The 288,358-nt window shown below is 38.3% G+C and overlaps 12 protein-coding genes and 1 long non-coding RNA gene across 16 annotated transcripts in view; 7 read left to right on the forward strand and 6 right to left on the reverse strand.

The window, feature by feature from the left end:
* Nucleotides 1-10,858, reverse strand: part of LOC139137183 (uncharacterized) — an 18,395-nt gene extending 7,537 nt beyond the window's left edge. Inside the window, exons 1-5 of the mRNA XM_070705160.1 lie at nucleotides 10,628-10,858; nucleotides 8,648-8,935; nucleotides 3,681-3,849; nucleotides 3,296-3,454; nucleotides 1-11 (exon numbers count right to left, since the gene is read on the reverse strand). The exon at nucleotides 1-11 is cut by the window's left edge and continues 148 nt beyond it. Coding sequence (XP_070561261.1) covers nucleotides 1-11; nucleotides 3,296-3,454; nucleotides 3,681-3,789 — 279 coding nt within the window. The 5' untranslated portion in view covers nucleotides 3,790-3,849; nucleotides 8,648-8,935; nucleotides 10,628-10,858. The remainder of the gene's footprint in view (nucleotides 12-3,295; nucleotides 3,455-3,680; nucleotides 3,850-8,647; nucleotides 8,936-10,627) is intronic.
* A 15,382-nt stretch (nucleotides 10,859-26,240) lies between these two features.
* LOC139137184 (tumor necrosis factor receptor superfamily member 5-like) lies at nucleotides 26,241-34,003 on the forward strand. Its single transcript, XM_070705161.1, has 7 exons — nucleotides 26,241-26,501; nucleotides 27,358-27,463; nucleotides 28,504-28,788; nucleotides 29,578-29,823; nucleotides 31,227-31,463; nucleotides 32,313-32,434; nucleotides 33,224-34,003. Exons 1-7 carry the CDS (start codon nucleotides 26,469-26,471, stop codon nucleotides 33,446-33,448), a joined length of 1,254 nt encoding a protein of 417 aa, XP_070561262.1. The 5' UTR covers nucleotides 26,241-26,468; the 3' UTR covers nucleotides 33,449-34,003.
* Nucleotides 34,004-37,561: 3,558 nt separating this feature from the next.
* LOC139137186 (uncharacterized) lies at nucleotides 37,562-45,378 on the reverse strand. The gene is made up of 5 exons (XM_070705164.1): nucleotides 45,228-45,378; nucleotides 44,602-44,856; nucleotides 43,850-43,992; nucleotides 42,991-43,204; nucleotides 37,562-42,152 (listed from the first exon to the last, which is right to left on the reverse strand). The coding sequence occupies exons 1-4, from the start codon at nucleotides 45,274-45,276 to the stop codon at nucleotides 43,028-43,030; spliced, it is 624 nt and encodes a 207-aa protein (XP_070561265.1). The 5' UTR covers nucleotides 45,277-45,378; the 3' UTR covers nucleotides 37,562-42,152; nucleotides 42,991-43,027.
* Nucleotides 45,379-45,593: 215 nt separating this feature from the next.
* Nucleotides 45,594-67,324, reverse strand: LOC139137185 (tumor necrosis factor receptor superfamily member 5-like). Its single transcript, XM_070705163.1, has 4 exons — nucleotides 67,055-67,324; nucleotides 51,597-51,711; nucleotides 47,638-47,904; nucleotides 45,594-46,080 (listed from the first exon to the last, which is right to left on the reverse strand). The coding sequence occupies exons 1-4, from the start codon at nucleotides 67,106-67,108 to the stop codon at nucleotides 45,713-45,715; spliced, it is 804 nt and encodes a 267-aa protein (XP_070561264.1). The 5' UTR covers nucleotides 67,109-67,324; the 3' UTR covers nucleotides 45,594-45,712.
* Nucleotides 67,325-78,863: 11,539 nt separating this feature from the next.
* LOC139137187 (uncharacterized) lies at nucleotides 78,864-93,922 on the reverse strand. The gene is made up of 9 exons (XM_070705165.1): nucleotides 93,565-93,922; nucleotides 90,924-91,035; nucleotides 88,791-89,057; nucleotides 86,181-86,495; nucleotides 85,633-85,755; nucleotides 85,235-85,489; nucleotides 84,649-84,779; nucleotides 83,848-84,061; nucleotides 78,864-82,779 (listed from the first exon to the last, which is right to left on the reverse strand). The coding sequence occupies exons 1-8, from the start codon at nucleotides 93,619-93,621 to the stop codon at nucleotides 83,885-83,887; spliced, it is 1,437 nt and encodes a 478-aa protein (XP_070561266.1). The 5' UTR covers nucleotides 93,622-93,922; the 3' UTR covers nucleotides 78,864-82,779; nucleotides 83,848-83,884.
* A 3,392-nt stretch (nucleotides 93,923-97,314) lies between these two features.
* On the forward strand, nucleotides 97,315-98,613 carry LOC139137188 (uncharacterized). Its single transcript, XR_011553336.1, has 2 exons — nucleotides 97,315-98,036; nucleotides 98,438-98,613. It is a non-coding gene; the product is annotated as an uncharacterized lncRNA (long non-coding RNA).
* A 7,300-nt stretch (nucleotides 98,614-105,913) lies between these two features.
* Nucleotides 105,914-170,201, reverse strand: LOC139137203 (uncharacterized). 2 transcript variants are annotated; one of them, XM_070705188.1, is made up of 9 exons: nucleotides 170,062-170,201; nucleotides 166,876-166,988; nucleotides 130,177-130,294; nucleotides 129,012-129,272; nucleotides 126,379-126,633; nucleotides 124,958-125,127; nucleotides 111,450-111,614; nucleotides 109,354-109,493; nucleotides 105,914-108,677 (listed from the first exon to the last, which is right to left on the reverse strand). In XM_070705188.1, exons 6-9 carry the CDS (start codon nucleotides 124,965-124,967, stop codon nucleotides 108,450-108,452), a joined length of 543 nt encoding a protein of 180 aa, XP_070561289.1. In that variant the 5' UTR covers nucleotides 124,968-125,127; nucleotides 126,379-126,633; nucleotides 129,012-129,272; nucleotides 130,177-130,294; nucleotides 166,876-166,988; nucleotides 170,062-170,201; the 3' UTR covers nucleotides 105,914-108,449. The 2 variants fall into 2 exon arrangements, with proteins under 2 accessions (XP_070561289.1, XP_070561290.1); XM_070705189.1 differs by lacking the exons at nucleotides 166,876-166,988; nucleotides 170,062-170,201 and adding an exon at nucleotides 134,437-134,529.
* LOC139137201 (sialate:O-sulfotransferase 1-like) lies at nucleotides 166,665-202,946 on the forward strand. The gene is made up of 5 exons (XM_070705184.1): nucleotides 166,665-166,857; nucleotides 198,736-198,952; nucleotides 200,113-200,268; nucleotides 200,894-201,112; nucleotides 201,867-202,946. Exons 2-5 carry the CDS (start codon nucleotides 198,772-198,774, stop codon nucleotides 202,241-202,243), a joined length of 933 nt encoding a protein of 310 aa, XP_070561285.1. The 5' UTR covers nucleotides 166,665-166,857; nucleotides 198,736-198,771; the 3' UTR covers nucleotides 202,244-202,946.
* On the forward strand, nucleotides 173,041-189,222 carry LOC139137200 (sialate:O-sulfotransferase 1-like). Of its 2 annotated transcripts, XM_070705183.1 has the most exons (6): nucleotides 173,041-173,199; nucleotides 176,244-176,359; nucleotides 182,991-183,195; nucleotides 184,597-184,800; nucleotides 185,783-186,004; nucleotides 188,142-189,222. In XM_070705183.1, the coding sequence occupies exons 3-6, from the start codon at nucleotides 183,036-183,038 to the stop codon at nucleotides 188,567-188,569; spliced, it is 1,014 nt and encodes a 337-aa protein (XP_070561284.1). In that variant the 5' UTR covers nucleotides 173,041-173,199; nucleotides 176,244-176,359; nucleotides 182,991-183,035; the 3' UTR covers nucleotides 188,570-189,222. The 2 variants fall into 2 exon arrangements, with proteins under 2 accessions (XP_070561284.1, XP_070561283.1); XM_070705182.1 differs by lacking the exon at nucleotides 173,041-173,199 and having other exon boundaries at nucleotides 176,173-176,359.
* Nucleotides 202,947-203,828: 882 nt separating the features above from the next.
* LOC139137202 (sialate:O-sulfotransferase 1-like) lies at nucleotides 203,829-213,776 on the forward strand. Of its 2 annotated transcripts, none has more exons than XM_070705187.1 (5): nucleotides 203,829-204,406; nucleotides 206,800-207,016; nucleotides 208,204-208,359; nucleotides 208,998-209,207; nucleotides 209,954-213,776. In XM_070705187.1, the coding sequence occupies exons 2-5, from the start codon at nucleotides 206,842-206,844 to the stop codon at nucleotides 210,322-210,324; spliced, it is 912 nt and encodes a 303-aa protein (XP_070561288.1). In that variant the 5' UTR covers nucleotides 203,829-204,406; nucleotides 206,800-206,841; the 3' UTR covers nucleotides 210,325-213,776. The 2 variants fall into 2 exon arrangements, with proteins under 2 accessions (XP_070561288.1, XP_070561287.1); XM_070705186.1 differs by having other exon boundaries at nucleotides 204,260-204,406; nucleotides 208,989-209,207.
* Nucleotides 213,777-217,811: 4,035 nt separating this feature from the next.
* LOC139136418 (zinc finger CCCH-type antiviral protein 1-like) lies at nucleotides 217,812-231,173 on the forward strand. The gene is made up of 5 exons (XM_070704141.1): nucleotides 217,812-220,659; nucleotides 227,283-227,342; nucleotides 227,880-228,144; nucleotides 229,414-229,616; nucleotides 230,942-231,173. Exons 1-5 carry the CDS (start codon nucleotides 218,126-218,128, stop codon nucleotides 231,171-231,173), a joined length of 3,294 nt encoding a protein of 1,097 aa, XP_070560242.1. The 5' UTR covers nucleotides 217,812-218,125.
* A 2,947-nt stretch (nucleotides 231,174-234,120) lies between these two features.
* Nucleotides 234,121-235,152, forward strand: LOC139136419 (uncharacterized). The gene has a single exon (XM_070704144.1). The coding sequence runs from the start codon at nucleotides 234,121-234,123 to the stop codon at nucleotides 235,150-235,152; it is 1,032 nt and encodes a 343-aa protein (XP_070560245.1).
* A 6,579-nt stretch (nucleotides 235,153-241,731) lies between these two features.
* LOC139136420 (nucleotidyltransferase MB21D2-like) lies at nucleotides 241,732-244,145 on the reverse strand. Its single transcript, XM_070704145.1, has 4 exons — nucleotides 243,912-244,145; nucleotides 243,411-243,702; nucleotides 242,144-242,454; nucleotides 241,732-241,857 (listed from the first exon to the last, which is right to left on the reverse strand). The coding sequence occupies exons 1-4, from the start codon at nucleotides 244,143-244,145 to the stop codon at nucleotides 241,732-241,734; spliced, it is 963 nt and encodes a 320-aa protein (XP_070560246.1).
* Nucleotides 244,146-288,358: the final 44,213 nt, after the last annotated feature.

A 288,358-nucleotide genomic window follows, 5' to 3' on the forward strand; every position in this document is an offset into this window, starting at 1 on the left:
CGCGATGCTTTCTGTATGAAAGAACACATAACATTTACTTATAGATTACATTGTTTCATTTGACAGAGGGTCATATAGTTTATGACAAAGAAATTGTACTGTAAAAGTTAAATAGAACAGTATTCTGTCAGCTATCAAGGGTACAATCACTGTGCAAAATGTTTGATTCATGGAAAAACATATTACTATTAGGCCAAAAAAAAAAATATGTGCTGTTCCGATTACATGGTTTTCAAAAATAGGGTAGGTAGGTAGGGAAATTTTTTTTTTTTTCATTTTTTTTATTTCTCAATGTGCATTTTGTACGCGTTCAAACAAACTACCAGTGAACAATTTCCTCATGAAACGCACTCAAATTGAATACCAATATATTAAAATAAAATATTCATCAGTAGAATTGAAGTGTGTGGTTTATTAGACTGCCACAGAAATTGATATGGCTGAATAACAATTCTTTGACAGGAAAGTGAACTGTTTATCCAAAGGTAAATCCTCAGCTTTTTGCAGTCACTCGCAAGAAAAACGCACATACTTTACGTTGAAGTTGTTTGTAGCCTTGCCAACCTGTCTGCTGTACTTCCAACCATGGCCCCACAGCATCACTGGCACATTCAACTCGAATAGAGTACATTTTACACTCAGAAAAACCTGGATGGTGTTCCTCCAAAATTTCTTCAACTGTTCGGTTCTGTTTAACAGAAGACAAAATCGACCTTTCTTCGCCATGATCGCATTTGCGAAACAAAATTGAGTACACGTTATGTCCATCGCGAGTCACCATTTTGTTTGAGACGAGGCCTGCTGTAAGTAGGGATACCAGGCCCTTTTTGTTCTTGGTTAAACTTACTTGAATTGTATGTTTTCTTGAAGATCTTGTCTCAGGATTCAAAAAACTGTTTGAATGATGGTTCTATCTTGTCTACTTCCAGGGTTATGATTTTTTTAGAATTAAAATATGCTCGATTTTTTTTGACAAATGGTCAAAAAATTTCAACATATGGCTAAGAGTCATTTTGTGGGTATCCCTATGAAAAAATATAGTTGTATAATAACATTAATTCTCTAACTAATCTGCTTTAAAATACTTTTTGTGCAATATATTGTAAGAGTACGGTATAAGGAGCTTTTGTTTTCTTTACACAGAGACTTGAAAATGCCAAAAATTTTGTGAGACAGAGTTGAAAATTGGACGGCACCGTGTATACTACCAGTCAAAAGGCTATTTTTCGCCATTTTCAAACTACTGTAACTTTCAGAGTTTTTAAGCTAGCTCTGTCAAATTTTGAACACTTTAATATTGAGAGATAATGCAAAAGAATACATGCATTTTAGGTTTGTAAAATTACTTAAAGTTTGTATTTGAGATACACTGACAATCAAGGAGAGCCAAAAAATGTTGGATGGAATGTCAGTAAAAATAGACATTTTTCCCCATTTTCAAACAGCGGTAACTCTCAGAGTTTTTACGCTAGCTGTACCAAATTTTGGACAGTTAAACTTGAGTAATAACAACAAAGAATAAATATATTTTAGATCTGTAAAATTTTTAAATGTTACATTTGAGAAATTCTGATATTCAAAAAACCAAAAATCATAGGAATATGAATAAAATAAGTCATTGTTCAACTGATCAACTCACAGTACAGAATAATCCCCCTGGAGCTGTCCTTTTTTTACACAAGAATATTACTCCCTAAAAAGCTGTCATCTTGTTGTACTCAATTTTCCTTTAGCATTGAAATCTAGAGTCAGGGTTATTATTTTTCCTTTCCTTTCCTTAGATTTTCATTCTCTCTTCATTTGCCCGTCTTTCAACTTGTCTTGTTTATCAATTCCCGATTCCTGCACTACCACTACCCCTGTCTGTCATTTTCCCCAGTTTACGTTATTGCTGTTTAAAAATAAAGGTTGTTTACATACATTTATTATAATAATAACTATGGCATGCTGACATTATTCCCATACATCATTGAAAGAGTATTCATTTCTGTTGTCAAACAACATTTTGTAAATTTTGTGAAACATCAACAGATGAAAAATGAACACAGTTTAATGTTCGCAAAACTACCAGGGTTCACGTTTGAAAACAGCTGATTGTAGCGTTGGCAGTTAGGGGCTGTTCAATGAAGTACGTACGTGCGGCAAAATTCACGGTAAATTCCAAACGCACAGATTTTGAAACTACTCAGAACTGACCTTAATACACAGTTTTTGGTGTACGGGTTTGTATTTTAATGATAGAATGACTATAAAAAGTAAAATTGACCAAAATTTTGCTCGATTCACTATCACAAAACACTTCGGGGTTTTCACTTGGCCTGCATAATAATGGCCGCGCTGTGCATGGCGCGGTTCGGAAATGACAACAAGAATGTAAATGAAAGATTACATCAGAAAACGGCCATGAAAATGCTTCAAACTTTCCACAAATTTAATATAACAGTTCCTGTTTCGTATACTAACTCCGATCACTGAATATTGTCCCTGCATTTTAGCGAAAACCTACCTACAAAACGCCGTTTAGGCACTGAACAACATACTGTAACGAGCCATTCCATTCTAACATAGGAAGTATATAGTGGCCTGAGAAATGTGCGTGCCGTAGTACGGCACACTGTATGGCGAAAAATAATGCTTGATTTTGAGCGCTAAAATGACACGATTTTTTTTCTTTATTTTCAAAAAAAATCTCATGGTAGAACGAGCAGTTGAATTGGAATTTTTTTTATCGAAAATTTTATTGAATTAGACCTAATACTTTTTGAGATACAGCAGTTTGAAAACCGGAAAACCGTTCAGAGTGCAACAACTGTCAGTGTCATGTCGCAAGTTTTCATCGAGCGTTTGACATCCTTCTATACAATGACGTGTTAGTTCTCGCGTGATTCGCGCGATTTGTCATAGTTCTCGCGTGATTTCATGCGTTTCACGTTTTTTCATATCGTTATTTTTACTTCCGGGTTTACGAGGCTCTAAAAGTGTAGGGTCGGGGGGTTAAAATTGGGGTAGGTCGGGTAATCGGAACAGCACATATTTTTTTTTTTGGCCTTATCATAATTCTCTTTGTTGTTGTCATTCCTGTTGTTGTTATATACTATCATACTGCGTTCCGCTACACTTAGAAAGAGTAATACCAATGACGACAAAGAAACTGTACTTTATAACTGAGCCGTCTGTAAGGTTTCACAGGTACACAGAAAAATGTTTGGTACAGTTATGGAACTCTGAAATAGCTTAAACAACTGAACAAATACAAGTATGAACAGAAAATTAATATACTATGTAATCTACATACCGTTTGCACGGGATGGAATATCTCCATTTCTTGCTTTCATCTCATGGCCTTCCTCTTCATTCTGTGATTGGGTAAGTAGTGTAACTGTATTGGTCGGATTTGGCACCATGGGGTCATGTTCCCCACGTCCTGTAGCACTAACTCCAAACGCGATGCTTTCTGTTTGAAAGAACACATAATATTTACTTATACATGTAGATTACATGTTTCATTTGACAGAGGGTCATATAGTTTATGACAAAGAAATTGTTAAAACAGAGCTGTACTCTGTCATCACAGTGCAAAATGTTTGATACATGGAATGAAAAAAATACCTGAAATTATTTAAAAATACTTAGCACAGAGTGAAAAAATACTAAAAATCCATACAATACACTCTTCATACCATTGGGGTGGGATGAAATATCTCCATTTCCTGCACTAATCTGATGGCCTCCATTCTGACTCTGTATTTGGCTGGTGAGTTCCATTGTACTGCTTGAGTTGGGCATCATGGGATCTGTTTCTGTGTGACCTGGTCTACGTGTATCACTCCTATCCACTCACAGTGCTCACTGTATGAAAGTAAACACAAAAAAATACCGTATGTTTGCTGTTGATGTAACATCTCAATACATTGCTTTACCTTAAAGGTATACAGTCACATGTAATCTAAATATGCCCGTATAGGGTCAAAGGGGCGTTCCTTGGTATTCAAAATGCCCATGTGAGGGCGCTGTTTTAAAAAGCGGCCATCCGCTTAAAACTTGTGATTGGTTAGATTTTATCTTTCCATGGTAACTGTGGCAAATTTGAAACAGGTGACAGTATACCTTTAAGTATATAAAGAGCAGACACAAATAACTTGGAAACCAACAGTTTATTTTGATATGATATTTCTTGCATCACGCAACTGCTTTCAAGCTCCATCACTTGTCCAGACATTAAAGAAGCTAATTACCTAGCAAGTTCATAGGCAATGTTTTGACTTTGAATGTTAATTACCATGGCACATGGTTAGTCCAGTCAACGTGACACCAGAGTGCAGATAGGGTTGCATTTACTTAAAGTAGCAAGGAGTACGCGGAGAGGATAATTATCATGATGGCACAAAACTATTTTGTTACAGGTGTTGATGCACCACATGACATTAGGGAATAAAACCAATATTTTACAAAATAACTTGTACTCAGAAGAAAATATAGTATGTGAAGTGTGATTTGCATCGTCTATTTCATATAAGTAAAACAGACATAAATTCTGCTGTTCAGACAGGCCAATTTGCATCGGTGTAGCACCAGTGCTTGGCCTGGGATGACATAAAATTTCCAATGTGGACACGCTTTGTCGGCCTCAGACCGACATAGTTTGGTCGTGGTAAAAAGTGGGGTTCAGGGCTGACACAAAATTTGGGCCGACGCAAATTTGCGTGTGTGTGGACATGTCACATTGGCCCTGGTCCCAGTTGATGCCCTCGGTAAGTTTACACTTACCAGAATTTTCAACCAGTCTTTATCATCCCATGTATGCAGAACTATATCTTCCCACCAACTTTTGCTCTACATGCGAGACCATGTCATTCAATCACACAGTGCACGTAAGAGACACATTGGTTAACAAAGATGTCAAAAATGCTGCGCACTGGTTAATTCTCCACTGCCGTAGTAAATATATCCTACGCTCATCCAATAAATAGTGAAGATCTGTCCGATGATTAAAATGGTGAGTGGTGGTCATATTTGCCCTTCTTTGTCCTGCACTCTTCTAGCCACCCATTAAGCAAATGCAACCCGATCTGCATTTTGGTTTCATGTTGAATATACCAAGTGCATTGGTAATTAAAGCCCCTTTAGCTGTATATCTTGAAATTTGTTGACCTAAAACAGGCTTCCTATTTTCTCTGGTTTTCTTTAAATTCTACCCATTTACACGATATAGTCTTTTACTGCTTTACAAAACCACTCTTTAATGAAAAATTGGACAAGTAAATTCACATTTTAACCGTTATTTTGATTTCCTGCCATTTTTAAAAACTGGTAATATTAAAAAGAAAACAAAGCACATGATGTTCCAGAGGAAAACATTCAGCACTATGCATTATATTGGACTACTCTGTGTTTCTGTGAAGATTGCATATATGCACTGCATACTATGTTTTTTAATACTTTATTTGCATGAGGGCGCCATTTTGTTTGGACAAACATTTATTATTTATCTTGCTCAAAACTGTACATGCAGTCCCAGTGGGCAGTAATATACTTGTACATACAAACCCCTCAATGAGTATATTCCCTTGAACTTGTTTTAGTTTTGAAGTAAAATCACAAAAAGAATGCTAAAAGATACAGCTACAATGTATAGGGGCTTTAACCCTTTTCCTGCCAAGTCGGTGAAAATCCGCTTGAAATTCGGTGCAGCCAGAATCTAAGCACTGGTGACCGTTATTCTCCCAACTCGGTGGAAATCGGGCCCTTTTTGGGTACCCCCTTTCCTGCCAAGTCGACGGCACTACGTTTTGCTATCCCCTGTGCGTTTAGGGGTCATCCGAGGACAGGTTTTCTGACAAGGAACGCCTTTTCCCCTCGAAATGGGTTCGCAGGGAGTCGATAGACAGGGAAAGGTGCAGAAACCTGTCTGCCAGTCCCCCACACCCGAGGGGGGCTGGTTTTTTTTTACCGCTTTTTAGCGGACTTGGCAGGATAGCATGGTGACGTTTTCTGGCGGAGTTGGACGTACTTGGCTGCCTGGCACTATAGAGATTGCTGCTGAACTTGACCAACTCGGCAATGCTAATCTAGAAGGCTACCTCTTGCAAACGACTTGGCAGATGGTGCCGATGGTGCGAGACGAAAGTCACTTATTCAGTTGTGCGTGACTGAAAATGAGAACGTATTTTTGACGGGACGGCTCGACTTGTTCCTCCGATGGAACGGATATGAACGACTCGGAAATACCATTACAAACTGGTGCAAGTTCAAGCCAGGCAACGTCCTTCACCGCCTTGGCTGTGCCATTCAATGGACGTAGCTTTGGATTTTTTATTTATTCCATCGTCCGAAGTATTGGCTCTGGTTTGCAGGCAAACGTATCCTCTTGCCGACGCATTGGTAACTACGTACGCTGTTTGCGTACAGAGAATTCAAAAGGGGACATAAGGTCAATGCTACGGGGATACCGCCTGCACTTAGCAGGGACTGCTTTTGTTATGCAAACCAGCTAGCAGTACAATATGGCTGCCAGGCATGTGGACACGTCGATGGCTAGAACAATGGAAGCATATTGCGTTGCACCCGTGCATCGCAAAAGTGAACTGAAGACTTGGGTGTAGTGACTGGTTATAACTAGTTAGCTGCAGCCCAAGCCATGTCGGTACAAACCCGTACCTGACTGAGGACCACTCGATTAAGTCAGTAATGAACGGTAACACTCGTAAACCAACTCCCAACTGAGCTGGCTAAACTACGTGGAGCTGTGCTTCAATGGCTCAGCCATGTCGTTAATACAACGGCAAAAACGTAGTTTTTGTGCTACACTGCCAAGTCGTTGAAGGTACGTATTCAATTGACCCTACCCTGGGGAAACAGGACAGGTTTGCCGGTGCTGCTGCACCCCTGATACGACCCTCAGGGTCTCTGACTAACAGACAAGTGAGGTGATGTTTGTGCCTAGCGGACGTGCGTAATACTGAAGGAGTTTATTTCCGAAAAAATAAACATGAAACGGCAATAAAATGACGCACTCCTAGGGGCAAACAAAGCCGGTGACCTCAATTTTTTTCTGCAGCAACCCTTGAGCTCCTTCCCCTGTCTACGGGCATGTAGAAATTATCGAAGTCTAACACGTATAAGTACGGCTAAAACTACCCTGAAAATGGGCGATTTCTGCCAAAATGCCTGGCAGGATAGCGTGCAGGAGAGCCAATCTTTTGCAGGCACATATTAGGGGGCGGTTTTCTACTGACTTGGCAGGATAACGGAAAAGGACGCTCGGCAGGAAAAGGGTTAACAATTAAAATCAAAACATCCTCAGCAAACTTGCTAGGTAATTGCTTGTTTACTGTACAGATAAGATATATTTTCTCTGTAAATGAGACTTATGCTGTGCAGTTTATTCATCAATTTTTGCCACGTCCATAGTGTACGGTTTCTGGACCTACTTATAAAATTAACAGGAAATGCCAAATTTTTCAATGTGTGAAAACAGCCATGTGTAAGCACTGTTGTCCATTGTTACTGTTGGCATAGTTTTAATTGTTAGAAATTCTGAGGAATATCAAATTTAATGAACCCAGTACTTAAGCAATTGAAATATTGCAGAACACACAAATCTTCAGGTAAGCAAGTATTTTAGTCTCTGAGCTCCCATCAGACATCCTATTCCTAAGCACTCATAAACATTTATTTCTCATGATTTCATGGTAAATTTGTGAACACTGCATTTATAGTGTTGATTTTATCATAATTTAGAGGCTGTTGTAATGAACCATGGAGGCAAATATACAGAAATTGAAAAAACTATGTGTATATGTACATGTGTGTGTGTTTGTATGTACATGTATGTAGGTATGGGGGTATGTATGTATGTACCAGGGTATGTATGTATGGATAGATGGATGGATGGATGGATGGATGTGTGTATGTATGTATGTATGCATGTATGTACGTATGGATGTATGTACCGTATGTATGTATGTATGTATGTATGTATATATGTATGTATGTACATTGTACGTACGTACGTACGTACGTATGTATGTATGTATGTATGTATGTATGTATATATGTATGTATGTACATTGTACGTACGTACGTACGTATGCACGCACGCACACATGCATGCATGTATGTATGTATGTATGTATGGATGTATGTATGGATGCATTTATGTAAATCGATGGTTAATTGTTTGGTACCCTTGAGTGCATACAAAGGAGCTAACACCATTTGAAAAAATAATATTTTGTTGTTGACCCTGGATCATTCCTTTCCAATCAAGGTCTTATTGCTTTTACTTTTGTTTTTTAGAGTGTTAAACAGCAATAAAATCTCCTTTAAACTTTGAGAAAGTGATAAAATTGCATTTTTCCAACTGTGTCCGGCAGATATTTCTTGAATCTAATTTCAAATTTGGAAATGGTGGCATTAAAGCCTCGTAAACAAAATTTTGGATTTTGTAAACATGTATATGATGCATGCAAATCACTATTGAGGCAACTCGATGACTGCTGAGGAAGCTGTATCTGCAGCTCAAATTTTTAATCTTTGGTTCAAACTGGTTTGACCTGCCATAGACCTAATTGATGAAAGAACTGGTACTATAACATACATTGCAAGAAGAGTTTGTGTTTGTGTTTTGTCAAACATTATATTTTACCTCTTGGTCTCTGATTTTCTCGTTGCTTTAAACACAACGTCTCCTTGTTGCGACAGTACCAGAGTGCACAAGCAGCAGTTCCAACAAGAACAAGCGATATCATGACACAGACGACACCCAACAAAATGTACATGATTTGGTTGTCATTTTCTGCAGAGGATATCTTGCCGCCTGTTGGTGGTGGTGGTTGTGATGGAGAGGATGTTTTCAGAAGTGTGCTCCTTGGAGACGAAGGATGAGTGACGGTTGTTGTGACATCTGTGATGACACTGGGAGACGGTAATCTCACTGACGGAGAGAAAGATACATTACTGAACAAGTGTTTCTTTCCATGATGAAATAAAACTCTATAATTTACATATCAAAATGTCACCAAGTGCAATAATAATACTCGTAGACCTGTGCAGAGGGCGCTTTGAAGAATGTATCAGTTTGCTTGTAGGGAAAAAGTAGCATGTAATTTGCAGCCAGGGGGGTAGAATAGAAATAGGGGTGGGGAATGAAAACCGCTTTGTGGACCAAAAAACCTGCCGTGAATGGGAAAAATCCCGTAGTTAACAAATGGATTCCCACCATGTACACTGTGAAAACCAGAGTTGACCACTAAAATAGTGTCAAGCAGCCACACGAGGATGTTTTTTAAAGATGGCAACACCAGCTTTCTACACAAATTTTACATGAAAAACAGCACTAAATTGGAATTCTATCCCTCAAATACACCCAATCGAATGTGAAAATCACTTGAGAATATCTATGTCAAGTGTTTTTTAAAAATTCTGGTTTGCTGTGAAGAAAATCAGATTCTTGTGAAAGATTTTGATTTTCTTCAGAGCAAAGCCTCTCAACCAACTCGTGCTGTGCCAATTTCTTATCCACATACAAACATCCCAAGAGGGTACCAGATTTCTGGAAATTAACTTCAGTTGGTCAAAATCATGACTACATGTTCAATAGATATGCAAAAACACTACCTGTTTGTTTTCACATGTTCTTGCAAGTTGTAGTCTTTGAAATTTGAATACAGTAACTTGAAAGCACCAACAACATAAGAATTTAACCAAATCTGACACATCTTAGCAGTATAGATTGAATAAAATACATGCACATTAACAGTGTCACAAAGTGTGATCTACTTTTAAGTATTTACTTTGTGGAGACTGAACTATCGCTGTATTTAATCAAAGGTTTTGATCATCCAATAAATTATTCACTTCAAAGTGTCAGAAATCAAGGCCTAGACTAAGGTGGTGTGGGTCACGCGCAAAGCACCATGGGAGTTCAAACATGAGTAACCGTTCATTTGACTTCCGGCTAGCCTTGAGTAGACACAACCTTGCCTAGACTAATGATATAGTGTCGTGCCATAGATACAAGTTGGCAAATGGACATTGGATGACTTTAAACAGACAGGGAGGCGTTTTTAAGAAAAAAATGGACCATGCTAAGAGCAGCAACAGGTCATAATCTGCAGGGTCAATGTTGTCAGAGGTTATTACCTGGCAGGGCCAATTGTGCCAAAACCTACTGTCTACGTTTTCAACACCTTGGCATGTTATATTATAGCAGACTGCATATTCTATTTGCAGAATCTATCTTTTCAGAGCCTACAAATGTACAAGTCTCTTTTGAAATGCAAGGTATGGGGCATGTTGTGGTTCTATGCGTTTAACTACCGATAGTAACTTTACCCATGAACTTGGCATGACGAGGGTTATAATGCCTCAGCTGAGTCATTCTGTTCATACTGATTCACTGTTCTGACAGTTAAAGGGGCAGTCCTTAATCCCTGGTTCTCACATAAGTGGTTGTTGACATTGACTGTTTTTGTGATTTTAGTCTGCATTCTCCCTTGTACACAGTTACTCAATTTGCCTACAGAGAAAGCCGATAAAAACCTGCCCCTTTAATTGAGACCATAACACTACGAAAATGCTATCGATAGTTGTGTGTTTGATGATGTGCTGATAAGTGAGGACTCACCCGGTGGATCAGCTTTTCGGCATCTTTCTCCAGATCCACTGTACTCATATCCATTCTCACAGGCACATGTTCTATCACTGGTACCATTCTTGTTGGGCTCCTCTACCACACGCTCATGACGTTTGTCGCATAGTTTGACCTTGACACAGTCAGTTTGGGAATTCAAATCATCCTGGTAGTAACCACTTTCACAGGGCTGGCATGAACCATCACTAGGCTGTGACCGGCAGTGACTTTTACTCTGCTGCCTGTGTAAAGCAAAGCAATGAACTTATATTGAACATTTGTAAAATAAAAGTCAGGGCTTGTGATTTGAAAATGGCTGCCGAGCTGAAAATGCTCTCCTGAAATAAGCTGTGTGAGTGATAGGAGAGTTAGGCCAAAAAAAAATACCGCAATTATACGGTGTGTCGTTAAAATTTGATCAGAATTGGTATATACTAGTATGGGTTACCAATGATCAACAATAAATGCTGTTTCTATCTGTTCAGTGGAGGAAAATTCTACGTTGATGTTATGACAATGATTTCTGCCACAGTACAACAAGAAAAACAACATGAAATATTTAAACCAGAAAAACAAGAATGACAAAAGTAATTAAGGTCGAACTTTAGGTACTGGAGGTCAACTTTAGCAACATGCATAGCAGAAATAAGCCCCTCTTAGTTTAGTATAAACGGTCTTCCCCCATCTACTGTCTATGGTTGCAGCTGGTCTGTTAATATGTAACAGTTCATAAACAATGACAGGAAAGAGTCAAGATCAGTGAAGTTTGCCCGTTTCTCACTGGCATGCCTCCTGCACATTTGCAGGATTTCACTTTTTCTTACCTCATTTGCACATTTTTGACACTGATGTGTTCTTTGAACAAATTCACATCTCAACCCCTGCATCTACCTGTACACCAAATACTGAGATGGTAGCTTTGGCGGTATGGGAGCCTTTGGTGTGACGGACATACATCCACACATACCCACAAATATACAGACATACAGACATGCAAATCAGATGCAAATGAACTGATTCAGCTTATAGGATAACCTCGCATTGGTACACCAAATGTGAGCTAAAAAAAGAAATGTTTCTGGTCAGCGCGCGTGTCACTTGAACAACAGCGCGTCACCTTTTTTTTTTGTTTTGTGGCCGGCGGCCGTGGCTGAAACCAAACTAAAATGGCTGAAGAGAAAGAGAAAATTCTTTGGGGGGCATGATATATATGTGACTATATTGATAAAACTATAAAACTTACCCTCCTCCCTCCCTTCCTTGAAGGAAAAAAAAATAAAAAATAAAAAAAATAAAATATGCGTCGCTGCACCATTTTTTAAAGAAAGACCTGACCAGAAACATTTCTTTTTTTTGGCCTTACTGAACAGCTCCCCTGAAAACAGTAAGGGGAGAGCATCAATAAAATTTATTATGAACAAACTAATCACAGTCTTTTTATAAATTGTAATGCAATAGAGGGTAGTTATTGCAACAATTTGTGATAATAACACAAATTGTAATACAGGAGCCTGTGTTGACAATTCAGTCCATGTATGAATGGACATTGAACAATGTTGATAACTCAGAAGTGAAAACTTAAAATAAGTCATCAAATGTTATAGCTATTTTATGCCGAAGCTGTAAATGTTGTCTCAGAATGAAATAAAATGAAAGGAACTGGTCATTAATTTATCACTAGAGTTCTGTTACATGAATCAATGTGATGATCAAACTTGGCGATCATCTGGGACCAGGGCCTGTACAAAAACCTGGGTTGATTTTGAGACTTTAAGCCGCCCTAAAAACACCCTCTGGATCAGGACAAAATGATCCAACGCTACTTAGGCTGTCCTCGAGCATTAAGACTGCTTTTATTACACCAATGTAAAAGTTACATCGGTGTTGTAGCAATATACATGTAACTTTCTCCGTGTGAACGAGGTATATACTTTCTGTACCATCTAGCACTGAAAGAAACTGTTCATATTAATCTTTACGGCCCTGATACGGCTTTTGCGGCCCGAGGTCGTACGGCGGAAGGGCCCGAGCGTGCGAGGGCCCGTACGCCGTACGACCAAGGGCCGCAAAAGTCGTATCAGGGCCGTAAAGGTTTTATCATATACCTTATGGAATGATAAATATGTAGTTTACATAATATTCAACATTGTTTAGGAGATAAAAATGCGTGCGATATCAAAAATTCATCGCCATTTGTGTCAGTTTTTCATAAATACAATGGCCGCTTCCCGTCGCGGATTGACATACATAATGACGTCATTTGCCTACCTGTAGAATTCTAAAACGCGCAAAGCAACATGCGTACTATTACGTGACCAACAGAGATCAAGGCTGAAATCGAGGTGTAAGAAGGACAAAAGCGTGATGTCAGTTTCTTGTAATTTATACTGAACAGGCATGCACTTAATATACACAGGATTTCACTAGAATTTAGAAATAAAAGCCGATGTCACCGGCACGGCTCCACTGTCGCCACGCGCAACTATGATCTGAGCGAGCAGACATTTCCAAATCTCTCGCTGGCTTTGTGTATGAATGGAACATTTGCGGATAGCAACGTGCGTAGTAACCAGAATCGAGAAAGTTCAGAAATGCACGCGATTGCCCATATTTGGGCACCGGTCCGGGGTGTGATACGTAAAAAAAAATGCACGGATCTGAGGGCGCTTTCTCCCATAGCTTTACACAGGCACCTGACTGTAGGTATATGATAACTACCTGTACTGAAGGGATCCAATAATACAAAATAAATGCTGATTAAGCAAATATGGCTCTCTGAGCTCTTATGCAAAGTGTGACCTGCTGTTCCTTATTCTTATACTGGCTGATACAAATAACTTTCAATCTACACACACAGCAGATACCTTACCTGGAGGGCACATGTAGCAGCACATCCCATTGTGGATGTACATTTTATCCGGCTCAGAGCATGTTTCTGTGGGGAAGCCATATACATAGATCTTGTTCTTGTGAAGAAGAGGAAGGATCTGAAAAGATACATTGAAAACTTTCCATAAACTACTTGAAGAAATCATTGACAGTGATACTCTATGATATAGAGAAAATTAACCTGTCACTTTACTTGCCTCCAAGGAAAACAACTTAATCCTTTCACCACTATACAGTACATGTAGTTTGGCCCCAATCTATTGTTCTATATGGTGATTGTGGACCTTCTTAAAGGGACTTTGGGATAAATAGGTTAAACCTTTCACACTATTTCCCTTTGTAGAGGTCCAGTTTTACCACTAAAAAAATAGTGACAACATCACTGTTCGCTCCCATATAGTTATCAAAACAAGTCAACAATTGTATGAAACATGGACATACATATACAGACAGACTGACATACACAGACTGGCACAGGGTGATGACATTGACCCCAAGTATGCCTTGGCCCATGGAGAGTGATAAAGATATAACAAACAGCTGAATGTAATGATAAAATAGTTAAGTATAGGCCTATACAGGCACTGAGAGTGAATATGTTACAGCAATTTGATTAGTTTCTTTTCCTTTTCTACTTCTGTGATAATTTTTAAGACAATCAATCTGCAAGGCAGTTTATGTATTGACAAATATGTTATCTTTTACAAGCACACAGTAAAATGTTCTTGATTTTTCATTTACAATATTTGACATAGACTGAAATACATGAGATGCAACCAATGTTTACACTTTGCCCATACACCAGATACATGGAGAAATTTCAACATACAATCATCAACTCAGAAACCCTACAGGAAAAAATAAACATTGTTTTCTTCCAGAACAGCTGGTACATCCACATCTGGAACAACTTACAAACCAATTACACAAGGATGATGACACAAGAGATAAAGTTAAACTGTGGTGAACTTGACTATTCCTTTCAAATCCTTACTTGACATCTTACATTGTAAACTAAAATACACTGCATGGTTAATTGTGCACAAAAATACATTGGGATGCCATTTGATAAGGGATGGTGTCTGGAAGATCGATGAGGTACATATCTTTTTTATCCGATCCATTGTACATTCTTTTTTCCCCACTCTCTCACCTTTTTTTTTGTCAAACCTTCTCTGGCTGAATTTTTTATTGGCATTTGTTTGGAATTTTTTCAAAATCTGCAGAATTTTTTACCGCATTTCAACACCAAATACAGTTTACTGTATCAAATGCTTACTAAATCACCACATTATATACTCTTACATGTAGTTCCAGTAGGTATAAAATTACCAAAAAAATCTTAAAAATACAAAATGAAAGATATCCAAGTAAAACTGAAAGTTTCGCAAAGTTGTCCCAAAAATTGAAAATTCCGGATTTCAACTTAATTTCAATATATCTTATTAACAAAACCCTAAGGACCGGTTTACTAAATATCAAAGCAATCAGACTGGTAAATTTTGAGAAACAAATTTTTTGACCAAAAATGAGAAAAATTGCCCCCAAAATACAAAATTGCAGATTTCATCCTAATTTTAAATATATCTAATCAACATAAACCCTAGGAACCTGTAAACTAGATATCAAAGCTACCAGATTAGAAGTTTTTGGAGAAAAATTTTTGACCAAAAAAGGCAAAAATTGCCCCAAAATAAAAAAAATTGCCAGTTTCAACATACCTTCAATACATTATATTAGATTAATCTTAAATACCTGTATACCAAATACATGATCAAAGCTATCAAATCAGCAGTTTTTGGATAAAAAAATTTTTATCAAAATTGGGAAAATTGCCCCAAAATTACAAATATGACAATATCAATACAATTTGTACAAGCATGACTGAGGTCATTCCGAGGAACATGAATATTAGGTTTCATAGCATTCAGACGAGCGATTTCAGAGAACAAGATTTTTTGACTAAAAACGGAAAAAATACCCTAAAAATACAAACATGCAAATTTCATCCCAATTTTTGCACACATAATTTACAATACCTACAGAAATCTGCATACGGAGTTTCAACCAAATCTGACCAATGCTTACTGAGTTTTAGCCATTTGTAGGATTTTTCTTTTTTTTTCCCCTCATTTACATATTTTTGGCACTGACATGTTCATTTGAACAAATTCACATCTCCACCCCTAGGTGCACCTGTACACCAAATACTAGGACAGTAGGTGCTACGGTTTAAGAGTTTTTGATCCGGACGGACTAACAGACATACATACATACTTACATACATACACACAGACGCCATTTTTCCACCTTATACGAATACCTCCCATTTGCATATATACATATGCATATATGGGAGCGTAAAAAGAGTGTACCAAAATTTGGCAGTGACAGGGATTAATACACTTTTTAAAAAATTGAATTTTGTGGAAAAATTTTGTTCCCACTCTAGTGTATCTAGGTGTGAGAATGCATTGCAAAACCACTAGAATTTCAACTCTTTCATGTACAGGGGCTGTTTTTTCATTAGCTTTATCTCTGCAGTACAAACTGAACAACTAAACATAACTCCCGGCTGAGAACAAGGATTCAAATCACATAAACAATCAATGTCAACAATCATTAATGCCAGAACCAGGGATTGAGTACTGCCCCTTTAAATATCTACGAGGAAGTCCACTACCCAACTGTTTTTCAAGGAGTGATCTATGTCATGACTAGAACTGCATACTTGTATAGAAAATGCATGATTTGTGCAGGAAAGTCCTGCAGGAAAAGCTTCATGCATACATCCATACCAAGATACATGTATCCATCCTTGCATGTATTAAGGTGCGGAATTGTGTTTTTGCCGTGTTTACCATTATTATAGCTACCCATAGAGAATACACTATTCCACACCTTACTACAAATGAAATGACGCACTATTGCTCCCTCAGTTGTGTTGTGTTTGGGCTTAGCCCTATCATGGATGTAAATATTTTACACATCCAACATAATCTTCAATTTTATTACCAAATAACAACGTAAACAACGACATTAAATATCTGGATTACTCTGTTGCCGATGGTCCAACCGACTGAGTAGAAAGTAAGAGTTGAACGATAGGTGTTGGTGGAAACACACCTTTGTATAAAACAAAATGTTTTCCTTGAGGTCTCTAACCTAGCCAGCTACCATCTAGCCGTACGTCACGTTTATGTCGCGTGGGCTCGCTGACAACACACATACACGTTGGGGCGGGGCTACCGCTATTCCAACATGATACATTCCTAATTAATTATTACTCTAAGTCTAACGACTTCTTAGATTATCCATGTGTAACATAATCCAAACTCTTATCAAAATGCATAAATGCCAAGCGCGGCACCAAAAGTATGCTGTGATGGTGAGTCATCACGCGGCATCCATTATGGCGGCACAAGTTTTGTGGTTGTGGCCGTGATGGCGCATGGCGGCAACTGTGCAATGTGCATCTAGATCTCTACATCCTATAGCACCCTGGCCTCCTCCTTTCGGGATGAGGTTCGTTGATAGTGTGCAGTCAATCTACTTACGGCCTCAAGAGCGGGCACTGCTACAGTCAACAGCGAAACCTGATTGTTTTGATGACTTACACTCCAGCCATTGACGACGTCTCTGACGTCGATGTCAGTCGACCAGAGCTGAGCACCAAATCATAAATGAGCGGAGATGCAACTGTACTATCACGCGTGTACCGTGCACAAATGATCGAGTTTGTAATAAACAGCGAAACACTTACCACAATCAGAGATAAAAACGTCCGCGTGGGTCCAGAAAAACTGCTGGTGATCATAGTTTGCATAACAGAAGACTGAAAATGTTTCCGATCTCGATATACATGTACTTCCCAGACTGTGCCCAGACTGCTTTGCGGGGATGTTATAGCACCGCTGTCTGGCGGCGCTGTGTTGGGCTTCCTTCGCACCTGCCTCGTTAGGGGCCGTGGATAATTTAGCCTTTGAGTGCCAAAGTCAACTTTTGTAGCCTTTACAGAAAATAACATAGCCAGCAACTCTTTTTCAGATCTGAACAATTTTTTCCAGATTTACCCCAAATTATGGTCAAAAATTGTAGTCATTGAAAAGTTATGTCCATTTGATCCAAAATTCGGAGATGCAACTGTACTATCAAACTCATGAAATCAGTAAAATATTGCACTGAAATTTTGGTGGGAAAAATTACAGCACTCAAAGGGTTCAAGCATACGCACGGTAAACGAAACTAAGTGCGTTTGGCCTCAAACCCCCTCCCCTCCTCAACGAAAGTTTGGAGGTGCGAAAATCCAATCAAGCCTCATTCTGTATCATACCTACAATCGGTAATTACGTCGCTATGAATATGCAGTGTTTTCAATCGGGTTCGAACCACAGGCGCTCATTAGCTGGATCATGTAGTCTGCGTAAGTAAATCGATTTTCGGCTCGATATATCGATCCCGTAGTGAATATACTATTTAGGTTACAGTGGCGGGCATATCGACTACGAGATCGATAGATCAAGACGAAAATCGATCTACTTGGCAGACTACTCAGCAATGGAGCGCCTGTGGTTCCAAACCACAACATACAGCATCCAGTCACCTAGTGTACAGGCGGCCAAGACGTATTGAGTTTTCTTACTGTTCTCTATCAGTTTTTCTCCTTTTCTTCATGCTCTGACTGATCAAAGAAAATCCCTAATAAGTCCACGGATTAGCATAATTAGTAGTGTTGACTAATTAATTACAAGATGTGTATATTGAGAGATAAACGTCCTTGTAATGGGGTGTAAATAAATAAAGAGTCAAGAGGTTAGATTAGGTTATACAATCATTTTATTTACTCCGATCAGTCAGAGCATATGAAGAAAAGGAAAGAACTGATAGAGAAAACAGTGAGAAAAACTCAATACGTCTGGGCCGCCTGTGCCTAGTGGAGAAGCAACAGACGGAAATACTCGACCAAATCACGCATCCGCAGGTAGAAAGAAAGAAGGGCCTTCTTTCTTTCTACCTCCCCACCACACAGGCATACACCCTCTAAAATCAATCTTTGTTCAGCGTCAACTCGACAATAACGCAATGTATCCAAAATGGTTGTTACATTATTTTACATTATTTTACATTATTATTGCACTGAACCACATCTATGTCAAAGAATATATTACATTTAAATAATAACACACGCCAGCAAGGGCAAGATCACGATTTGTTGCCCGCCCAAGGGATGGTGCTCATGACGGTAATATTGATGATGCCCGAGCCGAAGGTGAGCACCAGCCCGAGGGCAGGCAACAAATCGTGATCTTGCCCGTGCTAGCGTGTGTTATTAATTTTATTACACCGAACAAACACTTGCTTTCGAAACTTTGCTCAGAATGCAGTCAAGTGTCGAACGAGACTCGCCACAGTGAAACGTTCTATTTGTTGCTCGATCGCAATGCTACATGAAGTTAAATTAACGTCTAAAAACGAAGACAGTGTTGTTCAAGCTTTTCTCGTTTAATGTACTAAACATCGTCGTGTACTTCAGGTCGAGCTAATTTCTTGTACCTTTTCAAAAGCCATTGCTTTACAGAAAATACCAAGCAAATGTACGCGATGATGTGGTACGCGCAGAAAGGACGCGCGGTATTCCAGAACGTGGTAGCGGGCTATATCACAGCACGCGACAGGGCTATATCACCTTAGCCATGTTCTATCACTTTTTGTTCTATATCACGTGAGTGAGGCTCAGCCAATCACAGTACCTGAATAATACGTGAGGTGTAATAAACCCTGATATTATTTTTTTGCGATAGAATAAAACGTGGAGGGAGATGTTGATATAAAAACATGTAGGTAGTGTGATTTTTGCGCACGGTAATCGAACTACAGCCAAACCCCTCCACCTAAGGGAGCGTTCAGTTATTATGGCCGGGGTGGGCCGGCAAATTCTTCCTGCGCATCAGTCAAAATAAGTGAACCCCTACCCATTGCACCAAAAAATTGATGACCCCCCTTTTAAGATGACAAAAATTTCATGACCCCCCATTTTGCTTGCGTAAAGCTGCACACACAAACACCTCTGGAGGGGGCGATAGAATCCAAACCAAAAAAAATTCTCAGATTTTTTCAAATGACCCCCCTTACAAACTCACAAGGTGTTTATGTTCAAATTTCCCCTTCTGACTTGCTTTAATTTTGACATTACCCACAGGTCGATTGCAATATTTTTGTGCAAGTGTGTGTGTGTACAAAATTTTGATATTGGATTAAATGATAATCAGCTGTTGATAATGCTGATCACTATATATGGTAGTCTATGAGAAAACTATGTAATACTTTTTCAATACAAAATTATATCTATGCATTTATAGATATTTGATAATTGACATAAAAGTACTTAATTGGAATAGGGTTGTTACAACTGGTATGTGGACAAAAAATTTGACTTTAAAATTTCACCAAGAAAATGTTCATCCACTATAAGCTTACCGGTACATGGGAGTCTATGATAAAATTGTGAATAATTTTTTTCTGATGAAAAACTTGCTATACTTGTGCACATACAGATGTTGAATAATTAACATAATTGTACTTGATTAGAATATGATGGTTAAAGGTGCATATTATGTGTACAAGAAATCTGATTTTGGAATTTCACTCAAAATGTTCATCCACTATACATGGGAGTCTATGAGGAAACTATGAATAATTTTTTTCCAATACAAAAATAGGTAAACCTGTGTATTTATGTACTCTCGATTATTAATATTAATGTACTTGATTAGACTAGGGTGGTAACAAATGGATATGTTCGCCAGAAATTGGATTTTGGAATTTCACCAAAATGTAGATTCACTGTACATTGGAGTCTATGAAGAAACTATGAATATTTTTTAATACAAAAATCATGTTAGGTAAATCCATGTATTTATGTAATCTTGATTATCAATGTACTTGATTAGACTAGGGTGGTTACAAATGGATATGAGTGCAAGAAATTGGATTTTGGAATTTCACCGAAATGTTGATTCACTATACATTGGAGTCTACATGTATGAGAAAACTATGAATAATTTTTTTTCCAATACAAAACTATCTAAATCTGTGTATTTATAGACATTTGATAATTCATTGTAAAGTACTTAGTTAGACTAGAATGGTTAAAGGTTGATATCTGTGCAAGAAATTGGATTTTTGAATTTCACCGAAATGTTGATTCACTATACATTGGAGTCTAATGTATGAGAAAACTATGAATAATTTTTTTCCAATACAAAACTATCTAAATCTGTGTATTTATAGACATTTGATAATTCATTGTAAAGTACTTAGTTAGACTAGAATGGTTAAAGGTTGATATGTGTGCAAGAAATTGGATTTTTGAATTTCACCGAAATGTTGATTCACTATACATTGGAGTCTATGAGTAAACTATGAATAACATTTTTACAATGCTAAACTAAATTAATTTGTGATTTTATAGGTGTTGACAATTGATACAAATGAACTTGATTTAAATAGGGTATTTGAAAGTTCAGATATTGACAACAATATTTATATTGGAATTTCACCTAAAAGTATAATTTCACTTTTCATGGTACCAGTAGTCTACAGGTAACTGTTAAGTAATTTCCCTGACAAAACTTGCTATATCTCTAATATGTAAGTAATAGGAATTGTTCATTGCCCTCAGTGAGCTCAATTTAGAGTAAGACAAGCCTCAGAATTGCCAGGGCAAGATGTTCATGTGACAGATGATTATACTTTGGTTCAGATTTACAGTTAATGACTTCAGAGTGAAATCATGCAGCGAATCATTTTTATCTCCCAGAATATTTCTGAACACTGAAACTGCTTTTTGACAGGACGAATACCTATGTAAATTAAGTGACCCCCCTCTGAGCTGTTGAAAAAAAAGACCCCCTTTGCAGTTTTCAAATTTAAGGTGACTCCCTGGATTTTGCCGGCCCACCCCCGGCCGTAATAACTGAACGCTCCCTAAACGCGGAAGATACGTTTGCCGTGCGCGTGTTTTAATTATCCACGCCCCCTTATCTACCACTGTGCACTAAGAGGGAATTCCCCTGCCTCGTTTTGAATAAGGACAATGACGTAATCTGGTTCCCCGCACCTTTCTGCTGCTGGCCGCGCGCTGGCTTCGCCGCTGTCAAGAAAATAGAGACTCGACCAGTGCAGCAAGTAATGGGGAGTATCTAGTGGGTAGTGATACGTACTTACCATGCCAACGCATACAGAATAGCAAAGCCATGTCCCATTTATGAGAAAGCTTCAATGAATGTAGTACAATTAATGTACTATCCAAATAGATCTTTCTTTGATAAGCTTACACATCAACAATAATGCTGTCGTAGCATTTTGAATATGTTTCATGTGTCGTTCCGTCAATTATTCAATTTCTTATTCAATTTATTGTTTTCTCTTATATTTATCATTTATTTATTAATTTATTTGGGTGTTTGTTGGATTATTTGCTATTTATTTGTTATTTATTTATTATTTGTGTGCTTATTTTGTTTGATTTGTGGGTTGTTTTGTTAAGTATATTTGGTCGTTTTTTTGTTTTGTTTTTTTTGTTTGTTTATCCTGGGTTCCCTGCGGCATAACTACAAAAAAGAAGTGTTCAACCCTTTTGAGACATGGTGCATCGTGTACAAGCAAGGTCTTGGGGAAAACTTTTTCTTCCGATGGATGTAGGTCATTGTCATTATTGACTATCGAACGTAATTAAAAGGTTGTAAATTAATATATATATATATATATATATATATATATATATATATATATATATATATATATATATATATATATATATAGTGTCGCTCTAACTTGATGTACCTGAAGAAGCTCTACCAATAGAGCGAAACGTAGTACGCAAGAAATATAGCTAAGTCTAGACCACAGTCCCTCTATCCACTCTAGACGTAACCAGTAAATTAGAGTTTAGTGTAGTCACTGTGGTGTAGTTTATCATGTGTGTTTATGCTGTGAGTTTAATTTATGCTACGTTCCAACTTTCTGATACGTAGCTATACGTATCAGAACCTCGGAACGTAGCATAAACTCACAGCATAAACTACACTTACAATCCAGTCCACATATAGCTGTGATATCGCAGCGCACACTCCAAACAGTGGCGGCGCTCTCACTTCCGTTTCACTTCTGCTCCCGCTTTCACCACTGCCACCGGTGACTTTGCATAATAAAGGCGCATGAATATTAGCAATGCCATTCTTTTGTAATATGTCAGGCGAGGTGAATGATGTCAAGACGTCATTGACCTAGATTTACGGGACCAAGTATAGCGGCAGATTTTAAATCCGCGGTAACACGAGTTTTGGACGCGCGCAACCGAAGTATAAACGTAAAAACCAGGACAGAAGTGCTACAAAGTGTTTGGAACTCATAAGGAAACTGGGAAGGAGACATTGTAGCTACGGGAGAGGCGACAGCGAGAGGATACCGTGTACGCATAAAAAGACGTCGCCGTACTCTACATCTGATTTTAATCAGATTGCGGGAAAACTATCATTTTCCTTCTCTTGACACAGATGATGAAGCGAAAAAATGACTCTGTTAAAGGGACGGCACCGTAGTCGTATGTCCGTTGAATATAATTCAACATGATCAAATAAGTATTTTAAAATCATGTGGTATTTCAGCATGTAAACTTGACATCAGAGAGAACGTGGAACACTCTTGGTAGATGAAGGTGGGGACAGCAACTTTGAAATAGCAAGAAAATAAGTATACATATGTATAAATATTTGTCTTTGAGAATCACAATAAATAAAGTGAAAATGTTATGTTTTAGAATGCGGATTTTCAAAGTAAACAATAAAAATTAGTCCACCCCTCTAGTTTTAATATATAATTAAGCCCTTAATTTTGTCAAAACAAAATGCCGAGTAGGCCTAAACCTATTTTTCACATAACTTTTGAAACCTTTTGTGGGGTTTATCTTAATATCTAGCATATTGAAATCTGGTCTGTTTTGACTGGTCAATGTGCCAAGTTTCATGAAAATTACAATGGAAGAATAGAGTTTTCTATCATCTGACGTAATCCTATGGCAGCAGACGTAATTGTTGCCCTTTTCTGCATTATTTTCATTTGATTGTCGTGAAACAACAAGGATGGATGAAGTCTATACTAAAGAGGAGAAATACGAATATTCGTGATATTTTGCGGCAAATCGATATAGCTAGTTGAAATTGGTAAATCGACATATCGGTATTTCGGCAATAAGCTAATTTCCTATTTGATTTTCACACAAGTCTTGCATTTTCGGTCAATCCCTGCATATAGGCCTACTGATGTGATATCTCGCATGACGATTTGCATACGGGACAATCTTGATCGCCATAATTTGCTTCCTTTTTGCAAACTAAACACCGTCAATGTAACGTTTTAGAATCTAAAGCATTTGCGGTAAATTTGGCGGCCATTCAATTTTTGGGAAACCTAATAATTTATATTTGAAGTATTCTGAGAAATGTGATTTTTCTATAACATGTTGCATTGAGGAACATTCGAAGTTTCTCATACATCGCTATTGGACGAATGCCAATATTGTAATAAGACTGTATCCCTTGAAATAATGATAACAGCGGAACTGAAGGCTCCCAAAAACGTGACTGCAGGCAGTTTTATTTGAAATAGATAAAGATTAATGATGTTGTCATCATTATTTTCATATTGAAAACCTTCCTTTGATACTCAACAAATCGTACACATGTCAACCACATCACATTCCGATGACGACAGCCATACGCCTAAAGTAATTTGAAATTTGCTACTTCCTCTTGTGCAAGTCGTAGTATCTCTGCTACCATGTAATTTGCCTCAATCGACATGATGTCGTTCCCTCGAGACTGGCAATTGCAAAATGGTCAATGCAGGCTCAGAGTTAGAGGGAAGGGAAAAAAGGCAAGCGACATATGGTATATTACTCGGGCAAAAATAAGTAGCCCTTATTTTATGAAATATTATCCTGAGATAATTTACATCACGAATTTCAAAGTCGTCAAATTTCCTTTTCCAAACTAAGTTTTACATGGTCGACACTTGAAAATAGCTTGAAGTAAAACCACCCACAAAGAAACTGCAAATGACGACCGAATTCAAACGAAATAAGATGCCGCCATCAACAAGGCTCTAGTTACATAAGATTGTATGAAACCGAAACACTTTGACATTTGTCATCATCACAGCTGTAACATTTAAATTATACGATGTAGATTATGACAGATATGTTTTAACTTTCATCAATCACCATTGTATCTTGGATACAGTGTTTACATTGGTCGTACGGGTCCCATACGACCTTTAGGCGCAGCTCCGACGACTATATCCCTTTAAATAACATGTCTGGATAAAATGATAAACGTATTCATCCAGTTAAAACGATATTATTGAAATAATCATTTGGCCGTATTGTGAACGGCGAAAAAAGAATGGCGTGCCACAAGTTTTTGAAAGCGTGTCGTTCAGATGCACTTAAAAGAAAGGAAAGTGATATTTAAGAAATAAATCTATGTCCATAAGCTTATGTCTAATATATTGTTTTGCCGCAAAATGTCACTGATTATTTACCAGTAATTTAAATGAGTGTCAGAGACATTGTGAGAGTATCATGTGAAAAAAACTTTCATTTTTGCTATTTAGTAAAGTAATGATAGAAATTTAAATAAAATGAAATAAAATTTAAATACAGTCGTTCAAAATGTATTTACACAAAGACACAAAAGTGTTTTTTCCTCATCAGCGAGTGCTGCTAGTTTTGAAAGCTCATATGAGAATCCTTTTTTATGTTATCACCCGTAAAGTTCATTTCAATGTTGGCCATTACCTGGTAGCAGTGTTCAAGATGTGATCATGTTTCATTGTACTTGCTCACTTTCCAAAGTGTGTTATCATGCAATATGTTGAAAAATGAAAGTGCCGTTTCAGTGTTTTCTGCTTCGTGCCACCCTTCACTCACGTTATTGTATCAGACACATTCACCCACGAAAAGTAGGTCCAACGATTTTCGTAAATATATGACAAAAACCGACATAAAGACATCTTTTATACTTTATTCTTTGACTTTGAAATTAAATATCGCCATACAGAGCATGACATTATTGAAATATGCAATCAAGCGAAGTTCGTAAAAATGTGGTAAATCACCACATTTTTGTCACCGGTGGCAGTGGTGAAAGCGGGAGCAGAAGTGAAACGGAAGTGAGAGCGCCGCCACTGTTTGGAGTGTGATCGCAGCGGTGCGTCAATCGGGCTCGGGTCAATGTAGCTGTGGGCCCGGGGCTGGGGGTCCATAGCTGTGGTGTTTTCGGACGGGATTTCCGCCTTTTACGGGCTGGTTTTGACTTTTAAGATTTTAACCCCTGTGGCAGGGTTAAAAATCGTAAAAGGCGGAAATCCCATCCGAAAACACAACAGCTATGGACCCACAGCTAGGGTCAATGGTCGTCGCCATGAACCTTGACCGGAGTGCAATCGATATAGACTGTGGCCAATCTCCACACAGATATTGCCCGGTTGGTTAGGCAGCAGGCAGCAGTGCGGTGTGGGATAATTCGAACCAAGCTAGAGGGTGTCCGAGTCCATGACGGCGCGCGCGCCCCACCCAAATACATCTGTTCGGAAAACAAACTACTTGAGTATCCCAGGATGTGACGTTACAAGGCGTACGAATGATGTCATGTCATGTGACGAAATCGACACGGTCATCACGTCACTGACCGTGATATCGATAACCTGTGAATGATGGACTGTGAGGACATATAAAATGAATTACGGCATGAAATACCGGTACGAACCGGTCGATCTCTGATTCGTCTGTACATTTTTCCACGATTCTCCTCATTTAAACGTCCATGATTGTACTTCCATTTCCGCGAGTTCGTCAGTCAGTAACAATTAAGCTTTAATCACCTTTATGCAGTTCATGGAGTCGCTCACACTCATCACAGTAAGTGATTGAAGATTTCTCTCCCCCAATCTCATCACATCAAGAAGGTTCAATCTTGTTTTGCCATCATGTGGTTATAATGCTCTCTCAAGATATCTGTATAATTCTAATGGCCAACTTTGGATAGAATACATTAGCTCTGCATGGCAGGGCTGTGTGTTACCGGCGTTATACGGCCTGTGGTGGGCTACGCCGGGAACACACAGCCCTGCCATGCACAGCTAAGAATACATGTACCATAATTCATGTTTGGGTACTGTGCTGATCGATACTTGTATGCCAGATCACACTGGTTGGTTGTCATAGGTTGTGTATTATAGCGAAATTCATTACATTTTGGTAATGAATTTTGGTTTAAAAACAGAAATTTGGTGATTATTAGAGATCGGAGGTACCCGGGGGGATGTACTGACACATTGAATATCGATTTAACAGCACAACTCACATTGAAACACAAATTTTGGATCATTCATGTCTATAATTGTAAGTTTGGGGGCACTTCCACGACCTATCATATACATCATCAAGGATCAGAGCATATCTGTGTTTATAATATAATCTTGACATTTGGGTTCAATTTGGTAATATGAAGAAAGTCATAGGAGAGGGAGGGTCAGTGGAAATTTGATAGAAGTCAATTCTCTTCCTTATGGAACAAGTATATTTTGTTGTGCAAAGACAACAATACTTTTAGGGCAATATGGCATCAAAATAAGTTATTGAGTTCCTTTACTGCCGTTCTTTCTCGAAACGTTATTTTATTTTATTACAAGTCATTTGTGACTTATTTTCCAACTAATTATCTAACAAATTATCATCACTAACTTATTGTTTCTTGTCTTATTTGTTCTCTCAGGTTACTTTCATAGTGCTGGTAATATTTCCTCTCGGTAGGAGCAATCCAATATGTACACAAAGACAATTTCTACATGAGGGAAGATGCTGCAATTTGTGCCCTCCAGGTACGGTAGTGTGCTTTCGGCAAAAATTTCACTCCCTAGAGACTCGATGTAAAGTAATAATTAAAGTAGCAATGCCCCCTGGGGACTGCAGCTATTGGGACTCGTAAGTTTTACACACCTTTCAGGTCTTCGTTTAAGGTAATATGCACCTCGAAAGTGAAAGACTTAAACTTTTGCTCAAACTTTCCTCAGTGAAACTTTCAACCATTCTCTTACCAAATCAAGAAAAAAAATCAGGGGTCACCGTGCAAACTTTTGTACAAGAGAGACAAATAACTTGCGATTTCTCGAAATTTGAAATCCAAAATGGCCGCCATCCCTGTATTAATTCTATGAGGAAAAAATAAAATTTTCGATTTTCGAAAAACTAAGACGGTGAAAACTTTTCTTTCGCCAAGAGCTTCAAAATGAGCCCCACAAGAGGTAGGTCAAAAGAAAATTTATAAAATTGAAGGCCTGAATTTCTGTCCCCGAGGTGCGTTCTACCTTAATGCTCTTGGAATAAGAAAAATTTTCACACTTATTCTAAATCAAAAATTTAGTTTTTCCCTGTGAGTTTACAAAAGGATGGTGGCCATTTTGAATTTCAGATATTGGTGAATGTCAGCTGATTTGTTTCTTAGAATCTATAGTACAAAACTTTGCATGGTGACCCCTGATTTTTTCTCTTGATTTGGTGAGAGTATGGTTAAAAGTTTCATTGAGGAAAGTTGAGCAAAAGTTTCAGTCTTTCACTTTGAAGGCGCTTACTACCTTAATTGAATAACATGAAGAGCTTTTAAGTGAAAATGACGATCTGAGTGTTTTGACAGTAAGGCTAGGATATGCAGTCATTTGATGCCCAAAACTACCAGTAGTGTAAGCTATAATGGTAGATACTAAATGGGCAGATACAGGTCTTAAATTGCACCTTCAGTGAACTTAATCATTTGGATGTTTTTGGTGGTCGCATTTTTTATAATCTTTGACTCCTCTATGTCTGGTACCCAGGTTCATGCATATATTTTTATCAATTACATTTTGTTCTATCTTTCATATAGGTCAAACAGTTAGGAACTTTTGCTTGAATAAAGAAGATGACAGGGTATGTGTGCCCTGCCCTGAGGGTTACTACATGGACCATTGGAATTCCCGCCGTTGGTGTTTTCCCATTGATTTGTGTGATAAAGCACATGAATATACCAGAGTAAAAGCCAGTCTCGATGGAACCAGCAACAGTGTATGTGACTGTGTTGATGGCTATGAGTACTCGATGTCTGGAGAAATTTGCATTGAATCAATTTCTCCCACAAGAGATCACCTACCATTGAAAACCACCAGTCATGGTAAGTGGAATGCTCTCAGCTATATTATGCATCATCATTGGACTGATACGCATTTTAATTCTCTGTACCTATCATGAGTAAATTGCATCAACCTTGAAATCAAATCTTTGCTTCTTCCTCAGTGTATCAAAATCTGTTTTTCAACCTTTAGGGAATCAGGGATCTATGATTATGTGCACCTTGCACAAAACATCATGTAATAAATATGACCCAAGAAAATAATTACTGAAACTTTGTTGGCTTCCTGTAACTGACATAGTGTGTTGTGTTCAGATTTTTATTCTTACACTTACAAAGCCCTCAGTTGGCTATCTCCACAATATCTAGGGAACTCAATTATGCTGCATTCTTCATCAAATACTCTTTGTCCATTGTATAAATGCCTTTTGCAGACACCCAAATTGAATCAGACTTACTATGGTTGCTGCTCATATTCTCTCAGCAGCTCCTAGTCCTTTAAACTCTCTAGCCAAGACATAAAACCTCTCCCTATTTACCTTCAAAAGATGCTTAAAAACTTACATCTTTTAAGGAGCATTTTCATGTCACCCCCCACTCAAAGTGCCATTCGGGATTGTAAAATTTGGATATTAGATGCTATATATATTCGTTTGCATATTGCAAGGTAGTAACTTGAATCTTAAAGTGATTTTAATTTCAACCACCAAATTTTGTTGAGTAGAATTTTGATAAACCACAAGTAGGATAGTAGAGTACAAATTTATCAGTGCTTAAGCTTGTAAAGATGCCATTGTTTTAAGCTGGCCACTATAATGTGTTCTGTCACAGGAATGACAAGTCCTTCGCACAGTGTGACGAAAAACGATATGGAGGGCAGTATTGTCACAACAATGCCCTCTGGGAATGAGACAAGAAGACAAGATGGAGACAGAAAGAAGGAAACCACAAAATTGCATTGGACAATTGGATTCAGCAGTGCTGCCGCAGTTTTAGTCATTGTTGTAGTAGCAGTAGCAGTGATCTGCCGTAAGAGAATTCGGCAGCAGTGCCGTCCAGGGAAAAATCACCAAAATGGTATGTATTTGCTACCACTAGCAGTTTACATTTCAATCTTGTCAGATTTCCTCCCTCTTGTAGTAAATAAAATAAGATGGCTGAATAGATACCCTGGATTTTTATTGGCTTTTAACAACTTTCTACATGTTTCATTTATTATATACCATGTCTATAGAAGCTATTTGTACGGGTATTTGTCCGGTGTCAGTCTATACATGTATGTGAGGATGTCCATCCACTCAAATATAGAACCAAAGTACTTACAAACTTGTTGTTTTGTGTTCAGATGCGTCATAGGTATACAGCAAGACATGTTTTTCTTTTAATGATATTGTCAAAAATATTCAAATGAGCTAAGAAATCACATTTTTGGTTAAAAATCTTTGTTTTTATAACCACGTGTCAAACGGCTGTAGTGTTTGGTATAAAGGTCCCTTGGGATGACCTTATGTAGATTTGTACAACCTATGATGAAATATGTATAGGTATATGTATATGTATATATTAGGCAGTTTTGTGATTTTGGTCAAAAGTCTTTTAAATCTTGTGTTGTTAGACAGCCAGTGGATGTCTGTTATGTAGGTCCCAAGGGATGGCCTTGTTTAGGTTTGTTCACATTATGATGAAATATGCAAATTTGCTGAGGCAGTGTTTGTCATTTCAAGTCCAAAATTTTACTTCTCATTAACTACTCTGATAAATTTAAATTTTTAAAACATGATTCATGATCCTGATTATGGTTTTAGTCTTCTCATTTCAAATTTAGGCAAAATTAGAGAGATTGTTTATTATGGGCAATTTTGGTCACAATCTGTTCATCTGTTTGCTTTGAAATTAGGTGTAGATGATCCTGGGATGACCTGAGTCCAATTTGATCACTCTCAGACAAAATTAGCAAGATTGCACTTTTGGGGTAATTCTTGCAGAGTAGGTTGCCATCTTGGTATAATCTATAATTTGTAGTTGTGCTAAAGTGAATACCCCTATGTTAGTGTGTGAAGGGAGTGTTGGTGATGCATGGAACAGCCTAGTGAGTAGCATACTTTGTCATTTCCTTCTGATCTCTACGTTTCAGTGTTAAAGGCCCTTTTCAAATCAATCACATGACATAAAGGTCTCTGTGTTGTGACATGCCGTCGCTGAGGTAATGATACACTGCGTGCAATTACATGGAGGCTGTGTAATTTGTAGTGGTGATACAACTTTCATAATCAAATGATAATTCTGCAATGTGAAAACAACCAGTGTATTTTCACATCATCAGTAGGTATATATGAGTAAACTGTATCAATAGTGCATGTTCTTGTCTGTTCAAAATATTACGGCCTGTTTGAAGACATCTTATTGTATCCCCATGCTCTGTGCATTCTATTTGTAGACAAGTTTTACAGTGTTGGTCTTTCATATGTACTCCATTTCAGACCCTGATCGGATATCTGTACAGATGGAAGATTTGACTGTCAAACAAACTGACAGTAGACCACAAGAGCTTCATCGCAATGCGATAACATCAAATGGATTTTATCCAATCAGTACTGTGGAGAATGAAGAAAGCGACAATTATGACGATGGCCATGGTACAAGTGTGACGACATCAGGTCCAACAAGTGAAAATTCAATTTTGATTTCAGAGTCCAGTGGCATCCTGGAGGATTTGTGTATGTAACCCTAAATAGTTTCAAAAAAGTAACTATCTATCTATCTTTCTATCTATCTGTCTATCTATCTATTTTACCATAAAAATCCTTACAATTCGACCGTAGAAAATAATCATTATTTTAAATAATCAAATAAATTATCAGGAAATTAACAAAGTCAAAATAAGTTTAGTGGTTGAATTATTAGGGATTTCAACTTTTTTGATAGTTCATAAATGATATGCTTTCCATCTGGGATGATTGAAACATATAAAGACAACTTTCCTGAAGTCACGACTTAGACATATTCTGTACTGTATTGTGCTGTGTATGTTATCATAAGTAAAATGTATAAAACAGTTTGTCATGATAGGTTGGTCGAATTATTAGAGATTGGGAAAGTTGCAATTTCCATTGGTGGTCGAACTGATTAGGGTAAAATAAATTATGTTTTTGAGAAAAAAAATAGGGTGTTTAAATTAAGATGGTGGTTGAATTATATTGTTTTGTTTTAATGATGTGTGCATATATATATATATATATATATATATATATATATATATATATATATATTATATATATATATATATATATATATATATATATATATATTCCTGTGTTCAAATTGATATGGTGGTTGAATTTATATTGTTTTTTTTAATGATGTGTGCATATGATATAATATATATAATATATATATATATATATATATATATATATATATATATATATATATATATATATATATATATATATATATATATATATATATATATATATATATATATATAATATATATTCCTGTGGTGAACTGAACACCTAAAGTAGGTGACTTATTAAGTCTGACGCGTATGTCTTGTACTGTTTCAGCCCTGCCTCAAGTTGATACACCCTTCTGTATGAAAGAAGATGACAAAACTATCCTGCGCAAACTAATGCCTGAATTTGCCGATGACCTGCCTGTGAGACAAGTGTTGGACAGGATGTCAGATGTAAGTATGACAGCAAAACCTTAAAGTCATGAGGCCATAGTTTTTAAAGAAGAGTGATTCTGAATTTTGGTTGATAAAGTTCAAACTCGTGTGTTGGCACACTTTCTTGACTGGCTCATTGTTAATACAATATAGTACAGGGACTAGGGTAATATTAGGCTCAAAATTGAAAGCCTAAACCTTTGCTCTAACTTTCCTCAGGGATACTCATAACTATTCTCTTTCAGAGTCAAGAATAAAAATCAGGGATCTTGATGCAAATTTTGGAATTATCTTAAAGGGGAAGTTCACCAAGGATAATTTTACATATGTGCTAGCTTTGTGGTCATTTACCCCAGAAAAGCTATTTTCACCATTTATAACTTGTGTGATTTAAAAAAAAAAAACGATAAAAATACCATTGGAAAAAGCTCCAGGCTTGGAGCTTGCATCACCTGATATGGAAGGGACCATCTTCCCATGGGTAGGGCATTGTCCACTCACCCACGCTCAAACCAGGCTGTGCGTATTTACATAACTATTGTTTATACTGAGTATCCTTGCATAAACGATGAATCACTTACAATAAACTGTCCACTGTCAGATTTTATGTTGCTGTTTACTACTAACCACCGAATCTACCACAAGCTTCAGGAATATATGGTTATAGGAATATAGTCAGAACTATCACTCCAGTCCATTGTTAAACGGCCAGGAAAAAATTTAGATTTCCAGAGTTATATTGAAGTATGAAGTATTTAACCCTCAGTTATAAAAATAAAATTGTAATGTATCAAATTTTATCTTCAGGTGTTCTCAGAAGAAGATGAAGCAAAAATCACAAACATTTCACAACACATTCATGATCAAAGGCGACAGTTGGTTGGAATTCTTATGACAAAAGGTGCCGGCGCATTTGATCGTTTTGTCATAGTTTTGGAAGAAGTGTGCCGACACCTAGCAGACAGAATTAAGGAGAAGAAAAACAAACAAACTTCATCAACTAACTCTATTCATAATGACTTCAACGTGTGAACTTGTATTCTGAGCTACACTTGTGAGATTTTTGTGGCACACGGAACCATTGCGAATCAAATACATGGCTGGACATTACAAAGTCAGCTTGCTCATTGACCATTGAAGGAATATAGACTTAAACTTATGCAGCAGAGACCCAACTGTAGTTGGTAGCCTTCAAGCAGACATGACAGAAATCAAATGAAATGATAAAAATTCAACTGTACTCAGGTCATAGGTCACATTCAACTCAGGCCTAGGCCACAAAATTTCAGCGTCAATAATCAGTCAGAAACAGCAATATTTGTGCTATGTGTAATATAATGTTGCCTTCTACAAAGTGTATGGAATTTCGTAAAGTAATTTTAATGCACCTGAACCGTGGCATATTTTTTTGCCAGCATATTGACTTTATTTTCTATACAGAGAGAGTTTTGTACGCATTTGAAATATTTATACACTCAATATGTATTCATTGAGATAAGAGTAAAAGATTACACAGGCAGTACTGCTGTTGGCAGTGTTTTTATGTTTTAGAATATTTATCTGTGATTAAAAGGCATTTTTACATTCCTATTTTGTTTTCATTTCAATATGGAGTCATATTCAAGAGTTATATTGGAATTGCTGGACTTGATGCGCCTCAAGTCAAGAGATCTTTTAATAACATGCAAGTTGAAAAAAATAAAACCATCCCAGCCAGTTTGATTGGTACTGTCCCATATGTTTTGCAACATTTGCCAATATAGTGAGCCAGCATAGATGCATGCAGGTTAATATGTCTGTTCATTTTGAGTTCAGCTACATTTCTGGTAATATTGAAACAACATCATTTTTCACATCATCCACAGTGCAGCATATCTAAATATTTTTTCTATTTATTTGATGTTTGTTGAACTTTCCTTTAAGGTGGTTAGAAAGGCTATTTTTGCACCAATTCTTTTCTCAGAGTTAATGTCAAGTTTCAAGTGTTAGAATCAAGATATTTAGTTCAAATTTTCAGGATAACTCCCTTAGTTAATATTTTCTCCAAAGATATAAAAATTGTATATTTGCAGCCATGATTTGAAATATGACACCAGTAAATATTAAAATTTAATTTTTCATATTTTTTTACATATTTGAATTTAATAATAATTGGATAGTATTAATATTACCAAATTAGTTATAAATATGTTGACACTATTTATTGTAAGATTTGTACGGCAGGATTTGTAAATAAAATTTGTTTTTATGATTTTACATGGGTTTATATATCAAAAAATTATTAAAATTCTTTCAAATTTCAAAATGTGATTTTTCAAAAGTACTTCAAGTACAGGAAAATTGTGCCGTACAAATATTATCTGTAACCTTGTTCATAGGCTGTAAAAATTCCATGTCCATATCTCATTTCAAAGTTGGATTAAATTGGTATACAATTATGTAGGAAAACTGTTATTCTGTCAAAATGTTGAAAACAAGCCTATTTGCACCCCTCTTTTGAAGTCATAGAGCAGTTTTTTTGGTTAATCTCACTTTTGACACCTCTTTGACACTCAAAGAATCTAAAAATGCATTTACAATACCGTAGCAGTCACTCGCTCTGAATTCCAGCACAACTTGTCAAACTTTCCTGAAAAACAGCAAATAATGACTTTCCCTTTTCAAACATTTTGTTAAGAGCTAGGGGATCTCTACCATAGTTAATACACTAGGGACTCCCCAACTTCTTCTTATTTGGTCAGTTTTTCAGAAGTTTTAACAGGCTATAACTCTGCAATGCCTTTGTGCCCAAATGTCTAGTTTTTTATTCCACAGAGATGTTGGATACTTTTATATTTTAATAGTTTTGTTGAAATTTATAACTGACGCTCTAGCCTTTCCAACTTCCTTAACCCTGACCTTGCCTATATTCATGGCATTTACACGAATTTGTCCAGACAGCTTTTACATGTAAAGTTAACTTTGATGAATATTTTTACACTTTGCAATACTATTTCTATGAAAGATTTCATGAGAAAGATATTTTACCATTAGTACCATAAAAACTGATACATTTAATGTATTTATATATTTAATGATGGAATAAATTAATTTTTAAAATGTTCATACTTTACGCCTCAGACTGTTAATTATTTACCTGTTAATTATTTATTAACTGTTAATTATTGTACCTAACATCACAGAACCATACCAGACTTTGTACTTTGTAAAATGTCCACTGCATAGAATGTATACTCGTGAATTAGCCTGCTAGTTCACAACATAGTCTGAAATGAGATTACTTTATATGCGATATGCAAATCTGTCCATCATTCACCCAAATACAGGGTTTTTTGTTGAGGCCTTCATCTGGATATATTTTACAGGGGCTAAGATAGTCAGTCAGGGTGCCCCTCAATTACATAAGAGGACAACAGAATGGGTATCTGGTTCCCACACCATTTACCTATTTTCCCTCGCCTTTGAAAAAACACTGGAAGAAGTCACATGATAAAAAAATAGCTTGGTAGGGTAGGGTACCCATGAAATAATTGTATTCACTAAAAACATAATACCAGGGATCACCAATATGTATGATAATGACTTGTCCTCTCAAGAATCATCATAATAGAAATACTCATATACTGTAAATGTCGCTACACTGTGGAAGTCTGTATGGTTACAGTGGATCTACTCCAGAATAAAAGGGACGTGTGGTGTTCTGACAAGTCCATCCTCACTACAGATAATGTGTGCAAAAACATAAAGAAATATCCATGGAGTAATTGTATTCACTGTGTATAAGAACATTGTCATTACCAGATAACCATTATGTACAATTTTGGCTTGTCATCTAAAGAATCATCATGACAGAAATACACATATACTGTAAATGTTGCCACACTGTGAAAGTTTGGTTACAGTAGATCTACTCTGTAATAAAAGGGTAACATGTGATGTTCTGTAGATTCCATACACACAGGAGATCATGTGTACAAACACATATAGAAAAATGCATGTTTTGTTTGTATTCTGTGGTCCATTTGAATTCTGATTCCGCTGTTTGATAATTCCAGGACTGTGCAGCGTTAAACAAGGGTATACCGGTATGCATTTGTCGTACCATACAGACACCTCTAACTTGCCATAGAAGCTCTATAACATCTATATGTGAGCTAAAAATCAATCTTGCACATGAAGATTTGCAGACTTTAAATCTCTGTGATTTGCAGACGCTCTATATTGACACTGCATGGGGGTTCTAGTCACTCTGTTACCATCGTCCGGTCTGCATAGCTTGGATAAGTCGGTGTAGTAGTCTCCAGGCTTTTTGAGGGAGAGTCCCTGCCCAAAGGAACTCCTTTGGCTAGTGAAGTTTCACAGTTGTAGATCAACAATTTGGAAGATATGACATTCATGTTGATTATTTTCATGCATACAAACAGCAACAAAGCTCCAATTTTCAAGTAGCGGTGATCAGAATTACTGTTTCCTGTAATAGTAAGACATTCAGTTCTGGATTCATCAGATTTCCTAATTTCCAATCACTGCACAACTTGAGAATACCCAATTTGTTCAACTACAAAATGTTTTGAAAAGAATTCTAAAACAAACTGTCTCCCTATAAAAGAGAATTGTTGTGGAATTGACAAATGCAAGCTGAGACTGGTAATATTATCACTTTCATCAAAGTGGCCTTTCACAACACATGTGTTTTCACGTTTGAATTATGGTGGCTTTGGTTGTGTACCGGTATGTGAGTACTTCGTGAAGACATTCAGTGTCTTGACAGACTCATTAACTTTAAATTGTGTTGAGACAATAAGACTTAAATGCCAAACATGGATTTTCATCAATATTAGCCAGAGCTCTCACACCTTCTACTTAAACTTTGAATATATTGAAACCTGCCAGATTGCTGAAGGATATAGCTGTTATCTAGAAGGCTCAGAACATTTTGATTCTGACCAATGACTGCCTTGACATGTAGAAGCCACTAAACGGAGCACTGTGATTGGTCGATCGCCTCAGAGTAGTTACTGAGTTTGTAATTGCTTGTTATCGTGTGGAAGTCTCTGTTTGAATGGGACTGATGTGCTGTGAGGGAGTGAAAACAAAATACCAAGTCATCTCAACACACGATGCAAACAGATCTACATACTTGAATATGGTCAGTCGCAAAAGTATTTATTTTTAAAGATAATTGCACTTTGGTATATTTACATGATCATTGTATCATCCAGTCCTTTTCTTTTTTTAAACAAGTCACTGACAATGACATAGTCCCCACTTGTAATAGGAGTATTAGTCTTGATGGGCAGGGAAATTAAGAAGTATCACTGGAGTGTATATGTTCAGATCTATGGGCACATAGGTTTATGCCATTTTTCCCAATTTATAACAAGAGGTATGTCTAAGTTATGGTTCTAAATCGGGAAAAAAGATCAGACCTCTAGCTGTATTGGCCAGCCAAGAAATACATATGTGTATAATAAATGAGGTACAAGATGTGACATCTTTAGGTCTAATATCCTATCAAATTGAAGCGTATAGAACTCAAGGTTACTGAGTTATGCATATATATGTATAATCAAGGTCAAAGGTCATCAAGGTCATTGACATTTTGAAAAAAAATGTATTGCTAATTAAAACCATATATGCCAAAATTCAGACCTCCAGCACTATTCGCTTGCCCAGAATTAGATATGTGCATAATTAATGAGGTAAAGCAGTGTTGTCATAAGGTCTCCCATCCTACTAAATATAAAGGACATAGCACTTGTGGTTACTAATTAATTGACATAAACGTATATTAAAGGTAAAAGGTTATCGAGGTTACATGACATTTGTCAAAACAATTCTATCATATAGTTATCCCTATATACCAAAAAATCAGACATCCAGCTCTATTGGCTTGCTGAGAATTAGATATGTGCATAATTAATGAGGTACAATATGTGGCGTCATAAGGTGTCCCATCATACCAAATATGAAGGGTGTAGCATCTGTGGTTACCGAGTTATGGACAAATATGTATATTTGAGGTCAAGGTCAATGAGGTCACGTGACATTTTGTCAAAAAATTGTATTGCTAAGTTATCCCTATATACCAAAAATCAGACCTCCAGCTCTATTTGCTCGCTCAAAATTAGATATGCGTATAATTAATGAGTGCAATATGGGGCATCATAAGGTGTCCAATCATACTATATATGAAAGGTTAGCACTTGTGGTTCCTGAGTTATGGACAATATGTATATTTCAGGTCAAAGGTCACCAAGTCACATGACATTTTGTCCAAAAAATTGTATGACTAAGTTATCCCTATATACCAAAAATCAGACCTCTAGCTCTATTGGCTTGCTCAAAATTAGATATGCACATAATTAATAAGGTACAATATGTGGCGTCATAAGGTGTCCCATCATACCATATATGAAGGGTGTAGCACTTGTGGTTACTGAGTTATGGACAAATATGTATATTTGAGGTCAAAGGTCATTGAGGTCATGTGACATTTGTCCAAAAAATTTTATTACTAAGTTATCCCTATATACCAAAAATCAGACCTCTAGCTCCATTGGCTCGCTCAAAATAAGATATGTGCATAATTAATGAGGTACAATATGTGGCGTCATAAGGTGTCCCATTATACATATATGAAAGGTTTAGCACTTGTGGTTACTGTGTTATGGACAAATATGTATATTTCAGGTCAAAGGTCATTGAGATCACGTGACATTTTGTCCAAAAAATTGTATGACTAAGTTATACCCTAGCTCTCTTGGCTTGCTCAAAATTAGATATGTGCATAATTAATGAGGTTCAATATGTGGCGTCATAAGGTGTCCCATCTTACCAAATATGAAAGGGTGTTGCACTTGTGGTTACTGAGTTGTGGACAAATATGTATATTTCAGGTCAAAGGTAATTGAGGTCACATGACATTTGCCCAAAGAAATTGTATTGCTAAGTTATCCCCATATACCAAAATCAGACCTCTAGCTCTATTGGCTCGCTCAAAATTAGATATCGACATAATTAATGAGGTACAATATGTGGCGTCATAAGGTGTCCAATCATACCATATATGAGGTTTGGCACTTGTGGTTACTGAGTTGTGGACAAATATGTATATTTCAGGTCAAAGGTCACCAAGGTCACATGACATTTTGTCAAAGTGTCTGAGATATCTGTTCGAACGGATTGATTCACGGATGGACATGACCCAATCTATGAGCCCCCTGGACTTTATTTTTGGGGGCTAAAAAACTGTGTCACTGCATCCTTTTTGCAATATGAATACGATGAGAAACTAAATTTTTATTTTTCTTGGCCTTATACATGGGAGTCTATGGAGAGCTGCCTTATACATGGGAGTCTATGGAGGTGTAAACTAAAAAGTCCTCAAACACGGCCAAATTTGATCGCATTGTGAAACAAATCGACGTGCATCTGTATGAGGTAGGGTACTATTTAAGTTTGAAAGAAATTGACCTGGGCATCTCTGACATATCTGCGTGAACGGACGGACGCACGCACGCACGGACATGACCAAACCTATAAGTCCCCCCGGACGGTGTCCGTGGGGACTAAAAATAACAAATCTGTACATCACTGTGGTGTTAGAATGTGAATTATTCAAGATAAATCCAATTTGTCTGAAATTGTAACGGCAAGCAGAGAAAATGCAGCATCATAATTACTGTAAATTTTGAAGGAATAAAAATGAAATATAAAAATGACAAAATAAAAACTCTCTTTCTGTCATGAAATGCAAAAACATTCTGTAAATGAACTCTTTTTAATGTACAGATATTGCAGAGAGTTGTAAAATTACACTTGAGGTTCATTTTAAAGAGTCTCATCGTTCATTAAACTAATATACCAGTACATGGCTACACGATTCAAATACACTTGAGGTTCATTTTCAAAGAGAGCTTTCATTAAACTGATACACCAGTACATGGCTACACGATTCAAATACACTTGAGGTTCATTTTCAAAGAGAGCTTTCATTAACTGATACACCAGTACGTGGCTACATGATTCATTATAGCGAAATTCTACACTTTAACATTACATTTTCTGAAGATGATACAAGGAAACAATATGGTGAAATACATCAAATTTGAACAAAAGTAAGTTTGTAGGCCACAATTTCACATACATAATTCATGTTACAACAAATGAGGCAAGTCACAAAATCCAGTGCTAGATTGATGCAACGTCATTTCACTGACTGATGTTTGGGCTAGACATTTGAAAAATTAATTTAACCAAACATCCACTGTTTGTTCTCTTGTCGTCTTTGAGTCTTTCACATGTGAAGGGTCGACCTGCATCAAAATACAATGTTGTATTATGGTGCTGGCCTATATGTGAATGAAGACATGGTAGATGCCAGAAATACCCTAATGGACACACCTTTCAGACAACATTTACAATTTTTAGCCTCAAAAAAATCTATTAGACATATGAAATTCTGCTGTAAAGTCGGTTTTGATTCAGTAATGCCCACAGAAAGATGGTAAACTCCCCTATATTGAGATAGTGGGACGGATGCCCATGATGGGAATTAAAATAAAGTTCCGACGGCGATACTACCAATAAACAGGAACAGACATAGGAATAACTTACATCTACTAAACCATACATCTATCATTCATAATGGCAGGAATAAAAGTCAGAATTAAAATTTAAATACATGGACAAATAAAAATAGTTTACACAATAAACATTATGATATTGAGAAGAATGTCGGGTAAATAGCCAAATACTCAAGTTTTAGTGTGAGAATATAAAAAAACTCTGAAGAGTACAATCTTGGTATTCTGATTTCAAGATGAGTGTGATATCAATCAGTACATGTTCCTTGTGTCTGTGTTGTTGGCTTTTCAGACTCTGTAAAATTAGTACTGTACTGTATACTAAATGGCACAGAAAATTGTACGCTGTCAATGCAAAGGGCTGTCAAGTGAAAATAGGGTCGGCCTGTGAACATGACTACACTTTTCCTTATCAGAACTGCAGCATGGAAAATGACAAAAACACGTTATTACATTCTGTAAAAGCAGCATCTAATTACCACAACATGCAAAGGTTACAACAATCCCAGACAGTTTATGCCAGGGTCAGCATAGCACTTTTGTAAAAGTGTAAAATCTTAAAGTAATCTCTTGTATCTATACCTGAATAACTATATAGAACCAATGACTGTACAGTTATATTTTTGTACTGTCTGAGTATACATAATTTGGTAACGTTCTCAAGTAACATTAACCATTTTGGACCATTAAAACCCTGTCACTTCCCAAAATGGAAGAGTCAATTCTGTTTTACCCTTGGACTTTCTGATTTTGGTACGTGTTACTCTTTTGAAAGGCAAGGTAAAGCTTCAGTCATGGTTGTAGCCCAAAGGTCGGTCATGAAATCTTGTCAAAATTTGCAAAAAGTAACAGTAATTGAAATCCAGTCCTTTCAATTTATTTCAGTCAGAAAACTTATTTTACTTAATATTCTCTTTGGTTTGGTTTACCCATACAATGATATGTACATATGGCACAGGTGAGCCACGAAATCAGTTCCAAAATACAAGACTGCTTTGGCTAGATGTAAGCACACACCGTTAAAACACCGAGACAAAGTTCTGATATGCATCTGGACCTTGGCTTACCAGAGGTTTAATCAAAAGTCTCTGAGCACATTCAGTAGGTTATGACTCAGCTACCTTCTAAATCTCTTCACCCACGAATATCTGCAAACAATAACATGAGGAAAGTTATGTCAGAATGTGGCTCGGCTGTTTTCATACATGTAGTGAGGATCTCAGAGTGTAGATGCATGAATGAACCAACAAAGTTGACGACATCAAGGTACTGTATATTTAATGAGATGTTTTGGAAAAAGGGCATGTGCTGATGAGGCATAAACTTCATTAACCTTTTCCTGCCAGACAGTATCACTTCCCCATCAGCCAAGTCAGTAAAAAGCGGTATGGAGCCAAAACATGATGTATTTTCACCCACTTGGCTTGGTCTGTTATAGCATCTTTAGTCCAAAAAGATCAAGTTTACAGTATTAATGTTTTCAAGAGCTTTCAAATGTACAGTTTTATGTTAAAATACACTATATGGAATATGTTACGTGTTTCATTAATTTTAACCATCGACATGGTGGTGAAATATGGTCTTGGCAGGAATAGGGTTAACTAAAAGGGAATATTTTAGTTCACAACAATTTTATTCATTGGGATAATAAACCTACTTGTGTCTGTCAAACTGTATCTGAAAAATAATATCTTTCATAAAACCATCTGAGTATTACTGTTGCCTGTTTGGTTTTTCTACTTGTAATGTATGCCAAAACGGTGGGTTTTACAGAGCAGCTTTTTTCTTGGTACCATATGAGTCTTTTCAGAGGTTTTTTGCACATTACGGAGAGATCCTAGAAAATGTGGCTATCATATGATCAAACTCTTTCTAAATTTCTGACATACATCCTCAAAAGCAAATCTCTTTTTTCAGCCATTGCTGGGCCTGGCCACATTATGTGGAATGCAAGTCTTAAACTGCAAGAAAAGCATAACATTTTACCTGAAACACTTTACAAGATGTACAGAGCTGCTCCTCTTTAGTTTTGTGATTTCAGCGCTGACGCCAGATGGGGACACACTTCATCCAGTACTCTCACAAACTCATCAAATGCATCAGGGCCTTTGGTCATCAGGGTATATATCAACTGCCGTCTTTGTTCATACTCATCGTAAATTCTATTAGTGATTTTTGCTATATCCTCCATTGTAAATAACTGTAAGAGAGGAGACATGACACACATTAAGGATTACCCAGACTGTGAACATTATAGAATACATGTAGATCATTAGATATTGGGAGAAAAGGAGCTGTGTGCAGTGTGGCAAGAATGGAAACAAACATTTTTTCCTTCAAATTTTTCATATATGTTTGTATTTTTGGAGTGTAGGTAGAGCATTCTTCCTTTCCCAAAACTCTTCATTTTTAATTCACTTTCCCATCACCATTACATCTTGCTCTGAGTTTATTACAGGAATTACAGAAAAGAATATGATTCCGGAGCAAGGAAACAATATTTTTTTGGATGTACTATTAAATCTGACTTTTAGCACTATGTATGAACAAAACCATTTTTAGGTAAGGATAAAGAAATTTTTTGCTTGTACTTTTCACTGGCCCACATATTTTTTACCAAAATATGGACAATTCCCCTGACAATGGTCTCTCCATTCATACTGTTTATGTACTGAAAAGTTTGAACATTTCTAATTACATGTCATCTGAGCTAAAATTAATGCTCTGTAAATTGCTCACACAGTAAAATTTTATTGATAGTCTGTAAAAGTATAACTGTGTACTAAGACCATCAAAATACACATTTTTAATCATACAATCTTCCTAAAGAATCATATTGACTTACTTTCATTTTATCCAATACCGGTGACACTGGAAGATCCTTCACAATGTCTGGCGTCAAATCCCGGAGAATGTCTCTATGCCTGTCTGTCATTGTATAACAAGGTGTGGCACCATCACCGGGGGATGGAGAGTTTCGATCTTGGTCTGTAAATATAAGGCAAAATCTTCATTTGTTGATTCAACTTTCAACAAAGGAGAATGAAAACCTAGTTTTGGCAATTGGTCTCCTGGCAGAAGCAGAAAGCACAAAACTAAATTTGTATGCCTTGTCTCAATTCTATACGCTTGCAAATACAGTGAAATGTACACCCATGAAGTTGACTGTTCAGGCAGAATGTGCCTCGGGAACAGATATTTTGGACTCTCAAAGTTTAATAATTCGGTTATAATAAATTACCTAAATTACCTAAATTACAACTTGTTGGGCTTGTTTTAAACTCTTACTGTAAGAAAATTTTCATTTTTTTCCAGAAAATCGAAGATTCAATTTTTCTCCATAGGGATGACAGCCATTTTGATTTTCAAATATTGGTAAATATTGAGTGATTTGTTTCTCCAGTACCAAAATTTGCATGGTGACCCCTGATTTTTATTCTTGATTTTGAAAGAGAATGGTTGAAAGATTCCTTGAGAAAAGATTGCGCAAAAGTGTAAGTCTTTCAGTTTTGAAGTGTAATACTACCAAGGTCATTTTTATTAAAAAAAACTCTTTCATAGGAGACAGTAATAATCAAGATGAACATAACCATATACCTTCTATGGAATCTTCTCTGCAGATACCAGACTCAGAGGAGGATCTCTCAGGGTGGCTTTCACCCGACTCTGTGCTGTCAGCTCTTGACACAGTTGACCGTGTAGCACAGCCTTCATCATCTGCATCTTCCACTGTCTCTGTGGTTAGGTTGTTTCCAGCGCTCTCTGGTTGTTCTGCAATCATCAGAGCGATTTCTTCCCCGCTATCATTATTGCCTGGCGGTGTATCTCCTCCTCTGGTGGCAGTGTTGGTTGCTGTGGTTTGTGGTGTAAAATAGAACAAACACGATCGGAACTTTAACTAAGTAGAATAGGATCTTTTAATTGTTTGAATTTATCAAAAGTGTAACGCGCCCTTAAGCTGAAAGTTGCGATGTTACAAATTTACCTGTAAAAACATGTGAATTGCAGGAAAAGAAAAGTAGAGGAGCTTTATAAATTTGCTGATTATACCAATATTACTACAATAATCCTTTTCCCCAAAATTAGTTCCAATCGTGTTAACTATACATTAAACATGTTGCAATTTCAAATTTTGTTTGGGGAGTAACTTTGGCTAAAACCTTCTTTGTTATACAGAAACCTCACATGTTCGATCATGGGGATCACATTAAACTGCAACTTACAGGCTGCTGCTGTCTCTGAAGACTGATTATTTCCAGCGCTCTCTAACATTGGAAAGTTTCCTTCTCCTGCACCATTATTGATTGGCAACGGTCCTCCTCTATTGTTGGCAGCATTGGTTGCTGCTGTTTGTGGTGTAAAACACAACCATGCATTAAAAATATAGATACAGGTTTCCTTGAGAAGTGGAATTTAAGTAAAACCTTCATGTTCAGTTTTAAAGTGATTATATGTATTGACAAATAGAAAAAAAAAAAAGGTTACTTAAAAAAATTTGAATTTCAGTGAGTTGATAATATTGATTTCTCTCAAGACATATCATTCATGGTGACATTTCATGATCAACTTGCCAATTTAAAGCAACAAATATATGAATTTGCTACTTTTCATGATTGGTAGAAGAGTGACAGTATGTACGGTCAGTTTCAAGATCATTCAATATCATCAGTGTTAAAATGTTGATTTCTCAGTAAACATCTTGATTACATCATTCAGCCGACAGACAGATCTGAGATACTATCTGAAATACCTTGGTTCTACACTTCTCAGAGCAGTACCCTTTTATACAGCAGACTTTAACTAGGACGAATGCAACCACAATTGCCAAACAGATCACAATGATGATCACTGTGATAATTAGCATAATATGGAATTTATTCTGATTTGATATTATTTCATCTGTCAAGTCATTATCAGCTGGTTGACAGGGCAGTGCTATGGAAGTTGTAATTTCAGTTGAAGAATATGTAGAAGTCTGTATGTCAGCTGCTGTAGAGTACTCTTGGATTACTACTCGAGGTAAAACAACGTGCTGTGGGATCTTAGGTAGTTCTGTAGTTGAGTGCTCCTTTGGAACTGGAGGATAAAAAAGTGCACACACTTTAAAAAAATACTGCAATTATACGGTGTCGCTCACATTTGATCAAAATTGGTACATACCAGTATGGGTACCAAAGATCAACAATAAATGTTGTTTCTATCTGTTCAGTGCAGGAAAATATTACGTTGATGTTATGACAATAATTTCTGCACAACACAACCAGAAAAACAACAAGAATGACAGAAGTTTGACATACTGCTACAGAGAAATTGATGTTTTGATCAAAAAAAGGGCAAATATTGTCCAATATTGAAATTTCACCACATTTTTTGCAAACAGCTTCTCAGCTTGTCAAAAGATGATCTGCAACATTTCGCGAAATCTATCAGCAATATAAATCACTGGGCCATAAGTAGTTACAGCACGCAATCTTATTTGCGCTAGTGATATGGATGTACATTGTATCTCAGACAGCGTCTAACCAAAAAAAATTATAAATCTGAAAATTTACTTAGTAAAAAATATTAGCACAGCTTTTCCCATTTAGAAAAAATTTTTTTTTAGAAATTTACAGTTGTAAAAAAAAATGTTCACAATTTCATTGTGACCACCCCCTCCCAAGATCTAATGGTCCGTCCCTTAGTTTGAGCAGGTCTGTTAATATGTAACAGTTCATAAACAATGACAGGAAATGACTGCAGGTCAGTGGAGTATCCTGTTTCAGCCATTGGTATGCGACCACTCATGAACATTTGCAGAATTTCCCTTTTTCTTACCTCATTTGCACATTTTTGACACTGATGTGTTCATTTGAACAAATTCACATCTCAACCCTTACATCTACCTGTACACCAAATACTGAGACGGTAGCTTTGGCGGTATGGGAGCCTTTGTGTGTGACGGACATACATCCGCACATACCCACAAATATACAGACATGCAAATCAATTCAGCTTATACGATAACCTCACATTGGTATACCAAATGTGAGTAAAAATTACAACTTACAATTCATTCAACAAACATTTAAGATTAGTGTAATTCTTATCCGCACTTCCCTGATTGTAATTTTCCTCAATAATGGCTGCATCAATTGACAGCTGTCGGAGTGTCATTAGCATTGGTGGCAATTGATGTCATGCAGGCTGAAGGCACCATCTGGGGAAAACTTTTGCATTAAAAGTTACAAGCCATGTCTTCTAAAACTTTGTTGTATGCACCAGCAAAACAATGAAATGATGAAACTGCATAGCCAAATTTGCATTTATGGACAGAACTGCAGAGGTAAGAAACCCGCCTACGTGTGTATAGGTTGAGTATCACGTACTATAGTCACCTTCAGCGGAAACTTCGTGTGCGGGCTCAGTTCTAAACATACAAGTGTACAGTCTAAGGGTGTATCAGCACAACACGCATTGACAAGTCCTGCTTAGGTCCAAACTATTGTAGCTCAACTTACATGTATCATTCTGCTAAGGGGTAATTATTATCCCTGAAGTCTTGCTCAAGGGCACAACAAGTAGTACAAGAACAGATTGTGCAATCATATGCCCTAGAGAAAACACTGTTGAGTGCTGTTAGTGTATTCTTACCTTTGAGAGGTGTCTGCTTTTCATCTTGTGCTTCAATGCATCTCTTGTCCTCTGAGTCAGAATACTTATATCCAACATTGCATGCACACTCATTATTCATGGTTTTATCGAGTGCCCGTTTACTCACATTCTCAAATCTGCCGTCGCATTTGTCAATCACGGTGCAACGTGTATCTCCACTCCAGTCTTTTTGGAAGTAATCGTCACGACATGGCACACAACTACTAGTACTGTTTGACGATGTGCAGTGACTTTCAACTTTATGACCTATGTGGGAAACAGAGCATGGTACAATGTATTTACCTCATTGCAATGCAAATGAAGAAATGAAGCTATTTGGACACACAGTTTGTGACCCTGACTTATATAACTATAATGAAATTGATGCCTTAGATATCAGCACAGGGCTTGAAATAATATTTCGCCAACACGCACAATCGGTTAGGTCTCATATCAAAATGCATCAGCTTCTTCCAATTACAGTGCACAGTAACTGTCAGAGCTCAGCCCCAGTAGTTTTTCTCAATATCACATTCAAGTCATTCTCCACATCATCTCATACAGGTAGTGTAACTGTTGTATTCTTTGACCAATCAATATATGGGTATATTACGCATAGAAAAATATAGAGCCAAAGTCCCTGAAGCTACTATAGACATGGATACAAAATTCAGTATTTCCTGACTGTATGAAATTATCTCACTAAGGTCATCCTAGGGACCTGTAAACCAAATATTAAAGCTGTCTGACCAGTGGTTTTGAAAAAAACAAGCGACCCAAAAGTCGACAGAGCTTTGCTGTGTTATGTAGAGAATAACTTTTTGTAACACATGTATCGACGAAAAAGGTTGATATTTCGATAGTTCATTTCAGGATGGCCTGACCAACAATGGCAAAATTGGCTGCAAAATACAAAATTGAAGAATTCATCATCATATTTCAATATACTACATTAAGATAAAGCCTTGGAACCTGTATACCAAATATCAAAGCTATCAGAAGACAAACATTTTAACTAAAAATGGCTAAAATTGACCAAAATACAAATTTAAGATTTCATCAAATTTCAATATATCACATTAAGACAACCCCTAGGCACCTGTATACTCAAATACCAAAGGCATCAGACAAGTAGTTTTTGAGAAACACATTTTTGACCAAAATTGCAAAAATTGCACCAAAAATACAAAATTGCAGATTTCATCATATATTCAATATATCAAATTTAGTTAAAGTGTAGGAACCTGTATACCAAATATCAAAGCTGTCAGACGAGCGGTTTTGATGAAATACGGCTAGTTTTCAATCGGATTCGAACCACAACATACGGCATCAGTCGCCTAGCTGAGAGGCCACAGAGAGAATAAAGTAGTGACCAAAAATGACAAAAAAATTCCTTAAAAATACAGATTTGCATATTTTATCACAATTTGAACAAATCTAAGTTGGGTTATCCCTAGGGACCTGTTTACCTAATAACAAAGCTGTCTGACCTGAGCGGTTATGAAGGAGAAGATTTTTTACCAAAAACGCCTTTTTTGGCACTAATTTGCATATTTTCAACAATATTAAAAAATTAAAAAAGTATAATCATATTTTTCGTCTACAGAACAAATATCAAATCAGTAAGTATTGCGGTTCTCAAGACATTTGAATGGACGGACGTCTCACAAACGGACATATATACATATACATACATACATACATACATACATACATACATCATACATACATACATACATACATACATACATACATACATACATACATACATACATACATACATACATACATACATACATACATACATACATACATACATACATACATACATACATACATACATAATACATAAACATACATACATACATACAGACTGATGACAGACGCCGGACGGATACCCATCTAGACTTATGTAACAGTTCATAAACAATGACAGGAAATGACTACAGGTCAGTGGAGTATCCTGTTTCAGCCATTGGTATGCGACCACTCATGAACATTTGCAGAATTTCCCTTTTTCTTACTCATTTTCACATTTTTGACACTGATGTGTTCATTTGAACAAATTCACATCTCAACCCCTGCATCTACCTGTACACCAAATACTTAGATGGTAGCTCTGGCGGTATATCCGAGCCTTTGTGTGTGACGGACATACACCTGCACATACATACCCACAAATATACAGACATACAGACGCCACCGACTCATCATATAAGCTCTTTTTTGGTATTTATATACAAAACCAAATATGAGCTAAAAATGCCCCAAAACTACAAATATGCAAATTTCACCACAATTTGAACAAACTTAAGTGAGGTCATCCCAAGTGACCTGCATATAAAATTTCAAAGCAATAGTGAAGCAGATAGTGAAATGCCTTCCACTGTAGGCGGGGATTGCAACATCTGGAATTATCCTGGATCCAAATTTCTCATCAGTTCTTGTATGTCTTACATAGAAAAGTTGCAAAAATTGGTCCGCAATGAAAAAAATCACCTCAGCTTTGTTTTCTGAATCAAAGTTTCCTACAAATTGATACCAAATATGACAAAATTATGTTCACAGCATTTGAAACTGTCTCACAACATATCCTCAGGGTTCGTGTAGGTCATTTAAGGTCACAAACTGCGAAAATTACCTAAATATACAAATTTGGGGGTTTCCCAACACTTTGAGCAAAAAATTTATCTAATAACATCCCTTGAGATTTATACCAAATTACAAAGCTATCAAATAAGTTTATTTTTAGAACAAGTTTTCTTGACCAAAAATGACAATATTGTCTGTCGAGAAACGTATACAAAGATAGCTACTTCTTAATTCCTTGACAATGAAGACAGATTGTAATCTCGTCAGTTCCTTCCAACATCCTGTGTTTACACATAGTTTTAATTCCTTCTGACGTGTGACTCATCTCTAACAAATCAAAGTCAAAGACACTTCTTACTTTCCCGCCAAAGTCGGCTATATCACAGCCTGAATTAGCCACTTACTTTAGTATATGTTTATGCACAGTATAGTGTGTGTGTGTATGCGTATACTCAGAGCGCATCGCTCACCACTGGATCTGGTCGTTACTTATCCACCCACTGATACATTATATTATTGTAGCAGTAGTTCATCGTAGCTGTAGTAATAAAGTTGAAGAAATACAGTGGACGCCTCTGTCTCCATCACTTGAACTCAAAAGATCCTGCTTCGTAAATAATCCCACACATTGTCTCAAAAATACAAATTTGTATATTTCACGACAATTTCCATATTTTAACTATTGTCATCTCTGTACGTCTGTGTACCAAATATAAAAGCTGTCTGTCCAGGGGTTTTAAAAAGAAAATACTGTTTAAGAGTTTTTGACAGAAATGACAAAATTGCTCGAAAATGGTAATTTTCCAAATTTTGTCATAATTTCAACAAGTTAGAAGAGTGACATCCTCGCAAAGATCAAACCAAATTTGAGAGCGATAATTGGGCTGGTCGTTTCAGAGGAGAAGAATTTTTACTGAAAATGAGAAAAATCACCAAAAAATTCAGCAAAAATACAAAATTAAGGATACTTCACAATATTCACAAAACTGTATAAGGTTTACCTTAGGTACCTGCACACAAATTTTCAAAGCAATCAAAAACGTGGTCTTGAGATATTAGTTCTTGACCATTTCACATTTTGTAAGCTCATTTGCATAATTTTGGCAATGCAGACTTCATTTGAACAAACTCCTATCTACAGCCCAGGATGATTCCACACACCAAATACAAGCTGAAACGTGCAGCGGTTTGCGTGTTTTTGATGTTGACGGACACACTGTACGTACGTACATACATACATACATACATACTTACATACATACACACATACATACAGACGCCATCGACTTCAGCTTATACGATAAACTCACATTGGCATAACCACGTGTGAGCTAAAAAGTAAATTCATTGTAGGTAGTTCTCACCTGGAGCACACATATCACAGCAGATGTCATTGAAGTAGTATTTGTGGTCTTCGAAGCGGCATGTGTCTGTTTCCGTTGGTGCTGTCATTACATCACATAGCAGACTTAATACAACCTAAAAAGGAATATTCAAAGCTGACTCAGTAATGATTCTATTCCGGAATAAAAAAAGACACAATGTGTTCTACAGACTCAGTATGAACAAAACATCACATAATGGCAGTATAAACAAGCCCATGGGTACAAATTAATGCATTTGGAAATTCAATACGCACTTCTTTGTGTGTCTCTGCACATGCTTTTGTTTGTACCGTGATACAAGGGGAGAACATCTGGATTTTAAGAATACTGCTAGAATAGAACTTAAAAAAATTATGCATACTTTGATAATAGTTTATGTATACCGTAGATTGAACCCAAATGTCCATCGCTTTACTTGGCGCAGAGGCGCCAAATCTTCCCGCCTAGATTATTCCTTGTTCACAAACTGTTGTTAATAGTATTAGAGTTTGCAGAATTACTCCGAGTACGAAATCCAACCATAGTGCTGTTGAGCTAAAATTGTTCCCTGTCCAGATTAATAGAGGTCCAGGGTTCTGGAAACTAAATGTAGACCACTTAAATGACAGTGATTTTTGTTGTTTAATGACAAACACTGTACAAGAGACTTTAAATGGTAACTCCAGTTTGAACGCTCAAAAACTTTTGAGCTTATTAAATTTAAAGTGAAAGAAGCATCAATTGTCTTCTCCAAAGCTAAACAAAAACAAAAGAGGCTTGATGAAGCGATTTTGACCAAGAAACTTCAAGACTTGGAGGAGGCAATGGATGAAAATTTAGACTCTGTTATTCTTGATGAGTATGAAGCCACCAAAAGAAGCTTGAAAAAATTGACAAAACACGGATTACAAAACAGAAAAAGAGAAAAAAGCAACAAAGTGGTAAAAGGTGGAAAAGATGGAAAAAAAAACGGAAAAACGAGAGTTGGTTTTTACCTTCTCATATTTTGCCTCTAACTTCATGACATATTTTAAAGTTTCAATAACCATTGCAAATGATGGTCTAATATTACAAAAATCGTATCGAATAAAAATGATACTTTGCGATCAGAATGGCGTGGGTTTAAGCAAGAAACTTTTTCACTGGATGAACACTAAGGACACACTAAAATCATCCAGAGACACATAATCTCTGGAAGAGTATTGCCATAGTTTGTTAAATTTATCCCAAAACCCTCTTACGTACGGACATGAGCAGAACAAATGTTCTAAAATCTCAGTATCCCCACAATGTATACACGAATCATCATCCACATTCTTCCATTTCTTTAAAAGGCGCTGACAGGCAATAATTCTATGTAAAACTTTACATGTAAATTGGAAACTTGTCAGTTTTCCTCCATGGTAGTTTCAATGGGATGATTCCAGACATCTTTCCACGAAAAGATACTGTTTGGATAGAGTTTTTTCGCGTGTACGTTGTGATGTTGGTGTTTCTACCTTATTTTGAACAAGTGCTTTATAAAACAGTTGTGTACTGACATTTTCACTGAATATGTCTGTTCACTAACTGAAAAGGAAATGGTTTCATCAAAAGTAATTGTTTCTTCTTGATTGTAATGTCTAAGTTTGTTTTTCATATTGTAGGAATTGCCTCAATAATTCTACAGTATGCACAAAGTCCTTTTTAGAATTATACTTCATTTTGAAATCATGGAAAGACAGAGGAGTCCCATTTGGATTAAATAGGTCTCCTATAAAATTACCGTTTTTTCTAAACAATCCTGATAAAGGACAGATGACCCTGCCACTAAAATATGTTGATTATTCCAGATGATTTGCTTTGCTACTTCTTGTCCATTCAACTACAAATATTTTTTTTGAAAGGCGAAATATCTGACCATGCTTGTAAGATAGTTTTATAAAAAGGTGGAAGTGTACATTTCAGTTTATCAACATTGTAATTACAAAAGTAGAGGCTTGAGACCTCCGAACTTATTTAATAAAATGAAGGGATTATAGCAGATTTGCGTTGTGAATATAATAATGGGAGCCATTTCAGTTTTAGAGCTTTGTTTAAAATAGATAAATCAGGAATGCCCAGACCCCCTTTATTCTTATCAGCAATAATGGCATTGTATTTAATTTTGGGGCGTTTTTTGTCCCATAGAAACTCTATTAAATGTGACTGTGCTTTAGCAATTACATCTGCAGGAGTTGGTAAAGTGGACGTATTGTAAATAAATTGTGAAATGCCATGCGACTTAATAAGGAGTGTTTTGCCTCGCAAAGTAAGGTCACGTGAACCCCAAACGTATAGTTAATCATTCATTTTCCTAACTCGTTGGTTACAATTCCGATCGTAATTGTTTATTTTATCGTGTCCTGGGTAAGAACAAAGGAGTTTAATAGGGGATGTAGATGCTCGGAAACCATGATGAGGGCCTGGGCCTGCTGATAATTTACTTGTAAACAAAAGCTCACTTTTTTCTTTGTTTACACTTAAAACCAGAAACTAATTTAAAACTATCTAAAAGAACAATGCTATTGTGTAGCGAAACTTTATCTTGTAAACAAATCGTTGTATCATCTGTATCATCTGCTATTTGGATAGGTATCCGTCCGGCGTCAGTATGTATGTATGCATGCATGCATGCATGCATGCATGCATGCATGCATGTATGTATGTATGTATGTATGTATGTATGTATGTATGTATGTATGTATGTATGTATGTATGTATGTATGTATGTATGTATGTATGTATGTATGTATGTATGTATGATGTATGTATGTATGTATGTATGTATGTATGTATGTATGTATGTATGTATGTATGTATGTAGTATGTATGTATGTATGTATGTATGTATGTATGTATGTATGTATGTATGTATGTATGTATGTATGTATGTATGTATGTATGTATGTATGTATGTATGTATGTATGTATGTATGTATGTATGTATGTATGTTTGTGAGGCGTCCGTCCACTCAAATATCTTGAGAACCGCAGTACTTACTGATTTGATATTTGTTGTGTAGATAAAATATATGATTTTGAGAAACTAGTTTTATTAGCTCATATTTGGTTTTATATATAAATACCAAAAGATCTTATATGATGAGTCGGTGGCGTCTGTATGTTTGTATGTATGTATATTTGTGGGTATGTATGGCGGATGTATGTCTGTCACACACAAAGGCTCCCATACCGCCAAGCTACCGTCTCAGTATTTGGTGTACAAGTAGATGCAGGGATTAAGATGTGAATTTGTTCAAATGAACACGTCAGTGTCAAAATATGCAAATGGGGTAAGAAAAAGGGAAATCCTTCAAATGTGCAGGAGTTGTTGCAGTAACTGAATCAGCCCATGCATCTGATTAAGAGGATATTGACCTTTAACCTATTTGTATGCAGGGTACCTATTGTGTTTGGGAGTGGTAGCAGTAACTGAAACAGATAATCTGTCATTTCCTTTCATTGTTTATGAACTGTGACATATTAACTGACCTGCTGAAACCATGGATGTCTATTTTGTACATCCATAGTTGAAATATTATCTGCTATTGCTAAAGTTGACCATCAGTACCTAACGTTTCAGACCTTATTTACTTTTGTCATTCTTGTTTTTCTGGTTTAAATATTTCTTGTTGTTTTACTGGTTGTACTGTGCAGAAATTGTCATAACATCAACGTATAATTTCTGCCTCATGAACAGATAGAAACAACACTTATTGTTGATCTTTGGTATGTACCAATTCTGATCAAATTTGAGCGACACCGTATAATTGCGGTATTTTTTAGTCCCCACGGACACCGTCCGGGGGGACTTATAGGTTTGGTCATGTCCGTGCGTCCGTCCGTCCGTGCGTCAGTCCGTCCGTGCGTCCGTGCGTCCGTCCGTTCACGCAGATATCTCAGAGACGCCTGGAGCGATTTCGTTCAAACTTGGTACAAGGATAGTACCCTACCTCATACAGATGCACGTCGATTTTCACATTCTAAAACGGCCTTTGTGACATACTGTGGAATTATTGATGCCATTCCTACAATTTGGAAAAACAAACCTGGACATTACAATCAAGAAGAAACAATTACTTTTGATGAAACCATTTCCTTTTCAGTTAGTGAACAGACATATTCCAGTGAAAATGTCAGTACACAACTGTTTTATAAAGCACTTGTTCAGAATAAGGTAGAAACACCAACATCACAACGTACACACGAAAAACTCCATCCAAACAGCATCTTTTCGTGGAAAGATATCTGTAATGTTCCCTTTGAACCTACCATGGAGGAAACTGAGAAGTTTCTATTTTAAAATTTACATAGAATTATTGCCTGTCAAAGTTTTAAAAAAATGGAAAGTTGTAGATGATGATTCGTGTATACATTGTGGTGATACTGAGACTTTAGAACATTTGTTCTGCTCATGTCCGTACGTAAGAGGGTTTTGGGATGAGTTTAACAAACTATGGCAACACTCTTCCAGAGATTATGTGTCTCTGGATGATTTTAGTGTGATCTTTGGTGTTCATCCAGTGAAAAAGTCTCTTGCTTTAAACCACGCCATTCTGATCGCAAAGTATCATTTGTATTCGATACGATTTTGTAATATTAGACCATCATTTGCAATGGTTATCGAAACTTTAAAATATGTCATGAAATTAGAGGCAAAATATGTGAACGTAAAAACCAACTCTCGGCTTTTCGGGTTTTTGCCATCTTTTCCACCTTTTACCCCTTTTGTTGCTTTGTTCTCTTTCTTTCGTTTGTGTATTTTCTCTTTTTCTGTTTTGTAATCCGCGTTTTGTCATTTATATAAATAAAAAAATATTTCAAAGAAAAAAAAAACTTTTTGCCAAACACACTTTCGCTTAAAGTTGGCGTAAATCTGGAAACTACGGTACCGAAGGGTGCATGGATCGGTACTCTTCGGAAAAGCGAGGCGAGAGCTACCTGAGGCGAGGCAAACATGGATGACTTACGTAACCGTTTTAAGCCTTGAACAATACCCGTTGCAAGTCTGTTTCTATTTGTCTGTGATAAAACCTATTAATATGGACCTCATGCATACAAGAAGACAAGCTATCAAAAGAGAATTTCCCAAGAAAATGTGTTGATAATATGGGGGAAAAATACTGAAATCTACAAGTACCGCAACAAAGTCACCAATATAACGATGGTTGTATAATCCTATCCCGGTTAAAGGTTTGAAACTATATCTGTGTCTCACTCTCAGACAAGGTGGTTAATATGCTGTCAGGCTGTAAAGACAAGAAACTAAAATGCAAAATACAGCTGCACCCATGCAGTGAATATATCCTGAACACGATTATCATCCACACTATACAAATGCTTGGTTGTGGTTTGGTTTCTGGCACACTAACTATTAAACTATATGTGTGAATTGACCTAACAAAGCCGGAAAAGATATAACCTAACCCATTAAAACCCATTTTCAAAAGAAATATTTGAGCATCAATACAACACACATACTTACTTTATCCTTCGTACAGAAAGCAAGAAAAATTAAGGAAACATGATTAAAATTTAAAATTGCATGTACGGCATACTAGTACAGTCAGATCACAATTAATGTTTGAGAAATAAATCTCAGTACCACAATGTTCAACTACACACTACAATCCAAGCTTGACTGAAGAAAACTGGGACTATGTTAAGCTTTTCTACACATGCAGATTCATTTTATTTCGTATGTTTGCATTTGTTCACCACAAACTGCACCCGAGAACAAGGAAAGATTTCTACCACAAGTAGAATAGGACAAAGCATAGACTAGGCATGCAATATCTGAAATAAAACTTTTAACAAATATTTCCACTCAATCAAAGGAAAGGAAAGGAAAAGAAGGAAAGCTTGTATTTACTTCAAGTACAGACAGAATCAGGTGCAGCCAACGAACAATGCACTTTTAAAGGGGTCCTTACTATGATAAGATATATTGTGCATGACAAGTAATGTGAACTGACTAATTTTAAGTCAAGAGGGTAATTAAGTAGCTGTTCATAATTTGCCCTCCCACTAAAAAATTTCCCACTTACCCTCCCGCACTCAAACTTTATTTCACCCTCTCCCCACTTATTTTTGCCTGTTTCCCCTCCCCACTGTGAATTTTGAAGCTCCCAGCCCTATGGCGAAAAAAACTTGCCGATTTCCCTTGCCCGGGAAAAATTCCCCTCAAAATTTTGTCATTCCATTTCCCCTGCAGACATGAAAAGTTATAAGTACTTGCCCTGTGTCCCCATCCCCGGAAACACCATGGCTCAACTTCCCCTGTCCCCGTTTTAAAAGTAGCTTCCCCTCTCCTCGTTTTTCGCCAAGCCCTGTCCCCAGAACAATCAACCGATATCTGCCCTGCCCTACAAAAACCCCTAAAATTTGCTCCCCTGCCACTTAAAAACATGTCCCCTGCCCGAGCAAAATTAAAATTTCCCCTGCCCTCAAAAATTGCTCCTGGAACAGCTTTTTCGATGAATAGCTCCGTTGGCTGCACCTGCAGAATGATGCTTTGTTGGAAATATTTCCCAAAGAGGGCGACTGCACTGTACACTGACTCAGCAAATTAAGTTAGTCATTGATCTCGAACCAGATATCATGAATGACCATCACATGATGAACCAAAATATGTGTACGGTGCAGTATTTAGATTTTGGAAGGTGTGATTGACGTGTATTTTTTGCCATAACTGTTTAAGAATTTTTTCCCTTTCCATTCCATTTTTCTTTTTTACTATTATTTGTTTATTAATTAATTAATTTTTTTTTTTTTTGGGGGGGGGGAGAATTAGAATAGATATCTTTCCGGAATTCCCCATGGGAGGGGGAGATCTGGCAGTCATGAGAATTTTTTTTGTGAAAGCAGTGCTGCTACAGACATATGCTCTGCGTATTCGTCCAATTTTCACCATCCCCTCCCAAGGTTTTATAATTGATCCTGTATAGACAGACAGTATAAACAGGTGAACTTTGCAGACAAAATAAACGGTGAAGATGATAAGTGCAACTGTATGCCGTGAAGAAATACCCTTTACAGTCAAATCAAAGAATAATTTGAATATGATGCTTCTCTTTTGAGATATCAGGATGGGGACACAGAAAATGATAGTGACAGAGCAAGTAGAATAAAGACAGGCAAAAATACAAATAGATACCATGAAAACGCTCTTATGTATGCTTTTGTGTGGTATCTATTCTACTGTTTTTGAAAGGGGAGACGCGATTTTTTAAAACCTAATTGTCCTTGGTTGCATATTCCAAATATTTTTGGAAACTTTTTCACCCCTGTGACAGCATCAACAACAGTGATGCAATAGAAGTTAAGATTTAAATATTTTTCAGACTTAAATGCTTAAATTTGCGTCAATGAAACCAGTCCTTGAAGTTTATACGCCTCCACCATACCACTTGCACTTGCTGGGGCTGTGACGTTGGGTGTGCCCCGCATTACACATGACTGATGGTCACATGATTACTGGCCTGAGATGGCAGGTACGTGTATAATGGGCAGACCATTTTATATGGGGGGGGGGGGGGCGCTAGAAGAGTGACTCTGGAACATTCTATTTTTTTCTTCCTGCTTCAACTAGCATTATTTCTTACCAGTGGGTGAATTTAGGCATCTTTTTTTCACTACCCCTCCTAGACTCTCCACAGTCGCTGTGCCTTGTTTTGTTCGCGCCCACGATGGGCCTGCAATTCGAAGGCTACGCTGTGCTAGCTGTGAGCACGCGCTGCCAGACACACGCGTCGCGTCTCTGAAGGGCGCGCGCGTGTTCCAACAGGGAAGAACGCGAATCGCAGGGTCTCTGCCAGACTATACCCCTCCCAGAGTATCTTTTTTTAATTTTGCGTGGCTACAAACACTGAAATGCCAATATTTGCTGTTCTTTTAGATGCTTTTCTTCATATACATGAAAAGTTTACATAGAACTATAGGCAAACATCATCTGCTTCAGAATGCTGGAAAGTTGGAAAGGAAATAAAATCGTCCTTTTATACTGCAGTAAAATTACTGATGGAGACAAATAAAGGAAGTCATCAAGCTTTCAATCTCTAAGAAAATCACCTACCACTGTCAGTGATTAAGTTGTAGCAGGCTTAAAACAGGTGGCAGAGACTATAAGAATTTTTCATCTTTTATTATGGCAGAGACTAAGGATTTGAAGACTACAAATGCATAGAGGTTAAATTGTTGAATATTGAAATGAAACAATTAATCTAATTACTTTGGTATAATATGGTATGGGAGGTGTTCCCCTCCTGATGATCATAAAATTTTAAATTTGACATATTAAAATGGTGTTATTTGGTGGCCATTTTAAGTGTAACTTTAACAGAGTTCTTTCGAATCCCAAATATATCAGACATGAAATGATTTCCAATTATCACCTTGTCTAGAGATACACATTGTGAAATTATATATTCCGATTGGACAAAATTCCATTATCTTCACTACTTAAGGCAAAGATATGCAAATTAATGCAAAGACATCAAAATGCAGTTTCTGCATATGTGTATACTACAGAAGGATTTCTCATGTTTAAAAGTTATGTGATACATCGGTTCAAATTCAGGTTATGGCTATTCATTTTAGAATGGGAATGCAGCTTCTATTTGAATTAACAGGTGTATCCCATAACTGGTTTGAAACTTAAGACAGAATAAACCATAAATTAAGAATGTTTTAGTATTAAGAAATTTACATGTATATGTAGGTCAATTTTACGGTGAATTCTTGCACCCTTTTCCAACCTGCAGTACATTGCATTGCAAATGTTGTGCTTAAACTTAGTTGTTACAATTTAAAAAGGAGTGGTTCTGGTAATATTCAATATTGGGGCGAGTACGGGAACCACTTTATGTACAACAAATACTTTTATTAAGTCATGATAAATCTGGCACATCACTGTAGGGAACACCAATGGACACTGGATATCCAGTGCAGGTTATATGGAAAAATGGAATGGAGTACTCATTAGATATTGTCAGGTATAAGGATGAGAAACTGTAGCAATAGCAGAACAAATGAATAATATGCTTCAATGTTTCAAACTGAAACATTGAGTATATGTCAAATGACAGAAAAAGCGCGAGTTAATATATTAATCATATCAGGGCATTGATTAAATGAAATGTAATTATTTCAGATGTTAAAAAAAGGTTCCCTTAAAATGAAAGATGTTATAAAAATAAGGTTTCTGAATGGAATCTTTTATCCTCAAATTCTTCCAAGCCCCCAGGATATCAATTGTTCCACCCCTAACAGTCCCTCCAGGACTATGGTATAAACTTAGTTAGAAACTACTCATAATTTGAAGAGAATGTTTAAACCTCCATCATGTACAACACAAATACTTACTTTATCTTTCGTATAGAAAACCAAAAAATGGAGGAAACATGATTAAAATTGCATATATGGTTACTGTAATTTTGAATTACACTCTACAATATAAGCTCGACTGAAGAAAACTAGGGCCATGTTAAGCTTTTCTACACATGCAGATTTATCTTATTTGTACATTTTTCACCACAACATGCACCCTAAAACAAGCAAAGATTGCTACCATATAATAGGGAGTATAGGGCAAAGTATAGGCATGTCATATATGAAATTGAAACGTGTTACAAATATTTCCACTCAATCCAAGGAAACGGCAGCTAGAGTACAGCACATTTACTTTAACCCTTTTCCTGCCAGATAGTACCACTTCTCCATCATCCAAGTCAGTAAAAAGCAGTATTGAGCGAAAACGTGACGTATTTCCACCCACTTGGCTTGATATGTTATAGCATCTTTAGTCCAAAAAGATCAAAATTACAGTATTTATGTTTTCAACAGCCTTCAAATGTACCGTATTATGTTAAAATACACCATAGTACCGTATTATGTTAAAATACACCATATGGAATCTGTTGTGTTTCATTAATTTTAATCATCTTAAACAGGTGGTGAAATATGGACTTGGCAGGAAAAGGGTTAAGTACAGACAAATGATGCTTTTATGAAATCCCAAAGAGGCCTGATGCACAACAAAACTCAGCAAAGTTAGGTCCGGGTCATTTCTCAAACCGGATATGAATGACCTATGTAGTGGACCCTGGTATTATTGTTGTTAATGACGGACTAATAGATCTTGGGCGGTGTGATCAAAATGCATTTTGTGTAAGGATATTTTCTCTTTTTTGCACGTTTTATTGAAGGGGGTGTGGATTTTAATAATAATTTTCTCACGAAATCCACATGTGTGTGTGTGTGGGGGGGGTGGGTTTGACAGTCATGACAATATTTTTGCAAAGCATTTAACCCTTTAAGTGCTGTAATTTTTCCCATCCGAAATTTGAGTGCAACATTTAACCAATTTTAGGATTTTTCTATATTTTTTTGATAATTTGGATCGAATTGACATCAAATTTTATTGGCTACAGTTTTTCATCAAAATTTGGCAAAAATCTGACTGGGGTAAATTTTATAAAGGCAACAAAAATTAACTTTGGCGCTCAAAGGGAAAGCCTACGAACACTATATTTTGGTAATTTACGCGCTGCATATTTATCAAAGTTTCACAATTCCTTCCTGACAGGTGTTATGGTTTATCCTAATAAATAGGTGAAGATGATAACTTTGACTATTAGGTGCAACTGTATGCCATGAAGAAATACCCCTTTACAGTCAAATCACAGAATAATTTAAAAATAATGCTAATTTTCTGTGATATCAGGATGGGGACACCAATGCGAGAGGAAAACACAAATATACCCTTAAAACACTCTAAAAGTGCATATAACTTCTGTTTACAAATCTGTACCGGTAGGTACGTGGCTTATTCCTGGGCTTCCGCTGCCGCTCGAAAATTAGTAAATTGAGAAAAAATCTGCCGTTTACGAAATATGAAACATTTTCACACCGCATTCGTATTTTTACGAGAAAAAAATACAGGCTTAGGACATATGGTAACGTACAGCCATGTTCTCAAAGGAGGCAATTGAGACTGCCTACATTTCAGAATGACGTCATTCAAAATAAGAGTCTTTGTAACGAATATTTTGACTGGTCGTGAATGTGGACTATTCACATTATCAGCCAATCATATCATCTGAGACATGCTCCTTCCGCTGTCAAGCACAGCCACGTTTTTTGGCTGGGACGTCCAGACAAGCATACGTCTTTGTACAATCCCAAATGCCACCTTTATCTTCTCCCCTGTACAATGTTAGGATTCTCCGTTGAAAGTAAAGATACAACTTTTTCTCCATTCGGATTGTCATGTAAATATAAAGGTAATAAATCCCTTCGAAATGTTGTATCAAGCTTAATTTTAGCTAGTTGAGCGTACGTTCACAAAGCTAAGGATCATTCAGGTGCAGCCAACGGAGCTATTCATCGGAAAAGCTATTCCAGGAGCAATTTTTGAGGGCAGGGGAAATTTTAATTTTGCTAGGGCAGGGGACATGTTTTTAGGTGGTAGGGGAGCAATTATTTTTGGTTTTTTTTGTAGGGCAGGGCGGATATCAGTTGATTGTTCTGGGGACAGGGCTTGGCGAAAAACTTTTTTTGTTTCCAGGGCAGGGGAAATTGGCAAGTTTTTTTCGCCACAGGGCGAGGGAGCTTCAAACATCACAGTGGGGAGGGGAAACAGGCAAAATAAGTGGGGAGTGGGTAAAAATGAAGTTTGAGTGTGGGAGGGTAAGTCGAAAAATTTTCTGTGGGAGGGCAAATATGAACAGCTAATTAATGACCCTCTTGACTTAAAATTAGTCAGTTCACATTATTTGTCATGCATAATATATCTAATCATAGTAAGGACCTTTTTAAAAGTGCCTTGTTCGTTGGCTGCACCTGATCATTGCCCGATGAACTAGACAAGGTTTTCCTATCACACGAAAGAATTAGACAACTCAAGGTTTTGCTTAGTATCATGAACTTTTATTACACTATAACAAGAAAGTACGGTGGCGAAAATCAGCACAAAAAATGAGACTTTTACTATTAAAACGTACTCTTAACTGTTCAATGTTCAATATTCAGTCCAAACTCAGTGAGTGGCGGAATGGCATTGTGGAAAGCTAAAGATTGCCCGCAATGAAAGTCACGAGCAAACTTTGATGTCAACGGATTCAGTCTTTAAATTATCAATGAACACTCACTTTTTTTCAGGTCGATAGACCAAAAGTTGCTTGTCCGTGGCAACAAGCTCTCTGTTTGCGAATTTTCCCATTCCACAATGACTATCAAGAAGCGATTGAAGCGAATTTGACATCGAATTTGACATCAGTCAACCCTTTAAGGGATATAGTCGTCGGAAATGCGCCTGTGCGAGTTTCTTGTTTACAAACAATGATTTTCGTCCACGAAATCAAGATGCACCTTACCATCAGAGCTGCAACATTTAAATTATACGATGATAGTTTGGGTCTATTTATGACAGACATGTTTTAACTTTCATCAATCACCATCGTTCCTTGGATGTATTGTTGTCATGGGTCGCATGGGTCCCATACGACCTTTGAGCGCAGTTCCGACGACTATATCCCTTTATGTCTACAGAGTTTGCGCATTTGCATTAACAAAACCACGTAGGTAATTTGAAAAACAGGATACTGGTATAGTACAATGATAATCCAAACTTCAAAGTAGTGAGGGATGATATAAGCACAGGAAAATGATGACAAAATGGTACATTATTTTTCAGAAGCTTCAAAACATTCCTTTATAACTACTTAAAGATTTTTTTCTTTCCATATTGTTCAGTTAAAACTGAAAAAACACCTAGTTGAAGGTACAGTGGAAATGGCTGTTATTATTTGTACATCAAGCCCTCATGAATATTAATGCTCAAGAACATTATTGAGCCGTCCAGTACTCTTGGAACTCTGGGGAGAGCCCTGCTAAAGGGTGAGCAGAGTGACCCAATTGTGAATTCTGAAAGACTAAAATATGAGTGGAGTATTCAGTGTTTCCGCTGCCCGCTCGTCAAATTGCAAATGCGAGAAAAAAGTAGTGTTTGGCGAGAAGATTTGGTAAAAATTAGCCAAACTTGCGAATCGAAATTGCACTATGACGTCAACACTTTGTCTGTCCACGCGCTGTCCTGAATTCAACTTGAGACGTCTGTACATCCCTGACCTTATGCGTCAGGAGAGCTGAATAGCTAACGAGGGACTGTGGTCTTGTCGCGATATTTGAGCATTTATCGTGAGTGAAACAAAAAGATGTTTCTCCATATCAAAAGGGTATACATTTGATATTTTACGGTTCTGTTTACATAATAGACGTCAACATTTGGATTTATGATCAGTGATTTCCGCGATCCATGGCATGATTCAAGCTGGCTGTGAATACACACTGACGTCTTTGATGATGGACCCCTGACCCAAGTGCAATTGGTATTTCACATTTCCGTTCTCACAGTAAAGATGTAAATACTTCCTCAGTATTAAATGACCCATCGGTCAAAGCATGCCTCGATGCTTTACACAACGAATGTGTTGTAGTTCCTGCGGACAAAGCTTCAAACAACATTATCTTTGTCTGTAGGAATTATTATATCCAGTGTATAATAGATGAATTAAACCTTCATTCAGAAAAGAGTAATACAACCTACACTCTTTCCTCCCTCAAGATGAAGACAAATTTTTACACCAGTCATCTGTGCTCAATGAATTTGGCATTCCTTTGAAAGAGAAGGACAAAAAATGCCAATGTTGTATTGGATACCTAAACTTCACAAGAACCCTTACAAACAACGTTTTATTGCAGGATCAAGCAATTGCACCAAACATCTGTCACAATTATTGACTAAAATTTTAACAACCATCAAAAATGGTCTTTTTCGATATTGTGACAAAGTGTATGAAACAAGTGGGTTCAAAATGTGGATACTAAAAAATTCGAAGGAATTGTTGCTTGATTTAAAAGTCAAGAAAAACAAGTTCAGCTCAATCCGAACATTTGACTTTTCCTCATTATACACCACAATTCCCCACCGTGCGATAAACTTAAAACAAGGCTGTCATCTCTTGTTAAACAAGCTTTCCTGCATAAAAATGGCAGTAGAAGGTACCAATACATTACCATCAAACATAGGTCAGGTTATTTCAGTAACAACATGGATGCCCAGCATAAATACACAGATGAAGAAATTATAAAATGCTTAATTTCTTGATCGACAACATATTTGTTAAGTTTGGCGGTATGACATTTCAACAATCTATGGGCATACAATGGGTACAAATTGTGCACCCCTTCTTGCAGACTTCTGTATTCATATGAAGCAGAGTTCGTACAGTCTCTCTACAAAGCAGGGTCTAAAAACTTGCAAGGCGTTTTAACAACACGCACAGATATATCGCTGATCTGATTAGTCTAGACAATCCAGACATATCAAATCACTTACATCATATTTATCCTGATGAGTTGGAAATCAAAGAAACAACTGAGGGTAAGAACTCTGCTTCATATCTTGATCTGTTCCTGCAAGTGGGTACTAATGGGCTACACACTAAGCTGTATGACAAAAGGGATGATTTCGATTTTGAAATCATAAATTATCCCCATTTGTCAAGTAATATTCCATCTGCATGGTGTGTACGTGTGTCAACTTCTCAGGTATTGTAGGGCTTGTGATTCTCCATGATTTTCAACTGAGACACAGCTCATTGGCATCAAAATTACTGAGACAAAGATACACAACAAAAAGACTCGTTAGGACTTTCAAAAAGTTCTACGGTCGATATGACGACATTGTGGCCAAATATGACACCTCGGTCACACAAATGATTAACGACAGCATTCCCGGCTTTGACTTATAACAGTGATTCATATCCTGTATCATTTCATACAATATTTAGACAATTTTCGCACCTAACGGGTGTAGCATGCTAGCAGGGTACGCTTACCCATTCCGGACACCTGGTACCACCACTAACTATCAGTGGTTCAGGATGGTCCTACTTAAATTTGTAAATCACAATTGTCCCATGGACCTTGTAATATATTAACTTGAATAGAAATGGTTATTGGACCAGTTTAATGTCATATTTCAGCTGGTTGTCACTTTCTACTATTTTTATAGTATTTTATACAAAGGCACAGACTTATTCTACCTGCAACTTTAAACGGATAGTGATTTTGTAGCTCATTCTTTACTATTTTTCATAGTATTTGGTAGCCGGTATCAGCAGTTCGTGTTCGTGTCGGCTACATCTCTTGAACAATGATTCATCGTCACCTATGTAGTGTACGTAAAAGAGTCTGAGATACATCATTGTACATGATTGTCTGAAGTGATATCTAACTTGTCGATGACGGTTTTTTTGAACATATCACGGCCAACAAATGCCTTTAAGATGCAGCATGTTCAAATAGGATGTTTCAAAGCGTGTAAATCAGATATCATGTAATGGAGCCTGGGGTATTAAGTTCGGTACACTTACCGCTATCGTCAGCGGGTGGGATAAAAAGCCACGGGACACAGACACATCAGCCATCTTTTTATAGCAGCTGCAGCTGTCGTATCAAGTACAGGCGCTCGAAATAATATGAATGAACTTAGGCTATACTGAGTGAGTAAAGCGACGAAGCAAGCCTACATGTACCTGTCCTACGAACATGTCCCGTGTAAAGCAAAGGATCAATGTATTTCTCGGCACGTACGTCGCGAGACTTGTCTGGCAGACAGTCCATGTAGCCGACAATGAGATGCTAATGATATGCAGAATGTACAAGTTTCAGGTTTTGTCGACCAACTTCCCCCTCTTGGGTACAACTTCAAACTCTGAAATACCAAGTCGGTGGCTATCGTCTGTTACATAATTCAATAGCAAACTGCCAGGTTTGGGTTTGTTAGACCCTTTGCCAACTTACTTACTTGCCAACTTCCAAGTGGGGAAGTTGGTAGGGGCCTCTGCCAACTTGCCAACTTACTTACTTGCCAACTTTCATGGTGGAAGTTGGTGGCGCCCTTTGCCAAGTTGTGGAAGTTAGCAAGTTCGTGGGACCCTCTGCCAACTTGCCAACTTACTTGCCAACTTTCAATGGGGAAGTTGGCGGGGCCTCTGCCAACTTGCCAACTTACTACTTGCGAACTTTCATGGGCCGAAGTTGGCGGGGGCGTCTGCCATTGACAAATTCTACGATCGGGAGCCCTGCCCCGCTGTCGATAACATAGTGAAGTTAAAAATTCAATTACTATATCAATTTCTTGAAACAGCGAAGCATCACATTTAATTGCAAGCATGTTAAATCTCATAGTAATTATCACTGTATTTAAACGCATAATATGGCAGAATTCCACGACCGGTAAGTAGTGGTTCCCATTTTCCCTTTGCGATGGTTTTATCATTTTTTTAAATTATCACTAATCAAATGTCACATAGGAACTCGACATTAACACCGGCGCTCGACACATTTCTGTGCTAATCATCATATTCAATATGTGCAGTGTCTTCATGATTTGGTATTTCAATACGATTCACAGTCTATAAGTGTATTCTACATGCCGCCTAAAATATCCGATTGGGTATGGTCACCGGGCTTTGGCCCGGCGATCAGGCTGCAGCACAGTGTCTTACTCGGCATAGTACACTCACGCCCACAAACACACAAAAAACCTGCGGTCTGACAGCATTTCTGAAGTCATGCGTAGTGTAAAAGTTTCAGGTCTCCTAGACTAACTTTCAACTTATTGCTCACTTTCTACTATTTCTTTAGTATTTTATACTAAGTCACAGACTTATTCTACCTGCAACTTAAAACTGATAGTCATTTTGTAGCTCATTCTGAAGTATTTTTCTCCAAACACACAAAAAACCTGCGGTCTGACAGCATTTCTGAAGTCATGCGTAGACTAAAAGTTTCAGGTCTCCTAGACTAACTTTCAACTTATTGCTCTTTCTACTATTTTTTTAGTATTTTATACTAAGTCACAGACTTATTCTACCTGCAACTTAAAACTGATAGTCATTTTGTAGCTCATTCTGAAGTATTTTTCTTAGTATTTGAGTATTTGGAGTATTTGGTATCACACACTTCCTTTTCGTGTCTGTTACAAAGACGATCTGCCCTCACGATGCCACAATAGAAATCAGCGATTTTCCCGAGATTTTAGCACGCTCTATCATAATAAGTGCTCATCAGCGCTCAGGAGGTTTACATTAACAATCGATCGACTGCCCTGTTTTCTTTGCAATCACACCTTATCCCAAGCTAATGCTGAGAAATGTTCCTTAAATCGACAGGGGCACGCCATATACACATCAACTTCTATTTCGTTTGCTGCAATAGTCTATATAGACTAGCCCTTTGGAGGCTTACGCTTTTGCCTCAATTAAGATTGTTTAATAATGCCTTGTGCGCTGTCTATCTTTCTCTACCGACCCCATGTTTGGCTAGGCTTAAGTTCGATTAGTGCTGGCCAAGCCATTATTCATAACCTTGTAAACGCCTTTGATCCTACAAGTGGTCAGCCCGTTTATTCACAATTTACATCTTTGTGATGCAAATGCACAAATAGCCAATACAATGACGGTAATCCTGATAAACCCACCTCCTTGACGGTTGATTGACGCACATTGTCTTCGATGCTGTGTGTCTCAATAATTACACATGCATACACGCGCTACGGTGGTCGGAATATTTCAATACTTTTGACGCAAATGCACACATAGCCAATAACATTACCAATATGCTGGTAAAGCCACCTTTTAAACGGATGATGGACGCATGATGTCTTCCACGCTGTAAATCAACATACTTACATCCGAAGCCCGCCTTTTGCCAAGGGGTACTTATCTAAACAATCCATCGACAGTTCATATTGCCTCGCAAAGATGCGCAACATACTTCTAGCCTTACTTTGTATTTCTCTGAATTTCCCGTAAACAGAGGCTCTCGATTTTTTTGACAACAACATTTCACATTCCACAACGCAAAGGCTCTCTGCAATCGAATTGTATTGCAGGTATATCAACTCCTCGTTACTCCCCTGGCAGATATTTCCTCTTTCAAATAAAGTTTCTAACAGAAGACTTTCTTGCAATGTCCAAGTGCCTCGATTTATGGCCTCACTAGACTCTGTCATGAACACCCTACCGCACTTCTATTTTAGTTTGATCACTGATTGGCGCGGCCGTCTCGTCACGCTATACTGAGGACTTACATGCCTCGAGGTGAATGCAAATCAGTGCATTGATTTGAATAGGAACATCCGGGATGTTAGCGGGCCGGTGAACGATGTACTGACCGGTTTCCATGGTTACCCGGGCCAGTGAAGCCTTTCGATGTTTTCGACGTCAAAGTAGACGCTTAACGCTAGATGTAAAATATCCATGCGCGCACTGCTATTTTGACTTTCGTTAAAATCTGTTTGATGTTGGTCGATAATGGTAAAATTATTTGAAAATGCCCTGCTTGTAACTAAATGTCATATAGCATTAACTGTGAAGAGGCATGTAATAAAAATATTATTGCCTGAATACATGGGTTTATGTGCCCTCGCAGCAGGAGACAATTTGCCCTCCTGGCGTCGGGCAAATTGTCACCTGCTCTCAGGCACCTAAACCCATGTATTCAGGCAATAATATATAATACTGAGGACTTTCATTCCTCATCTCGTCTCTTTTTCCGTACTGATTTTCACAGTTCACACATTTACACGATGTACTACAACCGGCGCCATTTCGGAAACATGCACACCTGCTATATGAACTGGGTAACTTTTTCCGCCTTTTGCTTACCAATTCGCCGTCCACACGATGAATGTCATTACTTCCTCATCTACAAATACCATGCTCCTTCATAAGTATTTTGTCGGAAGACGAGGTATCGACGTCAGTAGCGTTAAAACTATCACTCACTGCACTTTTAATGACATTCTGTATAGCGCAATCGTAATGGCAACTGCTTGGTTCAGCGCTAATTGTATGCTCTTGTTTGACACACAATGCCCTTTCGATGGTTGACTTAATATAATAAAGTTCGTTGGCCAAGATGTTACTACATGTATAAGTATTCCAATTGATAACACGTTAGACAGCACATGTACGACTAAATCCCCGATCGATCCATCAAATACTCCCTTTTGACTGTACCTGTCAATGTTGTCTTTTGATTTATCATCGACATAACATGAGTATTCGCCTACGTTTGCTTTCCATTCCTCTACAAATTTCAAATGTAATATAAATTTGCAACTTCTGTTGGGTTTGACAGATCATTTAAATTAATGGAAGACAGGTGTTCCTGTAAACCCTTGTCTTCCTTTTCTTGCGATAAATGAGAGAGAGAAGTAGAGATGGCAGTAAACAAACAGTTACCATCTTTTGCGACAGGTAATCTTACTAGTCCAACTTTCGTCAGGTTGTTATCAAGGTTTTCATCAGCGGTCATTATTGCATATTCATTCACATTTTTTTCGCTGACATACGCACCATTTTCGTACATGTATTTCGAGTATTGCACGAGAAGTGACATGTCATTCGGCATACACCCTCCCCCTATATTTATGCAGCCTAAATCTTTCACCTTTTTGACTGTTTGTTCTTTTCTTTTAACAGCTTGTAATATTTCCATCATAACTCCCTTGTCTACATGTCCTTGAACTGCGCCGTGGTCGGTACTACTGTCATTCTTGTTCAAGATGCCTATGCCGTATTTTTCTCCTGTTCCTTCACACCTGTCCGAACCGCTATTTCTACATTTTGACCGAATTTTCTCTTTGATTCGGTTTATTTCAATTTCAAGTGGCTTTTTTTCTTACTTTGCTTACGTCTATTCCAAGTGAAGAAAAACTCTGCAAACAACGCAACCGCCATTTCTATTCCGATTCTGCTGGTTTTTAAATTGGAGCTATTTAAATACGAATGGACGTTCTCATTTGGATTCGTTCCGCATCCCACCGGCAGTTTGCTTAAGCATCCTTTCTTTATATGTTTTTCTAGTTTTCGTAATTCATATCGAGCTTGTTCATCTAAGATTTTTTCACCATTATTATGGACTACTCCACTCCATATTTTCTCAAATTTAGCCATGTTACAAAGAAGTTTTTCTGCATTTGGTGTTGGTAGTTTCCGATCAACACCCAAATCAGCATCCTGACGAAAAACACATCGAAAATCGTGTGCGCATTTGAAGGATTCTTTCTGGCCTTTTCTTATTTTTCTTATAAATCTTTGTTCCACATGAAACAAATCTAATACTATTCGTACATCTTCACCAAATACCTGCTTCAATTTTTTTTCCCACTGGCAACAATTATCTGTTACTATTATCTTTATTGGTTTTGCATTTCTATTTTGACGCGTTTTTATATTTTCCAACAAACCCTGTATTGCACCAAATGAGTTCGATTTTGACAGTTGCCAGGATAAAACTTCCCCCTTTTCATTCATGCAAATAAACATCGACTCATACTGCGTACACCAAGTACCATCATCTTTGCGTACAACACCAATGTTTGCGCTCGTGCGAAATGTATGGTCACAACTTAGCCATTCATTACAAATCACTTTACTCATTTCAGCCTCGTACAATTTCTTTCTCTAAGTATGAGTGTATAAGAAAATTTCTTTCACTGTTTTCACAAGAGGAAAAATTTCTAAGTGGCTTATTTTACCAAATGGTTCTACATCGGGAGACAAACATGTCTGGTCATGTAAACGCACGTAATATTCGTATTCACGCTTGCTAATAGCATATTTAATCATTTCTTCAATTCTTGCTTATACATCTTTGAATTTATATTTACCTCCCGCTATAAGTGAATGGATGGTCCACATCAAATCTTTAGTGAAACATAATTTATGAGAAGTTAAAAATATAGGCTTGCACGACTCGGGCAACTGGTCAACTATATCCTTGCTGGATGATAGATGTTTTTCTCCCCCTACAGTGCAACAATATGTTCTTGAGATTAACAAAATCGGTATACCAGTATCCATAATCACACGCGGTTTTCTTGCAGCCAAAGGACTATCAGAACACCTCCACCCACCAACATTTAGTCTAACACCATGTGAAGGACATCTAACCTTCTCAGCAACAGCAGGGAACTGTTCAAGTGGGTTCCAAAAGTACAGTCGAAAATTGACTGTCCCGTCGGGAATAGGAGACAAATAATCATACTCACCCCAATCGTCAATGATAACTGCTTCTGACAGGTATTCCACCCCTTGATTGAATACGGAGGAGAACATTTCGTGCATATGCGATATCTTCTGAACGTATAGCCTCTGTCAGCACCGTGAACGATACCATACAGATCAAAGCCAGCTCCATCGTCGCCATTTTCGCACGTAGCTCTATGAGTGATACACCACGAATGACAGACTTGTAGTAATGCGTAACCATTTACATTTAGCACCCTTGAACGTCATACACTTACGAAAACAACACTTCCATGAAAACCAAACTATCAGAAAATCTTCATATGTTTCAGTGATTATCACTTCCATCAAAACATTTTCTGGAGACAAGGCGTCTGTGAGAACGTAGGATTTAGTGCAGATTATGAAAGAAACATTTGTAATGCATTAATCTTTGTTAATTAAAGTCGTTACCAAATCATGTTTGTCAGACCCTTTCATCTTGGCCGAACTTTTGCAGCGTCCCTGGACAACCCAAGCCTTTTGTTTTACTACTGGCCTGAGAACCACAATAATCGAATTACTTGCGACGGCATTCTAGCACATTTTCACCTATCATAGATCTCTGTCTAACATATCAGCATGGAGGTAGGACAGCATGAGATTAGACAGAGATATCCTTCTCCCATTTTTTAAGAGTTTGCATTTATCAAACGTCCACTTGCGTCCACTGTCTATAATGATATAGAGGCATACTGATGACATCGTTACCGGTCCAAGTTTCCGAAGTGCGCTCTACTACAGATCCGTCCGCCGTTGCTAATCAGTCTAGCAACAGCAACACCTATAACGATCTTCAGAATAGACGTCCTTCAACACCACCATTACAAGTTCCGCAAGTACACTCAACTGCCATTGTTCAAGCCGAATTGACAGTTTCTTGTGAGGTGCGTAACTTTATGTCTGCAGGCAGTATCAGGTTAATTTTTACGTTCACTTCAAACTTTTTCATGGACTTTTTGCCATGTTAAACATTGGTTTATTAACATGTCACAGCCGTTTAGATTTGTTTCACACTGTTATGGTCTTCCTGTCACGTGGTTCTAACTACTCTATAGCGGTACTAAACTATAGTATTGGCTTCACTGTCGTGAAATTTATAAACCAACTTTAATTATAGATTGTCGACTATCCCATACATTAACTCCAATTCCAGTCTTACACACACATTATATATATTTGGATTATAATATTGTCTCGTATTCCGCTCTGTTCTTCTCCAGGCACGGAACCAACTCCGACACAACTTACGCACTGTTTTGCATATACATCAGAAAATGCCTGAATCTAACGATTGGGTTCGCTTCTTTACGTCCAGTGAATGTTCTATATCATATATTTCCAAAGATGAGTGCCGCCAGCGAAATATTGATATTCAAACATTTCGTACAACAACGGGCGGTGGTAAATTACTGTTTATTAATCGTGATGAAGTTTACACGGGAAAGAAAATTTCCAATTCATTACAAACCATCAATCTTATGACAGGTAAACATATCGTTAAGTTGTCAGAATGTCGCTACATATATAAATTTTGCATCCTTATTCATAGTGACAATAGACCTGCTGTCATTGCAATTACTTGTCCGAACGACCGACGCGTATCTCGTAAGTAAGTAAGTTGGCAAGTTGGCAGAGGCCCACGACAACTTCCCTGAATGAAAGTTGTCAAGTAAGTTGACAAGTTGGCACAGGCCTCTGCCAACTTCCACCCATGAAAGTTGGCAAGTAAGTAAGTTGGCAAGTTGGCAGAGGCCCCGCCAACTTCCACCCATGAAAGTTGGCAAGTAAGTAAGTTGGCAAGTTGGCAGAGGCCCCCGCCAACTTCCACCCATGAAAGTTGGCAAGTAAGTAGTTGGCAAGTTGGCAGAGGCCCCGCCAAGTTCCCCCATGAAAGTTGGCAAGTAAGTAAGTTGGCAAGTGGCAGAGGCCCCCGCCAACTTCCACCTATGCGGAAAGTTGACAAGTAAGTAAGTAGTCAAGTTGGCAGAGGCCCCCGCCAATTTCCTGTATGAAATATGTCAAGTAAGTTGGCAAGTTGGCACAGGCCCCCGCCAACTTCCACCCATGAAAGTTGGCAAGTAAGTAAGTTGGCAAGTTAGCAGAGGCCCCTGCCAACTTCCACCCATGAAAGGTGACAAGTAAGTTGGCAAGTTGGCACAGGCCTCCGCCAAGTTCCACCCATGAAAGTTGTCAAGTAAGTAAGTTGGCAAGTTGGCACAGCCCCCCGCCAACTTCCACCCATGAAAGTTGGCAAGTAAGTAAGTTGGCAAGTTGGCAGAGAACCCCGACAACTTCCACCCATTAAAGTTGTCAAGTAAGTTGGCAAGTTGGCAGAGGCCCCCGCCAACTTCCACCCATTAAAGTTGGCAAGTAAGTTGGCAAGTTGGCACAGGCCTCCGCCAAGTTCCACCCATGAAAGTTGGCAAGTAAGTAAGTTGGCAAGTTGGCAGAGGCCCCCGCCAACTTCCACCAATGAAAGTTGGCAAGTAAGTAAGTTGGCAAGTTGGCAGAGGCCCCCGCCAACTTCCACCCATTAAAGTTGTCAAGTAAGTTGGCAAGTTGGCAGAGGCCCCCGCCAACTTCCACCCATGAAAGTTGGCAAGTTAGTAAGTTGGCAAGTTGGCAGAGGCCCCCGCCAACTTCCACCCATGAAAGTTGTCAAGTAAGTTGGCAAGTTGGCACAGGACTCTGCCAACTTCCACCCTTTAAAGTTGGCAAGTAAGTAAGTTGGCAGAGGCCCACGCCAACTTCCCTGAATGAAAGTTGTCAAGTAAGTTGGCAAGTTGGCACAGGCCTCCGCCAACTTCCACCCATGAAAGTTGGCAAGTAAGTAAGTTGGCAAGTTGGCAGAGGCCCCCCGCCAACTTCCACCAATGAAAGTTGGGAAGTAAGTAAGTTGGCAAGTTGGCAGAGGACCCCGCCAACTTCCACCCATTAAAGTTGTCAAGTAAGTTGGCAAGTTGGCAGAGGCCCCTACCAACTTCCACCCATGAAAGTTGGCAAGTAAGTAAGTTGGCAAGTTGGCAGAGGCCCCCGCCAACTTCCACCCATGAAAGTTGTCAAGTAAGTTGGCAAGTTGGCACAGGACTCTGCCAACTTCCATCCATTAAATTTGGCAAGTAAGTAAGTTGGCAAGCTGACAGAGGCCCCCCCGCCAACTTCCCTGAATGAAAGTTGCGAAGTAAGTTGGCAAGTTGGCACAGGCCTCTACCAACTTCCACCCATGAAAGTTGGCAAGTAAGTAAGTTGGCAAGTTGGCAGAGGCCCCTCCCCCCCCGCCAACTTCAACCCATGAAAGTTGGCAAGTAAGTAAGTATGCAAGTTGGCAGAGACCCCCGCCAACTTCCACCCATGACAGTTGTCAAGTAAGTCGGCAAGTTGGCACAGGACTCTGCCAACTTCCACCCTTTAAAGTTGGCAAGTAAGTAAGTTGGCAAGTTGGCAGAGGCCCACGCCAACTTCCCTGGATGAAAGTTGTCAAGTTAGTTGGCAAGTTGGCACAGGCCTCCACCAACTTCCACCCATGAAAGTTGGCAAGTAAGTAAGTTGGCAAGTTGGCAGAGGCCCCCGCCAACTTCCACCCATGAAAGTTGGCAAGTAAGTTGGCAAGTTGGCACAGGCCTCCGCCAACTTCCACCCATGAAAGTTGGCAAGTAAGTAAGTTGGAAAGTTGGCACAGGCCCCCGCCAACTTCCACCCATGAAAGTTGGCAAGTAAGCAAGTTGGCAATTCCACCAATGAAAGTTGTCAAGTGAGTTGGCATGTTCGCAGAGGCCCCCGCAGCCCCCGCCAACTTCCACCCATTAAAGTTGGCAGAGGCCCCCGCCAACTTCCCTGTATGAAAGTTGTCAAGTAAGTTGGCAAGTTGGCACAGGCCCCCGCCAACTTTCACCCATGAAAGTTGGCAAGTAGGTAAGTTGGCAAGTTGGCAGAGGCCCCCGTCAATTTCCACCACTGAAAGTTGGCAAGTTGGCAGAGGCCCCCGCCAACTTAGACTCATAAAAGTTGGCAAGTAAGTAAGTTGGCAAGCTGTCAGGGGGCCCACCAACTTTCCAGTTGTCAAGTAAGTTGCCAAGAGGGCAGAGGCCCGTGTCATCTATTACTGTCTTCTCATTTACATATTTTTCGTGTAACCCCATGTTCGTGTCGGCTACATAGACTATCTGCCCGTTGTCTACTCCACTGGCCCATTTCTACCGCAGGCTGCGCTGCTCCACAGAGCAGAACAGCCAGCGGTAAAATCTCTGGTATCTCGACAGAGTATAGTTGCTTCCAGAGATTTTTGGCTTGTGCCCTTTGGCGAAAGCCTGGAAAGCAAAAACTCCCCGAAGACAAAAATACTCCGTCGAGAGACTACGCCAGCACATATCGACAAGTACATGCGCTTTACAATTATTAGGGCCTATTACCCCTGGTCACTGGACCTAAGGGGTGCACCATTTGATATCTTGGGGGAGGGGGGGTTCTGGAAGATTTGAGAGGTTGCATATTTCTTGTACCTGATCAACTGTTCAAATCTTTTTTTTTTCACTCTCTAATTACAGGTAACTTTTTTTCTCGCACTCCTCATTTGGACACTTTTTCCAACAACAAATGTACAGTCCTCTACTATGTGCAGAGTAAAACATTGCACATTAGATAATCAATTGGAACAAAATACTTGTTCTTATATTTACCACTTGTCAGTTGGAACAAAATACTTGTACACATATTTAGGCAAAGGTTCCAACTTTCGAAAACAGGGTGACGCCCCTGCACGCGACAAAGATAAAACAAAAGGGGGATTATTAATTCAATAATTTAGTAAGTATATATATATATATATATATATATATATATATATATATATATATATATAACTTTCAATTTACAGACATCAAGATATTTCTGACATATATCATTGATATCTTTAAGTACTGTGCCCGAATATAGTAAAATATAAAAGTTTTTATTTTCACAAAATAATTGCACAATGGTATATTAACACCATCGTTTTATAATCTATTTTCTTATAAAATTAGAAATAGCTGTACAGTGATTTTTTTCAAGAATGTAAATTGTTCATACATGAATGTCAGTATAAATGTACATTTTCATATTAGGAAAAGTATGTTATCAAGCAGAGAAAACTGCAGGACGTCTCAGCTACTGTAAAAATTTGAAAGAAAGAATAATATAAATATGAAAAAGTAGATGTACTTCTGTCATGAAATTGCATTAACGCCCTGTAAATAGACTTATTTTTACTTCACAGAAATTGCAGGAAAGTGCAGGGTTACACATGAAGTTCATTTTTAAAGAGAATTTCATTTTTATGCAGCTACATGATACAATAGTAAAAATGTACAGTTCATACATCAGTGCAGTGGTTACTCGCAGATCTGGCCCATGTGTAATTACCGTTTCCTAAAATGGTTCAATGGCACTGATCATGATTGCAGATTTGTTATTAAAAAAGGGTGACCTGTACACGTGCTAGAAATCTCCTGGGGCTGACAGAAATTCTGGCAAGAATTCATTTAGCCCCCCCCCCCCCCCCCCGAAATCATTTTAACAGCAGACTTTCCTTGGAAAACCACATCAAATACAATGTTTGGAGGGCTTTAGGGTTGGCATACTTATAAGTGTTGTAAATCGTACCTAAGAAAAAATTGGGGGGTGAATTTCTGACAAGTTTTGTCCCTATGCACCTATCTTGATTATTGCAGGTTAATGATGCGATCAACACACGTGACTTTTATTGTTCCAAAAACAAATCAAAATTTTTCAAGGCAAATTTAAATATTTATCTTCACATGTTTATGCACAGAAGTCTGATGTCATCGGCAATATTTCATTAGCTTTGGAGTAGTGATGGTGGTATTATAACATACATACATACATACATACATACATACATACATACATACATACATACGCCACCAACTAACCATATAAGCTCTTTTTGGTATTTATAATACATACCAAATGTGAGCTAATAAAATGAAAGTACATGTATATGTGATTTGAGTGTGAGTGATGGAGAGGAAGAATACCAACAAGAAGGAATACCTAGTGTCTGGCTCTGCATAAATCATACCTACCACAAGGACCTCTTATTATATAAGTTTTTAATTGTATTTTCAAAATAGATATAGCCTAATTTGATGTGCCCTATATACCTGCTGAATCACATTCAGCGTCATGTAATGGACACCATCTTTATAAAACTTACAAATATATACAAAAATATGCATGATGGCAGCATAAAATGTAAAGGTGGAAAATTCAAGCAATGTTGCACTAATAGGAAGTTAGAAGTGTAGAACTGTACAAGTTTTTGTGTAAATACTTTTTTAAAAAAATGTAAAATTACAAATTCTAGAGATGTAACAATATAATGTACAAACATGGCCCCTTTTGATCAAGTGAAATTGCACAATTACTGTTTTACTTTTGAATAGTAAGGAAAAGATAAGTTTTACACAGAATCAACAATACAGAAAATCTGCTATGCTAAGCCCCTTTTTCTATATGCGACGACAGAAAGCTACACTCACACAAAGATTTTGATTTGAGAAAGTTGAAAACACCTTCAAAAGGACATGATCACAAAAGAGCAACTATCTATTGGGTATGAGAACATCCTTGTTTTACAAACTTACAAAACAATGGTGCACACACTATGTGTATAGTAGAAATTTAATTTTTAAAGTTCTGGCCACTACTAGTACCTCTGAAAATGTACAAATGAAGCAAAGCTGCTTACTACTGGGCTGTCATGTATTCACTAAAGGCTGGAATGAACTGTCGACACTTAAATTCATTCACATACCTGGAGGTAACTTGCTATAGAAGCTCTATTACATCTACCGGTATATGTGAGCTAAAAATCGATCTTGCACATGAAGATTTGCAGACTTTAAAACCTGTCAAATTTGTGTGATATGCAGACGCTCTAAATTGATACTGCATGGGGGTTCTAGTCGCTCTGTTACCATATATCGTCCGGTCTGCATGGCTTGGTTAGTTGATGTAGTAGTCTCTATGTGTTTTTGAGGGATAGTCCCTGCCCTAAGGGGCTTAGCCAAGTTTCCCAGCTGCGGATCAACAATTTAGAAGATACGACATTAATGTTCTTATTTTCATGCATTCATAAAGCAGCAAAGCTCCAATTTTCAAATACCAGTGATTGGAATTACTGTTTCCTGATCAAATGTCCTAATTTCCAATCACAGCACAACTTGAGAATACCCAATTTGTTCAACTACAAAATGTTTTGAAAAGAATTCTAAAACAAACTGTCTCCCTATAAAAGAGAATTGTTGTGGAATTGACAAATGCAAGCTGAGACTGGTAATATTATCACTTTCATCAAAGTGGCCTTTCACAACACATGTGTTTTCACGTTTGAATTATGGTGGCTTTGGTTGTGTATGTGAGTACATGAACATATGAAGACTTTCAGTGTCTTGACAGATTCATCAACTTTAAAATTGCATTGAGACAAGACTTTAAAAATGCTACACATGCATTTTCATCAACTATCAGCCGGAGCTCTCACACCTTCTACTTGAACTTTGGAAATACTGAAACCTGGTAGATTCCTGGCTGATTATAACTGTCATCTACAAGGCTCAGAACATCTTGATTCTGACCAATGACTTGCTGGAGGTAGAAGTCCCAGAATGGAGCACTGTGATTGGTCGATCACCTCAGAGTGGTTGCTGAGTTTGTAATTGCTAGTTATTGTGTAGAAGTCTCTGTTTGAATGGGACTGATGAGATGTAAGAAAGTGAAAACAAAATACTACAGGTAGGTCATCATAACACACAATGTAAACAGAATATGGTCAGTTAAGAAAATATCTATTTTAAAGGACAAGTGCACTTTGGTATATTTACATGATCATTGTATCATCCAGTCCTATTCTTTTTAAAAAAAATAAGAAATCTGTACATCACTGGTGTTAGATTGTAAATTATTCCAGACAAATCCGAATCTCAGTATACACCAAAATTCAAGTATTGCAGAAATAGTAACAGCAAGCAGAGAAAATGCAGTATCATAATACCTGTAAATTTTGAAGAAAAGGAACAAAAATGAAACATAAAAATGACAAAATAGAAACTGTCCTTCTGTCATAAAATTGCATAAATATTCTGTAAATGACCTCTTTTTAATTTACAGATATTGCAGAGAGTTGTAAAATTACACTTGAAGTTCACTTTCAAAGAAAGCTTTCATTGAACTAATACACCAGTACATGGCTACACGATTCAATTACACTTGAAGTTCACTTTCAAAGAGAGCTTCCATTGAACTAATACACCAGTACATGGCTACATGATTCATTATAGCAAATTCTACACTTAAACATTACATTTTCTGAAGATGATACCAGCATGCTACAATGGTGAAAGACATCAAATTTGAACAAAAGTCAATTTGTTGGTCACTACTGCACATAGATCATTCATGGTACTACAAAATGTTACTGGACTAATGCATCGTCATTTCATTGACTGATGTTTGGGCAAGATAGAAAAATCATTTCACCAAACAGCCACCTGTTTGTTCTCTTGTCAGCTTTGAGTCTTTCACATCTGAATGGTCACCTGCATCAGAATTGTAATGGCATATTGCTGGCCTATCTGAATTAAGAAATGGTAGATGCCACAAATACCCTGATGGACACACCTTCCATACAACATTTACAATTTTTAGCCTAAAATAATATATTGGACATCAGAATTCTGCTGTAAAGTCAGTTTGATTCAGTAATGCCCACAGAAAGATGGCAAGCTCTCCCATACTGAGACAATGGGACGGATGCCCATGATGGGAATTAAAATAGAGTTCCAGCCTACACTAATGATAAACAGGAACAGACATAGGAATAACTTACATCTACTGTACACATCTATCGTTCACCAATGGCAGGAATAAAAGTCAGAATTCAAATTTAAATACATGGAGAAATAAAAATAGTTTGCACAATAAACATTATGATATCGAGAAGAATGTCGGGTAAACAGCCAAACACTTCACTCCTTCCTCATCAGAACTGCAGCATGGAAAATTACAAAAACACGGTTTTACATTCTGTAAAAGCAGCAGCTAAACTACTAATACCATACCATGCAAAGGTTACAACAATTCCAGACAGTTCATTAATGCCAGGGTTGGCATAGCACTTTTGTAAAACTGTAAAATCTTAAAAAAAATAATACATGTCTCTTGTATCTATACCTGAATAAATGGTAGCAGTCATTGTACAGTTATATCTTTGCACTGTCTGAGTATACATAATTTGGTAAGGTTCTCAAGTAACATTAACCATTCCTGGACCATTAAAACCCTGTCACTTCCGAAAAAGGAAGAGTCAATTCTTTTTCACCCTTGGACTTTTTGATTTTGGTATATGTTACTCTTTTAAATGGCAAGGTAGAGCTTCAGTCATGGTTGTGGCCCATTTAAGGTTGGTCATGAAAACTTGTCAAAATTTGCAAAAAGTGACAGTAATTGAAATCTCGTCCTTTCAATTTATTTCAGTCAGAATACTGATTTCACTCATTCTCTTTGGTTTGGTTTACCCATACAATGATATGTACAGGGAAGATATGGCACAGGTGAGCCACAAAATCAGTTTGAAAAGACAAAAACAGTGAGTATTGGTCCCTTTTTACTGCGGAGGTATAATTATAATGCCACTACACTAGGTATGCCACTTGAAGATCAAATCAAATTGTCCCTACGTCAACAAGAACTTGCATTGTCAGAGTTGTTTATGTTCAAAATACAAACATTGGGATTTTCCATCTATTGGACTGTCACTTAGCCACCAGTTCAGTCTGTTGATGTTCCTTCTGTGCTCTGACTGCTTTGGCTGGATGCAGGCATACGCTGCTTAACACAGAGATAATTTTCTAACGCGCATCTGGACCTTGGCCTATAAGAGCGTTTCTCAAAAGTCTCAGTGCACGTTCAGAAGGTGATGACTCAGCAACGTTTGAAATCTCTTCACCTATGAATATCTGCAAACAAATAACACAGAGTGAAGGTATGTCAGAATATAAATGTAATATTGTTCCACATGTATAGGTATGCTACTATAAGGTAGAATTTGCTTCAAGGACAGATATTCAGACTCTCAAACTCTTACAATACTTACTTGGTCCACCACCTGTGGGGGCTCAATTTGAAGCTCATGGAGTATAAATAAACTTTTTATTGGGTTATTTTTGTGAAAATTGAAACTTGTATTTTCCCATGGAGATGACACATGGATGGCGACCATTTTGAATTTCAAATGTTGGTATATATTGGTATTGGTTTTGAAAGGTGACTTCTGATTGTCATTCTTGTGGGAGAGGGAATGGATTTAGGTTTCCATATACATATAGAAAGTTTCAGCAAAAGTTTGAGACTTTCAATTTAGAGGTGTATACAACCTTACAATGGTAATGTCTATAATGTTAACTTTGATAATATTTCATTTCTGTGCCGCGAAAGAAATACTTTTTCCACTCCTATGCCTCAAGCATGCTAAATGAGCCTAACCAACACAATGCTTTGTGTCCATGTAAGCCAGGTTATTATTGGTCCAAACAATGACACAGTGTGTATCAGGCTGAGTCAACAATTTTAACTCAGAGCACTTTTTAGACATCACATTTGATTCAGCAGTTGATGAAGAAAACTTACAAACTTCTAGTTGCTGTACAAATCTGGGTTGTAGCCAGACATAGTGAGCGTCTCAGAAGTACCAAACCCACTGGTATCTGTCAATCTGTATCTAACAAAAACATCTTTGATAAAACTATGTCGGGTAGTACCATTGCCTTTTTTTTTTTCTACTTGAAATACATGCCAGAAGGGTGGGTTTTACATAGCAGTTCTTTTCACAATACCATCTCAGTCCTTTCAAACTTTTTTTGCCCATTGCTGAGATCCTAGAAAATGTAGCTATCATATGATCAAACTCTTTTCTAAATTTTTGACATACATCCTCAAAAGCAAATCTCTTTTTAAGCCATTGGCTGGGCCTGGCTACATTATGTGGAATGCAAGTTTTAAACTGCAAGAAAAGCATAACATTTTACCTGAAACACTTTACAAGATGTACAGAGCTGCTCCTCTTTAGTTTTGTGATTTCAGCGCTGACGCCAGATGGGGACACACTTTATCCAGTACTCTCACAAACTCATCAAATGCATCGGGGCCTTTGGTCATCAGGGTATATATCACCTGCCGTCTTTGTTCATACTCATCATTAATTCTATTAGTGATTTTGGCAACATCTTCATTTGTAAATAACTGTAAGAGACATGTGACAAAGTAAAGATCATGCAAACTGTGTACATAATGAGATACATGTAGACCATTAGATATTGGGAGGAAAAGAGCAGTGTGCAGCATGGCAAGAATGAAGACACAAACATTTTTTCCTTCAAACTTTTCATGTATTTTGCATTTTTGGGGTGTTCCGGTGGGTAGAGCATCTCCTTTCCAAAGTTCTTCATATTTAATTCACTTTCCAGTCACCATTAAATCTGACTTTTAGCACTGTGTATGAACAAAATCATTTTTACGTAAGACTAAAGAATATTTTGCTTGCACTTTTAACTGGATCACGTATTCTTTTATTAAGATAAGGACAACCTACTTGACAATGGTCTATCCATTTATACTGTTTGTGCGTTGAAAGGTTTGAACACTTCTAATTAAATGTCATCTGAGCTGAAAATTATCCTGCATAAATCGATCATGAAATAAAATTTTATTGATAGTTGATAAAAATAGAACTGTGTACCAAGACCATCAAAATAAAAGCTAGCTTGTCAGAAAAGTACAGACATTTTTATCATGAGATTATTTCTGAAGCAGCCGTTATATGGACTTACCGGCATTCTATCCAGTACAGGTGACACTGGAAGATTTTCCACAATATATGTCATTGAATTGCGGAGAATGGCTCTATGCTTCTCTGTCATCGAATAACAAACATCCGGGGATGAAGAGTTTAGATCTTGGCCTGAAAGTATAATGTAAACATTTTTGTTGATTCAACGTTCAACAAAGGAGAATGACTGCAAGTTCAATACAACTGAAAACATCATCAGGTTTTGGCATGGCCTCTTGGCAAAAGCAGAAAGCGCGAAACTAAATTTGTAACCCTTGTTTCAATTTCATATGGTTACAGTAACAGTGAAATGTATATCCAGAGAGACAGATATTTGGACTCTAAAACTTTTATGATTGTTTTCTAATCTACCACTTGTGGGGCTCATTTTAAGGCTCTTGGTGTAAGAAAAATTTTCACTGTCTTTTTTCAAAAATCGAAAATTCACCTTTTCTCCATAGAATTAACACAGGATGGTGGCCATTTTGAGGCACATACTACCTAAAATTTTACAACTGAGGCAATTTTTATTCAAAAGAACTCTTTCATAGGAGACAACTTTTTAATCAAGATGTATATAACCATACCTTCTATGGAATCTTCTCTGCAGATACCAGACTCAGAGGAGGATCTCTCAGGGTGGCTTTCACCCGACTCTGTGCTGTCAGCTCTTGAAACAGTTGACCGAGTAGCACAGCCTTCATCATCTGCATCTTCTGCTGTCTCTGTGGCTTGGTCATTTCTGGTGCTTTCTGGTTGTTCTGTAGTCACCAGGGCGATTTCTTCCCCACCAACATCAGAACCTGGCAGTGCATCTCCTCCACTGGTGGCAGTGTTGGTTGCTGTTGTTTGTGGTGTGAAATAATACTATACATTAAGCATGTTGCAGTTTTGAATTTTGTTTGGGGAGTAATTACTTTGGCTTTGTTATACAGAAACCTCACATATTCAATGATAGGGATAATACATTAAACTGCCAACTTACAGGCTGCTGCTGTCTCTGAAGACTGATTATTTCCAGCGCTCCCTAACATTGAAAAGTTTTCATCTCCTGCACCATCATTGCTTGGCAACTGTTCTCCTCGATTGTTGGTAGTATTGGTTGCTGCTGTTTGTGGTGTAAAATAGAACCATACATTAAACAGGTACATAGATACAGGTTTTCTTTGAGAAGTGAAATTTGGGTAAAACCTTCTTGTTTGATTTTCAATCAAAGTGCATGATTGTGTGTATCGACAAATAGAAAATACAATTTAAAGAACAGGTTACTTAAAAAATTTGAATTTCAATGGGTTGATAATATTGATTTCTCTTATAGCTCATCAAGACATCATTTCATGATGAAATTTCATGATCAACATGCCAAGTTAAAGAAACAAATACAGGAATTTGCTACCTTTCATGATCATTGGTAGAAGAGTGACAGTATACCTATAGTCAATTTCAAGACCATTCAATATGTTAAAATGTTGATTAATCAAAAAACATGATTACATAATTCAACAGACAAATCTGAGATACTATCTGGAATACCTTTGGTTCTACACTTCTTGAAGCAGTACAGCCCTTTTATACAGCAGACTATAACTAGGATGAGTGCAACCACGACTGCCGTACAGATCACAATAATGATCACTGCAAATAGTACATTGATTTTTTTCTGATTTGATTTTATTTCATCTGTCATGTCATTATCAGCTGGTTGAAGAGGCAGTACTGTGGAAGTTTCAGCTGAAGGATATGTAGAAGTCTGTCTGTCGGCTGCTGTAGAGTACTCTTGGGTTACTACTGGAGGTAAAACGTGCTGTGAGATCAGAGGCAGTTCTTGAGTTGAGTGCTCCTTTGGAACTGGAGGATAAAAAAAGTTCACCCACGTAAAAAAATCAACAACTTACAAATCATTCAACAAACGTTTAAGATGAGAGTAATTCTTATCCACACTTCTCTGATTGTAATTTTTCCTAAATGATGGCTGCATCAATTGACAGCTGTCAGAGTGTCATTAGCATTGGACCAATGGCAATTGATGTCATGCAGGCTATAGGCACCATCTGGGGAAAACTTTTGCATTGAAAGTTGCAAGCCATGTCTTCTAAAACTTCGTTCTGTGCACCAGCAAAACAATGAAATGATGAAACTGCATAGCCAAATTTCCATTTACTGACAGAACTGTAGAGGTAAAAAAAACCCCATATGTGTGTATAGGTTGATTGTCATGTACATACACCTTCTGCAGAAACTTCATGTGGCTGTTTAACCCTTTTCCTGCCAAGTCGGTGAAAATCCGCTTGAAATTCGGTGTAGCTAGAAGCTGAGCAGCACGGCCGTTATTCTCCTAAGGCGGTGGAAATCGGGCTACTTTTGGTACCCCTTTCCTGCCTAGTCGACGGAACTACGTTTTGCTATCCCCTGTGCGTTTAGGGGTCATCCGAGGACAGGTTTTCTGACAAGGAACGCCTTTTCCCCTCGAAATGGGTTCGCAGGGAGTCGATAGACAGGGAAAGGTGCAGAAACCTGTCCGCCAGTCCCCCACACCCGAGGGGGGCTGGTTTTTTTTTACCGCTTTTTAGCGGACTTGGCAGGATAGCATGGTGACGTTTTCTGGCGGAGTTGGACGTACTTGGCTGCCTGGCACTATAGAGATTGCTGCCGAACTTGACCAACTCGGCAATGCTAATCTAGAAGGCTACCTCTTGCAAACGACTTGGCAGATATGCCGATGGTGCGAGACGAAAGTCACTTATTCAGTTGTGCGTGACTGAAAATGAGAACGTATTTTTGACGGGACGGCTCGACTTGTTCCTCCCATGGAACGGATATGAACGACTCGGAAATACCATTACAAACTGGTGTCCGACGTACTAAGCTGGGCTTCAGCTCTGCAAGTTCAAGCCAGGCAACGTCCTTCACCGCCTTGGCCGTGCCATTCAATGGACGTAGCTTTGGATTTTTTATTTATTCCATCGTCCGAAGTATTGGCTCTGGTTTGCAGGCAAACGTATCCTCTTGCCGACGCATTGGTAACTACGTACGCTGTTTGCGTACAGAGAATTCAAAAGGTGACATGAGGTCAATATGCTACATGTACGGGGATACCGCCTGCATTTTGCAGGGACTGCTTTTGTTATGCAAACCAGCTAGCAGTACAATATGGCTGCCAGCATGTGGACACGTCGATGGCTAGAACAATGGAAGCATATTGCGTTGCACCCGTGCATCGCAAAAGTGAACTGAAGACTTGGGGGTAGTGACTGGTTATCACTGGTTAGCTGCAGCCCAAGCCATGTCGGTACAAACCCGTACCTGACTGAGGACCACTCGATTAAGTCAGTAATGAACGGTAACACTCGTAAGCCAACTCCCAACTGAGCTGGCAAAACTACGTAAAGCTGTGCTTCAATGGCTCAGCCATGTCGTTAATACAACGGCAAAAACGTAGTTTTTGTGCTACACTGCCAAGTCGTTGGAGGTACGTATTCAATTGACCCTACCCTGGGGAAACAGGACAGGTTTGACGGTGCTGCTGCACCCCTAGCACGACCCTCAGGGTCTCTGACTAACAGACGAGTGAGGTGATGTTTGTGCCTAGCGGACGTACGTAATACTGAAGGAGTTTATTTCCGAAAAAATAAACATGAAACGGCAATAAAATGACGCACTCCCAGGGGCAAACAAAGCCGGTGACCTCAATTTTTTTCTGCAGCAACCCTTGAGCTCCTTCCCCTGTCTACGGGCATGTAGAAATTATCGAAGTCTAACACGTATAAGTACGGCTAAAACTACCCTGAAAATGGGCGATTTCTGCCAAAATGGCTGGCAGGATAACATGCAGGAGAGCCAATCTTTTGCAGGCACATATTATGGGGCGGTTTTCTACTGACTTGGGAGAATAACAGACAAGGGCGCTCGGCAGGAAAAGGGTTAAACATACAAGCATACAGTCAGGGGGTGTATCAGCGCAACACGCATTGGCAAGCCCTGCCTAGATCCAAACTATCGTAGCTCAACTTATCATTCTGTTAAGGGGTAATGATTATCCCTGAAGACTTACTCAAGGGCCCCAACAAGACTAATACAAGTACAAATCGTGCAATTGAATCTCTAGAGATTTCAGTCTAGTGAGTGATGTTAGTGCATTCTTACCTGGAAGAGGTGTCTGCTGTTCATCTGGTGCTTCAATACATAGCTCCTGTGTGTCAGTATACTTATATCCAACATCGCATGCACACTCATTATTCGTGGTTCTATCAAGGGATGCCAGTTTACTCACATGCTCGAATCTCTTGTCGCATTTGTCAATCACGGTGCAATGTGTATCGCCACTCCAGTGACTCTTGAAGTAGCCCTCAGGACACGGCACACAACTACTAGCACTGTTTGACAATGTGCAGTGACTTTCAACTTTATGACCTATGTGGGGAAACAGAGCACGGTACAATGTATTTACCTCATTGCAAAGCAAATGAAGAAATGAAGGCATTACCTATTTGGACACACTAGTTTGTTTCCATGACCAAACTTTGATACAATTATTGCGTCTAAATAGCAGACGTCTCAATTATATTTTTTGCCAACATGCACACTTCCTTAGGTTTTATATCAAAAGTGCTTCAATGCATACATACCCATGTTCAAGATCATAATTCAAAGTGATTCTCCCCATCATCTCATGCAGGTTTGTCCTGTCTTTAAAAGGGAAGTTCTCCAAGGAAGTTCTACCTTTTTCGTAAGTGCCAACTTTGGGGACGCTTATTCCACAAAAGTCATAAAACGGATAAAAATTGTGGCAGAGGTTGCAGTTTAGGGCTTTATACATATTGTTTTGTTGTGAAAACGTATTCTTCTGGTTGGTGATTAACATATGAATAGATTGCTGAAAAAAAGGGTAGCCCACCGCTAAAAATTCCCATTTGGAGATTAACTGAAAATGCTTACATGCGTGTTTCATTATATATTGCAGTTGTGTGTAAATTTGAACCTTTGCCACATGTTTGCAACTTCATTGAAAGTGTTATGATCAACATAATGAACAATATTCACCACAGATTAATTCTAAAGGTCATTCAGTATTCAAATATGTACTAATTAGCTGAAATAAAAATACTTAATTTCTCTGACTGCTGTCATTGTATCACCACTTTATAAAGCAAGTGTAACTGCCTTTGGTCAAGTCCTTCAAGCTATATATGCTAAACTGTAAATACACATTAGATATTCTAATTATAATTAAGCTGACATGAAAATGCGAAATGACTTTCAATATTGTTTCAACCTAGTATCATCAATGTACATAGCATGTTTCATCAGCTTTGGTCGAGTCAATTGAAATTTATATCCCCAATTAGGAAAGTTCATTAAATATGCAAATTAGGAATTGACAGAAGTGAAAATGCTTATTATAACTTTCAATACTGTTATATCATGGTATCTTCAATATACATACCATTAAGTTTCGTACACTTTGGTCAAGTCAATCAAGATATATACCCCTAATTAGGAAAGTTTATTAAATATGCAAATTAGGAATTGGCTGAAGTGAAAATGTTGAATGACTTTCAATAATGTTAAATCATAGTATCTTCAATATACATACTAAGTTTCGTAAACTTTGGTCAAGTCAATTCAGATATTTATCCCTAATTAGAAAAAGTTCATTAAATATGCAAATTAGCAATTACCGTTCTTGTCACCCCCTCATATCTTTCATGGCTGATACATCTGGGTGTGATCAATATTTGTAGCAAATCAAATTGTGTGTATTTGTTCTCAATGTATATGTTTTTTTCTAACATCATTAATTATGCAAATGAGCAAAAAGTATGCAACCCACCCACCAAAAACTGATCAGTTCTTGCCATTTGCAAACTGAATCTATCTACCAGATTTGATTTTGATCTGATCAATTGTTTTTGAGATATCGGGCCCACAGACAGACACAGATACACAGATAGACATTGCTGCAACATTAGCTCACGTGTGTGAACACGTGAGCTAATAAAAAATTTAGTCCAGTCAAAATGAACTGTAATCTCCTTTAGTTAAAAGGGGGTATCAGTTCTAGGACCACAAGATACAAGCAAGACTTTGTAACCTTCCCTCATATCACACATTATGAAGGCTCAAAATCTTAGCAAAAATTCTGCCACAATTGAAAGTGGTCAAAATGTTTCAGCTACAGATATGATGATTTACTCAGTAATGAAAACTTTCACAAATTATCACCTGGTAACAGCAAAGAGGGCATCCCTTGTAGCCCACATTTAAATATTCTCTCACCTGGTGGACACATCCGGCAGCAGAGGGGGTCAAAGAAATATTTGTGATCTTCTGTACGGCATGAGTTTGCTCCTGTTGGTGCAGTCATTGCAACAGTTATCAGGCTTACAAACTGAAAAGAAATATTCAAAGCAATTAGTAATTAATCCTTGCTCTCCCAAGTTGCATTTTGTGGTTGTTTATGGAGCCTGGTCAAAAGAGGATTAATCGAGGCATATTATTTCTCTTTATGTGTGTGTATGTCAGCATATAATACACACACACTCATATGAGTGTGTGTGTGTGTGTGTGTGTGTGTGTGTGTGTGTGTGTGTGTGTGTGTATATATATATATATATATATAATATATATATATATATATATATATTATATATATATATATATATATATTACATGCGAAAGAGATGGGCATGGCAAGATAAGGTCAAAGTGGTCAATGCGGAATTTCAATTGCAAAATGAATTTGGATTACGATACAGTATGCTGGAGCTTTGCCATGCAATATATCATAAATATTAATTTGAGCAAAGTATTGTATAGTTTTTAAAACAATATGAAGAACTCCGATATGAATCAAACTTGTACACAAGGAGACTTGCTGTATCAAAGAGAATTTCCCAAGATTGAAAGAAACTGTGTCATTAATATGAGGGAAAAATACTGAAATCTACCTGTAATGCCTTAATCACCAATATGACTATGGTAGTATTATCCTATGGCTCTCACTCTAGGTTTGACACTTCTGCCTCACGCAAGGTGGTTTACGCTGTGTCATGTCAGGTTGTAAAGACAATCTAAATGCAAAATACAGCTGCACCCATGCAATGAATATATCCTGAACAACATCATCCACATGCACTCTACAAATGCTTGGTTGTGGTTGGGTTTACAGCCCATGACCCAATTAACATATGTGTGCAACACCAGAAAAGACATAATCTAACCATTAAAACCCACTTTGAAGAGAATGTTTAAACCTCCATCACAACACACATACTTACTTTATCCTTCGTATGGATAGCAAAAAAAAATTTGAGGAAACATGATTAAAATTTAAAATTGCATGTATGGCACTGTAGAGTCAGATCAAAATTAATGTTTTAGAAATACATCTACCACAAGGTGTAAGATTGAATTACAATCTGTAATCTAAGCTTGAGTGAAGAAAATTGGGGCCACGTTAAGCTTTTCTATACATGCAAGGTATGTTTGCGTTAGTTCACCACAAGGGCACCCAAAAACAAGCAAAGATTTCTACCACAAGGAGAATAGGGCTATGTATAGGCATGCAATATCTGAAACTAAAAATTTTAAGACATATTTCCACACAATCCAAGGAAATGGCAGCTAGAGTAAGCATTTTAAATGAAGGTATACTTTTATTTACTCCAAGTACAGACAGACATTGCTTTGTTGGAAATATTTCCCAAGGTGGCATGCACTGTACACTGACCTCAGCAGTTAGGTCTGGGTCATTGATCTCCAACCGGATATGAATGACGTAACCATCACATGACTGACCAAAATATTATCGTTGTTAAAGACGCACTAATAGATGTTGGGGATGATCAACATGCACTTTTTGCCGATACTGTTTAAGGATTTTTTCTGCTTTTGCCTTTTTTTCTTTTTTTTTTTTTTTTTTTTTGGGGGGGGGGGGGTTAATTGATATGTCTTTACAGGAATTGGGGGGGGGGTTGTTGAGAGTCATGAGAATTTTTTTTTTTGTGAAAGCAGTAAAGGTTACAAACATTACATTTAGGTAATTTTTGCTCTGCATGTTTGCCAAATTTCACCATCCCCTCTCAGGGTCTCCTAGTCCCTTACGGGCAGACAAAATAAACAGGCGAAGATGGTGACTTGTGGCTAAGTGCAACCGTTATCTGTATGACATGAATAAATACCCCTCACAATAACCTAAAAGAGTAATTTGAAAATGATTCTTATTTTCTTAGATGTCAAAATGAGCACACAGAAAAAGATGGCGACAGAGCAAGTAGACTAAAGACAGGAGACAAATACAAACAGCGGGGGCTACATAGCCTAAAAACACTCTAAGATGTTTTAACTTTTGCATACATGCTTTTGTACTTCTACTATTTTGGAAAGGGGAGAAGCCATTTTTAAAAACCTTGTCCCGGTGGCATTTTTTGGAAATTTTTTTTACCTCCAATGGAAGTTAAGAATTAAATAATTCAGACTTATATACTTAAATTTGTGTCAAGGAAAGCCGTCTTTCAGGTTTTTACTCCTTCACTATACCATTAAGTTTGTTGGGTGTGTCTTATTCTTTGTACTCTGACTCAACTCGTCGGCCATCTTGAACTCACTAGTCTGAGATGGTAGGTTATAGTGAGCACAGGCTTTTGGATCGCGAAGCCCTTGTTGTAGCATGGGGATTCGTGAAGTGACGATCCAAACGTGAGTATACGTACTTCAAGGACTGTGGTATGAACTTTGTCGAAAATGACATCAAACTTGCCGCTCATATCCAATTTATCCACGCACTGCAGCTGTCCTATGAATTTAAGATGTGCTGTGTTCAAAGCGAGTAAATCATGCAGGAGTCGAATATTAAACGGAGCCTGGGGTATTTTTAACCTCCACGGTCGAATGTAACACTTACATACTAGTTACTTACCGCTATAATCGTCACAGTTAACAACCGCAGCGGGGTCCCGAGCGGGAAGGTATCCATACCGTAAATAAAAAGTTTCGGCACACCGACACATCAGACATCTTTTTGCTGCAGCTGTAGATTCTTGTTATCGGGAGATTTTTCTGCTTCTCAAGTTTGATCGGCTTTCACAGCGGAGTGAGAATTTCGATGGTCTTGAATTGTGTCGTACCATGCACAGAAGCTCGAACTAATATGAATGAACAAATTAGTAAGGCAATACTGAGTGAATAAAGTGACAGAAAACCTACATGTCCTGCGAACAATCCGGGCTAGACAAAAATGCCCAACCCTACGAAGACCAGCGCACGAAGGCCAACTATTAAGCCTTGACGTTTGTATGGTACGGAAGTTATTTCACGAGTGATGCGGTGTATCCTGCGGCCGTATTTTCACGAGCGAAGCGAGTGAAAATACAGCAAGGATACACCGCATCACGAGTGAAAATAACTTCCGTACCATACAAACGTCAAGGCAAGGTCATGGAGTTCTGTTATTATTACATATGTTCCCAAATTACACACGTTGCGTTGGTAACTTCGTCGAGCAAGTAAATTCTTCGGGTCGGCGGATGGATATTACTTAACCAATAGAGTTATTCGCCCTCAGCTGGTACATTCAAACAACGTCTCTACTACCTCCATGCTCACACGTACGACACTACAAAATGTTTTCAAGCGAAACCGTTCGTATTTTATATCATTATAATCGAAATTCATGTACACTGGAACAAGAACAATGAGTAAAACTTCAAAACGAGAAAGTCTAATTATGTTATCGGTTGAATAATTCAATCTGAGTCGGAATCGGAGTAGATCACTGCAGGTCGGCGACGTTTGGAGGCGATGCAACGTGGTATACAGGTGAAGACTGTTTAGATAGGGAATTATTTCCGGTGATGTTGAAGGTAAAGTTGAACGATCCACCGCTGATGTGTGCATTTGAGAACATCCCTGGTAGTTGCGGCAACTGATGGAGGGCATTTTGAATGATGCATTGACGACAAGGGACCTCGATATTAGCATACGAAGGACCGGCCACCGGTCGCGGTGTATATTCGGCCGGCATCAGGCTTGTACTTCCGGTCACGGTCGGTCGTGGATGCAGGTTGTGTACCGGCGCAGCGAGTATGTTGCTCATCTGACGCTGCTGGTCTGCACTGGCCACAGAATAACGGTTGAGTTTTTGTGCCCGCTTAGCTTAGTTGTGAAGCCACAGTTGGTGTCACGCCGGCATCGAGCAGTCGTTGTACGCAGGCTTTACCGTACGAGCGCTGTCAGTGAGTCCCGTCGCTCAGAAAAAAAAACGGCTGGCAATTGATATAACTCAGGTGGTGGAATGTTCAGAACTTCGCAAGTTTCTTCTGTCATGGTGTGAAGCCATTCCTTGAAAACTGCCACTTCGCGTCTTGTTTTCATTTCCGTTTTTTGTTTTTTTCTGCGCTCCAACTTGGACGTCGACATCAGCTGTGTTGACACGGGCACATAGGCCTACCATACCCCTGTGCTCGCAGTCCCAGACGGCACTGTCAACGACGCTACCGTCGCATTATCCTTAAAAAATACTTGTTTCTCCGTGTCACAAGGTGTTTCCATTGTGTCTCCGTAATAAAATTCAATTTCAAAATGATCAACATATTCGCAATTTTGCCAGTCGTAATGCTGGTCTTTCATACGGCCCTGCTGACAGTGGCGCCGGTACGTTGACCGTGCGCGTCCCGTACCCAAGGGACCCGTAGTATAGTAGCACAGCGGAACCAAATTTTCGCGAACGTTCAATTTGTTCCAAATATTTTAAAAATAAAAACACAGCAATGAAAATATAAGTCAACAGATATGAATTCATTAAAATTTTGATGTTTTTACTCGTAATTCTGAAGATTTTGACGTACCGGCTATGCTACGCCGGCATACGTTGTGCGTAGCGCAGTGAAAGTCTACAACTCGCCCGCTTCGCGGGCCGAAAATCGCCGATATCTACAGTTACAAAATATTGCGGTGCTAACCAATGCACACGAACACTTACCAGAGCTAGTTCCATGCACCAATAGGTGTTTTCTTTGGTGGCATAAATATGCACTTTGTATTTCAAGCTTTTTCACCCAAAAATCACACCTTTGCGTGTACAGGTATAGGAGTCATCGTATGTTTTACCTCACTTCCGGTTATTATTTTCCCATAATTCCATGCCCCTCGTGACAGGCGCAAAGGGTGTATAGCAGGGGGTAGGTCATGACGCAAAGCAACACCAATATGGTGTTTACAGTACATGAATTATTGTCAAGCTTTGGCTTTGAAAAAAATTGGGAAAATCAACAGGTAGACAAAACAGATTTGAAAAAGAACATTTTAGACGCAAAATACATAATGTACCATTTAATGATAATAAACAGGGCAATATGAAAAATAAATTAAGGACATACCGTTTATTCAAAACACACCAACACTGAAACTTATTTAGATATTATGAAAAATCCACGCACAAGGGCTTCTCTAACACAATTTAGACTATGTGCACATCAACTTAACCACAGAGAAACATATAGACAGAGTGGCAACACTTGCATGCCTTTTGTTCCATGGTCGTCTCGGTAGACTATTGCCCTTATGAAAATGAAACTGTGCGGCAGCTCTGCTGTAGACTAGCGGCAGCTCTGCCGTAGAGTTGCTGCACTAGTGCTGCACAGGAAAGCTGTGCAAGAGAGGCTGTGCAGGAAAATGCAGCTAGCTGCACAGTTTCTGCACAGTGTTAATCTGAGCAGAAACTGTGCAGCAGGAGACAAAACTGTGCAGCTTCTGTGCAATAATCTCCATACTGTACACCTTGTGTGCGGCAAATGTAAAATGTGTACAGCTTGTGTACAACAGACCTTGAAGTGTGCAGCTTGTGTGCAGCAGGCCATCAAAGTGTGCAGCTTGTGTGCCAGAAATGACATTACATGTACAGATTGTTATTGGTTATTGCTGCAAATATGGAGCAACACATGATGGGCACATTGCCGACTATTTCATTACCGGGAGTACAGTGTACCATTGCACTTCGTGACCAGTCATATTCAAGAAAACAAAACTGACCTTTCATTTATATTTTACATTCATTTATTTTTATAACAGACAATCCAACTTTTAAATTATAAAAACTGTTAGATAATGGATAGCTTTTAAAGCACAGTTCAGCTGGCGAAAGCGACACAGGCCTAAACTCAACAACATTGCAGGATGATGGATATAAAGAGTACATCTGTATTATACAGCAGTGACATGTAACATCATTACATGAGTACCCCATTCGACGATCTGGTTTGGTAAATTAAGGTTCAATCGACAACTGAATTTTTAGGAAAACAATTTTTTAAAACAGGGACTTGTCTGACTTGCAAGTTTAACTCTGTATTTTCTGCGAGTGATACCAAAATACACTGAAACAGTTTCGAACGAAATCTATGATGGTCTGTAACTTGTGTAAGGACGCGTCGTAGACTTTTGTTACTGCAAATCTGTACCTTAAAAATATCGACAGATGAGAACTTTCCATTGTAGAAACAAACAAATAACTTCAATGTCGCAGGACCCGCTACTAGTACCTTGGCTCCAAGCAGAACCAGGGCCGTGGACGTGCTCAGACTTCACGCTATAGCAGTGTATACAGTATACGTTACGTACGTACAGTGCCCAGCACTAAGTCTGTGTCCTGTCATCGCTAACAGAATCTCGCTTTCTGTTATGACTGGATTGATATTCAATGCTTTTGTCCATGTTTTCAGCGTTAGATAATTGCCGAGCACAATTTTGGGGTGTTTCACACCCCATCCCGACCGCTGTACGAAAATCCAATACGCTGCTTCGCGAACGTCCAGCGCTGAGACTGAGAGCAGCCGACATGTTTACACTCTGAGGTCACGGTTCATCAAGTTCAGTTCGCGCATTGATATTGAATCTTCGTGTTGAAAGAAATTTTACTCTATTTTGAGTCTTTCTATGATGAAAATAACCAGTTTCATTATACTTGTAAATTGGGTGCTCTATCAAGTATAAAACATAACGGATTGGTGAATAATGTAGAGTCAATTCCAACGTTTAAAAACGGGACTACATTATAAATCGCGTAATGATTTATAATCGCACTTCCGTTAACGTCATGAGGCTTGATCGGCGCGAAGTTAGATTTTGGTACCATCGGCTTTGTACTTGTTGTTAGGGAGTTATCTAGTGGACAATTTCGTGATCTTTCTATGGAATCGCCAGCCAAATGATATCACAGTGTTGGAAAAACGTGTATACAGCACCAGAGATTGACGGGTTTCAAAATTTGTGAACGCGAACAGCAGTAAAAATGCTGACTATGTTTTCTAAGTATGTACACACGGTTCGGAGAGACCTGCAACCGGAACCGGGATCGAATCATCCAGCCTCTGCGACCCATTCTCAAATGTACCGGTAAGTCAATGTACCGTCCGTCTGTTCATCGCTATAATGTTCTGTAATCGTTGCATATCTATGTTTAGCTACAGATAAATTTTCGTTGAGTACTGATTCATACTGAATTCACTTTCGTTTCACAACAGTTACAGTAAGTGCTGAGATTTTTGCAGATTGTCGCCCGTCGCAGCCGTTGGTATGTAATTTGTAAACAACATACGGCGAGCTGTCCGCTGTTTGACATTTGATCATTATTAATTTAATAATCATAAATGTATATGCATTTTTTTGCTTCAAGTTTTCAACTTTTTTGTCTCTTTTCAAATAATTATTGATGTCTTTCATCAAATTGCGATGTTTAAATGTGTGGTCAAACGGTAAAGACTTATACTCTTCCCTGAACGATTTGTATTTTTCAGAATGCATAGTGAGGAAGGGACAAGAAATTCAGAGAACAGAAAGCCAAATCGCAGCCTATGACAGTAATGTAAATGTTACATGAAACTTCTCGAGTCAAAAGAAAATCTCTTGAAGATACTTGTGGCATGAAATGAACATGGCATTTAAAATAAATCGTACCACAATTTGAATTTAATCTTTTTTTCTCTCTGTCTTTTTATTTAACAATAACTTTATTTGCGCTGACCATTTTTTCTTGTGAAACTGGTATTTCAGAGCTTAGCTGGATAAAACACATCTTGTGCTTTCCACAGTCTGTCAGGTTTTCAACGGTGTCACTAACATTGGCCATGTTTACACAAGCGATTTTACAACTTTTGTGTACATATCTGAGCTGAAAGTATTATATCGTTGTAAAAGATAAAAACGTTGAAACTTATGGTACAATACAAGAAATTTTGCTGTCACTTAATTGTGTTGCTTCTTTGGTTTTCAGTATCTCTCGTCTATTTAATAATGTATTTCGTTTTCTTACTGTTGCTGAAATTGGTAAAAGTTTATCCCAGAGCTGACTTCTGTGGAATTATGCCAACTTATGAAGGAATTTTGCATTTGTAGTTTGCGGCAAATCTGCAGTAACATGCAAAATAATTTGCCGCAAATTTTACCTACTCCTGGTAGCTGTCCTGCAAGATGCCACAATTTTCTGTGAAGTTCCTGCACAGTCTTTCAGGTACTCTGTAGTTCAAAGGGCTATTGTGCAATCACAGGCTTCCACATTTCCAACACAAACTTACTGCAGTTACTGTTTTCAGCATTTCTTGCACTATATATTTGCTCAGTGCAGCTAATGTGTATAATTCGAACGAATCACCTTACAGCAAAGCTGCTGCAACTTGTTGTATTGTTGCACAGTTCCTGCACAAAGCTACCGCACAGTTACTGTTTTCATTGCTTCTTGCACCTGTGCGGCAGCAACTAATTTGCATGAGAAAAAATCGCCTTACAGCAGAGCTGCCGCAACCTGCTGTATATTGCTGCACAGTTCCTGCACAAAGCTGCCGCACAGTTACTGTTTTTATCATTTCTTGCGCCTGTGCGGCAGCAGCTATTTGCATGCGAAAAAGTCGCCTTACAGTTGAGTTACAGTAATTGTCTGTTGCACTAGTGCCGCACCTGTGCAGGAACACTGTGCAGCAGGCTAAAAATTTTCATAAGGGTGGCTTTTCATATTAAATAAGCTTCAAAGGTGTTCAACTTTTTGGAGGCTTTGTTTGTGGTTGATAATTACCCGAGATTATGCGAAAAATACGACGAGATGGCATCGTACTGCCAGTCGCGTAGCAACCATAGTTACTTTGTGAGCTCTCAGGCCAGAAACACTGCTTCACGCCAATCAAAATATAACACGCCAGCAGTTTCAAAAACATGTCTTTCCTTGACGCACGTGTAAAAGACGGTATGACTGACCGTAATCATTGAGTAAAACCAGACAGTATCGATAAAAGACTTTCAAATTTGGTTCAAATACACTCATTATATATTCATAAAAATGTGAGAGGAATTTTTAAAACGGTAAAACTCATTTTCCTGAAGCTCAAAACACTCCCGTTTTCGCCAGCACGTCAATTCGCTCAGCACCACACGACAACAACAACACAAACTTTGCCGAACATACTTTCGCTTAACAATTGGCGAAAATCCGAAAATTACCGAAGGATTCATGGTCGGCACTCTTCGGAAAAGAGAGGCGAGAGCAACCTGAGGCGAGGCGAACATGGATGGGTTACGTAACCGCTTCACGCCTTAAACAATACCCGTTGCCACTCTATCTATCTTTCTTATGACTTAACATAGAAACAGGTAGACATCGTAAAATAGGAGCAGAAAAGCATCTCTGCCCATGTCGCAAGAGTAACAAAATAGAAGACGAAATACACTTTTTACTCATAAAAACAAAGAAAGAATACAAAACCCGCGTTTAAAAGACAAGAAACAAAGTTTAACTGAAACATTTATTGAAATAATGACAAACAATAACACAGCGGTTTCTTTGGCAAAATTTATTTATTGTTGTTTTCAAAAGAGAAAGTGTTATATTATTTCTAAATGAATTTTGAGGTTTTTCTTTCTTTCTTTCTGACTTGTGCAACTTGAAGTTTCCTTTTTCAAGGTTCAATATCTTTATTGTATGTGCTAATATGTCAGACTGGCATACGGTTCAATAAAGATCTATCTAATTTTTAGTGCTGTCCACCATTTTCAGGTGTGCAGTTGATGTGTATACATCGATGCGGAGCTTAGCTATACTATTGTATTGTATAGTTTCCTCCTATTTTATTGACTGCAGCAAACAGCGAAACTATAGATAAATGGTTAAAATGAAATTACCGTACATGGTGAGTACTAGTTCCGCAGCTTTGTGCGAAAAATGAGAAGTACTGTCAGTAAAATGACGATGTCCTTTTGAGGATTGGCAACTAAAACCATTTACTTGCAAACCAAACAGATACGACTGCAAGATTTATGTTATCTTTTACTTCACTTTTGTCTGTCAGATATGAAATGGGCATAAAGAATTTATTTAGTAAGCTACATAATACAACAAGGCCGGTTAGATTCCAGAAATTTACTGGAAAGACCTTTGCAGTACGTTGATGCATCTGTCATATTACACAAAGGTTGCTGTAGTAGCAGTAGAGAGTTAGCTATGAACATACCGACAGACAGGTAATGCTGACGGTGTGCTCAGGGATGTGCTTATGATATGCATAAATTTTATGAATTTGTACTGGATTTATGAATTTCCATAGTTGTTTCCATAGTTGTTGTAAAGTTGTTCCTTAAAAATAATATTTTCTTCCTTGAGTTGTTGATGTCAGTACAAAACCTTTCAAACTCGACTCATTACTAAATTCACTACTTTGAACCTCATCATTTTTAACCATTGTCAGTTAACGGGGCAAATGTAGCACCAAGCACATTTCTATGGGAGCAAGCAGTAGACTTTGGTATGTAGCCTAATATTAGAAACAAAAATTATACTCCTCTCTGTATTATCCACAACCATACAACACACTTGTGTTGTCTGAAACATGTGTAGCAGTTGAGCTGAACTTTTCCTGCAAAGGCTACACGATCAAACTTTTTTGTACATGTACAGTAATACACTTCACAAAGATGGATTTACAATACATATTCATGCAGGCACTAGCTGTGAAAATACAGAGACCTAACAACTATTAGCCAAAAATCTAGACTTGGTTCAAGTCTGTGATTTGTGAATGTTTGATTTGGGTGAACCATAGACAGTAGAGTACTGTCTATGGGTGAACGCGATGATTTGTGTTCTGCTTTCATGTGAAACGTGTGAGTGGGGTGAACGCGATTAGTGGGGTGAAGGCTATACAGGGGAGTTTCTCCCGGAATCCGGCAGAAACTAACTCACTACTGTTCAGACTTTTAATTCGTAAACATCTGCTGCCATAATATACAGTAATGGTGATAAAGAGCACCCTTGTCTCACACCCTTATGAAGCTGTCTGCTGCGAGAAAAAAGGCTTTGCACTTTGTTTTACTGTAGTATTTTATCCACTGATTAAAAGTTGTCTCACTCTTGTGCCGATCAATGGAAATGGCTCCGTGCGCCCTCACAGTCCAACATCAATTTGCAATGCAGTACTTAGGGACTGGCCAGTTTCTGCAGCCTTGGGCCAGTGGATCCATGGGAGTGGGGGATGGGGGTGTCACCCTGTTTTTGACTTTGGTGATAGGGGGATCACCATGTTTTTTAAATGCTCAATAGAGGGGTCAGTGTGTTTTTGAATTAAGGCACGGGCTCCTAATTCCTAAAGTGCATCACACCAGCCAAAAATTGCATCAATAATCAGACATACGGTATCAAATACATCTGGATGTTTACGAATTGAAAGTCTGTTTTTCAAAGCATCATGCGGCTACGAATTGCATCATTCAGTTACAGTATTTGGCGTTAATATCTCAGAGATAGATATGAGATATCTAAATGTTTGCAATCTGAAAGTCGCAAAGTGTACTAATCAGAATGAAATCTGCAGTTCATATACAAAGCATTGCAAAATCCTGATCCTTTTCTGTTTTCTCCGTGAGAACTCGGTATGAAAAAGCAACATACACAATTTCACAAAACATTGATATACAGTGACATATTTTAAATACAGAAAATGAAAAATATTTTCATTCTCATTGCTGCAACGATTTTTTCTTTCTGCCAGGGTTTTCAAATCAAAGGTGTTTTTTTAATAAGTAAAAATGACAGTTAACAATAGGAATTTTTTGTCATTATTACTGTGCTACCAAAGCCTGGGACCTGAAATTCAGTCAGTACTTGGCATGCCATGTCTGCTGGTCTGTCACTTTGGGACGAGCTGGCTAAATTCAGTCAAACCCAACTGGACACAGAAATTGTCCATACTATGACTTTGTTATTGAAATTACGAAGACGACCGGCCATTCGATGGAACTTTGCAACAAAGTTTAAATATCTGAACCGACGTACTTAAATGACAGGCACAGGAAATGATGGCCAATGAAAATGCATTCTCGTTGCATTTTGATTAAATTGCTGATTATAGAATGAAGTATCTGTTTGAGTGGGACTGATGATGGCCATCACAACAGACAAAGTAAATAGATCTCAAACTGAATATAGTAAAATATAAAAGTTTTTATTTGCAAAAAATAATTGCACAATGGTATGTTTAACATCGCTTTAGAATCCATTTTCTTATGAAATTAGAAATTTTGTACAGAGATGCGATTTTAGAATATAAATTGTTCACTATACATAAAATGTCAGTATAAAATGTGCATATTAACATCAGGCAAAGTATGTTATCAAGCAGAGAAAGCTGCAGGGCGTCTCAGCTACTGTAAAATTTGGAAGAAAGAAGAAATATAAATATGAAAAAGTAGATGTACTTCTGTCATGAAATTGCATTAACGCCCTGTAAATAGACTTATTTTTAAATAACAGAAATTGCAGGCAAGTGCAGGATTACACATGCAGTTCAATTTTAAAGAAAATTTCATTTTTATGCAGCTGCATGATACAATAGTAAAAATGTACAATTCATTCAACAGAGCAGTCGTGAACTTGGTAGTTGCCAATGTGTAAGCATGAGGAAGGCCACAGCGATCTTGGCACTCTCAAAACAACATTTGCACATCAAAAGATCAGCTGGGCATGGGAAATTTATGTTCCGACTACGACTGGTAAATACAAAAAGAAAGTTGACAACTTACATCTAACACATCTTGTGTTAAATAATGGCAAGAATGAAAAGTCAAGATTCAGATATGTGCAATGATACAATGCTTTGTGCAGAATTTGAGTATTGGGAACAACAAGAGTTAAGCTCCCAAACAATCAGATTTCAGTGTGAGGACAACAACAAAACTTACAAGTACACAAGAAATGATCTCAATGTTCAGATGGCAAGATGAATGGCAAGATGAATGTGATTATTCATCTAGTCAGGAGGAGGTAGATATACACCAATGTATCTTTCATGCTCATTCTCATGCATCCATGGATGTTATCTGATGTCAGTGAAGATACTGTGTGCCCTTATTGTTGAGTGGTTTCATGCAGAATCATGTAGAATCCACCATTACATTCCAACATTGCGACCACTCATACACTGAGGGCGCTTTAAGATGGTGTACTCCACTTCCAACACTGGTGGCGTTTCAATACTGAGTATACTGGTCTCTTCCTGTTGAGGCATATAACAAACGAAATTTGAGTGACCTCATAGTTATGGAGTCTATATGACTCGCAGTTTGGGTCACATTGCAGTGTTTTTCATTAATTTTTAATAGCATTATTCTGTAAAATTAAAGCATTCTTTGTTTTACATCTCTGCTACAAAGTGTCAGACACAATTTTAGACATCGCCACACGATAATCCTTCAGTTCTCCCTTTCTGTCTCTGTTCCTGGTCCTGACTACGGTAGATGAGGGCACACATCCAACACAGAGACAAATGTTTTGTACGCTTCTGGCCCTTTGGTTATTAGAGTATTAATCAAACATTGTCATTGAACATGTTCAATAGTTGGTCACACGTTGCTCTCAACATCCTAACAATCAAATGCCTGTAAACAGATAATACAGAGCAAAATGGTATGTCAGCATACAATTTTCGATCTACTGTGCATGTGTTCTACCAATCAAGAGATAGCTGCAACTGTTCCTCAAAACAATTATGTATTTTCTCAATTGGCTGCAAAATAATTCCATTGTCCTAGTTCCTATTCATGTAATATATCGTGTGCAGATAAACCTCAATGTTTCCAACAAAACTATTGAAAACCATGAAGTTATCACTCCTTTGTCCCTTTAAGGTAATATGCACCTCGAAAGTGAAAGACTTAAACTTTTGCTTAAACTTTCCTCAGTGAAACTTTCAACCATTCTCTTACCGAAGCAAGAATAAAAATCAGGGGTCACCGTGCAAACTTTGGTATTAGAGAGACAAATAACTTGCGATTTCTCGATATTTGAAATTCAAAATGGCCGCCATCCCTGTGTTAACTCTATGGGAAAAAATAAATTTTCGATTTTCGAAAAACTAAGACGGTGAAAACTTTTCTTTCGCCAAGAGCTTCAAAATGAGCCCCCACAAGTGGTAGGTCAGAAGAAAATTGATAAAATTTGAAGGCCCGAATTTCTGTCCCCGAGGTGCGTTCTACCTTAATAAAATGAATAATAAAAATTAGTAGATTGTGTTCACACTCTTTTCAATTATTGAGGTGGTCAATTTATCATTTGGTCATTCGTGATCAGTGGAGCTATCTAAGGTGGCAGAATAGAACTATGCCATCCACTCATATGTAATTGCCACGTTATCTTGCATTGGAGTTTCCTAAAATGGTTCAATGGCACTGATCATGATTGCAGATTTGTTATTGAAAAATGTGACCTGTGCTAGAAATCTCCTGTGGCTGACAGAAATTCTGGCAAGAATTCATTTAGCCCCCCCCCCCCCGAAGTCACTTTAATTGCAGACTTTCCTTGGGAGAAGCACATCAAATACAATGTTTGGAGGGGTTTAGAATAAGGGTTAGGGTTGGCTTTAGGGTTGGCATACTTAAAATTGTTGTATATGGTAACAAAGAAAAAATTTTGGGGTGAATTTCTGACAAGTTTTGCCCCTGCGCACCTATCTCGATTATTGCAGCATAATGATGCGATCAACACACATGTGACTTTTACTATTCCAATAAAAATCAAAATTTTTCAATGCAAGTTTAAATATTTATCTTCGCATGTTTATGCACAGAAGTCTGATGTCATCGGCAATCGGTAATGTTTCATTAGCTTTGGAGTCATGATGGTGGTACGATGACAATAAAATGAAAGTACATGTATGTGAGTGATGGAGAGGAAGTAGGCCAGCAAGAATGAATACCGAGTGTCTGGCTCTGCATAAATCACACCTATCACAAGGAACTCTTTATCATATAAGTTTTTAATTTACTTTCAAAATAGATATAATTGATGTGCCCTATTGATTTGCTGAGTTAAATTCAGCGTCATGTAATGGACATCATCTTTAAAAAACTTACAAATTTATACAAAAATATACATGATTGGCAGCATAAAATGTAAAGGTGGTAAAAATCCAGCAATGCTGCACTAATAGGAAGTTACTGTGGTAGAACTGTACAAGTTTTTGAGTAAATACTTTTTAGAAAAAAATGTAAAATTACAAATTCTAGAGATGTAACAATATAATGTACAAACATGATCCTGTTTGATCATCTGACATTGCACAATTACTATTTTACTCTCGTATAGTACGAAAAAGATAAGTTTTACACAGAATCATTAAAAGAGAAAATCTGCTATGCTAAAGCCCCTCTTTCTAGATACAACAACCGAAAGCCACACTCACACACAGACTTTGATTTGAGAAAGTTGAAAACACCTTCAAAAGGACATGATCACAAAAGAGTAACTATCTATTGGGTATAAGTACATGCTTGTTTTACAGACTTACAAAACAATGGTGCACACACTATGTGTATGGTAGAAATTTAATTTTTAAAAGTTCTGGCCACTACTAGTACCTCTGAAAATGTATAAATGAAGCAAAGCTGCTTACTACTGGGCAGTCATGTATTCACTAAAGGCTGGAATGAACAGTCGACACTTAAATTCATTCACATGGCAAAGCATAAAAAGAGTTGACTTTTTAAATATAACATTTCTTTCCCTTTCAGAGAATTCTTACCTTAGAAAAAAAATATACTAGACTTTCAAAAGATTACACCTGTTGACCATAATATGCAACAACCAATGGATTTTGTTGGTCCCACAGAATGTTTTTGATAATTCTCTACAAAGCTAATATTATTGACCAAACAGTATAAGTCTGAACAATATAAGTATTTCAGCTATTGTTCTGCACCTTGCGCAAGGACAAAATTTCATGAGCTCTTGAATGGAAGCACACTGATTGATTTACCAAAGTACTGTACACAGATAACACAGATTTTTACCCAAAGGAATTCAGTGCTTATTAATCCTTGCAATACAAATCTAACTTTAACTTCCATACTTTCAAAGAAAACTTCACGAGCCTAACCCTTTTGAGTGCCAAAGTTAGTTTTTTTGTCGCCTTTATAAAATATTTCCAAGTCCGTTTTTTTGAGATTTTTGCAAAGATTTTGACAAAAAGCTGTAGCCAAAGAAGGTGATGTCCATTTGGTACAAATTATCGACAAAACAAAACAATTCATGACAATTGGTAAAATGTTGCACTAAAATTTTGGTGAATAAATTACAGCACCAATATGGTTGCAGCTGCCCGAGATTTTACTTCAGCAATTTATTATTTATTTATTTATTTATTCGGAAATCCTGTGGAATCAATTTCCATTTACAGGTTCCTCAAAAAGTCAAAAGAAAACAATGTATGCAATGCAAAATCTGAACAGTGATTGAGTAGTTAGTATACATATCATTTGGAGAAACTCTTGCTTAAAGTCAGCATAACCTTACTCATGATAATTGATATAAAGCTGAAGTCTCCCTTAACCCTTTGAACCCGGCTCGGACATAAATGTCCTATGACGTCATAGAGTACCACGGGGTCAGGGTGCAAGGGTTAAACAAAATCAGCTAAAAATTTAATATCTCCAGTTGACAATATTTCAGTTGACACACAACTTTTTTTTGCAGGAAAACTTAACAAGATTCACTTTTCCTACAGTTTAATAATAATAATAATAATGATAAAGTACACTTGTAATGAGCTGAACCTCTGACTACAGAGCTTGAGGCTCAAAAATGACAAATTACACTATGAAGGAGGAAAAGCTGAAACACAGGCAGTGGAGACTAGGGGAATGAAAAAGCTTGAAACTAAAGTTTAACAGATATGTCTTTGGAGAACGGTGGAAGGAAAGAGCAGACTTGGAATGACAAAAGTCAGAAGGAACACGATTCAATAATGTAGGGCTGATGTAACAGAAAGACTGCTTACCAAAGAGTCTTTGTGTCATCTCTTGCAATAATGAGAAAACGAGAATCAAGGTATATTTATTAGAATGGGTAGGAACTTGCATAAAATCAATTAAGATGAACGATTTGAGATTGTACAAGGTAGTAAAAAAGATTCTTGAGAAGTGCTGCTACAGATGCTGTAGAATTCACCTGCATGCAACAATTGAAATGGGATGAAATTTCATTGACGTAACACTGACTTCACCTGCCAGATATTATGAAATTTTTCTGGGTTTTTCTGTGTTGTCATACAGAATTTCATGTACAGAACTCATGTCGCCCAGTATTTATCAGCAAGCAAAGGAATGCCCATTCTCTGAACTATCAAGATTTGACTGCATGGTCTGTAACTTGCAGAAATCATAGACTGAATTCTATCGTATTGCAGCTTCTATCATTACATTTGTCATAACTAGATGACCCAATGCTTCATGGTAGATTTACACCTCTGCTGCAAAAAAGACACTGTCAGAATGAATTCACTGTTCCAAAGATGGCAATCCTTCTAAAACTTCATCGAGCTGTTTTCCGTTCTTGCGATCTCTCAGTGCATCAGCCAAATGAGGGCGCACTTTATCCAGAACGGAGACAAACCTCTGAAAGGCCTCTGGACCTTTCTTGATTAGAGTATATATCAAGCAACGTCTCTGCTGATGCGGCGTTTTGCTTGAAAGTGTGATTTCTTCAACCTCCTCTTCATCAAATACCTACACAAATAAATGAAACACAGCAATGCTAAATTAGCAAATGAAAATTTCACATATGATACATTATGTGTAAACTTTGTTGTCAAAGAGTATGTGCACCATCAAGTCTGAACTCTTTAATGACTATGTGTACATGTTTGCAAGAGAAATACTTAAAAGTTCACTACCCTGACTGCAGAGCCAATGTCTCCTTATACCAGTTTTAAGGTATCAATTTGAATTAACCTCCTTCCTTGTGTATGGTTGCCTGTTTTGATTTATGTACATAAATTAGAAATATGTACATTAAAATATCCAAGACACTACATGTAGGTTGCAACCATCATCCTCCTATGCAAAATTTTTCAAGGCACTAAATAGCCATGGACAATATTTTTATGAGTAATCTTGGTTTTGGATTGCTACAGGTCATTGCAAGTGTGAGTATGTGACTATCCATGGACAGGTTCAGACTTTACTGCTAGGTTTATTTAAGCAGGCTTAAAAGGTTCAATGAGACAGACTGGAATGGGACAAGTTTGTTCTTGGTACGGGAAGGGGGTGTTTCGGCCAAACATGAGTTGAGCCAAAATCAGATATAGATGCATCACACTACCCCCTTGCCTACTTTGGCAGTGGACTTGAATGTGGGCTCATTTGAAGTCAAAGGGAAAACAATTTGTTTATTTTGTCTTACATCAGACATCCTATCCAGTGTTTGTTGAACTGGTAAAGCTTTCACAAACAATGGTATCAAGGAGCGTAGAACTTCTTGATCCTTATCTGTCATCCCATGGCCTTCACTCCCATCAACAACTTTGTCAGCTTCATCAGGATCTACAAAATTACACAATATTTGTTTGTTGAAAAAACAAATTAATGACAAAAAGTAACCCAAAGCTCAGAGGATATTGCACTAAACCCAAACTCAAACAAACACATTGGCAGGCCAAGAACATACCATGATTTAAACAAAATATAATATAAATGATCAATAAGTTTCTGAAAATTGCAAAAAAATTGAACCAAGTGTCCTCTGGATACAGCAGTACTAGCAGAAGAATTTGCTTTTCAGCATGTGGCCTGTATAAGAATCTTAATTGTATTCTAATAATTCTAAAACGGTGGACTGAGCTCAATTATGACACAGAAAACTATGTAAAATGGAAAGTTATCAGATCAGTGGTATCACAGGAGATGTTCTGGCCAAAAAATTTAAACCCTAACATTTGCCTATGCACCTTTCATCAACACATCAAGAAATCTGAAGAATCGTGCTTGACCCAAAGGACTTTTCAAACGTTTTCCAAAGTTCTACTGGTAAATCATTTCCATAACATACCGGTATTTGCCATGATCAGCATGGCAGTAATTGCTGCTATCATACTGCAAATGCATGTTCTTCAAGCAAATGATGTTCTGAACAATCAAAGACAATCAACAGTCAAGTAAAGAAAGAAAATAAGCCCCTAAGTTTGCATGTACAAATTTCATTACCGTTTGAACAACTAGGTACAAGTCTGGTCATCCAGACTGACTTGTAAACCATTACGAGCCTTTTCTGAGAAGTGGTTTAAGAGGAGTGCGAAGTTGACAGAGGTCACCGACAGACAATTAACCAATCTACTGAATACAGGGCTCGAAAATTCTCGCCGCCCGAAGCCCGTCACAAGTGAATTTTGAGGCCGGGCAAGTGAAAATAACATTCTCTTAGCCCGACGGACAAGTGAATTCCAATGAGGCCACTGCATGACTGTATGTACGCGCTGTCACTCTCTAGCTCTTTTGAGTGTACTGCTTCCGATACGGCCCGCCGATAAAATAGCTCTGTTCTACTTGGTTACAAAAATGGCAAAATATTGATGTCTTTGCATGCTCTTATGTTTTTTCTTCTCATGAAATCATTTCACGATGCCTCCTCAACAGAAAACTAAAATGTTGTAAGATGTTGAAACAGTTTACCCTCCTTCCCACAAAGTTGCAATGTATTGAAACACTTTACTCTCCTTTCTACAAAGTTACAAATACTGCGATCAAAGTCCCTCATGGACGGACCATGCTACAATACATCATGGACGTACAGTAAAGGCAGGTGGATTCCTCTGAAACTTTGCAGCAGATTTCTAACGTAAAGCTAACACAGAACAAGCCATGGTAAACAGTTATGATGATTCCAGTAATGATACACAATTTGAAAATATAGTGTCCACATCACTGACAGCAGAGCCAAATAGATGGATAAGCACTGTTCGCTATGATCAATAGTGATGTTTGCTAGTAATATGTACCTGTCATAAAGTACAATTATTATGTGTATTTTTGCAAAGGTTGGGGAACACTGACATAATTTTGGAACCCTTGTAAAGTTTTTTTGTTCAAAAATCTGATTGCAGAGATATGCCTAGGAGAACCCTGGTGACATTTATGCACTGCCCTTACCATAAAAATACAGCACGTTTTTCAAGTATGTAAGGTTCTGAACAATCATGGTTCAGAATTTACTGTATATACCGAAATAAAATGCTGTTCTGACTTTCTTTTATGAGATTTGACAAATCATAAAGCAGTCTGCACTTCGAATAATCACTAAACCAGTGCAATTACAAACTTATCAGATCTGATACCCGGGTATACATCACCCTGACAACCAGGAGTGGTGAGTATAAAAACGACCATACAAGAAAAGTTGACCAACTGTAAAACATAACTCCACAGAAAAGGTAATGTTTGTGGCAGGGGTAAATCACATAGGAATCACACTGAAGCTAATTTGATCATTTTGTCAAGACTTACCATTGAACACCTGGTTGTCAGGTTGTCCTCTTTGGAGATTTTCCTGTGATACTGTCCTTCCAGTTTCTGTAAATGATGTGCCACTTCCCTCATGTATTTCATCAGCATGCTCTTCTGACTTGTATGTGTGCATTTGCATACACATTTCTTGTCCGCTGTTTGTAGCTGTGAACAAACACAGACCAGTTGCTGAATACATATATATATATAGTGTTCTCACCAGGCCACGATTCTGCAACATTCTCGCCTACCTTTCTGTTTTGTCATGGAGCTAGCCGTATGGCAAACTGGCTGTATATATAGCCAGCACTTCTCACATATGACAATTAGATTTGAAGGAAAATACAAGTGAGTACAGACCGTGTCACCATGTTAGCCTGGAATAATATACATGTACTTATAACATGCACAAGCCAAGAATTCATTATTTTTTACGAAGTAAGAGAAGTTTTCCTAAACAATTCCGTGTTTAAATGTCTGACTTTTGGAATAATATCAATACATTTTGGGTAAGTTGTCAATCATTTCTAGTCGTCGGTCGCGCTTACAAATTTGTGTATGGAGGAAATGCCACATGACCTCACACAACATGTACCTTCTGCGAAGTTATACACAATTTCAAAGATAGCAAAGGCCTAGAGATTTAAGTTACATTATTTTTGGAGAACAAAAATTGACTGAATCTCAACAGTGCGAATACTAACGTTGCACCCTACCATACCCTGGTTGCAATACTTATGGAACCCATGGTATAATGCAACATGCTTTGAGCTGGTAGTTTTCGTAAATCATTCATGTAATTCTGTACGGATATACGGTACAAGCCTTACATTCTTGTGTTTTGGTAGTTTGAATTATTATTGTTGTAGTCAATGAAAACATTGATTGCGCCCATGACGCCTCCAGCCTCCTTGGACATGTGCAGCGCAAACACGTCCAGTGTGTCAGTACCACAGTCACTTATGGTTTAATTCACGACAGTCGCTGTGATATACAGAATGCATACTACACAGTGTCCATCATATATGGAATCACAAGTGACTGTGGCCAATTTTTACCATATTTATCTTGTCTCACAAAAATATTTGTTGTCCTGCTTTTTTGGCCAGCAGGACAATATGTCCCACAACGGGTATTGCTTCCAGATTGCCTTGGTTTCTACGAGGAAGGGTTACTCTCTTCGATCAATCAGCAAAACTTGTACCTTTGGCTGGTGAAACTGAAATTTCACGTCAAAATCGTGGTCTATTATTTACACACATAAAAGGCATATGTTTCCTGATCTGATTAAGATAGCTGCCATAGTACTGACTGTGAAAGGCAGGGTTTTACATGACGCGCATTTCTGCGTCCTTTACGCATAAAACCGGACGCAGGACCCCTCAAAAACTAAACCACGCGTCCCTTGGGACGCAGCAATATCTGTTGCTGGTGTACACCTTGCGAAGCTGCTGAACACGTAAAACACATCCCAGTAAACCTTACCGACCCCGTACTTTAATGGAATGCTCCATAGTGCATTGGCCTCCACTGTTTCATAACCAATGGTAACCGCGGAAACAAATTCTATTGCTGTAAAAAGTTACTTTCAAAATGTAAACTGATTCTTAATTGGTCGATTTCTTGTTTGTGTCGATTAACACATGTTTAGGCATCCTGGCGGGTCGTGTCAAACAGGCCGATCTGCGAAGGTTTTTCGGCGGCCGCAGCAACCAGCACCATGCAGGTTTGGTCGAGGCCGAAACGGCAGCTACGCCATGCGATACTGATACATCAGGTCCCCCGACCAAGTCAGCAAAATTACGAACATTCAATAGAAGTTGACTCAATAGATTTACTATAAATGGCTTCGATATTCTGAAGAGCGAAACGTCATGGAATGCCGTGTATGTTTGAGAGCGAATGTTACATGCCCGTTCATGGAGGTTTTTATAATTTTCAACATTCAACTCTCACTCGTCATCAGGACTCGAAAAGTCGTCTCACAAGCTTTAAAATCCTAAGCATGAGGACCGGCAGTTGCAGGGTAAGAGCACAGTTACGAGTGGAGTGATACGTAGCGGTAAGAGTAACGAACTCGAGGCGTACGCTGCACAATTACGTACTGTTTACCTGATCGCTAAACGTGACCTTCCATGCGATGTATTCACTGACATCATTCATCTGCAGAATCTGAACGGCTTAGACATTGAATATTACAAACGTCCTCAGATAGTTATGGAGTTTGAAGAGTGTATTCAAAGTGCGATCGAGAAGTCCCTGATTGATAGCATACATGCAAGTGACGTCATCGGTATAATGTTGGATGAGACTTGTGTTGTGACATTTCATTCATAAGAAACTTGCAATATATGTTCAATATATTCAGAATGGCGAGGCGAATTTTTCTTTCCTCTGTAACCAGCAAATTACAGATGCCACTGTTGAAGAGATTGAAAACGCCTTGATTGAATTTTTGACTAGGAAAGAAATCTGTGACGCAGCCGTGGACAAAATATATGGACTAGGAACAGACGGGGCGGCCGTAATGACCGGCCGTTTGAACGGGTTGGGTGCAAAATTAAAAGCCAGAAATCCCAACCTTGTTCAAGTGCATTGTGTTGCACATTGATTGAATCTTGCTGCTTCCCAAGCAGGCAGAGATATTGAATATTGCAAAGAATATCATAATATAATCCATTCATTGTATAAATACTTCATTGACTCTAGTGTGAGATATGACAAACTTAGGGAAATTCAAACTCTGTTGAATGGGAAAACAAAACAAATTACTGAGGCTACATCTGTTCGCTGGCTGTCGGTCGAATAAGCTGTCAAGATGGTTTTCATCAGTTTTGAGCCAATTGCCTTGGCACTTGCAAGTGACAAAAAAGGGGAAAGGCTGATGAGCTGTTGAAATTTATCTCTAATTCATTGTGTCTGCTATTCACTGCCTTATTGATTGATGTTCTTACTGTCATTGGAATTTTGAGCCTTACATTTCAGAAAGATTCTGTCACCTCTTATATCAAAAAAAGTGTTCAGTCTACTAGGGACACATTGAATAGAATGACTAATGATTCACACACTGTCAGAGACGTCTTTAATGATTTGGGTGATGTTCCTGGCAATAGTCAGAAAAACACATACAAAAACATTCAAAATACTGACAATCAGCCACTCAGACAGAGGTTCTGTGATGCAAGAGAAAATTATATCAACAAACTGCTGCAGAATTTAGATAGCAGATTTCCAGATGATGAGATGAATATTCTGGAGTGTTTTGATGTGATTCTCAACCCACACAGATATCCTGAAAATGTGGCCAACCTACCTGACTATGGGTCAACCACTTGATCAACTGTTGATTCATTATAACAATACACTGGGGGGGGGGGGGGGGGGGGTGGGGGGGATTGATGCTGATAGAGCTAGGGCACACTTCCTTGTTTACAAACACTTCACAAGATCTCATAGGGAGGCACTGAATTTTGATATGTATATCAAGCTGTTGCTAACTGATTTTACAGAGGAGTATCCTGATTTTGCCATCCTAGCTAAAATTGCTCTTGTCATACCAGTGTCCTCTGCCCATGTGAAAGGGGCTTTTCAGTACAAAATGCCATCAAACAGAGGGCACGAAATAGACTCAATCCTCAAAGGCTTAATAGACTAATGTTCATCAAACTGGTTGGCCCCATGATCATAGATGATTTTGACTTCATGAACACTGCTACTGTAGGTTATTTGCTGAAGGAGCTGCTGGCAGAGTGTGAACTCAAACCTACTGGACTTGCTAGGTGTATGCCATTTCAGAGTATGAAATTACTTACCTTCTTGTCAATTTGACAAATTTGAATATTTGTTCAAATTTCACGTTGTGAACTTGTCATTAAAGTTATGAGATAATATCATGAATAATGTTCTTTGAATTGATCAATGAGGGCCCTCAGTATGAACTAGAATTTTCATGTAGGAATTATTTTAAGAAATATGCAACTATTTGCTGTGTGTTTTAATACTAATTGAACACAGTGAAGACCATGGCATTGATAAACTATAAAACATTTTTGTGAAATAAATTGGAACCCCCATATTTTGATGTAGGACTCCCATTTTCTAACACCAGGAGTCCCAGGGACTCTCAAAAGTTAAAAGTGATGTAAACCCTGTATATATATATATATATATAATATATATATATATATATATATATATATATATATATAATATATATATATATAATATATATATATATATATATATGCAGAGTTCGCGTTTACGCAAAAATCGTGCGTATTTACGCATTGAAATGGACTCTCCTCTACGCATTTTTTTCATCGTTATACGTTTTCTATACGCAAAGGATAACACCGAAAGCACTCCCCACGACTGAGCTTAGGCGACAACCAGACGAAATTTGTTGCAACACATTTCTGTCAATCACTCATTTTGTGTGGAAAGTTTCGAATTCTCTGGGCGTTGTCTGAAAAATTGGCATCGTAGTCCACACGTTTAATCACGTTAGGCACGTTATCATGTCAGCTGTGCCTATGAATTACGTTGCTAATTTTCAGGCGAGCGATAGTTTCTGAAAGTGAGTGATTGACAGAAATGTTGCGACAAATTATATAAATGCCAACCGTGGCACGTTCACGCAGGTTCAGCCAGTCTCGCTGTTCCCAAATTCATATCAAGCATACATGCAGCATGGCGTCGAAGCAGACAAATCTGTTTTAATTTCTTTGAACTTTGCCCTACGAGTCCGTGAAAAAATGATTTATTGATAGAGCTCGTCGGAATCCCGATAAATTTTGAACACTGCAGAAGTGTCTGGATGGTAACTGGTCGTTCAGGCACCAAGTCGTTTCGGCCCAAGTCGTTTCGGCCTCTCAATTTCCGGCCCCAAGTCACTTCGGCACCGCAACCCAAGACATTCGGCATCTGTGTTTCGATTTTTTTTTCAAACTATATCAGTAATTGACTGATCCGTCATATTCGTAAGCGTGACCTTTGCGTTCTGACCAGTACTTTATGTGCATTTTGTCAAAAAAGACGATTTAGAACTAAAAATGCTGAACTTCTGTGACAGTTTCACGGCTTTCTTCCTCTTTTTCATGCCTAATCGTAATCGTGACTCTCATTTTCGGTTCACATTATCATGTTTATGCCATACAATTAAATGAAAGGAGGTCAGAAATTACGTTTCGTTGCTTACTCCCCTGTAGCGCGTCATACTTTCTCGATATACAGTAATCGCGGTCCCTCTATCACAATGATATTACCGGTATGTACATGCAGGTGAGGTTGTTTTGTGTGACGCCTGGAAAGACCAAAGTTCTACAAGACGCATATATGGTTTGGTTTTTCCTTTCGATGTACGGAATGATTGAACTGAGAAGCACAAAAATCGCGATTGAGGTTCTGCTTCGTAAACCTGTCCTCGTAAATTTCAATGATTTCACAAGCCGAACGTCTCTATCAGCATTTTTTCTAGCCAACTATCACTATTAGTGGCACAAATAAAATGATTAATGTGAGTGGAGTAAACTGACCATGTTCGTAAGTAATAACTTGAATTTTCTCCACAGACATGAAAACAAAATATTCGTTTTGGGCGACAGCGCTCGACTTGTTTTCTTGCCGATCATGCCGAAATCTCAATGAAGTTTTGATACGTTCCTCGGATATTCCGTACGAAAAATATTAAATGGACAACATGGTAGTCGATGTAGAGAAAGTCATGATCATCATACTGCCAACGCAATCATACAAACTACGGTGACGCCGCGTAATTTTTCATCGCCACCGGTGCTTCACGATAAAGTCCAACATTAAAATTTGTTTCCCGGGTCATTACGACCATCTGAAAAAAAACTACAAAAAAATACGGCTTCTGCTTATATTTTACATATGAGCTAATACCCGATAAGGTCCATTTGTCAAATTGTTCCCATGCACTCCGAACGAAATCGGGGCCAAAAATCTTGAAAAAATATCACGTCTTTTTTGTGATAATGTCAGACAATACCATGCCAAAAAAGTCCGATATTCAAAAACTGTTCCAACCCAAACTTTTTAGTGACGAAAACTAAAACACTGTGCCAGTTTCTGATAGTATTTTCCGTTCGAGTCGACACCTGACGAACCGAATTTCAAATGTTTCCCGCCCCCAACTATTTGCTGCAGAAAAATATGTCTTTTTCATGTCGTGTTTTACGTTGATCAAATCAAACTCTGTAAAATACGCGCGGTGCGGTGTGTTCTAAATCGTACTCCTACTCTGAACGTTATTAGTATATCACAGTGAAGTCTATTACGTCACCACAGGTCTTCAGTGTCGTTTTATTTTGTAACAGACAGTCGTTCGGGCGACGACATTCCCTCCACATCGAATAATACATTGAGGTACCAGAAGAACGACATTGTGAACAAAAGCTTGGGGCCGAAACGGGAAGAGTTGCCCGGGAAACACGTCAAATTTTGCTACACTGTCGTCCAGAGGACCTTGAAGACTTGAAGTGGGTTGCAATTGCCACCCAGAGCAGACATTGTCCTCGGCCTATTCAATAGCGTCTACGCACTAATCAGCATGATCAGGCGATGGGTCACAAAGGTCATCGAAGTATGCAACAATTTACAGTAAAGATTCGCGTCGGCATGATTGTTTAAATAATTGCGATCACATTGCTGGTGTATACTATCAAGTTCGGAAACACTTTTAAAGGAATAAATATTTTTTTTTACAAAAATAATTCCGTAATTTTTTGAAGAAATCATAAATCCACGAACTTAACGTTTCGAATCTGCAAGTGGGTTATTGTTTAGATGAACTCAACCACGCTGAAACATGGGTACTCTTACCATTGGCGGCATTTTCCCCACTGCCAACTTCAGTCATAACTTCAGTGCAATGGGTAGTCGTAACGAAAGAACGATGTCGCTTCTCGCATCAACGTGTCAAAGAACGCGACATTTTAGTGTTGAAGTAATGCAGACGTATCACTACTTGTAGAAACACTAACGTACTGGATGTTTTTTGATAATGCATGCTGGTATCAGCCTTGATCCACGGATACATCAGCACCAAAAAATTCTCTAACTTTCCGAGGTTCGTGCTACAGTCGGTACAATTTAAAAATACTTGCGATTAAATCGTTGTTTGACGCAGTTTTAAATGTCGACAATGCATTTGACTATTCAAAAACTAAAAAAAATAAAGTCAATGTGCCACATAACAAGTTGGCCTTTTAAGGGCCACCAAATTTGAAGAAGGAATTACGAGTAAAAGTTTGGAATAAATGAGACTCACACAAGGATTTCAAAGATAATGTTTTTATTTCCACCCCCTAAAAATTAAAAAATCTGAACCGGCGATTGTCTGAATATTACACCTGATTAAAACTGCAATAAAAAGTTTTGGTCGGGGCGCTAACGCGGAGATGCATGTATGACACCAATTTTCACCATTCGGAGAACTTCTGGAAATGTATTGTTTATGACACATTCTCCACGGGTTATGCGATTTATTGAAGAACATGTTCGTCGTCGTTGAGTTTGCAGAATTGAATTACGTTGACAGTATATAGCCTTGATATGTATGGGAAAATGTATGGTGCGTTTTTACTCAGACAATGACAACTTTTGAGGTATTTTTTGCTATTTCCATCATTTTATATGACTCGAATCTTTGGTTCAAAGTGAAAGTTCGGCATGTAAAATGTTTTATTGAACGAGACCGCATCGGTCAACAGTCAATGGTCTATATGTCGCATGGTCGCTATGGAAACCAGCAGTTTCCAAGAATAGCAGGCGAATTCCTCGAAGCATTATGCTCCCATGGGACTTTAGCGGACCACGGTCCCACAGAGGGCTTTCAATTCGACAAAATGGAATTATTCACGTTTTTTGTCTGTCACTTCTGAACGTCAAATACATATTGACCACGAAATTACTTCAGTCAAGTCACTTCAATTTGTAAATTTTGGTACATTTACATTTCAATGTATGTTTGACTCGTCACGAAACAAAGGTCGCAGTTCTGGTCCAAGGACGTTCACGCAGGGTGCACTATCGACTCAAGTCTACCCCAAAAATTTTGAACGTTTTTTAAAGCCGATAGACGCAAGTTGCTGTGAAGACCAGCAGCCCAAAACTGACAGAAAGAGTCTCAGATTTAATAGTATGTATCGCATCGATATAACTTTAAAAAAAAAATGTTATGCTTTTAACTTTCTACACTAAACTGGAGGGACGGTACATCGCAATACAATACAGGACCTGTATAAATGTTTAGAACTTCTGTCGTCATATTTCCCGGTCGGATAAAGCCGCCTGCTTTAATTCACCGAAGCCTAGAATTGTATTTTACACGATGACTACATTCGGGCTTAGCGGTAGCCATATTTGCTTGGAAATGCCCAATCGGACAGGGCATGCAGTTTGCAGTCTGGATACTTTCGCGACTTATAGGTCATTTTGGAACTGGGTTTTCTCGTTTCACATTCTGGCATCTCAGTGCCTGGTTTAGTCGTAGAGTGTACTACTGACCCTCTTTCAACACAGTGCATGCGTGATGGCTCAGATATTTTTGAAAAGGGACACGCACCGCACACTGCGGATGTATTTTTGTACGTGACATCCATGGACCACGGTCCCTCTACAAAACTCGGACTTGGCATCTCAGCAAAATGGTTCGCCGATTCGGCTACCTTCGAAACTTCAGTTCGATTTTTTTTGCGACAAACACGGCAGAATTAGCACGAAAAATCAGTAAGCCAATGAAAACACTTGCTTTTCCTACGCCATCACCGCTGACTTTACTTCAGTATGATAGTGACTCTATATTGCTAACTGCAGTGTCTACTATAGACAGTCGGATCCAGAGCAAAGTCGTTCGTGTAATCGTAAAAAGTTCAGGACAAAAATACAAGCTGTAGATTTCAAAACAAATTTTATTTCGATGCTGGTTGTTATTTCCTGGGCGCTCTCGTTTCCTTACCTGTGTAAAAAGGATGCGTTGTTTCAAATACAACAAATTGACCGGGCAACAATTCAAAACTTGTTATTCTTCACCCTCCCTAATATAAAATGGTTTACAATCTGGTTCTTCTATGTATCAGGTTTCGCAATCATGCTTTAGTTCATGTACGATGTCTACTATACGGCAAATGACGAATTCATTCAGAAAATTCCCCTGGCATATGTGGTCTGTGCCTGTGATATTACTAATACGTATCATGAACTTTATTTATTGTAAATGGCCACAATAATGTTCACTTGTTGCAATTTTTCACAAAGCACGTCCAACCACGGTCTACACGTCCGTGTTCCAACCTTAGACCACGATCCGTGAGAGGTCTAGTGTCGAGGTCCAGCAGAGTTTGAGGTAGATTTCTTCAGAGCTGTACGCATACTGTACGCATGTGATAATATCTTACTGTGACCTGTCTACGACTAAGATTTTTTTTATGGATTTTAGAGTTGCCTTAGGCAGACAAAGAGAGTTTGGAGCTGGTTTTAGGACTCAAGATTATTCAGTTACTCCCAGCTGCCGCTATTTCAGTTAGGCAAGTGTAGCAATGTTGTCACCGACAACTACCTCTGGGCACACATTTTTTGAGTTCAATACCCGCATCGTGCGGGCACATTTTGTCCAGTGCGGGCACAGTGCCCGTAAAGTGCTCGCACAGTGCTCGTAAAATGCTGGCACTTCACACCCAATTGTGCTGGCATAATGCGCTTAGAGTGCTGGCATTGTGCTCGCAAAATGCGAGCACAATGACAGGTTCTGCGTGGACTGTACTGTATCTATCTATCTATCTATCTAAATATCTATCTAAATATCTATCTATTTATCTATCTATCTATATATATATATATATATAATATATATATATATATATATATATATATATATATATATATATATATATATATATATATACAGTGAAACCTGGCAAAACCGACCTCTGAATAAACCGACTTCCTGTCAACTCCGACCGACTAAATTATCCCCGAAAATCACTCATAGGCATCTGTTGTAAAATCCCCTTGACAAACCGACCACTGTTTACTTCGAACACCGACCGCGTCGGTCGGTCCGACCCCTAAAATTAAACTTGGATAGATCGACCAATCACTTCGAAGCATTTTATTTCTCGTCGCTTACTGATGTCACAGACTTTTCCCCGTCTCTTCTAATCAAGCACTGCCGCCACAAAGGATTTTTACCGCCTCCTTTAATCAAACACTGCCGCCACTAAGCGTTATTTGGGTTTTCACGCCTTCTGGGTATGATCATAGCAACGGTTTGTCAACACTTTGTCAGCCCTTCTCTGACAAGCCACCCCTTGGCGTAGTGTGAATCTGTGTAAACAAAGCACCGAACTCCAGGACATGTTGTGTTGATGAGGGCGGCGACTTATAGATCTTCAGTGCGACAATGCTTTTCGGTGAAGTTTGAGTTTGATTGACAGTAAAACAATTGAGTTTCAACGATAAAAATGAGCAAATTTCAAGTTCACAGTCATTCTGCATTCGACAGCGATCACTGCAACACCAACGAAAACCATCTCAGTACGTCTACACTACGTTAGTTTACCATGAGTCAGCCACCTTCTAAGCGTCGCAGAACGGAACTCATCTCGCTGATAAGGTTAAACTTATCAAAGATGCCGAGTCTACTCGTCTTACACGTCAGCAACTTGGTCAAAAGTATGGCATCGGTAAAACTACGGCAACTGACATCATCAGAAAGAAGGCCGAATACTTGCGTCAGTACGAAGAAAATGCCAATGGTTCTCGACAACGATTTAAAACAACATCGAAGTTCGAAGAAATCAACGACTTAACATGGACATGGTTTCAACAGGCAAGAGCTAAAAACATTCCCATATCCGGTCCTATGCTGCAGGAAAAGGCTCTTTCGTTTGCAGCTAGTCTTGGAGTCGAAGATTTCAAAGCTTCAAATGGATGGCTTGAAAGCTGGAAGAGTCGTCATGCAGTGAAAGCTTTCAAGGTCAGCGGAGAAAGTGCCGATGTCGATTTGAGCGTAGTGGAAGATTTCAAGAATCGCGTTGAAGAAATGTGTGCAGGCTACAGTCCAGAAAATATTTTCAACGCCGACGAAACTGGAGTGTTTTACAGAGCATTACCAGACAGAACTTTAGCAACAAAGGCAGACGAGTGTAAAGGCGGCAAAGTTTCAAAAGAGAGACTGACAGTGCTGTTCACCTGTAGCATGACTGGCGAGAAATTGAAACCGTTTGTTGTCGGAAAATCTGCAAAGCCCCGGTGTTTTAAGAACGTTGACATGAACACTATCCCTGTGTACTGGAACGCCAATAAGAAAGCCTGGATGACAAGTGACCTGTTCAATCTGTACATCCGAGAACTGAACACTCAAATGCGCCGACAACGTCGCAAAATCCTGCTCTTCCTTGACAACGCGACCTGTCACCCCCACATCAACCTTTCTAACGTCACTCTGAAGTTCTTTCCGGCCAATACCACATCCGTACTTCAACCACTGGACCAGGGAGCAATTCGTGCCTTCAAAGCTCGCTACAGAAAACGACTTCTTCGTTCAGTGTTGGCAAAGATCGACGATGCATCGAATGCAAGTGAAGTCGCCAAGTCCGTTAATGTACTCGACGCGGTGTATTGGATCAGCGGTGCTTGGAGGGAGACCAAAGAAGAAACGATTAGAAAGTGTTTTCGCAAAGGTGGCTTCAGGGTCGATACTGATGAATCCGATGTCAGCGAAGAAACAGAAGATGAAAGCGAACTCAGAACACTCATCCAGGAAGTAAACCAAGGTTGCAGTGACTGTACAGTCGACCAGTACCTGAATTTCGACGACGCATTGCCTACCGAAGCAACCTACGATGGGGAATGGGAGGATCAGATCGTGCAGGATTTTCTCGCCAACAAAGACAGCGAAAGCAGGGAACCAGAAGAAAAGGAAGCAGAAGAGAATGACGACTCCGAAAACATCGACCCGAATGACGGCTCAGAGTTATCCTACGGGGAAGTCTTGACTATGCTGCAGAAGTTACAGAGTTTCGCACTGAACAGAGATGATCGTTACCTCACCGAAGTCCAGAACTTGAAATCGATCACCGAACGCCATATTGTGCAGAAGCGATGCTCTTTGAAGCAATCATCACTGGACAGTTTTTTTCTGAAGAAGCCATAGGAGACAGGAGACAGTGTTTCGATAGTTTAGATAGGAGACAGTGTTTAGATTTCGCCACACTTGAAAATCGACAGAATGAAATCACGGAACTTTCACTGCATATACGGTTACGTTTTCAAAATGGCCGCCAAGCTTCACCGCCGCGTACGTCGAGTCACACACGATGTCTGATCATCCATCTTTCAATAATTGCATGTATGAACAATAGACTGAGAGACCGTATTCATTTCCTTCTGTGAACAACATTTAATATACGGTGATACGATAATTTTTTGAAAGTTTTGATCGCTATTTCAGCCTTTTCTGACTGTGGTTGTGCACATCATGTACAGTACAAAGCATTTCCATTTTACTATGTGCGTGGCGAGGTCCGACTTTACCACCTTACTTTTTATTTATTCTGTCCAACAAAATGTCACACAAAAGAAATAAAGTTTCGTTTTTTACAAAATAATTTTTTATTTGTACAGTAATAAAAACCGTATGTCTGAAATGTGTGTCGTATGATCATGATGTGTGTGTGTGTGTGTGTGCCTGTGTGTGCATGTTACACTGTATTAGACTGTAAGCCAATGGGTTGATTTTAGGGCAGCCACGCCCACACTGAATAAACCGACCCTCTGTTAAAACCGACCAAAATTTGCGGTCCGATGTGAAGTCGGTTTTGCCAGGTTTCACTGTATATATATATATATATATATATATATATATATATATATATATATATATATATATATATATATATATATATATTATGCGAGCACAATGACAGGTTCTGTGTGGACTGTACTGTATATATATACATATATATATATATATATATATATATATATATATATATATATATATATATATATATATATATATATATACACACACACACACACACCAACACCAACACACACGTTTTTTGAAATAGGTCTCTCCAAACAAAAACACCAGCATGATCACCTGTTTAGTTTCTCACTGTCACATTTAAATTTGTAGTTATCAGGTTATAATGGAGAAAAAATTTGTGCCTACCCGCCACGAAGAAAAGGTCATTTTTGACTGCCAAAAGTTCTGATCTGTGATTGGATTGGATTTGAAGAGTTTAAGTTGATTGGATTGGATTGGAAGAGTTTAAGAGCTAAACATGGCATGACTGCAGCTAAAGAGGCATCACCTATGAATGACGTGCATTAACTGTACATGTCACAGAGCTTTCCAAATATGGAGTATGAAAAACAGGAGACCTAATTTTCTAGCATCTTAAAGTTGTGTTAGTCTCCTTGATTGTCAAGAGGAGTCAATTAAGAGTGCATGTATGCTACAGAAGTCTCAGACTTACCGCTCAACATCTGGTCGTGACTCTCTGACAGATTAGATCCAGAAGGCTCTCTTTGGAGATATTCCTGTGATGTAGCCCTCTGTGTTCCCGGTGTACCTGTAAATCTTCCACTGTCACTGTCTGGCTCTTTTCTTTCTTTTTGGTCTTCGTTTCATCTCCGTTCTCTTCCACTGTTAGAACACATATACAAAAGTTGCAGATTTAAGGTACCGGGTAAAATATGCTTCAGGGACAGACACGAGGTCTCTCGATTTTTGGCAATACCATGCTGGTCTAGCACTTGTTTTAAAGCTTTCGATGTGACAAAAACTTCCATCATCTTAGTGTTTTGGGCCAGAGTTAACACACAGGGAGGGCAGCAATTTTGGATTTCAAGTATCAGTAGTTTAGGTAATTTGTGTCTCTGTTACCAGATTTTGCACAGTGACCCCTGATTTTTATTTGTTGATTTGATACAAGATGGTTGAAAAATTCATTGGGGAAGTTTCAGCAAAAGTTTACATCAGCTGTCGTTTGAATTTGGAGTTTCATTGTTTATGTTCTCCTATCATGCTGATTTTGTGAAAATAAAAAGCTCTGCAGCAAGCTTTTACCTCTAACAAAAGTGATTTTTTTTTTGATTCAGGCATATGATTGACTCAAAAATTGCCAGTCTCAGTCAACCCATGGAGGTAGCTCACAGAATACGCTACCCGGAGACAACCTGGATACTTTGTACTCTGAATTTTTTACAATTCTTTCTTGATCTACCACTTGTGGGGGCTTATTTAAAGCTTTTTCAAAAAACACGATTGGAACTAATTTGGGATAATTGGATGCTGAAGTAATGTCTTTAAAATCTGCAAATGTAAACTTATCTTCTTTTCTTTGTACATTACACACTTGTTTTTATGAGTAATTTGTAATATTGAGACATTCAGCTATAGGGCACCTAACATTTTTGAGAAATTTGAAAAATATGAAGATCCAATTATCCCAAATTAGTTCCAATCGTGTTAAAAATAGCAAACTTTATTTCCCCAATTGAGTTATCAGAGGAATGGTGGCCACTTTGAATTTCAAATATTGGTAAATGTTTCGTTATGTTTTTCTCTAGTACCAAAGTTTGCAGGATGACCCCTGATTTTTATTATTGTTGTAGTGAGAGAAAGGTTGACAGTTTCACTGAGAGCCTGAGCAAAACTTTTTACTCTTTCACCTTTGAGGCGTATTCTACCTAAAACACACTCTAATATATTTGCATCCTGACATGTGCTGTGATGAGGTAAAACTCAACAAAGCACATGTTGCAGTACCTGTAAGCTACTGGAGCAAAGATTTCCTCTTGCAGTTCTAAGCCACGTCATCCCTTTGAATTAGAGTACAACACTTGGCTGCTTTTCGCACAAAATGTGACCTTTACAAAAAACTGCATCACTTACCATTTTCTCTGTCCTGACCAAAGCAGCAGTACTTTCTCTTACAGCAAAAACACACTATAAATAGAATTCCAATGATGAATGCAGCTAGAATGATGAGACAAAGGCTAATGCTGAGTGCTGAAATGATGTGATCATGTGATACGTAGGAAGCTGAAGCTGTAGGAGACGATGGCACTTTGGTTTGTGTACTTCCTGAAGTTAGAGTGGACCCTGAGTTTGCCAGTGTAAATGATGGTGCTAGTGTTGCTTCACTTCCTGAAAAGAAAATACAGCACAAAAGTAGCGTCAATGCAATGACACTGGGCTTCCATTTTTTTATCACAATCTGCTGATATTAAGCTCGAATGCATCTCGGGGACAGATATTCAGGCTCTCAAACCTTTACACTTCTTTTCTGATCTAACACTTGTCGGGGGAGGGGGTTCATCTTAAAGCTCGTGGGTGTAAAAAAACTTCACCATCCTAGTTTTTCGAAAATTAAAAATCTTTATTTTTTACCCATAGAGTTGGAACTTGGATAGTGGCCATTTTGAATTTCAAATATCAGTAATTGCAGAGAGTAAATCTTGGGTAATTTATTTCTCTAGTGCCACAGTTACACAGTGATCCCCAGATTTTATTTTTGATTTTGTAAGCAAATGGTTTATGTCTTTCACTATCGAGGCACATACTCCCATAATATGAACTGTATCTATATCAAATAAACTCTGTATAACTATAACTTACTATAATACTGATTATAGTCAATCTTCATATATGGATAAGTAATAATTCAGAAAAATACATATTGAAACATCAGTGTTTTTGCTAAGGTTGGGGAACATTGGATTTGGGGAAACCCCGGTAACATTTGTACCACCTCCCAATATAAGGACACTGATCCACCAAGGGGAGCCCGGTAAAACGACTGGGGAACTCCAGTAAATTTTACCTAGTTACCACCCTTACCAAAAGCACTGGACATATTCAGCAACATCAAGAAATTTTTTGATCAAGATTCGGAAAGATATTCACAGGAAATATAATGTTGATAATCTTGTTTCTATCTACACAACAAGTGACTTTCTTGGTCTCTCACTAGTAAATTTAACATGCACAACAAAACAATGATACTTGTGCTGATTGATATATGTAGATTCCATACACAGATGGCGCGTTCATTTTAGCCAGACACCAAAGAACTTTCAGTTCTCAGAAGAACAATTCACGGTTCTAAAAATATTGATATAACTCATATGTAACAGCACTTGTAAAATTTGCCAAGTATGGAGACTGAATTCCCACAAAAATGGAACAATTTGTTTCAATAAACCAGCATCGTTGCAGCTTCCCCTCCATGCCTAGATTCATATCAGTTGAGTATACAGCATGTGTGGCCTGAAAGAGGTTTTTTGTGTTGAAAGCATAGGTCCCCTCAGAAATAGCACCCAAAATGCATAGGAGATGGATTTTGACGCAAATATACCATGTAATAGCAGATATGAATTTAAACATGGCTTTGAAGCTATTGCTGTCGATTTTAATATTGGATAAATTGTGCCTTTTTGTGAGGGAAATCAGTCTTCCACCCTGGTAATATGCGCATATGGCAGCCATTTTGTTTTCCAACTTCCAATCTTTCTAATGCTTACATAGGGCCTTTGCCATGTATCGAACAACAACTGCACTCTGATGTAGATGACACATACCAAGTGCTGCTTATGTTATACAATAAATGTTCCATCCACAAGTATACAATTGGCAATGTTATGGTTTGCTACAAAAATTTTTATCCCGAGTACAACATATTATTATACACCTGCGTCTGTAACTTATGGAGTGTCCTTGTACAGTAAGTTTCGGTATCAGAGGACGTGGAGTCCAATAACTTTGATGCGGAGGTACAGTAACTTTTGGTGTTATTGGACGCTATTTGACCTTTGACATCAAACACCTTTACGAGGGGGGGAAGGAGAGATGATTTTAAATTTTGAACAAAAATATACTTCTAAACATTCAGTCCTTCACTAAGTTAATAGTGGTCAATCCAAAACCTGTGAATTTGAGTGAAATTTTGCTGCTGACCTACAATTTCTACCAAGTGCTCTGTGCTGCGTGCGTTGCAATTTTGTTCTGTGCATGTAGCAGACACGCTGAATGCATTTCCAGTCTGCTCGTGATCGCTCAGTGCAGTGCATGACGAACATCCCAAAACCGCTTTAACTCTGACCTTTTCCTTGTAAAATTGGACTAAAAAGGTGTATAATAATAAGGTAATTCACAAAATACTGGGATTTATGTCCTCGTACATCGTACGCTCTGGTACACGTCTCTGACAATATCTTTGCTGCACGATGTACTTGGACATAAATCCTGGCATTTTATGAATAACCTTATACTATCAAATCTTCATTTTCTTGGAGTAGCTCATGTAATTGCTGCCATGGCAGTACATAGAACAATGACAGTTGAGTTACAATGTTAATTGCATGCTGTATACATATCTGTATATCACACATACTAAATGCTGCAGCTTTGTTTCACTGAATAACCTGTTATACTCCTTCCTGAAACTTATTCTCTCCCATGGAGTCAAACTTTTTCTGAGTCTCATGTTTGTGAAGGAAAATACTGCATATCAGCAACTTAATTACCCTGAGTAGAGTATTCACAGGAGATTCAATACAGAGTTCACCAGACGCTGTGTATTGAAATCTAGGGTCGCAGGCACATATGTTGTCACTCGTTCCATCGGGTCTTGCATACACACTGATGTGTTCATGTGATTTGTTTGCACAGGTTGATGGGCAAACACCGAGTAGCACCATTCCACTCACGTGTGAAGTAGCCCTCCGAACACGGTACACAAATACCGTCATCTGGTGTGTGTGTGCAGTGCTTGTAAACTTTATACCCTGAAGGGGCAAGAAATAAATCAAAAAAGAACACAAATTATTAAATAAGATGAAAATATTAGAACTGTCCGCATTGTACTGATTTGAAATTATGGCTGAAGTTGTGCAAATTTTATACATTTATGTAAATTATACCCTTGGGAAAACACTTCAAAAAATCTGGGACATGAGTGATTTTGAACAAAGGTGGTTTCAATTCATCGGGTTGTAATGCAGGATCGCATGAAAATGTCATGCCCCATGACTGTGTGTCATATGAAATATCTCAGATCAGTAATATTCATTTATAGTCTGAACCTAAATGCAGCTCTGTTTCAATTTCTGTTTGAGATTCTTTCAGATTCTTTTCAAATACCACACACAGTACTAGTCATAGATATTCACATGAACTGAGACTGTGCAAAAAAATGGGAACTACATCTGCTGGCAATGAAGCGAGGTACCCTACTGGGTTGTCCCGTGCCTGCACTGGGTTAGAATGCAGGCTGACAAGGTACAGCAACTATGGAGATTCTAGATTTACACACGCTGGAATGATATTGAATGTAAACAGTCCACCAGACTCAAACAGATCTACCTCCCTTCCACATTAACTGAGTCAATCTCTGAGAATTGGTTGCAGGTCTCTTTCTAGTAGGTATTCATCAATCCAATAGTTTGCACTCTTGTCATACAGCAGGGAAAGGGACTACTATCTTGGACTCACTGGATTGTCACATTTGATCACAGAGTCTTATTGATAGTTTTCACAGGACCAATAGACTCATGCCAGATTTGTCTTACTGGGTAAATTTTGCGAAAATCTTTTACTCGCAAATCGAAGTACAATATGAGGTGGTCATACAGAGAAAAGCACAAATTTCCTGTCTAACTACGATCATCATATATATATAGTATGGCTCACCAGGTTGGCACATGTTGCAACACATGTCGTTAAATGGGTACCTGTGATCTTCTGGACTACATGTACTGGTATCTCTCTTCATTGGTGCAGCCTGTATTACAGTGAACAAACAAGTCACCTGAAAAGACGATGTGAAAGCTGTCATTGTAGTAATACATCGGAAGTACTTCACCAGGTAAAATAAAGAAGAAACTCCTTCATAGGAAACTGTTTGCTGTTGAGCGATGTCAGTTTGAAATCGTATATGGGCCAATTGTGTAACCCATTATGCCCTCTTGCCAACTGGTAAGGATTTCTACTCATCGGCATTGAGACAGTCATAATAATTTGCGGAAGGAAAAAATTATATGATGAACAATGGCATGGCATTGGTAGCCATAAAGTCCCATCCCTTGTTGGAGTATGTTGTTGAATATGTTGCATGTGTTGTTCTGTCAATTATTTCAACTCATATTCAATTTAGTGTTTTCCCTTAAATTTAATTTTCATTTATTTATTTGTGTGTTGTCTTTTGGTTTGTTTGTTTATTCAATTATTACTTGTTTATTTTTGTTTGATTCATTTGTTTATTTGTTTGTTGATTTGGGTCACTGTTTACTTGTTTATCCTGGCTTCCCTGTTCTTTGAGTACAAGTTCATTTCCACAGCATGCAAGTTTTTCAGGTTCAGCAAAGGTCAACGCTATTGACGTCAAAGCCAAACCGGGTGTTGTTGTCATTCACCCACTCTTGTGTATATTTCGTTGTCATTGCTATAAGTGACGACAGCAGCATAAAGACACACAACAAATTCACCGTTTTTGTACAGGATTCTTAGTAAACCATTTCCAATTTATGAAGACAATAACTAAGTCAATATGTCAACTATTTGAAAGACAGAACTCGAAATCACTTTGAATTCGAAAATTAAGATATGAACAGGGTTTTACATCACTTTTTACTTTTGAGAGTCCCTGGGACCCCTGGTGTTAGAAAATGGGAGTCCTACATCAAAATATGGGGGTCCCAATTTATTTCAAAGAATATTTTATTGTTTATCCATGCCATGGTCTTCACTGTGTTCAGTTAGTGTTATAACACACGGCAAATGGTTGCGCATTTCTTAAAATTATTCATACATGAAAATTCTAGTTCATACTGAGGTCCCTCATTGATCAATTCAAAGAACACTATTCATAATTGAAATGATCTCATAACTTTAATGACAAGTTCACAAAGTTGTGAAATTTGAACAAGTATTCAAATTTGTCAAATTGACAAGAAGGTAAGTAATTTCATACTCTGAAATGGCATTCACCCAGCAAGTCCAGTAGGTTGAGTTCACACTCTGCCAGCAGCTCCTTCAGCAAATAACCTAGCATTGTTTATGAAGTCAAAATCATCTGTGATGGGGCCAACCAGTTTGATGAACATTAGTCTATTAAGCCTTTGAGGATTGAGTCTATTTCGTGCCCTCTGTTTGATGGCATTTTGTACTGAAAAGCCCCTCTCACATGGGGCAGAGGACACTGGTATGAAAAGAGCAATTTTAGCAAGAATGGCAAGATCAGGATACTCCTCTGTAAAATCAGTTAGCAACAGCTTGATATACATATCAAAATTCAGTGCGTCCCTATGAGATCTTGTGAAGTGTTTGTAAACAAGAAAGTGTGCCCTAGCTCTATCAGCATCAATACCTGGTGTATTGTTATGATGATTCAACAGTTGATCAAGCTGGTTGACCCCATAGTCAGGTAGGTTGGCCAAATTTTCAGGATATCTGTGTGGGTTTAGAATTACATCAAAACATTCCAGAATATGCATCTCATCATCTGGAAATCTGCAATCTAAATTCTGCAGTAGTTTGTTGATATAATTTTCTCGTACACTACAGAAGCTCTGTCTGAGTGGCTGATTGTAAGTGATTTTAATGTTTTTGTATGTGTTTTTCTGACCATTGCCAGGAACATCACCCAAATCATTAAAGACTTCTCTGACAGTGTGTGAATCATTAGTCATTGTATTCAATGTGTCCCTAATAGACTGAACACTTTTTTGATATGGGATAGGTTGACAGAATCTTTCTGAAATGTAAGGCTCAAATTCCAATCACAGTAAGGACATCAATCAATAAGGCAGTGAATAGCAGAAACAATGAATTGGAGACAAATTTTAACAGCCCATCAGCCTTTCCCCTTTTTTGTCACTTGCAAGTGCCAAGGCAATTGGCTCAAAACTGATGAAAATCATCTTGACAGCTGATTCAACCGACAACCAGCGAACAGATGTAGGCTCAGTAATTTGTTTCGCCTTCCCATTCAACAGAGTTTGAATTTCTCTAAGTTTGTCATATCTCACACTAGAGTCATTAAAGTATTTATACAATGAATGGATTATATTATGATATTCTTTGCAATATTCAATATCTCTGCCTGCTTGAGAAGCAGCAAGATTCAATCGATGTGCAACACAATGCACTTGAACAAGGTTGGGATTTCTGGCTTTTAATTTTGCACCCAACCCGTTCAAACGACCGGTCATTACGGCCGCCCCGTCTGTTCCCAGTCCATATATTTTGTCTACGGCCGCGTCACAGATTTCTTTCCTAGTCAAAAATTCAATCAAGGCGTTTTCGATCCCTGCAGCAGTGGCAATTTGCTGGTTACCGAGGAAAGAAACATTCGCCTCGCCATTCTGAATATATCGAACATATGGCAAGTTTCTTATGAACGGTTATGTATTGTCACAAGTCTCATCCAACATTATACCGATGAAATCACTTGCATGTATGCTATCAATCAGGGACTTCTCGATCACACGTTGAATACACTCTTCAAACTCCATAACTATCTGCGGAAGTTTGTAATATTCAATGTCTAAGCCGTTCAGATTCTGTAGATGCATGATGTCAGTGAATACATCGCATGGAAGGTCACGTTTAGCGATCAGATAAACAGTACGTAATTGTGCAGCGTACGCCTCGAGTTCGTTTACCCTGCACCTGCCGGTCCTCTGCAGATTTGCGAGCGGTAGTAAATTGTGACCTCAAGCTTAGGATTTTAACACTTGTGAGATGACTTTTCGAGTCCTGATGACGAGTGAGAGTTGAATGTTGAAAATTAGAACAACCTTCCGTGAACGGGCATGTAACATTCGATTTCAAACATACATCGCATTCCATGACGTTTCGCTCTTCAGAATATCGAAGCCATTTAAATCTATTGAGCCAACTTCTGTTGAATGTTCGTAATTTTGCTGACTTGGCCGGGGATCTGATGTATCAGTATCGCATGGCGTAGCTGCTGTTTCGGCCTCGACCAAACCTACATCGTGCTGGTTGCTGCGGCTGTCGAAAAACTTTCGCAGATCGGCTTGTTTTGGGTATTTGACACGACCCGCCATGATGCATATAAACTGTATTGATCGCCGCAAACAAGAAATCGACCAATTAAGAATCAGTTTACATTTTGAAAATTTGTTTCCGCGGGTACCATTGGTCATCAAACAGTGGAGGCCAATGCACTACGGAGCATTCTATTAAAGTATGGGGTCGGTAAGGTTTACTGGGATGTGTTTTACGTGTTCAGCGGCTTCGCGAGATATACACCAGCAACAGATATTTCTGCGTCCGAAGGGACGCGTAGTTTAGTTTTTGAGGGGTCCTGGGTCCGGTTTTATGCGTAAAGGACGCAGAAATGCGCGTCATGTAAAACCCTGTATGAATGTAATGTCGGTTGAGTACTTTCAGCATCCTTAATAGCTCCATGTTTCAGGTTAACATTCAAATCTGAATCCAACATAAACGGCTGAATTGCCGAAAATAACCTTGCATGTTTGTGAATAAAAAACACAAAGGGTGTTGCCTCTCGGTTTGGGTATGCCTTGAACGTAACATGCAGCATGTACATTTTACGCCACACCACACGCACATCGCTGACACTGAGAAACTGGTCTGACACGGTAGGTGTGTCTTGCAGTAAAGTTACAGTGTACCCGCATGAAAACAACTATTAATTTGTTGAATCGTCATCTTATGACGATCACATGGCCTATTAACACCCCCAAAAGTATCACCTGTAGTTACAATCCATATAACATGTGTCAGGTCACGTATATTCGGTATAATATATTGTATGTACCACAGTCCCTCTATCCACTGTATGTACATACATCACACACTGCAGCACTGAGGGATGAGAAGCCGCTTGTCACTCTCTGCCTGCCCCTGCTACCTATCGATGGCTCCACCGTCCCTCTTTTAATATATCATAGATCTACTTACCACGTATACTGTTATACAGGTGGCCAAGGACGGAATTATGCTTGTCGGACATTTTGGATTGAACGACACGCAAATCAAAATCACATGCCAAGGAGGCCGGAAGAGAGCGCCTCAAGGCAGTCTGGGTAATCACCTACATATTTACTACTATTTCAGGTTGACCTACTTACTCCTCGATCATTTTTCACCCCGTTCTCCAAGCACAGATCGTAAAGAGACCCTGTTTTGTGGCCACACGTTCTCTTCTCATTCAGGAACACGGTGGTACAGAAATATGTTGATAAAAATTCATAATTTTGATAAAAAATGCGATTTTTCAAAATCTCTCGCAAAATCCCGTGTACTCTCGCTTACCCTAACAATTGACGGTGCCCCCGCGCGAGAAATTATAATAAAGGCAAATATAAACAAACACAATCGCATTTAATGAGGTACATTTTGATAAGTTTCTTGCGGATTATTCTGACATTCACCTGGTTTAATTTGTTTGCTTAAATTATCTCCGTGTTTGCGATTAATAATTATAATATCCCGTCTCCGTGGGGGGCTCGCGATTACTTTTTGTTTGTAAGTGCGCCCGACCGCCATACGTGACCCCGTCGCTTACCCTATGTTCTAACGGAACAAATTCAGCACAAACGAAAACCGCTAATTTCAAGTATCTTTACGCGTATAATGTCCCGAAACATGTTAATTTACTCCAGGCATACCTTTGTTTACTCGTCCCGTCTTTAAAATTGTGAATGGGTGTGATTTAATGTGAATTAGCGACATCACAAGAACCTCCGGACAAGCCTCGGAGTCGCACCCCCCGACCATGTTTCGCCTGTGCAGACAAACATGAACCTGTGACCGAAACGGTATACGCTCGTAAAAGAGGCGTAGATTTAGATCAATAGATAGGAATATGATAGGAGCCATGAGCTTTTAAAAATTATAACCTTCAAACAACATGAACTATTCAAAACTTCCAATTTTTAAACGATATTTCGATTTCGCGCGCGTCGCCCAGTCGGCAGAGTCGGCGGTCGCCCAGACGTACAATGAGGTCAACGAACTCCTATGTATGTTACAAGCCGATGATGAAAGGCGCGCGTATCTCCTGGCCTGGGAAAACGTATGCGCATGTCGCGCAAAGTGAGGAGTTTGTGAAAGGATGTTTCAGGGGCGTAGGAAGCACTTCACGGTTGGGGGGGGGGGGCAAAGGTAACCTATATTCTGGTGATGAATGAATTACGATCTAAAATTTGCATATATGAATAAATTAAAATATTAAATCATACACGAATAAATTAAAATAATTAAAACAGGCCAAAATCAATCTAAATAGTAAAAAATGTAATGAAAGCACCACTACTTTCACATACGGCAATGTCTCAATATTTGTGTTTTTATGTATTAGGCCGTGTAAAGAAAATTCTTTGTTTGCTGTCCTTGGATTTTTGAAAAACCTACAAGCCAGCCAGCAAAAAAACAAACAAACACACAACATAGATCAATCGCATAAACTTTAACTTTCCCATCGGTTTATGGGTCACAAGTATGAAAAATCATCTGTTACATTTACAATGCAGTGTTTCTTATGCTCTTCATTAAGCACGTTGAAAGCAATGCTTGGAAACAAAGGTTATATTTGTATAAGTACAACAAGCATACTTAGAGTTAGGTGACTGTGAGTCTGAACAAAAATTCCATAATAAACAATGGCAATAAACACTATACCAGTACATAGGCCCTAGTGTACCACATGTACAGTGTGATAGTAATCAACTGGTTGTGTTACGCAGATCTATAGTTTGTCTCTGACGGAGGTTTATGCACTAGGTAGTCATAGGCAAGAGTAAAACTATTAAAATAACAAGATCTCAATTATGAATAAAAAGCATATTTGCGACAAATGTAAAAGATGCAAATTACGTATTACGACGATGTTTACGAAGTTTTGAAGAAAACAAAATATATTTGAATCAACACCTAATGAAGGAATATAAGAACTTCACCGTTTACCCAAGGCTTCAATTTTGCAACGTGTCTAAGTGACATTTGTATATTAATTATGACATGTACATTTAAGATCGAGATCTGTATTGATGTTTACGATTGGACGTATATTTCCATCTTTAATTCATATCTATCATATGATCCAAACCAAGCCTTAAACATAACGTTTAAAATCCCATTCTAAAATAATACGGGAAAGGGAATACAAAGGACAAGAGAGAAAAATACAACAGACAGGGCAGGATGACAGACAATTGGAGAAGCGTATCTTGAGCGATGGCAGCTATCAAGCTTGTCTACCGAGAAATAATGTCTATCTCGTGTAGTCAATCGAAGATAACCAGCACCTCTCAGCGAGCTAAGACGAGTCCATGAGTAAAAACAGGCCAAGATGAGGTAATGAGATAATACGAGAAAAAACGAGTAGTAACAGTTGTTTTGACAACTGTACACTATGTATTTCAACATGTTGGGGTAAGCTTAGAACAAAAAGGTGTTCTTGCAAAACCTGAAAATTCCAAATATAAAACTGCAAAAGCTACTGAGAATAACAAAGTATGTAGTTGTCACTCAGAAAACAAATGCTAAACATCTTGGTAAAAGGTGAAACTACTATCCCTTCCATAAAATTACAATTTTTACAGTAAGAAGAGTGGGTAGCTGAACAAATCATAACAGCCTCGAGTACAAATCCTCCTTTTTAAGTGTCAAATAAATACTAGTCCTGATCACTGTTTCTGTTGAGTTAAATGCTCCATTAGCTGTAACTTTAAAGGCTATTTATTCTGAATTTTGTGTATCAACTATTTTTTTAGCCGAATTCCAATAGCGCTGATCGCGATGTCAGGTTTGTTACTAAATATAGCTGCACGCGCGACTTCAGACACCGCTGCCTGAAATTCGGACAAATTTTTTCATGCGCGGTCGTTGTTGCAGCTCAGTTGTAGTCTGAGCCATAAATTCATAGGAATTAGTGTGAGTTTTTGTATTCATTATAACACTAGCAGGTTTTGATATCATCGTTCTTGCCGAAAATGCGGACTAATAGTTATTTTTGCATATTAATGACAGAAAACTGACGCTATTGCATACTAAATGCTAATATTCTGCTTGCCAAGACAGCAATACCGAATGGCCATTGCTATTTTGAAAACTGAATTCTAATCCGGACTTATAAAATGTCCAAATCGTTTTTAGCAGAAAAAAATGTTCAAAGTAAGGGCAACTTCCCACCGCGTACGAACTATTTGGAGCATTCAACAACGAACATTTCACCGGCGGTACCTGCTTGCCACGGTGCAGATCCAACATCGTGATCAATCGCGGATCGTGGAAAAGCTGATGGAAATTCAGTTCCGTTCCTTATTTGAAGCTAAACCAGTCAAGAATTGTTTTCGATCTGTCTTGTATGGAGACCAAAAAGATTTTACGCACTTCCGCCGATTTGAAAACTTTGAGGGAGAAATCAACTTGTGAAACGGTCGATTGATCTTCACTTACGGTACACTGCAGTCCGCTACAACAGGAGGTACACATGTACACTTTACGTACAGCGGTTGATGTACCCCTTTAAGATAGGTAATCTGATTTGTATGGAAACGATCGTACGACATTTCGTTTTTGCGACATAAAAGTAAATTACTGCGACATCGCGAACAAAGGAAGGGCACATCCCGCCGTATTTTCGATCATACGATCTGTGTTTGTTTTTCAGATTTCGTCCAAAAACCTACCCGCACGCGGACGGCAAACAAAGAATTTATTTTACGGCGCCTTAACTCCAGTTGTTTGTTTAACTCCCTACATAGCACTCAGCAATAGTTGGGACAGCTAGCCGTAGTCAATGTGTATTTGTAAAAGTTGGGGGGGCAAAAGTATACCTTTGCCCCCCCCCCCCAACTTCAGCATTGGGGGGGGGGCGGCCGCCCCCCTGCCCCCCCGGTTCCTACGCCTATGCTGTTTAGATAATAATGTCAGAAAGATATAGTTTTACAATGAGTAGGGATGTAGTGTATTTCTTTTCAAGTATTGCTGTCAAATTGCCGTGATTAAACACATTCATTCCGGCCGTGGCTGACACCGCGGCACCGGGATGGAGTGGCGGAGGTCATCATCACACGAAAGGACGTGAAAATGTTCTGATGCGACGTAGTCCGTCCCTTGGTTTATTCTCAGTGCCTGGAGCCTAAGCTTATTATTTATACGATTGGAAATGTGTGATTTACAAAATATCCGCAAAAATGTAATGCCGATAGTTAAGAAAACTTTTCATGGTATGATCTATCAACGCCAACGCCGGTCTCTGGATGTCTAGAAATAAATATTGAATAAGCATCGATCATTTATTGCTTGGTATGCTTTTCACAATACAGAATAAATGAATGGAAGTAAGGTGACATTTTAGTATGATTTAGTTTAGCTGTAAAATATCATGCTGCGGTTTCGGGCCACAGTTTGAAATTGATAACCCAGCTGAAAATCGGCAAGACTAAGATCTCCATAAATGACCCTATTTCAAACGTTGTCCCTCAGCTACAACATCGTATTTACCTGGAGATTCAAGATTCTCGCCCATCTAAATCTTAACCTTCTAGTCACGAGTTACCTGAGCCCCTCCAATGGCAGAGACACATTAGACACAATATGCCGGGGAACAAGAATTTGATTTATTTGATCATTTTTCCTACCTCCCCTGTTTTATATTTTCGGACAATTAAATAATTAAAGATCTCCATGGAAGGGATTGAGAGATCATTTTGAAATCCCCAAACTCTTGCTGTATATCAAAAACAAAATAACTGTAAAAAAAGAGCTTATCATGTCATTGTCTCCAATCAAATTATTTAAAACATTGTACCCTATGTAATTTTGGGGGGAATATATGCAATTTTTTAGTCCACTTGCCGTATGTCTTAGGCGAGGCAACCACTTGCAATGTGTCAATGTGGATCAAAGATCAAGCCGACAAAAATGGGAAAACGTAAACGTACATTTTTCTTAAGTCATGATATATCAAAATTGCAGAACCTGATGTGAATACATATTAGAAGTGCCTTTGGGTGGGGTGTGCTAACATATCCACTTCTCAATCATTTTGGTAGCACACAAAGCTCAAACAAACCATAATCGGGGACTATTTCATTCAGCAGGGTTTTGCGAAGCATCTTGTTTAGACTGGCATAATCATGTCCAGAGAGTGGCGGCATGTTTCCGTTCTCGAGTAAAGTGTTCCACTTCAACGCTTTTATGTGATGTTTGTGATGGAGAACAACTCGCCAAATAGGCATATTCCTTTCAATTTTGAATTGAATTCAAAATTCAGAATTGAATTCCATCGAGACTTGGATAGAATTGGACTTGGTTTTCCCTCTACCGCCTATCATACATGCAACCTTGTATCTGGCAATGGATATTAGGGAGCGTTCAGTTATTATGTCAGAGGGTTGGCCGGCAAAGTCTTCCTGTGCATCAGTCAAAATTAGTTAGCCCCGTATCCATTACACCAAAAAATTATGACCCCTCCTTTTAAGATGACAAAAATTTCACCCCCCCCCCCCCAACATATTGAGTAAAGCTGTACACACAAACACCTCTGGAGGGGGGGGGTATAGAATAAAGAAAGATTCTCAGATTGTTTCCAATACCCCTTACAAACTCACAAGGTCTTAGCCTAATGTTCAAATTTCCCCTTCTGACTTGCTATAATTTTGAAATTACCCCTCAAAGGGATTGGACAGAAATTACAGGTGGATCGCAATACTTTTTTGTGTGTACACAATTTTGATATTTGGATTTAATTGATATTCTGCTGTTGATAATATTGATTCACTATAGCCTATATGGTAGTCTATGAAAAACTATGTAATACTTTTTCAATACAAAACTATATCTATGCATTTATAGATGTTTGATGATTGATAATTGGAATAGGTTGTTACAGCTGGTATGTGGACAAAAAAAAATTGACTCTAGAATTTCACGAAAAATGTTCATCTACTACACATGGGAGTCTATGATAAAATTGTGAATAATTTTTTTTTCCAATGAAAAACTTGCTGTACTAACTTGTGCATATACAGACGTTCAGTAATTAACATAAATTGTACTTGATTAGACATATGATGGTTAAAGGTGCATATATATGTACAAGAAATCTGATTTTCGAATTTCACTGAAAATGTCCATCATGCACTATACATGGGAGTCTATGAGGAAAAAATGAATAATTTTTTCCAATACAAAAATGGCAAATCTGTGTATTTATGTACTCTTGTTTATCAATATTAATGTACTTGATTAGACTAGGGTGGTTGATTTTGGAATTTAACGGAATGTAGATTCAGTGTACATAGGAGTCTATGAGAAAACTATAAATAATAATTTTTTTCCAATGCAAAGTGTATTTATGTACTCTAAATTATTAATATTAATATACTTAATTAGACTATTTAATTATATTAATTAGGCCTCAGAGTTGCTAAGGCAAGATGTTCATGCAACAGATAATTATATTTTTGTTCAGGTTTACAGTTAAATGACTTCAGAGAATGAAATCATGCAGTCAATCAATTTTATCTCTCAGAATATTTCTGAACACTGAAAACTGCTTTTGGACTGGACGGATACTTATGAAAATTAAGTGACCACCCTCTAAGCTGTTTAAAAAATACATGACCCCCCCCACTAAGTTTCCAAATTTAAGGTGAACCCCCCCGGATTTTGCCGGCCGTAATGGAACGCTCCCTTAAAGGGATATAGTCGTCGGAACTGCGCCTGTGCGAGTTTCTTGTTTACAAACAATGTATTTCGTGCACGATATCAAGATGCACCTCATCATCATAGCTGCAACATTTAAATTATACGATGATAGATTATGACAGACATGTTTTGACTTTCATCAATCACCATTGTGCCTTGGATACATTGTTGCCATGGGTCGTATGGGTCCCATATGACCTTTGAGCGCAGTTCTGACGACTATATCCCTTTAAACGGGTAACTCTCGGTAGGGCCCTACCGAGAAAAATCGATAAAAATGGGCGGAGCAAAACATAACTAATATGGTTTCTTTGTGAACAAAAAGTAGCAAATTAAAACAGCTGGTTGAACACCTCCAAAAATAGAACGTGCACGCCACATAATGTAAACAATGACTGCACGGTGACTTAACGTATACCAGGGCTCGAAATTAACATTTTATCCTGGTAGTCATTTTGACCACCACATTTTAAATTTGGTGATCATTTTAAGGCATCTGGTAGTCAATATTTTTTTTTAACTGAATCATATTATCAGGCTTTTTGTATTCATGAAAAGAGACGTCAATGTTATGGTGGGAGTCTTTGAACATAGCTGTACCCAAAATGTACATGTCTGTACAGTGGATAAAAAATAATACCTATCAAACAGGATAAGCAGTGTTCTCCCACCCAAATGTTCATAGCATATTGGCTAACTTTGAACATTTTTCGAACAATAAATATGCAGAAATGTGGCCTCTGTTGCATTCACGGACAAATAGACAAAGTTCTACTTTTTAAAAGGACATGTAATTTTTTCATGATTTTTTTCATAAGCTTACAAGCCTTTTAAAAATACTATAAGACTTATGGTATGCACATTAGATATATTGGCATTAAGACAAAAACCTACCAAGACAACAGTGCTGTCATTAAACATGTTTGGTTTTGAACATGGAGGTATTTTTTTACCTCCATAGTTTGAACTACGCCGAGTACGCGTACAGAACTAGATTTTACACTGAATCGTGCTACCAGCAGTCCACAGTCAAGTTATATTTCATTTGTTTACGTTTGCGGCCCGCTGAAACATCCTGCATGCTCGACGTTGGTCTTCAACCAAAGTTAACTTGGCCGATTGTTACCGCGATATATCGAAGTGATCACAAGTTTACATTCCACAAAGCAAGACGAATTTATCATAATAGGCACGTCGAGGTACACGATCCGCGGTGTGTACACTCGAAGGCGAAGAGGGCCGAGGGCTGCCAATTGTTTAAATAGGTACCATTTTACGACAGTCACACAGAACTCCTATGCGCTGTGCGCCAAAATGTCGCAAAAATTTACGTCTTTCAAAGTTTTACGGTAGAATGAACTCATGATCGTTTCGCGATCTTTTTTTCAGAATTATCGGGTATCTGTCCAACTTTTCAGAGTCAATTTAATTATTTTAAGCTTTCAAAGGACCAAGAGACCTAGCAGTCGCTCAGGCTAAACTGTTTAATCAGAGATTACGCGTTTGTTTCCGCGAGTTGCGACGTGTTATGCCATTCATCATGTCATACACATTTTCTCCACGTTCAATCTCGATAGCGTAATATTTTTCCTATGAAATCTTGCTGCGGCAGGATAACCATTTATGTTTTGAACACTAAGAAAGAATATAGCAGCCAAGAAAACGGAGTTGGTTTGCATTTGTAAGAATGAAGGGCTGTACTTTGTACATTTGTTTGTATATGTGTAAATTCCGAACCGTAGTGGTGCTATTGAAGTGTACAGGCCCGATGCCGATACGCTATCGCTAGACAAGTACAGTGCTATTGTAATACTGTATCACATTGTTGCACCTAAATCAATCCATTCCATTGCTTGCCGAGAACGTAATTCATGTTAAATGAACTGAATATTGAAAGCATAATTTTATTCGCTACACTGTGCCTCGGGCGTCGATCGGAGGAGATTAGAGTATGTTACATTTTGCATTTTTGGATACAATACGGTGGCCCAAAACTACCTGTTCTCCGCATTCAAAGTCTGCGTCGCATTCAATTGTTTTTCTCTCACATATGCGGAGAGAAAAACAATTGAATGCGACGCAGACTTTGAATGCGGAGACATATGTGAGAGAAAAACAATTGAATGCGACGCAGACTTTGAATGCGGAGAACAGGTAGTTTTGGGCCACCGTAATACAACGTGACGTGTGCCTTTGGTCTCAAAAACATGGGTCCCAGCCGTGGCGCGAACGGCTTATCGCTCTCGCGGAATTTGGTTTGCGCGAGTAATAGGCGAGCCATCAGACAAACCGGCAACCGCTGAAATACTACATTCTTTTCATGGTGGTCAAAATGACCACCAGTTACAGAATTTGGAGGTCAAGCGTGGATAAATGGTGGTCATTTGACGCAAGACCACCGCTAATTTCGAGCCCTGACAGTATGTCAGCTGGCTTTATGAAGATAGCGGTCACTGATGAGCAGGAGGTAGCCTCGGGAATTTCTTTGCCAGGAATGAATTGGAGCTAGCTGTACATGTGATGGGGATCGAGCGCGGACATTTGAGTGCAACTTCTGGAATTGTTTAGTATGGTGACCTCAGCTGCCGCCGGCGACGTTTGTCAACTCGACGTCGGATCAGCCTCAAGTGACCCAGCAGTGACGACCGAACATGCCGAAGGCGATAGCAGGCGTCAAAAAAATCCAGGTTTTGTCAGCACATTGGATTCTGGAGGCTACTTGTTTTTTTGAATTTTGACTTTGTTCGCTTTGTGTTACATAGGCATGCACGGCTAATAGGTCGGGAAAGAAAATGTATATCACTTTTGGAAACAGCTAAGCGATAGTTACGCATTGCGCTTTCAACAGTACGTTGACTAGAGGGTAAAACTTGAAATTTGAAAAGAAGACAGAAGATATACAGACAGTGTAGACAAAGTGAGAGATCATGCCAGAATTTGTGCTGGTACTTGTCCGTGGTCTCTACCCGAACATACCAGACGTACTTTATGTCGGGCATAAATGACAGTATAGGCCTTCCTGTCTATAAAATGTACGGCTCAGGTAGGCCAACATAAATGAAAACGGTCCTTTTCAGGACCAACAAATTTTCCAAAAAGAGAACTACCGAATCAAATGTGTTTGCATGTATTTATTATACACAGTGTGTGTGCGTTTGTATCTTTCGGTACGCTCCGAGTATTTGGTGTGTTTTTTCCGCGTTGAACATCAACGCTACGTACGTAAAAAGTAAACAACGTATCGCTAATGACTCATTTGCAATTTGCATATCATGTCAATCACGCAGATTCAAACTGAACATCGAACGTTATACCGGCGATAATACAGGTATAAAGCGGTCTGAAATCACCAAAGTGCGCCGGCAATCTGCGTCGGCGCATTTCAAACTGCGCCCCCATTTTGCGCCGGTATATTGCGCCGCCCAAACTGCGCCCTTAGGCCTACTCTGCGCCAAAACACTTCCGAGTGTCACAACATCGAGTAGTCGCACTTGCGTAGCAGGACGCTTTAGCAGTGCAGACTGTAGATATTAATATCCGTGCCCTAAAAATGCAGCTCGAAAAATGATATGACATGTTTTCACGGAGTCTCGGAGGTACGAGACCATGTTATGTTTGTATGGGACGGATTACACTCACTTGGCCATGGCGGTATCGTGGCTTGGCCTCAGCAGCAGTCAAAATTTGTGAATTTTGCATCTCCATAAAGGCCAGGGACTTGATACCCGGGATCAAGTTAATCCCGTTCACCTTTGACATCCACGGACGGGATCGAATGTTTATGTCTGTGTACATTACGGTCACGATTAGTGTGCAGAGGAGGTTGTACACAGGCCAATGTGTTGACATGCAAACAACAGATTATACGACACCGAATATAACGGCAAGACCAGTAGGCCTTACATGTACAGAGAAACAACGTTTCATGAAGCCCACAATTCTTGTAGCAATAATAGGTGTACTTCAACAGAAATGACAAAGGTACAGTCAATCCACGACGCCGCTGCAACTGGCGTTATTACGTTCCGAATTCGGCTTACCCGGGGCTCTGGCTGCAACTGTACAATTATTGCAGCTAAACGATAGCGTAGATGTAGTGGCATTGCCAAGATACTCTGCTGTTTCCGATCATTTTGTCTACAGAACTACTTAAAACTCTCTCAATTCGACAAGAAAAAATAATTACGGTTTGAAATCCGTGCATTAATTTATATTTATAAAAATAATAAAATGTGACATCACCGATCATAAGAAACGTGGTGTTGAAGAACATATATTTTTTGAACAGAAGACTACGGCGTCCATTTTCTGTAAGTATACATGTAATCTAACTTTAGCAAACTTGCAAGTCAAACATCCGAAGAGTAACGTCAATATTTTTGGTTTTGTTCTACTCATGTTATAAAATAAGTCAAATTTCGGGAAAGTATCTGTACATTTTCGATATCTGTGCAGCGCAAATGTGTAAACCGACCCTGCATTATCCATCCTAAAGACCATGATCAGTTCGCAGAACCCCCCCCTCTCTCTCTCTCTCTCTCTCTCCCCCCAAAAGTTTAGCCATTTGATGTTTTATTTGCCGACATTTATTTAACGGTTCACGATCACCGCTCAATGTTGATGTCGATTTGATTTACGAAGTTTCTTCGTGACTAGAGACATGTCACGGCCTGGAGCTAGTTTTCACTATAAAAACATTCTGTGTAAACGTTTTTGCTTCCGAATGGAGGTGACAGGTGACTTCGTGTCTAAAATATTGAATGGCAATATGAATTTCACGTATAGAAAGTCTATGCCTTTCAAACTAGTCGCACAACAACAATAAACATGGCGGAGCAACGATACCGACATATTTATTTTCCTCGACCTCTGATGAGAGCGACTCGCTGAAATTTTCCAACCTGGTATTGGTAAGTATTTGGCTTTGCCCCGTGTGCTGGGTTATGTACACGTAAACTAATTATACAAAAGTTGTATTCACTGTAAATCGATAAGCCTTTCGAACACGAAAGATATTCGGATATCTGAACCTCAACATCGGTTACGCAGCTCGAAAGTTATCCTCCGAAACAGGACAGGAACAAAGCCGGATTTTGTATGGTATATAGATATGGAAACACGCAGCTCTTTGTTAGAAAGCATGCAATGCATGATGCTCCCTAGCTTGGTCCTTGGATTGTTGCTTTCCGTCTCGCCCCTATACACCGTCAATTGTCTAGCAATCACAGGATTTAGTCACATGTGTCTTCAAATTTTGATACATTAATTCTACCGATCATCAAGCACGGAACACATCAAAAAACAATGGTCGCGGCTACGGATTCAAGGACGTTCACGGGGAGAAACACCACTGATTTGTCGCAGAATTGTTATGACTAGCTTTATCTGTTTATGGAGATATGGGCGATCAGCGTATGGTCGCACATCGAATCGACGCCAAGATAAAAATATGATGTCCGAAAAGTTTAGTTTTGTTTTATGCAACTGAGTCATCGCCTTTGTTATCGCCTAAACATCCTCGGGTTCTGTTTTCGGGCAGACTGCAACATGAATATCTTCCCAATGCATAGAGTACGGCCGTTCACGCAATCATAGACCCATGTGCTTTGGCAAACGGGCCATTTTTTTTGTACGTTGGTTAGAAACTAATGACAATATATAGGTGAAGATGTTACATCTGTCAAAGAGTATTGAAGATTAAATTACTTTCATCGATCGACAAAGAAGAGAAAGAATGAGTCAGTGAATATCGAATCATAGACGGGAGAATCGAGGGTTTATGATCAATTGGGAACAAAAATATTTCGATTAATTGACTAACACAGCCAAAAAGGAAATTTTATTCAACTTTGAAAAAGTCACCACCTTTCGTTGGCATAGGATTCCATGGCAATGGACCAACACATGATGTCGTTTAGGTCCTCAAAAATCTTCTAAAACGGCACGATGATAGTAACTAAAATGAGTGAACGATTAAAAGCCCGTATTTAAATGACACGATATCAGTTGTCGTTTCATTTTTTTCCTTTCTGTTAGAAACTCCACGATAATGTTTTGGAAATCAAACGGGAAATGCCATATTCTCGGTGTTCCGATTGATCCATAGATTGAGGTAAATTTCACTGCCATGATCCGCCCATGGATGTAAAAAATAGATGATCTGCCTCAGTAAATATCTGAAGTTTCTACAGGAAATCTCTCGTCCGTTCACGGATCTTTTTTCGTCTTTCATTTTAGTTTCAAGTTGTTTATAGGGTAAGGAAGCTAGAAATCCATCAAAACATCGCTCCAGGGTCTATGATCAAAAGTATGAGCGCGTTTTGTCATCAGCTGTCAGCAGGTCGTTTTCCAAACCGCGACAGGGACTCGGAAACCCGCCATAGTGTCACAGGACGCTAGACCTAGATTGTATGTAATTGTGTGCTATCGTTTGGTCCGTTTCAAGGTTAATTGACTCTGAATAACCTAATCACGGTCGTGACTCCCGTTTTTGACATAACTATATAAATACCCATCGGGATTGAGTGTTCATGGCGTCCCCTTTCACTTTGACCAGCACTTTGAATCAGTCTGTGAATCGTACGTCCCAGCCCGATCAGTCTCTCGCTGATTTTTAAAAACCTGGTAAATAAAGTTCTTCGTAGTCAGATATAATATTCTATTCTCCATTATGTAAAGATGAATGTCTCATTCATATTTTTATTTAGACGAATATATCAACTTCTTGGTGTTTGGAAATAAGAGTGTTGCAATACTTTCCATCGGGGACTCCAAATGAAGAATTCACTCAGCTGTTCGCTCATGATACACAGCACTGTACTTCCATGGAGATCGTATCGCTGTTTCAGCAATGACTTTGATCGTAAGTTTTCATTCGACCAAAGTGATGAAATAAATGCTGACAAACACTAACTATGTACAGACCGAGTTCACTTCACATTCTCACTATCGCTCGCACTTTCAAAGTGAGCACGTACACTTCAAGCCCATTCGCTCTCGTAACTTTAGCCTCGCACTTGTCGATTTCCGGTACCCTTTATACCTTACGTCAGGAAGTCAGTCGTAAGGACGGTCGCATTTGCTGTTTGCACGTTAAATGAGAGTCTCAGACCCGGTCTCAAATTCACTCGCAAATGTACATCACAAAGCGAAATGGGAGTCTCAAGTTCAGTCGCAAACGTGATCGCACTTTGACTCTTCTATGAACTGAGAGTCTCAGAATCAGTCGCATTCCTTATCATTTGGGGTCGTCATGAATTGGAAGTAGCAATTATTGGACGATTCAAAGGTCGCAGAATTAGAGCAAGAATTACGGTCCACGAGGTTCCGATCAAACAAGGGAATGAGTATGGGACACTGAGACAGCTAGGACACTCTCGCCATATACTGAGTATAGAGTAACCCTACGAAACTTATAATGGCAGAGATATTTGGCCATCGAAATAGTTTGAGAGTAAAATTTAGCGTCTTTTTTAACTTTGAAAGTATTTACCGACAAGGTTCGGGTAGAAACTACAAACAGATTCAAAGGTCGATTTACGATGCAAATGACACTCGACTGGCTCGGAGTTACCTTCCCTCTCGGGTGATGTTATTACATACTTCACATACGTGTCGGAAAAAATTACTCCCATCCTCCGCATTTTAGTGACACATTTCACCATATTTCCCACGAAAAACATGAATATTTCTTTGAAATCGCCTGACTAAACCAAAATAGACTATTAATACCGTGCTTGACATTTAAACTTCGCAATGGCGCAGAGTAAGGGCGCAGTTTGGGCGGCGCAATATACCGGCGCAAAATGGGGGCGCAGTTTGAAATGCGCCGGCGCAGTTTGCAGGCGCACTTTGGTGATTTCAGACCGCTTACATAGCTCATAATACCGGCAAATTTTTATCCTTTTATCGGGTTCCAGACGTCATTTCAAATTTAACTTCGTCAGAAACCAAGTGTATTGTGCTCCAATACTTATACACATATCCCTCAATTTCCAAGAAAAAAATTAATCGGTAGATTTCTAAATTAACGGTTTTTATCGACGACGTCCAGAGCGTACCGAGTACGTTTGAATATCCCACCATTATGACCACTCTCGTAGGTTCTCGCGCTTTTATACGGGAGTTGGGGCTTTAAGCTTCCCCTCCCGAGGTCACTCGACTGATCAGGAATCGATATACCATGCATGAGCTGCTATTGTGATTCCATTGTAAAATCAACTGGAAAAAATAGTCTTGGCTGTTAACACGTGTCCGAAAAGCCAGAATACGGTCTTCCAGGGACAGTCACTTGTTATATATTCCGCTCTCGGACCATGCACCCATAAACGTGTGTACATATGCCTGAGAAAACAGGCATATGTACACACGTCCGATGGGCGCATAGTCCGAGAGCGGAATAGATTACACATGACTGTGCTCCAGGGTCCACAAAGGGACAGTGCCGTGCCAGTGGGCGGACCGCGGACGGAATCCGCCGGCATGTAATGACACAGGAGACTGTCACTAGAAAAAATTGACATGCGGGACGATTTTTGTCAAAATTCCCCACGTTTAAGCAAAATAATCAACCCAATATTCGTTAGGCTTGTGCACGAAAATTTGGACAAAGTCGCCGGTGTATTGTGCTTCACCGAGTAAGAATTTTGTATCAACGCCCGTATGGCAATGCCTACATTGCATAGCCTGGATCTTGCTATCCGGTATCAGACAGTTCGTGTTCGTGTAGGCTACATAGACGATCTGCCCTTATCTGACAAATCGTAGTAAAAAGAGTTTTGTCAGATAAGAACGTTTTGCCAGATAGGTGCCGTACATACGTTCCTTCTGCCATGATTGCCTACACACGTGATCACACAAGTGGAATCATTGCGCACCCTGTCTTCGACTGATGACGTTCTGTTTCTGAGATTGAAGTTTTTAAGTTCAAGATTCAAGATAGAAATAAAATAATGTCTAAAGAATTTTAAAATCTAAATTATATTTTTATTTATCAGTATATTACATCATACTTTGAAAGTTGTGAAATTTGAATTCCGATTCTGCCTCTGAAGTTATAGGATCTGAGATCTGAATCTGAGAATCTGAAGGTATCTGAAGATCTGAGGATCTGAATCTGAGGATCTGAAAAGTCAACTCTACCGACAGAATCCGGCTATTTACATTTGGCTATTTTTATGTAGGTCATTTCCCCCACACTCATCATGACCTGAGTTTAATTAGTCCAGACCATTCTCAGGTCACTGCCCTTAAAGACCTCACAATCATGATGAATGTTCTGGAAATTTAATCAGTTGTGCAAGAGAGATAATTTTAGAACAGTAATTAGCACATGTCAATAACAGTTCTAGATTGTTCTTATATGCTCTATATAACCACATGAGTATAAATACTGGGACAGCAGGCTTGCAGTCAGACATTTTGGGATCGTGTCTCTTGCGTGTTACTTCAAGTATTAATTTCAAGACTTTTCAAGACCTTCACTGCCACGCTGGATTTAGGGAGCCTTCAGTAATTACAGGGGGGGTGGGCCGGGGAATTTCGCGAACACCTGTACCGTAAAATGTGACCCTCCCCCCAATCCTCCTGTCTAAAATGTGACCTCCCCCTTGTCCGACATTCTAAATCTTGACCCTCCCCCCCCCCCAACCACTGCGGTATTCTCCCCGGGAATAACTAAAACAGTATCAGCTAATTTACATAACAATTGGTTCAATTGTTATGTTAGACAAATTACAGAGGGGAGGGCTGGTGTTTTTGGAGGGACAGTCGCAATTTATCACGCAAGAATTTTTGAAGAGATATGGTATTTCATACATTTTAGGGAGGGTCACCATATTTTGTGCAAACTATAAGAAGGCAAGATGTAGCTGATTTAGTCCTTCATATCCACAAAATATCAAATCATACATGGAGTCTATCAGGCAAATTATTGACAATTTACCCCCACAAAACATGCTATATCTGTATTTTATATATGTTTGATAATGTAGTTAAATGTACTTTGCTTGAATAGGGAAGTAAAATGAACATTTGTGTACAAGAAATTGATTTCCGAGGCGACTGATGCCGTATGTTGTGGGTTCGAATCCGATTGAAAACTAGCCGTATTTTCATCTAAAAAGTTGGTTCACTATCCATGGTGTTTATGATGAAATTATGAAATTTTTTTTTCCGATGCAAAAATAGGTAAATCTTTGCATTTGTGTACTCTTGATTATTGATATTAATGTTCTTGATTAGACTAGAGTGGTTACAAGTCTATGGTTGTGTAAGAAATTTGATTTTGGAATTTCACCGAAATGTCGATTCACTATGCATAGGGGTCTATGATGAAACTATGAATAATTTTTTTTCAGTACAAAATTAGATAAATCTGTGCATTTATGTATGCTTGATTATTTAGATTATTGTTCTTGATTAGACTAGAGTAGTTACAAGTCTATGGTTGTGTGAGAAATTTGATTTGGAATCTCACCAAATGTCAATTCACTATGCATGGCGGTCTATAAGTGTGTGCGTATTTTGTTGCTGATTTCCTATTCAGGAAATATCACACGGACAATCAAAGTTTTGGCCATAAAATCAGCTTCTGTCAAAAGTGACCCTCCCCCCAAGATAGGTTTATAAAAAGTGACCCTCCCCCTTGAACTGTTTTCTAAAAAGTGACCCGCCCCCCAATTCCCCCGGCCCACCCCCTGTAATTACTGAAGGCTCCCTTATACTGTGGACTTTGTGCAACTTCAAACCTGCAAGCCAAAGGACTGTTCATTCATCAGACTAACTATTACAACTCTGAGACTGGAGCTTTGCCGTCCCAGCTGAGATAAGTAGTGTGTACACTTTTAAAGCTTGTACTCTATCCCTGACTTAGCAATTAGTTTTATTTTCGTAATAAATTTTGTTTTATACGTAAACTGCTGAGTTCACCTTTTGTTCGTTTTCTGTCACGTAACACTATTGATACGCTGGGCGTTTCTTCGCTAAACTTTAGGCGATTTTAGCGAAATAAACTTCCTCCTGCTCAAACTCAGAATATTCAATCAGCACGAAAAAAATGGACAAAGTCGCCGTAGACTTTACCGTGTACGGATTTGACTGTGGCATCAACTATTTATTAGATGCAGACGTCTTCAAGTTGTAGCACGCATACATCGCTATGTGCTGTCAAAATCGCAAGGACGTTCGCCTTAATTTATCGTAACTATTTCTCTTTAAACGACAATCACAAAACCGTTAGCGATAGAAACGTATAATACTATCACTCGAAATATGCAAAATTGCCAGGTGAGGGTTTATGCTGTTCACAACATTAAAGTACAGGACTGATGACGAGTAGATAAAGTACGTGAACGGCGAACGCCGCCGCCGCCGGCACACTTCTCTGTTTATTTCGTTTCTGTAAAGCTTGCAACTTGAAGGCACATTTTGGAAAGGACACATAAACTGATATTAGCCTAGTCACGTGTTCGAAACTTTCTGCCCCGATATAATGAATACAGACTCTAGAACTAGGGCTTCCTGACTATAACGGTCTCGTTACGACCGCGAATAACCTTTGAACGCACGTGGTTGTTACAAAGGTGAAGACAGGCAAATGGTGACGTTGTGAGTTTATCAAGTGAGTTATTTTTAGTAATAGTAAATTCTAAGTGTAGGTACAGCCATCAACTTTCGCTATTTTGCCATTGCTGTACTATTATTGCGGGGCCGGGGATATGGTATCCAGAAAAACATATGACTGGAAGATTCTGAAGGTGAAGATCTACAACTAAAGGTTGATATCAGAAATATTGAAAAATTGTTCAGAAAGACAGGAAAAACTGTGACTTCCAAGGACATTCACAATACCAAGAATAATCTTTGATGACAAAATCTGAACCCTAGGGCCGAGGGACAAGAGGTCGTTGACCGATAGACTTCTGAAATTACAACAAGATTATCCACATGCTGCAATTGTTCTTGAAATGTCTTCAAAGGGCCTTACGGCGTTACGGCAAGAGTGTGAATTGTGTTGATGAAAACATAATATTTCTATCATTGTTGTATACTTACAAAAGTTCCCTACTACACCTGGGAATACTGAATGATGATAAGTATTATGCCAAATTCACGCATTGTAGTATCATAGACAGTAGAGGGTTTTCCCTACTCTACTGTCTATGGTACTACAAACTCTAAGAAATATAACCAATATAGTTACAGCTGTAGCATTTACACAGTAACTTAAATCGCGGCCTCAGAACTTCCTCGGCGGTCTCTCTCTGAACAGACCAATATGTTTCTTACTTAGGTGGGCGCCGAATAGTATCGTTTCGTTAAAATGTGGTGAAGTTTGGCGGAAAACGTTAATAGTCAATTTTTGTCTATTGACAGGCGCCTATCAATAGCCGGATTCTGTCGTCTATGTACAGGCATCTGTCAATCGACATTCCCATAAAAATTATATGCGGAAAATTGCAAAAGCAACCACAATGGATGACTGAAGAAATCCTTTTTTTGCTCACGTGAGCATATGTCGCAACGATGTCTGTCTGTCTGTCTGTCTGTGTGTCTGTCTGTCTGTCTGTCTGTCTGTCTGTTGGTCCGATATCTCAAAAACGGCTGATCAGATCAGAATCAAATCTGGTACATAGATTTAGTTAGCAAATGGCAAGAACTGATTAGTTTTTGGTGGGTGTGGCTTGCATACTTTTTGCTCATTTGCATAATTAATGATTTTAGAAAAAACGGATATACATTAAAAACAACTGCACACAATTTGATGAGATTTGCTACAAATGTTGATCACACCAAGATATATCAGCAGTGGGAACCATTAAGGGGTGACATGAAAGATAGTTGCTAATTTGCATATTTAATGAACTTTCCTAATTAGGGATATATATCTGATTTGACACAATCAAAATTGACCAAACTTGCTACATGTATTGAAGATACTATGATACAATATTATTGAAAGTCATTTAGCATTTTCTCTTCAGCCAATTCCTAATTTGCATATTTAATGAACTTTCCTAATTAGGGATATATATCTGAATTGACTTGACCAAAGTTGACAAAACTTGCTACATGTATTGGAGATATTATGATACAACATTATTGAAAATCATTAAGCATTTTTACTTCAGCCAATTCCTAATTTACATATTTGATGAACTTTGCTAATTAGGGATATATATCTGAAGTGACTGGACCAAAATTTATGAAACTTGCTATATACATTAAAGACACTATGATACAACATTATTGAAAGTCATTTAACAGTTTTACTTCAGCCAATTCAGAATTTGCATATTTAATGAACTTTCCTAATTAGGGATATATATCTGAATTAACTTGATTGTAGTTGTTGAAACTTGCTATATACATCAAAGATACTGTGATATAACATTATTGAAAGTCAAAAGACAATTTTACTTCAGCCAATTCCTAATTTGCATATTAAATGAATTTTCATAATTAGGGATATATATCTGAATTGACTTGATCAAAATTGATAAAACTTGCTATGTACATTAAAGACACTATAATACAATATTATTGAAAGTCATTAAGCATTTTCTCTTCAGCCAATTCCTAATTTGCATATTTAATGAACTTTCCTAATTAGGGATACATATCTGAATTGACTTGACCAAAGTTGACAAAACTTGCTACATATATTGGAGATACTATGATACAACATTATTGAAAATCATTAAGCATTTTTCCTTCAGCCAATTCCTAATTTACATATTTAATGAACTTTGCTAATTAGGGATATATATCTGAATTGACTGGACCAAAGTTGATGAAACTTGCTATATACATTAAAGATACTATGATACAACATTATTGAAAGTCATTAAGCATTTTTCCTTCAGCCAATTCCTAATTTGCATTTTCAATGATCTTTTCTAATTAGGGATATATACTGGGATTTACTTGATCAATGTTGGCAAAACATGCTGTGTACATTGATGATTATACCAGGTTAAAACAATATTGAAAGTCATTTCACATTTTCATGTCAGCTAATTTATAATTTGCATATCTAATGAGCTTTCACAGCGCGGCATATATGGCTTGAAGGACTTGGCCAACGGTAATTACACTTGCTATATAAAGTGGTGATACAATAAGAGCAGTCAAATAACTTTAATATTTTTATTTCAGCTAATTACTATTTGTATACTTCATGACCTTTTAGAATTAATCGGTGGTGGTTATTGTTCATTATGTTGATCATAATATTTCAATGAAGCTGCAAACATGTGGCAAAGGTTCAAATTTACACATAACTTCAATATATAATGGAACACGTGAGCATTTTCAGTTCATATCTGGTTTTATTTGTGTTGCCCAAGTGTGAACAAAAGGGTATACTACTTTAATCGATCCCCGTTGTACATTTTACTTACAGCGCCAACTAATACATATATTTTGTCGATTTAAAATGAATGGTACGGTGTCCATGGATACAATGTACTTCGGTTCACGTAACGATGGATACACTGCGATGTCTTTCACAGTCAAAGTTCACACCCCTACACTAGCTTTTATCGCAGACAGTGAAGTAAGGAAGCGACCTTCTGCATTTCTTGCCATCGTGTGGTTGTCACTCCCATCTCCATGGGATGGTGCTGAAATTCACTGGCAGTTGACTATTGGCGAAAATGCTCCATTAGTTACACAAAAAGAATTCTGCATTTTTAACACCCCAAACACACTGCGCAAGTATGTTTTTTCGGTGAGACGAAGGGTTCCCCATATAATTACCGTTGCATGGAGCACCGAGGCGAACTCGACTTTTGCACGTACTATGGTATACTTGTGTTTTCAACCCTCAAGGCAGTAGGCACCCAAGGGGTTATTCGGACCCTTTTAACAATTCTTTACACGAGCTGTAGGGACTCATTTGAAGGTTAAAGAATAAATGATGCCTTTGCAGTCTGTTATATTTTGAAAGTCAGTAAAGTTGTTCTGCGCAATTAACAGGAGTAAGCTACCATTTTTATTTTCAAATGTCAGTAAATTTCCCTGCTTAAGAATTCGTCATTGTGTTCCGTAATTGTCATATTTTCAACGAATATTTGCTTTTGGAAATAATCAAAGTCGGCGAAAATCAATGTAAAGGACGTCGTATCAAGGCATGACACTTATTATAGTAAAATGCACTAAAGCATCATGTCATCCGAGAGATTCAGGGTGCTGTCGGAAATACCATCCTACCGTAGAGCGCCGTCATAAGTACTAGATGTTATGCTGCCCTCAGAGTCCAGCTCTCTCTCTCTCAGACCAAGGTTACTCTGTCGGAGAGAGTTTATCACCATCGTTAGCAATGATGGCAAGATATGCGTTTCTTGACAGCATGCGGGAAACCAGAAATCGAATCACCGAACGAGGGCATTTGCACCCCCAAAAGGTGTTTGTGAATGCAGCCTTAAAGATTAGCGAAATAAACTGCCTCATGCTTGTTAAAATGCTTTAAAAAAGCCCTTTTCTACACGAAAATATGAACAAAGTCGCCACAATGTCGTGAATTGTAGACTTCCCCGGGTACGATGTCGCAATAACGCCTGCGCCTGCTAGTAGCCAGGATTTGGCTACTGACAGGCGCCTGTCAGGCAGTAGGTGAAAGTTGGCTTTTGACACGCGGGACGTCTTTCGCCAAAATTCACCTCATTTTTGCGAAACGAACTGCCCCATGGTTGTCAAAATGTTTTACAAAGCATTTTTGTGCACAAAAATACGGACACGGTGCCGTAGACTCTACATTATAAGGTGTCAACGCCTGTCAACAGCCCGTTTTCTCAAAATGTTCAACCGAGAGGGGGACCCCTCTCGTGCTTTCCCCTGGGGTGTTCTTAGTAAAAAACAAATTAAAAACTCTTCTCAGATTGTCCCAAACTGTACCATTGAACACATCAATATCTCAAATTTTCCATGCAAGATATAGGGGAAGATCCCTCTCGCATGTTCTTCCCCTGTACTTTCGAATTCTGCCAACTCACTAGTGAAAACCTTGTCATGATACTCATCCAAATTAAACATTATACTATATGGTTAGATACTGGTTATAGCGTAAGGTTTTATATCTCGACACTATTGTGACTTTGAATTTCATTTTGATGGAATCACCTTTTTCATCTGACACTAGATAACTGATGATTATCTAGCAGGGTACATCAGGATTTGAAAGGTCTTTCCTATTCACTTGCTGTATTTTTGTAAATATTACAATTACATGCATTGGTATTTAGGCTAAGTTGGGGGTCAGTCAAAATTTCAGAGTTAGAGAGGGGGGTTACTCAAATTCATCATGGTTGGCAGCTAGGGGGGGGGGAGTTAATCGAAATTTCGGAGTTTCCGATGAAATTCCTCAACCCCTCGGCCGTAAATAATGACGGCTCCCTTAGAGCCCAAACTCTTCAAGAGTTGTACATATTGAACGGCGAACACCGCCGGCGACACATTGTTATCGCTACGTTTATTTCGTTTCAGTAAAAGTTGCGAGCCACGTTGTGGAAAGACATTACAGAGTGTCAGTTCAGTCACTTGTTGGAAAGTTTCTACCCTGACATCCTTCAAGTTACTGAATACAGACTGGGGCTTCCTGACTATAACGGTTCGTTACAACGAAATGACCTTTGACCGCACGTGGTTGTTAAAATGACAGGCAAAATGGTGATTAGGCCAAGAAAAATAAAATAGTTTGTTTGTCATCCTCACGCGCGTCAATTCAGACACGCAGCGTCAACTTTTTTTCTGCTCATGAGGAAATAAAACGAAAAAAAAAGATAAACGCAGAAATACGCGTCGACAGTGAATAATGTTGCTTCGCTCCACAACATTTCTGTCCCTACCGCCAGCGGCGCACTTTACTTTGATGTTTCAATGCGTCAGCAGCGGAAGCGAACAAGGTCTGGAAAGCGAGACAAAATGGTGATGGTCGTCATTTTCAAGGTGAGTTTATTGGTTATTTCTTGGCAAAAGTGAGTTCTGAGTGAAAGTACAGCCATCAACTTCCGCTATTTTGTTATTGCTGTACCATTGGCAATGGGGATAGTATCCAGAAAACAGACAACCAGAAGATTCTGAAGTAGAATAGGTTTAAGGTCTTCTACATGTCCAAGTAAATGTTAAAGCAGCAATATTTAAAATTTTGTTTCAGAAAAGACAGGAAAATTGTGATTTCCGAGGACATTGACAATATCAAGAAAACTCTTGTAAAATAGACTTTCAGAAATGTACGGTCAATACAGCTGCCGCATTGCACAGTAACTTGATGTGCGGTCTCAGAAGTTCCTCTGCAGTCTCACTCAGCAGACAAAAAATGTGTTTCTTATTCAGGCGGACGAGAAGCAGTTTGTTTCGCTAAAATGTGGTGAATCTTGGCGAAAAACGTCCCGGGAATCAACTGAGTAGCCAATTTTTGTCTATTGACAGGCGCCTGTATATAGCCGGATTCTGTCTATAGGCAGGCATCGCGTCAATCGACATTCCAACAAAAATTATATGCGGTAAATGTTGAAAGCAACTACAATGGATGACTTAAACCCCCACTCATTATCAGATTTATCTAATATAAATATTATTTTCTTGATAAAATATTCAATGGAAACAAAAGAATGACAAACTGTTAATGGGCTGTTGACACATTTGCTAATGCGAGAACCAGGGATTGAGAAGGGCGCCTTTAAGAAATCCTCTTTTATTATTTGTGTTACTCAAGTGTGAACAAAAGGGTATACTACAGTAATCGATCCCCATTATACATTTTACGTAAAGCTCCAACTAATCATACATGAATGGAACGGTGTCCATGGGTACAATGTACTCCGGTTCACGTAACGATGAATACACTGCGACGTCTCTCACACCCAAAGTTCACATCCCCTGCATAGCTTTAATCACAGACAGGGAGAATTTTTCTCCAAGTCTGTGCTTTAATCCATGGGCATACGGTGAAGCATAGCAAGGAAGTAACCTTCTGCATTTCTTGCCAATGTGTCAGGAATGGTTACTAAAACTCCTTTTTCATTAACATCACTATCTTTCCGATGTTGATCAACCTCTGATAAGTCTACGGATTAGCATAATTAGTTGTGTTGACTAATTAATTACAGCATGTGTGTATGAGAGATATACGTCCTTGTAATGGAGTGTAAAATAAATAAAGAGTCACAGAGGCTAGGTTAGGTTATATAACCATTTATTTTATTTACTCCGATCAGTCAAAGCATGAAAAAAGAAAGAAAATGATAGAGAAAACAGTGTGAAAAACTCAATAATAATTTTTGGGTAGCCTGTCTGCAGCTGGCTAACGAGCCGTGCGAGCGGACGATGGGCAGTAGGCCCCTAAGGGGATATTCGGACCCTTTTAACAATTCTTAGCACGAGCTGTATGGATTATAGAAAAATAATCGCAATCATACCCATCCGTAATCCGATAACACGATAGGTCAAAATCCGTAATACACTAGTTATAAACATATATGCCGTTCATACACAGGCCATTGAAACGTCTCTGAAACGGTTCTGGGCCAATACTGACACAGAAAGTTATGTGTGGACACTCCGAAGTGGTTCTGAAGCGTTTCAGATTTGAGACGGTTTAGTCGGCCGACCAGAGCCGTTGTAGGGATTAACTCTATCCGCAAATCGCTGTGTGGACAGACTGAGCCGCTTCAGAAGCGTTTCAAACGCCCTCACGCGACAGGTATTTGTAACATAAAACAAACAACAACCAATATACAATATTCACTTTCGCCATGGCTGCCGAACACAGTACTACATCTCGCGGTATACTGGTCCGACGAAGAGATAAGCTTGCTACCAAAAACCCTATCAACACCTATCATTCGACCAGAAAAAATTCATTACGATTTGAAAAACGTCGAATTAATAGGAAATTAAAACTGCCGAAATAATTTAGTGGTCGAATTTAATTTGGAACGACGAGGATGAAATTTAAGCGAGACATTTTGCCATGTTGAGACTGCTTCAAAGCATGGACTGTGAAATTTTGTGAGGTCGACAAATTTCGTAACAAAAAAACCTCAAACGCACGTTGGTGTCACATCAAAATCAAAGTGGCCGCGATTACAAACGGAACAATCTGTGAGACTGCCACCGGCCGCTCGACGGACGACACATAAGTTGACATCGTGTGCCAGCCCTTGGAAATATATTGTAACTCCTTGACAGGCAGATGAGATAGTCTTATAGCGTTTGATGCATTGAAAGTTTGTAAAAATAATAAAAAATGACATCACCGATCATAAGAAACGTGGTGTTGAAGATAATAGTTTTAAAAGAAGACTATGACGACCATATTTCTGTAAGTATTATCTAACTTTAGAAAACCAACATCTGAAGATTTACTTCCACCAACACTTTTGGATTTGTTCCAGTCTTTTTTATAAGATTAGTCGAATTTCTGGAAAGTAGGTGTACATTTTCGATGTCTGTGTATCGTCTACACCGAAGTCATATCCGAAAGAGTATAATCAGTTCGCGACCGCGTAAACCTCTCTCTCCCTCTCTCTCTCCGGCATTTCAATGTTTTATATTGTCGACATTTATATATCAGTCTGAAGTTTCAGGTCACTGCTCATTGCAAGTAGTTGATGTCAATTTTTCCGTATCGGGCATGGTCTCTATCGTCACTCTAATTGTTAGTGTTTTCCTGTTATATTCCATATCAAACTCAAAACACAACGTGAACAACGCTGGTAATATATTGCATATTTCGTATCGAAAACCGGTAAAGTTCGTAACTGGTGACATGTCACGCCCTGGAGAAAGTTCATCACCATCGATCGAATGTCCGTGGCGCTTTGCTTCCAATAGACATATTGAAATGCACAGGGAACTTCGCGGTATGGCAATTATATGAACTTCACCTTGAAGAAAGTCTGTGACTTTAAACTGGCCGTACAACCAACAATAAACATGGCGGAGCAATGATACCGATTTCAGAGACTTCGATTTTTTTTTCATTGCGACCTCGACCGCTGGTGAGAGCGAGTCGTCTATTTTTTTCCCACTGGCTATTTGGCTTTGAATTTTCAATTGCCATCTTGCGCTAAGTTAAAGCTAAAAACAAGACGGGCGTTCTCTGTAAATCAATTAGCCTTTTGAATATGAAAAAATCGGACATCTGAACCTCAACACGCAGCTTGAAAGTTGTTCTCCGAATCAGGACAGGGACATCGGCCCGGGACATCGGTGAGGCCGGATTTCACGTGGTAGCTATGGAAACCGACGGCTCTGTCTATGGTTCGTTGTAAGAAACCATGCGATGTACGCTCCCTTGGGCCGTGGAATTTCGCCGTATCGCCTCTACAGACAACACCGTCTATTACCTAACCATGCTATTAAACAATCACACGATAGTTCAGTAACATATATCTTCATTAATCTACCGATCATCCACCGTCGAACACTTCGAAAACAATGGTCGCGGTCACGGATTCAAGGACGTTCACAAGAAGAAATTATCAATAAGTGGCGCGCAGAATTTACTGGTTTTGAGAACTTCTAAAATAACTTGTAATCTGTATATCTTCACACATCGAACCGATATTGTATACCTATCACCGTCGAGAACCGATATTGTATACCTATCACCGTCGAAGTTTATGTCTTTCACTGTAGTTCTTTTTATCCAAAACACATATTCAGAAGAGTCCCACAGAGCAGTCAAATGAAAGGATAATTGCTTCAAGCGAATGAAATTGCACGAAAGAATGAAAATCAACAGCACACCATGGACGTGATTTAAAACAATAGAGCTTGTGAATAGGACTATTTGAGTAAAAAGTGCCGTTTTTCTCGCAATTTTAGCAACTGTAACGACCCTTTATTCTTTAATACCTTTCCATAATTGAATTAAACTAGGTTTAGGGCTTATACACGCAGTGTACACTGATGTACAGAACTTTAAAAAGTATTCTGCTGGTAACGAACAGGGGTTTACACTCTAATGGGCGCAGTAAAACAATGGTCACGTCCATAGATTCAATCAAGTACGTTCACGGGGAGACACGATGGCAAATAGTCCAGTGTCGTAAAATTGCTTAGACTAGTTTTAAGAACAGTACAATATCTGGTCATCGGTGTACCGCTACCTGTGAATCGAAACGACAAGTGTAGACCTATAGCTTCGAAATTTTATGGGAGAGACACCACGACTGAGACCGACAGTAGCATAACAAACTATTCCCAATTGTGCGTCGTGTTTAATACAGACATCTCTGTAGGTGATTCTGGTTTCTCTTGAATCAAAAGTCCGACATTGACAAAATTGACATAAAATAAGTCCGAAAAGTTATATTTTATTCAACTAACTGATTCATCTCCTTTGATATTCCCTATTAGCTACATGTAAACAGTCCGGAAAGACTGACATCGATATCTCCCGGGCCCCTTTCTTCACCGTTTTGCAAAACATCTCATCAGCCGGACGCATGGGCAATATCTTTGTACGTTGGTCAAAACTAATGACAGTATAGGTCAGGATGTAACATCGGTCAAAGTAATATTGAATATGGAAGACGAAAATGCTTTCATTGATTGACAAAAATGAGAGGGAACGAGTCAGTAAATATCGAACCATAAAGGGGAGATCGAGACTGCCATCCCCCATGATTAATCAACTGGGAACAAAATATATATTTCGATCAACAGACTTACACAACCAGAGACAGCATTTTATTCAGCTGTAAAATAAGTCACCGCCTTTCCTATAATAACACCCCGTTTGCGTTTCGATCTACTCTGCTCTGTCTCCAATCGGTATGGCCGTCCGGGTTTCGCCTGCCGTACTGACTGATACATGGTTATTTCTTCACATATTTTTTCATCGTTTGGCATAAAATACAGCATCTCTTTGGTGCACAAGGCAAATCAACGTTTAGAAGGAAAGTCACAGGAGGTTAGGATATTATATACCGTAGGTGAAATTAGAATGGAATGTTGAAGATGAAAAGACTTTTCTCAGTCGACAAAAATTGCCATAAACCGAGAATTGAGATTGTCTATATGATTTATTAATTGGGAACAAAAATATTCGATTGAGTCATTAAGTTTGTGTTTGATTCGTTTTAAAATGTGTTCCTACATTCTTATCCGATTGTTTGTGTTAATAAAAATGTTTGTTTCGCCTCGGATATTTGTAGGGAAGTTTGGATTAGTGTGGACGGTAATGTTTTGTTTGTGTGAGGAAAGCTTATGGCGAGGCGAAACAAACATTTTTATTAACACAAACAATCGGATAAGAATGTAGGAACACAATTTAGAAACGAATAAAACACAAACTCGACACAAAAACATTTTGGATAGTTCGGTGGGGAGCCTCTTTCACATTCTTTACAGCCAGTACGACGTCGTTCGTTTCAGCCATCTTGTTATGCAGTATGCTTGGCCATACACACCTTTTGAACTCGAGAGGGCGCATTAAGACGTCTTAAATATCAAAACAATGGCTTAATTTTGTGAGTATGGACACGAGCGGACCCAAACTATTAATCCCCTGTGTTTACAAATCACAAATAAGTCGCTGAAACGTTTCAATTTTTGCCTGTATGAACGAAGTAATAGACACAAAAACAGCACAGAACAGACAGTAAATAAATGATGCTTTCGCAATCTGTTATATTTTGAAAGTCATTACAATTGTTCTTTGCCATAAACAGGGACAAGCTACCATTTTTAATTTCAATTGTCAGTATATTTTCCTGCTTAAGAATTCGTCATTGTGTTCCGTAATTGTCATATTTGTCATATAGAGATGTGCCCCTTTTCAGTAACTTTTCCTATCTTTCAAAATGTTAACCAACCCATAAAATCTCTGATACAGTGCATTTCACCTAGGTACCGCAGCTCGTCGTATGCACGGACACATTTCACGCACAAAACAAACGATTAGCTAATAGGTATCACGACACATTTGAAAGTCACCGACTCATTGATTAAGTACACTTAATCAGCACGGAGCAGCCGCTCTGTCTGGACTGAGAGATATACGGTGTTTTTTTTTACAATGTCCACTAAGAGTTGAAGAGCTGAAGGTTTTCTCAACAGAAATGTCTGCTCTCGAAATAAAACTTTAATACGAAAATTTAACTTGAACGAAATAATGAAATAAACTGAAGTTCATGTGAGATCTCGAAGTCGACATCGTATTCGAGCCCTGTGTATTTCATTTCTTTCAAGGTTAAAGTTTCACCTCTTCAACTCTTAGCTGAAATTGTAAAAACAGTTACATAGTAGATCAAGCGTATCTCTCAGTCCAGACAGAGCGGTTGCCCCATGCTGGTTTACTGTAATTAATCAATGAGTCGGTGATTTTCAAATGTGTCATGATACCCAAGCTAATCGTTTGTGTTGTAGGTGAAATGTGTCCGTCTCATACGCTGAGTCGCGGTACCTAGGTGAAACGCACAGTATAAGTCCACGGATTAGCATAATTAGTTGTGTTGACCAATTAATAACAAGATGTGTAAACGTCCTTGTAATGGGGTGTAAAATTAATCTCTACTTATGTCCATACACGGAATTTCCTCCGGTGTTTTGAGGAAAACACCGGTGTTTTGCGCCCTCTACGTTCAATATATGTCTATAGTACAGGTTGGATATAAACAACAATGGCGGATGTCCAGGACGCAACTGTAGCGGCGTGTCTCCTGTATTTTCACCTTCATTAGTTCATATGCGATCCAGACGGATTCAACAGTTCAATCGTCGCCTCAGGAATGCATAAATGGACTCACAACGAGACCCAAACATTGATATTCTTGCCTCGCTATTCGATGAGCAAGATCACTAAAACCCATTAAAATAATTTTTCACAAACCAAACAAAGGAAAGAATCTACACTGCGACTGATGAGAAACCACACTCGGGTTTCGAAACGCTAGCGTCAAAGGCCACTCTATCAACTTTGTAACACCATAGGTCCGGCTGCGTCTCGCCATAAGCTTTCCCCACACAAACAAAAGATTACCGTACACACTAATCCAAACTTCCCTACAAATATCCGAGGCGAAACAAACATTTTTTATTAACACAAACAATCGGATAAGAATGTAGAACACATTTTTGAAACGAACCAAACACAAACTCGACACAAAAACATTTTGGATAGTTAGGTGGGCAGCCTCTTTCACACTTTATACATGGGAGCGAGAGATCTGTTGTCTTCCATGGTTCGTGTCGAGTCCAGCTATGCGTACTGTGCACTCGAGCTGATAGGTCAGAGGTAATGTTTTGGACAAAAGTCGTCGCGAGAGGGCGTTTACACCGTCGTTAACCGTTCTGACACACAATTTGCGTCGGCGCGCCGTTGCAGGTCTGACGAAATTCGACGCCGTAGATCGACGCCGTCGCAGCACCGGCGTTAACTGTTCTCACACGTGGTTTTCGTCGTTGTTTACCATAACAACGGCGTTCACAACGTTGTTAAATGCTGTGTCAGAACGGCCCTTAGGTTAGACTGTATAATAATCATTTATTTATTTACTCCGATCAGTCAGAGCATGAAGAAAAAGAGAGCAACTGATAGAAAAAACTGTGAAAAAAAACTCAATACGTCTGGGCCGCCTGTGCTATAAGTTAAGTTTTATCACTTGTTACGTCTTTTATTAGACTGAAAGATACGTCGGATCTTTCAATCTAGTCTATTATCTGATGCGTTTGATTGCCTATAGTGCGTCAAATCATGGAGCTAGAAACGGATTTTCTAGCTCCATGGTCAAATCACGGTCCCCCTTTTGTGGAGGGACCGCGGTCAAATCAAGCAAGGGTAAGTTACTAATCCGTGGGCGCTGTCACCAGAATTATCACCGGATTAACTTTGACAAAGTCAACAACGAACTTACCAGCAAGAATAATATCTTATCTGTTTGAAAAATATGCAGTACTTGCTGGTTCGTTCGTTGTTGACTTTGGCAAAACTAGTCCGGTGATAATCAGGTGACAGCGTCTACTGATTAGTAACGTACTCTTGCTTGCTTTGGCGCAATAGGCAATCAAACGCATCAGATGATAGACACAGCATAGTGATAAAATCTAGCGTAAGATTATCACAGGATAAATACATGACACAATGAAGAAAAAGAAATATTTAAACTTGACAAAAAGAGAAAAAAGAAATATTTACAAAACCATTGCCAAGGTAAGACCGTGTAGGTAAAAGCCTCTATCGGGAATATTGTAGTCAAAGGTATGAAAATAAATAAACAATAGGGTGCCGAATACAAAACATCACACACCTGCCCCATCCCTTGGGACTGACATTTGGCACCCATGATTTTCAACAGTCGCGCCACACATGCGTGCCGTCAAGCCCTGCAACTTGAACATGCGCATTTTGAAACCCATACACAGTGCTCGTGGTTTTTGTATTATAAACAGAAGAAATTACACTATTACGTAACACCACCTTTCTCTATTGTCTACGATTGTATGCCTTATTAATGAGTCCTGCGGCCGTCGTCAGACCGCTTTCCCGTGGTGCACTTTTCATGTAAAGTCTATAAGCGTTTTACCTCAAATCATAGATAGTTCTGGGAGTAAAGTCAGAAATAGTGGTCAAAGCGGAATCCGACGGCCAGAGAAGACACTTTTTAGGCCCAAGGATCGAGTCACCTCGATTCCAGTACCAACACTAAACAGGTAAGAGAACGTACTTACATGTAATTGTACTTTTGGGTTCCAGACGATTCGCTTTGGCCATTGATACGCCATGGAGACATTATAGTACTATTGTGACGTCATTTATGATCTCTCCCTCCCCTCCCGTCTACCTATGCAAGTGTAAAAAAACCGCTCCACATGTTTTATCATGGAGGTAAAAAAACATGGTTTTATGGAGTCGATATCCTCAATGCGGGACTCATGTTCCGAGACGGTAACAGAAAGTCCAATAATTCCATTCCGAACAGATCTTCATACGAAATAGTCAACGGAAAACGTTAAACTGCCCTAGGCCTAGTAGACGACAGATGCCTACCCCATGGTGTAGTATACATAGAAGGCCCCATCTCTCTATGTATACTACACTGGTAACTCCAGGCACCTGTGGCCTTGACACGGTAACATACAGCTCTACCCTACATACAACCTTTCTGCCAACCATCACGAGCAACATTGAAGGTTAATGACCCTGGGCTAATGGGCACAGAAAGTGTTTTGCATAACAATACCTAGCTAGAGACTGATAGAAAAACACAAACCTCAACCATAGGGGATAGCCTATGTGTCCGTCCCCAGGGGTGGTTAGGTCACAGTCCCTCCTTGGTGGAGGGACTGTGGTTAGGTGTTTTGTTGTATTGCTAATAAAGGTTTATTCTACCAAACTTTGGTGTTTTGGTCTTGCACTGCCCTTGACAATCTTGCGTAAACGTTTTATCAGCATGCTGCATCTATTATCTGACCAGTTTGATTGCCTAATTCGCCAAAGCAAGCAAGGTGGTAATTTAGTCTATTATCTGATGAGTTTGAGTGCCTAAATTTGCCAAAGTAAGCAAGGGTAAATTACTAATCTGTGGACGCTGTCACCAGATTATCACCGGATTAACTTTGACAAAGTCAACAACGAGCGCACCAGCAAGGTATAAATGAAGATACCTTGCTGGTGCACTAGTTGTCGACTTTGTCAAAGTCTTGTAACGATGTGCGCGCAACAACCGCGGATGGTTCATGTCTAGATATTTTTCACATTCTCTATACCCCAGCCAATATTGGTAATTATATCATACCAGTATATTGATGGTGCAAATATATGCGATCTGATTTGTCGAGACGCGAAAAGAACCGTGGTATATTGGCGATATTGACTTTATTGACTTTCAATGGTGATAACTTGCTCCATGCCTTGACATGTCATCAGTTACGAATTCTACTGGCTTTCAAGACTAAAGACGCAATATTACCAGCGTTGTTCCTGTTCTGAGTGTCTGATATTGAACACGGCAGGAATACCCGTTAAGAAATGGACATCAACATTGAGTTGTGGCAGCGAACCCGAAATAAATGTCGACAAATCAAAACATCGAAACGGCTAGACTGAGAGAGAGAGAGAGAGAGAGAGAGAGAGAGAGAGAGAGAGAGAGAGAGAGAGAGAGAGAGAGGAGAGAGAGAGAGAGAGAGAGAGAGAGAGAGAGAGAGAGAGAGAGAGAGAGAGAGAGAGAGAGAGAGAGAGAGAGAGAGAGAGATTTTACGCTTCCACGAACCGATCATGTTCTTTCGGAAATCGCCGTCAGGTTGCGCTATTACGCCGTACGATTACGAAAATGTACGGATACTTTCCTGAAATTTGACTGACATTAAAACATGTAGAACACAGCAAAAGAGTTAAATTCTTCTGATGTTGGTTTCGCAAGTTTGCAAACTTAGAATACTCACAGGAAAATGGTCGCCATGGTCTCTCAGATTGGTGAAATATTCTTCATTATCGGGTTTCTTACGATAGGTGATGTCAATTAAAATTATTTGATCGACGTAGATAATGCACTACACGTCTCGATCATATTACCTGCCTGCCACAAGTTACTATTTATTTTCTATTTACTATTTATTTACAAAGGCCGACACAACTTACGCGACGTCCACCGATCGGCCCGTCGCGATGTGTCTTGAGACAGCGGCCACTTTGATTTTGACATGCCCCTGTACCCAATTTGTTTTCGTTTGTGACGTAGAGCATAACACTACTGAATGACGACCATTTGTCGATGTCGGGGCACCAAAAAAAATCACCCATTCTTTGAAGCAATCGCCATATAAAAAAAAAGTTTCATGTGAATACTCACAATCGTCTCGTTATTAATTCGACCATTTATTTCGGCGGTGTTAATTTCCTATTAAATTCGATCCGACGATATACACTCATAATCATTTTTGTGCTCGAAATCATAGGTTTTTACGGTGATATTTAGATCCCGTACACATTGACAACGCTGGGTTTTTACCTGCAATTTGACAATTAAGTGAACAACTGAAGTGTGTCCAGCACATGTCCAATTTTCAGTCTTGAGACAGGAAGCTGAACAAGCGTACGGTCCGACAAACAAAACTGGCATGAAATGGCTGTGCATGTGGCTTCGAAACCTGCGTCTACGGATTAGTAACGTACCCTTGCTTGCTTTGGCGCAATAGGCAATCAAACGCATCAGATGATAGACGCAGCATAGTGATAAAATCTAGCGTAAGATTATCACAGGATAAATACATGACACAGTGAAGAAAAAGAAATATTTAAACTTGACAAAAAGAGAAAAAAGGAAATTACAAAACCATTGCCAAGGTAGACCATGTAGGTAAAAGCCAAGACACCCTTGGTTGGTATAGTACAAATCTCTATAGGCAATATTGTAGTCAAAGGTATGAAAATAAATAAACAATAGGGTGCCGAATACAAGACATCCCATACCTGCCCCACCCTTGGGACTGACATTTTGGCACCCATGATTTTCAACTAGCGCCACACATACATACCAACGGCACGCCCTACAACTTGAACATGCGCATTTTACAACCCATACACAGTGCTTGTGGAATCTCGTTAAAAGGTTTTTGTATTATAAACAGAAGAAATGACACTATTACGTAACACCACCTTTCTCTATTGTCTACGATTGTATGCCTTATTAATGAGTCCTGCGGCTGTCGTCAGACCGCTTTCCCGTGGTGCACTCTTCATGTAAAGTCTATAAGCGGTTTACCTCAAATCATAGATAGCGAGATAGTTCTGGGAGTAAAGTCAGAAAATAGTGGTCAAAGCGGAATCCGACGGCCAGAGAAGACACTTTTCAGGCCCAAGGATCGAGTCACCTCGATTCCAGTACCAACACTAAACAGGTAAGAGAACGTACTTACATGTAATTGTACTTTTGGGTTCCAGACGAATCGCTTTGGCCATTGATACGCCATGGAGACATTATAGTACTATTGTGACGTCATTTATGATCTCTCCCTCCCCTCCCGTCTACCTATGCAAGTGTAAAAAAACCGCTCCACATGTTTTATCATGGAGGTAAAAAACATGGTTTTATGGAGTCGATAATCCTCAATGCGGGACTCGTGTTCCTAGACGGTAACAGAAAGTCCAATAATTCCATTCCGAACAGATCTTCATACGAAATAGTCAACGGAAAACGTTAAACTGCCCTAGGCCTAGTAGACGACAGATGCCTACCCCATGGTGTAGTACTAGTATACATAGAAGGCCCCGTCTCTCTATGTATACTACACTGGTAACTCCAGGCACCTGTGGCCTTGACACGGTAACATACAGCTCTACCCTACATACAACCTTTCTGCCAACCATCACGAGCAACATTGAAGGTTAATGACCCTGGGCTAATGGGCACAGAAAGTGTTTTGCATAACAATACCTAGCTAGAGACTGATAGAAAAACACAAACCTCAACCATAGGGGATAGCCTATGTGTCCGTCCCCAGGGGTGGTTAGGTCACAGTCCCTCCTTGGTGAGGGACTGTGGTTAGGTGTTTTGTTGTATTGCTAATAAAGGTTTATTCTACCAAACTTTGGTGTTTTGGTCTTGCACTGCCCTTGACAATCTTGCGTAAACGTTTTATCAGCATGCTGCATCTATTATCTGACCAGTTTGATTGCCTAATTCGCCAAAGCAAGCAAGGTGGTAATTTAGTCTATTATCTGATGAGTTTGAGTGCCTAATTTGCCAAAGTAAGCAAGGGTAAATTACTAATCTGTGGACGCTGTCACCAGATTATCACCGGATTAACTTTGACAAAGTCAACAACGAGCGCACCAGCAAGGTATAACTGAAGATACCTTGCTGGTGCACTAGTTGTCGACTTTGTCAAAGTCTTGTAACGATGTGCGCGCAACAACCGCGGATGGTTCGTGTCTAGATATTTTTCACATTCTCTATACCCCAGCCAATATTGGTAATTATATCATACCAGTATATTGATGGTGCAAATATATGCGATCTGATTTGTCGAGACGCGAAAAGAACCGTGGTATATTGGCGATATTGACTTTATTGACTTTCAATGGTGATAACTTGCTCCATGCCTTGACATGTCATCAGTTACGAATTCTACTGGCTTTCAAGACTAAAGACGCAATATTACCAGCGTTGTTCCTGTTCTGAGTGTCTGATATTGAACACGGCAGGAATACCCGTTCAGAAATGGACATCAACATTGAGTTGTGACCGCGAACCCGAAATAAATGTCGACAAATCAAAACATCGAAACGGCTAGACTGAGAGAGAGAGAGAGAGAGAGAGAGAGAGAGAGAGAGAGAGAGAGAGAGAGAGAGAGAGAGAGAGAGAGAGAGAGAGAGAGAGAGAGAGAGAGAGAGAGAGAGAGAGAGAGAGAGAGAGAGATTTTACGCTTCCACGAACCGTTCATGTTCTTTCGGAAATCGCCGTCAGGTTGCACGATTACGCCGTACGATTACGAAAATGTACGGATACTTTCCTGAAATTTGACTGACATTAAAACATGTAGAACACAGCAAAAGAGTTAAAGTCTTCTGATGTTGGTTTCGCAAGTTTGCAACTTTGAATACTCACAGGAAAATGGTCGCCATGGTCTCTCAGATTGGTGAAATATTCTTCATTATCGGGTTTCTTACGATAGGTGATGTCAATTAAAATTATTTGATCGACGTAGATAATGCACTACACGTCTCGATCATATTACCTGCCTGCCACAAGTTACTATTTATTTTCTATTTACTATTTATTTTCAAAGGCCGACACAACTTACGCGACGTCCACCGATCGGCCCGTCGCGATGTGTCTTGAAACAGCGGCCACTTTGATTTTGACATGCCCCTGTACCCCAATTTGTTTTCGTTTGTGACGTAGAGCATAACACTACTGAATGACGACCATTTGTCGATGTCGGGGCACCAAAAAAAAATCACCCATTCTTTGAAGCAATCGCCATATAAAAAAAATGTTTCATGTGAATACTCACAATCGTCTCGTTATTAATTCGACCATTTATTTCGGCGGTGTTAATTTCCTATTAAATTCGATCCGACGATATACACTCATAATCATTTTTGTGCTCGAAATCATAGGTTTTTACGGTGATATTCAGATCCCGTACACATTGACAACGCTGGGTTTTTACCTGCAATTTGACAATTAAGTGAACAACTGAAGTGTGTCCAGCACATGTCCAATTTTCAGTCTTGAGACAGGAAGCTGAACAAGCGTACGGTCCGACAAACAAAACTGGCATGAAATGGCTGTGCATGTGGCTTCGAAACCTGCGTCTACGGATTAGTAACGTACCCTTGCTTGCTTTGGCGCAATAGGCAATCAAACGCATCAGATGATAGACGCAGCATAGTGATAAAATCTAGCGTAAGATTATCAAAGGATAAATACATGACACAATGAAGAAAAAGAAATATTTAAACTTGACAAAAAGAGAAAAAAGAAATATTTACAAAACCATTGCCAAGGTAAGACCATGTAGGTAAAAGCCAAGACACCCTTGGTTGGTATAGTACAAATCTCTATAGGCAATATTGTAGTCAAAGGTATGAAAATAAATAAACAATAGGGTGCCGAATACAAGACTCCCATACCTGCCCCACCCTTGGGACTGACATTTGGCACCCATGATTTTCAACTAGCGCCACACATACATACCAACGGCACGCCCTACAACTTGAACATGCGCATTTTACAACCCATACACAGTGCTCGTGGAATGTTAAAAGGTTTTTGTATTATAAACAGAAGAAATGACACTATTACGTAACACCACCTTTCTCTATTGTCTACGATTGTATGCCTTATTAATGAGTCCTGCGGCTGTCGTCAGACCGCTTTCCCATGGTGCACTCTTCATGTAAAGTCTATAAGCGGTTTACCTCAAATCATAGATAGTTCTGGGAGTAAAGTCAGGAAATAGTGGTCAAAGCGGAATCCGACGGCCAGAGAAGACACTTTTCAGGCCCAAGGATCGAGTCACCTCGATTCCAGTACCAACACTAAACAGGTAAGAGAACGTACTTACATGTAATTGTACTTTTGGGTTCCAGACGAATCGCTTTGGCCATTGATACGCCATGGAGACATTATAGTACTATTGTGACGTCATTTATGATCTCTCCCTCCCCTCCCGTCTACCTATGCAAGTGTAAAAAAACCGCTCCACATGTTTTATCATGGAGGTAAAAAAACATGGTTTTATGGAGTCGATAATCCTCAATGCGGGACTCGTGTTCCTAGACGGTAACAGAAAGTCCAATAATTCCATTCCGAACAGATCTTCATACGAAATAGTCAACGGAAAACGTTAAACTGCCCTAGGCCTAGTAGGACGACAGATGCCTACCCCATGGTGTAGTACTAGTATACATAGAAGGCCCCGTCTCTCTATGTATACTACACTGGTAACTCCAGGCACCTGTGGCCTTGACACGGTAACATACAGCTCTACCCTACATACAACCTTTCTGCCAACCATCACGAGCAACATTGAAGGTTAATGACCCTGGGCTAATGGGCACAGAAAGTGTTTTGCATAACAATACCTAGCTAGAGACTGATAGAAAAACACAAACCTCAACCATAGGGGATAGCCTATGTGTCCGTCCCCAGGGGTGGTTAGGTCACAGTCCCTCCTTGGTGGAGGGACTGTGGTTAGGTGTTTTGTTGTATTGCTAATAAAGGTTTATTCTACCAAACTTTGGTGTTTTGGTCTTGCACTGCCCTTGACAATCTTGCGTAAACGTTTTATCAGCATGCTGCATCTATTATCTGACCAGTTTGATTGCCTAATTCGCCAAAGCAAGCGGGTGGTAATTTAGTCTATTATCTGATGAGTTTGAGTGCCTAAATTTGCCAAAGTAAGCAAGGGTAAATTACTAATCTGTGGACGCTGTCACCAGATTATCATCGGATTAACTTTGACAAAGCCAACAACGAGCGCACCAGCAAGGTATAAATGAAGATACCTTGCTGGTGCACTAGTTGTCGACTTGGTCAAAGTCTTGTAACGACGTGCGCGCAACAACCGCGAATGGTTCATGTCTAGATATTTTTCACATTCTCTATACCCCAGCCAATATTGGTAATTATATCATACCAGTATATTGATGGTGCAAATATATGCGATCTGATTTGTCGAGACGCGAAAAGAACCGTGGTATATTGGCGATATTGACTTTATTGACTTTCAATGGTGATAACTTGCTCCATGCCTTGACGTGTCATCAGTTACGAATTCTACTGGCTTTCAAGACTAAAGACGCAATATTACCAGCGTTGTTCCTGTTCTGAGTGTCTGATATTGAACACGGCAGGAATACCCGTTAAGAAATGGACATCAACATTGAGTTGTGACCGCGAACCCGAAATAAATGTCGACAAATCAAAACATCGAAACGGCTAGACTGAGAGAGAGAGAGAGAGAGAGAGAGAGAGAGAGAGAAGAGAGAGAGAGAGAGAGAGAGAGAGGAGAGAGAGAGAGAGAGAGAGAGAGAGAGAGAGAGAGAGAGAGAGATTTTACGCTTCCACGAACCGATCATGTTCTTTCGGAAATCGCCGTCAGGTTGCGCTATTTACGCCGTACGATTACGAAAATGTACGGATACTTTCCTGAAATTTGACTGACATTAAAACATGTAGAACACAGCAAAAGAGTTAAATTCTTCTGATGTTGGTTTCGCAAGTTTGCAACTTTGAATACTCACAGGAAAATGGTCGCCATGGTCTCTCAGATTGGTGAAATATTCTTCATTATCGGGTTTCTTACGATAGGTGATGTCAATTAAAATTATTTGATCGACGTAGATAATGCACTACACGTCTCGATCATATTACCTGCCTGCCACAAGTTACTATTTATTTTCTATTTACTATTTATTTTCAAAGGCCGACACAACTTACGCGACGTCCACCGATCGGCCCGTCGCGATGTGTCTTGAAACAGCGGCCACTTTGATTTTGACATGCCCCTGTACCCAATTTGTTTTCGTTTGTGACGTAGAGCATAACACTACTGAATGACGACCATTTGTCGATGTCGGGGCACCAAAAAAAAATCACCCATTCTTTGAAGCAATCGCCATATAAAAAAAATGTTTCATGTGAATACTCACAATCGTCTCGTTATTAATTCGACCATTTATTTCGGCGGTGTTAATTTCCTATTAAATTCGATCCGACGATATACACTCATAATCATTTTTGTGCTCGAAATCATAGGTTTTTACGGTGATATTCAGATCCCGTACACATTGACAACGCTGGGTTTTTACCTGCAATTTGACAATTAAGTGAACAACTGAAGTGTGTCCAGCACATGTCCAATTTTCAGTCTTGAGACAGGAAGCTGAACAAGCGTACGGTCCGACAAACAAAACTGGCATGAAATGGCTGTGCATGTGGCTTCGAAACCTGCGTCTACGGATTAGTAACGTACCCTTGCTTGCTTTGGCGCAATAGGCAATCAAACGCATCAGATGATAGACGCAGCATAGTGATAAAATCTAGCGTAAGATTATCAAAGGATAAATACATGACACAATGAAGAAAAAGAAATATTTAAACTTGACAAAAAGAGAAAAAAGGAAATATTTACAAAACCATTGCCAAGGTAAGACCATGTAGGTAAAAGCCAAGACACCCTTGGTTGGTATAGTACAAATCTCTATAGGCAATATTGTAGTCAATATTGTAGTCAAAGGTATGAAAATAAATAAACAATAGGGTGCCGAATACAAGACATCCCATACCTGCCCCACCCCTTGGGACTGACATTTGGCACCCATGATTTTCAACTAGCGCCACACATACATACCAACGGCACGCCCTACAACTTGAACATGCGCATTTTACAACCCATACACAGTGCTCGTGGAATGTTAAAAGGTTTTTGTATTATAAACAGAAGAAATGACACTATTACGTAACACCACCTTTCTCTATTGTCTACGATTGTATGCCTTATTAATGAGTCCTGCGGCTGTCGTCAGACCGCTTTCCCGTGGTGCACTCTTCATGTAAAGTCTATAAGCGGTTTACCTCAAATCATAGATAGTTCTGGGAGTAAAGTCAGAAAATAGTGGTCAAAGCGGAATCCGACGGCCAGAGAAGACACTTTTCAGGCCCAAGGATCGAGTCACCTCGATTCCAGTACCAACACTAAACAGGTAAGAGAACGTACTTACATGTAATTGTACTTTTTGGTTCCAGACGAATCGCTTTGGCCATTGATACGCCATGGAGACATTATAGTACTATTGTGACGTCATTTATGATCTCTCTCTCCCCTCCCGTCTACCTATGCAAGTGTAAAAAACCGCTCCACATGTTTTATCATGGAGGTAAAAAAACATGGTTTTATGGAGTCGATAATCCTCAATGCGGGACTCATGTTCCGAGACGGTAACAGAAAGTCCAATAATTCCATTCCGAACAGATCTTCATACGAAATAGTCAACGGAAAACGTTAAACTGCCCTAGGCCTAGTAGGACGACAGATGCCTACCCCATGGTGTAGTACTAGTATACATAGAAGGCCCCGTCTCTCTATGTATACTACACTGGTAACTCCAGGCACCTGTGGCCTTGACACGGTAACATTCAGCCCTGCCAACCATCACGAGCAACATTGAAGGTTAATGACCCTGGGCTAATGGGCACAGAAAGTGTTTTGAATAACAATACCTAGCTAGAGACTGATAGAAAAACACAAACCTCAACCTGTGACACCTAGTGTCATATCTCGATCATTTTTCTGGTGTCAGTGTGATTCTCATTCCATTCTCACAGATCAAAACAAATGTCTACCACGCAAGAATTTCAGAGTGCTGTTGAAAGCCAGTTGTCTGTTTTATCGTCGGAATTGAAAGAACACGCAGAACACACCAAAGTGAGTCAATACCGCAACCGACACCACTGAGTTTCTCCAACCTTCACATCCAGAACTGTCACAGCCTACTTTTTTTCTGGCGGCCATAACTGCAATGCCAAACAGTGGCTTAATTTCTCACGTACGCCGAATTTTGAATTTTGCGGTTTGGATCAGAAACGAATACATGTATTGGCATCGTTTCCTGTATACGTCCGCGACAGGGCGCTAGGGTGGTTTTGTTCATTATCAGCCGACGATGAAAACGATTTTTCAAATACTAAGGGGATTTTTATTTAAGAATGCATACAAACGAACCCAAACTGGATTGTGAAACGCTGTTTGTCAGCCATCAAACAAACACAACATCAATCCGTTGATGACTTCGCTCACAAGCTACTTTCAAAATTCGACGCATGCGGTATGTGAACATTTGCCCTTCTCAATCCCTGGTTCTCGCATTAGCAAATGTGTCAACAGCCCATTAACAGTTTGTCATTCTTTTGTTTTCCATTGAATATGTTATCAAGGAAATATATTTATATTAGATAAATCTGATAATTGAGTGGGGGCTTCTCGGTCGACGTCACAGTCACCTGTGGTCGGTATATTCATGGATGTAAAAAATAGTCTATTTTTTACATCCATGATATATTCCGCTTGGCGTCTATGCTCAATAGACGTGTGTACATATGCCTTTTCAGGCATATGTACACACGTCTATGGGAGCATAGACGCCCTGGATAGACGCCAAGCGGAATAGACCGACCACAGGTGACTGCGGTCTACTTCTGGAATTCAGTAGTTTCATGGTAAAATCCCTCTGAGCTAGAACAAGCTATCGCGGCAGCCAAGCGTTTTGAACATACGTTTTACGTTCCACCTTGCACACATACATAATCTACACATGCCTACAACATGTGCCATCTCCGCTGACAAGTATACGAACTGGACTCGACTCTCTATACATATCGAGAAAAGACAATTACGCGAGGGCACACTCAACGCGGCAACAGGGGAAGTTATCTCCAAATTACCCCTATCAAAATAGGTTTAGGAATACGAAGTCGGAATTAGATCGTAGCAACTCATATTGTACATATTGTAACATTCATGGACAACCTATCAAAATTCTGTAATAGCAGGGGACATGGTATATCTCAATGAAGAAAAAAACCCAGCGGAGTCAGGGGTCGACACAATGACGGCTCTGTTTCACATGTGGTGATCTAAATTACATCGCAGCTCAGTGTCCTTACGTCAGCCATGGATGTAAAAAATAGATCTATTTTTTACATCCATGCGTCAGCAAAAACTACAACCTTCCCGTTCAATGTCAATAAACGCGATTGAACACCATATATCTTTTAATGATGAAGGGGAAATCTTCATCGATAATGTGATCGAGACCAGTATCTTCAACACCGCCGTGTATTCATTTATAGATACGGGCGCGGAAATTTCGTGTTGTTCATAAATATAGTTACGAAAGATTCATCGCCTGAAATTCACTTAAAGCCGCACTTTTCAATCCCAGGTTCTCGCATTAGTGGCGTTCTCCTCCCAGTCAAACATTTGGCCAGTACGATGTTTGATTTCTATAACATTGATTACACAAACTGATCTCAACCTTTTGTCACATTTTGCTAATCCTGCAAACAGAGTTTATGCAAGCTTTTGATTGACGGTCGGTTCAAATCGCCAACGGTCATTGATTCCCCACCACAAACACTCAAATTTCCTAAAAAATTGTCTTCCAGTCGCGTTAGACTTTGAATATAACCACAGAGTTCGATTGGCAGCAACTTCGCGCTGACCGCTTGGCAGTCTGTCTGTGTTTTTGCGGCCGGGGAAACTAAAAAGTGGCATTTTCTGGAGCGTGTGCCCGCGTGTTGCCTGTTTGGTGTCCACTTACACAATGAACGCTGCCATAGCTTTGCGTCCTTTTAAAGGGAGGCTCTGCCTTTAAAATCACCCTTGTAACGATGTGCGCGCAACAACCGTGGATGGTTCATGTCTAGATATTTTTCACATTATCTATACCCAAGCCAATATTGGTAATCATATCATACCAGTATATTGATGGTGCAAATACAGCGATCTGATTTGTCGAGACGCGAAAAGAACCGTGGTATATTGGCGATATACCACGGCTGGCATGCGCGCCAGCTCTCAGCTTGAGGAAATTCCTTTTATGACGTTCCACGCCAGAATTTCAATATACTGTTATGATATAATAGCAATAAATCACACCCAGCGATGGTATACCACGAGATTTTGACCAGTTCACGACATATATGCACGAGCTATCGCTCGTGCATATATGTCGTGAACTGGTCAAAATGTCGTGGTATACCATCGCTGAGTGTGCTTTATTGCTTAAATATCAGGCATATTTTAAATCACTCATCACTGGGCACAGAATTCCAAATCTTCGTAGAACGACATTTTTAAAGTCTCTGACCTGACATAGGGCAACTTTCAAAATTATAAAATCCGTCACGGTCCCTCCACGGAGGAACCGTTAATCCATATTCTGCATGGAACGTGTTTTAATCTGATGAAGTTAATTCTATTCCGGGAAGTTCTCATATCAGACAGGTACCTGGAAGCGTTTCCATCCACACACCTGAAAGAAAAAAAAATTGCTAAAAGCGATTAATTCTTTGTCTTTTTGACATAAGGTTAAGTAAATAAAGTCGAGTGCCTATGAGACGAATCATATCATGGATGTATCAAAACAGATACGGCAGCTAAAGAGAACCCACGATTTCCTGGAATATCCAGACATTTTTGTTGCTTCCCCAAACAGTGAACTGTATGTGCCACACGAAATCTTGATTTTTTTTTCTATATTTTCAACGTTGAAGCCATCATTTGGACCGTAAATGCCGTATGTTGCCTCCTTGTGAGTGCTAAAAAATGGTGAACCTCTAAAACCAACGGACACTTGACCTTCACTTAATTCCTGTTGTTACGTAAATAGCTTCTTTGTGAGATGTTGACTGGCCAGAACGTTATGAATAAACCGGAGAGATCATCTATTGTGTTGGTGAATTGCAGACAAAAAGAAGTCGAACAATGAGAACAGCAGCCATGCATAATCTGCACCTCTGCACGGCCACTCCACCGTGACCTCTGATGGTGCCCGTTTGTAATTTTACCCCAAGCGTATAAGCATTTTCAGGAGGGGACGTGTCTTGAAAGATTTTTGAAGTATCAAAATCAAAGCAGACACCATTGGGAAAATAACATGTCATTAACCTTATGAGCGCCAAAGTCAATACCTGTCGCTTTATAAAATTTACCACATTCAATTTTTTTTCAGATTTTTGCGAATATTTTGATGAAAAACCGTAGCTAATGAAATGTGATATATATATTGGTCTAAAATTATCATAAGATAGGAATTTCAAAGTGTCAATCTTAATGTTTGAATACAGTACATTTTGAATGAGCTGTGAATGTATTTCACACTTTCTATGCTTAACCAGATGTCCTGAACTGTTGTACAGAAATGGATGTCAATCATTAATATCAAAGAGGAAAAAGCAGTGAATCAAAAACTTTGATGGGTTTTAAGACTTGCCAACCATCATATTAAATCTCCTGAGGAGCCATAGAGAGCTTTTTCAGCCAAATCTGATGTGTCTGAGAGGACCTTTCCTTGTAACATTGAAACCATAAAAGCACAGCTAAACATGACAAAAACTGCCTTTTTTAACTGTTATTTTGTTCATGAAAAAGCATCTTTCCAAAGAAAACCTGTGACAGAAAGGAAAATAATTGCATCAATGAGAAGGAAAGATATCTTGTCATTTTTCTATCTCTAAAATAAGTCACTGTATCAAATATATATTGTGAAATATTTGTGCATGTTGCTTTCTCATACTGAATTCTCATAGAGAGAACAGAAAAGTATCAGGAATTTGTCATCTTTTTCATATGAAATGCAGATTTCATAATGGTACACTTTCACTAAGCAAACATCAAGATATCTCTGATTTATTAAAGTATGGCGCCCGAAGGGCGCGCCGAAAAATATGAAACATCCTGATATCTCTGATATATATGCCTTGTATATTAAAGTCATGCACCTGAAGGGCATGCTGAAAATGTCTGATATATTAAAGTAATGAGCTTGAAGAGCGCGCTGAAAAATATTGAACATACAGATATCTCTGATGTATGTATGCTTGATATGTTAAAATTTTGGCGTGCTGAAAAATATGACTGATTATTAAAGTTACGCGCCCGAAGGGCGCGCCGAAAAATACAACTGAATGATGAAATTTGTGGCTGACACTAGCATTTTAGGTAATGATGAGCCTGTGTCAAAACTCCAAAACACACTGATCCCCTCTATTGGGCATTTCAAAAACATGGTGACCCCCCTATCACCAAAGTCAAAAATAGGGTGACCCCCCCATGAATCCACCGCCCCCCCTGGCTGAAGAAACTGACCAGTCCCTTATGTCAGATTGTGGATGAAATAGTTTTGAAACCAACCAAAGAGGTCATGTATACTTTGACCTTTAGAAGAAGTATTTTACAGTAACAATGCCATTGCATTCAGCCAAATACGTAAGAGTACTGCATGTTTTGTGACTGCGTTAATTCAATGATCCCTTTGAATAGGGGTCTGTCTTTGCACCTCTTAGGTACATGTATTTAAATAATCATGACGAAGGCAGACCCTTTGCTAGTTTGTAGTGAAGGGTAATTCAGAAAATCAAAATGCAATGCATTGTGGTGCTCGTCAATTTTATAACCATATACTTTTCAATATTTTCGACAAATTTTTCAATTTTTTCCAGCTCATGGAAGTGTTCTTAGAATTTAGCATGGATATTTATTTGCAGCTCAATTTTGTGTTTGGGAAGATATGTAGATCAAAATTAAGTTGTGGTGTCATTTTCTTGAAACTTTGCACAAATATTCTTGGAAGTTGTGCAAGTGCAAAAATGAAATAAAAAATGGGGGTCACCACGCTTGTTTCCATGGAAACGGACGTTAAAATGGCGTCGTTAGAAATAAATAAAAATGATATAATTCACTTAAACTAAAGAAAGCAATCATAAAACGCTTAGCAAATGAGTTAATTTTAATAAATACCAAGACTTAAGATCCATATCTATCGAATGTATAGTTTTCATGATGTTTGTGAAGAAATTTTAACATAAATATCGATTACAAAATGACGATATCGAAATTATATCACTACATAATTTTCGAACTTTCTTCCTGTCGCTTTGAATGGTGTCATTTTGACCAAACTTGGCGAATAAACTCCTGAAATAATACCATTTAGTTTACACTTTTAATAAAAGGGTGTCACCACGCTACTTTTTACAATATCTCCAGGTGAATGGGTAATTTGCGCCATATAAATGGGAGAGAAATGTTAATTTTTCGCTCATATTGAATAAAAACCAGCTTCCTAGGGGGTCAAAATATGACAAGGTTATAGGTCACATGTATTTCGAAGACACTGGGTCAAAAATTAGGTAAAAGCACAATTTCAACAATGACAGGTGATGTTAAATACATGCGCTACAAAATAACCAATTTGCGGCAGGCTGGAGTTAAATCTGCGCAGAAACGTTCTAAAGCGTGTGCGCGTCCGAATTCGTCGTCCTTCACCTTAAGAGCCTTCCCGTCACCCTTGCTTTAATGTTTGATTTGCAGATGCAAAGCGACATTTTAAAAATACAGTTTTGGTCAAAGCACTTTCGATTTTAGGTGATGACTAACTGATATAGTCAATATGTACTATCTTCGCCAATAAGTGTCACTTTAACAGAATCACTGGTCCTATTTTCGATTCTGTATAAAAAGTTGTGAAGCCTAGATGTTGATAGCAACCTTGGTCACTTTTGTGCCTTCGTTGTATGATTGACTGTGTGTTTTTCTCAATTTGCTTAACACAGGAATTTTTGCAGACGTGGAAAGCTGTCAAACGATAAAAATTCAAAATGCAGATGAAATTACAAGGGACTGTAATCTGCAGCATTATCTTTACAAGCTGTCTGATGATGTTTGTCTATAAAATGTCACCATTGGCAACGACCACCACGACGAGCGAACCTGCAGTGACCATTCAAAGTTTAGATAACCAGGCGGACACGACAACAGGTAATTCTATCCAAATGTGCTCACCGACACATTCATAACACATCGGCTTACTTTCACAAGAATGGGAAATTCAATAAAAGAATTTTAGCTGCTGTCTTGGCTCGGTTCTGCTATTTTTGTACCACCGCATGCCTCCCAAAGGTTATTTCAAGTTGGCTAGAGAGGTGAACGCTTTTACATCTAGGGTGGGTAATCAAAAAGACACCCTACGCATAATCAAAATATATGCTTGCCTTATATCATCGAAGCTCAGTCTTTAGTATAAAAGAAAAAACACTTCACTTCTGCTGAACAGAAACTATTGCCTGGCAAGATGTATCAACATGGAGTGTGTGGATTGAATATTAATTTGGAGCATTACGATAAGGTTGACCTCGATTACAATTTAACGTCTATGCCCTAAAAGTTAGGTCTCGACAGCAACTGTCGTGCATTGATCTATCGGTCCGTAAACTTTCTAAGCTGGCCTGGTTACAGTTATTACGTTAATAAAGAGCTAGAATGATACATCATTACTTGCAGGTGAAATGTTGACGATGCAACCAACCACAAATGAAATTTGCTTAATAAATACCGGAATAAAATTTTACTGTTAGACAAGCTCACAGTTTCTATGTCGACACTGGAATTTCGACAAAACTTGTCTGGTCTGGTGCTTGAATGGAATCATTAGTGGCGGGCGAATGTAGACTCCATGGTCGCCAATAATTAAAGCAAGCTTCGTAACTTAAGATTAATCATACAAGCAAATATTTTCACAAACAGCCATCACGGTAAAATTTAAAAAAAATGATTTTATGTCTATTGTGTCGGTAGGTGAGAGGAGGTTCATTCAAGTACAAATTTTCGTTTGTTTTAGTATGTTTCACAAAGCAGAACGAGATTACGCAACCGATAGCGAACAAATAAGGGCAGAATGATCCAGAATTGGATGCATTTATTAATGTGTCCATTGAGATATCGTCATTTTTGTGTTTATCACTCAGGCGCTTCAAATAAAATTCTTTGTTTGCCGTCCGTATCCTGGTAGGTTTTCAGAGAAAATATGAAGAAAACAACCACAATATTAACACTATTACGATTGAAAATATTATTTTTCCAAATTAAACCAAATAAGTTGAAAACTGAGCACATGTTAATACACTTGTGTTTTTTGTCTGCGTTAGTTTTTTTCCCTAGCTAGCTGGTAGATTTTTCAAAAATCAAAGGACGGCAAACACAGAATTTTCTTTAAATGGCCTTATACCCAACAACACGTGATTATTTTTGTTCACTGAATGGATGTCTGTCTGCTTGACAAAGCGCCACTACGAAGAAAAAGTACCACGAGAGACATTTTGTAGAGTCAAAGACACCACTCACCAGTCTCAATCTCCTTTTCATTTATACATTTTCTCTTAGAAATCGTTGACGTACAAGCTGAAGTTTTATACGTTGAACCTGAGTCAAAGTGCTCCCTTCGTTTGGCCCCGAAAGGGGCATTCCCAATTACAGCACTAGCGTGTCCACCGGGTGTGGGATGTGCATGGCTTCGACATTTGATAGAACAGGCAACAGGCTTCTACACTGGTTCAGAGTATAAAGACCTAACGAAAGCCATTAAAGGTATGACAACAAATGCCACACACACACACACACATATATATATATATATATATATATATATATATATATATATATATATATATATATATATATATATATGTGTGTGTGTGTGTGTGTGTGTGTGTGTGTGTGTGTGTGTGTGTGTGTGTGTTTTTGTGTGTGTATACAAGTATATATATATAAATACCAGAAAGAAATCTAATATACTCTGGAACATGTTTATTTCTGCACCATTATCGATGTGATAACCCCCTCACACATTATAATATAGTAAATATAGCAATTTAATCAAATTACACACACACACATATACAGATATTATATATACATTTATATACATACATACATACATACATACATACATACATACATACATACATACATACATACATACATACATACATACATACATACATACATACATACATACATACATACATACATACATACATACATACATACATACATACATACATACATACATACATACATACATACATACATACATACATACATACATACATACATAATGATTTTTATTCATGTTTTTGGATATAACTTAATGTACGTGCGTTTAAGTAAGGTGTGCATTATGTACTTTTTCGCTCGTTGCATGTGACATAGCCTGCTTTAAGGGCCAGTAATGCCTATTTTTGAAGATTTTTTCACTGTTTTTCTTTTATTCTATTTCCAAGGCATGTTTATATACTTAGTATTCAGCTTGTCAACTCAGCTTGTACATGTGTAGACTGTATTGTTATTGTTGACAAGTGAATTCTGATCCTTACCAGAATTCAAATGTAAACAATAACACTGCATTTTGCACATATGTTGACAAGCCAAATAGTGGGTGTTGAAACATTCTTTGGGGAGTTGAGTAAAAACGTGCAGTGGACACACTAGATAAAAATAATGCAAAAATCATCAAAAGTTAGCATTACTGGCCCTCTAAATTTTCCAATATTATCATTTTCTCTGTCAGGACATCTTGGAGAACTTGAAATATGGTCCGATGGTACAACCCTGGTGGTGCAGACCCCTCGGGCCGAATTTCGAGCACCAGCCGGGATACGGGAGAAATTCAAAGCTGTGATTTTATTACTTCGCAATCCAAATGACCTGGCAATTGCGGTCCGTAATAAAGCGAAGGGTAACACTCTGACGGAATCGGAAGTGTTCAACAGCACTCTGCTATCCAATGACAGTAAGGATGATTCATACGTCTTGCTTACACAATGTACACACGGCAAATTCTAATGAGTCCAGAGATATGTGATCAGTGGTACTCCAATGCAACTGACAATTTCCTTTTGAATGAAAGAATGTCAATTTTAATGGCAAAATATCATAATACATGTTCTAATAGATTTGTAGGGTATCTCGTCGAATGGTGTGTGAACATCCACTAGAATTCGATCAATATACACTTAAAATTAACAAGTAGAAGGACGAAACATAAAATTGTTTTAAAACTCACAGTATAAAAGCAAAGGAAATAAACAACATGTTATAAAAACTCATCATAAAAAACCACGAAATTTACGAACAAAAAGACGAAAAGGTGAGTTTTCCGTTTATTTTTAAAACCGTCCAATGTTTGAACTGTTCGAATATAAAAATATGTAATGGCAGAGAATTTCATAAGCGAGGTGCACAAATTGGGAAAGCCCAATAAAAAAAATAATACATTGTGTTTCTAATTGGCTGATACTAAATTTGCAACACTGGAATGAGAGCGAAGTGTTCGCCGAGTACATAAAGGTTATTGCATATTTTAGTAAGAGATGGACACCTGATTGACACCCATATTTATTGCTTGTCCCCTTTGTTGATTGACAGCATTTTCAACTGTTGCCACAGTTTAAAAAACAAAAGTTGCCTCGATTTACCGAAACATGCAATAACCTTTATTCCGAGAACCAGCTCATTGAAATGTACAAGCGAAATAGAAAAAACAGACATCAATGACAAAGACAATAAAAAACTACCTACAAACAAAGCACCTGGATAATACAATACAGTCAAGCCTCTAAACACAAGTAAAACCCTATGAAATAATCAGACAAAGCTGAGCAGACTAAAGTGTTCGTACCTCTGTTCAATCTAGAAATAAAAACCAGCCCGAACTGCACGCTGTTTACTGTCAAAGGTCAAAATGCGATTACGTACAAGTTATGTCGCATGTACATAACTTGTCGTATACAACGTGATGTTTCTTGCTTGCACCGGCAACCCTCGAATCAAACTCTCACTAAGAAGATCATAGAGCTTGATTCCGCATGGTTGATCCATTCTGCCGAGTGCAACAGTGACTACGAATTCAATGCATATTGAGTTCGAACACATCGTTGTCTCCGTTTTACAGTTCTCGGGTCACAAGAATTGAAACAATCGGGACGTAGATGTAATGGGAAGACTCCATGTTGTCATATTTAGGTTGTTTTACCGGGACAAACGTGTCATGTCAGTTTTTACTTGTTAGCCGACAAGATTACAAGTCTCTCTGAACATCTCAGAATTATGACAAACGCTAACCTTGACCAAACTTCTGACCGCTGACATTCACTCTACATGTTGAACAGTGGGCATTGCTATTATTCATTATTGATTGACACACACATTTTTTGATAGTCCCCTATGCTGATTGACAGCATTTTCAACTGTAACCACAGTTTCCCCAAAAAGTTGCCTTAATTTACTGAAACATGCAATTTTCACCAACCGTCGCAGCAAAGACCCCTGCACAAACACATAATCGATGCTGTTACTCTCAGTGCAAAATACGATGAGGACTCAAATTTATTTATGATCATTTAAAGGCAGAGCGCGTCTCGAAAGCAGACTGAAGCTTTTGCTTCAACTTTCCTCAGTGAAACCTTAATCCTCTCTCACCAAATCAAGAAAAAAAGGGAGGGATCACAATGCAAAGTATGGATCCAGAGAAACGAATTACTAAACACTTCAGTACCGATACTTGAAAAATCAAAATGGCCACCATCCCTCTGTGAACTCTATGGGAGATAAAATAATATTTTCGGTATTCGAAAAAAATAAAACGGTGAATATGTTTCTTACTCCAAGAGTTTTAGAATGAGCCCTAAAAAGTGATAAATCAGAAGTGAATTGTAAAAATTGAGAATTGGAATATCTGTCCCGAAGGCACTTTCTACCTTAATAATGAACATTGTTGCTTATTCCATTGTTTCGGTATTAGAAATTATGTTTCCACGCATCTTGTATATTGTACATGCTTTTTACGGTCATCACATTTTCGGATATGACGTGTTCCGGGCTTCTTTACTAGCGTAGCTTTACTCTCTTCTGTCTTTTATTTCTTACAGAGTGGATTCAGGAAGTAAGATGGCGGGGGAGCTTGTATGAGAAATTTGTCAACTCATGGTTTGGTTTGAATGTGCCGATACTCGTCATTCATTATGAAAATGTTCGAGAAGATCCCATCAGAGAGGTGACACGTGCAGTCAAGTTCCTTAATCTAACAGTTGACGAAAACAGAATAGCTTGTGCCAAGGAGAGTGTAGAAGGATACTATCATCACGACTACTCGGACAAGACAAAAATATACGAGCAAGTTTTATCGCCAGAGATGAAAACGTGGGCAACGAAGGTTATGCGAAGGGTGTCTGACATCCTGGTCAGCCACGGACAAGACCCTGTTCCCTGGGGAAAGTTGCCACCTCAAACATTACCACCCCCTGAAAGTGGGGGACAACAAGAAGACAAAGCGGATTCACAGGACAAAGCAACGTGATGCCTAGTGTATTTGAGTTACATCCATTGTTGTTTACTTCGAATTGACGTGTTGCAAATTCGCTATCCACATGCCCTTGCCATCAGTAGTCCAACAACATAGATGAAAACTGGCATTAGGATTACGAAACAAAGCTCTCATATTGTTTTTGAATGAAAAGCTGAAATTTAAACTTGAAGGAATATGAACAGCGCAAATTTAAAATAATTATGATAATTGAAGAGAACTTGCTTTATTCTTCGTTTTTTTTTAATTTTTATATGTCAGCAAAAATACATTTTCGAGCGAATGTATGTATTTTTGTAATCAAGGGTCATCGCAATGTTTTCTACCCTTGTCTTTGCTTGTGTTGACACGATATTGGAACTAATTTGGGATAATCGGATGGTGAAATAAGGTCGGTTTAATCTGGAAATGTAAGCTCATCTGTTTTTTCTTTTTAAGTTATATATACTTGTTTCTTCTGAGCAATTTGTAATATTGGAACATTCAGCTATACGGCACCCAGTTTTGATGAATTTGAAAAATATGAAGATCCAATTATCCCAAATTATTCCTATCGTGTTTGTAGTAGCCACGACATATTAATGCCAAGGAACTTTTAGCAGAAAATTGTTCTTCAGAAGAATTAAACTCGTTGATAACAATGATAATAGTCCGGTAACTGTTGTTGTTTATTGTATGGCAATTACCCTTATAACGCACATACTTCTACTATCTTGTCAGGGAATGTTGAAACCACCCCCTCGGCGAAAACTAGCACACCGGTGGTACTATTTAATATTTTATGTTAGTTGCTTGTGTTGGGCATTTTTATAGTGCTTATATGGCTATCAGTGAACAATCGCCAGAAACGTTTCTATTGTTTTAATGAATTATATATATTAAGGCGAACACTTGGCTAATTCGGCGGAGGGGCACCCTGGAGAGATCAAATTACGAAGCACACAGTGCCGTTCATATATATGTACTGTATACATTATGCTAACACTGAACCGTCGGGACTCATTGCACAAAGCGAGGATAAAAAGGCTCGTACGCAAAACAAGCTTTAATATTCATCCTCATATTTCAATTGGCAATTCTCGTGTCCCTGTGAGTAAACTAGCCTGATAGCGTTGAGGGATTTAGCCCTGCCGCACATGCTTCACTTCGATGCGTTGGGCTTGATGTAAAAGTCGGATTGTGTGCGGATGCTGAGTGTTATACTGTATTAAGACCACTTTCTATTCCTCGTTAATTCAGGGTTCTGTAAATTACAAACAATTTCACAACTGAAGGTTTCAATTGCAAATATATCATAAATTGCTGCATATCGCTTACGCCGTATACGCGTACGCTTATTGATGAAAGAAAAGATCGTTAGGCCAGAGAAAAAAATCTTGTTCATCGGATTTTTGGACCCAGGAGCGGCGAGCGAAATGTTTTAAAAAATTTTCTTAGGCCAAAAGTAACCGCGGTCCATCGGACTCTTTTGCCGAGATGCAGACAAGGCAAAATAATCTTTTTCCCTTTTAGGCTAACCAGAAATATCTCAGACAAGATACACTGATACTAGTTATTGAATTCAACACTGTATTTCTCAACAATAACACAGCGAATTACAGTCGGTGTTTGCACAACATATTCTGAGTATTTCAACATGCTCTCATAATAAAACTGATATGCATGGCTAATCACTGAAATCCAGAAGTATGAATTTGCCGAAATAAAAAAACATTCCAAATCGGGCAAAGTAGAAGCGGCGATTCCGATGAACAATTTATTTATTTCGTTCTGGCCTTACGTAATAAGCAGTTCCGTAATCTTTACATAATGTGGGTAAGGTCATTCAATCGTTGACAGTAGTCTCGCTTTAGCTGTCCATGATTCAATCCATTGGTATAGTCTTGGTTTCCCAACAGCATACAGGCAACGGGAACATCCCGGGTTGGCAGGGTGTGCTGCTATGGTCTCGCAAGAACTTTTTTGGCTTTTGTTTTATTTAAATAATTTTGTCTTTGATATTCCTGATAAAAAAAATTTACTAGCAAACTTGGATATCTTGGTCCTAGTACTTGTTTTGTAAAGAATTTCTTCTTCATTGTGTCATATATTTGTCCTATGATAACTGTAAGCTAAAATAAGTCACATTATTAGGATATTCTGATGTAAGCGAATATTTTTTGTCGTTCCCTTTCTTGGGCAACTGAAAAATAACAGCAAATACATCATAAGCATTAATGAGGTGATAATTATGGTGGCATCGAAGTCGCGAACGAAATTTTCGTAGTCATTCAAGGATATGCAGACTGAGGACAAAACTGACCGTGGAAACTTATATTTGTTATGCTTCTTAGCCGGGAATACATCAGAAAACAAAAGTGCAGCTATTGTACGTAATCCATGTAGCGTGGCAGTTGCAGAGAGAAATCGTCGATTTACCAGAAATCAGACATCAATGGCTTATTGGAATAGCTGTTTTAAATTTGATAAAGGTATGGATGTATGAGTGGCAGGAAGACCTAACGTTTGAAACGATTAGAACTAATTTGGGATAAATGGATTTTCATATTTTTTAAATTTCTCGAAAGTGTTAGGGGCCAGATAGTTGAATGTTGCAATAATACAAATAAAAACAAGTGTGTAATGTAAAAAGAAAAGCAGATGAGATAACATTTGTAGATTAAATCTGCATTACCTCACCATCCAATTATCCCAAATTAGGTCAAATCGTGTTCGTTTGTAAACATTTTGCCCATCGTCCTCTGACCGCCTATTTTCAACCTCAAAAAGTTAGTGACAACGATGGCGACTACATTCACAGTCACAGTCCATTATTCGACAATTAGTACTTTGTGAACGTTAGTGATCATGTCCGTTAACTTTATCGATACCTTGAAGTCAGAAATCTGATTCAAATCTGTTCAAATCTGAAAGAAAATTACATTTTTATGTGACTTTTAGGATGATGTCGTCATGTTGGCCTCAAACGTACGATAAGTTTTGTTAGACATTTTTTTTTATCTTTTATTGTAAAATATCATCGCAACTGACGGGGGAAATCCCCATATACAACAAATCTGCTCTTTACATTAATCTATTGATTCTCTCAAAAGCATACAGTATGTCAACTTTTAAGTGCATCTCTTTAAGAAGATTGTATCTTACATTGAATTCGTTTTTGAAAACAGTCTCGATAGGTACATTTAAATTTGCAATCCAGTATTTATGGATACTCCATTTTCCAACTAAAATTAAAAATTGTACAGATTTTCTATGTGTGTCAGTAACGGTACTTACATTACACTCTGTGAAAATAATATTTGATGGTGATATTTCAATTTCTTTCCCTACAAATCTTTTAATAACGTTTTTTGCTTTGGTCCAGCATCTTACAGCAATTGAACAATTTAAAAATCTATGTTCCAAGGAATCTATTTCTTGGCAAACTGAACACAGCATTGTATCTTTTATCTTCCAAAAATATAAATATTTGTTACATGGGAGTAGACGGTGCAAAAGCTTCCATTGGAACTCTCTCAGTTTAAGTTCATTTGTAATATCATACACATTTTTCCAAATAAGGTTGATTTCTGATTCTCTAGGAGTTACATTTAAATTGTGAAACCATTTCAAAAGCTGGTACATAGGGGGTTCTGTACGCTTTCGTATGAGAATGGAATACAGTGTCTTACATGTCAATTTGTTCAGGGGAATTTTAATATCATTTTCATTGCCAAACACCTTGTTAAAAGTATAAAAAAAGTTGACATAAGGCCTGCGCTGAAAACTGACCACAAGGCTGTATATTTTGAAATAGTCCTAAGAAAAACGACAGAGGAGCTGGCACCTGGAAGTTCAATAATTACTTGCTCAATAAGGAAGATTACGTAAGCAGTATGCGAAATATTATTAGATCATGTAAAATCAATTACGCAAATATTAGTGCAAAAGTCAAATGGGATTTGACGAAAAAAGACATAAAGGAGTTTACAACTGTCTATCTCATAACGCTACAAAAAACAGTAATCGTACTATACTGGAATTAGAAAAGCAGTTGTGTTCAGCAGAAAAGCGTTATGATTTATGAACCATCAGATATCAATATTGAGGTTTACAGTACAATTAAAAAACGTCTGGAAGATTTGTACTCCATGCTGGCCGAAGGTGCACAAATTCGCTCTAAAGCGCGTTGGGTGGAAAAGGGCGAGAGAAGTACAAAGTATTTTTAAGTTTAGAAAAAAGTAACGCAACGAAGAAAGAGATGAAATCACTTTGCACAAGTGATGGTACGCGCGTGTTTGATACAGAAGAAATTTTACGGGGTCAGAAGAAGTTTTACAGTGACTTATATAAGGCTAAAGATAAAGATGTTTCATTAATGGATTTTCTTGGTAAAACGCCCTTCCCCAACTCTCGGACGACCAGAATAGTATTTGTGAAGGCGAATTATCAGAAAATGAGTGTCTTGCAGCCCTCAATAGCATGGCAGTAAACAAATCTCCAGGCTCAGATGGTTTAACTGTTGAATTTTACCGTTGTTTTTGGCATGAAATTTGTGATTTGTTAGTCGCTTCTTTAAACGAAGCCTACAGAAGTGGTGTCATGTCAGTCTCTCAGAAACGAGGTGTGCTGACTCTCCTTTATAAAAAGGGTTCAGAAGATGATTTGAATAACTGGCGTCCAATTTCCCTTCTCAACACAGACTATAAAATAGCTACCAAGGCCCTGTCCAATCGATTAAACTTGTTCTTCCATCTTTAATCCACAGAGATCAAACAGGCTATTTAAAGGGACGTTTTATAGGCGAGAATATTAGACTGATTGCTGATATCTTTCACTATTCGAAAAAACACAATAAAAATGGTGCTACAATTTTTGTTGATTATGAAAAGGCTTTTGATAGCGTCAATTGGAATTATATTAATGAAGTTTTACTTGCCATGAATTTTGGGCAATCCTTTCGTCAGTGGGTGAAAACACTTTACAATGACATCCAGAGCTGTATTCTGTACAAAGGTTGGTGCTCTGATTACTTTAATCTTCAAAGAGGTGTCAGGCAGGGCTGTTCTTTGTCAGCCCTGTTATTTGTATTCGCGATCGAAATATTGGCATGTAAAATTAGGTATGACAAAAGCATCAAAGGTTTTAAATTACCTGGTCCAAACAACACAATACGTGAAGCAAAGATTTCATTATTAGCAGATGACACAACTATTTTTGTTGAAGATATTGCCTCTGTTGAATCAGTTCTTACAGTTATGGAAAACTTTCACAAATGTAGCGGGTTAAAGCTGAATAAGAAGAAAACGACAGGGGTTCTGTTGGGCAAGTTTAGACACAAGGTTGTGAAAGTTGGTAACATTAAATGGACTACAAACCCTGTGAAAACACTGGGTGTATATTTTGGTTATGATGATATACTGTGCAAGAAATTAAATTGGGAAGAAAAAGTGAAATCACTCGAAAACTTGTTAAATTCTTGGGGAAGGCGCCACCTTACAATTTATGGGCGTATTGTTATTTCAAAATCTCTTGCTGTATCAAAGATAATGTACCTTGCTTCTGTAATTGGTATACCAGAAGATATCTGTCAGAAAGTCCAAAGTCTTATTGACATCTTTGTCAAACGAAAAAGAAAAATTTCAAACAAAGTGCTTGAAAGAGGTTACAAATGTGGAGGTACCAAACATATCAATGTAAAATGTCAAGTGCAAGCACTGCAGGCTATGTGGGTGAAAAGATTAGTGGAAAGTAAAGACACGACATGGACAGCGTTACCATGGTCGTACTTTTATCTTGATAATAACACAAATTTATTACAGCAACACTCTCTATGGCGTGTTGTCCCAAACTGCATTGTAGCTGCTTTACCAGTTTTCTATATTAATGTTTTGAACGCTTGGTATGATGTGAATCACAGTGTGGACCATGTAGATCGTCACTTCTTAATTGGCTGGTCTAGGAAATATTGTTGTTTTTACTCCATGGTTTCTACAGATGATAATTTTGAGGTTTCTGCCAACGTACGATAAGTTTTGTTAGACATCTCTGGTGCTATTCTGCAATTTCTCAGGGATATAGTCATGAAAGGAGTTTTACATCATTAACATTTTCAATGTTCATTCAGTGATCCTTTCACAGCGATCCTAATAACATTTTATATAAGTTATAGTTTGTTACATTAAAAAGACGTGTTTTTGATTCATATTGATCATTGCCACTGAGGGCAGCATGTATCACTGAAATCTCATTGGTATTTTTTGTAGAGAACACCTAATGCATAATATGCCCCGCCGTTTGCCTCCGAGTTTAATTTACAGTGAATTTCAAAATAGCTTGGAATTCCAACGTGCTTGGGTGATAAGAAAAACGATTCTGGCGATTGAAAATGACGCCACCTGCATTAAACATTATTATTAACGTTCTCCTTCGATGAATTTTGCAACAATTTAACCCAATATGGAGTTACTCATGTTTTGGTTGGTAGGGTGTTTCACTGATTTTGAAAGACACGCGAGATGGATACCCAGCCCATATAGACAGTAGAGAAACTCTCTACTGTCTATGCCCAGCCCCACCCTACCAAAAATCATTGAACGCTTCTGACAGTCGGCAAGTATCAATCAATTGTTTGAATACAAAGAGCGATCTTGACATTAACATAGTAGTATACACTAACTTTATTCGATAACACTTAATAATTCCCGGAGGAATTTAAAATGGTTACATAACGGAAATAAGATTTACTCACAAATTAAAAAGGGAGGATGAGCTAGCAAAGTAGACAATGGAGAAACGGAGACTTAGCGGAGTTTCTGTCTTGTAAAAAGACCATTTTTTAATAAACCGAGCTATTTTGATAATATTATGTACAATCAATTATGAAATATTTCTCTTCTTCTATTTGATTTAGACAGGTAGGACACGTTTTTTCTACAGGAGTTCTTGTGTGTCTGCCTGTCTCTATTTTTAAAATGTGTGATCCCAATCTAAATTTACTCAGTATGTTTCTTAATAATAATAATAACAATTTTGTAGATTTATTAGGTATTCTTCTAAACTAAATTTATGTTTTTATAATCTGTATGTCCTAAGTTTATTTTCTGATTTAGAACCCGGTCTATTATCAATGTAAAGATCGCTCTTCCATTGAGTTATAAATGAATCTTTTATTTTGATGTGTATCTTATTCAAAACTAGATGTTGATAACTTGGTGGAGAGAACATCTGGGAAGTCTACATCAGACGTTTTTATAAGTGACTCAGTTGTTAGATACCATTTACTTTTCATAAATGAGTTAAATAAAAGTGATTCCCTCAAAACATTATTGTGAGATTCTACCGTGTGATTATAGTATCTAAGTAATTGGTTTTTGACAAAAGTATCTAATGGGTAACGGCTTAGTTCGCCGTAAATATCCAATTCTGGGGATGATTTTGGAACTCCTAAAATATAGCGACACAAATTCAAGTGTACATCTTCTATAGGCGAATTATCATTACATTCATCTCCCCAAACTTCGCGGCCATAAGTCAAAATAGGTTTTATTAGTTTATTAAATAGAGAAAGCATCAATGGTACACTAAGATTAGAATTAGAGGCTAACTTTCCTTTCAGTGTTAAGATTTTTCATAGCCTCTTTAAATCTACCATTGGGACATAGAACTAGTCCAAGATAATTAAATTTCTCAGTGGTTTTGAGTTCACTTCCTCCCATATAAAGTATTTTGTCAAGTAATTTATTGCCTTTATTAAAGATAATTACTTTTGCTTTTCAGTGTTAGCAGTTAGTTGCCATCTTTTGGGTGTATTCATGGAAGATATCACGGCTATTTTGGAGACCAGTCTTGGAAGTAGATAAAATGACAATGTCGTCTCATTAGGGGGATCACATGCATGAGTGTTAAAGATTGTTGGCAAATCATTTATAAATATATTATAGAAATAACGGACGACGCGCTGACCATTAACGTTTATTTGTGGGCAAGGGCGAGAGGAAAGCCAAAAATAAACGTTATTGGTCAGAGCGGAGTCTGTTATTTCCATTATATTATCAGCGAACCCAAGAAAACCGTCAAAATTTCCGAAAATTTCAGGAGCGAACGACAACTGGGCCCCAGAAACTGAGCAATACGCGACGAACTGTCACGTGCGCTGTAAAAAAATTGGCAAATCCGGAGATGTTTTCAGAAAAAAGTATCTTAACTTGACCTATACAAGTACTCCATTTTATTTTGTGATTGATTATGATTTACGTTTGAGCTGTAAAGTTACGATAATTTGAGTTGTTAATCTTATTATTCATATTCACGGGCATGTGAAAAAACCATTACTGTGTATTTGTGGACAGTCGCGTGGTTCAGGTCGCCCAATCAAAATGCGACGGACAGGGCATGGTAATATAATATATAAAGTAGGGTTTAAGTTATGCCGTACGCTTATCAGCGAAAGAAAGAATAGTTACGTAAACAATCTCCACATATACAGCCATTGTGGGAAGTCATTACATGTCTTTGTCTCCAGGATCTCCCTACTTTTACAAATTGCCTGGCGTAGTTGGCAACATACTGTTAATTTATGTGTACTTCATTGCATCCAGTCTATGCCGATCACCAGATTTGAATTAGTTTTTTCATGATAAACTCTAAACCTACTCTATTGTTAAATGCATGACAGGAGCGTTTTCAGAAATATATGGGTGTGTCTGTTTAAGGGTCGACCATTTCGTCGGGATGGGTGGTCAGATTTGGAAAACCTGAAAAGCAAAACTTACTACTTTTTCCCGGCAGTCCTTCTTTTGCAAAGCAATATCACTCAACCGTGAAAAAATGTGTTTGAGGATATATAGGAATGCAATGCAAACCAAAGAAGATAATTTGGAACATTTTGGAAGGCGGAAGTTTCATTAAAATATTCTCACCACCCGGTCTGAACTGTATGCGGGCCATTGCCAAACAAATTGTGCAGCTAAGTTGATCCGCAGGTTATCCATGGGTTAAATATATTTTGCACTCTTCTCACGTTGTATCCATGTACGAATCCATTGGCCATTGTCAGTCAGACCACACCCCCTCCTTGGTTTGACAACCTTGGATATTTTCTCCATTTGCGTTTCGATATCTTTCATGCAATAGAGTAGCACTCTAACATGGGGATATCAACATAACGTACAGCAGTCGTTTGATTGCTGGGCGTTGCATTTTTGACCCATTTTGTACAGTTTTGCAATAAATTGCGAAGTCACAACACATTTTGAATAATCGTTTGAAAAGAAATATAGAAAAGTAAAGACTTTGAATTGTTAGTGCCTTTGTATTTGCTTATGCTCTACATGTTTCTCACTTAACACGATTGCGAACTAATTCGGGATAATTGGATTGTGAAGTAATGTCGATTTAATCTACAAATATAATCTCATCTGCTTTTCTTTTTATATTACACACTTGTTTTTATGAGTAATTTGCAATATTGCAACATTCAGCTATATGGCACCTAACACGTTTGAGAAATTTGAAAAACAAGAAAATCCAATTATCCCAAATTAGTTCCAATCGTGTTACTTGTGTATTCAAAGACATTAACTTGTACAAATGTTTTGATTTTTCAGTACATTTGCTTTTATTTTTATCGAAGTATGGTATAAAACACCATTAATGTGATACGAAAATGTCGCGCCTGCAAAAAAACCCCGGCATGTATAGAATGTATGGGAGGCACCTTGGGGAAGCGGTTAGGGTACCGGACTCATTATTGAAGCGAGTGCGAGTCCCCGTATGTCCGGAGTAACGGACTCACTTTCAAAAGATGGTGGGTTCGAGACTCCTGTACGGTGTTGTGCCCTAAGGCACTTTACTCCTCATTGCTCCATTGGGTAGTGGGTTATGGGTATCTCATCCTGTAATTGGGTTCGCCTGTTGGATGAGTAATTAAATAAAAAAATGAATAAAATATCTGAACAGGCATTAGGGGTTGTAATAAATTCTATTATGGAATATTGAGATCAATAATCATACCCATTGCATCAACGTAGGCTCTGTTGGCAAATTTTACCATTTGAATTTCGGTTACTCTAAGAACCAAAAAGGTCAAAGTCTAATGACTTCTAGGCTTAAAGATGGTTTCTACGATATATAATGATAGTCTACTGTATTGACGAGCTCCGTGTTTTGTTCCTTTACAGTCCTGAAGACTGTACGAGCTTAAACCAGGAAACTATATGAAAATGTCTAGATCCGCAACTCGGGCAGCAATCTGTTCTATCCTACTCACCTCTCTCTGGTGGATACTCTTTATCTATATGGTACCTGAAGTGTTTACAAAGCAAGGTTCCGCTGGTAACTTTGGGACGTCCACTAAAAACTCTGTGCATAGAACTGACAGTGAAGATACGGCCTCAGGTAAGCTCTTTAATTTGGTCTCTTATGAAACGTTTACCTTTTCCTATACAAAGCTATTCTTTACTGGATGGCGTGACTTATGTCAAGTTTACAGTAAAATTTTATCAAGCTATAAGTGTCTGCTTGATTCAGATCAGATTTTTTTATTCAAATGTATGGTGAAAGTGTAAAGCGTAGTTGAATAAGAGATGCTTGTGGATGCCGAGCCATGTGAATTAACAAAACGCTTCTTTATTTTTTGCATTGTTCTCAGTGTTACATTTTGAATGGTGTATCAATGAGGTGTTGAGTGTATTAGAGGTGTCTTTAGTTTATTAGCTGTCATGTCCATATTTGCTTTACCTATAAGGTAATTTAAAGGATCAGTGGAGAGATGTCATATTATCGATCGTGACTGTAGTATCTCTAAAATCTTCACATTCTTCGCTGACCTACATCTGGAATAATGTGATTTCGCCATCCGTATCCATTCTATTGGTACGGCGTGTTTACTTATATTACTCTGTATCATTCAGTTTCTTTTATTTTTAAGTATATGAAATGTTTCCTTTTGTTTTAGAAGTCTGCCATATTTTAATAAATCGGCAACATGTATAATACGACAGGTTATTTCTTATAAGTTCGATCCTACACAGATGATTTTCTGCATGATATAAAACAGAAGAAGAAACTGTATTTATAGTGGAATTCAGAAAAAAAATGAAGAGACACAATAAAGTAAAGCTACAGATTGGTGTAACATAAATCGATTAAAATACGAAACAAATGCACGACGAGTGAAAACTGGTTGGAGGTCCCATACCCTATCTTACTGGGATTACAAAAACTTAATTCGTGATATGTTTCTAGTATTGCAATACTGTTAGTTCATGGTTGACGTGTTGTTTTTTTTAAAGCGTGAAACCTGTAGCTAAAATGCACATTACTCAATCAAGAAGCAAGCGCTGTAGTTGTCAGTGAATCCTTTCTTTGATCTACGTTTGCCAGTAAATATATTCCACAAGGGTATGATAATTATTAAATTAACAACATTTAACCAGATCATACACTCATTGATGTTGCGGTGAAAAGCTAAAATGCCGTAAAGTACTCTTAAGTTATAGATATTGAAGTCCCTTTTCAAGGGTCCTCGATTTACTCAACATTTTCTGTCATTTCAGATTGCTCAGTTCGTTTGGCTGCCCCGGGCACATTTCCCGTCATAGCACTGGCAAGCCCACCTGGTTCAGGGAATACTTGGACCCGTCATTTGATACAGCAAGCGACAGGTTTCTACACCGGGTCAGAGTACAACGTTGAGCATTTAGCGAAAACCGGTAAGCCTGGCAAGATTGAGATGTAGTTTTCTGTATGCTTGAAAAAAACATTTTCATTTGTAGTCTATTGATGACTGCAGATGTACTTTCTGTTTCTTGTTGTGAACATGTACTATAGTTGGTACCAATCTACATGCACAAATGCTAACTTTCGACAAATTTTTGACATCCGAAACTTTTTTTCATAATTGTAATTATACCATAAGCAGATGGTCAAGACAAGCCTCACTGAAGAATTATCAAACTGTGAAGGAAATGCAAGCCATATTTTTTCTTATAAATTGCTGAAATACGAACACAACACGATATCTCATTGAAAAGTAATCGTAACAATAATATATCGAAATTTAATTGATTTTCCGAATTTAATTGTTTGAAAGAAATAGTCCTTTTCAGAGTAATCAAGGAACAAGTTATTTAGTAATTTGAAATAACTGTTTCCTCGTGATTTGTGCTCTTACATCGTTTTGTTTAATCAAAGCAGAAGTATTTGAATATGCTAAAAAGAGAATTGTTATCACTGTACTTGGACCGGTTTCATAAGTCGTGCAAATATTTCATCACCATTAAGCAGGTGACGGTGATAATGATGTCGCTGATCGCGAAATTATCTTACTCTTTCAAGGATATGCAGGTGAACTTGAAGATTGGACAACAGGCACAACACTGACTGTGAAAACTCACTTCGCTAGACTTTCTGAACCGGGAATGCATGAGAAAGCTAAAGCAGCAATTTTACTGCTACGTAATCCATGTAGTGTGGCAGTTGCAGAGAGAAATCGTCGATTGACCAGAAATCAGACATCAATGGCTTATTGGAATAACTCTTTGAAATATGACAAAGGTATGAATGTGTGAGTGGCAGAATGATCATTTCAAAATATCTATTCCAGTGTCCTCAGCTAACTGTCTTTTCTATCGATATCTTGGAACCTCAAAAAGTAAAAGTTACCTTAGTAACAGCGATGGCAACGGCAGTCGGCAAAATGCACTTTCTCAAAATGTAAGTTTATCGATGCCTTCGGAAACTTATTCAAATAGTATGCAACATATTAACATCACAACATATTAACACGAAAGGATATTGTGCTGGGTTTGATGCAACGAGGTAATGATGACATGGAGACGGCATCTATGTTACACCTTCATATTGGTGAAGGATATAGCTATAGCTGTCCAGGTTTTTTTCCCTTGGTGGGGGGGGGGGGGGCAGCGTGTTTGAAAAGACTCTAACCAAAGTTTTACCACGTATGAATTATATGAATTATAGAATAATGATGAATCTTCCGCTGCACAAAATTGTATGTATCCGGACGGAAAGATCTACCGACCAGACGCTGTATACACTCTAAATCAGTCAGAATCGATGCATAGCCCTATTTTGTAATCAGCATTTGTGTGTTGGCTTTGTATCATTATAAATTTAACAAAAACAGGGACTATCTTTGACATGCAAAGTAGCTACTAAAAGTGACGAAAATCACTATTCCATGTTAATGTACTTTAAATACCCTATGAAATGCTTGAAGTTTAATATTTAAATGGATCTATCTATTATCCCTCTTTCTTAACTCTGAATGTCACTTTATATTTCACAGAGTGGTTTCGCGCTGTAGAATGGCAAGTGCATCTTTTCGAGAGATTCGCCAACAATTGGTTGGAACTTGGCATACCTGTACATGTAGTCTTCTATGAAAATATCCAAGAAAACGCAGTGCATGAAATGAAGAGAATTGTAAAGTTTGTTAATTTGACAGTTGATGAAAACAGAATGGCTTGTGTCCGGAAGAACACGGAGGGAAACTATCATCGCCAGTATTCCAGCAAAGCAAAGCTATATGAGGAAGTTCTTTCGCCGGAAATTAAACGCTACTCACAAATGGTGATGGAAAGAGTATCTGTATCCTTGGTGAAACACGGACAAAATCCTGTACCCTGGAGGAATTTGCCTCCTGAAGTGCTGCCGTTTACATAAAGATTAAGGCTCTTTATATTCAAGTAGCTAATCTCAAATTAATAATCGCTATGGGTCTTGCCTTAATCCTCCAAAAGCATTTTATGTTATACGAGTATGACAAATACGGGGATGTGTCGTTCTGATCGGAACGAGAGCTCACGCCATCTTATAAGTGAAATATCATGTAATAGTCCTAACCGGGGCCCCTCAACTCGCATAGTAACTGGAAATCAAAAGAAAAGTCGTATAACAGGGACAATGCAGAACTAGACCATACTTAACAATTACAAGCATTTATATTATTTTCAATGGTGTCATCCCTGTCCAAAATCACGCGAGTTTCCATGTTTGAGTTGTTGTATCGTTGAGAAATACATCGATCCCAAACATCCTCAACCTTATGTTAACTAACCTAGCAGTTAGAGGCCCTTGGTGTACCTGCACTGTATCTCGTGAGAGAAGTTGACGACTGAATCATTAGTTTTGAATATATTGGAGTAGGACGAAAGCGACGAATCTAGGGACACGATACTCATTTTTTTCTTAAACGTAGAGAGCATCAGGTTAGGGTGATTCTATATGCTGGGGACCTCTATCAGGTTCAAAACGAGTTTCATTTTGTTAAGCTATCAGATAGACAGTGACACTTTGTCATGAAGATTGCACAGTCAGGCAAGAAAGAAATGTAAAATTGACTTTTGAATAAAATATTTCAACCATGTCTGAAAACGAGGATACATTTTAAAGGGTTACAGAGGTCTATACCGACTACTGATTGTCTAAGCGACAATGCTTCATTAAAAAGTTACAGAGCTTGGATTGTACTTTGCTCTTCCTGCACTCAAAAGTTGTTTTTATCCAGGCCTGTGTAATTTCCATATGATAGTAGCAAACAAAAGATGTATACTCGGGTTACAATGATGATGCTGGAATCAATGAAGATGGTAGCCGCGCATGCGTTGTAATGGAGAAGTACACTGACCTAGTACACTGTACATACTAGATCTCGAAGAAAAGCAGGGCCTTTCAATAATACCCGTTTAAAAACTATCTACTGTTGATTGACCTATCAGAGTGCTCAATTCAGGGTGTTTTATTTACTCGTAAAGCCTTGGTCACCAAATTCCAGAAACGAATGACAGCGCCGTAGTAAATTACTGTCCAATCAAAAGTGAACATGTCATATTCTGTAGACATCTGGTACGTTTTAATATTCAAATTTGGTAACACAGCGGAAACCAGCTGCATTACAAAATCTGCTGTGCCCTAGGGCATTTATATAATGTGCCCTAGGGCATTTATAGGATGTTCCATTATATTGGAAGGCTATTTCACAAATAAAAAGTTTTAATTCATATCCTAAACATGTTACATTGACTAAGGGGACGGTTGACGTAAACACATTGAAAACAAAAATATATCAGTTAGGGGCGATAGTTTTTAAGTCAGATAAAACCCTCGTACTCGGGCTGGTCTGGTATATAAAGTCCAACCCTACGATAAAATGTCTCCGCCTGCGGCCTCGACATTTTATCGTTGGGTCGGACTTTATATACCAGAAGAGCCCTCGTACTCGGGCTTTATCCTATACTAGTACTTTAAGGTAAATATATTTCCCCATCCGCTCTGTGTGTTTGGTTTCGCTCATTAAGTTTTTGCTGAGTTATCAAAGTCAAAGTTGGATTATTAAAGGAAAACAGTAAAAAATATCATTACTGCAGCACCGGTACTTCTAGATGTACTAATAAGTCGAGTAAATGTACCGTTTTACCACAGTTTTATATTTTAATCGTACTTTACATTCAATGCTTCAGCAAAAACTGAATGAGTTAAACCCAAATTAATTGGGCGGCTTTTGTTGTGGATATACCAGCAGTCGGGCAGCTGGCGATGAATTGATTTTAAACATACAGACTACGGGGTTAAATTTTTAATAGTTGGTAGGGTGTTTCACTGATTTTGAAAGACACGCGAGATGGATGCCAAGCCCCACCCTAGCAAAAATCATTGAACGCTTCCTAATCTGACAGCCGGCAAGTATCAATCAATAGTTTGAATATAAAGAGCGATCTTGACATTAACATAGTAGTATACAATGGCATTCATGTATACAAACTATTCAATACCCGTGTTCTGGTGTGCCATGGTGCCACGTCCATGGAATGAGGTAGCAGCGGTCTGGTGAGTTTCTCTCATTCAAATGTCCATCTGTTCATGTCTGTGGTTTTTTAGTCCATACGCTTATAGTCATGATCGTTTGCTTGATAATTACATGAGATGTGTGAGAGAACACGACAAAAACGAGGCTCGAAATTCAGGAGTCAACTAACTTGATCGCGTTCAGCCCCACTGCACACGTTTCAGGTCAATGCGTTGGGCTTGATCACAGCATGGATGTAAAAAATAGAACAGTCCCTCCACACTGTGTCTTGATGTAAAAGTCGATTTATGGAGGGATTTGTGCAAATGATGAGTGTCATACTGGTCTAAAATTGCTCTTTATCCCTCGTTAATTCCTGCTTTTGGAATATTACAAACCATTTCAACATTCTAGGCCATGTGGCGATTCTTGTAACATAACCTTCTTACTTTTGTACAACTTTGGGTGGTATAAAGATAAAATAACATTAGCACATTCTTCTAAACCTCGCTACTCCGCCGAATAAAAACCAAACAAAACAAATATGCCGTTCATGGTCGAGCATGTAATTCGTCAATTGACAATATACATGATCGACCATAAACGGTTTGAGAATTAAGTTCCTGCCCGATTTCATACTTTTTATTGACAAAAATCTTGTAGCAGGACGTCTAAATACTTGACAGAAATCCTAAATTACACATAGAGACTTGTCGGGTAGTGTCAAAGCGTTGTCATACCAGTATCTTCCGTATTTTCACAGAATTTCTAGTAAATACTTTGCGTCGATGTGGCTTTAGTTAAAGGTTGTCATTGTTTTTGACCAACAGTATATTAGTAAACTGCTGCGTCAGAGGTACATGTATTCAACATTTCTATAGAGACCCTCTTTCTATTGTCTTTTCTATCGCATAAGCGTTTGCAACTTAGTCAAGTAGTTTTCATTGTTATCTTCGACGGAGAAGTTTTTCCATGCTCTGTCTATATCAGTTTCAGCCCCAATGAATTTGAATTAAAAACCCCTCAGAATTCCGTCGTCCCTGGCGTCTTCAAAGCAAACTATCCCCTCACCACGGTCACTCTAGGGGTAGTCCCCTCCACCTTCCTGACCGAGCGCATTTGTATAGAACAGTGCTTATGCCGTACGCTTATTAGCGAAACAAAGAATAGTTACATAAGCAATGCCATTGGGGAAAAGTCATTACATGTCTTTGTCTCCAGGATCTCCCTAATTTTACAAATTACCGGGCATAGTTGCTAACATATTGTCAATTTATGTGCACTTCTTTCCACCCAGTTTATGCCGATCACCAGATTTTAGTGAGTTTTTCCATAACAACCTCTAAACCAACTCTTGTATGAGAGGAGCGTTTTCAGAAATATATGGGTGTGTCTGTTTAAGGGTCGACCATTTGGTCTGAGCGGGTGGTCAGATTTGGAAAACCTGAAAAGCAAAAGTTACTAATTTTGCCAGGCAGTCCTTCTTTTGCAAAACAACATCACTCAACTGTCCATGAAAAATGTCGTTTGACGATATATAGGAATGCAATGGAAAACCAAAGAAAACAATTTAGACATTTTGGAAGGCGGAAGTTTCATTATAATATTCTCGCCAGCCGGTCTCAACTGTATTTGGCGTATTTGACCAAACAAATTGTGTAGCTTTTATGATCCGCAGGTGATCTATATATTTCAAATTCTACGCACGTTTCATCCATGTACGAATCCATTGGCCATTGTCAGTCAGACCACACCCCCTCCTTGGTTTGACAACCTTGGATATTTTCTCCATTTAGCGTTTCGATATCTTTCATGCAATAGAGTAGCACTCTAACTTGGGAATATCGACATAAAGTACAGCAGTCGTTTGATTGCTGGGCGTTGTATTTTTGATCCATTTTGTACAATTTTGCAATAAACTTTGAAGTCACAATACAATTGAACAATTTTTTGAAAAAAAAAACATTCAGAAAGGTATAGATTTTCAAAAAACGTTAGTGCCTTCGCATTTGCTAGTGGTCTACATGTTTATCTCTCTCTTGGGGTGTATTCAGAGACATTGTAGCATGATTATACCAATATTTTGATTCTTTAAGGCATTTTCTTGTTTTTTATCTGAAGCATGGTATAACAGATTATTGTCACATACAAAACAGCCGCGTCTCCACAAACGGCATATATAGAATCTGAACGGGCATTGGGATTTATGGTGAATTCTATTATGGGATATATTTATTGATATCAATAATCATGCACATTGCATCGACATAGGCTCTGTTGGCAAATTTGACATTTTGCATTTCGGTTGCTATAAGAACTCAAAAGGTCACAGTCTGATAACTTCTAAAAGCCGAATTCTACGATAATAATAGTCTGTATTGACGGCTCCATATTTTGATGAACGAATGAATGAATGAATTTTGTTCTTTTGCAGTGCTGAAAAGTGGACAAGGTATAACCAGGAAATAATTTAAACATGCCTAGCTCAGCAACTCGGGTAGCAATCTTTTCTACCCTACTCACCTCTCTCTGGTGGATACTCTTTATCTATATGGTACCTGAAGTGTTTACAAAGCAAGGTTCCGCTGGTAACTTTGGGACGTCCACTAAAGACTCTGTGCCCAGAACTGACAGTGAAGATACGGCCTCAGGTAAGCTCTATAATTTGGTCTCTGTTGAAACTTCTACCTTTTCCTATATTAAGTTCTCTTTTTACTGGATGGCGTGACTTACATCAAGTTTACTGTTAAGTTTTATCGAGCTAGTATAAGTGTCTGCTTGATTGAGATAAGATTGTTTTCATTCAAATGTGTGGTGAAGGTGAAGAGCGTACTTAAATTAGAAATGCTTGTGGATGCATAGCCTTGGGCATTATCAAAACGCTTCTTTATTTGTGCACTGTTCTCGTTAAGTGTATTTTGAACGATGTATCAACGAGGTGTTGGGCGTATCGGAGGTGTCTTTAGTTTGTTTGCTGTCTGGGATTAAGTCATGTCCAATATTTAGTTTACCCTAAGGATAATTTAAAGGATAGAGGAAGATGCCATATTATCGATCGTGAGTGAAGTATCTCTAAGATCTTGACATTCTTCGCTGACTACAACTCGAATAATGTGATGTCGACATCCGTATCCGTATCCATTCTTTTGGTACGGCGTGTTTACTTATATTACTCTGTATCATTCAGTATCTTTTATTTTTAAGTATATGAAATATTTCCTTTTCTTTTAGAAGTCTGCCATATTTTAATAAATCGTCACTATGTATAATAGGGCAGGACATTTCTTATGAGTTCGATTCTAAACAGATGTTTTTCTTCATGATATAGAAGAATAAACTGTATTTATGGTGGAATGGAGAAAAAATTGAATAGAGACAACAAAGTGAAGGTAGAGAATGGTGTAACATAATCGATTAAATACGAAACAAATGCACGACGAGTGAAAACTGGTTGGAGGTCCCATACCCTATCTTACTGGGATTACAAAATCTTAATCCGTGATATGTTTCTAGTATTGCAATACTGTTAGTTCATGGTTGACATGTTGTTTTTTTAAAGCGTGAAACCTGTAGCTAAAATGCTCTTTGTTAATAATTTCCTACTCAATCAAGAAAGCAAGCGCTGTAGTTGTTGGTGAATCCTTTCTTTGATTAACGTTTGCCAGTATATATATTCCAGAAGGGTATGATAATGATTAAATTAACAACATTTAACCAGATCATACACTCATTGATATTGCGGTGAAAAGCTAAAATGCCGTAAAGGACTCTTAAGTTATAGATATTGAAGTCCCTTTTCAAGGGTCCTCGATTTACTCAATATTTTCCGTCTTTCCAGATTGCTCAGTTCGTTTGGCTGCCCCGGGCACATTTCCCGTCATAGCACTGGCAAGCCCACCTGGTTCAGGGAATACTTGGACCCGTCATTTGATACAGCAAGCGACAGGTTTCTACACAGGGTCAGAGTACAACGTTGAGCATTTAGCGAAAACCGGTAAGCCTGGCAAGATTGAGATGTAGTTTTCTGTATGCTTGAAAAAACATTTTCATTTGTAGTCTATTGATGACTGCAGGTGTACTTTCTGTTTCTTGTTGTGAACATGTACTATAGTTGGTACCAGTCTACATGCACAAATGCTAACTTTCGACAGATTTTTGACATCCGAAACTTTTTTTCATAATTGTAATTATACCATATGCAGATGGTCAAGACAAGCCTCACTGAAGAATTATCAAACTGTGCAGGAAATGCAAGCCATATTTTTTCTTATAAATTGCTGAAATACGAACACAACACGATATCTCGCTGAAAAGTAATCGTAACAATAATATATCGAAATTTAATTGATTTTCCGAAGTTTATTCTTTGAAAGGAAAATAATGTTCCTTTTCAGAGTAATCAAGGAACAAGTTATTTAGTAATTTGAAATAACTGTTTCCTCGTGATTTGTGCTCTTACATCGTTTTGTTTAATCAAAGCAGAAGTATTTGAATATGCTAAAAAGAGAATTGTTATCACTGTACTTGGACCGGTTTCATAAGTCGTGCAAATATTTCATCACCATTAAGCAGGTGACGGTGATAATGATGTCGCTAATCGCGAAATTATCTTACTCTTTCAAGGATATGCAGGTGAACTTGAAGATTGGACCACAGGGACAACACTGACTGTGAAAACTCACTCCGCTAGACTTTCTGGACCGGGAATGCATGAGAAAGCCAAAGCAGCAATTGTACTGCTACGTAATCCATGTAGCGTGGCAGTTGCAGAGAGAAATCGTCGATTGACCAGAAATCAGACATCAATGGCTTATTGGAATAACTCTTTGAAATATGACAAAGGTATGAATGTGTGAGTGGCAGAATGATCATTTCAAAATATCTATTCCAGTGTCCTCAGCTAACTGTCTTTTCTATCGATATCTTGGAACCTCAAAAAGTAAAAGTTAACTTAGTAACAGCGATGGCAACAGCAGTCGGCAAAATGCACTTACTCAAAATGTAAGTTTATCGATGCCTTCGGAAATCTTATTCAAATTATGCAACATATTAACATCACAACATATTAACACGAAAGGATATTGTGCTTGGTTTGATGCAACGAGGTAATGATGACATGGAGACGGCATATATGTTACACCTTCATATATTCTGGTGAATGATATAGCTGTCCAGGTTTTTTCCCTGGGGGGGGGGGGGGAGGGCAGCGTGTTTGAAAAGACTCTAACCAAAGTTTTACCACGTATGAATTATATGAATTATAGAATAATGATGAATCTTTCGCTGCACAAAATTGTATGTATCCGGACGGAAAGATCTACCGACCGGACGCTGTATACACTCTAAATCAGTCAAAATCGATGCATAGCCCTATTTTGTAATCAGCATTTGTGTGTTAGCTTTGTATCATTATAAATTTCACAATCACTTAACCCTTTGACATGCAAAGTAGCTGCTGAAAGTGACGAAAATCACTATAACATGTTAATGTACTTTAAGTACCCTATGAAATGCTTGAAGTTTAATGTTCAATGAATCTACCTATTATCCCTCTTTCTTAACTCTGAATGTCACTTTATATTTCACAGAGTGGTTTCGCGCTGTAGAATGGCAAATGCATCTTTTCGAGAGATTCGCCAACAATTGGTTGGAACTTGGCATACCTGTACATGTAGTCTTCTATGAAAATATCCAAGAAAACGCAGTGCGTGAAATGAAGAGAATTGTAAAATTTGTCAATTTGACAGTTGATGAAAACAGAATGGTTTGTGTCCGGAAGAATACGGAAGGAAACTATCATCGCCAGTATTCCAGCAAAGCAAAGCTATATGAGGAAATTCTTTCGCCAGAAATTAAACGCTACTCACAAATGGTGATGGAACGAGTATCTGTATCCTTGGTGAAACACGGACAAAATCCTGTACCCTGGAGACATTTGCCTCCCGAAGTGCTGCCGTAAACTCGTTATTTACATGAAGATCAAGGTTCTTTATATTAAAGTAGCTAATCTCAAATTAAGAATCGCTATGGGTCTTGCCTTAATCCTCCAAAAGGATTTGTATGTTATGCCAGTATGTCAAATACACGGATGTGTCGTTCTGATCGGACGAGAACTCATGCCATCTTATCTGTGATATATTCATAAAATAGTGCTAACCATGACCCCTTAGGCAACTTGCACATAGTAACTTAAAGCCAACAGAAAGGTCGTTTGAAGAACGGGCTCAATAAAGGGCCAGACAATACTTGACTATTATGTAGATTATTTTCAAAGATATCATTCCTGTCAAAACTCACGCCAGATTCCATGTTTTGAGAAATAATTGTATCGTTAAGAAATAATGGACCCCAAAAGTTCTCAAGCTAGTGTAAGCTAATCCAGCATTCATATTATCACTATTCCAGACGTTAGAGACACACCTGCCACCGCTATCTCGTGAGCGTGGTCGGGTACTGAACTATTATTATAGAAATAACGGGCGACGCGCTGACCATTAACGTTTATTTGTGGGCAAGGGCGAAAGGAAAGCTAAATATTAACGGGCGAGGCTTGCCGAGCACGTTAATTTGGCTTTCCTCGAGCCCACGCCCACAAATAAACGTTAATGGTCAGAGCGGAGTCTGTTATTTCCATTATATTATCAGCGAACCCGAGAAAACCGTCAAAATTTGCGAAAATTTCCGGAGCGAACGACAACTGGGCCCAGAAAACTGAGCAATACGCGACGCACTGTCACGCACGCTGTAAAATTGGCAAATCCGGAGATGTTTTCAGAAAAAAGTATCTCAACTTGACCTACAAGTGCTCCATTTTATTTTGTGATTGATTATTATTTACGTTTGAGCTGTAAAGTTACGATACTTTGAGTTGTTAATCTTATTATTCATATTCACGGGCATGTAAACAAACATTACTATGTATTTGTGGTCAGTTACCGGTTCAGCTCGACCAATCAAAATGCGACGGGCAGGGCATGGTAATATAATGCAATAGACCTGACGATATTCGTAATAACATTGAACTCTGTGTCGACGACGTCCGCAGCTGGATGAAATCTAACATGCTTGTACTGAACGACAACAAAACTGAAGTTATTCACTTCTCATCACGTTTAAAATCTGATGTGACAAAGCTAGACAGTCTGAGAATTGGTCAATGCGACATAATCCCTTCAGTTTCAGTCAGAAATCTTGGCATTACTTTAAGTCAGGACGGTAGCATGTCTGACCATATCAATATGTTGTGCAGAAATGGTTTCTTCTCTTTGCATAGAATAAGTAAGATTCGTAAACTTCTTGACAGATCTACAACTGAAAAACTAGTCCATGCATTTGTGACGTCTCACTTAGACTATCGTAACAGTCTTTTGTTTGGTATCCCTAGAGGACAACTTGCTCGACTACAGTCTTTACAGAATGCTGCGGCGAGGTTAGTTTCTCGTACGCGCAAATTCGATCATGTCACACCCGTTCTCAAAGATTTACATTGGTTACCTGTAGAGGCCCGCATCAGATTTAAAATTATGTTGCTTACATTCAAATTATCCATGGAAATGCACCTATTTATCTGAGAGATTTATTAGGCCAAAAAAAAGAAATGTTTCTGGTCAGGCCTTACTTAAAAAAATGGTGCGGCGACGCGGATTTTTTTTCTTTTTTTTTTCTTTCCCTCCTCCTCAAGGGAGGGAGGAGGGTCAGTTAAAGCGCCAAAGCTGTTGGCTAATTTGCATAATCATTTGCATATCATTAATTTATATTTGCATATGGATGTAAGCTTGCACATGCACCCACACATACATGTACATCACAACAAAATGCAATGGTAACACACAAGTATGCAGTTTGAACATCATGGAAACTCTTTATTACACTTAAATAAATCATCACAGTATTGTAATTAAAATTGCAATTAAAACAGAAGATTCAGATTGAAACTTTGAGAGCAAGAAATGGTTCATCTGATTGGAGTTTTATTAATTGCTAATAAAATTGTCAAAATTTGTCAACAAAGAGGAAAATTCACAAGTTTAAGCTTTACACAATTCAAATGTATGAAATTGAGTTTTATATTATATTTGAACGACAAACACCGCGAATAATTTTTCATCACGGGGATAGATTTCAACAAGCCCCCAGCTGGTAGCTACGCAGAGCCTGTGCGTAGCGGGGAGAATCAAAGCGTAGCGGGACCGCTATGGCCTTGGGAGAACACTGAGTTTTATAGTTTTATCAATATAGTAACATTTAAACTGTTCATGCAGTCACTGATCATGTGCCCCAAAGAATTTTCTCTTTCTCTTCAGCCGTTTTGGTTTGGTGTTATAGTAATCAGTATGTAAGCTAGTTTGCCACGGCCGCCGGCCACAAACCAGGGAAAAAAAGGGTGACGCGCTGTTGTTCAAGTGACGCGCGCGCTGACCAGAAACATTTTTTTTTGGCCTTAGATTTATTGTACCTGCCAGAGACCTGCGATCGAGTGACAAATTATGTTAACCCAGCCCCGTGGCAACTTTAACAAGACATATGGACAGAGAGTGTTTTCAGTATGTGCACCCTTACTATGGAATGATTTGCCATTTGAAATTAAGACTGCCAGAAGTGTAGATAGTTTTAAGCGCAGTTTGAAAACCTACCTTTTTACTCAGTTTTATGTGTAATTTTCTGTTTTAAATTTTTTAGTGTGGTTGTATTTTTAAATTATTTTATACAGCTATGTACAATGTGCTGAGACGTATGTGTAGTGCATTTTAAACAACTTTTAATAATAATAATAACAATAATCTGACAGTCGGCATTATCAATCAGAATGTAGAGAGTGACCGTGACATTAATATAATAGTTAGCTGTGGCATTCATGTGTTATTCAAAGACTTCTACTAGTGCCCCTTGAAGTGGCGACGCTCGGATGAGTTTCTCTCGTTCATGTTTGTGATTTTTTTAGTCCATACGCTTATAGTCATGATCGTTTACTTGATCATAAAATGAGATGAGTGGGTGAACAGAACAAATGGAAAGCTCGAAATCCAGGAGTTAACTATCTTGATCTCGTTGAGCCCCACTGCCACATTTCGCGTCAATACGTTGGGCTGGATGTAAAAGTCGATTTATGGACGTAGTGAGTGCAGATATTGGGTGTCACATGGATTTTGGTACGCGCCCTGTCTCGTCCACCGGCGTACCCCTTTACAATATAAAAGTAAAACCCACGAGAAAAAGTGTACTGTAATGTGGTTAAGATGGTATGATTGGTCGTCATGTGCATTCAAAATCTTTTAACCAAATATATTTCTTACTTTTAGTAGTTGTTTGAGATTTCCCCTTATCAACCCCACGTCGGTTATGATATTGCAAACATGTAAATGACTCAATGCTTAAAATACAGCATAAGTTCAGGGGTACAACTGATCGCGAGATAGGTGTATGCCTATGGTCAAAAAATATACACGGTTTAATCCTCCCGTCTTTTACCTTGACACTCAAATAAGCTTTGGATATATCGTGACGTTTTTATCCTGAAATTTCCGAACAAGACAGACATTATTGCAAAATCATTATTTTGATGTACTTTTAAGATTGGAAAGGTATCTTATATCAAGAGGAAAAATCAACCAAAGAGAGTTTGTTGAACGTCGGAAATCAGCTCCCTCTTGTCGAATGGTAGCTCCCATTTCATTGAAATTCAACTAACGATAATGGTCTTGTCAGGGAGTCTCACATGTAGAGTTTGTCGATATACATTAAGGTAGAACGCACCTCGACAATGAAAGACCTAAACTTTTGCTCAAAATTTCTTCAATGAAACCTTCAAACATTGTCTTACCTAATCAAGAATAAAAATAAGGATACATGAGAAACTAATAACCTAACGTATACCGATACTTGAAATTCAAAATGGCCGCCATCCCTATGCTAACTCTATGCTACCCTTCCATGTTATTATCTGGAATTTCAGCCCAAAAAACCTCAGAAGTCGGTTATTTTTAACTATGTTTGTGTTCACTTGTGTTTATAAAGGTCTACATGTTACCCTGGCGTTTCATTGAGGTGAAGACTACGTGAAAGAAAAACATATCATTTACAATTACGTGTGTGTATTTTGGAGTGAGTAGACAGAACATTTTATCAGAAACAAGCAAGCATTATTACACAACACCAATAGGCAATAACGGAATGTTGATTTGGTGCCTCGGTTCAGAAGACGATAAGCGTTACCATCAACCAACTTAAGGCATGATGAGGGCGGGCAATCGACTTACGGGAATATTTTTGTCTTCGAATTTGTGCATCGGTGCAATCACGGTCCCTCTATCACGGACCGTGGTGCAGTGAAGTAAATACATGGGCTGCAGGTCAACGTTTTTTACGGCTTCAGCAGCTATTAATTTTTCATCAACAATCGATTATATTCCATGAATACTCTGCTCCGAGTCTCACAAGCCCTTGTGCTTTTTATCAGTACACTATGTAAACAAGCACATTATTAATATGGAGGGTTGTCTGCTAGTCGTAAGGGTGTCATGTACTTTACCCATCCAGGCAAAGTCGACAAGCACCACCTTTGTACCGTGATTGTCTTGGTAACATGGGCGAGAAGATGATACTTTGTCTGCTGTGGTTTGCGTAATCGGATAAAGTATTTGACAAATTTGACTATTTCGTACAATAACAATCTGCATGACGTATTCGTACCTCCAGTGTGTGTCAGATCAGACCGCTAGTGCATTGATAGTATGTGGCGGGAAACATCACCAGAAAAGGGACTTTACAGGACAAGAATATGAGATAAAGACAGCAAACAGTATAACGACAGCTATCGCTTAGAATTGATTACAATGACTTTTAACAAAAAAGTAAATTGAAAATGATTTACAATATTTTAGGTGTTTTAAAGTTTTGTAAAGATAATTCGACTTGTGTTTTCAGGGCGGGGGGGGGTGAAGAGCATCACAATCAGAAAATGGACGTTTGAAATAGGACTCCAATAAATGAAGATTTTGCGATTATCTTTGTCAATAAAAAATAAATAAGTCTCTATAATGATATCTCCGGTATGATGTTTTGTCACCGTGACTTTTTATGTTTCATGTGAGTCGCAAAGGGGGTGAGAGAGAGAGAGAGAGAGAGAGAGAGAGAGAGAGAGAGAGAGAGAGAGAGAGAGAGAGAGAGAGAGAGAGAGAGAGAGAGAGAGAGAGAGAGAGAGAGCCCCAACCGGTAAATTTCCTCAATTTTACAAAATCATCACCAAATATGTTGGTTTAACATATTTCTGACCTAAAATTTGGAGGGGAAAGTAGACCTGTTGGTAACTGCCCTTCCTCTGGCCGTATGCGGAAAATATGCCCTCCCACGGAATTATGATGCCCACTGCTCTCCAACATCTAGGCCTATGGTCTGCAAACTCCCCACTCTGTAGAACAGTTCAAGCTCCCCACTGCCCTCTCCCCATTATTGAAATTTTCGCCCGCTTTTGATTATTATATTACATTATATTTTTTAAACGTTTTTTCCGGTACCCACTGCCAAATATTATATCCTCGCCCCCTGTAAAAACTGAAATTTCTTCCCCCCACTGTAAATATTGACTTTTCTCCCCACCCAAGGATTAGCTTTTAAACTACCCCGCCCGTTGAAAAACAGCCCAGGAACACCTTTTTTGCAGGAACAGCTTCGTTGACGGCACCTGTTATAGCACAGCGACTTGTTTTCGTTATGGCAGAACCAAAAACCAATTTAGACAGGTTAAGAATACTTATTTGCATAAAGTTAATTATTGCACGGGGGGGGGGGGGTCGGGGTGAACGAACTTCAGAAATCTTTGTGATGTGACATTTTGATGGAAGATTTTGATGTATTACTAGCTTAAATTCGGTGAATTAGTGGTGACCCTTGGTCCTAGGGCAGTCTACATCACAGGTGGCAAAGAAAATCTGACGTGGAGATGGCAACATGTCCACCTTTACTTCTTTCCTGCTGTAGAGAGAGGAGACAGACATGGCAACAACTTTCCAAAATCAGGTAAATTCTGGACTGGACTAGAACTCATAATCTACGGCGCCAAGTCATCATATACTAGCAAGGACATCGCAGTCCGAACCACTCGGCTAAAACCCCAGCCTTCAAAAGCGTGGTTCAATAACTGAGCTATAGTCAGGCTGTATAGTTGTGAGAAGAAGCAAAGTTGGACAGGCCAACATCTATACATCTGACTTTAATCAGATTTGGCGCAGGGTCAGAAAGGGACTGCCTACAAAGCCGTTAACGAATAAAGCTGTTCGCCTAGACTGAGCGCTGACAGTCAAATAATTAGTCGCAGTACACTCGATTGAAATGCAATCCAGGTGATATATATATATATATATATATATATATATATATATATATATATATATATATATATATATATATATATATATATATATATATATATATATACATACATACATACATACATATATATATACATATATACATTTATAATATATATATATATATATATATATATATATATATATATATATATATATATATATATATATATATATATATATATATATATATAGTACACTTCAGGGTTGACTGGAGTGACAAAGTAACTGAGCTGTGACTCTGAGTTTCGCGCTCTATTCGGTCATCAGACACCTGAAGAATCCTAGCTCCCGGCATACGCCTAGCGCCTCAAACAAATATAGATCAGAACTCGAGCTATTAATCATAGACATACACGTTTGAATGTTTGTATTGCGCAGGAGGTTTGACAGCATACCGGTACAAATATGTCTTAGTGTGTGAACTTATTACGATACAGTCTGCTTCTCGCACTGCTCATATTAAGACCAGCGATAAATGAAGGGTGACGGGGTGATGAGGAGTTTCCTTCATGAGTGGGGTTCTTGGCTTTTTAATAATTCGCATGGCTTAGGGTAGTGGCCAGCCTTTGTCCTGGACAGAAGACAAGAATAGAACAAGTCTGGTTCGGAGCGAAAAATATTTGTTTCCAAGCTGGAGTTCGATTGCGAACTGTGTTCGCTTTCACTTCCAAAATCTATTTCCGCATAAAAATGTAAATATTACACTTATATTTAAATAGGCAGGTTCCTTATCAGGTTTATCCCTGAACGAATTCATTTGCTTTACTTCACTTTCAAAACAGAACAAAGAATTAAAATCACATAAACAGTACATGAGATGACGCACCAATGCGAGCACAACGGATCTAAAACTGCTTCTTTGAAAACACTGCTTCTGACGATTTTTCGAAATTGTCTTCTTGCAGGGCCCCTACCAGGTGCAAAATTGTCTCGTGCCTGCTGACAGAGTAGTTGATATGGAGTGGGTGACACGGCCTTTACGTTGACGTCATATCATATGTGTGATTATTAACCTATACTTTAACTCTGAACACACAAACTAAGCGACGAGATTCAACCTCGAACATTTCTACCTCAGCGTATCGCGGCACGATCTTCAAGAAGCGACATCTTTCACACTTACCGTCGGGACTTATTCATCCGTTTGCGATATATGTTTTACCAGAGGGTGTGACTTCTCGGTAACTTATCTACGAACTGGCGATCGTGTTCCAAATTGTACGAATAACATTTGAACATTTTATTCATAACCGGCCGACACGACATGAGTAGTGGTTAGTGTAAACACGGCGACTGGTACGTGTAAACTATCACTTCGAGATTGGTCTTAATGTCAGGAAGAAGAGGGAATTTAACGAAAACTGTTGAAAAGACGGCAGGTAGGCTAGCCTAATGGAGCCAACGGCAAACACTACCGAAAATTTGGAATCGTGCCTTACAAAGGTTGGTGGCTCGTCGCCATATTGCCCCGGTGACGATGACGCTGAGCAGGAACACTGCCCACAGAGCACCAGTTCGCGGCTGCGTACAAAGTCTGCGGATAGGCAACTCCTATTCACGAGTTCCCCGAATGGTATGACAGAGGGTGACGGTGATGGTGGTTGTGGTGATGACGTTTGTGATAACGATGATGACAGTGATGATGGTGCCCGGGGTGATGGCGCTTTAGATGATGGTACCATTAATCACAACTACGGTGACGGCAATGATGATGGCGGCGGCGGCGACGACGACGATGATGATAATGATGATGACAATGATGATGATGATGATGATGATGATGATGATGATGACGATGATGATGACGATGATGATGATGATGATGATGATGATGACAGCGATGTCACAAGTAGTGACCTGAGAGACATCGATGTCGTGGGCAAAACTGGCACACGCCACAACAGTGACGTGCTCTTTAGTCTAAAATTATGCCATGAACCGATCTGCTGTACTGCCCTACGGTGTGATGGTATGCACATTTGTAGGGATTTCGTCAGTGGCCGTTGCCATGACAATCGCGCCTGTGGGAAACCTCACTCCTTTCACACCTACGAGAACGCGGTCCTTCTCGAAGAACTTCAGTTGAGGCAGTACGTCAAGGACGAACTATTGCAACTTGCGAGGAATTCCCTTCCAAAAATTTGCTGGAAGTACAACCAGAAGACTTGTCAGGCCGACGACTGCAGATACCTGCATCTGTGTGAGAACTTTGTTAAGGGCCATTGCCAGACAGATAAACCCTGTGGCTTTTCACATAAACTTAGCAAGCCCTGTAACAAAAGGATCTTCGATGACTACAAGATTGACATATCAACTCCCAACAATCAAAGTGTCCTTGGCTCTATTCTCCTCGGCGATCCCAACCAATCAGCGATTTGTAAAGATGATGCACCGGGCAAAGAGCCGAGAGAGGAAATGAGTAACAGAAAAGATACCCAAAGGAGAGAAAGACGGAGACGGCGACCAAAGGGGGTTGGGAGGAAAGACGGCAATATCGGACGAGGGAAGGCATTGCTTAGTCACAGAGGAAGAGGGCGCGGTGGTTTTCCCAAATCCTACAATGGATCTTCGCAACCTCTGCCACGTCCGAGTACAGGAACACGTTATTTTAACGGACCGGAGCCCGTAACTTTGATGACCCCACGAACATCATCACAGTGGCCTCAGCTCCATACGATTGCCCCCTTACTTGCCCCCGGCTTGCCGGAAGTACACACAGGCTCCAAGCAGCCGTTAACCGTTGAACAAGCGACGAGTGTAAATCTGCAGAGAGAACAAATACGTCCCGAAACCTATATACCGGCTGCCGATAGCTTAGAACAACTAAACGCAGGTGACGAAACAACTTCTCAACCAGGACCATCCGAATCAGACGTATTTAAACACATTCTGAAGAACTTCAAAGGCAGGGCAACTGTTGACGAACTCAGATCAAACGTAGAGATTTTCCCACCTGAAGTTGATATACAGAAATGGTTGGAAAAACACACAACAAGATTCTCTTCTGTAGAAACCGCAGACGGGCAGACGATCGTGTCACTATTTGAAACCAGAAGCCGGGTCTGCATTTTCTACAACTCAGCTAATAAAACGTGCAAGAGCGTTTCATGTGGGTACCTCCACGTCTGCAAAAAATACGTGTCCGGATACTGCAGGTTTGGCAATAAATGTAAATTCGCTCACAACTTCGACGAAAAAGTCACACAGGAGAACCTGAAGAAGCTGAACCTGGATGACGTCAGTGATGAAGAGATACTTTCCCTGATACGACTGTCCTCGCCCTTTGTCTGTAATGATTACGTAAGACGCAGGTGTAACGCGGGGGAGGGGTGTAAGAGACTGCACCTCTGCAAAGGTTACGTCCTCAACCTGAAGACGTTCTGCAAGATGACAGACGGTGAAAACTGTGACTTAACTCATGACCTTGACTCGGGTCACACAAAGTCGATACTTGAAAAACACCAGATTGCGGGTCTGAAAGAGTACATGGTTCTGAAAACAATTCTCGTGGAGTCCGATGGAAAGGTGAAGAGACAGAGCTACGTCGTCGACTCACAAAGCATAGCCACGAGAGCACGCCCACCTTCAAACCCTCAATATTCGGCTCCAACTGCCCCTCTAGGGGGATTGGATTTCGCTGGGGGACCGAGTACACTCCTTATGCCAAGGCAGCAGTCAGAAGAACCCCGGAGAAGACAACCTATTCGCATCGTCGATGACAGAGACGCCTGGATATGTGCCGACTTCATTCTGTCAGGCTGTGGCAAGGGAAGCAGGTGTAAGAAACACCATTGCCCTGTGCCGTACCAGTGGGTGTTAGACTACGACGACGACGTACAACCATTGGCATTCACTGGAGAAGTCAACACATCGCTGGAAGAAGCCTTCTGTGACGTCACCAAGACTGGAATAACCGTACAGGGAAGGTGAGGGTTCATTGGTACTTGTTTGTTTGTCTTTTGTCGTTGCTCTGATTGTATTGTTTGGGTTTGTTGCAATCTGACTAAAATCAGATGTACAGATGGTGACGATCTCGCCTTTGTTGACAGTCGCCTCATTTCATCTTTTCATCTGACTTTAATTAATCAATTTGGATTTGTTCATGTATTTGTCGGTTGTTCTTTGTTTATTTTTTCTCTTTCTATATCATAAATTATTTAAGCAGATCAAGATACAAAATAGCAAACAAAACGAAGGACTCTGTGTTTGATTGTTGGTTGTCAACGAAGGTTACTCTCACTTGGGCTATCGGTTAGATTTTTTGGTTTTCGATATGTTCGTATTTTGCAGTTATTGATGATCCTTTCACCTGTGTTATCGATCACCATTTACTATCACAATTCCGTGACGTCATTTGTTAATACTTGTTACACGTGCAGAAGAGATAGTTTATGTCACCGCCGATTGAGGCATACTTACCTATCAAATGTCAATATCTCGCCCTAAATATCTTTGTAAATGTGAAGAATGAAGCCGTATTTCAAAAACATACTTCCCTACTGTCACTTCAAACCCACCGACATAAACCATGCAAACATGCGGGCCAATTTGTCGCAGTTTCTCCTTTTAAAATATCAAACAACCTCCAAATTGAAATACGACACATTTCCTCGCGCATTTTCAATCTCAACACAGAAGTAAACACTCATTCGTATTGGCCTGTCTTATTTTATATGTAACGATGTAATTTTGTATGTCCTCGCATAAAGAAATTATTATTTCACGACAGTACGAGGAAAGAACTATAAATGTTGAACAGCCAAGGACTATATGGGCATACTTTGTCACAGTTCCTCCAGACTGTAACTATAATTATTTTAATTAACAAGGCAGTATTGCTGAAGGCAATGAGTACTTGGGCCGTGATAGAGTAATTTTGAGGACAATATATACTACTATTCAATATGGTCTTGAATTTTCTCCTGTCAATTAGGCATTTGATTAACTGGTTATTAAACGAAGCAATGGCATGACAACGGCAAAATATGTCTAGCAACTTTTGTGGAGTTTGAGGCAGGGGTTCTTTATTAATAGTGAAAATTGCTTAAACTCCTTAAATATTCAAATTACAGCAAATTTCTTTTGTTCTCGATGGTAGATGTCTAATATTTAGATGGGCATATTTAGATTTCTACCCTATAGTTATCCCTATATACCAAAAATCGGACATCCAGCTCTATTGGCTTGCTCAGAATTAGATATGCGCATAATTAATGAGGTACAATATGTGGTGTCATAAGGTGTCCCATCATACCAAATATGAAGGGTGTAGCACTTGTGGTTACTGAGTTGTGGACAAATATATCTATTTGAGGTCAAAGGTCATTGAGGTCACGTGACATTTTGTCAAAATAATTGTATTGCTAAGTTATTCCTATATACCAAAAATCAGACCTCTAGCTCTATTGGCTCGCTCGCTTGAAAACAATCTCATAAACCTGGCCATATGGGCAGCTGGATGCTTGACTTCCCGGAGAAGGCGAGCTGTCACGTTCAAGCTCAGGATTATTTGTCGATCAAATTTCAGTAAATTTACCTTACCTAGATGAAATTTTGTCTATAGGCTGAAATTTCGCCGAATTTTGACGAAATTGCATCGATTTTTCAGGTTCATATCCGACATTTTTGAGTTTTGAGTGCAGACAGAAATAAGTTTTGAGGCAACATGGCTGCGACCCCATGTTGACCCCGGTATCTGCTAAAGTGCGGGTTGCGGGCTACGGGCTGCGGGTTTTTAGAATTATGGCTAGATTTCTAATATATGTAATATGGCATTTAGTATATAAGAAATAAAACCTTTAGAATGTGTCTATTATAAATAATGATGATCAGGTCTATCGTACAGTATCCCTTTTACTGCGAAGTCCATATTTCACCATCAGGTCAAGATGGTTAAAATTAATGAAACACCTACTATATGGTGTATTTTAACGTAATACTGTATATTTGAAGGCTGTTGAAAACATCAATGCTGTAAACTTGATTTTTTGGACTAAAGATGCTATAACAGACCAAACAAATGGGTGAAAATACGTTATGTTTCTGAAAAAAAATCAAAATCTGCTAACTAAAAGCGGCGATTCCGAGGACCAATTTATTTATTCCGAGCTGCCTGGCCATTACAAATAATTAGGGATCTGAATCACTTTTCTTTCTTGCCATGGATGTGAGTGAGAAATATACGTAATACCAGACTGACAAAAAAAAAATCGCGCCTCGGAAATGTCGCCACTTATCGCGGAATGAAAATTGTTACATTTCTAGTATCAGGCCATAGGAAGTAAATTCTTTGTAATGCATCCATTCACAATTCGGTTCCAGGGCAACTCATACAGAAAATTAAACAATGCCTAGTTAAATGCAATGCATAAGGAAAGATTTGACTTAAAAAAGCGTAGAAGTGATGTGTATTGTAAATGCCGTGTATTTTTCATGAAATCTTTAAAAAGAAAAAGACGTACAACAAAGGACTTAGTTTACTTTGCCGTTTCGGTTCAAGCGAGGTCGCGACCTCAGAGAACGACATTCTGCTAACATTTTACGCGAGAATTTCAGTGGGAAAAACACGCCGGTGCGTTGCCTTATTTCAGGAATCGATCTAATAGGAATATTTTTGGATGAGTTTGTGTTCTGCAGCTCTCAATAATTTATCTCCGAATATCATGAACGTATGACTTGCACCTGCAGTATGATAGTCGCTCCATGCCGGTATGCCCCCTTCAAGCATTTGATCCAGCGTGACTTTGAAAAGTTTCCTAGGACTATAATCGTGTTCACCACAATAAAATTATTTGAAACGGCGTTGAAAACGATTTCGAAAATTGTGCTTTTATCGGCGGTTGAACTAATCTGAAGTGTGAGAAGGGCGAAAATGATATCAAAAAACACACATTTTTTCATGCCCGCAACCCGCAACCCGCAAAATAGCGCATCCGGTTGACCCCTAGCCCTGCGTACGATGCTATGTGCTACTACAGCTAACACACAGCATCGTACGCAGGGCTAGCGAGAGAGTTGCCGACATCGACGGTTATTTACGAGAAGTGAATAAAAGACTGTCATTTTTGGAAGCGATCGAGTAGCTGAGGTAGGCTGGGATACGACTTGGGCCCAAGAACGCTGAATTTCGGCAGTAATTTGGCTTTTTACGTGAAGTCCCAAAATGGATTTGAAGTCACCGACCCTACGTACGGGTCTTTGCAGGGCTGTGGTGAGCAGGGCGATTAGTAGCGGAACACACAGCATCGTACGCAGAGCTAGTTGACCCCAAGTGAAAATGTGTTCGCGATCAAATCTTCCTATATTTTTTTCAGAATTTTCGACAAAATCATTGCTTCTTAAATCTTTTGTAAAATATAAAATACTAAAATAAAAATGCGATGTGCCATGTCTCCAGATTTCTAAGGGGCAACATCAAAAGTTCAATATAATAAATCTAACTTAATTGCTTAAGTTTGGCCTCAGACCCCCCCACCCCCCTTCTAACTTAACTAACCTAAAATTGAAAAAAATTGCGGACTCATACCCTGTACTATTTTTTCAAACGACGTACCAATGTACCATTGAATTAAATAAAAATCGAAAACCGTTATAAAGTAACAAAAATACAGGTGACTGGATCGGTTTTAGCGTACAAAAAAAGCCTTGAAATCGTAAATTTGCCAAAAAAACGTTAAATCGTTTTTGACTGCACAGAAATTAATTTGGCCAAAAACCCCCACCCCAAACTTAAGCAATTAAGTTTTTTTCAAACATCGATCTTTTGACGTCGCCCCTAAAACATCGTTCGTTGACCGTTCGACGGAATACTCATTTCGCAAACTTGTGACGCAGTTGAAATTCAATACTGACCGAGATCATTCTAGACCCCGGTTCTAGACATCCTCCAAATTATCCAACCATTCGCGTTAGAGTTCAGCTCGCTTAGAGTATCATAACATTCTTCGGCCTTCGTTTAGATCGACCCTAATCTCTCCCATTTAGGAAATAAATACACAAGCTACCTCGACAAAACTTCGTGCACCATCCAGGACCAAACGCACTACAAATCTGTCTTGACGTCATCATCTCCTTACATGGTAAGCGGCATACCGTATTTTTTAGCAAAGGAGACACAGAATACGTCGGAGTATTCAGTTTCAAAACGTATTAAATTGTGTGATGTTGTCAAAAAAGGTAATGTTACTGCATTGGTATAAATTACAAAACACAAAAGTTCAAATCAGTTTATTTTGGACTGGCTTTACCCAACATTTCATATTGTTTCTTATGCCAGATTTGACCACGTACTTACTGGCGACCCCTTTACATGCAAATTTTGTGTCAAATGGTGTGTTCTCCTGGAAAAACAAACGTACGATTTCTATATGAAGGAGGCGAAATTTGCCCTCAAAACTCGAAACCACCCCTTTATGGGGTGTACCTAGCTATTTTGAACGAGCTTCTCGAATCTGCAGCTCTATTTCGAAATGATGGTCTGGTTTTCTCAGCTCAAGGATAAGTGTTCTCCATCGCTGTGGGCATTACTATTCTCAACTGGGGGTACAGTTTCCAGTCGTAATGTTTTTCATTGTGTCCGGGATATAAAACCTTTCCTTTTCAAACTTTCAGTTTGATTAACAGTAGTCCACATCTTGTCAGTGATTAAACATGTTTCAAGTTTAAATGTTAAATTCTGGTCTCGAGCCCTCCTGTTCGACCAAACTGAAATTACCCCTCCCACTTTGGCTCGTCCAATGGGTGTAGCAAGGGTCGTGCCATCGCTTAGGAAACGGAGGGTGCATTAATTGTTGCATTTCGATGCACATTTTGATTATATTCAGAAGATTTTGTGGCAAAAACTCAGATAGAGAAGCATTTATATTCACATCTCACTTATTCATGACTGGCTGAGAGCAGCACTTCCATTAAGTTAGCATCATTACGCCATTTATTATGCCAAGAAAGATGAAGCCAAGACATTTTGCCCTCCCTGGTCTCAGCCAGAAATGGTTATACCTTACAGAGTTTTTTCCCACGGAATGAAAACAAATGTACTTGGGCTGAGGCCCAAGTACAACAAACCAGGACTCAACAGACGCATCCCAGGCCGAACAAAAAGATTGTGCTGTTCCGATAACCCGACCTACCATATTTTTTACCTGCCGACCCTAAACATTTTAAAGCCACGTAAACACGCAAATAAAAAAAGAATGAAAAATCTGTAAAATCACGCGTTCGTTACTCGGCATTTAATTTTTGCTTGAACGGAGATGTCTTTTATGTTTTATCCCTTTCATATGAATGATACATTTTTCTGGAAATGTTGTAGCCAGTTTGACAGCCCTGAACCCCTGAAAAATGAATATTTAAAAATAAAAATATTTTGGAAAAAAAATTCCTGCCGACTTATCTACCCTATTTTTGAAAACTATGTTATTGGAACAGCACAATATTTTTGGCCTCAGCTGTTACCTGTGTATCGAATTGGGTCAGCTGGCAGCTTATGTTTAACTCTGTACTTTACCAGTTTATCATTTCTGACCACGTGACCGTACGTTCAACAGTATTTGGCTATCAAGTGACCTTTACTAAGGGTCTAAACTGACAACGGCCGTGATAAAATAGCCCTTACCGACAACAATTGTAAACAGACTAAGAACGTACATTGACTCGGATGGCATTGATCTAAAACCCGAAAACAGTGAAAGGGCTAGTACTGTAATTTTGATGATTACTTCACTAGTTTTGTATATCAAGTCAGTTATTGTTCCATTCCAGAAATCATATTGAAACATCACTATAGCATATAAATGTAAAATGCACTTTGACTGCTAAACTTTTAACCTCTGTCCTTACCATAATTCACCTATCAACGATAACAGTGACAATGCATGGGGTAAATTGCACGCTGAACACTGTATATCTCAATATGCGTTGGGAAGTATAAGAATGTCGTTGACACTGAAGCAAACATGTTAGAAAAATATCATCAAAAGTTACAAGCTACACAGCAAAAAATATCAGCTCACGTGACAGGCTCTGGCATAACTCTGTGGTACAGGTCGGTGTCAGCAATGACGTCACATGGTTGTGCCTGCTGCTGATTGTCCCGCAATGCGCGGGCATGACTGCATATACACATGACCACAGTGATATGACAGTGACTTGCATTTCTGCTTGTATCCATTAGGCTGCATACAGAGCTATCCTATGAAATGTTAGACCTGAGTCAAGCCAGTGTGTACAACTCTGAAATTAGAAGATTATTCAAACCCTGCAGCAGGTCATGTATAGAGACTCTGGGCATGGACACGCCCTCTTTACACATGTCGGTCAGGGGTTCACAGCACTGGATACAGTCCTGTACAGCCAGGTCTTTAATCAATTCTGTTGATACAACTCTGAAATCTGTCCAAGTTTTCAGGCCCTTGAAATCTGCTACAGATTCTGGTCAGACTCTGTTGCAGGCTTGCCCTGAAATGTGCCTGAGGTTACGTTCCGTGAACTGTTCTTTTGAGAATAAATCGAGGACCAAGTACAAGTCTGTGTTCTCCTTCGTTCCTTCTAGGTTAGTTCCCGCCTCACAAGGACAACAGAAAGAAGGCCAGACAATACGAAGGCCAGTAAGGTGTGGAATTGCGTTTTATCTTCTCCTAGAAGTTCAGAAAGCTGATATTGGACCTTTAAAACGATACTTAAAGTCCTCTTCAGCTTTATCCATTTCAGTCCTTTCATAAAGATGGTCAGAAATCAAATGCGACTTGTGTAAAAGTGATTAGGTCAGGTAAAAAGTAAGCAAAAATGGGAAAAAAATGTCTAGGGTTGGCGGTTTTTGTAAGGTAGGCCGGGTTACAGAAACACGCGTCACATTAGTGTTTGATTGACCTTACTGACGTGTGACAACAGCGCTTTTCAAACATTGGCGGCTAATGCTTAACTCAGATTTGAACAACTACATAATTTACGAGTGGCAACTCAAATATGACGGCCACATACACAGGCATGTAAATATCATAGACCGGTGCATTTTGCCGTTTTACATTTTCCCTTTTCCGATGTTGAAAAGAACATCGCGTCTCAAATATCTATTTAACCTGCATACTCCAATTCACAGAAATCCTAATCTTTATTTCGAACTCAATGTTGATAAACTCGTTTGTTTCAGATTTTGCAACGCTCCGCCGGACATGGACGCTATTGGCGAGATTAACGTCAACTTTGACGGTATGTTTGCCAGGTATACAAAATGGACCGAGGTGGCAGGGGACTTTCAGGACCTCCAAGAGATATTTGTCGGAGTTCGTCGACTTTCAACGCCGTCCTACGCCATCGATCGCAGCAGTGCCATGGACAGTAACCTCACTACTTCGTGGAAGTGGTACTGGCAAGATAACGGGAACACATGGGTGCCGTACAGCAACAACAGTGCGGTAAGTTTGCACTAGGGTTGACAGCAACAGGACTAGATTTCAATGAAAAATGAAAGTGCCATAAGCTTATAGATAGGGAACCATCGCCAATATGTTTATTTTGATCAAATATAATACTCCTTTAGAAGTATACTGTCACCTGTTCCAATTTTGCCACAATTACCATGGACAGAGAAAATCTAATCAATCACAGATTTTAAGCGGGTGGCCGCTTTTTAAAAACAGCGTCCTCACATCGGCATTTTGAATACCAAAGAATGCCCCTTTGACCATGTATGGGTATATTTAGATCACAGATGACTGTATACTTTCAAGGAGTGGCACTTTCTCTGGTACCGGTATATTGTCTGAATACCAATTTGTATCAGACATGCGTGGACGGCAAAACCAAAGACCCATTCTCTTTATTCATTGTGCACTCATTGAAAAGCGAAAATCATGAAAGTTAAGAGTCCACAACGTGCTCCTTCCTTAAAAACAGTCTCTGTAAAATTTTGGCCACACTTCGTCAGTACAAAAATAAAGACATGGAAAAATTTTCCCAGTGATCCTGCTTTGAAAACATTGTATTCTATGGCGATGAATTCAGTGGCCTGGCTTTACAAAAATTAGGATTTCCAGATATACACAACTCATAGCTGAAATCACACACTTTCTTTGACTTTTTTGATAGAGATCGTCAATTTTCAGCGCCACTTCGCGAAAACGAAACAGAATCCAATTCTCGGCTCTCTCTCTCTCTCTCTCTCTCTCTCTCTCTCTCTCTCTCTCTCTGCTAATTTTTGAAGCTATACTCGCTTGAAATCGTTTGCTATGAGCATTTGTCGTGCTTGTAGTTATAAGGGTATTGAGATCAAAATCACGGTTCGTTGTCTGTGCATGGGATGATGCTTATCATGACAATATGACACTGCCAAAGCCGACGGAGAAGAGAGAAGGAAATCGGCACTTTTAGATTGGACAGTAAAAACCGTTGTACAGCTGTTGAGGGCGCTCTGCGAAAAATTGCAATGAGAACGGGCGGGAAACTGTGATGCATACAGCGGAACGACTGTGCCATTATGTCATGAAATAAAAAATAAAAAAATAAAAAAAAACCAAATAAATAAATGAAATTTAATAAAATGAACAAACACAACGAATAAAAAAATCAAAGAAAAATCAAAATCATAAAACAGAAATGTCATACCATATATAAATGCGGGGTAAGTTCAGTGAGTATTATGAAAGTATGCTTTACACTCAAAATTATCACATTTATTATTTCAGGGCCTGGGTCAAGCGAACAACGACGAGATCGAATCGGCATATCAAAGCGAAAAGGACACTTTCTACTTTAATGCTGGCGACTACCGCTACATGTTGTCATTTAGAAGCATGAGACAAACTAACCTGCAGACTCGGACAACCAGAGAAGTAAGGAGAAGACCAGTGTTTGTGTCACCTAAATCCATTGATGGTCTTTTGTCAAGGTAGATTTCGTTTGTATATGTGTTCGGTATTAGCATGGTACATTTATCTCCCATTATATCACACACGGTTACTCTATCCCAAAGTAGTGTAACCGTGTATCATACAGCGGCCAGTTCGCTCCGCAGCTTTAGTTGCGCTACACCGATTCACCATCAAACGAGAGCTTTATCAGGACCGAACTAAACGAGTAGAGAAAGTAAGCCAGCTTGCAGTACCATGACACGCTGCTAGTTAATGTTGAAAGGAAGTGAAGGGCCAGAAAGGGTGTCATTGTGTAGCCAGTGAGGAGATTTGATGGAGTCTAGCCATTCTTTGCCACTTCGCAGTTGAACAAATAATTTATTTTGGGAGTCAGGAAGTGGTCAAAATGAAATTTAAAACCATATGCAGTTCGAATATTGTCATAGCCTTGCAGCTTTATAGTGAGAAGAGTAATGAGAATTAACCACACTGTGATATTAAATAGAAAATAAAAGTGCATGCTTTTTAAAACTTTATAAATAATATGAAATGTTGGCTCGCAAAAAAAGAAATGGGGCTGCTGAGATCCAACCAGCCATTCCATGAACTTTTAAACAAAAAAACTTATCCGTCACACGTGGAGCCGAAACCCGGAGAATAGTACTCTCACTCAGGTTGAAGACATGTTCCATGCTCATGCAAGGGTTTCCGTGCTAACTTTGTGTACAGTGTCTGCAGGCATATGTATGTCGTGAATTTGTGGAGCCGTTAAGGTACAATGCGCCTTGGGGACAGATATTTGACAAACGTTTGCAGTTCTTCTCTGATGTACCCTTTGGAGGGGCTCATTTTGAAATCCTTAGAGTAAGGAAAACATTCACCCTCTTGGTTTTTGAAAATCATTTTTTTTTAATTTTTCTTCAAAGAGTTCATACAGTGATAGCGGCCATTTTGAATTTAAAATATTAACAAATCTTGGTAAATTTGTTTCTCTAGTACCAAAATTTGCAAGGCGACCCCCGAATTTTATTCTTGATTTTGATAGACAATGTTGATAGATTCTTTGAGGAAAATTTGAGCAAAAGTTCTTTTACTTTCGTGGCGCATACTACCTTAACTGAAAAAGTATATGAACGGTGTCTGTCGCGCAAAATTTTCAGGAGAGATCAGCAGTCGTCTGGCAGATCCTACCAAATAATTGCAACACTGTCATATTTTAAATATATGTAATCGGGTTAATAGTCGATTTTTTAATTTTCAATCTAACAAATACAAGGGCGTGTAAGTCAGCCTCACACATGTTCAACATAAACCTTACAGTTCATTTTCTGTTTATTTTGAATTTATTCTTCTCAAATCTCAGGTTAAAAGGCACAAATCATCTACAGTCAGATGCAACTATATACCCATCGTCCTGGGAACCTATGCCCCCTGGGAAAGAATTTATTCGCTGCCTCCTAAACACATCATCAGCCGAATTTAAATTTGTGGAAAGTGTCTTTCGAAAGTCTATGCAGCAACACAAGGCCAAGATAAATTCATACAGAGGATCCAAAATCCGCATATTTGGGACAAATATCAAAGGTAATGATTAAATATGACGAGGTAAATATTGAAAACTTATCTTTTGACAGAAAAATAACTTTTACATAATTGAACTTGTTAGCAAGTATAGCATTCGGTGCATCCTCCATTGCGATTAAAGGGAGGTGACTGTATATCTAGTATAAAATAACTATCCATATAATATATATATATATATATATATATATATATATATATATATATATATATATATATATATATAAATCGAAAAGTATACAAATGTCCTCGTGGAAAATTACAGTGTACGATGCTAAGCAGAGCGTTTAAATAATAACACGAATTACTTCAGGTACAAAGAAACGAAATCTGTTTTATTTCATCTGCAATCCACAGACAGAAGTGTAAGGATTCTTAGCTCGACCATCTGAGTTGCTTTCAAAATGTCGCCACCAAATCAATTATTATTTATTAAATTTTGACACAACCTACAAATGGAGTGGTACGTCCCAATCATAATAATAACAGTGTCGAGCTAGGTATCCTTTCACTTATATCTGAGCATTGCAGGATGCATGAAACTTATGTAGCAGATTACAAACTTTTTTCTTGAAGTAATTTGTATTATTATATATATATATATATATATATATATATATATATATATATATATATATATATATATATATATATATTCATCCAAATATTGATGGTCTTTTACCTTTAAAATTATCTTTGAGAGTTTCTTATCCATTAAATGAATGGAGACAGATTTCTGCCTTTTATAACGTTTTGAATTGTCAAAATAACAACCTGCTTAAATTTTGCAATGGCTGTTTCATCTTGAACAGACAGAAGAAGTATATGGTACAGAGAAAGGAGACACTGGTCTTCAAGTGAATCTTTTCCACGGAACTGATGAACAGTCTGTGCCAAAGATTTGTCGACAAAATTTCGATTTTAGGGTCGCGGGGAAGAATGCAACACTCTTCGGACAAGGGACATACTTCGCACGCGATGCAAGTTATAGTGACCGCTACTCCAGTGACGATGACCATGGCCAGCGGCACATGTTCTTAGCGTACGTCCTGGTTGGCCGGTATACAGTCGGACAGAGCTCCTACAAACGACCGCCTGAAATCAATACGCGCACTGGGGAACTGTACGACTCGTGTGTGAACAGGCAGAATGATCCGACTGTCTTCGTCATATTTGACCGTGAGCAGTGCTACCCTGCGTACTTGATAAATTTCACGAAGTTAAACGCGAATACGGGACCTCCTTCTCCAGCCAAAGGGTAATCATGGGTAACTTGTTTCTCTGGTACCAAATTTGATGATGACTCCCGATTTTTATAGCGATTTTGAAAGACAATGGTTGAAAGATTCCTCGTGGAAAGTTTGAGCAAAAGTTAAGTCTTTCACTTTCGAGGCGCTTATAACTTAATTTAAGTCTATGAGTGTCTGTCGTTCAAAATTTTCATGTAAAGATCAATGATCGTCTGGCAAACTCTACCAAATAATTGCAATATTATCATTATTGTGAAAAAAGTAATCGGGTTAATGGTGTGTTTTTGATTTCCAATCTAAGTCAGCCTCACACAGGTATCGTCTTTGTCATAACATATTCGCACACATTTTCAACATAAACTTTACAGTTCATTTTCTGTTTATTTTGAATTTATTCTTCTTAAATCTCAGGTTAAAAGGCACAAATCACCTACAGTCAGATGCAACTATATACCCATCGTCCTGGGAACCTATGCCCCCTGGGAAAGAGTTTATCCGCTGCCTCCTAGACAGATCATCAGCCGAATTTCGATATGTGGAGAGGGTCTTTCGACAGTCTGTGCAGCAACACAAGGCCAAGATCAATGCAATAGAGAGGATCCAAAATCCGCTTATTTGGGACAAATATCAAAGGTAATGATTAAATATGACAACGTTTATGTTGAAAACGTATCTTTTGACCGAAAAATAATTTTTGCATCGTTAAACTTGTTAGCAAGTATAGCATTCGGTACATGCTCCATTGCGATTAAAGGGAAGCGATCGTAAGGTTAATATTCTATACCTACGATACTGCGACAAATATTATAGTATAATATACATAGTATATATATATATATATATATATATATATATATATATATATATATATATATATATATATATATATATATATAACAAGATTGGAACTAATTTGGGATAATTGGACAGTAAAGTAATGTTTATTTAATCTGCAAACGAACTTCATCTTCCTTTCTTTTTACGTTACATACTTGTTTTTTTAATTAATTTGTAATATTGCAACATTCAGCTTTATGGGCCCTAACATTTTTGAGAATTTTGAAAACTAAAAAGATCCAATTATCCCAAATTAGTTCTAATCGTGTTATATAATATATATATATATATATATATATATATATATATATATATATATATATATATATATATATATATAATATATGTGTGTGTGTATGTATAAATATATACAGATGTCCTCATGGGAACCTACAGTGCTTGATACTAAAGCAGAGCGTTATAAATAATAACACAAATTACTTCAATTTCAAAGTAATGAAATCTGTTACTTAAGTTTCATACATCCTGGAATCGTCAGACAGAAGTATAAGGATTCTTAGTTCGACGCTCTGAGTTGGTGTTAAAATGTCGCAACCAAATCAAATATATTTATCCAATTTTGACACCATTTACAAATAGAGTGGTACGTTCCAATTATATCAATAAGAGATTCGAGGTAAGTATCCTTTCACTTCTGTCTGAGAATTGCAGGAGCATGAAACTTATGTTACAGGATTCAATACTTTGTTCTTGAAGTAACTTGTGTTAAATCGTTTAGTGTTTCTTATCCATGAATATTTTTTTTTCAATGAATGAAAACAGATTTCTGTCTTTGAGATGAAGTTTTGAATTGTTAAATAACAACCTTAAATTTTGCAATGGCCGTTTCATCTTGAACAGACAGAAAAAGTACATGACAGAGAAAAAGGGAGACCCTGGTCTGCAAGTGGACATGTATCTTTTCCATGGAACTGATGAACAGTCGGTGCCCAAGATCTGCCGACAAAATTTCGATTTTAGGGTCGCGGGGAAGAATGCTACACTCTTCGGACAGGGGACATACTTTGCACGCGATGCAAGTTATAGTGACCGCTACTCCAGTGACGATGACCATGGCCAGCGGCACATGTTCTTAGCGTACGTCCTGGTTGGCCGGTATACAGTCGGACAGAGCTCCTACAAACGACCCCCTGAAATCAATACGCACACTGGGGAACTGTACGACTCGTGTGTGAACAGGCAGAATGATCCGACTGTCTTCGTCATATTTGACCGTGAGCAGTGCTACCCTGCGTACTTGATAAATTTCACGAAGTTAAATGAGAATAGGGGACCGCCTTTTGCAGCCAACCAGCTTCGGAGTCAAGTTTCCACAGCAGCTCCACCACAACACACGGGCTTCACTCACAACCTCTCTTCAGGTCTGAATACAGATAGAGGGATACCACACACCGTATCATCCACCAGTGCTGCTAATTTGGCTTCACCAACCACGTACGTTACGTCATCTTCTACACGCCCAAATTTGTCATCTCCCAGTTCTCAATATCCTACAAACAGCCGATCAACCAGTACATCTTCACGGAGCGACGCTATCAGTACCCGTCAAACAGATTATTATCCCAGGGCTCCTTTTTCGGCAGATCAAACTTATTCTTCACCATCTCCAAACCCGGCAAGAACATTAAATTCGGAACCGGGCGTGTCTACATCAGATGCAGCTAAAAGCGGTGGCTCGTTGTCGTCATACTGTGCAAGCGTGGACATGTCGGGTGCATACTTCAATGCCATGTATTCGTCGGAGAACACCAGAGCGCAAGACGCGATACGGTTCACCCAGGCAACTTCGGAGAGGGCATCAAGTGGTGCGCGTACGTCCTTCATGAATAGATCTAACTCGGCCAGTGTTCGTCCGGAAGAGAAGAAAAAATGTGTCGTCATGTAACTATCAAACACTCTAGAATATCACAGCTTTTTCCGATATGATTATTTGTTTCCAACAATCTGGAATACAATTGTGTAGTGCTTCATATTCTGTCTTAATTCTCTCTTGTGTGTGTTTAATTTAATCTAAAATTATTTCACATTGTTTAAGCCAGTTATTTCTGTTGTCATCGAAGATATATTTTGATCCTAACATTTTTTCAGAGAATAGGGTGTTTCCTTTGTTATTAATGTTATCGTTGTACAAAAACTTGTTTTGCCGTTGGCAAATTAGCTCTTATGAGTCGTAGCGACTGCCACCTAAAACAGTGGCTGCAGCATTGCGGGAATACCTTGTATAGCGCCATCTGTGGCAAACTTTGCAATGTTCTCTTTGACACAACTGAAGTGGACTGTCGGCAATGCCTCGTGCCTTCTTTGTCTATAAAAGTAACGACGCTGTCACTGTGACAGGAACCGTAAAATACACTTGTCCGCATAATAGACAGCCAGAGGCAGGAAAACGTTCGAATTGCAGGCCACCATAGCAATAGCGATTGTCAACAGTCTCAGTCAACAGTCAACAGTCTATGACTGCAGCAAATGTACTCTGCTGTTGATTATATCAGTCAAACTAAATCATGTTGACATTTACAATAGATCAGACGGGTTTAACTAGTGTGTGTTGACTTGAATTTAGCTTATTCTTGAAGGCTTCCGATTATAATTCTAGCTGCATCCAAACAAAAGCACTTTTCCCATTTGCCGAAGATGGCGCTACACATAGAATATAGTTTTTTTTTGACAGGCTATTTAAAACTACAATATATTTGTCTAATTATTCCGGAGATAATTTTGCCATAATTTGCATTCTGAAGAAATGATAAAGTGGAAATTATCAGTCAGGAAACATTTAATTTGAGAATAGTGCCGTTTGCTTTCCTGGTCTCCAACCTTCGACCTTCGGAAAATGCAAAACTACGTTGATTGCACCGCTATGTATGACAGTAATATTGCCGAGAGTTAGCAGTAGTTTTCATTATGCTGAAGTGAAAGTTTTGATCACGCCCGAGCGGCAAAATTTCAAATTTGAAAAGATATGGCCGTAAATCTGTATCATAAAATAGGGGACATAGTTAAACATATATGGTGAATTGTAACTTTCTGCTCGTGTTGTCTCTAAAAAGTATATTTGAAGTTTATTCAACCTTAAGTTTATTGAATTACTTTATCACTTTCAAATCGAGAAAAAGAATTGTTACGAGATTTAGATTCACACACGTTTCGTGTATTAGGATACGTACCAATGTAAACCAAATAATCACTGTTGAGTCATACATATCTCGTTAATGTAACATGGGCCGAAGACTTTTGACTCAGAATAAACAAATGCATCGAAAAAGAAATGAAATCAAAAACAGCCGATACCGAGAATCTTTTTATTTATGTTATGCTGTGTCGATGAATGATAGTGATTTTACGAGGCGCCAAGTGTAATAAAATTAATTTACACAATCACTCTTATTTCAGAGATAGAACAGCTAGGTTCTATCTCTGAAATATATCCTATCCCAGTTCAAACAGTTATAATTTCCTTTATGAGTACAAAAATAACACACATCCGTTGCATTGATAGATTCCTTCGTCAACTTGATGTCACCAATATTTGAACATCTACACGCACCAAACCACACTGCTTCAGATTTATCTGTTGATTCTTTGATGAAAAATTTTCACAAGGAATCCTTTCCAATAGACTTCAGGAAATGTAATTGATCATATATATATATATATATATATATATATATATATATATATATATATATATATATATATATATATATATATATATATATATATATATATTCCAGCTCTACATATCCATAAACTTTCAAGGTGTTTGGTCATGTGAGTGTTTCTGTTGGGAGTCAGGTAAAGTACGTAAGCTGTTAAAGCATTGTCTTTGCAAGGTGTGACCAGGAATCCGGAAGTAGGTTAAAACATACGGCGATCTGTCAGATTTGTTATGCTGATGTTTAAGCGGTGTCCGTTCCGACATTTGAGAAATGATTGTGAAGTTTTCCCGATGTATTAAATGCCGCATGTCTATAACATTAGTAAATTTGCAGTTCACGTTATAATTGATGGCGAAAGTTTTCCGGTGACTGTCGATTTGAAATGGGTAGTATTTTGGATCATGGTGCAACAGGCGCACCTCGCTGTGTTGTATGGATTACATCCCCAGGTTATCTGATTCGGTGTATTTTATTTTATTTTGATGGATAATGTCGCCAATGGTAGCTGGTCTGCGTTAGGCAATGATGCGTGCATTTGGCATAACTTGTGTCACTTGAACTGACGATTTCAGGATTGCGTGATTATATGTACATGTACTTATTTTTCGAAGAGATGGTTGACGGGGTCATATGTAGAGATCCAGGGTACACATTGTCAATTTTTGTTTCTGCTTACATTGTATATCAGAAAAACTACACATTATCAATGCTCACAAATCTACGCTGTTAAAGAAACGCCCGGAGTTGGTTTCAAATATTGCCACCAAAATAATATTATTGATCAAATGTTAACACATCCTGGAAATAGAATGGTTCGTCCCGATCATACATATGTAAGAGTGTTGGGCTAAAAATCGTTTAACTTCTTCTGTCTGATGATTGCAGGATACATGAAACTTAAGTAACAGATATCTTTCAAAATATTTCAATATTGTTGAAAACTCAAATGCTACTACGCTTTGGCGTGTCTATAACAATTTGACAAATTCAAATAATTATAAGATTTACCTTCTTTTAAGATTCCTCCTATTACGTACGACTTTGTTTATTTGTCATTGTTACAACGAAATCTACAGTTTTTGATAATGTCAATCACAAGCTTTTAGAAATTGGTGCTTCAGTAATTTCAAGTTATGTTGATTAGACAAAGAATTTTTTATTTCATGGCACTTTTAAGTTTCAAATGTATGAATGGTTATGCTCCACAATAATTTGACCAGTCTGTACACTTTCAAATGTAAACTGAAAGAATATGTCAAAAGAAAATGTTCCCCTTTAATATACTTTTAATTGTATGAGCCCCGATGAATATTACTATTTCAGTAACTCGGCCGCTCAGTAAAAGTGTAAGTAAAATATAAAATATTTATATTACCATGCCCTGCCAGTCGCATTTTGATTGGTCGAGCTGAACCATGTGACTGACCACAAATACACAGTAATGGTTTGTTTACATGCCCGTGAATATGAATAATAAGATTAACAACTCAAAGTATCTTAACTTTACAGCTCAAACGTAAATCATAATCAATCACAAATAAAATGGAGCACTTGTAGGTCTAGTTGAGATACTTTTTTTCTGAAAGCATCCCCGGATTTGCCAATTTACAGCACGCGTGACAGTGCGTCGCGTATTGCTCCGTTTCTGGGGCCAAGTTGTCGTTCGCTCCTGAAATTTTCGGAAATTTTGACGGTTTTCTTTGGTTCGCTGATAATATAATGGAAATAACAGACTCCGCTCTGACCATTAACGTTTATTTGTGGGCGCGGGCTCGAGGAAAGCCGAATTAACGGGCTCGGCAAGCCTCGCCCGTTAATTCTATCATATATATATATATAATATATATATATATATATATATATATATATATATATATATATATTATATATATATATATATATATATATATATATATATATATATATATATATATATATATATATATATATTCGGCGGTTCATCCATTTCATGTACCATACCATCGTTCGTTCCCTTCTAGCTAGGGTCTTTTCGCCAGTTACCGTGGACTTGTTTTATCTCAATCATGAAAAATCGCTTCCTCGGCATTATAAATTTTTGAGACTAAGTTTTAAAGTAGCTGACGTTTTAGCTTTTGCGGTCAAAATTTGAAATTAATTATTTTCCAGATTTTATGCAATATCATCAGTTTTGTGGAAATTTACAAACTGTCAAAGAGCCCATTCGCAAATGTTTTCGCCCTCACCATCTGCACATCGTAAATAAGGAAATCGTACACTTTATCTGTCTAAAGCTTTCACCCTCTCAAGTTGTCAATTAAATAAAAGCTGTCCCTCCATCCCCACCACAATTCAGCAAATTGCTCAGCCACTGAACTACCAAACCGCCATGAAATTGTTTATATATATATGGCGTTGTTGCCCAGAACAAAGTTAATTGTTCTTTGGTTTATCGAGAGGTACATTTATACATTAGCCACACGGTAATTCCTAAACAAGTTTGTGTCTTTGCCTTTATTGTACCAAAGCTGGAATTTGATGAATAGATCTGCAATTAAAAGCCACCCACTCTAGTAGCACAGCTAATGAAGGTAAATAGCGAGGAAAGAAAATGATTCTAACTTTGTGACGATAATGGTAAAACGAGATGAGTGTTTATTGATTACCGTGTAATTAATGTACAATTTTAAACTTGATAAATCGATGGACATTTAGCATAATACTATTTTATCTTATTCAAGTAATTCGAAATGAACACGCTTTGAATTGATATATAAGTATATATTTATTTATTATTGAATGACTTATATTCTTGAAGCAAACAACAAGCCTGGCTTGTCGTCCTCCTGTCGCAAAATAGCTGTACAACAAAAAGTACTAGAATTTCCTCGAATACAATGATTTGGTCAGTCACATTTTTGTAGGTTGTGATACATATAGTCACTGAAATCACGTGATTCATCTACGCTGTTGACGATGCTGTTCTTAAGCGGTTATAGTTTGAGATGCTTTCCATGGTAGTATTTTACATTATTTATTGTATTTGTTATACCATTTTTAAAGATATGGTAAAACATAATCACAACCATAGTAAGCATGCCTACTGCCAATCAGAACAGAAAACCTTCATTTCAGATCATAATTATTATAATAATGTTGAAACATACAGCGGCATGGACTTTTAACGATTGAAATACAACATAAAGATTCGTTCCAAGAAAATGAGTCCATACCAGCTTATCCTGCAAGATACTGATTAAATATCAGACTTACATACATAATCTACATTGTTCCGCCGTGTGTCACGTTTACCAGCACTGTGATCGAATAAAATCATTCACGCACGATTGAAGACCCGCAAATTGTGTTTTGGTTATGCTGTCGTTTCATTTCCAATTGTTCATGTTGGATCTACCATACAAGATAAACTTCTAACACAAATTGATAATGTGGTGATGGAACTATTATCTATCGTAGTCAAGCTTTCATATTATCCGTATGTGCTTTTGGAACTTGTTCAAGTTCTCTTAATTTTTCTGGAACAGTCTGACTGCAAAATAGTCAAGGTCCATTGGAACAGTACCGGTTCGCTAAGAATGTGACCTCGGATCCATACCGATTGCAAAATTCGTAATCTAGGACCAACAAAAAATTGGTCTAGGTGAACTAAGAGTCCGAGGTTTTGTCCGGGATTATGTTTTTACATGTGCATGCATACTTCCTGCCTGTTAGTAGCTACATATTTGCCATAAAGTATGAGTACTGATCGAGTTCTAGGCATTAATCACATTTGATGCAAATAGATTGATCAGACCAGACAGATAATGACTAATGTGTTGGAAGCAATTATGTCTGTTTATACAAGCATTTTGTCCATGTTTTGAGGAAGACAATCGTGTGATGTACCCACAACTGTATAGCATAAACGATGAAAAAAACATTGTATTTAAGTAGTTGCAAAATAACCAAAAACCCCCCCAAAACAAAAACAAAACAAAATAATTGTTATTTATGTTGACTTATTGGATATAATGAAAGTTATACACATGGCCACCATCTTAAAATTATACAAATTAGAATATCATACAAACTAGTGTACGGTAAGGCATACTTTCCAAATTGTCTTTAGCAAAATCTTGGCAAAATAAAAACGACCGTTGAGTTATTCATTATAAATACGGTTATACACCTAGCCGGACATGCATATAAGCATATCATACAAACCATTATTAATGCAAATTGGCATATCACAAGAACTATTTAGTGGCAAGATATACTTTCTAAATTGTCTTTAGCAAAATCATTGAAAAATAAGCGAATGTTTAGTTGTTCATTGTAAATAATGGTCGTAGAATTTTGCAAATTAGTATATCAATCAAATATTAAATGGCAACATTTACTTTTTTATATTGACTTTAGCAAAGTCTTTGTGAAAAAAAGCAAAAAAAAAATATACAGACAATTTGGATCCTCTATCTTAGGAAAAATATGACATATAGGCAGCCATTTGATTAGGTTAATTAACTCAAATTGCCCAATGCTGAAAGAGTGCAAGTAACAATTTTTGTTTGTTTTGGTGGGTCTGACAATTAATATCAACAAAGAAAAACACTTAAGAAGACAAAATCAGGTTTAGCTCAACGATGTCCTGCTTACATAAAAACCATTGCTAGGCAGATTTAGATCTTCCATGTAAATTTGTGGTCTTTTACGGATGTCTCTGACTTTCCTGAGCACCTCTTCAATCTCGCTTTTCGGAATATGACTAACCATGTTATTTTCGGGCAAGAAGAAATTTGGCACATTGCCTTGTTCCAGGAAACGTCCTAGCTGATCAAAAAATTCAAGAAATCTGTCTCCAGGTAAAACTGTGTCCACTTTTCAGCTGGTGTTTGTTCACTAACCCAGAACATGGTCGTCTTCATGTGATAAGAGGAGAGTACCTTTGGTTCCTGGGAACAGAGTGGATATCAATCGAACGTCATGGTATTTTCTATACTTCTTACACGTTGTCAAAATCAGAGCATCTGGTCCATTAAACCCTAGCCCTATATAATGAATGCTTTCGTATTTGAATGTACGGCTTGAATCTGATGAAACAAAAGCTTTACAACTGAATGGCGTCAAAAATAGGTACATTATTTTTGGACATGTGTAGCTCTGCAAATGAGCGCACTGTTGTCAAAGTGGTAACAAGTACATGTACATAAAAAACGTCTTTACCAGATGGTCACTGACCTTCAAATACATTCGCCAAATCTTCTTCACAACGAGGTAGAACATCCTCTGTTTCTCTGTGAAAGTATGAGCCAGGGTTCTCTCAGCCAGAGAGAAAGAGAGTCTCCACTGCAGACACTCGTCACCGCCTTCCCCTGGATAGGACTTTGGTACGACATGGCAACCGGCAACGATGATCGCATTAATAACATCACTGGCTGGCCATTTCCGATCTCGTGTTTCCCACTTCTTAGCTATAGACGGCCATTCTTTACAGACCAAGGCCAAGGCGCAATCCACCGTTTGCTCAAATTCTGCTGTTGTTTTACCATCTGAAAAGTGACAAGGTAATCATCAAATATGTATTGATTAAATAATATGAACATATTAAGCTTGAATAAAAATGACACGATGCTACCTTTCTTTGTACTCTAAACATGTAAATCATTGAATGTTTGACTTAACCGGGTCTTAAAGTGGCACTCCCACTTGGTAACATTTTTAAAACACATTTTTTAATGCCAACGGTCGATATTTGACGTGGCGACTGCGCGCGGATAGCGAGATATCGATAAAAATATGTCATTTCCCGAGCGTATTTTTCACATCCCGAAGTTTTACGATCGTTTCTGATTATGACCCGAAATCCCCGGAAGGTTCGTTGTTGTGCTGATTTACGATATTCTAGGGAGTCCATAATAAGTTCGAACAACGCAATTTTACCTCCCAATCCTTATGCCTTCCCTTCAGGTAATTTTGTTAACTTCTCTTGTAATTTTGTCGTTTTCATTATTGTCAGTCCGTTCTATTATATTTTTAACCAATACTACATAGATATCAGATTTTACGTGTAAAATATCAGTCGCCTCTGATGACTACATTTTCTCGTCTGCCACACAGTTACGCGTGGTTCGATACATAGCCGCGGCAGCTATGTATCAATTGCAATTATCCATGCTAGTCAACTATGCGAATTCTAGTGGAATCAGCAGAATTTGTTTTTCGTTTTTTCTCCGAGTCAGTAAGACTCAGCTTGGATGGGCAACCGGAATTCAAACTTTTACTTTTTTGAGGATATGTTTTATCGATATCTCGCGATCCGCATGCAGTCGCCACGTCAAATATCGACCATTGGCATTAAAAAAATGTGTTTTAAAAATTTTACCAAGTGGGAGTGCCTCTTTAATCGTCAATCATTAAAGATAGTTGTCTAATAAAGAACAAAGAAGAGCAAAGAGCAAAAAAATAATGTCGATATCGACGGTTATAATAAGCCTCTTTTTCATACCTTCAGATGTTGCTTCATAGAAAACACTTATGGTTTGAACTGGCCCTTGTTGCAACAACTGTACTCTACCGCCGATCCTACCATATTCCCGAGAGGTTTTGTCAATTTTTGATTGAACGGCAGGTAAACGCGTACGTACGTAATCTCCTTGGATCTTCAGCAGTTTAGATCTTGAGAGAAAGTGGTCTTCCTCCCCAGTGTCAGATGAGATTGTAGTACAGAGCTTGGTCAAAAATTCTTTCGTGAAAGCGTCTGTCTTGTCCCGTCGTACGTGTATGTATACGTAACCAGGCTGGGAAGTGTCAATCCACTCTAAAGGTGGATTTCTGTTATGCCTCGCGGAAAAACCATCCTTTCAAGCTTGCTGACTAATAACTCTAAGCCTCTCTTTCGACTCCACGGAAGAAAACTCCATGCTCCATTAACATCAAGATCAACATCAACGTTGCTGCAACCGGCATATTGATTTGTAATTTCGATGCCATCTGCAGCTTCTGTTACCATAGCAACTGGTATCATCAAATCCATCTCGTCTATGAAGCCACGTGTAGTTCGGGCACTGTGGTCTGTGATGGCGAATCCCTCACTAGTACTCCCTGTCCACACATACCCATCAACGGACTTCAGATTGTTGAAGCACGGTTTCAAAATATACTTGAATATTTCAGCCAAGCGACCAGTAAGCTTATTCGGTGTCTTGGGTTCACATTTCCGCCTTCCGATGTCAGGAGCCATTGCACATTGAAGTCGATCAATCTACTTAAATGATGGACGAATACCTTTGAAGTGGAATCGATTCTCATGCTGGACTGGTCTAGTGTGGACGCGTAATGGGCAAAGTTCGATATTAATGTCAGAGTATCAGCTTCGCCCGAGCGTCCCTGACTGACACGTTTTGCGATGTCCCTATTGCTGTCATGTAACACGAGAACTTGTAGTAGTCATCGACAGCAGCTTTTGCATTTATAAAAAGGAAGTAGAAGTAAGAGCATATAAATATGAATTTTGAACCACGAAAAACGAAAAACCATTTATTGTCGATAATGATGTGAAGATGGTGTGATTGACTCAAAAAACTGATAAAAAGTGATAGATGACTGATCAATAGAAGTTGTGTATGAGATTATGACTTAAAAGGTGACTCAAACTGTTCATATAAAATATGATAATTATCATGTCCACTGATCCAGCAGGGTTCCAATCAGCAAAGCAGAGTTATTGAAAGGGTCAAGGCATAAAATGAAGATTTCATTGTACATGCCACCAATATAAGCCTTTATGGCTGTCCTTTTGCTGTAGAAAATGGTTTTTATTCGAGAATGCTGTGGGAGTAGAACAAGAAACTGCAGTATATACACAGATAGCAAAACATTCTGAAAATTTGCAAAAAGCCACAGTTCATGTCCCTATTATACAACTATCTTAATTATGTTCATTTTTCTGACAGGCGAGGCAAGTCACACTGTTTCCAAAGCTTTTCTGTGAGATTGCTGTTTTTTCTGTTTTTTAGATGAATTTTTCTACAAGATAATGTGTCAAAACAGCGCCCTCCTTCACTGGAAGGGAAACACACATAGACACAAAATCTGTGTGGTTAATTTCAAAATCAGACCAGATTTATTTTTAAGGAGGATTTCAAATTACAGCAAGTCAGAAGCGGGGCATTTGAAAAAAATCCCCCCCAACAGGGAACCTTTTCTGTTATGTTCCACCTCCTCAAGTAGTTTATGAATGCAGTCTTACCAAATATTTTGGTTTCTCTTCGAGAGCCTCCCGTCGAGTAGTCCCAATCGATTCCGATAGCGGTTGAATGCTTCTGCTTCGCCAAAACCTTTCAGAAGCAAGAAGGACTCTGCAATGCAATGCAATGCAATGGAAACATACATTTTATGATTAACAAGTGCCAAATCATGCACAATGTGTTCAGAGAATACGTCATTTTTGTTCGTAATAAGCCAAAGTATATACTATGGACTAAAAATAAGACCAGTTTGAACTGGTCGAGCTTACATAGCTGACTCTGCGCATAGCTACTGGCATCTTCCATTAAAAATTCGTAAAAGTTCCATAAAAATCATTAAAAGTGTGTGTGTTGGGGGGGTAAAATTATTGGTCGCAGTACCGATCCCTGTGGGACACTATACTTCATTGCCAAACGGGACTATGTTACAATACCGACTTTGACACACTCATTGCGATGTGACAGATATGATCCGGGACACGACAGAACGGTGCCCGTTAAGCAAAACTTGATAGCATCTGTGTAATTAAAATGTCATGGTCGATCGTATAGAATGCAGATAAGAAATCCAACATGATGAGTTTAAGGCACGCATGATGTCATGATGCACCCGCAAAAGAGCTGTTTCTGTGCTTTGATTGGGACGGTTTGCACTTTGATGCTTGTGAAAGATCAACCTGTTAAGATTACTATGTAGTTATTGTGCAACGATTCTTTCAAACACTTTTGAAAGAAATGGCATATACAACACTTTAAAGTATGCTTGCCCTAAAACTAATCCTACCCTAATTCCAAACCCCTCCAAAAGTTGTATTTGTTTTGCTTTCCAGGTAAGAGGGGGACTGAACGAAGTCTTGTCCTGGGTTTCGCGTCATCACAGCGACGAAAGTATTCAGATTGCACGCAGTGTAAAAAAATCACTAGATTTTTATGTTTGGTTGGCGGAACAGTCCAACGTGTTATAATAGTCTGAATAACGCATTTTTCATTGCACCCACCATTTTAGAAATCGGATCTAAGTAGTAACCGTGTGCGAATATGTTCACAAGGCTCTTTCGATTCCAATGATCGGTAAAATAGGTGGAATTCGAAACTTGGGTTTTGGGTGAGTGTTTCCATCCGGCTTTTTCACCTACAAGGCCTAAACGGTTGTCAGCTATTTGTCATACACCGCCTAAAGATCTCAAGGGTCGACGAACAGAGGAAAACAAACATTGTACTGCCATGTCACCAGAGTTGTGCAAAGACCACAGAAAAAGTCAATGATAAAATATAGCTTCCGGGATTGGTAAAGGCAGTAGTAAAACCGATGGTTGATGGACTGACTCTTTAAAAAGTCACAGATTAAAAACGCTCGATAAAAACGCAGGACAAGTCGGTAAGAATAAATCATGAAGAGAAGACTGAAGGGGAAGGGATTTACTATAATTCTACAGGCCATGGAATATGATCCAGTTCAGCGGTTTCGGGTTAGCTGTATCACTTTGCATTTTGTTTACCAAAAATATAATCCTGTATTTGTGGAGATGTTTCGAACGCCTGTTATCGAAGCATATTGATTTCAATCCTTTGTAATTATTTGGTCGATTTAATTCTGGGGATTTACATGCCTGTATATGTGGCCGTCATGTTTGAGTTGCAACTCGTAAATTATTTAGTTGTTCAAATCTGTGTTAAGCATTTGCCGCCAATGTTTGAAAAGCGCTGTTGTCACACGTCAGTAAGGTCAAACAAAAAATGTGACGCGTGTTTCTGTAACCCGCCCTACTCTACAAAAACCGCCAACCGCAGACATTTGTTTGCATTTTTACTTGATTTTTTACCTGACCTAATCACTTTTACACAAGTCGCATTTGATTTCTGACCATCTTTATGAAAGGACTGAAAGGGATAAAGCTGAAGAGGACTTTAAGTATCGTTTTAAAGGTCTAATATTAGCTTTCTGAACTTCTAGGACAAGATAAAACGCAAATCAATTCCACACCTTACTGGCCTTCGTATTGTCTGGCCTTCTTTCTGTTGTCCTTGTGAGGCGGGAACTAACCTAGAAGGAACGAAGGAGAACACAGACTTGTATTTGGTCCTTGATTTTATCTCAAAATAACCGTTCACGGAACGAAACCTTAGGCACATTTCAGGCAAGCCTGCAACAGAGTCTGACCAGAACCTGTAGCGGATCTCAAGGGCCTGAAAACTTGGACAGATGTCAGAGTTGTATCAACAGCACTGAATAGAGACCTGGCTGTACAGGACTGTATCCAGTGCTGTGAACTCCTGACCGACACGTGTAAAGAGGGTGTGTCCATGCCCAGAGTCTCTACATGACCTGCTGCAGGGTTTGAATAATCTTCTAATTTCAGAGTTGTACACACTGGCTTGACTCAGGTCTAATATTTCATAGGACAGCTCTGTTTGCAGCCTAACTGATATATGCAATGATACAGGTAAAATGCCAGTCACTGTCACATCACTGTGGTAATGTGTATATGCAGTCATGCCCTCGCAGTGCGGGACAATCAGCAGCAGGCACAGCCATGTGACGTCATTGCTGACACCGACCTGTACCACAGTTATGCCAGAGCCTGTCACGTGAGCTGATATTTTTGCTGTGTAGCTGTAAGTTTTGATGATATATTTCTAACATTTTCTCTTCAATGTCAACGACAATTTATCTTCTTCCCAACGCAGGCTTGCCCTGAAATGTGCCTAAGGTTTCGTTCCGTGAACGGTTCTTTTGAGATAAAATCAAGGACCAATACAAGTCGTGTTCTCCTTCGTTCCTTCTAGGTTAGTTCCCGATCTATGGAAATCTTACAAAACCCTCGTAACAAAGTTGTGCACCTTACCATAGAGGCCAAAAGGCAGTTTTTCAAAAACACTCTCATAGATCGTAATACAAATGCAACCACTATCTGGCGTATTTATAACAACGTGGTCAATGGTAACAATCATAAAGACCCTGTGTTTATTTCTAATGGGACTTGTTTAAGGAATTATTCAGATATTGCCAATGAATTTAATAGACACTTCTTGGCAATTTCTCAAAACACTGGTAATTCTGGCGGTACAATGGATTTTGAGATCTTACAGAGGTTTGTAAATACTGGCCAGAGAAATACTTTCTGTTTACCTTTAATTGAGAATAATTTTGTATACAAGTCTTTGTTACAAGCAAAATCTACAGGAATCGATAATGTGAATTGATACTCTTACTCGCATTTTCAATGTCAGTCTTCGAAGTTTTATCTTTCCAAATGTTTTCAAATCTGCTCGAGTCGTTCCCATTTACAAAGGTTCTGGTGATGTTTTTGATATGTCAAATTATCGACCAATTTCCATACTACCAGCTCTCTCAAAAATCTTTAAAAGACATGTATATAACGCCACGTTTGATTACTTGTCTGCTTCTAATCTACTTCTTGATACTCAGTCTGGCTTTCGTAAGAATTACTCATGTCAGACAGCTTTAATTCGTTTGACTGACGAAATACTGCATAATGTTGAGAATGGTTATTTGAACAGTGTACCTTTGCTGGATCTTTCAAAGGCGTTTGACCTCATCGATCATGACATTTTGTTAGCAAAATTATCAGTATATGGATTATCAGATGGTGTAATGAACTGGTTTAGATCCTATCTGTCAAATCGTTATCAAATTGTCGAATATATGGGTAGTTTATCAACCAAACGTCATGTAACTGCAGGAGTTACACAAGGCTCTACTTTGGGACCTTTATTATTAATGCTTTTTATTAATGATTTCGTTATCTTTTGACTCCTCTTCCTTGCATATGTACGCTGATGATCAAACACTACTTACAAGGGGTAAATGTATTGGCGAAGTTAATGAGGCCACAAATAGGGATATTCGTCCCATCTCAAATTGGATGATGGCGAATCGTATGCGTATAAACATAAGTAAAACAAAGTCTCTTTTAATTACAACCCCTTACAGGTTGAATCTTATAAATGGGACTGATAACCAGTTGTCGTTATATATTTCTGACATTTTGATTCCCCAAGTTCAATCTGGGAAAATTTTAGGTGTGACACTAGATGAAACTTTATCATGGGATGTTCATATCGATACTTTGTGTAAGAAATAAGTATGCGTATAGGTCTATTACGTAGATCACGATCATATATCCCATATGAGTATCGTATGGTGCTATATGTTGGATTGTTCCAGAGTGCTCTTGACTATTGCTGTATTGTTTGGGGTAATACAACCGAAAAAATATTGATAAAGTTTTCATTCTTCAGAAACGAGCATTACGTATACTTTTTGAACTCCCCTTTGACTTTCCATCACAGGATTTATTTTCATCTCTGAATGTTATGTCAGTTAGACAGCGTATTTTTTACTTTACTGCACTTTTAATGTTTAAATGTATGAATGGTGTCTGTCCACAGTATTTATCAAGCTTATTTACTCTCAACTGCAATGTTCATGACCATAATACGCGGTCTGCATATCGCCAGGACTGTTATGTACCAAGGTGTATTTCGAAATCTGGTCAACGTAGGTTTCATTTCCGAGGATCTAAAGTATGTATTGCTTTACCTACTGATATTAGACAGAATACTACTGTTTACATTTCAAACGTAACTTGAAAGACTACATAAGAAGGAATGTTTCCCTGTAGTTCCGTCTCTTGTACGCATGTCTGTGATATGTAGGTTTTTTCCCCCCGAAGGAGCTCTGATGAAAATTACTGTAAAGTAATTCGGCCGCTCAATAAAAGTGTATAAATAAATAAATAAATAAATAAATATACAGTGTTTAGCTCGCAATTCACCCTGTGCATTGTCTCTACTGCATTTTTATCGCGATTTGCGAATTATGGTAAAGACAGAGGTTAAAAGTTTAACAGTCACAGTGCATTTTACACGTATACGCTATAGTGATGTTTCAACATGCTTTCTGGAATGGAACTAGAACTGTTGATATACAAAACTAGTGAAGAAATCATCAAAGTTACAGTACTGGCCCTTTCACTGTTTTCGGGTTTTAGATCAATGCCATTAGAGGCAATGTACGTTCTTTGTCTGTTTACAATTGTTGTCGGCAAGGAATATTTTATCACGGCCGTTGTCAGTTTACTGTAAGGTCACTTGGTAAAAACTGATAAACTGCTAAAGTACAGAGTGAAACATAAGCTGCAAGCTGACCCAATTCGATTGACAGGTAACAGCTGACGCCAAAAAATTGTGCTGTTCCGAAAACACAGTTTTCAAAAATAGGGTAGGTAGGTCAGCAGGATTTTTTCTCCAAAATATTTTTATTTCTAAATGTTCATTTTCAGGGGTTCAGGGCTGCCAAACTGGCTACATTTCCAGAAAAATGTATCATACATATGTAAGGGAAAAAATAAAAGACATCCTCGTTCAAGCAAAAAATCAAATGCAAAGTAACGAACGCGTGATTTTACGGGGTTTTTCTTTCTTTTTTACTTCCGTGTTTACGTAGCTCTAAAAAGTTTAGGGTCGGCAGGTAAAAATAGGGTAGGTCGGGTTATCGGAACAGCACAATTTTTTTGTTCGGCCTGAGATGTGTCTTCTTAGTCCTGCCTTGTTTTAAATAAAATAAGTATTTTGTCGATATAGTTGCAATCTGGAAGAACTGTGACTAAGTATGGCGCATAGACCTTGGCTGTTCCACATTGGTAGTTCTTTACTCGTTCTTTCGTGAGATAATAATATCTCTATGCGAGGATATACAAGATTGTGTCATTACATGTAAAATAAGTCAGGCCAATACGATGAGTATATGAGTGTTTACCTCGGTGTTTAGACTGAAAATGCGCGAGAAATGTGTCGTATTTCAATTGGGAGGTTGTTTGACATTTTAAAAGGAGAAACTGCTACAAATTGGCGCGCATGTTTGCATTTTTATGTCGGTGGGTTTGAAGTGACAGTATAGGGAAGTATGTTTTTGAAATACGGCTTCATTCTTCACTTTTACAAAGATATTTACGGCGAGATATTGACATTTGATAGGTACGTATGCCTCGATCGGCGTTGACATAAAACATCTCTTCTGCAAATGTAACACGTATTGGCAAATGACGTCAAAGAAATGTGACAGTAAATGGTGATCGATAACACAGGTGGAAGGATCACCAATAACTGTAAAATGCGAAAGCGGCGTAAACCCAAAAAATCTAACCGATAGCCCGAGTAAGAGTAACCTTCATTGACAACCAACAATCAAACACATAGTCCTTCGTTTTGTTTGCTTTTTTGTATCTTGATCTGCTTAAATAATTATGATATAGAAAGAGGTTAGTGTGTGCAAATTCTGCTCCTGTATTTCCGGAAGCTTTTTGCCGTTTCATAGAAAAAAGCTTTTGCATGAAAGTCATAAACTTATTTTGTAATTTTTCTGTGGTATGACATCTGTTTTCTTTCCCTGTCATCAGTTAGTTTGAAATAAAAAAATCCTTTCTCAAGGGTGAGTAGATCATGTTTTCAGTCAAAGGCCCCCGTAGTAAAAACATTCGCTAATAGCCGAGCCACAGTTTCCATTAACTGGCCCGCCAGTGACTCGTTAAATTTTATGAAGTCCATTTTTGTACTCCCTGCTCTCAAACTGCAAAATTTGACGAAAAAAGTTGTGTTTGGTTAAGATTTTTGCCTAAGTTAACGAAACTCCTAAAAACAAAAATTGGCAAGATATTGAATCAGTTCTGTTTAGCGTAGTGCATGACCGTTCTTACGTGCATGTATCATATGACTGTACTCAGATACTTTTGTGATTTTAAAATACCTCCATTGTTTCAGTGACCTCAATGACCTTATGCAATTAAAGCATTTTGTCTCTGGATAACCATGTATTAATTGTGGAAATTGATGAAATTTCAACAAAAATCACACAAAATAGCATCGCATACACGATTTTTTAAATTGGTGTCGATCCCGATATCATATCCGCCAAGTTGTCAATATAAGTCCAGTAATAACTCAACGGCCGATTATTTTCTCTCTTGACACGAGCGATTTCATCGCCCACACAGTCAAATGATTTTTTTTTTATTTTGGAGAGTTATACTGATGACTACAACGTCTTTCACAGCCATATTGTTTTTATTGTGATCTTTGAAAGATCGGTTTTTTGCATGTTGCAAGAGTTTACCACAGTGACTCTGCATAATACTTGATCCGTATCATGACAGTTGGTTTTTTACGTAGATGCATGTGCTTGACGTTTTTATGTATAATTCAGTATAATTTTTGTAGCTTTTTTCGAGATAGAGGCATTCTGTTTCTTGATACTCATGTATCAGTTGTGGAAATCGATGAAATTACAACAAACCAGATATGAACTGAATATGCTCACGTGTTTCACAACAGGTTCATTAATAGTCAGTAAACAGACTAGAAAATTTTAGCATACTTACAGAACAACTTGACATACTAATGTGACCCTTGAATGGAGGAATGACTTTGAGTTAGACAAAATTACAAACTTGTTTATCAAGCATTGAAATTGACTGCTGGTGACTCGACATGTATTGACATTGATCAGACACCTTTGACCTGTCTCAACGAGTAAAGAGATGTTACGCAACATTTCCAGACCTCAGGATAATCACTAACTAAAACACAAGAACAAACTGAAGACAGTCAATGTATATTCTGAGAGTAGTTCAATTGAGCAAACGACGCGGAGTGGAAGACAGATTCTGATAAGGCAAGACGTGTATACGGTCTACTGCCAGAGTAACTATCTCTGACGAGGATTTATTTTATTGTTTTTCAATATTCCTGTCAATACACCCAATGCATACCAATATAATTGACACCCATGTGAGGCGTGTAATAAGAACAATCAGATATCTGTTATATCATTATATGTAGCAGGTTTCAGCAACTTTCGCACAGTACTCTCAGAGTTAAATCACTAATTACAAAATTTGTTTAATATGTAAATGAGCTAAGTATTAACTTTACGCGCCCAATGCTTCTCAGTGCAATTAAATATTTATCAGATTAATATCTGTAGCACGATTCATCAATGTAATGCTGTAATTTTGGAGTAATATCACTAATTACAAAGTTCATTAAATATACAATGAACCCTACTTAACTCCACACAACTAAATGCTTTACACCACGATTAGCTATCTGTTTGAATCAGTATCTGCAGCAGATTTCATCACATTTAGTCAAGTTATTTCGGAGTTATATGACTAATTACAAAACTTTAAAAAAAATTGCAAATGAGCTATTTGCTAACGTGACACTGACAAATGCTTGTCAGTACAATTAGATATTTATCAGATCAATATCTGTACAAGATTTCACTGCCATGGTTGCCGTAATTTGAGAGTTATATACCTAATTACAAAGTTCTATAAATATGCAAATGAGCCCTTAATTAACTTGACAGTACAAAGTGCTTTACACCACAGTTAGATATCAGTCAGATCAGTATCCGCAGCAGAATTCATTAAATTTGGTGCATTTATATCTGAGTTTTATGACTAATTATAAAACTTCACAAAATATGCAAATGAGCTATTTATTAACTTGACACTGCCAATGCTTCTAAGGATAATTAGATATATATCAGATCTATATTTGTTGCAATTATCAATATGGTTTGGTACTGGAATTTCAGAGTTGTGTCACTAATAACAAAAGTTCATTAAATATGCAAATGAGCAGATAATTGACATGACGCTCACAGTATCATCATGATGTTCTGAGATTGTCATCTGTGAAAAGTTTCATGAAATTTTGTGCAGTGTTTCTTGATATATGTCTACTTTGTTATTACATCTCAATAGGGAAACCATTGTAAGGAAAAAATGACATTGCATAACGTCATTAATATGCAAGCCACACTATTATCCAATCAGTTCTTGCAAGTAGCATATGGTACCTCTTTACCAAATCTGATATGAATCTGTATAGGCGTTTGTGAGTTATCGTGTAAACAGACAGACCGACAGACCGACAGACCGACAGACAGACAGACAGACAGACACACACAGAACACACACACACACACACACACACACACACACACACACGGACAGACAGGCAGACATCGCTATGACATAAGCCCACGTGTGTGAACACGTGAGCTAAAAATCACACAAAGTAGCAACGCATACACGGTGTTTCATAGTGGTGTCGATCTCGATGTCATATCCACCAAGTTGTCAATGCCACTTAGGCTCTGCATGGAGATAGATTCCGTTTCTTGCTCCATGCACTCGGTAACCATCTTCGTGTTCGCTTTGCTTTAATTACTTTAGGCAATACACTTCTGAATATCGTTTGATGCTAATTGAATCTGCAACTCTCCTAATTTAAGGAAGCTTTCAGTTGCTCGACTGTCTTCTTCCAAAGTCTTCTTCCAGAGGAAGGACGTCCGGAATATATTCTCATCGATCGCGATAACGCACCTATTAGCATGTATAGCGATGACGTTGGCAAGATGATTTCCACAGCTGAACAAGTTCACATCGCCATGCAAATGATATGCGTATTTAACGCCTTATCATTCGCTCACGGATCTAGCCTATTGTTGTTTGTTTTATTTTGAAATTTTTCGAATGATTTTTTTATTTTATTCTATTTACGTATTGCTGTACAATAAGTTACCTCATAAGTGTTATTTATTTAAATGGAAAATTGTAGACACCTATTTATGTAACCGCTGTAAAGTAACTGACGACTGCAAACGTTTTCTATTTGAATGTGCAGACGTTGTACACTTTTGGAAGCAGTTTAAATAATGCTGTCAATTAGGCCTTCGATATCATTATTGAATTAAATTGGAGTAATATCATTGTAGGATATCGATATAGCTTCATGATTATTAATGTTTTAATCATTGTGGCAACTTTTGCTGTGCATAAAGCAAGATGTACAAACATGAAGCCCGTAAATAGGTATTTAACTGAAGAGCTTTCGATTATGAAAACATTGTACAAAAAACCAGAGAACGTTTATTTTAGAATTTCTTCATTTAGTGAAAATAATCAAATGGCCTAATGTTATAGGATTTAGGTCGGTGTTCTGGTCGAATACCCAATGTCAGCTTGCTTTCCTCGCACTCACGCACAACATAACCCATACATACCTCAAAACGTCTTAACCATACATCAACCATTCTGCTGATTGATAACCCAATCCTAATATCTATTGTTGTGTTATAAATTTCATTTATTCTTGTTTTAAGATATTAATTCGAATACCATAGTCATGTAGTTTTTATCCAAAAAATTCACTATGTAAAAATGTAATTTTTACATACATAAACTAAACTCCGTAAAAGCAACATGACTCATTTACTCAATCCCTAACCGACTGATAGTCGGGCCGTGTTCTTTTAGTCCTGTCGAGTGTCACCGTCTAAAGGTCTCTAAGAGATAGTAGCATATGCAATATTACTTTTTCTCAGCTGGAAAGGTATTGTCTCAAAAGAAAAGAGGACATTTAACAGTATACCAACATGCCAACTTGAGGGTGCCTCTAGACAGTACCTCGGAAACCGAGGCCGCATGTAGCTGCATAAGGGTACTTAGGACCCTCCCTGCCTCAGGTGAATTCAGGGGCAGGGGTGGTTTTTCAGGTTTGTTGCTCGAACACCCTCAACGATACTTGTAGGCATCCTTGCATCAACCCCAACAAGGTTTGGCTACCTTGCCCCATCGTTTAAAGTGTACTAGGCACACAAGCAGCAGCCCTTCGACAGGTTGACTAAGTGGCCCTTCCTTTGTGAAGACACCCCGGGGGGGGTAACTCCATGGCTAATAGTACGGGGGGGGGGGGGCTCCGCACGAACATGGAAACCCAAACTGTTGTGATACCAGTTTTGAGCGAAAAAACCTACCCTTTCTGATACCTAGTTGTCGAAACGCAGCTATCTCTTGGCGGGGTAGCGTGGGGTTGACCTTTGACCCGCATAGCAACTCACGCTACCCCGCCAACATACAATACCATACGTATACAGATACGACTCACTCGCCTTGCGTACCAGGGGTACCAACAGTCAAACCGACAGATCGGAAATATTGATGGTAGATCTGGGATGTAGATACATGGGTTTCCAGTGTTGACAGCATGATTTTTTAACAAATGTCAGTTTGTGTTTAAAACCGGACCCTTTCTCATACCAACACCTCGTGAAAAGTATACCCTTTCTGATACCAAACAGTGCAAAAAAACGACCCCTTTCGCGCGGACCCTCCCCGTATAGCCATCTATGGGAGTTACCCCCGGGAAGACACTCGTGGGCACCCTTGCAGCAAACCTCAATGGGTTGACTACCTGGCTCCGATTTCATATTCATAACCAGATTTGAACTGAATATGCTCACGTGTTTTACAAAAGGTTCATTAATAGTAGTATGCTTCACAGAACAATGAGGATATGTTATTACTATATGTAGCTGGTTTTTCTCAACTTCGCAACGTACTCTCAGAGTTTAATCAGTAATTACAAAACTTTATTTAATATGCAAATGAGCTGTTAATTAACTTGACACTGCTCAATGCTTTATGGGACAGTTAGATATCCATCAGATCAACATTTGTAGCACGTTTTATTTAATTTAATGCTGTAATTTTAGAGTAATGTCACTAATTACAAAGCTCATTAAATATGCAAATAAACCCTAAATTAACTTAACACTGTTCAATGATTCATAGCACAATTAAATATTTATCAAATCAATATCTGTAGCACGTTTCACAAAATTTTGGTGCCGAAATTTCAGAGTTATATACCTAATTGCAAAGTTTATTAAATATGCAAATGAACCCTTAATTAACTTTACACTACTAAATGCTTTACAACACAGTTAGATATCTGTCGTATCAGTATGTGCAGCAGTTTTCATCATATTTGATGCAGTTATTTCGGAGTTATATGACTAATTATAAGACTTCATGAAATATGCAAATGAGCTAATTATTAACTTGACACTGCTCAATGCTTCACAGTACACTTGGATATTTATCAGATTAACATCTGTAGCAAGTTTCATCAAATTTAACGCTGTAATTTTTGAGTAATATCACTAATTACAAAGTTCATTAAATATGCAAACACAACAAAATGTTGTACACCACAATTAGATATCTGTCGGATCAGTTTCTGCAGCAGATTTCATCACATTTGGTGCAGTTATTTTGGAGTTATATCACTAATTACAAAAATTCATAAAATATGCAAATAACCTATTAATTAACTTGACACTGTCAAATGCTTCTCAGTACAATTAGATATTTATCAAAACAATATCTCTACCCAATTTCACTGACTTTGGTGCCGTAATTTCAGAGTTATATACCTAATTACAAAGTTCATTAAATATGCAAATGAACCCTTAATTAATTTCACACTACTAAATGCTTTACACTACAGTAAGATATCAGTCGGATCAGTATCTGCAGAAAATTTCATCACATTGGTGAAGTTATATCGGAGTTATAGACTAATTACAAACCTTCATAAAATATGCAAATGAGCTATTTATTAACTTGACACTGTCTAATGCTTCTAAGGATAGTTAGATATATATCAGATCAATATTTGTTGCAAGTGTCATCAAGTATGGTGCGAGAATTTCAGAGTCATCTCACTAATAACAAAAGCTCATTAAATATGCAAATGAGAAGATAATTGACGTGATACTAATCGTATCATCATAATGTTCTTAGATTGTCATCTGTTAAAAGTTCATGAAATTTTGTGCAGTATTTCTTGATATATGTCTACATTGTCATTACCGTCTCCATAGGGAAACCATTGTACGGAAAAAAACGATATTGCATAATTTCATTAATATGCAAGCCACAAAAACCAAAATCTAATCAGCTCTTGCAAGTAGCATATGGTACCTGTGTACCAATTCTGACTTGAATGCGTTAAGGTGTTTTGAGTTATCGTGTAATCAGACAGACAGACAGACAGACAGACACACACTAACACACACACACACACGGACAGACAGACAGACATCGCTATGACATTAGCCCACGTGTTTACACACGTGAGCTAAAAACTGTTGCACATTCTCACAGCGTCTCAGTTCAGAGATGTCATTTTCCTTTTAGTGCCTACACACAGAAACATCATAATAAATACTAAGTCCAGTGAGCGGTGCGATGTTAGTTTCCGATATCAAATGTTATGGAGAGAAAAAGAAAATATTACGGAGAGGATAACCAATATCCTTGTTGCAATTTGTAAATAGCTAGACTAAGGTACCTTATAAAGGAGAATAAGAGTTGTAATGAGCTCTGGCGACCACAGCCTGGTAACTAAGACGCCAAAATGTGACATCTGCATGATCACGAAAACGTAATATAGTAAAAACAAGGTCAAAAGAGTCAAAGAAGAGCGGGAAAGAAGCAACAGATCAAGATGAAAAAGACAAAGGCGGAAAGCTAAAATGCAGAATACACTGACAGGTGGTGGAGGGGTTTACACAAGAGAGAATGAGCAAGAGAAAACAGACGCTCATGAAAAAAGCTGGCAAACTCAACTGAAGAAAGGAGAGCAGAAAGACAAGAATGACCTGGCTTGTCAAATGCTACCTTGTCAAATGCTATATACTTTATAATCTCTTAGTAGCAGTACAGGAGGCACAACTTGGAGACAACACATCGTGATGTATCCTAACTTGAGGTCCAACCTCAGTGCAAATAGGAAAGTTACCTGCGGTGTGTAATAGACCTTTTCCTCCTTTATCTCCCTGTTTGTATCATCATTCTGAGTTATGCCTCAGTCGAACATATTAGCATTGACCAATCAGTGAACCTCTGTCGCCAATGCTATGAATAATTAATTTCATTAATCCAGGCTTGTAAAGTGGGACCTTGTCAAGTATTGTGCCACGAAAGTCTGGCATTTTGATATGAACGTGAGCGCTGTTTATGTTCCTCACTCATCCCCGATGACTCAAATGATTGAAAATTTACCCTGTGCGTGTGATATTATTCCAATTGAGAGTAGTTAAAATGTTTAAAGCTCGGATCGTCTAGGAAAACCGCCTTTGTTTTTTTTAAAATAAAAATTCTTAGCTTGTGCATTGATAAGTAAATTATTTCTTCATATTTTTCTTCGTTTAGCCCGGAAGTACTAAGGATGAATTGACAGTGTCACCGCTCGTCTTCGACTAGGAGTGCCACAGTCAGTATATCACTCGCATTTTCCTTAGCCGATTGAAGAAAAATTTATGAATTGATATCGGAATGTGTTCTACAAATATTGGTACATAATTGATACTTGCACGATATATGCTAATTTAGGGGCCCCACTGTATAGTTTTCATATGACCGTTTTTTTAGAAGGGTGTGTTATTCTATAATGCTTGTCATTGAACTTCGCCTTTCTAAGGTCAGCGTTTAATCTTTCATTTTAAATGGAAAGAAAGGGAAAAATACCTTCAGCTTCTAAATCTGGTGGTTCGTGGAGTTCCAAAAGTTTATTGGGCACATTCATTTCAGACACGATGTCGACGATTGAGATCTGCAGACATCTGCCGGTAACGGCAATCAATGGGTAAACATCTGTAGTGAGTATGGAAATATATAATAGCGCATGACTTCAAAATATTTGCAAATATGTTAACAAACTTGAGTCAATAAACACACGCAGAGTCTATAGACGTGTTGCAGATATCTGATGGTACATATTCAACAGCTTGACACATACCTTCTGGGATGTTCCTGAAAGCCATGCCTTGGTCCTTTCCGTTGTAGTAATAGCGAAGTGTTTTGTTAGGAAGTTGTAAAATTGCAATTCGATCACCCTCAGATATGAATGCCAAATTGAGGTTGTATTTGCCTTCATAGTGCTTGAAATCTTTCTTAAGATAGGATTCTCTGTAAAAGAATTACGTAATTGTTTATATAATATGGTAGAAATGCCTATCTACCTACCTACCTACCTACCTACCTAACTACCTTCCTACCTACCTGTTTAATAAATATTCAATCAAACATTCGACAAACTAAAAGTGAGTGAACTTTTAAACATTTACAACTCACTCTGGAATAGTTTAGGAGCATTTATTTTAATTTAAATAGCATAACACACTTTGCACATTGAACTTTGGGGAGTCATTAATTTAAATAGAAAAAGAATCTATATAGAAATTCAAATCATTTCATTTGAATCTTTGGTCCGAAGATATTTAAATGTCCAAATGGACAACTATAAAAGAAGGACTCGTTACAGCATTCACTGTTGCTGGCCAAGGAAAATGTGAAAATTTCCGCCAGTGATCATAGCACCCGACGCAAAAAGAGACTCTGCAGCAGATTTTGGAACATCAATGTTTATATTCGGTTGGGACTGTTGACCAAGAGCAGGTTGAAAAATGACGGACGATAATGGTATGTGGTTATGTTGAAGATGGGCTAACATAAGACAAAGGCAGCAAAGACACCAAAGCTGAAAAGAAAGGTTGGTGGTATAGGCCTAAATGTTTACTGGCAATAGTCAAACATAAAAGTAAAATAAACCATAGCAAGAAGAACCTTGTCCTGAGACTAAGACACTTCTACCCCTAGGGATGGACTCTTGTGCAGTTCCATATGGCTAAAGCGCACGCGAGAGGGCAATATCACCAAAACCATATTTTACCACTTTTTCTCCTATGTCACATGGGTGAGGTTCTGACCTAATGTCATTGGATTATGGATTGGTATGATTGCGATTATTTTTGTTCAGCCAATTGCAGAACCTAGATGATACGTTAGGTGTCCGGCGATCGTTTAGAATTTTAGTACTTTGAATTTAGTTTTAACTAGAAAGCATTTGCAAGCAAAAGCGAGGTTAAAGAGACCAGAGCAGCAGAAGAAAAGAGATGTGTGACGAAGATTGGTGCAGAATGAAAGTGCTTGGGATTTTAATATGCAAGCACGTACCTATAGTGAGGGCTGATACAACAACAGAATACAACTAAAAGCAAGGCAGTCCAGGGAATTACAGTACACAGATTACAAATGCCTACATGTACGGTAAAAACGCAACAGATACATACGGGGGCGACAACGCACGGAAATGTATATCAGACGAGAGGAGACATCAGACCTAGGCCGTTGAACTTGAAAACCGAGGCAACATGTATTTTCATTTGATTAAAAGCAATTAACACTTCATCTGTTAAGAGTTTTTACCACTGACTAAAACAATTTTCATTGCTATGTCGCTGTTTTCACAAGATACTGACCGTTTGATCTTGGAAAGTTGAGTTGCTTTTACGTGCAGCCAACGCATGCCGGTGCGGTGACAGACAGTTCACTATGAATGCCTAGCTCTGCATGGCAGGGATGTGTGTTACGGCGTTAAACGGCCTCCCAACACAGCCCTGCAGACTGGTATAGAAAAAAACCCGCTGGTGGCTCCTCAGAAATACGGCATGCAGTTTCTCCGCCGAAACAGCCGATTTTGAATCCAAATTTTGCATTGATCTTCGTTTTCGAGCACACCCACCTCGCCTAGGTACACGATGTGCCCAGCCGCGCTTGTAAACTTACGCAAAGCCTACTTTTCTCTCTCTATGCGAGGGAAGCGTTCGTATCCGCCGCCATTGTTAATCTCATTCAACCCATGAGCACTCGGGCGAAAACCAACGTGACAGTATAGCGCCACGTACGGCGAGCATTTAGAGAAAAATCAAAATCAAAATGCAACAAAAAACAAAGCGAAAGAAAGCTAGAATTATTAATAGCTGAACGCAATTTGATATTTGTGCAATGCAAAATAAAAATAAATAAATAAACAAACAAGAAATGCCCGTAAAACCCGTCCGAGCTGAGCGATGACGTCATAAGCGTGTCGCAATGCATTCTGGGTAATGAAGGTAAAATTTGTATATAGCATGTTCTATGGTAGTAATACGAGAGAAAGAAAGAAAGAAAGAAGAAAGAAAGAAGAAAGAAAGAAAGAAAGAAAGAAAGAAAATGAGCAAAAAACTAACAGTTCCAGAGCTGGTCCCTGGAACTAATTACTCTGACCGACAATAACCCTTCATGTGATGCATTGTTAGAATCTCTCGTTTATTTTCCGGATATTTGAAGTAACTGTTATCTTCCTTTAGCAAATGCTTGCTTTAACAACGGCTTGAGTCATCCTGTTGACTTGTACTAAGCTTAGGAGACACCTTGTTTCCCTCTTTATCTAATTAATTATAGCATTCCAAAGGCACGAAATCGTAGATTTGGAGACGATTTGAGTTCTCGTTCTAGAGAGGGTCATTCCTTTCTTCCAACTCCTTTGCTCGACCACGGTCCTTCTCAACACAGACATTGAGAGAAGACGCTCTGAGACTTTAACATACTGACTTCCGAGTCGGTGAGAAGCCCAGTTTGTTTGACTGTGGTGGACAATCGACCTTCTAGACATTGTAATCATGTACAAGCACCGTGATTAAGTAGCCTAAACATGGTATACCACTCATTTGTATGCGCGTTATTACTTGCCCTTACACGGGCAACCGCGGGATAGCACGACCGTCTTGACTCGTATGCGTGCCGGAATGATTACGACCAAACTGCCACCTTGTCATGTCACATGACAATACCAACATGTATACATACGTACGTTCCTACCTATATGTACCTACATACATACGTACACACACATACAGCTGCATTAACACAAGCAAGTTACTACATAAAAGCCAGCAAAGCATCAAGCCAACTAAGTTGTTGCTGTTTACAACTAACGTGCTGACATCGGCAAGAAATAGCATTTTGTGCCAAAATGGACGCCATCCTTGCCTTAAGAACCATATTCCAGAGCTCTCCCAACAGTCTTCTTTTGATGAGCGTCGTTAGGAAGGTCCTTGTAGACTGTGACACCTAGATTAATATAAAATATATATTCTCCTTGTCGATACTACCGTAAGGTGAGAGACGGTGAGAGTGTAAAGCGATGATAAATAAAAATCGTGTGCCTGATACCACGTACATATGTAGGTTATGTAAACGTATTGGTGCCATCTTGAAATATAAGGAACGAGCATTTCTAATAAGAGGTTTTTAATGTTAATTTTTATGATTTTGATTGAAGTCCAGTAAGAGTTTGTAATAGTCGTAATGACAGTTCTTTTATCTCTTGATAACAAATAATTATTCGCGTGTGGTCGAGTTCTTGTACTTACAAGATATTGTTATGATTTGATTTCCAAGGTTTGTTTTACATTCTGCCTTTACTCTGAAATTATGACATTATGTTCTTTATATACTAATTTACATAACTATTTTATTTGGCAACAAATTTCTTATATAATGAAAAAAGGGCATTTAAATTTAGCTGGTCACGATTTCAATTGTATTCTAAGTGTCAGTCTTTCAACTCACGACATTTTAGAATAAGGATGGAAATGAAAAATAAAATAGTCGTTCTTTCCATGTACTCGTGTTTCAAGTGAAATGTTAAATTTCAGAAATAGTATCAAGATTTTGACTAAAATTGATTTTTATCATTAATACCATAATTGTGGTTTTCTACCTCTGATATATACCCCTTGATCCTTCTAGCAACATATTGTTACAATACTTAACTTTAGATACTCTCCTTTTTGAAAATATATCGTATTTCCTTTTCATCTTTGATGAGAAATATCCATTCAAAAACAGTGTCGGTTAATTGCAGCACCACATCGGGTGGAAAATGGCTGATCTGTGAATTTTCCACGGTCACCTACCTTTTACCGACTTTTAAAGATCATCATGACATTTTGAAATAATTTTACATCGAGGAAGTGTTAGTTTTGATGCCATTCGATCAAAACCTAGCGTGATCTACTATACAGTGGCGATAGGGCTCTTACAAAGAATATGGTTACAGCGCATTGGGAGGAAATTGTCAGATAAGGACTGTTTTGTCTTGTACCTGCGTTTCACACGTGTATAAGATGACTATCTGACAAAATAGAACATTGTCAGTAGTCTAAGCGAACACCGTTGCACCTAGAGACTTCAAATTTGGCACATCAGTAAAACTCCTCACAAGTAATTTTTTGATCACATGACAATAACAAATACGTGACCTGGCGCCATTTTGAAAATAAACTTTAAAATTGACTTCATTTGCATAAAATGAAATCAATCAAAATTCTGTCCTACGTTTTGTAGACCATTGGGATAGGCTCCTTCTCGTCAAATATCAAGGTCATAGGCCTGCCGCTTTTGACAAGATTTTTAAAATTTGTTTTCACATTTTTCAGTGACCTTTGACCTGCTCTATACTTATGCAGCTAAGCTATGGCAATGGCTTATTCTGACCTTTGTTAGAGTCCAAGAATGCCAGTGTCTATTGGACAATGGCCATTAGGGGACCGTTTTGCACACCACAATCTTTTGGATGCCACTTGACCTTTGACCTTGGCATTTTCTTGCAACTCATTTATTCCGCACATATCTAATTCTGGCTTGCCAATAGAGCTAACAGTCTGATTTTTGGTACGTAGGGATAATTGGGAGCAAAGATTTTTAACAAAATATCATATTAACAGCCACTTTCTGTACCTAATTAATTATGTGCCTACCTAATTCTGGCTTAATAATGGGCAAAAGGTCTGATTTTTGGCACATGGGAATAACCATGGGAGAAAAGTTTTTTTTAGCAAATTGTCACATGACAACCACTTTCTTACCTCATTAATATCTGCATATCTAACTCTGGGCTAGCCAATGGAGCTTGACGTCTGATTTTCGGAATAAAGCGATAACAACAGGATACAATTTTTTCGACAATATATCACGTGAACTCGATGACTTTTTATCTGAAATATACATATATGCCTATAACTCAGTAACCACAAGTGCTGCACCCTTCATATTTGGTATGATGGGAGACCTTATGACGCCACATCCCGTAACTCAAAAATATGCACCATATCAAATTCTGAGCAAACCAGTAGAGCTAGAGGTCTGATTTTTAGTATATAGGATACCTATGGAATACAGTTTTTCTGATGAAATGACACGTGACCTCGATTGCCATTGATCTCAATTTCACAAATTACCCCTAGCCTCTATTCTTTTTGCGTATCTATTTTCTTATTGCCACTATGCATCATGTCTCGAAACCCGATTATTGCTGCTTTGCAGCTATATTTTGTATATCTTCACTCATCTGAAATGGCATAGGTTGAAAGAATGAAACTCAAAAATGTGATTAAAAACATGATGTGAAAAATTTAAATGCCTCTTATTCAAAATGTAAAAACTTCATTGCCAAAGAAAATTGTCGGTTAGTTATATAGCATTCAAAAACACAGTGTGAAAAGTTCAGTAAATTTGAGCAAGCCAAAGTGGAGTTAAATTCTTCGGAAATTTTGAAATTGGAGAAAAGAGAAGCTAGGAAATCTGATAATTTTTATACATTTCCATAAATTGACAACTTCTTTATCTAGCATTGACGACTTCTAGAGAAGCTAAAATGTGAACCAACCAATATTTAATCTTGTGTAGTGCGTTAACGAATTATTTTAGTGTTTTGGGTGCTGAGTCCCCTTAAAAGCTTGTCATTACGAGAAATTTATTTTTTCTACTCATAACGATGGCATCAAGGCGTTTTCATACCATGTTTATTATACATCAACCATTGAGAACAAAAAGCTGCCCGTAACGCCTGTACCTTAACACTTACGGAATGGATCGCTTGTCCATGTCACGTGATTGATAGTAAAGAATTGGACGGTTGCCAGAACATGTACGTGCGTAGTGCACACACTTTCCAGAAATTTGCAGAAGAGCGCCCGGGTTAGCGTCCCACGCTTGCGCTATAAAGTGAAAGAAAAATTGTTGACCTTGCACGAAAAGGGTCACTACTTCTGACCACAAAGCATTATGTACTCGGACATTGGCGGCGCGCATCGCCCCCCACCACCCCCCGCTTCGCGGCGGGCGACACGCTGCGCCAATGTTCTCTGCATCCTTTGCGGTATTTCGTAATAGTCGTAATACGTACCTACCATTTTTGAAATCCTGTGTATTTTAATAAACAGTCTGGGGCGCCTATCTATTAAATTGTCGCAAGGGCGCAGCTGTTGCTCGTTTTATTGCGTTGGAATATCGTAACGTTCGGTTGCAGAAGGCAGTTGAACTATCGATTATCGGTACCGTATTTCGATATGAAGATAGGACTTACCGAAGTCAAGCGATCCTGTGGTACTTTCGGGGTCTATCTTGTCAATTTGTATTTCAAAAGGCTTTCCCGTCACTAACGGTTTGTCGGTTACAAAGACTGCCTTGTCGAGGGCGCTACGCAGCATTCGGAGTCGATTCTGTATGCAACGCGCCCGCCTCTCTTCATGCCTGCTCGGTCACTGACCGCTAAAAAGTGCACATGGTCCTGGTTTTCCGAAGCTTCCGTAGAACACATCGAACAGTCCTGCAATTGAGAATCATTGTATTATTTCCTATACAGGACCTCAGCCAATCATCTGTACAATAAAGAATATCAACCAATTTTAAAGATAACTTGTAACTTGGCACAAACCAAAGTAGACTTTCACATTTACACATGGATAGATAGTACCTCACATACAAAGGTTAGTTGCATTGTCGTCCATGTATAGTGCGTTCCACAGGCCCCCTTCCTTTACGTATCTATAAATTCACAATGGGTTTAAGGTATCAAATCTATGTAACCAGTCTTTGACAGTTCGTCTCTTCGAAAGATGTTACATACTTGCAAACGTTCTCGAAATGCATTTTTGCGTTCAATAATGTTCGAATATTGTTATTTGACGAAAATACAGATAACTTTTTTAAAATTAACCTTTACATGTTCAAAAACGTGGTCCTAATGACATAGAAAATAATGCCCGGAGGTGGAATACAAAATTTACAATCTGAACTCACGAATTGTGTGCTGCTCTCTGTGTTGTCTTTTGTTTCATCCTGAACCATTTGTTCTTGCAATTCAGTCGTTCGACTTTTGTCCAAAAGTGGCAGCAAACTTTCCGGTAGACCTCCGTAAAACTCACTAATCAGATCCAACAGAACGGTCTTCTATAGGTCAGAAGGCAATAGAAGAGCAAGTCGCTCCAGAAATGACACTCATCGTGAAAGGGCATGTAAAGTGAAGCTACAGTAAGAGCGACGCCACTCAGCCCGATAATTTCAGCATTTCAGTGATAGGGGTACAAAGGGGGAGTCAGCAGATTGAGCCAGTTGCGTAGTAATTACTGGGCTGTTTGAAAGTCGAATCCAGTACAAACTGATAACTTTAGTTTGACTCTTTACAAAAGATGCATGTTAAGACTTACCTGGTCTTTAAGATTTTCACAATGCTGTTGGCAGATATTAAGTAGAAACTTGACTAGCCCAGCGTCCCCTGCAGCAGATGCAAATTGAGTGCTGGCGTCTGCACAGTTCCAGAAGAAATTGTTTACGGACTTTAAGCTTTCCCACCTCAGCTCGTCAAGATACAGATCGTCGCCACCATTACCATATAAATGAAGGGCTAAATTCACCAGGGAGTCTGAAAATGCATTTTTTTATCAAAGCTGTATATCAATTTTGATGTTTTGTTCTGCACTGTCTCCCAAGCTCAAACATTGCCTTCGTCGTTTTTTGACAAAGCCAACGACAATGTCTAAGAGCGAATGCACTATATGTTCGATACTGATGTATGTAGAGTTTTTGACAAAATCAGACAAACAGTAGAAACAAATATGAACTTGAAACTGAATACATTCAAAATAATTTCTTGTATTAATTTATTTATTTATCACGTTTTGTCATCAGGATAATTTTCGCCAAATTTTGTATAAATATTGTTCTATAATATTGTTTTATTATCAAGATGAGCACTATTTAATTCTCGGAAAAGGGACAAACCTAAGAATCCATCAAAGCCAGCTATACGTTCCGCAATTACCATCCTGATTTCCTCGGGAGTATCGAGGATTATGTCACGAATTATCATGTCGAGGGCGTCTTTGGTTTCTTCGGCCGTCATTTCAGCGAAGTTACCGACTACGTTCTCGACCAATGCACAGGTCTCCCTCGCCCTCTCGTCTACGCAAGCTGAAACGACAATTACAGAAATTAAGCTCCCGATGTGTAACATGAATTGTTAACTTTTCACATTTGAGACCCAATTTATCGAAGGCCATTCAAAAGCACACTTTTCATAAGGGACGGCGGCTGGCGAAATATGGCCACAGCAAATTGGTAAGCGTTTTCGCCAACTGGGATTCATGGAATGGCAATGTGCAATTTATGAATAGCACTGAAATTGATCACCTGTACAACAATCACGCGGCATCGAGCATGGCAAAGATGAAGAAGTAGTATGACACAAAGTGATGACGTCAAAATCACCGTACACAAACACGGGAAGGTTTGTAATTGCGGCACTGACGAACAAATACTTCAAAATAAAACAAGATATGAACTGAAAATGCTCACTGTTCACGTGTTCACTATATATATTGCAGGAGGTGTGTCAATTTTAACTTCTGCCACAAGTTTGCAGCTTCATTGAAAGTGTTATGATCAAGATTATGAACACTTTTCACCGCAGATTAATTCCAAAGGTCATTAAGTATTCAAATATGCGATTAGCTGGAAAAAAATACTGAATTTCTTTGACTCTTGTCACCACATACCCAATTTACATAGCGAGTGTAATTGCCTTTCGTCAAGTCCTTAAAGCGCTGTATGCCAAACTTTGAAAACTAATTAGAAATATGCAAATCATAACTTTGGTCATTGTCAATTCTGATATATATCCCTCATTAGTAAAGTTCATTCATTATGCAAATTAGGAATTGGCTGATGTAGAAATAATAAATTACTTTCAAAAAAATTAAATCATAGTATCTTTAATATACAGACCAAGTTTCGTCACGTTTGATCAAATCAATGCAGATATATTCCTCACTAGAAGAATTCAGTAATATGCAAATTAGCAATTATCTTTCATGTAATTCATTGATATCTTTTACGGCTGATTTGTCCTGCTGTGATCGACATTTGTAGCAAATCTGATCAAATTGTGTGCAGTCGTCGTTCTCAATATGTTCTTTTCTTTTAAATCATTAACTATGCAAATGAGGAAAAGTTTGCAAGCCATACCCTAAAACTAATCAGTTCTTGCCATCAGCACACTGAATCTATGTGCTAGATTTTATTTTGATCTTAGAATACGTTTTTGAAATATCAGGCCAACAGACAGACCCACATACACGGACACAGACACACAGACATAGAGACAAAGAGCCCAACATTAGCTAACGTGTGTGGCACGTGAGTCATTAATTAATACTTGTTCAAATCGCTTTCACAATATCCGATTGTTTACTTTTTGTGTCGTGTGAAACGCAGCCTACTGCATGTAAACGCCGATTTAAGCTCGGCTTCCTTGACAGGTTTCGCAACTGAACCCGCCGAAACGCTTCTATCCTCTGATAGGTCAATAGACCATGTTCCGAACTGCGCGAGACATTCCGAGATATCGCGAGAATATGTGGTTTGCAGTGGACGTGTTCTCGCAACACAGGACAGCCTGCGAAAACAGGACAAGTCGCCAATTACGTTAAACACTACATAAAATATATGAAGTTTCAATCTTTGCTCAGTTCTGCACTTTTTCTAGTTCCATACAAAGTTTGACTTGTATTACTAAGCTGGAAACCTGTTTCTACGGGCATGTATTAAAGTATCGCGAGATCTCGCAATCAGCGGAACATCGTCTATTGTGCTTGTCGCCCTTGTGATTCATGCCATTAGGCCGTACACAAAATTTTGCTGTTCCGATAACCCGACCTACCCTATTTTTTTACCTACCGACCTTAAACTAGTTGGAACTACGTAAACACGGAAGTAAAAAATAAGAAATAAAAACCGTACAATCATGCGTTCGTTACTTGGCATCTGATTTTTGCTTGGACGAGGATGTCTTTTATGATTTTTTCCTTTACATGTATGATACATTTTTATGGAAATGTTGTGGCCAGTATTTGACCGCCCTGAACCCCTGAAGAATGCATTTTTAAAAATAAAGAAAAATTGGGAAAAACTTATGCCGACCTACTTACCTTATTTTGAATACCATGTTATCGGAAGAGCACAATATTCATTTTGCCTTATATCAATTCCTGGTTCAAAGTTTAGCTGTTTCCCTCACAATTGCCAGAAATGTGCAAAATAGTAAATGATTATTAGGTCACTTCTTTTCAACTATTTTCCCCTAACTTTCCAAGCCTCTATTTTCTCTATTTCTCGCAGTCAGAAAAATTTTAAGAACGTAGCTCGGTTATTGAACCAATCTTTTTTTGAGATTGGGGATTTGGCCGAGCGGTTTCGTCTGTGGTTTCTCCGCCGGATGACTGGGTACCGTACGTTGTGAGTTCGAACCCGATTTAACCATCGTATTTTATACCCGTGGTTGATAGCTCTGCTGGTGGACAGCATTGTCTCCAAGGCTGTCTTTTGTCCAGTTTAAGCGTTGTATTCATTGATTCGCTTCGATATAGTTTGTTGCGATGTATGATAGTGAGCGTACGAGCGTGAGTGCTCCACGAACTCTACAGCGTCTGGAGTGGTCGCAGTAAGATAAATTGTAACAACGTGGCTCCAATGTTTTTTCTGATTGGGGACTTGGCCGATCAATTTTGTCTGTGGCTTCTCAGCTGGGAACCAGTTACAACAATCACGTGACACTGCGCTGACTGTCGCGTGGTAAACGAGGACATATCCTATATAGTTTCGTTTCCGTTTCACTAGTCACTAAACAGTTTAAAATTCCAGCTATCCAAGAGTACGACGTATATTTCTAATTAAACGTTTTAGTTGCAAGACTCCGTAAAGGGTTGTTACGCTTACTTTGAATTATTAGTCTTATTTTGTAATAAAAAGTCCACTCGAACTTACTGCATAGCTTAATGATGACTGAGCTCAGCATTAATCTTCTTTTTGCAAGGCTCAGAATTAAATTTACATCAAGTTCGGTTGCGTCAAGGATGTATAAAATTTTAAGTCCACGTGTGTCGTGTAATCACCTGAGGTTATTATACTCACGAAATATGCATATGACAGCACGTTCTTAGATAAAATGACCAATGGTTTGTTTAAGACCACGGTTACTTTATCTAGGTCACTTTTATATCGGCACAAGCCGCATTTTGAGGACTTACATAGGTCCCATTGCTTTTGAATTGTTACAACAATTTGCATATAGAATCACGCTCCATGAAATGAAACGACCGAGTGGTGATCTTTTGTAAACCCCAAAGGCCTTTGATCTGAAGAGTATTTGAATAAGTTGACCGTGATGTATTTTGATATATAACAGAGTAGTAACGGCTCAACTTTTTTTCATACACAGTGTGAAATATTAGGTCCTTTCAACTATTTCCCCCTAACTTTCCAAGCCTCATTTTTGCTCTTACCCCAACATAAATTATTGCCTGCTTTAGATCGTAACCTTTGCCTTATTTGCATAAGTATACATACAACTTTGACGTCATCACTTCTTAGTATAGCACTTCTTCAATATTGCCGCTGGAGCCTAAACACGCACTTTGGACGCTTATGCTTCACAAACATGACAATGTTTACCGAGTTGTCAAACATATCGCTCTATTGAAGTGAATCGGGTGCAGCCAACTTGTTAATTAGGTTAAATTCATAATGTATATCTAAAATGTTTCTTAGGCTGATATTCTGATGTTACTCATTTTTATTCTGACATTCCAATTTTGAGGGGAAGTGAAATTGTTCGTATCTGCCCTACCACAAACATTTGCCAAAACATGGTCTCCATGGTCCCAACTAATGTACACTGCCCTCCGTTATCTATGGACTGCTCGCTTCACACTCCCATAGCATTTCAAACTCCCGCCTGAACAGTTCCCTGCTGAGACGAATATCTCCCCATCAGATGTACACTTCATTGATGCCATTTTTTGTCAATCCCCATGTGTGTAGTCAATCAGTGGACGGATGTGAGGGGGTTTTGAGATATGCCGCTATTTTTCGGGCAAGCCTTCATGAAGGGTTATAAATTTTCTGAAAATTAAAATCTCAAAAAACGCGTATGTAACTTCGCATATTACTGATAAGGACTAAGGTATTCAGGGGAGGGGTCACTGATTTTAGCGCATGAAAAATGGTGAGGGTCGCCATCGTTTGTGTGGGAATTTTGAAGGACCATATTTTTTTCTCTTAGCGTCATTTTCAAAGTCACCAGTCCTGCGCCTTGTAGTTTCTATGCAGTTCCTAAGTATTTTACAACCATGTCAACCTTTGACATTCGTCTTATATGCTATGTGTTAATCTTGTCGGATTTTTGTATCAACAACATCCTTCCCTTACCTCTACTTATTCTACACACTACCGTATATTTTTCTGCCCTCGGTAATAACTGAAATTTCTTCCGTACCAACAGTAAACTTAGGCTTTGTCCTTCCCTACCACTACATTCAAATTTTCTCATCGCTTTGCTGCCCCCCTCCAACAGTGCATGAACACCTTTAGAACGAACAGCTGTACCTGATTGATGCACGCTGAAACCACGTCATTTACGGTATTATTGACTGAAAGATGGAAACAGCTGGTACAGTCGTTCGCCAGAAGGTTCTCGGACAATTACCACTCAGGCAGATACCCTCTGGACAAATACCACCAGACATTTACCCCAGGGCTAATTACCACCAACCATTACCACCCGGATATTCACGCCCCGCCCCAACACTTATTAAATGACAATATTTCTTTGTCGAAATTATGCCAAATGGGAATGCCAAACGCGAAGACTGCGTGTTTATCTTTTCTAGTACTGTATCCAGCTGGGTGCAAAATGTGTACTTTTTACTTTGCCTCGCAAGTGTTACTATACATTCTACATTTTACCTCATGCCTATAAAGGATTCGTACCCAGGACGCCTGAGCTAAAGTTGCTAACTCTAACAACTACTCCACACGGAGTTTTCTGCGACTGTCAGTTGAAATGTTAATCTTGAACTTGACACAGTACATATATCCATGCATTACATAGGCAATGAATACTATAAATGACATGAAAATGACAACTACATGGTGTCAACGGACTTAAATAAAGCCTCTATACAAATCATTTTATTGGCTTTCCCTAAACCTAACCATGACCCTACCACTACGCAACTAATAATATTTATCTCTTTTTCCATTTTTGTTTTTTAATTCAGTCAAATAAATTACACTCCATAAGGCTGTTTATCATAGATAGTGTCTATGCTATGGCAAAACAAAGTTGAAACTGTTTGAAAATAAATATAATGAATCAGATGTCCTTTAAAATTAATTTTAAGAGGGGGGGGGGGGGTAATTGTCCGGGTGGTAAATATCTTTTGTCAGTGTCCGGGTGCTAAGTGTTCGGTGGTAAATATCAGGGGTGTAAATGTCGATAGCAATGTCCGGGGACTAAATGTCCCGGGGGTAACTGTCCTGTTACCCATCAGAAATACTCAATTCCGTTGATGAGTTGAGGGTGCAGAAAGAATTAATGATATTTCTACTTTCAATGAATATGTTCAGCAGAAGTAAAGAATTGTGTGTATATGCAGTAGTGCACATTTAATTCCGAGCAAGGTACAGCAAATGAAAAGTTTACTCCACGACTAATATCCATTAGTTTCTAAGATATCATTCCAAGTGATACTACTGATACTATGAGTCTTCGACTCGTGTGATGCGGCACACAACCGCACCCGCAGCAATACGACCCCACCAAGAGGTGATATCGAGGGATAACCTCTTTATCATATACCTACGCCCACGTTATTGAATGAATAAATCTCGTATATTAAAATATGATACGTTTACTGTGGTTTTTCTTGATGGACTACATTTGTTTGCGTCATCTTGCTAAGGCGGATTGATATACTAGCGTCTGACGTAATCTATCAGCTGGCTCATTGACAATATTTTACGGTTGAGCAGAGAAACGCTTGAACTCTGTCATCAAACATGTAGGATATCTACCGATCCGTACGGTACACTTAGTGTTGTGTTTGGTATTATTTCTGGAACGCATTTAGGCCTACCGTGAATACGTGATATTTTTGAAAGTTGTGCTTTTGAATTTGCCGGTCCTCCGACATGTCCGATAGCACTTTTGCTTGTCATCTGCGCTTCTGTGCTTATGCACGGACGGAACAGCTGGTCTGTCATGGATCTGTCAGTGCCCGTACCGTGTGATGCTCTGCTCTTTAATTTGTTCAAATTGGTAGCACTACTAGCAGGTTAATCCGATATAGACACATGTGTTTTATTTAGTTACCCCGCATTTCCCTATGCTTCAAAACCCTGCCAATTTTGGAGATCGGACATGATATCGTAGTCAAAGTCAAAATCACAGATGGGCACCATGGTTTGTTTTGATTAGGGCGCCACCATGTAAGTAGTCCGGTATGCAAATCAACAGGCCGTATCAGGCTTTGTTATGTAAATCAACAGGTCGTATCACTTTTTCATATGCACATATTCAATAGAATGAAAGAAAGACGCCCTGATCATTCCTTTCATATGCAAATCAACAAGGCGTATCACTTTATTGACATGCAAATCAATATGATAATCATGTCACTGAACTCAGTACAGACACAATACACGGCATAGGTATGTGATAATATTTCACAAAGTTCAAGTAACAGCTCTACATTATCATATCCCAAGTATCAATGCCCTTCTGGAAAAATGAGAACTGGTGCTGGTCACTATATGAAAGGAGGCCCATTAATGTCAGATTGTCTAAAATTGAAATAAGCGTAAGCTATGAGGTATCAAACTGGACCTGAGGCAAAAACACTATTCATCATCATCTATATAGAACTTCAAATATACAAGTTAGCTAGTTATTATTAATTATTATACTGACCTGTATTCACATTCATAACTAAGCATAGCTTATATACATAAAGCTAAACCCTTCATAAAATATCAAAAGTAATTAATTTGTAACCAGTTGGAACCAGTTACAACAATCACGTGACACTGTGCTGACTGTCGTGAGGTAACTGAGGACATATTCCACATAGTTTTGTTACCAATTCACTAGTCGTAAACAGTTTAAAATTCCGGCTACCGGGAGCAGGACGTACATTTCTAATTTAATGTTTTAGTTGCAAGACTCCGTAAAGGGTTGTTACGCTTACTTTGAATTATTAGTCTTATTTTGTAATAAAAAAGTCCACTCGAACTTACTGCATAGCTTAATGATGATTGAGCTCAGCATTAATCTTCTTTTTGCAAGCCTCAGAATTAAATTTACATCAATTCGGTTGCGTCAAGGATGTATTAAAATTTTAAGTCAACGTGTGTCGTGTGATCACCTGAGGTTATTATACTCAGGAAATATGCATATGACAGCACGTTCTTAGATAAAATGACCAAAGGTTTGTTTATAAGCCCACGGTTACTTTATCTAGGTCACTTTTGAGGACTTACATAGTTCCCATTGCTTTTGAATTGTCACAACAATTTGCATATAGAATCACGCTCCTTGAAATGAAATGACCGAGTGGTGATCTTTTAAAAACCCCAAAGGCCTTTGATCTGAACAGTATTTGAATAAGTTGACCGTGATATATTCTGATATGCAACAGAGCCGCAACTTCTCAACTTCTTTTTCATACATAGTTTCGTGCAATAAACAGACTTAGTACACTGATATTTGTGTTAAAAACCGTTACGGTATATCATAGTTCATTCACCCCACAAAAAAGACCGTGTATTTAAAAACGCCAGTGAAAGTCTTGCTTTTCTGTCTTTCAATCTTTTCTGGACTTGTCTTTCTCAGACTGAATCGAAGGCTATCGAATTTAGTAATATTTTGAATTTTGCAAAAAGAGAGGAAACTGACCTCTTGTACTCTCCGTAGTGGTAACCCTAAACTAATCAAGACACAAACAATGGCCTGGTTTGTGTTTATTGCTCTCTTCAAACCACACTGTAGCATTCTTTGCGTATACGTCCCCAAGTGAAATTTAAAAATATTTAGTTTGAAGTTTGCATAACAATATGTCACCTTAATTGTATTGTACATGAGGTTGCGATCAAATACAGTTAATTTGTCGTCAGCATATATTATCAAAAGTGCAGTCCGTGCAGAAATGCTGGGCGCGACGGCGGCATTGCAAACATAAACATCATAAAACATCGAACAACTTAAAACCTGACACGGCAGATTAACAGAACAATGAAACATTTAAACCAGAAGGAGACACTTCGGTAAGTAATCACATAGAATACCGAGTGCAACCAAATAAATTACGATGATGTGTCAGATAGTAATTTAGTGCAATATATCACCATATCAATAAATAAATAAATACAGCGGGAAGTGTAGATTTGATGGTGTTCATCAAAACAACTCACTAGCTTCCAAGGTTTTTTCCAATTTCTGTGTTGTTTTGTCTTCCTCTCTATACAGATCCATCGTGCTAAGATAACGTCGGATGATGTCATTTTCCGATTTATTGTAGTTCTCCAAGAGTTCAAACAAAACGGTACAACTGTAAGATTTATCTGAAACAGATTGAACCATGCAACATGCTCAGATGCTTAATATACCAACTTGACAAACTTACCCCCGAGCACAAAGTAATAATTTTGTACTCTCCAAACAGACAAATTATGAAAATACTGAAATGCATTGTCGAACCGTGACACTTTCCACATTTTAGTATGGCGTGAAGTTAGCATTTAAAGTATGTAAAACATAAATAACGATTTGCTATAGGGTCGAAACACTGCAGTTGAGCAATACTTATAAAGATTCTGCTAACATTTTCCCTATTTTGGGGTGAATTGACAAATTTTCTAATCCCTCAACCAGTTCCACGACGCTGAATGACAGTTGTCCTTCTTGAAAACATTTCTGCAACAATCTGGCGATATGTGGGATTGCACCTGTAAATATTCAGAGAAAGATGTCAGCATCTTTAACAGAAGGTAGCATCATCTTCCTGTCAAGAGTAGACTTTTTTACGCGATGTGACTCATATATTAAGTGATATGCTCATTGTAAACATTGTGAAGCAATGGTATTTGAAAATTAAAGTCGTATTTGTGAACGTATAATATCGCCGATTACTCTTTTAACGACACTAAAATAAATTCGAAAACTTAAGTTTTGTTCTTTTACATGGCGAATATCAATGAAAAAGCTATTTAATTTCAAGTAGGAAACAAGCACAGTTTAACGGCCGGAGAGGAAGAGAAAAATCGTCAAGTTGGTTTTGCACCTCTTAGTGAGAGCATTTTGACGGCCTACCAACAAATATGAAATATGTTACCGACCAGTGCCAGCTTATCCGATTAGCCCATGTCTCTATCTATCTATCTATCTATCTATCTATCTATCTATCTATCTATCTATCTATCTATCTATCTATCTATCTACTATATCTATCTATCTACCTATCTATCTACCTACCTATCTATCTGTCGTCTGTCTGTCTGTCTGTCTGTCTGTCTGTCGTCTGTCTGTCTGTCTGTCTGTCTGTCTGTCTGTCTGTATGTATGTATGTATGTATGTATGTATGTATGTATGTATGTATGTATGTATGTATGTATGTATGTATGTATGTATGTATGTATGTATGTATGTATGTATGTATGTATGTATGTATGTCTTCACATTCACTTAGATAAATGTATGTGTGTATGTATGTATGTATGTATGTATGTATGTATGTATGTATGTATGTATGTATGTATGTATGTATGTATGTATGTATGTATGTATGTATGTATGTATGTATGTATGTATGTATGTATGTATGTATGTATGTTTGTATGTATGTATGTTGTATGTATGTGTCTGTGTATCTGTGTATCTATGTCTCTCTATCTATTTTTCTATATGTATATCACTGAAACACAGCTGTTTCATTGGATAACCTCAGAAATGGGGTAACGAAAGCATTATTTATCGGTAGGATTTTCATTGAATGAAAATTTTTAACCCACTTCGTCGTACTCTTGAATTTATAAAGTTGTCTTCTCGACCACACATTTCTGTACTGTACCCTTTCTCTTCAGTTCATTGATTGTGGTCGTTCCCTTCAATTATAACTTCAATGACTGAGTACCTTTTTCATCAGTTATAAACTCTACTTCTTCTTTATCAATCACATAGCTCAGAGTCAGGCACGCTGAAAGCTCCGCTCTAGATAGTCCGAAAGTTGATAGAAACGTAGAACTTGTTTGGTTTCTGGATTATTGAAGTACTTGAGGTTTGCTTTCGATTTTACTAGTTTGTAAAGTAAACTCAAACTTGAGGAAACCAAACTCCATCTTCTCTGTAGGGCGATAAAGTAGCAACATGAGATCATGAATAAAATGTCATCACACAGCATTTTCATATATATTTGGTCACGTGTTCGTCTACATGTCACTATGCTTCTAAACATTACATTTGTCAGCTCTCATCTTATAAGTGTCTTTGCAAATTCGGAAAAAATTGAAGTCTCTTAATTGAATACTCGTCCAATACTCTTTCAATTGCTTTTGATTGTCAACAAAACAATGAGGGAAAGTAAAACGAACAAAGGATTATTAATTGTTTCAGCAGCCGGCTTGGACAAATTTAAAAGGCACAATCACTGAAACGTAAAATAGTGAGTCCAGCAGTAGAGCTAGGAGCGTTCAAGGGTCTATAGTTCAGATGTTGATGTGGTTAAGTACGGATTTATGAGCAATGGGACAAACGTCAGCGTTTCCTCTAAAATATCAACTATTTTAAACATGGTAAGATACATTTCAATATTATATTTCGTGTTTAAATGTATAAGTTAATGAAAGACGTGGGGATTTAAAGTTTTCCCCGGCACTCCCATTTATTTTAAAAGTTTTCGCTGTACTTCCATATGCATTTTCACATTTAAGGTGTTAATGTAATTATTCTTCACTGTTACCTAGTACGTGTTAATTCATTCACATGTCACCTTTATATATTTTCCTGTCAGCATCCGTTTAAAGTCCCATCATTTGCCGCCCAGTCATTTAACCATGTTTTGCTTCAGTGTAGCTCTCAATTGACGTTGCTACATACAAAATACGCACTAAAGATTTTCATTGTTTTCTCAATTGTAAAAATCCGAAACCCCAATAAAGTATATACTTTCTAAAAGCCTAGTTAAGGGGACAGGCGACCGAGTACAGTACACAGTCATTTTTGCATAATAGTCACGTGACAAGCGTTTTGCTACACCTTCGGAAAGTCCGGTTTTCCTCCCTTTTTTCGAACATTGCAAAATTTCCCTTTGGAATTTTTGATTGACAAGCCTTGGTATTATTCTTTAAATCAGTGGCTGGGATTTCCTTTTATATGCCTTTGGGTCTTTGTTAAGTATTAGTTAGGGTGTAAGACTAAGGTATGTTTCAAGGAATTGCTTTTGTCAAGCCATATAATACGAAAAATCGCAGACCTAAATTTAGCGGATAATGCTAAGGCTTGCCAATGTATAAATTCTAACCAGAAAATCTGCAGCGTGTTCGCTAAGGGGGGGGGGGGGGGGCAAGCCGATTTCTGAATGTTCAGCAATATCGCCGCTCCAGTCTAAATACAGCCCACCAGAATGTGACTCCCAGCGACCTAAGTTGGCTTTGATATTGGCAAACAGCCACAACGTTAGTTTGACATTGATGACTTCTATTGTTCATATAAGTGACAGATTTGATAGCCATGTGTCAGATAAACGGCTCTCCTATGACATGAAGATAAACATACGACATCTGTCATACGATAACACAAGGCAAATACCCGATTATGATAATGAAACAAATGACGACGACATGGAGTGATAATAATAGGACGAAAGATTCATAGGTGTCTAAAGCTGCATGTTTGAAGCCACAAATCGTTTGTTTTCGTTTATTTAGTGACATTCTAAAATTTTCCCCCATACTCATTTTGACGTGGTAGATTGGCTACATTTAGGCCAAATCTCGGCAAATCTACTACGTCTATTAATATTGCATGGTTTGCCCAGTGCAAGCACCTTGAGATTGGACACAATGGGAAAGACTTATGTCTGCAAACGTATCCCTTTGGTGCTAATGGTGCTAATGGGAATTTTGCTGTTCCAAGTAACTGTACATCCCTGGTGTAACCAATGTAATAAAGGATGAGTGGAGATTGGAAATGTATGGAATCAGCTATTTTTCGCTAATATACAAAGTTGAAACATGTCTACTCAGGGAAACTATAGAGTGATCATGTAGCGGATCATTCCACACAGTATATTAAATCAACTACTTACGTCGTATGCGATCACATCGCTGACCAAGTAATACTCACGCGGTTTCGTACCTGTATAAATCTGACATAAAACATTTTGTCCATTATGTGTAAAAGAAACAAGTATCGTAAAGTGTGACAGGCATTCTATAATTTAGAAAAAGAATTCAAATTTTGGTATTTAAGTTGTTCCAATAAGGAAAACTTGATCCGCTCAAGGTTGTACATGTTCGCGTTGGTGGCATTGGCAACACTGTATGAAGCTATACTGGTTTACATTCTGAAATTTCGAATTAGTGCGCACATATTGACATCCACACCTAGTCACACAGGTTGTACCTCATTTGCATCAACAGAAAGATCAGAAATCTATACAGGAAAATGTTGTCATGGAATCATCGTTATTAGAAATGGTAAAAGAAACAGTTTCCTTCACACATAAATTAGGACTGTTAACATATTTATCGGCCAGTTCACAGGATCTGTTAAGCATTGGACGTACTGATTTTAATTCAGTAATCGTATTGACTATAATATTCTTGAATTATACATTTTCGTACGGAGACAACTATGTATATGACCATTCACAGATTATGCCGCTAAAATTCAGAACAACAGAAATATTTTTCATTTTGAAGTCATCGTAAAATCCTTAGTCTATATATTTACTCCTATAAGAGGCATATTTGTTTGACAGGTGTGTTTGCATAATGTATTTTGTGATTGGCTGAACGATCACTGTAACGTCACTACGGTCGGAAATTCCCACCTTCATTGTTCGTCTTTCGTATGGTAGCCACTTTTAGCGCTTCATCGAACATCCCCTCGGCCTTTCCATTGATCTCGTCAAGACCTATCCCTGAAATGGCTAATAATTACACGTTTTATTCCTAAAAATACGCAATACATTGCTATTTTGGAGTTTAAAAATTGGGTAAATTTTCAGTTAAAAATTATCAGTAATTGAACTTTACCCGAAATGATATGAAGGTCACATCCAACTGATCATAGTCAACCATAGGTAATATTGTATGACTAAACAGAAAAAGTAATTCTTTTGTGCGCTCAAAATCACGATATCAATTTTGATATTCAAATATGGAAATAACATGTTTAATTTTCGGCACCAGCTCAAGGCCTAATACTCTAGGCGGAAGTATGACGTATAGTCTAAAACACGACTTATATAACCTGTCATATACATTAAAACAAAACAAGTAACAACACAATCCGTAAGATACTCTTGCCTTTACCGTGTAAGACAGCACCATTTAAATTCACCTATTCGCCTGATACACAACAACGAAACTTACCACTTGTTATGGATAAAGCTTCTTGTAAATTGTCGCCAAACATACCAGTATCTTACTTATGTGGTCCATGGCTGAGAATGTTTGGAGTCTGACGTCAGGTTGATAGTATATATTCTCATAGAGTCACCTGGCAGCAAATTACCGTACCGTGATGTTTATAAATGCCTCAACTATTAAGGTGTGGATAGTCGACGAATTTTGAGAAACTGTGAGCAGAGGTGTTGTTGTTAAAAATATACTGTACCGATTAACTCCACCCACTGAGTAAGCATATTTCCTGATAGCAAACACTGAACCAATTTATGGGTGAAGTTAAGAAGGAAGTTATAGGCTCTTGGGCGCACACTAGGAGATTACTGATGACGTGGCCATTTGTGTACACTGGGCGGGAATTTTTGCATTCACATTTGAAAAATGACTTATCATGGGGCAAAACTATACACTAAGGAACATGGAACATTCAATTATAAGGCCGAACAAAAAAATTGTGCTATTTCGATAACCCGACTACCCTATTATTTACCTGTCAACACTAAACTTTTTAAGGCTGCATAACAACGGAACCAAAAACAAGACAAAAATTCGCAAAATCACGCGTTCATTACTGGACATTTGATTTTTGCTTAAAAGAGGCTATTCTTATGTTGTTTTCCATATATATGTATATATGTATACTATATATATGTATAATATATATATGTATATATATATATATATATGTATATATATATATATATATATATATATATATATATATATATATATATACGAAAATGGTTTGCTTGTCAATGCAGGCAAAGTATAGTGCTCAATGCATTTCTGCAGGGCGGTAGTACTGCTTAGCATAGCGCATAAAACAGCATGTAGAGTGACAACTACAAGTTCGTAGATTCTCAGTGATTCTACATACAATGAAGACAATTTGTTCAACCGATATGTTATAGCATCACAATTATAATTCAATTTCAACTTTCTTTGGACCATGCTCAATGTAAGCGACATGATTTGTTGATGAAGACTGTCCATCTTTAGATTCGGCGTCTTCTTAAGTTGGACCATTCCTGTCTGTTTTGTTACATTGTTTTGTCGCAACTTGAGAAACTGGTTTACTTACAGATTCCTTTGATTTAACACTAGGTGGAGGTGATAGTAATATATGTTCGACACATGCTTTGTTGTGCAGTAGACATACATTTTAGGCGCGTAAACCGTCATCTGATCTGTGACCTGTTTGTTCTTTGACAAGCTGCTCATCGAATCCCTGATGGTATAGAGATGTTGCCGCATTCACCTGAAATTATCAAACAAGACATGTGTGACAAATATCATGGAAATAAGTACAGTCTTTTAGTAACGTTTGTGGAATAGTCGAAAGAAATTCTGTGATACTGCCGCACACACAAAAATTTTTGGTCAATGAATTTAATTTTATAACTTTACAGAATTCGTTTCGTGTATAAATATTTTAGTAAAAGAATAAATTACCTTGCCAGAATGTCCAGTGTGCTGGCCTTCTGTCCAAGCCATCTCGCACATTTGCTTTGTGTAACCACGTATATTTTCTGGCATGAGAACTTGATTATCCCTTGGCAAGGGTCATCGATAGTACAATCCCGTCCGGTGGTATCATCGCCCAGTACTTTTTTATAAGTTGAAGTACACATCGTGGATTTTATGCGCTCCGTAGTAGCGGCTGCTCTTATAGGGCAGTTTGCCCGTGTAAAATCCACTTTGGTTGTTTTTTACATGGCCGTCCATGGAACTCTAGGAAGTCTCTTGGGTCATCAGATCAGACAAGTTGACAAGGTCCATCTTGACCAGTCGAAAACACGAAAATGGCATTGAAAGCCTGATGCATCCACGAGGCAATCACATGCATGTACAGATTGAATTCCTTCTCGCTAGCCAATAGCCAATAAGATAGAGTAAGACAAGCCATTTTATGTAACCATTCAGAATAAAACAGTTTCCTTCTACACAGGTGCATTATACCACTCTGTAGCCCTTATTCAAATGCAGATTTGCAGTTGACCTTGTCCTACTTGTCTGGGACACACACACACACACACACATACGCACAAATACGGAACCTGGGGTCCCTGTATATGGGGTAATTCTGTAAGGTGGAGATATACCCTCCGGGGTACTCACATTTTCCTTGTGGGGTTCCCGTTACTCATGAATAATTAATAATGTTTTTGTTTACAATTGTCAGGAATAAACAAGTATATGGGGTACTAGTTTTGTGGGGTAACAAAACTGACAATCCAAACAGTTCATGCTAGCGGAATACTTTTTAGCAAAAACGAGTAATTATATTCCTTAGCGATTATTGTTGCTTAGTCATCACATTCTTTCAATAAAATAAACGATTATGAATACAGCAGAGAAAGCGTTAAATCATCCCAAGTCTCCGGGACCATTTTGAAGTCAAAGGGACACTTTTGGAGTCAAATTGATTTTCTTTATTCAATACTAAAAGTTGACAAAAATCGAAGGAAGTGTACTATTCATACCTGATACTTCACAGGTCGCATGTTACATTTTTAAGTCAACACATTCTTTTAATAACATAAACAATGTTGAATACAGGAAGAGAGAGCGTAAAATCATCCCAAGTTTTCGGGGACCACTTTGAAGTTAAAAGGACACTTTTGGAGTCAAATTGATTTTCTTTATTCAATACTAAATGTTTGACAAAAAAGGAAGTGTACTTTAGTCCTATTAATACCCGATACTTCACAGGTCTCATGTAACATTTTTAAGTCAACACATTCTTTTAATAACATAAACGATGTTCAACACATAAAGAGAGAGCGTAAAATCATCCCAAGTTTTCGGGGACCACTTTGAAGTCAAAAGGACACTTTTGGAGTCAAACTGATATTCTTTATTCAATAATAAATGTTTGACAAAAAAGGAAGTGTACTATAGTCCTATTAATACCTGATACTTCACGGGTCGCATGTTACATTTTTCTAGTCAACACATTCTTTCAATAACATAAACGATGATGAAAACAGCGCAGAGAGCCTAATATCATCCAAAGTCTTCGGGGACCACTTTGAAGTCAAAAGGACAACCTTTGGAGTCAAACTGATTTTCTTTATTCAATACTAAAAGTTTACAAAAATCGAAGGAAGTGTACTATAGTCCTATTAATACCTGATACTTCACAGGTCGCATGTTACATTTTTCAAGTCGACCCATTCTTTCTATAACATAAACTATGTTGAATTCAGCAAAGACAGTGTACAATCATTCGAATTTCTCGGGGACCACTTTGAAGTCAAAAGGACACTTTTGGAGTCAAACTGATTTTCTTTATTCAATACTTAAAGTTGACAAAAATCAAAGGAAGTGTACTATAGTCCTATTAATACCTGATACTTCACGGGTCGCATGTTACATTTTTCTAGTCAACACATTCTTTCAATAACATAAACGATGATGAAAACAGCGCAGAGAGCCTAATATCATCCAAAGTCTTCGGGGACCACTTTGAAGTCAAAAGGACACCTTTGGAGTCAAACTGATTTTCTTTATTCAATACTAAAAGTTTACAAAAATCGAAGGAAGTGTACTATAGTCATATTAATACCTGATACTTCACAGGTCGCATGTTGCATTTTTCAAGTTAGAACATTTCTTCAATTACAAAAAAGAAGTTTAATAAAGCAGACAGAGTGTACAATCATTGGAATTTCGTGGGGACCACTTTGAAGTCAAAAGGACACTTTTGGAGTCAAACTGATTCCTTATTCAAAACAAACTAAAAGTTGACAAAAATCCAAGGAAGTGTACTATAGTCCTTTATACCTGATACTTCACAGCTGGCATGTTACATTTTTCAAGTCATCACATTATTTTATTTACCTTAAAAGAAGCTGAACAAAGCAGTAGGAGCAAATAATCAAGCGGACTTTCTGTGGACACCTTTACGGACATTTGGAGTCATATATTTTTCAATACCATACAAAATGTTTGATAAATCAGTAGAAATGTAGAATAATCCTACAAGTAACTCTGACTTATAAACTCAATCTTATACACACATACAAATAGATATTAAGCATTATTTATCGAAAAAAAATATTTGACTGTACATAAATTTTAACAGGAGAGTTAATGAAGCACAAGAACAGTTTTTCTCTATAAAGTAAAATAACTACTCTCAATAACCGGAAAATGAGATAAAGGGCATAAATTTCACAAATATGAAAGCACATTACCTAACGGCCAATAGAGTCCTGCTGTGCTATGTAGAGAAAACTTTTTGTGACACACATGTTGATGAAGATGGATACCTTTGATAGCACATTTCAAAAATGTCAAAAAACCTGCATTACCGCTAATACAAAATTGAAAATATAATTATAATTTGAAAATCACAGTAAGATTATCCCTGAGAACAAATCAGCCAGAGGTATGAGACGAGTAGTGTTTAGAGAAAGAGATTTTTTGATCAAAAATGGAAAACATAGCATCAATGACACTTGGCTCACGTTTGATTTGATGTAGAAGGCGACAGTGTGTATACTTAACTAAGGTCACCCCTGGCAACATGCATTCAAAGTTTCAGAGGAAGTGATTTTTGACCGAACATGGGAAAACAACTTTCACCAAAAACTTTAAGATACTCAACCAAGGTTGCCTCTAGATACATTCAAAACGAGTTTTAAAGCAATCAGAACATTTACTTCAAAGAAAATTATTTTTGACCCCCGAAAACAGAATTGCCTGAAATGCCAAAAAATACAAAAATGAAAATTCCACCACAATTTAAGAAATCAACCCTAGGGTCAAGAGTATTAAGTTTCAAAGCAATCCAACAAGAACGTTGAGAGAAAAATTTTTTTGACCAAAATGGCAAAAATTGCCCCAAAATACAAAAATGCAGATTTCCTCCTGATTTCAATGTATCATATTATGATAACCCTAGAAACCTGTATACCAAACATCAAGCTATCAAAAGAGTAGTTTTTGAGAAATACTTTTTTTGACCAAAAGTGACAAAAATTGCCCAAAAAGTACAACATTGCAAATTTCATAAGAATTTGAATACATCACATTTTCATTAACCTTATGAACCTGTATACGTAATATCAAAGGCATCAGAGTTTTTGGAGAAAAAAAAATGACCAAAAATTGAGAAAATTACCAAAAAATTACAAATACAAAATATTTACTACAATTTTACAAACTTGACTGAGGTCATTCAGAGGAATATGGATACCAACTTTCAAAGCAATCGGACAAGTTGTTTGAGAGGAGAAGATTTATTGACTAAAACTGAAAAAAAATTACCCCAAAAATACGAACACGAAAATTTCATACACAGTAGTACACACCGAATTTAGAATACCTAAAGGAACCAACATACCCAGTTTCATCCAAATCTGACCAACGGTTACTGAGTTTTAGCAGTTTGTAGGATTTTTCTTTTCCCCCCTTATTTGCATAGTTTTGACACTGACATTTTCATTTGAACCAATTCACATCTCCACCCCTGGATGCACCTATATTCCGAATACTTAGACAGTAGCTGCTGCAGAGTTTTTGATCTGGACGTACTAACAGACAGATAGACAGACAGACAGACATACGTACATACATACACGCAGATGACATGTAAATGAGATGCAAATGAACTGATTCACCTTATAAGATAAGCTCTCTTTGGTATACCAAATGAGAGCTAACAAGAGAGTGACTGATGAAGGAACCCCATTTTAGGTTCCGAAACACCGTTAAGATGAATCATTCAATCAACAAACAGGTTTACCGGGGACCCAGATCACATGACTAGGATCAAAGCACTATCGATTTACCAGTGTCTCACTATGTATTCCACAAAAAACAAGTCATTGACAATGACATAGTCCCCACTTGTAATAGGAGTATTAGTCTTGATGGGGCAGGGAAATGTGGTCATTAAGAAGTATCACTGGAGTGTATATGTTGATATCTACGGGCACATAGGTCTATGTTGTTGTTTCCAATTTGAAACACATGAGGCATGTCTAAGTTATGGTTCTAAATCGGGGGAAAAAATCAGACCTCTAGCTGTATTGGCCAGCCATGAAATACATATGTGCATAATAAATGAGGTACAAGATGTGACATCTTAAGGTCTAATATCCTATCAAAATTGGAGGGCATAGAACTTGTGGTTACTGAGTTATGCATATATATATATATATATATATATATATATATATATATATATATATATGTATTATCAAGGTCATCGAGGTCACGTGACATTTTGAAAAAAAATTGTATTGCTAATTAATCCCTATATGCCAAAAATTAGACCTCTAGCTCTATTCGCTTGCCCAGAATTAGATGTGTGCATAATTAATGAGGTAAAGCGTGTGTTGTCATAAGGTCTCTCATCCTACTAAATATAAAGGACATAGCACTTGTGGTTACTTATTTATTGACATAAACGCATATTTTAGGTAAAAGGTCATCGAGGTCACATGACATTTTGTCATAAAACTTCTATCCTATAGTTATCCATATACCAAAAATCAGACCTCCAGCTCTATTGGCTCGCTCAAAATTAGATATGCGCATAATTAATGAGGTACAATATGTGGCATCATAAGGTCTCCCATCATACCAAATATGAAGGGTGTACCACTTGTGGTTACCGAGTTATGGACTAA

The sequence above is a fragment of the Ptychodera flava genome, chromosome 7 (genome assembly GCF_041260155.1).
Source record: "Ptychodera flava strain L36383 chromosome 7, AS_Pfla_20210202, whole genome shotgun sequence".
NCBI lineage: Eukaryota > Metazoa > Hemichordata > Enteropneusta > Ptychoderidae > Ptychodera > Ptychodera flava.

What these genes read in the sequence shown, in the direction of transcription:
- LOC139137184 (XM_070705161.1), top strand. Translation starts at nt 26,469, where the DNA reads ATGCAGTTCATGGAGTCGCTCACACTCATCACA. An exon ending in ATTGAAAACCACCAGTCATG is followed by an intron (nt 28,789 to 29,577) that starts GTAAGTGGAATG and finishes GTTCTGTCACAG; the next exon opens with GAATGACAAGTCCTTCGCAC. An exon ending in TGTTGGACAGGATGTCAGAT is followed by an intron (nt 32,435 to 33,223) that starts GTAAGTATGACA and finishes TTTTATCTTCAG; the next exon opens with GTGTTCTCAGAAGAAGATGA.
- LOC139137186 (XM_070705164.1), bottom strand. Translation starts at nt 45,276, where the DNA reads ATGTTAGAGAGCGCTGGAAATAATCAGTCTTCAGAGACAGCAGCAGCC. An exon ending in CAGAGAAGATTCCATAGAAG is followed by an intron (nt 43,993 to 44,601) that starts GTATATGGTTAT and finishes TTATATTTACAG; the next exon opens with ACCAAGATCGAAACTCTCCA. An exon ending in CGGTATTGGATAAAATGAAA is followed by an intron (nt 43,205 to 43,849) that starts GTAAGTCAATAT and finishes CCTCTCTTACAG; the next exon opens with TTATTTACAATGGAGGATAT.
- LOC139137185 (XM_070705163.1), bottom strand. Translation starts at nt 67,108, where the DNA reads ATGGCTGATGTGTCTGTGTCCCGTGGCTTTTTATCCCACCCGCTGACG. An exon ending in CCCACCCGCTGACGATAGCG is followed by an intron (nt 51,712 to 67,054) that starts GTAAGTGTACCG and finishes ATTCCTTTTTAG; the next exon opens with GTTGTATTAAGTCTGCTATG. An exon ending in AAAGCAGACACCTCTCAAAG is followed by an intron (nt 46,081 to 47,637) that starts GTAAGAATACAC and finishes TTTATCCTCCAG; the next exon opens with TTCCAAAGGAGCACTCAACT.
- LOC139137187 (XM_070705165.1), bottom strand. Translation starts at nt 93,621, where the DNA reads ATGGATACCTTCCCGCTCGGGACCCCGCTGCGGTTGTTAACTGTGACG. An exon ending in CTGCCGGATGTGTCCACCAG is followed by an intron (nt 89,058 to 90,923) that starts GTGAGAGAATAT and finishes TTCCCCACATAG; the next exon opens with GTCATAAAGTTGAAAGTCAC. An exon ending in TTCAGAGACAGCAGCAGCCT is followed by an intron (nt 85,490 to 85,632) that starts GTAAGTTGGCAG and finishes CACAAACAACAG; the next exon opens with CAACCAACACTGCCACCAGT.
- LOC139137203 (XM_070705188.1), bottom strand. An exon ending in TGACAACCAGGTGTTCAATG is followed by an intron (nt 109,494 to 111,449) that starts GTAAGTCTTGAC and finishes GTAATTTTGTAG; the next exon opens with ATCCTGATGAAGCTGACAAA. An exon ending in CACTGGATAGGATGTCTGAT is followed by an intron (nt 108,678 to 109,353) that starts GTAAGACAAAAT and finishes TTATTTGTGTAG; the next exon opens with GTATTTGATGAAGAGGAGGT.
- LOC139137200 (XM_070705183.1), top strand. Translation starts at nt 183,036, where the DNA reads ATGCAGATGAAATTACAAGGGACTGTAATCTGCAGCATTATCTTTACA. An exon ending in CCAGGCGGACACGACAACAG is followed by an intron (nt 183,196 to 184,596) that starts GTAATTCTATCC and finishes ATTTTCTCTTAG; the next exon opens with AAATCGTTGACGTACAAGCT. An exon ending in CACTCTGCTATCCAATGACA is followed by an intron (nt 186,005 to 188,141) that starts GTAAGGATGATT and finishes TATTTCTTACAG; the next exon opens with AGTGGATTCAGGAAGTAAGA.
- LOC139137201 (XM_070705184.1), top strand. Translation starts at nt 198,772, where the DNA reads ATGAAAATGTCTAGATCCGCAACTCGGGCAGCAATCTGTTCTATCCTA. An exon ending in TGAGCATTTAGCGAAAACCG is followed by an intron (nt 200,269 to 200,893) that starts GTAAGCCTGGCA and finishes TACTCTTTCAAG; the next exon opens with GATATGCAGGTGAACTTGAA. An exon ending in CTCTTTGAAATATGACAAAG is followed by an intron (nt 201,113 to 201,866) that starts GTATGAATGTGT and finishes TATATTTCACAG; the next exon opens with AGTGGTTTCGCGCTGTAGAA.
- LOC139137202 (XM_070705186.1), top strand. Translation starts at nt 206,842, where the DNA reads ATGCCTAGCTCAGCAACTCGGGTAGCAATCTTTTCTACCCTACTCACC. An exon ending in CAGTGAAGATACGGCCTCAG is followed by an intron (nt 207,017 to 208,203) that starts GTAAGCTCTATA and finishes CCGTCTTTCCAG; the next exon opens with ATTGCTCAGTTCGTTTGGCT. An exon ending in CTCTTTGAAATATGACAAAG is followed by an intron (nt 209,208 to 209,953) that starts GTATGAATGTGT and finishes TATATTTCACAG; the next exon opens with AGTGGTTTCGCGCTGTAGAA.
- LOC139136418 (XM_070704141.1), top strand. Translation starts at nt 218,126, where the DNA reads ATGGAGCCAACGGCAAACACTACCGAAAATTTGGAATCGTGCCTTACA. An exon ending in GGAATAACCGTACAGGGAAG is followed by an intron (nt 220,660 to 227,282) that starts GTGAGGGTTCAT and finishes CGTTCCTTCTAG; the next exon opens with GTTAGTTCCCGCCTCACAAG. An exon ending in ATTGATGGTCTTTTGTCAAG is followed by an intron (nt 229,617 to 230,941) that starts GTAGATTTCGTT and finishes CTCAAATCTCAG; the next exon opens with GTTAAAAGGCACAAATCATC.
- LOC139136419 (XM_070704144.1), top strand. Translation starts at nt 234,121, where the DNA reads ATGACAGAGAAAAAGGGAGACCCTGGTCTGCAAGTGGACATGTATCTT.
- LOC139136420 (XM_070704145.1), bottom strand. Translation starts at nt 244,145, where the DNA reads ATGGCTCCTGACATCGGAAGGCGGAAATGTGAACCCAAGACACCGAAT. An exon ending in TGATGATACCAGTTGCTATG is followed by an intron (nt 243,703 to 243,911) that starts GTAACAGAAGCT and finishes GACACTTCCCAG; the next exon opens with CCTGGTTACGTATACATACA. An exon ending in CTATGAAGCAACATCTGAAG is followed by an intron (nt 242,455 to 243,410) that starts GTATGAAAAAGA and finishes GTCACTTTTCAG; the next exon opens with ATGGTAAAACAACAGCAGAA.